Here is a 288,358-nt window from a genome sequence, read left to right as displayed (position 1 = left end):
ACTTTTCAATGCCAAAACTGTCAGGTACTTTTCTCAGTGATGTAGGTATGTTGGATATATACAGTGTCTTCAAAGTCTTAAATCATAGCATTGCCTCCAGTTGAAGGCTTAAGCTGCAATGCTGCAGTGCACATAGAGTGCCAGCTTCCAAACCATAGTGCGTAAGAGCTATGAAAAGGCCCAGAGTGCTTGGTAAAACACCACACCAGTTCGAATGCTTCATCTTCTCATCTCCTCATGCATTTTGGCAAATACAAACATCACTTATGGGCTTGTAATTTTAACAGTAGATATATTTTACACTCCTATACGGCTAGTACTTTTAAGCCTGTATACAGCCAATATTTATTATTTATAGCAATCCATTCTTAAGTGTTAAATGTACCATGCAACATTCATGGCATTCTTTAGTCATTCCAGACTCTTGTACTATTAAAGATAAGACATAATCAGACAAAAAAGGGACATCAGCGTAAGAAGAATATGCATAGGCTCTGAGTTGCCTAAACTACGTTGATATATACAGCTAGTAATTTTAAGCCTGTATACAGCCAATATTTATTATTTATAGCAATCCATTCTTAAGTGTTATATGTATCACGCAACATTCATGGCATTCTTTAGTCATTCCAGACCCTTGTACTATTAAAGATCAGACATAATCAGACAAAAAGGGGCATCAGCGTAAGAAGAATATGCATAGGCTCTGAGTTGCCTAAACTTGACCATGATTGCTATAGAAAGGTAGGTATAGAAAGTTTCGGCAGTTTTAGGCACCTGGCAGCTGGAACTATGTGCCAGCTAACACTGCCCCAACCAGCACCATTGCCACTCCCACCACCGCATCTTAGGCTATATAATTACGTTTATATAATGACCAGTGCGATATTTTTAGAGGCATTCAGCTGCCGTACATTCTGTTACCTGTGCACATTTACCGAGAGTTAACCGTTAATTCTGTAGCACGCAAAGAAATGCAAACCTTCGGTAAAAATTATCTATGCCATAAGCTGCGCACATATGCTGTTAAATAAAAGAGACATGTAAAGGTTATATTGATGCTTCGTTATTCCCATTAAAGCGAATTGGATTGTAGTAAAGGCACTTTTAAGTATATGTATTAACCATAGGGCGAAAACTGCCTTTCTGTCGCAATCATGGTCAAGTTTAGGCAAGTCAGAACCTGGTGCATGTTCTTTTAACCCCGATGTCCCTTTTTCTTAGCACATTGCGGTGTTCTGGCGAAGCTCTCATTTCTGCTACTTATATTGTCCTTACAAACAAGATAATGCAACTTGTTTTTAATTTACGATGTTCTTTATAATTTTTATATCGCATTTATTTTCGTCAAAACTTCACATTTGAAATGAATTGTAAAACTGATAATTTGTGATACAACAACATTGCGCACAGTTGTTGAATAGGTTAAGGTCTCACAGTCTGCCAAATTTCAACAGGCTCCACGGATTGGTATAGTTGATAAAAAATCATAGATATAGCAACTTTTGAAAATTGTAGCAAATTAAGCTGTTATGCTAAAACACTTCCGTTTTGCACGGCTAGCTGGCCCTTCTTTACGTCTATGTTTTGCAGACAAAAATATATTCTTTGTAGCTGTAATATATTGTATTTCACATTGTTGGGAATTTCCGAGAATGCCTTGTGCATGAAATAGGTGCCTCCATCCTGAGGAATTTCCCTATTTTTTTTCCTCCTAAATATTCATTTGGCAAAGTAGTCATGTTCACTTTCATCCTACTGAGTGATATGTGCATAACATATAAAATATTCTATTGAATCTAAAATATACATTTTTTTTACCCGTCTTGATCTCTCGTGCGATCACCCAGCATGGAGATGATGGAAACTGATGCAATTTAAACATCAGTACTGTCTCGCATGCTTGTACAGAATGACAAGTTCCATAATTGTGCTAAGCGGGGCACGCAATTTAAGCATTTGGATTGAGATAAGACATGATTCAGTACCATTATTGCCCTCACTTCTCAGTAGGGAAATCTAGTATAGCCCATGCTGAGAACTCGGTCAATGAAACTGTGCTTGATAGGTGATACGCGGTCAAATTAAAAAAACTTGCAAGTTGGTGTGTTACCTCAGTGTGAGCTCTACCAGCACCTAGTTGAATTCTGTATACTAAGTCCAAAGTCGAGGTCAATGACTTCAAGACTGGCTTAGGCTAGTTTGAGCCCGAACCAGAAAGACGGATTCCATGGCTAATGAGAGGTAGCTCATTCATTCTTAGCATGACTGGCGGGTTGATTCATAGCTCAAAGTCAGTTTCGAAGACTGACCTTACTGTTCCTTATCTTAATTGTTAGTAACATGAATGCAGCAGGACTTTCCTATAGAAAGTTGGGGACCAACAGTCTCTGCATATTCAGTGAGTACGTCAAGAGCATTTTGCAGCTGTTTACATTGCATATCAAGATTCCCATATGTTGATCAAACCGTCATGTCATCAGCATAGATCAAGAACTCAATGCTTGTGATGTCTTGTAGCCTCCATGCAGGACTAATGATGAACAGCAAGGGGGCCAGAACAGAGCCATGTGGCACACTGTGGTTTGAAGTACAGCTAAGATCCAATATGAAAACAATTTACATGCACACTAATTCTTCTCAGACTCAAAAATATGGCTACCACTTTTGTTACCTGCCTTGGTAGACAAAAGTCTTCCGTGTTTCAAAAATGGCTGTGGCTTAGGTAAGGTTAAGCCCAGGATGCGAAGCATACTAGCCTTTATTTTAGTTGTTGAACCACTGTTTAGCCTGGTGAACTGCTATTGCTTGGCTATATTTGGTTCGGCTAGACGAAGAAACAACTCATGCGTTACTCTGCTTCGCTTTGGACGCCCCGCATTGGACGCGGTGAGCGTCGAGCAACGCAGCGTTCGGCGCGGCAACGAAATGTGCGCCTGAGCAAGCGACGCACGCCTGAGCCTTAGAAACAGCTCGTTTCTAAGGCAACACCACATTCACTAGAGGCGCTTTTGTACCGCTTTGAAGCATCGTACTCGTGGCTCAGTGGTAGCGTCTCCGTCTCACACTCCGGAGACCCTGGTTCGATTCCCACCCAGCCCATCTTGCAAGAGTTGAGCCAAAGCCACTTCTCCTCTGTCGTGACGTCACGGTGTCACGTGGTATTCAAGGCGACACCGCCGCGCCTGAGGAGCTGGGTTGAGCTCTCGTAATATGCTTCGCATAAAATTACCTAGATTATGTTCTGCATTATTGTATGCATTGGTTGTATCAGTTGCCACCACCGTCCACAACTAGTGGCTGTGAGGGGAGATAAGCAGGACACCATCTGGCAGGAGAGACAGGCCATCCTCTGTGCATAAGTACAATCTGAATCCAATCTGTGCTGCTGGGTACATTTATTTCTTATATTCAAGCTCCCATGTTATTCAAAGTGCACATGTGGCCATCATTAACTTCATTAACCAATTTATGTCTGCTGCAGGATTGAAAGCTTCAGTCATATCCTTGCCTTGCATTAGCTGACTCCATTCTGGGCCAGTGAATTATGCTATCTCGAATTACACCTCCCAATCCTCTGCTGCACATTACTGCCCTCCTTTGCTCTAGCACCGATTTTGGTACTCTTATAGATTATCAGTTAACTGTCTTGCATACTATATGTGATAACTGATCATTTCTAGTATTATCTATTCGTTGTTAATATATAGGATAATATACGTCATGCTGCACATAAAATTGATATGTCCAGTAGCAAGTATTATCACTGCAAATGTGCAATCTATAAAAGACAGAGTGAACAGCAGCAACGCAAGGAAATTAGGTGATGGCTGACTGGCTATGAAATGAGATGCATGCGGGGGCCAACCCACATTTCTTTACTAAAAATTTGCCACATATATTGCGATTACAAGCCAACCTTACAATTTCATAATAGGAGTGTGCAAATATTCAAAATTTCGAGTATGAATCAAATAGTATTTGCTATTCACTTCGTATTCGATTGGAGAATTCACTATTTGAAGTTGTCGAATAGTACATTTGTTTTGTTCGAATACTGTAAGGGACAGCAACACTTCTTGCAGACTATAAGGAGGAAGCCTGATATAAATGAAGAATCGTTGAATGGTTCTAGTGCAGGATAACTGTGATTGTTACGCAGATGATCCAGTTTCTAAACAAAGATATGAAGGAGGTCATTTACATGCTATAGTTGGGTAAGCATGACCTGCCTTAGGAAGACTTTGCATTTTCTCTGTCTACTTAGACAAAGCAATTTATTGTTTGGTCAATCTCTCCATATGCTAGGATTCCTTCAAAATGATATGCAGGGCTGCAGCATTGCCCTTAGCTCCTTCACTGAGCTGTACATTCTACTCTACCCTACTAAATGTGTCTGGGACATGCTGTTCATTTATTTTTATTTGTGTCATAGTCATTGTGCACCAGATATGATTGTGTTTTCCTTTGCTTCTCATTTACAAGCTTCCTAGTTGACTTGACATCTAGTTGGTATTGGCACTACACGCATCCAAAAAGGCCAGCAAGTCTTTTTTTCCTTAACAGACTCCACGGCATTTTTCATTTCATTATTTTAGAAATTGGGAATATTCAATATTTGATTCGATATTCAGAGGTAGTTTTTCTTGAATATTGCTATCGACTCAATGAGAAAATTCCCCTATCCAAGCATGCCTATTCAATAATAAAACGGCAACAATAAAAAGCTTAGGTTTCAGTGCATGCGAACAATGTCACTTATCATTGCTGAATGTGGCTTACGTACTGCGTGTATAACTTCTCCGCTTATATTATAAGCACTAAAGAAGATTGCTTGGAGGCAGGGGACAGCTGAAAAGTGAAGCTTGCTTGGCATCATGTCAAGCATTGAGGGCCCCTAGATGGTAGTGATGGCTGGCAGCAAGCTCGGGTATAAAATTGGCTGTCTTATTTTTTTTCTCCACAGTGACTCTGACGAAGGGGCATAGGAGCGCTGCGCCAAGAAGGCTGCAGCAGAGAGAGCTCACAGTGCTTTGCACAAAGGGAGTGACAGACTGTAAGGAGTTGAAAGATACTTCTTAATTTTTACAGCTGATGCTATCTTGGCGTACATGCTATTATTTGAAAGTTGCACAGATCTACAAGGAGTTCCTTGAACTTTTCAGTATTTTTATACATCCTGTGATTTGTCTGCAAAAAGGCATGAAATGTTTTCGTTCCTCTCATGAATAAAAACACTTTTTATTGATTCACTTTTTTTGTATTTTGACTAAGCACACAAGTAGTAGAATCCTTAGGTTTTATAGTGACGTGTGTAAATGTTGAAATAACTAATATTGAACTGCACAGCGCTTCCTTCATTTTAAGCAGCTATGCACAGACATTTACGTAATGAGAGAATGAATGTCGGCATTCACCGTCGATGCTCAGTGTTGCCCATGTATTAATTAAATTTACTAATACCTTAGCTACTTCTGCTGCAAGATTTATGGCAGCGCTTGTGTAGCCTTGTTAAGCTTAACGGAGTTGTAACGACATCAAGCATCACCTAGTCTGCCTGCACACATTGAGATGCAAACTTGTACAGAGTGGCACAAAATGTTTTCACTTCACATCACGCGCAAAAAGCGCCACCTGTGCGCTCATGCCATTTCATGCAGCCCTACTTCTGCCGCGCGATTTACCGCAACGCTTGGCACTGCGGTGAAGTTCGACAAATTTGTAATTGTGTGGCACCATATGACCGAATATCAGGCTTTGAGCCTGAATCTTGAGCGGAGCGGCAGCAAACGTTACATTCACCTTAAGCACAAGCGCACTGTGGAGTCATTCGTTCGATTTCACGATGTGTTTCCGTCTGCCGAGGGCTTTACCTCAGGGAAGTGCGGTGAAATTAGACAAGTTTGTAATTATGTCGCACGATAGGACTGAATTTCACGCTTTGAGACTGAATCTTGCGCGGAGCGGCAGCAAATGGTTACATTCACCTTAAGCACAATCGCACTGTGGAGTCATTCGTTCGATTCCACGATGTGCTTGCGTCTGTCGAGGGCTTTAACTCAACGCTCGTGTAGACCTGTGAAGCTTCATAAATTCTTTTAACATCGCATGCTGTGATAGAATTTCATGCACTAAAGCGTTTAATTATGTGTGGAGAGGCAATGAAACTTCATACTGAGCTCGCAGCTTCACAGGCATAGGCTATTTTTTTAGATCAATGATGATAATACTGTGCAGGTTTCTTTTGATGAATGAATGAGTGCTCTTTACAGCATGATGGAAGTCATGCTGTGAAGCGTGCAGCGGCAGTCATCAGCCATAGCCAGCGCTTTTTCGAATGTTTTATTCTGTAAATTGAGCCTGTGCGTTCGCATTTACGCTTCACATAAGGCTTCAGTGTGATTCTCTCACAGGAAAAGCGTTTAGCAGTGTAAGATTCGTCGGACGATCTCGCCGCTGCCACCATTTTTTTTAGAGTTGTCGGACGATCTACGAGCTGTAGGCCGATCTCACCGCTGCCATTCAGATGTAAGATTTGGCAGTCGTAGCTTTACTCTTCGTCTGGACTTAGGAAAGCAGGATTTATCTACATGTTATTTACAGTTGAACATGAGATACATCGACAGTCTAGCGTGATTCCCAAATGGAGCCCGCAAGACGAGCATACAGCAAACAGCTTACGAGCACACAGCTCACGAGTACATTTCGAGCACAGAGCACGACGACGAGCACAAACTAGCAGCCGACGATCGCTGCTTATAAGCACTCTGCTCGACGTCATACTTCGACGTCATTGAAGATGACTCGCCCTTTTGGAGGAGGAAGGCTCACATACACGTGCCGCACACACACACACAGGTGTAATGGTAATGGTCCGGAACCGACGTGAGAGGGGCTTCGTAGAACTCTGAGCCGCCCGGGTAGCGTACCCGGGTAGCACATTGTCCTGAGCCTTGGTCGGCGCGTGGGAAGGAGCCTTCGTCGGCGTTCCCGCGGCAACTCATCCACTCATAGCAGAAGAGGGCGGCGTTGTCGTGTTGCGCACAAAGCCTGCTTCGTCGAACTCGGAGCCGGCGCGGGTGGCGCGCCCGGGTAGCACATTGTCTGGTGTCTCGAAAAGCGCGTGGGGTGGTTCCGTCAATTACCTCCCCTCGAGAACTCCCCTGAGCTGACCCCTCGTCACGTGGCTGCCGGTTATCCGCAGTTCTCTGAAGCGGGCTGAAATAGCTGCAGGCCGATCCTAACAGCAGGTATGTGCGTTGAAGAGCCGTGAACAATGACTGACCTAGAGGGAATGTAATGTATGATGTGCACAGGCATGGTGCATAGTACGTAGCTGACCGAGCATTGGATATGCAAGACGGATAGCGATTTCGCAAAACTTTCGCTTGACACCGCTTCTAGCAGAACCGGCGCGTAGTAATAAACAAATGAAATGCTGAAACTAGCGGTAACACTCACATTGTTCAGGTACGAAAGAGATGCGGGCAAGCATTGCAAGTCAATCCATTATGTGCTAGCGAATCATAGTGTTCGTGAGTTCGCGTCTCTTATGCACGTTCTTTGAATTTCAAGCGAGAACCGCTTCTTAATGCTTTTCAACAATGATGAGTCTGACGGTGAGTTTTACGATGCGGTTACGACGAGTTTTAGAATGTTTTTATCTAAACAAGTGCGTCTGCTCTCGGCTGGCTGAAACTCTTCCGCGTCTGGATGGACAAGTAGCGCGTTTTGCAGACAGCATTTCTAGTGCGGGATTTGGTACTGCGTCCGAGAAAATTTGCACTTATTATGTAGTAACGAATAGCTATTGCTGCTCCCAAACAATGAGTGCACAGCGCCGCCACCGCAAACTAACATGGAATTTACGCGCGTTTGGCGTTCGCCCCGACATTTGTGCCGATGTGTGGTGTAAGGAGAGTCCCTGTACTCAGTTTAGTAGGAAACTCCATGCTCTTGCTGATGGCTCAGTTCTTTCATAGTATGGAGCATACCGCCCCAGATGGTGCAACGTGTTCAGCTCTTAGTATCCGTAACCGGAGAACACCAAGGAAGCTCGCCCTAGACGCGGGTGCACTCGGCCGGTGTTTTTGCTCCATCACCATGCAACCGAGTAATCCTTCGTTGAACCGTTTTCTTCTGTATCAAGCCACTTCCTCCTGCCCACAGTGGCACCATTTCATACAACATGATGCAGCAACTCATTTCTCTGTTCTGCTTGCACTCAGCACCCTGTCGTGTCTTTCCTAGTGAAATTTAAGCTGCATTAATTGATGCATTAGGCATGCTTGAACTCAGTTTCAGCTCTGCTGAAACTTTGCTCAAGCAAAGTGGTATCGTGACTGTTCTACTACCATTCTTCTACTTCGCACCCTGCCATCCATTCTGAAAGTGTGACACCTGATTTAGTGTGAACACATTTTGACGAAGGAGTTTTTAATACATTGATGAATTAACAAGACCTTGCTCCACCAAGCTTGAGCAGGCTAAGCGTGGTGTGCCAGTAGAGTGAGCTTGATTTCTTCTCTGCTCATAATGCCGACATACATGATTGGCAGACAGGTGAAAGGTTGGACTTAAAGAACATACTGGTGTCACTTCTAGGTGTCTGACACATTAAGAGATAGCATGACATACATGTGGAACAGTAGCATGGCATATTAGTAGCTGCAAGGACCCACTAATGGGATTTCACTGGGACAATGTTAGTTTATTACTTTGAATGTGATAGCATTATAGGTGAACTTCAACCACTTTGAAGGATCTAGCAGAAAATGTAGCCTCATCCCAAAGGCAGTGCAGTCTAACACAGAATCTCAAAGTACTAGCTGTCAAGAGGGAAGAATGCGAGAAACTGGCACGTTTTGCAAGCACCAGATGTTTCAAAGAGTTACTTTGGCACAAGAGAAGTATATGTGCAATTATGGGTTAACGGTTAGAACATTGGGCCGCTTTGCTGGAAGACGGATTCAATCCTACCAAAAGTCGCACACTGCTTTATAGCATTATGGGTGTACTTCACCCACTTTGGAGGTGGGTAGAGTGTGTTCGATTGTGTCACAGTGTGCATGAAATCACAAGTTTGTGAGAGGTACAAGTTATAGGAACGTCACTTCGATAAATGAGTATGCGCAAGATTACACATGCATATAGGTGTCACAATCATCACAACATATTGCATACTTAGACAGTTAGCAGTACTATGTGTTAGTCTAGTTTTCCTAATTTACTTACGCTGAATGGCTGGAGAAACATTAGCACATGCAAAGAATCCTCCGAAACAGAATTCTTTGACACTCTGCACATGACCTATGTGGTTAGGCACGGGGAAAAGAGGGTGGGTCAAATGCATAGCTTCACCGCAGCATGGTAGGATGTTTAGTGGTGCAGTGAACCAATAAATTCTTGCGCTACGCGTATGTTTAGCGCGCTCTACCAGCCCTGAATTGCCACAGAAAGAAGTGTGTAATAACTTTCCCATGATTATTTACATTTCTTTCTTGGTGCAGAGAAAAGGCACTTCAAGCCATACGGGTTCACTTTATGGTAGGAGCATTAAAGTACCTAGAACAGCTACTCATGACCTGAAGCATCCAAACAGAGTGATATGAATTTCAATGTGGCAAAGCATGCTGTGTAAGTCTTAGTTTTTATTGGTTAGCTTAGCCTGCAACGAAATAATAAAAATCCATAAATTCCTAGTAGCTTAATCTCGAAATGCTTAAGTTATGCATGTTTACGTGTTTTCTCCACACCACATTTAATTTGTAGCTTGTCCTCTAGATGTTTAATAATACATATGAGCTTTCACACTGCTACTTATTTAATTGAAAATTGTTGAATGCGCAATAGTGTTATAGTGTAGTGGAATTCACTATGTGAACAAGGCATGGAAAGGTTTATTTAGGTGCTTTAGGTGAGTTCTCTACACCAAGTTTTACCAATTATTGTGAACTTGGAATTAGTTTTATCCCTCAGATATGTCACGCTTTCATACCCATTTCATGTAGTGAAGCAGGCTAACTTTATATAGCTATCTTAATGAGCATACAGATTTCTCTGCTACATTAAAGTAACATTTAGATGGGATACACTGTCATACATCATAAAAATGTGCTGTATTCTTTCAGTCAAACAAAATAGGAATAACTTTGAATTAATATTGAGGCCGTTTTCAGGTAACATTGAAAATGCCCTTTTCTAGACGTTCACTGAACATCCATGTAATATGCACAAGTCTTGCAGCGGAATGTCTATGGGATACCCAGGAAATGTTCTAGAAAAAAAAAAGAAATGGATGTATAGTGCATGCAAAAATGTGATCTGGATGACTGAATTGTGTTACAATTCTCTAAAGTATGCTTAGATTAGGTGCAGGGGCCCAATACTTGATCACCCATGCAACAGTGAAAGACAATCGGACAGTAAATGTGTGTTGTGCTTTTCAAGCGAGTTCATCGCAAAACAGTGTAATCTAGACTTGAGTGTTGGTTTCTTATCGAGTGCTGCCCTTTAGCATGATTTTTTTTTAATGCTGTCATCTCTGTTCATTTGTGTCCATGGCCAATAAAAATTGTAGACAAAGATATACCTTGCCTCAGTTTTGACAGTGACAAGCACCTGATCAAGGATGAGTATTTAAAAAGACTTGCCTAGCACTTAATCCGTACATGTTTAACGTAGCTAGTGCAAAAAGAAACTGTTGTATGTAGGCTAGTTTGTTCTTGAACATGGAAGCCAAGTTGTGCTGTGTAGCTGATACAAAATACTCCTAAATAAAAATGCCAAGGCACTCAAGATGGTGCACAATCATCTTCTGTGTTTCGTATCAACTATGCAGTGCAAGTTGCAAGTTACACTGTGCTGCAAAGGTGAGACTTGGCGATTCCGGTGACAAACAAGCGCCGGGGAAACACCTTTTGCCTTACACACTTCAGGTAAACGTCTAATAGACTTCACATGGAGTGCTTCACTTTATTATGAAACGGGAATCAGTAAATGTCATTGCGAATCTGAAGGACTAAGGTTTCGACGACTACTGCGTTACTGCGAGACATTGCCCATCAACAAGATGTCACCCAGCCCATTTATCAAGCAAAGTACGAACTTCTCGAAAGCAGGTTTCACATGTGCGTCAGAGGCAACATGCAACAGCCACACAGGGCATTCTGTTCGTTGAATGCCGAAAGAATGTGTTCGCTCACAACATGCCGTAAGCACATGCTATTTCTCACGTTGACAAAGGATATTGTTTGTCGGCTGCCCTTGGCAATTCGTCGCACTTGGATGCCGAAGCTTTTGCCCCTGCCTTGACGCCAAATCACAACACACATACCTCTCCCAGAAAGGTGACACGGTACACGTAACAAGCACGCACAAGACCCGCGCATCGAAGCAGTTTGCAGAGTCATTCTTAGAGCTGCAGCTCCTGAAAAGACAAAGCACCTTCTCTGCATGCAACGTGCACATGGTGTGCACATTGTAGCCCACATTTAAGGGAGTCTCCGATGCATGCAACTCATTACGAGTCCTGCAGAACATTGCGCCCACAGCGCACTGACGTGGCTACCTATTAACTGCGGCACATATCGCAGTACTTCAATCAAAGTGGCAGCGCTGCCCCCCAGTCCTTAGAGAGTAGAGAGCAGTGGGAGTCGAGCCTGTTTGTGGACACCAGGATTAGCGCAGCCTCCACAGGTACGGTGAATGAGGCGGCCAGTTGCACCGTTAGCTTCGTTTTTCTTTGTGTCCTGGCTGTAAATCCCCTGTGTTGCCGGCATCACGCGTTGCACAGTTTGTGTCCGACAAGGGTAACGTGATTTTTATTGGTACTAAAGTGTCTTTTACCACAGAGAGAAATCCAAAGGGGTAATCGGAATGCATTCCCCCCTCTTTCTTTTATTAGGGTCTACTAGCTGCCTATCGCCCAATAGGAATCGGGCAGTGCACGCAACAAATGCTCTTCACTCCCAAGAGGAGCAACATAAAATGCATTAATAAAAAACATCCCATGTTAAAGCATACTAGTGACTTGCCATACTTGATCCCTTCTGTCACATTAGAAAAAAGGGTTAGCAAGACAGCTACTCGCTACATTTGCATGCTTAGCACACAAAGAAAATGTACGGTATGCATTCAACAGTTAACAAATCTAGGAAGCCCTGTAAGACAGTTTACGTACTACCCCAATTTACTTAACTAGACAGTATACACACTCAAAAACCTATAAACCATAACTATTATGACACACACACACACTCTCTCTCTCTCTCAGCATAGCAACAGACAGTTTTAGTATAGCGTACGCTATACCAGTGCGTACGCTAAAAAATAGCGGATTGTCACTGCGCATGTACTGAACGCTAAACGAAATAGCGGGTATAGCGGGTGTACGCAACGCAAACAAGTTAGCGTTAGCGTTTTTGCGGGGTTTGCGGAGCTTGCGGGAAACATGGCGGTGGTCCCGGCTGCCCGCTTCGAATTGAATTTGGCGTTGCTTTGGTAAAATGTACTTCGTTCGTAGCGAATCACTATGTAAACGGCTTTCGCTTAGCCTCAGGTCGCTTCGACGACAGAGTATTATGGATAACCTCGTGGTGTTTTCGAGATTGCTTCTCGTTTCGAACGAGTCGAAGCCTAACGAAAGAAACATTCGAGATGTCAGCACAACCTGTCGCTAAAGGCGCGAAATAGCCGCAACGACGGCATATGGCCTATGAGATCCGAAGATACTGCCGGCCAACTAAAATTGTAGAAAACGTGCTCTGCTTAGCGTATGCTATATTATAGCGTATAGCGTACGCTATAGTTGCGGACGCTAAACTAAAGCTGTCTAATGTTTGCTAAGCTGTGCTCACTGTGACGGGCACGATAGCTACTCTACAATCTGCGCCATACATTCATGTCAGAAGCTTCCGGCTTTCAAAAGGTTGCGTGCGTAACCTCTTCAAAAGAATATCCATTAAACCAATCATTCCGATATCAATTCGTTGTGGCATTAAATGAAATTTCATCTTAGATGCAAAATAATCGGCGACTTCAGTATAGCAACACCTCAGTAAAAATCTGTGCCATTTAGATAAAACAAACAGACCTGACAACCACATGAAAGCCTAGCTGCGACTTCGTTAGGCTATCGCATGCATTGTCCTCACATTTCTCACAGAGTTTCCACACAATTCTAATATCGTTACAGCACTGTATACTCCAGTCAAAGGCCATGTTCAAGCAAAGCTATTGAAGTCTTTCCATACTGCATGTATGGCAGGTTAACAGATAACACATTAATGTAGAGCTCATATAGCTGCACAACTACTATACGGTATATGGGGCGCCTTCTTGCCCAAACGCTACGGTGACACAAGGCATGCCGCACATTTGCGCAAGAGCGCTTCTTTTGTGGGCTACACGACTTAACAATGGTAGAACTTTTGAGCACAGGTGAAATGACCGAGTGCAAAAAATACTGGGATTTTCTTAAGTTGTTTTAATTCCTTTGAAACTGCAACAGCCAATGTGAGCCCATATGAGGATGGTGGCTGCGGCTAAGCGAAGTCGTCCAAGATGATGAGGAAAGAAACGAGGCCGCACCTTCAATGCATGCCGTGTCTTGACTCAATATAAAGTCACCTCAGCGACCAACTGAATCAGTGAGCTGTCTTCTTTCGAGGTTTCCGCCGGCATGCAAGAAGAAAAATGATGCTACTCTAGCCATCCAGTATTAACGCGCTCCCTCACATAACGCTTAAGAAACAAACACTAGCGATATCCATGCGTGACTGGACAAATCGTGGCTATTAAGCAAAATGCCTAGCATTGAGAGCTCAATACTGAAAGCGTGTACTTTGCAAGCAAACGTTCAGGCACAGCCACTGCCAGCGGGAACAAGGGAGCTGTGGTATGGCTCCGCGCAGAACCCCACACCCGACGCCTCACGAAGACTTGTGGCGCAGGCGCAATCAAAGCGACTAGCGAAAAAGCCAGGGGAATTGTCTGCCATAGTGAGCTGCCTGCCAAGCCTTCACGATGTGCGGGGAATGGCACGCCACGGGACGCTGTCACCCCCGCTTTCCCAATAGCAGTGGCCATGCCTGTACGTTCATTTGCACACTAACACTTGCATCCGGGTTTTATTTGGCTATGAAAATGTCCAGGGGTTCTAGGACTTGCATCCCGAATACTTCTACAAAACCCTGGCTGGCACTCCGTGTCTAAATGTGCTCTTTTTTTTTCCGATATCAATTCACTCAACTCGCTCATCTGCAGAAGCCATCAAATGAGATTCGTAGCAACTGGCTTGGCCAGCACTGACTTACCGTCTTCATCTTCACCGGAGTCTTTTCATTTACAATGAAAAAAGAAACAAAACAGAAAATAAATCCTGGTTGCACATTTGTTTGCAACATCTAAGGCGGCACTTCTGATTGCTTAAGAACTTGAAAGGGATGTTTGGGTGTGTGTGGCAAATGTTTTTTTCTTTTCCGTAAGCCGCCAGATGCTGCTGCAACATGCTGCCAGATTTTGGCATGAACTCACCGTCGTCATCGTCCTCATCGGTGTCCTCTTCACCCATATTGTCAGACTCGTCGTCATCTGCATCCTGGAAAAGTAGTCAACAACACCAGCTCACCGCGGTGCATTATATGATGTCCAGCAATAAACGACTGCACAATATATAACATGGGCAATAAACACGAGATAAATGGAGGGTCCCATGGTATACTTATGTGAACTTTAGGACACCATTGTTCCTTTCAAAAGGGAAACTTCCTTTAACCAGAAAAGACCTGAGATGTCTGAACATTTAAATGGTCCAAGATGCAAGACTTATAATTTTTGCTGCCTTTTCCTTGTAATGTCGACATACACATAAAGATCCAGTAATTTTATTAACTAATTATAGGCTTCTGGAAACTTGCGCATTTCCACAAGCTGTTGCACCAATGCTGGAACTTGCAACAACGAGCCAGCCTATAAGACATCGAGCACTTTTATTCGACAACTTCCTGCAATCTCATAATAGCCACTGGTCCAAGACCACTTAGAACTCGTTCCATACGCAAGCCTTATTTTAGCTGCAAGCTAAAAGTAAATTTGCTGCTGCCGCTGCTGACAGCACTGCTTCTGCCATGACCCTGCTGAGCCGAAGAAAAAAAAAGAAAGAAACACTGACCACTAACAGCATGTAGCTGGTGACCCACGCAGTAACTAGCAGCTGTAGAAACAGCACGCTGTGCACCTCCGGCACAGGCGTGTTTGAATGAATGCCTGTGCACATGACAAAGGGCCAACAAAAAGATGAGGCAATGAATCTCTCTCTTTTTTCTCTCTCCACACGCAGGGAGTAACGAAATTGTGATGAACATCAGGTTTTCCTAAACACAAGACACGCGGCGAAGATGGGGAAGCTGCGCAAGCGGTGGTCGTGGCAGCAGAGGCGGCAGCGGCGGCAGCAGTGCCCGTGAATCCGAAGAGCGCGGCCGCAGCGGGAAGTGAGCGCTGGTAAAGGACAGCCGAAAGACAGTGGCGATCGTGTGAGGAAGAAGCGCTTTCGTGACGAATAAATTATTTTTTGCGTTTCTCGAAAGTGCGGTGAAAAGCAATCAGTTGTGTTTCGATTCCTTTCCGACTTCGTGTAGCAAAGCTGCCCAGCAGAACTCCCGAGGCACACGCACGGGTAAGCCAGAACAAGGCTTTGACCAAGTAGCTTCTTCGGACGGGTTACGGTACAATAAAGGTGAACACAAAGCTGGGATAAGACCAGACAGCACGATCGTGTTGTGCCTTGCTGCAGTTTATCCATTCCACATTTATCAACAGCGCTGTGAGGAAGATAAAGTTCTGGCACATCCCAGCTTTACCCTCAACTGTGTGTTTGCAGCATTCCTTATAAAATTCCAAGGGTGTCAAAACTGTTCCAGAGTCCTCCTCTACGGCAACTCCCATACCCTGTGTGTAGCTTTTAGGTGTAGAACCCAATCACTGAACAGATGAAGTTTCTGCACCAGTTATGATTTGCTGCTTTCTTCCACCAGTCCTAAGAATCAATTAGGAGATATTTTGGCCAGATGCACATTAAGCGAAACCAAAAGTCACACAACACTGCTGTTGTCATTGCATGTTCAAATAATTTCAAATAATTCATGGTGAACTAAAAATTAATAAAGAGTTGTATTTAAAACCTCCAGGCAGACTGAGCTCCCGCTTAAATCATAGTGAAGCTATTCAACCGTACTTGTCCCGAACCAATGCCTTTCGTTGTTCGTTCTTCCCAGATTCAATAGAGCTGTGGAACAAGCTGCCTGCAGAAATTGTTCGCAGTTCTGATACTGCATTGTTTACAAATGCAATCAAGGTTCTTTAATAAAACTGTACCATGTGGATATTGTAAAGTGTTCTTCTTTTCTTTTTCTTTCTCTCTTTTTCCTTTTTTCTGTTTGTGTGCGTGCGGCAGCTGGTTGAACATTTGAATACATGTCTTACAGTCTGTATATCATATCTTGTATTGTATCCGTAGGACACTGTAGTGCATGTGCATATTTCTTTTGTATCTGGCTGTCTTGTATGAACGTATATGTAACATCCCTCCCTGTTATGACCCTCAACTGAGGGTTGACAGTATATCTAAATAAAAAATAAATAAAAAAGCGCTGAGTGACTTCGAGACCTGCACACTTTTCTCCAGACAAATGCAACATGTACAGCTGTATGAAAAGAGGCCCCACAAGTGCCTTCAGCCATAGACTTTCATACCAAGTTTGCTGAAGACACAAATCTAGATCAAATTACTCAGTCACCATCAATATTATTTTTAGTTTTTCTACAATTTTACATGGCTTCGCTGAAAAAGCACAATGCCATTCTTTTGTTGCTCACTGCGGTTAAATTGTGCTATGTATGTGGCAGCCTCGCAATGCTACAGCTCGCACAGCATTTCTTGAGAGCAGGTAAGTTCATGAATCGCATTTATGTGTTGTGTGCTCCTGTCTCCGTTGTACTGCCTGTACAGATTTCAACATGGATGTCGACCAACTAACCCAAAAATCGATATTGCAGCAGGTAAGTACCTAACATTCGCAATAGTGTTACGTTAATAAGGCGAAAGTCTTAATTGCAATGGGTCACACCCAAAAAAAATGCGTAGTCTGGTCCAATGGTACCAAAACTATCATCGTCAGCAATATCTCATACCCCCCCTAAGCAAGCGAGAAACGCAATGGCTCATCAATCTATCTCGCAGCAGGTAAGTACCTAACATTCGCAATAGTGTTACGTTAATAAGGCAAAAGTCTTAAATGGCTTATCGCAATGGCTCACACCCCAAAAAAATGCGTAGTGTGGTCCAATGGTACCAAAACTATCATCATCAGCAATATCTCATGCCCCCCCTAAGCAAGCGAGAAACGCAATGGCTCATCAATCTATCTTGCAGCAGGTAAGTACCTAACATTCGCAATAGTGTTACGTTAATAAGGCAAAAGTCTTAAATGGCTTATTGCAATGGCTCACACCCAAAACAAATGCGTAGTCTGGTCCAATGGTACCAAAACTATCATCATCAGCAATATCTCATACCCTCCTAAGCACGTGAGAAACGCAATGGCTCATCCCTCTCGTAATGCGGAGGCTACAAGCACTCAGCAAAGTAAAGCATAGAGTGCATGCATTCTTTGGAATCACGCATACAAGGCACAGAAACACGGCATGTAGTAGAGCTGTACAAAAAAAGACCACATGACCTTCTCAATGGCTCATAAACCCGTAAACAATGGCTCATGTCCTTGTATGCAAGCAAACAATGCAATGGCTCATACCCTCATAAGGCTGAGGCTACAAGCACTCCGCAAAGTGAAGCGAACAGTGCATGCAATCATTGAAATCACCTGTAGGACACACAGAACAGCGTACGTTTCCATCTCCTGCTGAAAGGATGCAACAAAGTCAAAGAGAAACGTCGATGGGGCAAGTGTGGACTGACCCCTCTATAAGGGCGTGCAAAGGTAAGCACGAACCTAAGCATCGAAAATGAACCCAAGCACCAATACTGGGAAAGCAGCAATGCGACGATGCGGGACAGTTCATTACCATGTGTGCAGCAGGCATTCGCCTTAACGTTTTACTGGAGTGCAACACGCTGCCTAATTAGTAATATGGAAATGCACTTTTAAATAATTTACAATGCATAACTTAATCCTGACCGACCTTAGAGCAAGCAGGTCACTAAATCTAGGTGATGTTTGGCAACCAAACCTCACAATACTTTTTTTTTGCATCCCAAGCAATGTTGTCTATAATTTGAAAACTATAAAATGGAAGTGATTAGGAGCTGAATGGAAACAGGTATGACCATTCAGTGAATATGTGATGCTTTACTAAATGTGATGACCCACAGGGTTAATACGAGATCTGTTATTCAGGCATTGTGCACAAAGCTAGACAAAGGAGATCCATCCAACTGCAAGTCCCACACATAAATACAAATTACACATCATTTTCATTTATGTTTAAGGTCACAAGGCTATGTAATTCCCTCTGTCAAAGTCTTCCCAGCATATCCAGTTACACTCACTTCTTTGCACAGCATTGGCATGCATCACAGCTTTGTGCACCTGCAACGATTCTTAATGTCCTTTTTCACTCTTGTACCTCAAAACTTATTAGTTCAGGAAGCAAAAGATATTTTAAAAATGGAATGCCATGCATTCGTGTTCACTCAATGTACTTGCAAACACTGCATTATTTTTATTTTTATTTACCATTCTATAGCCCTAACTGTCTTCATTGCGTATTTACTACTGACACTTGCTATAAAATCTCCTAACACGAGTTATGGGAATCTACCTGCACATGCTTACATGTATTCTTTCGTGCCGATAAGCTTTCATAGGACAGGCACAACAGCTCATGTATCTGATCCAAGTCCCTTTTCTAGCGTCGCCCGCAATCTCAAAATAATGGATCACCCCAACCAACTCACTCACACATTCGGTTATAATCGAATCCAGACCAATGAGGCAGTTTAAATGAATCCAACTACAGAGGACTTTCATTATTTTGACTCAGTTTGATTCAATTTTTGGATTCATTTGATCCTGGCCGAAGGTGCCAGCTGGTACCCATGTATTTCTATGGGCCCAAACTTTTCTTATTTTTATAATAAAATGGACCTTCGCCAGATAACTTGAACTTGACCAGTCGGCATGCACACGCCTGACCCCTATGCTGACCCCAACAGCGACCGTTTAGTGTCAGCGTAAGTCTCGACAGAGCTTAGGGGACAGAGTATGCATTGAACGCATGCCCTCTCTCATTGAAAATGCCCATTGTTGGACCGCCCTGGGGAGATTTTCAAGCAATAACCGTAGCTCGCAATGTTTGATGATGGTATTTACACGAATTCAACAGATGCCTTTTCTTAAAACAAAACTTCGTCCAGAAATTGCCTGCTTGGTGCACATTGACAAGAAACCGAAGCCAAAACAAGTTTTCGCAATATTTGTATGTTTTGCCGCATAACGAGGACGTATTGCGGCGAAGCTGACTTTAGAAACCCAACCAGCAATGCTCAATAATTTTAAGGTGAAGGCCTTTCTAGGCCCATGGTGAAGTGTGTGTCAACAGACCTGACTGCAGGAGTGTCTGCCGAAGCATCAGCACGCCATACGAAGACAGATTAAATCATGAAAAATGATTGATAGTGGCAGTTAGTGAAAGATAACGTTATAATAGAGATTGGTAGAGGTTAATAATGACTAGTAATGACTAATAATGCCTACTAATGACTTGTAATGGCTACTGATTTCCTAAAAGATTTCCCCCTAAAGTTCCCGGCCTTTGCCAGAGCCACCACTGCCGAGAGAGCACAAAGCCAGACCGCTCACCTCGTCGTCGTCCTCCTCTCGTTGCCGACCGACCTCGTAGAGACGACAGATGCTCTCCGAGCTGCTCATCGTGGCATCCCTGGTGCCCTGGTTCTGCGACAAACGTTACGGCGACAATATCATTTGGCCCAATCGTCGTAATGGTAGCAAATGGCACGGTGCAGAGAGACTCGAATGCTCTATACAGTCACAAAATGTGCAGATGACTATGAAACTTCAGGGCACGCGAACACTGCCAAGCTTGAATTTCCTCGAAACTTTGCTGCTCAGCCTGGAAATAAATGGGCGACGTAGTTACACTGTGGCGAAGTGTTTCTTGCACTGTCTTTAACTGAGGACACATGTGTTGGGCGAGATGGAATATTGTGTGCGCTGCTCAGGAGGTGGGAGCTCAGAATAGAGCTATCCCTGAAACATTATTATTGCTATGTACAGCGTGCACTTCAAACGCGGACAAAGAAGAGAGACGAAACGCCATTTCAAAGGTCAACATAATCAATAAATTCGGTGAGAGGTGCATAAGTCAGGCATCACTCACATTAGACAAGGAAAAATGTTTTTTTTATAAGCGTCTAATCGTTAACCCTTTGAGGGTCGATCTCTTTCACCATATGCAACCGCCCAGGGTCGATTTCTTTTATTGCAGATTCCAATTCTTCTTAGGGACTTATTTCGTAAAATATCTAATGTCGTTTTTCTAGGATGACCATAAAGTGAGAAAAAATATTTTGCGTTGGTATATACTCTTCATTCACGAATAACAACAATAAAAAGAGGAAATAAACTTATAAGAATGAAAAATTTGATGCATTTTTATAGACATAGTTCAAGGCCTTGAAAATACGCACACGAGAATATTTCGCAGGGCTGAAATGTTCCTGCTCTTACAATAATATGTACATCCACAGCGTAATCGAACTGCGTAGGTGCACGCACTCAAGAAAACAGTGTGGTTCTGTGCGCGTCAAAAAAGCAGAATGCGTGAAAACTTCCGCTAATCTTCATCTTATCGCCAACCAGAGGTAATTACTTTTTGCGAGTGTCAAAAAAAAAAAAACAACGGAAACGCATGCACCGCGGCATCCTTCCTATGCGCACCCCTGTGAGCACTAAACGAGCGAGAAAGAGGCGGTCGTCCTTTGAGCGATTAGTAACGAGATAGCTATCAGTTTTGCGAGCGCAAGAAGCCGAAACCGCGCCCGGAACCAAAACCCGAACCGCTGCCCAATCGCACGTGTGCCAATATGAGAGCGGTAGTGTATAGACGCGCAGAAGCAAACAAGCTCTAAAAGAAACCATGCAACAAAAACCGAGAGAGGGAGACGCGCAAAAAAAATTCCCTGTATTCCCACATAGTGGCAGCACATGACAGAAGAGGAAAAGTTAGGAAATTGGGGCCCTTTTTAAACGCACAGACTGCGCCGTAAATGTACGGTATCGACCATTTTTGAACTTGTTCGCGGCGCCGTACATTTACGTCATTGACCCTCAATGGGTTACATTATGAACGGTCTCTCCACACAAACTGTCCTTCTGCGATGCGAGAGCACAGTGAACTTTCATCACTGTTTACCCACTAATTTGTGTGAAAGATACGATGGACTCTGCTGTGCGGCGCATCATGTGAATGGCCTTCTTCCAAGTCCCACGCTGCGTCGCCGTGCAGTCCAACTAATGTTCAATTGTGTCGCGGGCATTTATGCAGTGATGTTTGTCTAATAACTATGGTGGATGTTATGGACGACGATGCCATACTTCTACTTTAGTTCGTGACAGCAGTTCGAAGTAACGACGAATAAAGCCTTGCGGGCTCCTGCTTTGTTGCATTGCTTCCAGTTTTTATAGTCATAATTCCTGTTTGTACAGTGAAACCTCGTTAAAATAGTTAACTGGAGCTCGTAAAAAAGTGTGTAGTAAACGGTAGTACTATTTAACCGAAATAGCACGAGATCGCCCACTTACCTGTCGAAAACAGAACTCGGAGAGAGTGCCATGAAAGGGGAAAAAACATGCAGTATTTATTCACTTCGCGCGACCAAAGTGTTATTTTCGTTTGATGCTGCGGCGGCCTAGCACGATGACAGCGGCCTCAAACTTACTGAAGCTGCGTGCCAGCTTTTCGGCCAGCCCCCTCTTCTCGGCAAACACTCTCATGGCAGATTCCTCGTTGGCGTTACGTATTCTCTGTGCACGCGCGCAGTGGTGCTGCAGAAGTCCCGGGCCGCCTTTTTCATTGCTGGGCGCCAGAGTTCGGAATACTTTTAGTTTGCAATAGTTAGGTCATCGCGCCCCTGTTCTCGTCGCGACGACAGCATTCACGAGGCTGACGTAACGCGCAGCTTCTGCCACTGTCGGGCCTGAATCGCCCGTGCTGTCACTTTTCGTGTCGTCCTCATCACTGTCGCTGGTCGACACTTTGGCAACAACAGAGGCAACGATGGCGAAAAGTCGAACCTCGTAGACGACATCTTTTTGCGGTTGCAGCAGCGCTGCCGGGCAACTTCGCATTCCAAATGCCACACACTGTAGTCAACAGCAGATCCCTGTCGCGTGCCAGCGCCGACGTCTTCGTGTGACGTTCCGTAGCACGGACAATGCCTAATTTTTCTTCTATGCTGAGCACACGGCGTCTTTTTTTATCCGAGCTTCGGCATGACGCGAGTCATCGCTTGCACGACACCACAACGCTCCCTGGGGTGCGACTGTTTTCACAACAAATCCGTGCAGGGGCGGAGCCTCGCCTCGATGACGTATAAAAAGAAAGAAAATGGTGATACGTCGTCGAGGCGAGGATCCGCCCCTGCACGGATTTGTTGCGAAAACAGTCGCACCCATTTTTCATCGCTAACATGCACCACCGATCAGCTTCACCTGCGTTGTCAGTCATCTGCCAGCAATAGTCTGTCTTCAGGAACAGTACCTTCCCGTCAGAGATGTTGCGTAGAAAACATCGCCGATGATTTTCAGCGCAAGCTGTGTAAGTTTATAAGACGCTATTTACGGTGTGCTTTTTTTTACAGGTGTAACCTTTCATCTGTGGTTCTCTCATTGCCATGTCGCGGAAGAATGCAATAATCCAACTTGATCAGCGCTGTGCACCTTGTTTCATAGAGTGGGTTTGGTGCCTCAATCAATAAGACATAAAACTTAAACGCGAAGCATTTCTGCCCAGCTTGTACACAATGCAAGCAAAAATCAGGCATCAGAAATATTAGGCTCGAGGGAAAGCGATTTATTATGAGAAAAGAACTGTGAAGTCCCTCTACCGATAGGCGCAGGATGCGTAAAAATAATAAAGCGACAAAGCACGGCTATATAACTTGTATTAAAGTGCACTTCAACCGGCGACCGCTCGAAATCTTCTTATGTAGGCGGTCGCTACGAGTGGACAGGTTGCCGTTGATGTAGGTGGGGGCAATGTCCAGCGCCAGCATGGGCAGCGGAACAGCGCACCTCCACCGTGGCCACGGTAGCTTGGAGCCTTTAGTCATCTATGCTGTCCTTGCGAACGGTCACCTTAGATTCGCTACAGTTAGAGTGGCAGCTGCACGTGCCGCAAGTTACAACGAACATACCGCAGCAATAATTCTCCAAATTTCATGGCTACAAGCAAAATTGCAAGTGTGTGATGACCATAGTTGGGATATGCCGGTGACCATACATGGTTCACGTGCCTTATATATAGCGGTCATTACCCTTCACACAGGTCCGCTTTCGTCGCACATGTTCACGAAGATTCTACATGTTTGAAATACCAGAGCTTTAAGTCTAAATAGCGATTGTCTAAAATACCAGAGTTTAAACAAGGTGTGTTTAATACCAGGCTTGTTTGAAATACCGTAGGTTGTTTCGCGAAAATTTTTAACTTCCCGAGTACCATGTCGTGCACTATATTATATCCTAACTCATACTCAAGCTTCGTGCTATGATTGTGCAAGTACGAAGCACTCTTGCAGATTTAGCAGGTGTTTTTCTACCCATTAAATTCATGCTGTGCAGTCGGTGTCCATCTAGTTACACAACTGCGCCATGCTGATTTTCGACCAGAAGAGCTTTCGTCATTTCAAAGAATTCTTGCGAACGTGGTTGGCAGATTTTCCACCAATGTTAGTCACCTTGGCGAGGTAGGCCCTGTAGAGTTCGAAGAGAGGCTCCACAGCCGCCGCGTCGAAGAACAGCTCGTCGGGCACGCGGGGCCCTGCCTGGCGGTAGCATGTTTTATTAGAATGTGAAGACGTCTACCCAGCGGGCGATTCAGGCACCACTGGCCTCCTTTATGCCCTTGGGTTCAGCGGGAGCAGTGGAAAAGTAAACATGTCCGCAGTAGGCATTAGTAAGAGGCGATTGGAGGATTGGTGGAGGAAAAGTAGGGAAACGACGAAAAAAAAAAACGGAGACGTACAAAAAGCACAGTTAGCAATAGGGGATCAGAAAATTTGGGTGTGGGAGTTTATAGTGTTTATTTTTTTATTTTTTATTGTTTAACTTACGTAGGACATTAGGCAGTTTAATAGCAAGAGCTTGGTGGCGCAACCCACCACCCAGTTCCAAAGGGGACGCTCATAACACCCATCCATGGGCGATGCACTCCTGCAGAAAGGCCGGCTTGTCCGGCAATCTGGACGACGGGGTGGTAGGGCTTTCCCAACTGTCGCTCTGCGATGCGGAGAAATAACGTTTTCAGTAAGCACCAGGTACAAATGACCGATAAGCTTCTTCGAAAATGGCGAAATAATTCCGTCTCAAAGTTCTTCTAGCGCTGAGTAGACCATAAATATGATCGCTTTGGCGCAAACAAGGAAGGACGGAAGGGAACAAGGGTGCTCCCCTTGTTCCCTTCTGCCCTTCATTGTTTGCGCCAAAGCGTTCACATTTACGGTCTACTCAGCAATATGAAGTGACTAGCCTAGCAACATGTGCTTCTGTCTTACATTTCTTCGAGCGGCTGACCGTGGCAGAGAAACTATTGCTTAATAGTAGAGCTGCAGAAAGGGTTGTGAAGAGGCTCCTTTGTAAAACCACGAGTCGATTCAAGCAAACATTCATAACGCCAGAAAAAGTGTTCCATTTTTGGTGGTAACTTGACGCACATAAAAGAAACAATAGATACGAGGAAGGGCAGATAAATGCTAGGTATAGTCAAAATAAGGAAGAGTACGCATGCAACAAAAATTATATGTGGTATTCAGCGGGAAAAAGTTATTCACATCCAACTACCTATTGAATTATAGTAGCTATTGTAAAAAAATATTACGCATATTTTAGATCTTATTAGTAATTAGAAACAGACTTTCTTTTTCCTCAAATGCTTGGTTTAAAGCCTACAATATTTACTTCAGTTACGTTACTACAATTATTGAGATTAACCAAATTCGTAGTTACAGACACTACATCACATGCTTATAATCGAATCATCCTAAACGTCTTGTTACGCATTTCCTACGTTTCAAAGATGCCTCACAAACTGAATTACCTGACATCAAATAATTCGTTCCATTCGCGTGATTACGTACGCACCACCCTGAAAGGCTGCTTTCCATCCAACCCTTACCCGACGTAGAAGTTTGGCGTTACGCTAGGCGTCTTCTCACATACCTCATTTTTAAGAGCTTGTTCTGATTTCCATTTTGCTAAGCCTCCATTCTACCTCGTAGTGACTTGGGCTGCATGGGTGAAACACAGCTTTTCGTCCAGCAAGGAAAAGTCTGATCGTTGTTGTGTGACGTCATTGGGAGGATTTCATAGCGAGCCGCACTTCCCGGTGCCGCACGCGTAATCAGACAAATAGAACGAACACTTTCCCGTGTAGTTTTTTCTGTGTTCATGGCCATATTGAATTTTAGAAAGACATAACTGCACTTTCATGATTATTTTCTTATACTGTCCAATATCAACATGCACCCTATGCTTTATATCTGCAACTCTAAATACTCTTATCGCAGGGTGTACCATATATGACACACAAAGAAAAACATGTAGAATAACAGACGCAAAAGATAAAAAGATAGAAAATAAAATATTTATATAGAAGATATCTCCTATCCTCGAAATACACAGCTGTAGCACTCCAAATAATTTCTGATACAAATACGTGCATACAGATACGCGTATTCAGATAGCTGAATACAGATACCAGAATGCGGATATCTATATTCAAAGCTTGGTATAAGCGTAACCTTCACCTCGTCCATTAGCGTGTTTCTATGGGCAATCTCTCGTTTCCGTAAACTGTTGACAACGCCTGCGTCGACTGCAACACCTGTTTTCGTGCACCTCTTTGAAATGACCCCTGTTTGCTCCAGCAGGTTCTTGCTCATCGAGCGTTTGACAGAAGTCGCGTCCGTACCACCTGGATTGAGCATGGTACCCTGCAAGCATCTCTGTACCGTGCTTAACTGATTTCAAGCATAAGTACCTAGAACAATCGGTGCTTGTTAACAAAAGCGTGAAAAAATTATCAAGCACATTTTAATGCTAGGATAAATTGAATTCGAAAACTAGAGCGTGTTATTAGGAGGCAGGTAATTCGTACTTTGAAATGGGAAGCGTCAAACATTGCTGAATAATGCCGCAACCTTTTTTTTTTTTGCTGCGTAAGGTCTACATTGCCGGTGTGCATAGTTGTTTGACCACACCTACTACACCGTCAATTAAGGATAGCTTATGATTCCTTATAGCCGTGCGCTTTTATCTAACATTTTTATGTCGTCAGCCAATCTGCTGACATAGAACTTTCCTTCTGTCCTGTTCCTTTTTTTTTATTTCGTTACAACTGCTGGAAATATCCCACTAACGGGAAGCCCTTTACTGAATTCTCCCACTGTATTGTTCCACTTACTGCATTGGTTTACTGTATTGTTAATTAAAGAACAGTACTACAACTGAGGACGGCGATTATAAGGATCTGAAGACAGTCAAGATTTTCGGAGCTTCAGTCCTAATGATCGGCAGCTAAAGAGTGCTAACATAGTTCACTTCTGTGCAGTGCTGATAATGCTGGCAAAGGGCAAAAGCAAAAAACAAAAATAATAATCTCGCCTAATGCTAACTTTTCCTGTCGCTACCAGATGTGCTGAAATCGCGCCAGCAGGCGTTAGGGCACAAACCAACAATCTTTGTGAGAAGGCAGTTTAAGTACTGTGTCACTGAAGGAACAGCAATACCTGTCTTCGTCAACTTCACGTCATATGTGCTCTAATATAGACAGACCACTGCCTGACAGTACTTGCGATGCTCTGTCCTATACTGCACCTAATATTGCCGAGAATCAGTGAAACCAGCGCACTGAATAAACAATATTACCTGATACACCCTGCAATACTTCACTTCTAGCGCCAAGGCATTCCGAAGATATTGTCGATCCCGAAGATATTGCAGTACCGGGCCGACCCGCGGCGGAGGCGAAGCAGGCGTTAAGCACTACCCATACGTTGGCCCATCTCGAAGATTCCGAAGCGCGCGTTATAGGTTCCCGAGTCCACAGGCGTATGTGCAATTGTTCTTGGACCCTTCTTATACTGTCACCAGGATCGCCGCACATTATGATTTTGTCTGTTAACAGACGGCGAAAAAAAAAACTATGGAAGTTAGTCATACACTGCTTTCGCTGTAAAAGGCAGGAAAATGTTCACCGCCGAGTAGATTGATTTGTCGGCGCGTTAGGAATGTGTGTGAGGAGTGGTGGCGTGGGCGGACTTAGGGGGGGGGGGGGGCGGGGGGTATGCCGCTTAATTCCGGGGGGGGGGGGGCGGGCCCCCTTGGGCCCCCCATTGGGCACGTGCCTGTTGGTGACGTGGAGCGCTACCGGGCGGAATGCCGTAACATCTTTTTCCTGGACGAGACATGGGTGACGGCGGGACACACTCGGTCGATCGTGTGGACAGACACCGTGGTACAGAAGCACGGACGCCTGTTCGCTCGGGCCTGTCGATAGGTCTGAAACAACCTTCTGAAAAAGGCCAGCGCCTGATTGTGACGCACATCGGCAGCGAGGATGGCTTCGTCGACGGCTGCTTAGATATATTCCAAGGCCAAAAAACAGGCGACTACCACGAAGAAATGGACGGCCATCGCTTCGAGGGATGGTTTAATGACGTTCTGCAGAAGTTGCCTGCTGGCAGAGTAATCGTTTTGGACAATGCACCTTGCCATTCCCGGCGAGAAGAGAAATTGCCGACGACAGCTTGGAAGAAGGAAAAAATACAGGAGTGGCTCAAAAGCAAAAACATCACCTGCAGCGAAAGGATGGCGAAAAAGCAGTTGCTGAGTTTGCAGCATCTGTAAAGTCACGCTCTCTCAGCTACATGGTAGAGAATGCAGATGAAAGGGCCGGTTGCATTGTACTCAGGCTCCCACCATACCACTGCGAATTTAATCCTATCAAGCTCGTGCGGGCGAAGGTGAAAAATGGCATCGCTGCGGACAACAGAGACTTCAAGCTGTCCACGGTCGAGGACGTCTTGAGCAAAAAATTAAAGCAAGTAACGGCGGAAGACTTGAGGCAGAACATTCACCATGTGATGGACCTGGAGGCACAGTTCAGGCTTGGCACGTCTGGGAGTCACCACGTCCAACCCATCGTCATCCAAGTGGGTGAAGATGACAGCGACTCCGTCTGCGAGCTGCAGTCGGAGTCGTGAAATATGTTCTTATACTAAGCTGTCTGGTGTAACAAAATGGAGCATAACAGAATGAAGCTTCAATGCAGCGATCGCACGGGTTCGCGGTGACCGACTGCGCGTCTGCATGCATGTCCGCGCACAATGTTTTGCTTTCACTGCGAACGCGTTTTCGCACCGTGCCGTGAGCTTTATACCGCAGTATATGAGCATTTGACAGTACGCAAGCAACCATTGTTACGTGGACACTATCAGAGCTGTTCAAAAGTAATTTCGTTAAGCTTGGCTTCGACGCCTACGGCGATTTCTGATGTGCCGTCGCGACGATTCAGTCTTTTCTTTTTATTTTCTTGTAAAGTCTTGGAAGCTTCAATACAATTATTTCTCAAGTTTCATCGCACTGTATGTTTATCGGTCTTCTAAGCGAGCAATTACCGGCTGCTTCTTTTTAATCCTGCACAATATTCATTGTCTCGTGTTACACAAGCATGTACATATGCCATGCCTTTTTTAAATGTGTTTTTTACCGTTCCCTTTCCAGTCTAGTGAACTTTCTTTCCTTCTTTCTTTATTATTATCATCGTAGGTGTTACAGTGCATACGCAAAAGACTGTTCGACCCAATAGCCACAGTCTAGTGGATGGGTCCGGATATGCGAAATAAATAGACATTCGGTACAAGCATAGGGGGATCAATACAGGGGTTGAATGCAACACATTAGCGCATTAAAAAAAGAAAACAAACGAATTTTTTACGGCACGCATAAGAATTATCACCAGTTACAAAAATTATCAAACCGCAAACAACAGAACGCCAAGCAAGGATACAGGCACAAAATCAGTTGTTTATAGTTAATAGTGCTTTGTCCAAATTTTGTGTTTCCTATTTTGGAGGGTATACCATTCCACGTCGTAACTACAACAAATTCAAGAAGTCTTTTGCCTTATACGTTATGTACAGGAGGCAGGTTGAAATTTCCATCGGCAGTCCTTCTGGCCGCACGCGATGATGTAAAAAATATGGACACAGGGAAAGGACGATTACGTTTCACAACTCTGTTTACGTAGCTACCTGTTTTATTCTTTCTTTCTTTCTTTCTTTCTTTATTATTTCCTCAGACACAGTCTAAGAGGGGGCGGAGGCTAAAGGCGACAGAGCGCCTGACAAGGTCCCCGGCTCCCTTGCACAATAAACACAGACCAAATACATCAAAGTTCAGTCAGACAGACATAGGTTCAGACAGTGGGCAATATTAAAAAGGGAGACTAGTCACTGCTCGAATATGAAGTCAGCAAATAAATGGTAAAAAATATTTACATGCGCAACATAATGGCTGCAACGTAAATACAGAACAAAGCAATTTAGTTATCAGTCGGCACGTTCAACAACATCATTCATAGCCATGGCACTCATCACAAAACCAAGACACAATAACCAAGCACAATTTCACAGCCGTGTATAAAAATTGCACTAGTTGAGAGAAGCATGGCAAGGAGAACAAAGTGCACTTTGTGAGGTAATTTACAATAATGAAAACATAATGTCACTGTTCACAAGAAACTTCCTACAGTATTTCTTAAATGTATGTACATTTTTATTAAAGTCGACTTGCATATCTCTTCTGTTCAGAGCATTGGTTATTTGAAAAGATAATGCTTGCCTTCCGTAGTTGGTTCTAACTTGCGGCATTTTTCGTTTTGGGTTTCGGGTACTGCATGAATTTGAGCTGGGTACTGCGGAAATATGTAACTTGTATTTATTGATCCATTGCAATAGCTTAAAGTAGTACACCTGGTCAGCCTTCAACATGTTATATTTGGTAAATAATGGATGTGTTCTCAATAACTGCTTGTTGCCTTTAAAATTTTCCAGTATGCGCAACATTTGCTTTTGTAATACATTAAGTTTGTAGTAGTTGGTAGCCGTTGTTGTTCCCCAAGTCAAGATTCCATAGCTCATTCTAGAGTAAACCAGTGAATAGTATAGTGCCTGCTTTAAACGTTTGGGTATAAGATGTTGTACTTTGTAAATGCACCCAATGGTGCGAGAAAGGCTTGATTTTAGGTGAATAACGTGAGTATTCCATGAGAGATTTTGGTTAAACCAGACACCTAAAAACTTTTGTTCAGTAACCTGTTCCAGCAAGCGTCCTTCAAATCTAATGTTAACCGGGTAGCAGTCATGTTTATTGATTGGCTTAAAAATGACGTACTTTGTTTTATTTATATTTAGACTCAAGCGATTTCTTTGAAGCCATGTAGATAACTGTAATAAGTAGTCATTAACAGACGTCTCTAAAGATTGCATGGTTTCTCCGGTGAAAAAAACATTGGTATCATCTGCATACATTATTAATTGCGGGGATCCATGTATTGCTATAATATCATTTATATAAATAAGAAAAAGTAGGGGTCCCAGAATAGAGCCCTGGGGAACGCCCTGTTGTACTTCGAGTCTGCTGGAGGACCAATTGTTAACACGTACATATTGATAACGTTTCTCTAGATAACTCCGGATTAGTTTTATTGCTACTCCTCTAATACCATATTTTTCTAATTTTCTTAACAAAATGTTATGTTGAACAGTGTCGAAGGCTTTGCTGAAATCTATAAATAAGCCAAGAGTGAGCAATTTTTTTTCTATATTTTCAATTATCTTATCTTTTATGTCAACGAGAGCAATCTCTGCTGATTTGTTTACTTGAAAGCCTACTGAGCTTCTGTTATTACTCGGTGTTTATTAAAGAAACCGCTTAGCCTGTGATTGATGACGTATTCAAATACCTTTGAAAACACTGTCAGAACTGAAATGGGCCTATAATTATTAATGTTGGTCTCACCACCGCCTTTGTAGACAGGTGTAACTTTTGCGATCTTCAAATCATCTGGAAAATCTCCGCTAAGAAGCATCTGGTTTATTATATGCGATAATATGGGGCTTATCAAGCTTACCACATGCTTAATAGGCAAAACTTTTATCCCGTCGTCTCCACAAGCGACTTGGTTTTTTAGATTTCCTATTATTGTTTCGATTTCATGAGACGTTGTAGGGGCAAGCATGATTGACTCCATCAAGCTATTTATATGTACGCAGTCACTGGAAGTGCCATGCTGTCCTGAATAAACACCTACTTTAACGAAATGTTGATTCATAGCTTCTACTAAATTGTTCCCAGTTAGAAGCACATTGTCAATGCAGATTTCCTTCACACCACAGTCAGTTTGAGTTCTTGCTAATATGTTGTTTAGTAGCTCCCATGTCTTTTTGCCGTCATTTTGAACATCCTGGAATTTAGTTTGGAAATAATTAGACTTTGCGTATTTTAGATCCGAGTTCAATTTGTTTCTCAGTTGTTTGAATTCATTCAGTACACATGGATCTCGGGTTTTAAGAAACTGTTGAAATTTTCGGTTTTTCTCTTTTATTCTTCTGTGCAGCTCCCTAGTAACCCATGGTTTTCTAATCCGTTTACTTTTCTGAGTACTTTCTCGGAGTGGAAAGGCCAAATCGTAGCAATGTTGAAATGTCATCAAAAAGACCTGGTAAGCCAGTGTGGCTTTACGTTGCTTGAACACATCATCCCAGTTCTCTTCTGCTATATAGTTATGAAACGTCATCAAGGTATCATTAGTTATTGCTCGATACAAAATTTTTTCTTGAGGAAAAACATTTTTCTCGGAAGGAAAGCCCAAGCAGAACACTGGCAAATGATCGCTGATGTCATATCTGAGAACACCAGCCGTAACATTTGCATCATCTATGTTGGTAACACACACATCCAGACACGTGGCAGTATCTACTGTGACCCTGGTTGGCAGTGATATCAGATTAGAACAGGCATAAGAATTTAGTATGTCATGAAAGTCTCTTGCGCATGGACTATCTGATATGGTGTCTATGCTGACGTCACCGAGAAGCATAAATGATTTTGTTACAGTCTGTAAAGTGCGAAGAGCATTGTCGATGAAGTCGATAAATTCCATCGATTTGCCTGCTGGCGGTCTGTAGATCGCGCCAACAGTGACGTTCGACAATTTGACAAACAGGCTTTCAATAACTTGATCGCATCTAGTCAGGTCGCTCAGCACTTCATAATGTACACTCTCCTTTATAAAAATTGCTATACCACCGCCCCTTTTTATATCCCTACTAAGGCTTACGCACTTGTAACCAGGAAGATGCGGTGCCGTGTCTGTGTGTGTTAGCCAAGTTTCTGTTAATACTATTGAAGAAAAATTAATGTGTAGGGACTGAAGAAGTATCTCAAGACTATCCACTTTGTTTTTTAGGCTTCGCATGTTTATATGTATAACTGAAAATTGTCTTTTGTTTGACCTGTGCTTTTGATTAAAAGTTTGGCAATCGTAGTACTGGCAATCATTTTGTCCTGCCATCATTTTTCTGAAGTGTGTCGAACAGGTGGGTGCACCATTATCCTTAGTTTATGTTCTCCAGATCAGACTGTCTAGCAATTCTGATAGCAACCGAGCCCTCGTCTTTTCGAGCAAGAATTTTCCCTCCAGAGCACCACACGAACTTCCATCCTGCAGACTTTTTCTTGGCGATCGCAGCCCCCAGAAGCCTTTTGTTTAAGACAGTCAAATGTTCATTCACATATACCGGAGAAGCTTCTCCTCCGTAGTCAAGGTCTTTCGTAGTTATCCTTTGTTTTTTGCTTTTTTGCAGGATTACATTTCGCTTGGTACGCTGTACAAAACGAACTACTATGTTTTTCTCCTCCGAGTTGTGTACAGCGACGCGATGACAAATGTCAATATCTGTGTCAACGATTGGCTCACCCAAGAAGACGCCAATTTTCTTAACGACCTCTGTAGCATCTCCTTCTGTTGGCACACCCTTGATTTCCAGATTGTTAGATCTCTGATGCTGTTCCAGCTCTTCGACTCTGTTGCTCAATTTGCGGCTCTCGGCTACAAGTTCTTCATTTCTTTTCACTAACCCTTGAAATTCTTTTCGCAATTCCTTTAACTCTTGCTTGATATCATTTACACCATCACATGTGTCACTGCAGAATTTCACACTTTCTTTCAAAGCCCTTAGGTCAGCCCGAAGTTCGCGCTTCAAGTCATCAAGGGCCTTAAAAAAATCTTTGGCGTCCTTAGTCATAACTAGGTCGAAAGCGGGCAGCTAAGAGAACTGGGGTAAGGATACAAGCACAGCACACAGTAGGCTCTCGATCAACGAGAAACAATACGACACTCGTGGCGCACGTTGTGTTCGGCAACAGTGCAAGGATAGTAATGATTTGTTTGAGGATAGCAAGTAGCCTCACCTGCAGAGTAACAGGAAAAAAAGTCCGTGTTCCCTGTGCACTGTCGCCGAACTGTAGTCGCAGTTGGCTGTCGTCCTCCTTAAGTACGCTGGTGTGGCGCCGCCGTCGTAGCCAACTTCTCTATGGAGCACGCATGCGCCAGGTAGCCACCCGAACGATGTCCGAAGATGATCAGATAGCAGCCGTCTTTGCTCGACGAATCGGCCCTTCACAGCAGTCGATCCGTGGCAGGGACGAATCGGAGACAGCGGGTTGGAGTCTAGAAGAATCCGCACCGTACACCTATCCAACCATTCCGAGAGGGGCCCACGTGGAGGGGATCCGCAGCACCGAAGCTCGAGCGCACAAGCCACGCCACCTTCGTGCCGATCACTCACGCCACCTTCGTGCCACAAGTCACGCCACCTTCGTGCCGGAGGACGAAACAACGACTGGCACAGTCGCGATGTGTGAGCGAAATCATACTGCTTGACGAGCACGCAGACGCCCTCCTGGCCAGAGTCGGCGACGCACTGCAGCGGCGTGGCGGTCAATCGCAGTCACATCCGCTCTTCCACAGCATAATATCGCTCTCACGCATAATATCGAAGGGCAATATGTTTAGTTGACTGAACAGTGGCCTGCTGGGTGTATCGGTTCTCGAGTGCGTCAGGATTCTTAATGCCCGCTTTTGTATAACCAAATGGAGCATAAAAGAATGAAGCTTCAATGCAGCCGGGCCCCGTCACTGTAGTGTAGGTGTTAGAGTGCCAGGTCCCCCCCCTCCCCCCCCCATTTCAGTTCGCTTATCCCTAAATTCACATTGGCCACACCCAACTTTCAAGTTGGCCTAACCCTCAAATTTCAGTTAGGCCACCCTTAAATTTTAAGTTGGCCCACCCCCAAATTTTAGTTAGCCCACGTCCAAATTTCAAGTCGGCCGACCCCAAAATTTCAGTTGGCCCACATGCAAATTTCAGTTAGGCCACCCTTAAATTTTAAGTTGGCCCAGCCCCAAATGTTAGTTAGCCTACATCCAAACTTCAAGTTGGCCAACCTCAAATTTCAGTTAGGCCACCCCTGAATTTCGAGTTGGCCCACCCCCAAATTAAGAGTTGGGCCTCCCTCAAATTTTAGTTGGCCCACATCTAAATTTCAAGTCGGCTCACCTCAAAATTTCAGTTGGCCCACCTGGAAATTTAGTTTGGCCCATCCCTCATTTTTAAGTAGGCCCACCACCAAATTTCAGTTGGGCCACTCATAAATTTCAATTTAGCCAACCCCCAAATTTCACTTCTCCCACCCCGCAATTTAGGTTGGCCCATCCCCGACTTTCAAGTTGGCCAACCCCATATTTCAGTTAGGCCACCCCTGAATTTCGATTTGGCCCACCCCCAAATTAAGAGTTGCGCCTCCCTCAAATTTTAGTTGGCCCAAGTCCAAATTTCCAGTTAACCCACCCCCAAATTTATGTTGCCCCACCCACAACTTTAAGTTGGCCTATCCCTAAATTTCAAGTTGGCCCACCCCCACATTAAGTTCGCCCATTGCCAAATTTCGTTTCTCGATGTATTGAGGCAAAGAATTTGAAACCGAAATCGCCGCACCACCTGGCAGTGGGCCAGTGCCTTCGCCGAGGAAGGGACAATGTAGAAACGCTGCTGCATGACGAGTGCCGTCAGAGCCAGCTGTGGAAGACGACGACGATGGACGCGCCAGCAGTGACACGAGCGCGTTCGCGCGGTTACGCCAGAGGACGCCGACGCTCACCCTAGGAACGGGCGCCCGAGAGCCGCGGTCTAAAACTGGCGCACGCACGCACACGCACAAACATACAAACACGCAAGTGCGAACACAAACACCCACGCGCATACAGGCAGATGTGTACTAGCATAAAGCAGGCACACGCCCGCGCACACACAAGCCACTAACACAGACACGCACAAACACGTGGACAGACACCCATGCGCTTGCAGACACACAAGCAGGCCCAAACATGCACACAAACTGTGCACACAACACTCCCGCACGTGCAAACCCGCATGAAATCATGCTTCACAAACGCATATACGCAAGCTAGCCGAAAACACGCTGATCAATATGCTGAACATTTAGCTGAACAAGGTCGTCCGGCAAGCTGCAAAGACCAGTGTCAAACTTCAGGAATCGCCGGGCGTTTGTGCGCAGGCGCGAGTACGAGGGGTACGAGAGAGGGGGAATCCGGGGGAATTTGCTCTTGGAACACGTCTTGGAATGACGGACTTTGCCTAGGTACTACGGAGAAGCTACTTTGCTCGATTTGTACGCGTTTATCTCTAGGCGTGCGGCATTGCGGTGTGAGGTCACGTGTCTGCGGGTTGATGGACTGCGTCGTCCACAAGTTTTCCTCGTGCGCCTCCTTGGATGTTGCTGGCACAGCAACATCCAAGGAGGCGCACGAGGAGGCGCAGGAGGAGGTCCACGTGATGGCGTGGACGATTCGAGATTGCGCGCGCCGGCCATGCGCATGCGCGAGTTTACGCTCCAACGCTGGCTTCCGGCACGGTGAAAAAGGTGAAGCACTGGGCACAAAGCCTCTCTTCGCTTCACTTCAATACAGTGCAGGCTTATCTGCGGTGCGGATACCTCAGGCGGACACCTCAGATAATAATAATAATAATAATAATAATAATAATAATAATAATAATAATAATAATAATAATAATAATAATAATAATAATGTTACACTAGTACGCGAGCCAGTTCTCACTTCCTCTCACTGCAATATACTGTATGCTTCCTTGCATTACACTGATGCATTGCGTTGAAGCCATGAGACATTGCCCTTTTTTTCATAACCTTTAAGGATCACATCAAGTTCTGTGTTTTAGTAGATTTTCCTCCTTGGACTACCTTTATTCTAATAAGACACGACAGAGTGCTTTCCCTTTATTGATTGCGTACTGTCTTACTCCTCCCGCGAATGAAAAGCCTTGCGAGTGGCAGCAGGTGTGTACGGTATGAAGCATGGTTTGAAGGCTTATTACAGCGAAGCTGTTTATGGCTAGGTTCTGGTGGATCTCGTCTCCGTGGGCATAGCCAAACCAATTTTTTATGCGTGGGCCGATCCCGAATACAGTGCAATGCCGGGCCGACCCGCGGCGGATGTGAAGCAGGGGTTAAGCACTCCCCATACGTGGGCCGATACCGACGATATTGCAAAACCGGGCCTACCCGTGGCAGAGGTGCAATTCGCCACTAGTTAAGGGACCCACATTCACAGCTTCGCTGGTCATCCTTCTTCGCTGAGCGAAAGTGCATTGAATTTTGACGCACGTCTGTAATTATATGCGTGCTTCTCAATCCTCCAAATTATTTGATATTTAACGGAGACAGGCGGGGTAGTTTGTGGTCGAAATTGGAATGCATTGTGTAACCGCGCAAACGACAACGGACCTGTGTGTTTCCTTCTTCGCCCGTTGTAGTTTGCGCAGTTACATAAAGCATTCCATTTTAGGCAAGTGCATGCACCACGTAGCGTTTCCAGCGCAAGTCTTGACTGGTCGTACTTGCGTTCTCGAAAATATGCACTTTGAACTGTAACGAAAACTTACCGTGTCGTCGTTATTTTGTAGCCTCAACCCATGACTTCATCATCGCGCCGTTTTCTTCCTTGTTCGCTGTGGCCATGTCCACTTTCGGCATGAATGCTTTCAGCGTCATTGAAAACGGAGCGACCCGGCTTTCGACAGCGAGGGTAACATTGTCTATAGGGGTGCGCACAACCTTTGTGCAGCGTTTGTCAGCGTTTCTTGGATCATTTCAAGTTGCTTTACGTGCCTCGGATACGCCACAATGCAAGTGATGTGTGTTTCTATCACCATCACAGTGGTTCCTTCACAGTGAGTCATTCTTATCACAATCACAGTGTCCACTGCTTCACCTGGTTCACCGCGCCGGCAGCCAGCGTCGGAGCGTAAACAAACTCGCGCATGGGCATGGCCAGCGCGCGCAATCTCGCCAAGAATCGTACACGGCAGTGCTGCACCGGCAACATCCAAGGAGACGCACGAGGATGATGATGAAAGCGTTTTATTGACAGGAAAGGGGAAGGGGAGTGAGGAGAAGGGTGGTCGGATTCTTATTCCAGAATTCCGTTGGCTAAGACCGCTGGCCTGGCTCTTTCCACGAGGGCTTGCTGTCCCTCAAGGGTTGAGCTGGACAGTGCTGCCTCCCATTCTTCCCACGTTGGCTGTTGTGCAGCGTCTAAGGCATTATTAACCTGGCAGGCTCCATACCACATGGTACAAATCTGCTTTCTGCCCACAGAATTTACAATCGGCTGAAAAGGATTGTGGCTCGATAGTATGTAGCTTGACTGGGTTATTAAATGGTATGGTTTGTAATCTCCGTAAATGACATTCTTCTGCTTTATCAAATTCCTTGGCCAGGCCCGGGTATTATTGGCGCGATAAGCGCAAGTTCTGTAATACATCTGCATAAGTTACTAACGGCAATGGGAAGTCCGAGTCTTCAGGGAGAGCGGAGGAGAGATCCTGGTGGAGAAAAGCTCGGGCGGCGCCGTGTGCACGTTCATGTCCCCCTACACCGTGATGACCTGGCACCCGAATCAGCGCTTTGCGCGAAGCGAAGACCCCAGATTGCATCAGGATCCTGCAAGCTAGCGGCACAATGCGGCCTGCATGCAATTTCTGTATGCAGTTCGCGAGTCCGTCATTATGTATTTGAAATTAGGATGCGAAGCGGACATGGCGATCGCCAACTCTTCCAATTCTGCAAATTCCCCGCGCCGAACAGAAAGTCCATTGACCGTCTGCCTTTGATGCACAACTAATATTGTGGAGACCACTGCTACCGGACCCGCAGCATCCACGAAGAAGTCTCCCTCTAATTTAGCATAAATCTGGTCCATCTTCTTGGTTCTTGCCCTCCTCCTTGCTTGATGATCTTCTGGTGCATGTTTTTTAGGAAGGGGCAGTGTCTAGAACTTGCTCCTCCACGCCTTCGGAATGTCTTGCCTTGCCGTATAGTAAGGACAGCTGATATTCAAGTCCTCCAGCACCTTGAGTCTTGTTTTTGTTCCTGCCAATTTGACATATTGGCTTAATAGGTGGTGCTCAATTAGGTCATCTGTTGTATTGTGCACCCCCAGCTGCAGCAAGCGATCTGTAGATTTTTTGAGCGACAGTCCTAGCGCCTTCTTATACGCTGCTCTAAGCGTGACATCGAAATGGTTTAAATCGCACCTCCTCATCCGAAGGTACGGAGCCACGCACATGATTCGGCTGAGTGCAAAGGCTTGGACCAACCAAAGAGTGTCGTTCTCCATCATCCCTCTCGTCCTATTGGTGATACGAGTGATCATTCACATTACTTGCTGTACGGAGTTCTGCTGTACGGAGTTCAGTAATCATTGCTGCGTTGGCACGCTCGTTGTTAATTACCAGCCCCAGGATACGCTCTGTCTTCACTTCAGGGATCGGGGCATCGTGCGCCCTAATTTTGACCGGGGCTTCATCTTCTCGTCTACGCATGATTAGAAGTCCCGTTTAATCAGGGTAGAAGCGCGGTCCGCGCTCATCTGCATATTTTTGTTCGAAGCAGCCTCTTAAAACGCCTCTTTCATCCGCCCCAGACTGGCCTTCATCACCTAGACAGTGATGTCATCTGCACAGAGGGCGTGCCGAAATTCATTCTGTGCGATCGAGCTATTCTGACAAGTTCATAAGGCCAATATTGAAGAGCAGAGGAAAGAGGACTGCTCCTTGTGGCGTACCCTTAGTGCCCATAAGGATTGGTTGGTACCTAATGTCTCCTATTTTTACATGAGCTTGTCTGTCTTGCAGAAACTCTCAGAAGTACTTTCTCCCCACTGCATCTTCTTCCAAACTGCGTCTTCCGCAGGCTGTCCGGGATCTTTGAGTGTTTCACGTTATCGAAAGCACCCTTGATGTCCAGGGCTAAGATGGCTGTATTATTGCGTTTGTTGGATGGGTCAATAACTTCCATCTTGAGCTGCAACAGATACATCTTGCGTGGATAGGCACACCCTGAAGCCAAACATGTGGGACATGTAATCATTTTCCTCCAAATACACTGGAAGTCTGGCGTGGTCTGCTTTCTCCATCAGCTTGCCGGCACATGTCAGGAGCGTTCTCGGACGGAGGTTGTGAAGATTTTCCTCTTTGCCCGGCTTAGTGGTAAAGCTGACGTCTGCCGATTTCCACACCAGGGGCAATTTGCCAGCTCTCCAGCACCCATTGATGTAATCCGTTAGGTGGCCTAGCGTCTTCGTGTTCATGTCGGCGAGCAAACCCACCATAATTTCGTCATGTCCTGGCACCGTACCTCTTGCGAAGGTTAGTATAGCGCCGCCTGTATTTCTTCTACTTCGAAGTCTCTGTCGAGTTCTGGCTTATTCTTGTCTTGATACTACAACACGGGCTCGTCAGCTTCGGTCGTACAGATGTATTTACTCGTCAGGGCTGCGACCAGCTGCTCATCCGTACCTGCATAGACGTGGAGTGCTCTCTTGAGGTTCTGCTGCTGCTCTCTCCTAGTCTTGCTGGGGTCGATGAGGCATCGCAGGAGACTCCACGCGGACTCGACGTCAAGCCCGCCCCTCCACGAGTTGCACTTGATTAGCCAGTTGTTCTTGGCCACGGTCCACGTGTATTCCTCTGCTTGTGTGATTTCAGCGACCTTGATTTTGAACTTGCGATAGTGTTTTTACTTCTTCCATCTTGTGGTAAGGCCTCTCCTGGCCTCCCTGAGGTGGAGCAGGTGGTTATCGACTGGCAGGACATCCTTTGACGTCTGCAGCGTTCTCGTGACTCTCTATCTGGCAGCTAGCAGTGATTTAGCCCATTTCTAGTGTTCTTTGATAAATGAGTTGAGTTGAGGACCCTTGGACTCCCTAACAAGCGACCAGTCCGCAAGCCGGGCTTGTGCCCTGTGTTTACGATGCTTGTTATTGTCCAGGCACAGTCGGAGTATGTAGTGATTACTGCTTATAAGGCTTCGTGCGTATTTCGCCACTTGCAATGTTTAACATTCTTAACCGTTGGGCGAATAAAGTTTATCCCTATCCTATCCTTTACTAGCGCTAAATCGGGGCATGTGTCCCTTGAAACGCTATTGCTTATTCTCGTAGGACGCTGCTGGTCCGTCAGAATAGCAAGAGCCATATATGCGATATTGCTGCCGCCAATTTCCTGCATTTTAAGTTCTCGTTGTTGTAACCTCAGAGAAAGCTGTATGCATTAAAATTGGCGTGGAGTTTGCAGCTTGCTCCGCTTTCTGAAAGATGTCGTCAAAGACTGCTGTCCTGTGTTTCGGACGGCTGTATATATTAAGTACGCACGCCCATTGATTGGGACGAGTGCTAGGAGGACTACTAATAAACACATGCTCTATTTCAGCATTGAGTTCAAGGTCTATTGTTGAAGCCGTACTGTCCTTAGGTACTAGTATGCAGATCGAAGTGTTAGTTTGATGCGTATACTCTGCGGCCTGAGTTTAGCTTCCAAGTTAACGTCCTGCAGGGCGATTACATCCGGCTTCTCATCTAGAGAGTCCTCAGGCAAGGATTCTCGCTTACGTTTAAAACCCCTGCAGTTCCATTGTAATATTGGCAACTTAGTTTGACGAGCCATGTGGCGAACTGGGAGAGTTCAGTCCTTGTTGCTCTATACTCAAGTCAAGCGTGTCATCAGGTGCAATCTGCCTGCAACCCATTTTACCTGTCAATCTGGGTGTCTTCGTGCTCGAACATTCCTGTAATTCCTGTAACTTACGGTCGATCTTAATCTCTCAAGCTTTGAGTTTTGACAGATGCGGCTCTAACATTTTATCTATTGTCCGCTCTGTCATTCTTTGTAAGTTCGGCTCGATTTCTTTTGCTTAGCCTCTCTTCAATTCTTTCTATGCTAGCTTGTAGGATTGGTAGCACGCGAGATTCCATTTTCGCGATTTCCTCCTGCATTCGCTTTTCTATGTTTTCCATCCATGTACCGAAATTCTTTGTATCCACGTCCGCGTATGCGCGTTCCCTTATCGAGGGTGCAGCTGCCAACGCCACGCCGCCGCCTGACGCTCCTCGCTCGATTTCTGACATGCGAGGGAGTCGCACTACCTGACGGCGGCGGGGGAGGGTGATCCTCCTCCATCGCCTGCGCTGAGAGTACCTGCAGTGTTCCAGAGTCCCCTGGGTCGTTCACTGCCGTCTTCCCTTCAACTTATTGTATTTCTTGTTTGAGCCCTTCGTTCTCAGCCCCAAGTTCCTCGTCAGACAACGCGAGGGGAGGGGAGGCAACCACATTGGCCCAGCTCGCCTTGTCGTGGCTCGTTTCGTTTCCGGGTCTGGGTTCTGGCTCGAGCTCGAATGAATGGATGAGTACGAGTTATGCGGGAATTTAAAATATGTGGGTTCTTTTTTGTTAAAAGAGCCTGGATTAGAGTTTACCAGAACATTTTCAACGATTCGACCTTTAGTGACACACCGGGCACTACCCGTGAGAGGCTAATGTAGTCAGTGAAATCACCCACGATCATGTAGGGTTCAGGAAGCTCATCCGCTAGGCAATAGAAATCGTTTTTTATTGCTGTTGTTGAATTAGTGGTATATATATATATATATATATACCGAGCAGGTTGTAACTAACTTGTTGAATATGACTGCTTGTGCGGCGACTACTTCAAGATGCGTCTGAGGTTCAAAAAAGTGACATGCTACATTCTTATCAAACATGATGGCTACACCACCGGACGAGGCGTTAGCATAGTCACGATCTTTCCAAAAAAAAATGTGTATTTTCGGAGCAAGTTTGTATTCGTAGGCTTCAAGCGCGTCTCTTGAACACACAGCACCTTTGGATCGTAGCTATGGAGGAGTTCTCTGACTTCGTCAATGTTATAGAGAAGTCCTCTAACGTTACATTGTAGTATTTGTGTTTGCACTACAGGAGAAGTATGAATGCTGTGTGTTGGAGAAACAAAATTTAGGTCACGGGGCCTTTTCCAGGCACCATGACACGAAGTTTGTCTTTTCTGGAGCGGTCGATAGAATTGCGCCGCTCCTTAGGCGCTGGATGCACCGTCACGACCGGTATTATGTGCATCGCCTCTTGTGAGGCGCTGGACACGCGCTTTTGCGAGCGCTATGTTTGACGAGAAGGGTTCGTCTCAACGGACGATACCCTTGAGGCCACCAGCCCGGAGGTTTACGGCCCCTTCTTCTGGAACCGCAAAGCAGCGCTGGCTGCAGCCTCCAAGGGGACAGATGGCATCCCTGCGGGCTCACTCTATGTGGGCCGGACAGGCACCGGGGACCGTTGTGGGCCTTGTGGCGCTGCCCCATGACGCGCCACTTCGGCAAAGCTGACTTTAGGCAGGTAGGACACCCACCTGCGTTCTTCCTTAAATGACATGTTTCCTTTTGCTTTTGTTGTCACAATTTCGTTTTTCCATGATGGGCATGACCGCGAGTATGCAGCATGCTCCCCATCACAGTTCAGCCAGGGGAGGGAGTTTTCACAGTTTTGAGAGGGGTTATGAAAGATGGCGTGGCACATTTGCCAGCGCACTGCAAGGCCTGCATGTGCAAACCACCTTTCTCTGAGATTAAGATTCTTGCCAGAAGTAGAAATCAAACAGCACGTGACCTAATGGAAGCCTGCTATATAAAAAAGAAGGTTCAAGTTGCATTAGCGATACATCTATCTTGCTCTACAAATCGGAAACGAGATTGTTTGACCGCTGGGTAACGTAGACTTGTGAACAGCCTGCGCATGTGTGTATGTATATTGTGACACCACAAGTGGTGGAGGAGCTTCTTGGTCCTCCGTTCTCTGCTCGCCAGGCATACTCCCTGGAGCTTCGCTCAGGCTGCCGCTTGTGCCGACTGTCCGCCAGCATGTCACAGGACGAGCAGTCTGGCGCTTCTACCGAAACCATCTCGACACCGCAAGCCGCACCTTCTCTTATCATCAGTGGCCAGCAGCGTGATCCCCATCTGTTCGCTGGTCTTCGCGGTGAAGATGTTCAAGACTGACTAGACGATTACGAGCGCGTAAGCTCTGCTAATCAGTGGGCTGACCTACTCAAGCTCCGCCGTGTCTCGTTCTATCTGACGAGTGTGGCGAAGACTTGGCTTTTCAACCATGAGATTGATTTCTCCGATTGGACCACCTTCAAGCGGCAGCTTCGACAAATGTTTGGAACGCCGGCGGTTCGTTCCGCCCTTGCGAAGAAAACTCTGGATGCTCGCAAACAACACTCCGGTGAGTCCTACACATCGTACAGCGAGGATGTGCTTGCACTCGGTCGCCCTGTCAATGATGCTATGGCTGAGTCGGACAGGGTGCGTCATAATCTTAAAGGCATTGGGACTGTGGCCTTCAACGCGCTAGCCGTGAGGAACCCGGCTACAGTCGCTGACGTCGTCTTGACGTGCCCGCGCCTCGACGAGCTCGAGCCCGTACGCTTGCAGCCGGACTGCCAACACAGTTCTACGGCTGACCCTCACCTGCGTGTAATGATTCGGGCGATTATCTGCGAGGAACTTCAAACTCTTGACTTTTCATCTCAAGGGGACTCTATCCACCCTTCCGCGTTTTGTACTGTACGTGCAATGATCGACGGCATTGTCCACCACATGCTGTGTTGTCGCCATGCTCCCACAAGCTCATTTTCGGATGGGATTTCCTTGCCTCTGCTTCTGCTGCTATATGTTGTGGGCAACATGTCGTATGTATACATTCATGGGTCAGAGCCCAAATTAAATCAGTTGGAAGTGCCACCAGTGTTGTCTTCTTTATGTGTCTTCCTTTTTTGTGTGTGTTTTAACTTGCGCCTCAAAAACATGTCTTTTAGCAAGCACCAACTAGGCCAACAAGCAGTTCTGTTGCAACATATTTGAGAGGAGTGTTTGCGAGCATTCCATTTTGCACAAGTTTGGCAGCCTCGGCAGTTCTGTGGACTGTGACCTAATCGCTGGTACTTAAAGCGTCGCAGAGGGTTCGGTACATACGGTCTGAGCCGGATCTTGACATATGCTGCCGCGATTGTCTGGGGGCGCACACTTGAGTGGAAGGTAACAATAAGGCGATTTGTCTTGATTTCTTTCCCATCGTGCCACATCTTAATAAGTTTCGCATTGGTCCCATTTTGCTCTTTCCAGCCTACCAAAAGTTCGGCCTCGGTCAGCTCCATCGTATCTTCATTGAAAATAACGCCGCGGATGGTGTTGATAGTTTGTTGTAGGGTCACGGTAACTGGAATGTTTCCAAAAGAGACAAGGTTATGTAGCTTTTCGTATTGCTTCTTATCATGAACTTCTAAAATGAGGTCACCACAAGCTAGCTACGCAGCTTTGTAACCTGGGCCTATAGAATCACACAGACATTTCGCTACAAGGAAAGATAAGATCACTCTCACGCTATTTTCTGGTTTTTCTAGAATGTATCACATGGTACCTTGGAAAGTTCTGACGTTGGCGGCCAAAAGCTTGCAATGCTCCGGTGCGCCCTCGTTTATCAGTGTGAGAAAAACAACTCTCCATATAAGATCATCAGTTTTCGACAGTAACGCCAGCCGCCCACCGTGGAGCCCAACAAGGGGACGCCGCAGACCCTGTAAGGAACTAGCCCTGCGGACGCCAACTCTACGTTTCCGCTATAATTAACCACGGTAACTATTTTAACACACAAGGTTAACCCCCGCTGCGAAGAATAGCGGAAGTAAAAAGAAGTGAAGAGAGGACAGAAAAGATTGAAACTGAAAGACGAAGATTAATAATAATAATATTTGGGGTTTTACGTGCCAAAACCACTTTCTGATTATGAGGCACGCCGTAGTGGGGGACTCCGGAAATTTCGACCACCTGGGGTTCTTTAACGTGCACCTAAATCTAAGTACACGGGTGTTTTCGCATTTCGCCCCCATCGAAATGCGGCCGCCGTGGCCGGGATTCGATCCCGCGACCTCGTGCTCAGCAGCCTAACACCATAGCCACTGAGCAACCGCGGCGGGTAAAGACGAAGATTGGAGAGAAAGAAAGGGAAAGGCAACGACCGATTTCCTCCGGGTGGGTCAGTCCGGGGGTGCCGTGTACGTGAAGCCGAGGCCAAAGAAGTGTGTTGCCTCCGCCCGGGGGGACCTTAAAGATCCGAGCACCCGGCGTCGCCTCAACCCCCAGGGTCCCCCTTTCCCCGGACACGTCTAAGCCATGCCCGGCTATACGCGGGAGTGTCCGACCCCCCTGTGCTCGGGTACGTGGTGTGCCGCAACACACCAAAAGGCCTCCTGCCGCAGACGCCTCTGCGGGGTCGTGCAATTGACGTGCTCAGACATTTCCGCACCTTAACGGACAGCCGGAAACCGAGGTTCTGGCCCCCTTGTAGATTGCGGGCTGCGCATGCATTTGCGCTTTCATTTCGAGAATAATTTTTTTGCACAAAATAAAAATTATTTCCACGAAACTCGAAACGCAACGCAAGGTGATTTACATTAAAACACTTTTTTTTTTTTAACCTGACCGTGCACTTCATTGTCAACAGAGTCGGACCACGTTAGAAAGAACGCGGCAGACGGAAAGGGTTTCCAGCCCGAAGCGGACAAATAATGCGATGCCAGACCGACAAATTTAAACTAATCTAATATCTCATATATCTATTATCTATAATAAGCGAATATATCTGCATGATAAAGAAACGGAGTTTCTGAATGGCAAGATAGGCTGACACGCTTTCACCACTTGTACGCGTCACTCCATCACACGATCACATTCTCTGTATATTGAGACGTGCACTTGCCTATCTTTATCGGGCGGAACGTGGTCACCCGATAGAGATAGGAAAGTAATCACTTGTTAGAAGAAAAAAATAATAAACTAGTTGTTAGTCTGCGCTCGTATCGCGCACTTGCTTTTGTTCTTCGTCCGGGTTAGAATATCTGTCCGCCCAGCTTGCTGTGGTAATTTAATTTAATCTAACTTTGAGCTTGTGCACCTCGCCGCTTGCGTCATTCGCAGGCTGCCACGCGGAAAAGTTTCGCGACAGAGCTCGCTGTAGGGAGCAGTTCAAGGCGAGTGAGTTCGTTGAACTCAGTTAATGTGTGAGTTCGAGATTGTCTGGGTGGCTCTGACTGAAACGCTGCTTGCTGCCCTCGTGTCCTGTCCTTCGCTCGCTTTAGGTTTTGGTGGAGTTTGCTGCAGTTTTCGACCACCCTGGACAACGCAGCCAGACTCTGTCGTCCGTCATACCTGACGTCACCAGCTGGACACTCCCACCGGTTTTGCCAGCTATCGTATACGTGCCGGTATCTTGTGCCGACTTCTCGTCTCCAACTAATTGCCATGTCCCCTCACTTTTGCTTCGTGGGGAGTGTGTTGGTCGCGTCCAGTGCGCCAACCCTCCTGCCATCGTTGAGATGCCAACTCGTTCCATCCCCGCTCACGAGGTCGCCGGAGTGGTCTGTGACCCCGCGCAAGAGCCGACTTCGCCCGATGCTCTGAATAGCTTCATCGCGGACACGTTGACTGTTTCCCAGCGCACCCAGCTTCTACGCCTTCTCGACAATGTCCTTTCTTATTTCGACTGCCAGCATGTATCCTTGGGACGCACGTCAACTGCTTATCATGGCATCAACACGGGTATACCAGTGCGCCACTGCGACAAAGACCGTATCGTGTATCCACCACGGAGCGCCGTGTTATCGACGATCGACGATCGTGTTATCGAAGTAGCTGATGTGCTCAAGCGCGGTGTCTTTCAGCCTTCAGATAGACCCTAGGCATCTCCAGTTATCCCTGTTGAGATGAGGGATGGATCGATTCGACTCCGCGTCGCACTTCCTTATAAACACTCTTACAAAATGTTGCACCCTTAGGGGCCTATCTTGTCCCACAACGATAATCGCCATCTGTCTTGCCCGCGTTTCTTTCTTTAACGCTGCGAGCCCGGTACTTCCCAGTCACGAACGGCATGCGCGTTATCAGTGTGACACCGCATTCTCGACAGGAAAGTAGCGAGCGCCGAGCTTTCAGGAAAGGAAACGCAAGCAAGGCGGATGACGATTATCGTTGTGGGACAAATATACACCCCAAAGGGTGCAACCGTTTTAAGACTATAGTCTTAACAATGTAACTCCGAAAGATGCATAGGCGGAGAGTTTTCGTTTTTCTAAAGGGAGGGAGGGGGGGCGCCGACCAGTTTTCCGAACCCCATATATATATATATATATATATATATATATATATATATATATATATATATATATATATATATATATATATATATATATATATAAATTCTTGTACTTGAAGAAACTTCGTGCGACCTTGAAGAATTCAGCGCTGAAGTGCCGGCGTTATTTGAGTATATACGAGACCTCACAGTAGGAGACAGTTCAATTTCACATCCTTTGTTCTCTCGGTGGTTTAATCTTTCTTCGTGCAATTCCCACATACTTGGCTATCACTAATGCTTCGCCTTTCCGGCGAAACTGCAGCCTGTCTCTCTTTTCTTATTCTGTGAGTCCGAGTATGAGCGCTGCTGCGCGTGACTGCTGCTGATTCTGATTTCGAGTGAATCCGGCTTGGCCTCATTTCGCTTACTGTGTGAATTAGACAGTGTTCCCCAGCTATCACGCACCAAGACGTAAAAAAGAGCAGTTGCGTTTCTCGACGAAAACCTAGTGCACATTGTTTCCAGTACAGCGGAGCAACCGCCAGTAATTATTTTGTTACTGATATTTAATTCGGTAATTGCAATTGATTATCTAACTCGAGAAGTACTCTCCAAATTTTCAAATGGTCAATGAGGCATTTCTAGGCAGCCAAAAATTGACATCTAACAGCGGTGTTTTCAGCGACGTACTACTTGTGTACAATTTTTTCCGACTGGCAAAGAAACCTCACGAAGTACGAAAAATACCACGTGAGTGCGCTTCCATGCAGCGGCATCATAAAGTAGCGCCCTCAAATAAGCTGACTGAAAGCAACTGCAGTGCCTGTCGCAAAACCGAAGAGACAGCACATCATCTTGATAATACTACGGAATGATCACCAACAGCAGGTTTCTCGGCTTGGCCGATATTCCTTCCTCTCATTTCTACGTCACACTTTCCGTCTCTCAAAGCCGACTGATCACATTGATAACAAAAGCCCCTTGATAACACGGTCGAAGCGCCGCTCTGACCACGCACGAAATGCGAAAAGCAATGGAATAGGCACAGAATGTTTCGAAATCCCGGCTTTGCTCGCACCGCATCGAAAGAGTGCGCGCGCGAAGCTATATTTTGCGCCAGAAACTTGCTTCGGACCAAAGCCAAATTAAAGTGACCGTTTTATTTTTAATGAAAGTGTATATGTGCTGCCAAAATAGGCTCATGCCAAAAAATAAAAGCAAAATAAACAGACCAGGAAACGATGAATATGTAAAGAAAAGGCAAAATCGACGTGTTCAAGAAAGTAAATATACCACTTCTAAAAGAGCCGAATTGGCAATCAGGATGTCCGCACAAAGAAAAAAATATATATAATATTTCAGTGTGTTCTTATTATCTATGAATTAGTAAACTCCGTTGAACACCAGCTGCTGCCCAGAGGACGTGTTCGAATAGGTCTCCTTTTGCAGCTACGCAGTATACTGAGTCCATTTTGTCACATCTTAACTGGCTTTCTTCATGACCGACGCCAAAATTCTACGGCAGACATCCGTTATCCTTGCCTTGAACTAACCTGACGTTCGTCTCGATCATGTAAGCACGATCTTACACATATCCCCAAAGAAAGAAATCGACTGGAGAGAGGTCAGGTGACATAGCCGGCCAACTGACAGTCCCGTGCTTTCAATCTATTGCATGAAAAGTCGCATCCAGCTAGTTTCGTGCTCGGCTGCTGCTATGTGCGGGTGCCCCATATTCCCAATACTTCAGAAATGGAAGACGTGACAGCGGGACATCGCTGAGAAACTCATCCACCACTCCTTCAAGGATTTCGTTCACGTAACGCTGTCCAATCAGTGTGTGGTCAAAGAAAGCGGGACCGATTATAGCATCACCGGCATAAATTCCTACTACACATTGAGCGACCACTGGTACTGGTGCCGATCGCGCTTTATCTTAGTGGATTGGAGTCCCTCCGATTGTGGGCATTATGCAAATTTACCTAGGCGTTTCTGCGAAAATTGGCTTTATCTGTGCGCATGATGTTGCTCAAAAAGTCTAGCGAGTCGTCGGCTTTTGTGAGACCCAGTTCGATAAATCTAGATGATTTTACTGGTCCCTATCTTCCAAGCATTGGGGCTGGTTAAGGTGGTATGGGTGAAGGGCCGTCATTTAAAATCCTCCAAACTGATGACTTGGAACTTGGTACCTGGACGGCCACGTCCCGCACGCTAGCATGAGATCACAAATGCTAGAACATCCGTGGGAGGCTAGGACTCAAAGATGGAGTCCTCCTCAGCTGTTTTTTGACGCTGCCGGTTTGTCTGAGGTTTTCATAATTTTTGATGATAGTCAATACCTTTGGTCTACCGCCACACTTCCATGACTGATATATATATATATATATATATATATATATATATATATATATATATATATATATATATATATATATATATATATTAGTCATATAATGAGAAGCCAACAAACACTGACACCAAGTACAACATAGGGGAAATTGCATGTGCTTAATAAATGAAATAAAGTGATGATAAATTAATGGAAATTAAAGTGGATGAAAAAACAACTTGCCGCAGGTGGGAACCGAACCCACAACCTTCGCATGTCGCGTGCGATGCTCTACCAATTGAGCTACCGCGGCGGCGTTTCCCCATCCACTTTCTTGGGTATTTATGTGTACTAGTAGAACCCTGGGTGTGTTAGCCAGCGCCCCCACTCACAGACCTTGGCGGCGGACGTGGAACGTCTTTTTTGCCGCAGGCGACATCCCTCTTTGCCTCTTTGCCTACTATATATATATATATATATATATATATATATATATAGTAGGCAAAGAGGGATTCTTCAGGCTACCTTTCAAACGTAAAGAACTTGAGTGGTGCTACAAGGTAAACAGAACAAGTATTTAATTTCGACAGTTTCGATCGGTGGACCGATCTTCGTCAGGGTTTACAAAAATTTTTTTTTGTAAACCCTGACGAAGATCGGTCCACCTATCGAAACTGTCGAAAATAAATACTTGTTCTGTTTACCTTGTAGCACCACTCAAGTTCTTTATATATATATATATATATATATATATATATATATATATATATATATATATATATATATATATATATATATATATATATATATATATATATATATATATGCAGCCTTCCTCTTATTGCCATGTGCAGCGATTGTGTTGTGTTGATCGTGTGTGGATCATGTTTTGCTTCTGCTCATTAGAAAAAGACATGGCGAGTGGGACGACACAAAAGTCGCCTTTAAATCTTTGCACTCACGTTATCAATTCGCTATTGTAGTGATAGTTTCCGCGGCAAAAAAAAAAGAAAGAACCATCTGTGCACTTTATGTACGCTAAGACAGCAGCTATCACAGCTTGTTTCCATCCCCAAACGCGACGTGTTTCTTCGGCCGGGGCGCGGCAGATAAGGCACTAGCCATTTTGAAATAAAGCGAAAGTATGAATTAAAAGTTGTGCACTCTCCGCGCCAACAATCATGCAGTAAGTTATTAGACCCAGTAAAATTTCAAGTGATAAGGTCGAGGAAGGAAATCTCGAATGATGTGGCTGACAAACCTCTGGCAATGGCACTTTAGGTATGTGCGTGTAGGTATGTTTAGGTACCGCATATGCTTTAATTCATTCCACCAATGGAAGACGTGCACTTGCTTGTCGCTCTTTGCCACTCTGCGGTTCCAGGCATCGCAGCGCATTGCACTCTCAGGCAAAGTTACACCCTTTGGCCTGCCCCTTCTACCACACAACAATAATCGTTATCTGCCTTGATGCGTTTCCTTTCTTTAACGCTGCGAGCCCGGAACTTTCCATTAACGAACGGCACGCGCGTTATCAGAAGGGTGTAAACTCCAAAGGGTGTAAACTATTCTATGCTGATAACGCGCGTGCCGTTCGTTACTGGAAAGTTCCGGGCCCGCAGCGTTAAAGAAAGGAAACGCATTAAGGCAGATAACGATTATTGTTGTGTGGCAGATGGGGCAAGCCAAAGGGTGTAACTTTCCCTAAGAGTGTGCCTTGGTGTTTGGTGTAAAAGAAAAGGGCCATGGGGGCTTGTTCCATGTTTACCTCGAAACAAGCGAGTTGTAGCGCGGACAGGGAACAAGGACACGAGAAGGCACAAGCGCGCAACGCTACGCGTTGGATGTACCGTCGGGGCTCGCAATGGCTGATCGCGTCCTTTATTTTGCGCATATTGCCTAAAATAATAAAGCACTCACACAATGTGCCCGGAATGCTGGCTAATTTGCCGATCGACACTGCAATCACTTCCTTTTCACATGTGGTGCAGCGCGTCGCGAAGATGAAACCGTGACACTTGCCAAGGTGAAGCGCGCCCTCGTTCACAGTGGTATGTTTAGCTTTCCCGTCTCGCTGGGTTGCAAGATGTGTCGATGAGGCTCCAAAGTTTGGCGCTACTTGGTGTGTTTTTTTTTTTTTTAAAGCGTGCCACGGCATCGTCCACTTGGCTTCGTCAGTCTTTCGGCCGAACGCATTGCCTTGTTTTCAGATACTTTCTGAACCTCTACGGACGGGCCGCACATGCAGCTTTGATACCATGACAGCACAGTGACGGTGGTGCTGCCTACACAACGTGCCTCAAGTGCCCGCATAATTGCTATCACCCTGCCCCCCCTCCCCCCCCGCAAGAAAAAAAAAAGTAAAATTCGTCAGGCTCATTAATCCAACGATTTCGATTGACGATAGTACTTGACAGCGGAGTATGGCCGGATCAACCTAAAAGCCAGTCGTAGAAAACAACCGTCCGCACCCATGCTTATTCTGAAATCAAAACGTTTTCGTTGAAGGTTTTAAACTTGTTCGCGTGATCTGCGTCGGCCAATTAAATGAGGGCGATCGTTGTTAGATGTAGGCTGATCTAGCCTTGCAAGACATGTCGGGAAATGCTCCGCCCGAGCGTCTTCTTTTAGGAAAGTTGGTCACCGTTGAGAGATCGCAGCACGGGGCGGGGCAACAAGACGTTGCACACAGCCAGGCGGAATAGGACATAAGCCAGCAGCCCGTGATCCATACGGGCGGGGCCGTTCACGAGGTGCCCACGAGGATATACCATGTCATTCACACTAACATGTAGACAGCCTATACGCTGGAGTGCGTCAGACAAAAAAGTTGCTTTCTTTTGAAAGTCCCGGCCACTCAAACAAATGGTGCTGGACAGCGGCGTAGCTAGGTTACACTCTAGCTAGGTCGTCTGGCACCCGGGGCCCATAGGTCTTCTGTCACCGCCCCCTTCCCGGGTGTAGTCGAGGAAGGCGAGGATATCGACAATTTCCGGGTTTCAGCACCAGTACAGCCGCCTTGGATGCCGCGCGCGTCCCCCGGGTGCCCCTCTCCTTCGCTTTCTTTCCCAGAGATCGCGAATGCAGCAGGTATACACGCTGTTTTTTCTGCGCCAAATAACACAGGGTGCTGCACTGATAACTTGTGATAAACGCATGTGCACATCTTCTGTCAGACTGTAAGGCTTGGCAGCCAATACAAATGCGGCATCGTGGAAAATATGGCTCGCGTCACAAGTAACAAAAAATATCTTTATAAAGTTTTAATTAACAATTGCAGTGGCGATATTGCATTTGCAAAATTGAAGCCCGACATTCATATCTTGCCCAACAACAACTTCACAAAATTGCCGTAGGTACTATGGCGCGCAGTATTTTGGCTGTGGGCAGCCCTGAACGAAAACGAAAATTAAATTGTGTGTGAGTGACGCTGATCTCCCCACCCTATTAGAAAAGCAGAAAACGCTGCCCACCTCCCTGCTGCACGGGAGCCAGTGCTGTGACAATTACGAGTTCTCTTCATTCTGATCAATAAAGCCTTGTTTTCATTTGCTGCTATACGGACAAACGTGACTATCCTAGCTGCGGTGCCACCACAAGATTGGGAACAGAATATAGCACGCTTCGCGGCGATTCTTGGCGTCACCATAACAAAAAAAAAAGAAAAGAAAGAAAGAAAAGGCCGCGATGAAGCTCGTGCCAGCGAAAGCTTGCACTACTGTTGGTCTGCACGGGCAATGGAGAGGATTGAGGGATCAACGTCACTGCATGGTCCACTATTACATATTTCTTTCGCTGCTGCTGCCATACTGGGCGCCGTCCGCAGTGCCAAAGTACTGTAGGCTGTAGCACCCAAAACGACTTTGTTTAAGAAGCTTTTGTTGAATTAATAATATGACTTTGAGTCCTCAATTCTCGAATTGAAGTGCTTCCTCTATAAGTACTAATTAAGGGATTATTCAGGATATGGTTCTTACTTATCAGCCATATTTTTCACGCTACCGAGTTCCTAGTAATCACAAAGACACATAACTTCATAGAATATCGGGAAATATCCTTACAAAATTCACCTTTTTTTAAAATAAAATTCCGTTACGCTGACACAGACATTGTACTTGTGACATAACACCCCCCCCCCCCCACTGGCCCTTTGCACCCCCCTCTCCCATTGCTACGCCCCTGGTGCTGGAGTGTCCTGGATCTTGCCTGGACTTGGCACGTATGGCGTATGCAGCTCATCTCTGGAATACGTTTCAATAAACATTCAAATATCCCGCGTTTTCAGAATATGTTGGGTGCCATCTCCCGGCGTTGTCTGTAAGCCACAAACACCACAAGTACGACTTTTTCACAGTTTAGCTTACCTTAAGCAAAACGAGCATTATCTTTTATCGAACTAAAGCAAAAATAAACGTAATATAAACGCAGACTTTGGTAAATAACTTCTTTCTTTACTCAAAAAGAAGACGAAACACGAGCATGCGCGTAGAATTCATCATGGCGGCGGCGCCTTTTGCGACGCAAATAAGAAAAAACAAGGCGTATTCTGTGGCCGTGCCGAGCCGGTCGGGTGTCGGTGCACACCCCAAGGATACGGGTACTGTGCGCGTACCACATTACGTACGACGATTCGAGAACGTTGGTGACGCGTCAGAGATTAACGTTTCCCGTTTGTCACGCCATCAGACCTGAAGCAGAAAGTGTGTACGATTGCTGCGCCTCCCGTTGGATTCCAAGTGAAGCCAAGCACGTGGCAGCGACCGTGGTGTGCAGTGGTGCGGCGAGCGAAGGGCTCGCGGTGTGTGTGAACGTGCTTTTGGTCAATTCGTCGTCTTCCTCGCCGCTTACAACAGCCGGGGATTCTATTTTCCACTGACCCGGGTGAGTAGCAACTGCCTAGGATGCGTAAGAAGCGGCGCTTGTAGAATGAGCGTACTGTAGTGCTTGTTGCAGACGTCTTGCATGTCCGGACGGCGCAGCAGAAGACACTGCTTCTGTGCGCCGACAATGCGCTAGGGTTAAGTGCAGCGCCGTCCGGCAAACTTGTTTATTGCTGTTCTTTCGCCGTGACACATCGCCAGCCGCGACCCATTTGATAACGCGTTCTCGCCGCGCGCGGTCGTGAAAGCCTACAAACCAATCCAACGGTAGCCGAAAGCTCTCGTTTCCAAGTTCCTGCCGTCAGCTGGTTCGGCCCCCCCCTCATTCATTCTGGTAAGCCCCGAGTTTTCCCATTTGCCTTGAAAGATCGGGGGGTGTTCAGTTTAACCGCCCTTGACTTAGTCTCTGCTCCTCGACTCTTCAGCGGAGGAGGGCAAAGCGACAACGGTGTAGTGGTGTGCCGTAAACAAGCTGCGATAGCGATCCCCAGGTGGATCTCCCGGCTAGCGACCCGTGGGCCTGTAAAGTCGGCGCGTTTGCTCATCTCAAAGCTACTGATTTAAACCATCACTGCCTTTAGCAGAATCCGGAAACTTTCCGTTGGATGAGACGTCTGTACTTTGGCTCTGCAGTAGCTGTAAGCACGACAGAGCTGGCGTCCTAGCTCCGCTGAATGTCGTCTCATAGCCAGACGATTGTATGTTCGTGATTCAGTAGTTTCTTATCGCTAGCTTCCTCGTGGGACACAGTCTTCGATAAAACACTCGAACCCTTGTTTGGCCGCTAAATTTACCTAATCATAGTCCCGCGAAGTTAAAATTTAGCTGTACTCCTGTGGGTTTGTGTTTCGTCGTCTGCATCATTTCTAAGAGTACGCGCACCTTAAGTCGCGGGTAGCCGTTGCACGTTGACCGCACTCGATATAAGAACCAGGAAGACCCATGTGAATGCAGCAGCTATGTTTAACCTTTCTTAGTATTGCGCTAAAACTAGTTGCAGACGGCATCTCCTTCGACAATGGTCGTTTTCGTCTGGCACTGTAACAAGACGCACAAATCAGTCTTCTTAATGCCATCAGTCCATAGAAGTGGAAATTTTAACTTTTAATCCTCATTTGAACAAAATTTTGTTTGATACAATGCTACCGCTCCTTGCAAGATACCTCCCCCCCCCCCCCCCCCCCACCTCCGTACCCAACGAGAATATCAGCTGCATCATGCAATTGAGGACATTTAGCATCCTGCTAAATGTAATTATCCACTGAATAGATTAATACCTTTAAGAAACTTAAGGAGCAGGTGAAACACATTTCTCAGTGTTACTACCTGGACATTTTGTGGTACGTCGCCTCATTGGTCTGCGGCAGTGACATATCAGCGTGAATATCTTCATCTGGAGGGGCATGAGTGCGCTTTGCAGTTGGAAGGGGTTAAAAAAAAAAGTTTTTTTTGATAGTTTTAAGGTTCGATGACATTGGTGACTGTGCTAGAAACCTTTCTCCCTATACTTGTCCGCACCAGCGGGTACTGTAACAGTCAATTTAAGAGCTTGAGTTCTTGGCACGAAGTAGTTGCAACCTTTGAACTGCATCCACAGGCTTCAGCAGAAGCTGAATGTGTGACCACGGACTTCAGGCAGACCATTTTCTTATATTTTGGGTGTTTTTCACACGGGCAAGTGTCCAAAAACTTGCTCGTTTGAGCCTTGTGTTCCTTTAGAATGCAACAGACTTGCTTCAACGACACTTCTATTCACATGACTAGGATGCTGTCAAAATCTGTGATGTGTCAGCGAGCTGCTGCGAAACCTTGATGGTGGTGGTGGTGGTAAACATTTATTGCTTGAGCCTTTTTGCAACACTACTTGAGAGGGGGCTCAGGAGCGCGTAGGGTGTCCGGGAGTTTGTGGCCCTCGGCGACCCTCAGAGCCCAGTCCACCAGCCGTATATGGTCGGCTGGGTTGGAGCTAGACACCGCGGTCTCCCATCCCTCGACGTCGGTGAGTTGCCACTCAGAGGGTGGCTGGAGCTCAGGGCATAGGAACATAATGTGATGGAAGTTAGCTCTAGGTGCGCCGCAGAGCGTACATTCCTGTTGATATAGGCCTGGATGAACCAGGGCGAGAAAAGCTGGAGAAAGAAAAGTTTGTGCCTGAAGCTGGCGCCAGGTACTTTGTTGGAATTTTGTTAAGGATTTATCTGGGGGAGGGTACCTCAACCGCATTTCGCGGTAGTGAAGGGTGATCTCGTGATATTCGACCAATCGGTCTCTGGCGTTATCCAGGTCATCGGACGGCGTGGCTCGGTTGACGGCTACTCGAGCGATAGAATGGGCCATCTCATTGCCTGGATGGCCTGCGTGCGCGGGCACCCAGATGAGCTTATAAAACTGAGCTGTCGAAAAAATGTAATTTACTAACAATGCATAACATAGTGTTAGATGTGTGCAATATAAGAAATCTGAAATACGAATCAAATAGTACTTTCTATTTGATTCGTAATTAATTCTTGCATTTACTGTTCAAAAGCGTTGAAGATTAATTTGTTTGAATATGAGAGATAACAACCCTTACTGGGGGTATATGGGAAGAAAGGTTGGCAACTGTTTTGAACGTGTCTTCTGCTGGAGAGCCGCAGTTGTCATGCAGAGGCACCAGTTTATGAACACTTGAAACGCATAACTGGTTGTCAGTGTTTTCCAGTCATCCAATATGGCTGCCTCGCCTTTGGACAGCCAGAAAATTGATTGCCTCAATTTAGGCCAAGCTATTTGTTATTTAGCCAGTCACATCACATTTGCATCCCTTTAGGGTGATGTACTGTGTTTGTGTATTACCTAGCCCTTTCAGGTTCCAGTTAATTCTGTTGATTTAAAAACTTACGTTTGCCAAATTTTTCGTATCTTCAGAATAGTAAAAAGCATACAGCTGCAGTGTAGATTAACAATTTTCAATTCTTTAGTGAGTTTTACCAAGTTTACAGGATGTGAACTACAGGTGAAAACTCACTACAGGTACATCAAACATGAGAACATAATTGTGTTTAGCAGGCTTGAAAAGCGTTTATCCAGTCACTTGAACAATAATGCCTGGTGCAAAAACTTGTTAAAAACGGTGAAAGAAGTGATCCTGCTACATACAACATACTCACATTGAGCAAGAACACCCAACCGTCTACTCTCCCACTCATTTTACTAAAACATTTTCCACATGTTATTCAAACTTGAAGCACAGTTCCAATAAGTGCTTCCATAAGTATGCAGCACATTTTTAGTGTCATACTTTTATCAATGTTTTCGCTCTTGATTCACTATCTTGGTGTACACAACTGGGTAAAAAGCACCTGAAAGGGGTAGCTCCCTCAACAAAAACATTGCACCAGCATTTTGTTGGTGAGCTGTTCCTTTGTTTCATTATTGTCATCGTGAGAGCTGATACCATATCTTCACAGGGATGCTGCCAGTAGTTTCCTTCACTTGGGCCATTTTCTTGCTTACAAATGCTCATTTCTCAGCAAAAGCAATGCTCTTGGCCAATTTAAGATACTAAACTATCACTTTTGATTATATGGATTTTACATGGATTTTTTCACCAAGAAGTAATTGATGTTAAATAAAAAATGCTGCTGTCATTGGACTTTGCTCACCAAAGCAGCACAGTGAAACCTCTGATGAGCAATTAAATTGAAAGAAGTGTTGTGTTCTTAGTCACAGTAAACACATGTGTCAACTTATCTATCTCTCGGTTACTCAATATCTCACGTGTAGCACCGAGTTTTCTTAAATATTCACACTCATATATTCATACTCATTCAACACATCAGGCCTGTCAGACTCGTGGTGTACTTGCTTTTTTCCACGAGCCATATACAAGTATACACAGAGCCACCTGTGATGCCATATCTTCTTGGCTCAGCTGTATGTTATCAAGTTTTGTATCCAAGATTTAAAATAAAGATATTTCAGTTAATATCAGTCATTGACATGTGAAATTGGGGTTTTGGACTTAGGAAAACTTGACAGGATTTGAATCTCTGAATGTTTAAAATAACACCTGATGACCTCTCATTGAGAAACTAAGAAAGAACACTATGCTGTATCAGTAAACCACACTTCTGCAGTGATAAAATGGCTGTGCTTATCGTGACATGAATTAGGTCAGCCACAGAAGGCACCAAAATGAAAGGCACTTGGTGCCTTTGAAACCTTTGAAGTTTCTGCACAAGCGCTTCATGCCTTCATGCATTTTGACAGTGCACATTGTGGGTGTAGCTAATTGTTTATTGAGAAAAGAGAACCACACTGCGCTCTAGAGGAACCAAAGGCCCAGTTGAGAAAGTTTTCGTAAATTTTCCTGCGCTAAAATGCCTCAGATATGGGGAAAGATGAATGGTGGTCGAACAACAAATATGTCAGGCTGGAGCCCATGTTTTCACAAAGGAGCTCGTCTGCAATGCCAGTGGTATAGCCAGCGTGAAGAAAGTGGACAGATAAAAACACACGAACAAACGTTACTACCAACTGAAGCTTATTTTGAAATAAACTTTAGTCGGTAGTGGCATTTGTTCTTGTCTGTGTCATTCTCGTCCACATTCCTTGGTCGTGCCGGCTACACTGTTGCATCTAAGCACCCACTCGCCAAGCAACAAGTTTTGTTGTACTTGTCTTCATCGATCTGACTCCAGCCTAATAGCACAGTCACACAGGTTACTTTTGATTGCACTCGAACCTAGTCGGGGTGGGATTTCTCAATTGTGATTGGCTCCCTTCCACATCTTGCGCTAAGGAGCCAATCACGATTGAGAAAACAGACCTGGGTTGAGCTCAATTGCAATTGAAAGTGCCCCATGTGACATTGGCATAACATTTGCTCTTTTAACTACTGCTGATCGCTTCAAGCCTCCACCTCCCTGTGAGAATATGAGAAAGCACTTGGAAATTCTTGAGAATTACATTGACATATTGACACAGCTAGCTTCAATGCTAACTTTAAATTTCTCAGGCTCATTTTTCTGCAGGTTAGTAATAGTTGGACTGCCGATACAAAGGGGCTGATGCAAACAATGTTCTCTCGTGTAACTCACTTACGGGACACATTGGTTGCTGAATGCCAATTGTTATAGCTTCTTGAGATGCACGGGCTGTTGAACGAGAGCTAGGGGATGGCTGAACGTTTAGATGCAGTGCTTTGAAGGCGTTTCCCCCCTTTTCTTCCCCCCACCTCTCCTATGACAGCTTCAGGGCTGTAGGAGAACGCTTCAGCACTGCTACCGCTGTGGTAGTTAAGGGTGTTGTCTATGAAATTATGCAATAAAACATGAAATGCTACCTAAATGTCTTCACTGCAACTTATACATGCCTATGAGTGCATCATTCTCTTCATGAAGTGAATATTTTTCGAGGAACACTCTGCTATTCACTTAGACAATCGTGATCAATAGTTTCTGCACATCTTTTTCTTCCTTAAAATGGGGTATAGCCTTCATTTTGCCCAATAATAATGAACTATTGCCCACCTAACTAATGCAAGTAGAGTTTTGAGACTACTTTACTAGTCTAAATTGAATTAGTGCTGCTTTTTTCTTTTACTGCCTTTTTAAGTCCCCCAGTGCTTTCTGCCTTGGCCTGCTACTGTTGTCTTGTGGTCTGATCTTGGCCATGCTGCTCTCCCGTGCCCTTGCAGTGTCCAGTGGCTTGGGTTTTCCGCCCTAGCCATGGAGCCGGCAGCACCAGCAGTGGCAGCCGCCACAGCAGCCAATGGGGTAGGCAGCAGTGGAGGGGCCTCGACCGACTCCATCCGGACTCTGGACTCGGTTTCCGAACTCTTCCGGCTGCTCGAGCAATGGGAGTCCCAGAATGGGACTGGAGCTGACCCAATCCCTGTGCTCACGAGGTATGCATTATCATCTCAACTGGACATTGCATACAGTGATGCAAGAGTAGACGAAACACGTGAAAAAAAAAAAAAAGCTAGGTAGCAACCAGGTGTAATACAGTGCGACAAAGGGTTTATTTGGAAGACTCAGCACTTGAATGGCTAACTACTCGTTCATTTAGGCCTGCTTAAGAGGGCTGGTTCCAGACAGTGATCAACGGTGATTACTCAAGGTTTTAGAGATGAATAAATAAAATATTTAACTTAATGAATCAGAACTGTGGGATTTCGCCGGTCAAAACCATGATCTGATTATGAGGCACACTGTACTGGGAGACTATGGATTAATTTTGACTACCTGGGGTTCTTTAATGGGCACCTAAATCTAAGTGCAGGAGCATTTTTAAATATAGCCGTGTACCAAGTGGCCCTGTTGGCTCTGTTGACATGCCTTGTTTGCACATCAACCATTTAGCCTAACTAGGGGGCGGAGTCCAAAAATACTCACGCGCAGAGCATTGGGTTTATATTAGCAGCCAAGGTGGCGAGAATAAGAGTAGTAAGCTGGGCAAGTCCATGCCAATTTATCCCAGAAAAGGCATGCAAAAGAATGGACTGGCTGAACATGGAACACGGGACATGTGTGCCAAGTCTGCATGTTTTGCTACCTGGTGTGACCTTGACTAGTGGGTAAGCTAGATCTCCGAGTCAAGGCGACTTGTAGCATGAAAGCTACAAGGACACGAGAAGGCACATTCATTCAACACTCGCAGAACTACCGTCATCCAGAGTTTGTTTCCATCACCAAGGCAGTCTTGTACAGCACCGCCGACTGTATCACAAACCATGTTGTTGAAAGTAGTGCCTTGTGTCAGCTGCCTCTCCTTGTGGCCTTGTGGTTCTTGTGCTGTGACTCGCCTTGATGTGATCCACCAACTCTCTCGGATTTCCGAAAGTTTGCAAATTTGAGCTTGTTCTACAAATTTATGAACATTGCGTCAAGTTTAGCAAGTATTAGTTACTGGAAATATGTTCTCAAAAATGCTTCGCTCATCTGTGCCCAAGTTTTCTTTAGGAAGTCACTGAAAAAGTCCCTGTCATCGAGAACAGTCCGTAACTTGTCAGTCTAACTTGTCAGTCTCTGCTGTTCCAAATTTGCTCCTTGTGCACTGCATCTAAAGGTTAATAAAGCGCATATGTGTATCCCACAAAAGCTGTGTATTCAGGGCATGATATATATATTTTTTTACATTGACTCACCATCCCAGCCCTGCGAAAGGGAATGTCCACTAAAGCTGTTGAAAACTGCACTACAACTGCTGAGAGAGGCATGCAATTCTCGATGGCTTTAGCATAATGATAGTAATGCTATTTTATAGTAGTGGTAGTAATGGTTATTTTTACAGCACATTGCCACTCGTAGCGGTGCTGCACCGACATTGAAAACAGTTGCAAGGCTGGTTCTTTTATATACCAAGGGCCCGTGACGTCACTCCCCACATCGGAAGCTGCCGTCAACGCAGCCTACGCAGTAATGTTCACAAGTTTCTGTCATTGCATAGTACGTTATGAAGCATTTTTTATTAAAAGCCCAAATGGAGGATTAGGGGCAAACAAGTTGTTTATCACATGCACAGGGCTCTTCAGAGAGTGTGAATGATTGCTGTAAAGCAAGCATGGCTACCTAAGAGACAAAGCCTGCTCCACTACGCAAGTTGTCATCTTTTGTGTCTACACTCGAACCTTGTTATAACAAAACCGGATGTAATGAAATAATGGACATAACGCAATAAATGAAATTCCTCTTGAAATCCCCATAGTGATTCATGTATTTAAAATCTCGTTTTAACGAAGTGAAATTGTCCTGCCGATGGATATAACGGACTAGATTCGTCTCCAAGGCAAAAATTCCCGACTGCTGCACGCCAAGTACATCGCTTTCCGTGGAGTTCGGCACTCGTTTGCCGTGACAGATCAATACTCCTGCATCTACATGTTGAATACATTGTCGAGCAGCACTGATCTTTCTCACAGCCGCATGCAGCTGCACACCTGCGTACAAAGAGCAGCTCACTACCGCACTTCTTCACTGACCTCTCTTTCTTGCGCATGCATGGCTACGTGAGACGTGCGACAGAGTGAAAGACGTGCTGCAGTGTGAAAGATTAGTACATTCACTTCTATTGCATGGCATGCCGTGGAGGCAGGAGCAGCTGGGCATGGTCTCCGAGATCGCATTGGGATCGGTACAATCTCGGAGGCCATGAGCCGGCTGAGCCAAGCCGGAGTATTGAAATTCGCTTGGCTGCTCGATCGGATCGTGCAGCGCTGAGTTGTGTTCCATGTACCGAAAGACCGCGACACGCCAAGTGGAAAGCGAACGCGAAAGACCACCACAATGGAACACGTGTCGTCATGTGTTGCACACTCCGGATATTCTTATGTTATTTTATTCAAATTTCATCACCTGCGTGGCCATTTAACGGTCCTGCGGGCCGAAAAGATGTCTTCTTATTTCTATTTTTAGAATTGTGCACCCCATTCGGCATGTATTGCATTAAAAGGCAATGGCGGATATAACAGAGTAACGGATATAACATAGTAATTTCAGCTCCCTCTTAAACATCTTTATAACAAGGTTCGAGTGTATACTATGGCCAAGGGGGTGGGAACTTACTGTACTTTTGCTCCAATTTTATACGTATTTGGGTGCAGTTGACGTTGTGAAGTGTAAAAATATTCGCATTTGTGAATAGGGACTATTTGTTTTGAAGACTGCATCAAATAGGACACTAATCGTTTCATAATTTGAAAGCTTCAAATATTCATACACTCCTAACATTTTTGCAAATTCTAAGGTTTTCAGGTTGGCAGGCATGCATGATTACCAGCAAGCCTGCATCGCGACCCACTTCATTGATACCTATCATACCCAGCTAGCGGGTAACTTGTGCATCAGCCGTCCCTTTGTGTCGCTGCACGACCGTGATTTTAAATCGCTAGATCAGGCTGGTATTAGTCATGCTTTCACAGATTCTTATTTGTTTACGCATACTGTCAATCCAAATACGGTTTATAACAGGAGGGAGAACAGTCGCAAAATGTCTAATGTATGCGATGTCAATGGCAGCATTGTGAAAGTCAGCGCGAGCAAAAAGCTTTTCGCTAATAACCGAGAGTCATACAATAGTCAAAGCTGTTGCAGACTGAAAAAGAAAGGATGGAGCCGGGCAGACATTACAAAGCAAAGGGCATCCAATATCTGGCTGCAAGGCATACAATTAGCTCATTTGCAACCATGAGAATGAATCACTTGTCAACGGTAGTAAAATGTATATAAATGAATACACGAGAAAAAGAATATTAGGATTGTGAGGCTGTTATTCACTTTCAAGTAGTGAAGAGAAGTGGCCTAAGGACATGCTACAGGAAATGCGTGGAGTCGGGCTGTTTTGTTCTAGGAAATTTATTCATAGAAATTCCTGAAATTCATAGAAGTTCATAGAAATTCAGAAATTTTATTCATAGGAAAAAAAGTACTTGGACAAGTGTGCATTTTATGATGGGGAAAAACGTAGAGTGACATCTGCGGCGGGCATAATCTTTTCTGCCGCATTGCTGTTTTATTTTTTGGCAGGTTTGAGTAAACATTCAGTTGTAATCGACGTATATGTCGTGTCTTCAACCTTTACCTTGCCCTTCATTTTATGTGCCACATTTCGAACTTTCGGAATAAGTAAAAAAAAATCATGAGCCATTCCACTCTTTGAAGGTGGATGACCAGTGAAGCTGTTGAGCACATGACACAGAAGTGACACAGAATAATGAACGAAAGTATGAACTCATTTACCATGATTTTTACACACATTCGCGTGGACGGTAGGACCGCCGTCCCGAGGAGCTGAAGGAAGCTAGACACACATGACGTTTTGACAGGGCTGCCGTCATGAGAGAGCAGAAGGAGATTCATAAGCACTTGGAACGCCGAAAGAGAGGGGGCGGTGCAAACGTTAACATGGCCGGTGTGGGTCAAAATGTAGTATCAGTTCTTATTCGCTTAATGTCTGATACGAGTTGTATTTAGATCCAAGATAGTGCTTATTTTTGCAAGTTGGTGGAGTACTTGAAGCCTGCTTCACCTCTGCAGCGGGGCGGCCCAGTATTGCACTATGTTCGGGATCGGCCCGCGGTTTTTGCACACGCAGAAGAGGAATACACAGAACCCTAGCCATAAACAGCTACGCTGTAAAAAAATTGCCGCTGGGGCACCTACCGTAACCCCCTCCGTTTCTTTGGGACATTTAACCTCATGGATCAGCCTATGCCTAGTTTCCCTAGTGTTTTTAATGGTGGACCTTTCCCACAATAATAGATGAGTGGAATGATATACCTGAAGCTGTTGTTCCTTAATGTAACCCAGCGATGTTTAGCCGTATACGAAGCAGCATGCTTCTTGCTCACCTTTTTTTTTTTACTGGCACGTTTGCATTTTTTTTAGTCTTTAAGACTTTTGAAAGAGCGTTACATAATAGGACAAGAAAGGCAACATATGGGCACAGACAAAGAAGTTTTATTCAAACGAACATATATATATATACAGAAAAAAAAATGTAAGCTGTTAAAATTTAAGACCCTCGTGCAGTTTTTTTATAGTTTGAAGGGGTTGTAACTTTGTTACCTATTGCTGTAGTTTGTAGGTGTCTTTGCAAGGCTGCCTTCTCATAGCTGTCACCTTATTATTTCTCTTGCTCTGCTTAGGTAGCATGTTCTTTACATAAAGCATGTGCTCAAAGCATGATTGACATGTGGCAGGTCAGTAGGTGTGACCCATACCTTGTTGTCTTGGATTGTTGTCTAGTGCTTGTTAGAAAATATAAAGGCAACGCTGAGCAAAATTTTTAGCACTTGGCAGTAACATGAAGCTTGCCCGAAATGGCCGTCACAAGATTTCTCTGTTTTCTCTGGACTCTGGCAGCATCGCAGAGCTCGTCGAGAAAGAGACCGAGGCATACCTCAAGATGGATCCGGACCCATTCGATGACCGGCATCCGAGTAAGTGGGCAGCCAACAATTGGCATTTTTCAAATTCCTTATTCTGGAATATGTTGTTGCCCTTCGGGGAGGAGTAAGCCCATGGTTGATGAAGCAGAACCTCTATTTTTGGCAATGTCGTGGTAGAGGTTGGTTACGAGTAAAGAAAAATAAACCCAGACCTTTTTTTTTCTGTGTGTATCAGGTTAAAACTACCCACGCTTGAACATCAGTGACATCAGGGATTTCTAAGTATTTATTCGTGTTTATGGTGTTGTGGCACCGTATGTGTTCTTGAAATTTCTATGTTCAGTCTTTGGCTCAATCACAAGACAATGTACAGCTCGGACCACTTATAATGTAACCGCTTATAGCAGGGGTTCTCAAGCATGTTGGTACCAAGGTACCCTGCTAGGCTCCATGAAGCGCTAAGGAACCCCCACCCCTAATAGAGAGGCTAGGCATAGCACACAACACATTTGGGGCCATTGGTGGCATTGGGTGGGTTAATTTGATGGCAACATGCAACCCATGTGGTCCAAACTGGTTGAAATCGTACGAGCCAAGACAATACACCATTGCAGCTAAGGCATGCTTAGAAAGAATGAGTTTTCAGTGCTCATTACATGGGGACAATTACATTTCATCAGAAGCGGTCTTAGAATTGGGGCCAACTCTCCTTTTAGCGCAGTAAAATATAATTCATTTGGATTTTACAGGACTGAAAATGAATGTCAGAATTAACTGAACGTTGAATTATCAAGGGTATATCAAGAAAACAATAAACAATGTTTATTGCATCAACAGGCTTTTATTTACTGAGTCAATCAGTAGATCGTGTTTCTTTTTTACACAAGAGCACTGCGGAAGCTGAAATTCTCATCATCTCATGACTGAAGTCGCAAGGCGCAGGCCTTGCGACTTTCTTAGCAGTGCGGCTGTGGTGCACCTCTTCCATCTGAGGTGCAATTTTCAATACTGCGCGCACATCTCGATTGTTTTTATTGCCAGTGAACTGGTTGCCAACAAATCATCCATCCATCACGGTGTACCCGGTGCTCACATCTTCGAGAGCTTTACACAGAGTCAAAGCGAAACTGCGGTTTGCTGCAACCGCGGCAGCTATTGACGCAATCATGTACGGCGACCTTGTGGTTCTGGAGGCAGGTGGCTGATGCGTGCGCCAAGTCAAAATGAAACTACCGTGTGCTGCAACCGCTGTGGACGAAACTGCACTGGTTATCGACGCGATCAAGGATGGGCGGCTACGCAGTTAGGAAGGCGGGCAGCCAGCTGCCAATGCGGATTTATGCGTAGTGATAAATGCAAGATTAAAGGCTTAAGGGCACAATTAGGAATAAAGCGTTCTGGCGTTGCTGTCATTTATGTATTACCGTATTTACTCGAGTCTAACACGCACCTGTTTTTCATGACCAAAAAGAAAAAAAGGACTGCCTTGATTGCAACACGCACCTATTTGCCATGACCTTAAAAAAAAGGAAAAGTCCTTTACACTACCACACACCTCATTCTTTCATACAGAAATACAACTTTCTCTCATTTGGAAAAAACAAAAGATTTACTGCCAATGCACTAATGTTGCGATAAATAAAAAAACGTTGATAAAAAAACGTCGCAGTTTCGCTCGAAAGATGAAGCAACGATTACAATAGCAATTTAGTAGATAGCTAAACGAAAAGTAAAGAAAGTAAAAATAGTAGTTTTATCAACCGTATAAACTTGTAAGCTTTCGCCTAGTAACTGAATTAACAAGCACGGAGTCATGCGTGCACAAGCAAACATGAACACATCTCACTCAATGACCGCGGAAACTCTTTAAAGACTGGAGCGAGGAAATGCGGTAGCAGGAGCGAGGGAATTGACCTTCGTGTGGCCTCTTGCTTTGACGTATACTAAGCGACGAGAACACAGTGTGGTGCGCCTAGATGCGTAGACTCTTGTGTCCACTGCAGATCGCTTCCAAGATAGCGGCCACACAGCCGCCAGTGTAGAACGCCTCTCCTGTTTGCACCAGTCCCACACGCAAGTTTCGGGAACTCCAAACACCCATGGTGGGCTGGCCGATTTCCATCCGTCTCTGCACATGTGATCGCTTTCCTTTCAATTGTGGCATCGTGATCAACTCTGCATGTCTTTGCACTCGGCACTTTCACACTGATAGAGGAAACGCAGAAAATGGAAAGACAGACGGTGCACTAACTTAAGCCGAAGGGAGCATTGCCTAAGCACCCCTACTGCAGCACAAGGAGAAAGCTACGACAGTTAGGCTTGGAGCGTGTACGAGGCAACCATTTTGAATGACAGAAAGCTGAGCTACTAGTTGGTAAGGATTCATTATGTTGCACCTCACTTATCGTATATATTTAACCTGTCGATATCTTCGTCTGCCTTCCCAGACAGACTAAAACTAGCCAAAGTGATTGTTATCCATAAATCTGGGACGACACAGGACATGGGCAACTATCGGCCAATATCGATTCTGCCAATTTTCTCGAAACCACTAGAAAAAATTTTGCTTAAGCGTTTGGAAATTTACTTTAACAATAATCGCCTTTTTACAGATTCCCAATTTGGTTTTAGACAAGGCTTATCTACGGAATCTGCGCTACTTAAACAAAAAGAACTAATTTTGCAAAACATTGAAAATAAACTTCTAACATTAGGCATTTTTGTCGATTTCAGCAAAGCATTTGACTGCATTAATCACAACATTCTTATAGATAAACTTTATGCATACGGTATAAGAGGCAATCCGCTTAAGTTGATAAAGTCATATCTTGAAAAACGGCAGCAATCCGTATGTGTTGATGGTTGTAGCTCCAGTTTTGAGTATATAAGATGCGGAGTACCGCAGGGCAGTATCTTAGGTCCGTTCCTCTTTAACGTATATATAAACGATCTCGTTCATATTTCCAAGAAGGCGGAATTTATAATATATGCCGACGACACTAGTTTATTTCTATCTGGAAACTCATCGAATGAACTCCTCTTTGAAGCGAACGTCATATTGGAAAGCCTCCATAACTGGTCACATGTAAACAGTTTAAATATTAATCATAATAAAACAAAGGCGGTTATCTTTCGTTCGATAAATCGGAAAGTAACCATATCAATCCCACTGCTTATTGGAGACTACGCTATCGAAATCGTAAGTAAATATAAATCTCTTGGCGTAATATTTGACGAACATCTTAAATGGGCTGATCACTTCCGTCATCTTTCCTTAAGCTTGTCGAAATCTATAGGAGCTCTTTCACGAGGTCGCGACTTGTTTCCCGTGAAAGTTAAAAAATTAATATATCATTCATTATTTCACTCTCAAATAAGCTACTGCCATCTTGTGTGGGGAACTGCGGCTCGCGTGCATCTGAACCAACTACTACTTTTGCAAAAGAAAGCTATCCGCATAGTTTCTGGCTCAGATTACCTGGCTCACACCAGACCACTGTTTATTAAACATGGAATATCGCCCATTCATCATCTGGTGCCATTTACCATTCTTCGCGCCTTGAATAACTTCAGCTTGCCTCGGACTAAGTTCATAATCCAACTCTCATCGGTGACACAAACGCACACTAATACAAGCACCAGATGCAAAGAGAAATGGCATCTACCCCGACTTCGCACGACGTATGGCTCCCAAATGTTGCATTTCCTGGTTCCGAACACCCTTAACACACACAAATGGTACACAGAAAATATGAACCTAAACAAAAAAACAATTGTTCAGCAATTTTTTGAGCATGTGGTGGGTTCAAACCCAAATTAGGCTAATAGTGTTTTTTTTCCCATTGTATAAAAAGAAATGCTGCTATGTATTGTTTGAACTTGATATATTATATCGTAATGTTGAAATGCAATTACGTTTTACTCTTTGTTTTTGCTATAACGCTGTATTATGCTTTTTTTTTATTACTTCTCAGTGCATTGTATATTTGAATTTTTATTTTGTATTGCATTAAGCTTAATTGAAATTCTGCATTGTGTTCCGTGATTCATGATGTATGTCAAATTGTACTTTTTTTTTTCTCTTCACTGCTGCCATTTTGTAAATGGGCCCCGGACCCCGTCAAGCTGCTTCAAGGCAGCTTTTTGTCCCCGGCCTTTTTCTCTTGGAGAAATAAATGAATCTTGAATCTTGAATCTTGAATCTTGAAAAAAAAGAGGTGAGGTGTGCAGACAGGACACAAGAGTAGAAAAGTGGACAACATGAACGCCGACTATCAACCATTTTGAATTGCCGATGGTGATATGGTAACGCAGATTTAGGGTTGTACTCTATTCTAATGCACGCATAATTTTTGGACCCGTTTTATCGGGAAAAAAGTGCGCGTTAGGTTCGAGTAAATACGGTATGTATGATTTCTGCGGATGACTATGGCAATCCGGGCGCTTGTCGCATCGGAAACCCTACCGCTGCTGCATGGAGCTTTCACAGGCATCTGACTCTGCGGCCTCTAGTTCTGATATTCAGTGGCAGAAACATTGATTATATCCACCACCCCTTTGTATTCAATAAAATGGAGAAAGAGCGGCAGAAATTATGCAAACCACACAACAACGACGGTGCATTGAGCAGACAACAGCTACTCAGCCCGTGAGCTCGCCTCAGCCAAAGGGCATTACCGAAGAAGCCAGAGCTTTCGGGATGAGACAACAGCAGCACCGCCGCAATTCAGTGTTTTTCGCATCATCCTTGGCGCTTGCCAAGGCGTCTGCTGGACCCACTCCCCCATTCTAGTTTACTGGAGCTGCGCGAGATGAAATACCAATTATAATGTGGTTGCCGGAAAATCCCGCAGTGAAGGAGGGCAGCGAGCACACTTAATGAGGTGCGCTGGCCAAAGGGAGGGCCACAAGGGCAATGCGAAGAGGAAAAGTAAAGAAGACACGGATCAAGTGAACAAAGAAGGAATGAAGCGGAAATGTGGCGGCAGCATGCTGGCTCAGCGGGCTTGCGGGTCTTGCCTAGGCGATGGAGAAGCCTTTTGCTCTGGCTGCTTGGCATCCATGTGCGGTCTGAATTGAATGTGTGCACATTGCCACTCTGTGGCCCACTTTGTGTGCCAAAAGTTTGAGGAAGTCTGCTTGTCGAGACGTTGGCTCTGGCTTTCACTTAGTTCTTGTTTTGCTCATCTTCTTGCATTTCGATCTCCCGCCTTCCCCGTCTTTTCCCTGAAAAGTAGATGCAGCAGCAGATAGATTTTTCTTTTCAGACAGAGACGGAGTCTCGAAACTGTCTGAATTACAGGGCACGGCGGAAAGACAAATTTCGACAGTAAAATAAGATTATTTTACCGCATAAGCTGTTACGGGCTCATTCCAACAGCCGTTTCGTGTGGCGATGGTGTCTGCCAACACCGTCGGTGTCCGTAACAGCTATCGCTGGCAATGAGAGAATGAGACCCAGTTCCTGCCAGGATTGAACCCGGCCCTCTGCGTCGCTGTCAGCTACTCTTCCACCGAGCCATGCCAGCACTTGCTAGCATGCAGCAGAGAAATGTCCTATAAACGCATCCTAGCGCACGGGGAGACATGTGATGTGACATGTCTGCTGATGCGACATGTGACAGCGCAGCGTCAATATGTGCACATTTCGCACTGCGGTTTCATATTATTACACCTGGTAGAATGCCATGTACCAGATGCAGATGTAGCGGTACAAGGCAGTTAAAGAAAGCTTGAGCAATAAAAAAAAAGTTTAGGGAGATGTGTGCAAGAATGCTAAAAAATATATAAATGGGTGTACCTGAATAAATCAAGCTGGCTAGGTGACTTATGTCACCATCCCGTTTCAAAGGGAATGTCATAAATCAGCATCAGCATCATTACTATCGTATTGTGCCATTTGACATGCATGATGCGTAGCACCGATACGTACAAACTCTGCATTGCAGTTGCGTAGTACTCCGCAAGGTGTCCCGACATGTAGCAGTTGCATGCTGCATGTAGTGGATCCTGGATGTATTAGGGGCTAGGCGACTATTTGTCGCCGTCCCGTTTTAAAGGTGATGCCATCATTGTCATCACTATCACCAACAACAACGTACCGTCCCACGGGCCAAGGGATGTGACATGTGTGCCACGTAGTGTCGGTACGTGTGTTTACTCTTCAATGCACATTATGGCGCCTCCTCGCAAGGGCCAAACCTGAAGAAGCGATTCGTAGAACTATGCGTGCCGCTGGCAACCAGGCAACATCAGGCTCAGCAGACCGCTGTGCGGAGAGCAGGACAAGCCGCAGCTCACCATCGACACCAGGTGAACAGGATGTTCTTGTGAAACCGACGTGAAAATACTTCGCTGCGAAGACCTGTAGTGCGTGGTGCTGAAAACGGAGCTTCTATGTAGCCTAGCCACTCCTCCAGCTTATGCCGTGACTGGGTTGCGTGTGTCAGGCAGGCCTATGACTTTCTTTTTTTTTTTTTGACAATTTCAGGGCCACGGAAAAAATCAATTAAGGTTGCGAGTGAATTTTGCATTTGCCTGTCACAATGCACATGGCGTTGTGTTGAGCTAATGTGGAAACTTGAAGGCAGTGTCATCACCTGTTTTCTTTGCTAATGCTTGTTTTCTGTCTTGCCAAGCCTACTGTCACAATGCGGGCTCATTCACACCAGCTGCTTCCGTAGGTTGCACAATCTAGTTGCAAAGCAACTAACTGGTCACATATGCTCTCTTTGGTCGAAAAGCGACTGTTTTTGTTCACTCGCTCGCTGCTAAGTTTTTCAGTCACAAAGCTGCACAGCCAATCAGGGCCGCTTAATTTACGTGGCAATAGTGCTGTGAGCTGCCTTGAACAGCACCATTCGTGAGAGATTTCAATGTGGCGACAGGCAGGTTGCACGAGCCAGTGTGAACACTGGTTGCCTGTTGCGGTTCGTTGTGCAACCTTTTTCAATTGCTGGGCTTGGTGCGCCCAACGAATGGCTTTCTTGGTACTGTGGAAGGGTAATTCACTAATAAAACTCAAACTGGTTTTTGCTTAAGCATCCGTTTAGAATAAAAAAAGGAAATAAAAGAATGCTGCAGATCATTGCTGAGAAGATTTAGCTCGTTGACTCTAGAAGCTTGCTCCCCGTGGAAGCATAGCCCTGAGTTCCTGTTGAATTTTGAAGCTGATAATGCCTGAGACATTGTTATCAGTGTTATCAGCGAACGTAGTCACTTCACCTGGTAGAGATGGGACTTCGATTTTTGAGCACCTCATGTAGCGTCTTATATCTATAAGGCGCTACACTTTCGTCCATAACGTACTCCAGGAACCACTTATGTAGACACCAGGGTGATAGGTAAAGCTCATTGCAGAACCTATTTTTGTTTCCATATCGAACTTTGAGGATGTTTCTTGTATATTTAAAATCACACATGCCTGGATCTGGCCGTAGCCAATTAGATCGCTGGTTTCTCAATCACATGCTGTTTGAAGAAAATGTCAAGGTTATGTCAAGATTGAATCTAAGGCTTGTGCCACTTGTGACCACTGCCAAAAGTGGTTGATGGTGCACTTAGGCTGGTACATAAGCAGCTTTTTCTTGTTCCTCAATCCTCCATTTTTTTAATATTTCAGTTAGAAACAAGAAACAGTGAAGTTGCTTGCTGCAGTAATAACAATAACCTTGTAGTTCTATTATGAAATCGTAACTGTTGCATTTTCACCACCGGCAGGCCGTGCCCACCCTGACTGTACCCTAGGCCATCTACTCAAAGCGCTCTTCAAGAACGACGAATTCATGAACAAGGTAAGCATATTTCCATGAAAGGGCATTAGGAAATGTTTACAAAAGGAACTTTCAAAGGGTTTGAAAATTTCAATGGCACTCGCGGTACTTCTGAAGCCACAAATTCCTGCTTGTGTTCTTACCCCCATTACTCCCGCAGTTGGTGAACAATTATGTGCTCAGCCGTGAGGGCGGTAACCTAAGCACCATCGCCTGTCGTCTTCTCCTGGACATCCTGCCGGGGCTGGAGACATCCGTCGTGTTCCAGGTACCTTTCACAGAATTGCATTATACTTGCTGCTCTTGTCAAATTCGCCGTCGACTAGGGGTGCCAGCAGCAATCAGTGCCAGGAGCCGCCAATCTGTCTATCAAACAATGCAAACTTTTTACTCCTACCGTGTTGCAATGTACAAGAAAGATGCAGTAGTTGCCTGGCTAATGCTGCTACTAATATAGGTAGAGGTGCTGTGAATGGTTAAGGCCTACAACAGAACTATAACTATGAATAAAACGAAATGGCCTTTATGATAATGCAAAAGAAGACAAAAGAGGAGAATCTGCAACCAAGCGGCCAGGTGTTATAAAAATGCGATCTCGCTTATCGATTGTTATTCAGTGCAAAAATTATAAATCGAGACATTTGGCCGGCCCAACTGGGTCAACTTGGAACTCTGAACATTTACTCAAAAGTCGGGGCCGTCCTGCTGAATTCGGTGCGGTTGGCAGCTCTACAGTTGACTGCCTGGTGTACTTTGTCTACATAAGCATTTCAGGGGGGAAGAGCTGAACTTATTTAGAGCAGACACTTATTTTAGTTCTGTTGCCTATGACGAATGACCTCCTTAATCCTTAATGACCAGATAGACTTCCTGTATGGCCAAGTGCAACATTTGTCAGGGACGATGGAGAGGGAACAAGAACGCTGCTAATAAATTAGTTTCATTAAAGGGCTGCACAAGCTTGTACAGTGCTAAAAAAGAAAAAAAAATCGAGGCTGCGAGAAAATGAATTGCGGCAGCATAGCTAAATGATCATGGAAAAAGTATGGAAATTGGACGGCGAACGTTTTTTGCGTCCGAAATTTCCAACATTCTTATACATTGACTATGTGGGGTACGTGGCGGTGCCGCGAAGGCATCCAAATTATTGGACATGTCCAAAAAATCAGCCATCCAGAAAATCGGTTGTTATCTATGCTTTGTTATATCCATTATTTTGCTATAATGAGATTGGAATATATAACCCCCAATCTATAGGAGTACGTATGGGCCTGTGTCAGTTTTCTTGCTGTAGACTAGAGCCCTTTTGGACAGATAAATGTAATCAGCAAAAGTCTGTGAATTCAAAAGTCTGTGCATGTGTGATAAATTGGCCATGTTACTTGTTTGCAACTTTGAATTTGTATCTGGCTTGAGCCTTGCCTCAGTTTCATGTGGATAACTGTTGCTCAGTTACTTGTTAACAGGTCTGAACATTTTCTACGAATGAGAAGGTGCCTACTTCAGAACGTTTTTTGCGACACTGCGACACTGTGTTTTATTATTTGTTGCTTTTCATTTCCATCTTGTGTGAATTAATGTTTCTTCTTCTTTCTTTTCTTTCTTTTTTTTCATGCAGCATTGCAGGCACATAATGTAATTTACTCTATCCCATGCCATTGCCTGTGAATAAAATTAAAATTTGCTGTGATTAACAGTAGTTGAACAAGAAATATTGCTGGCACCAACATTTCAACAAGGGCGACTTGCCTTCTTCTGGGCAGCAACTGCTTAGCAGCATTTTTATGTACACGTAGCTCACTGTCCCCCACTCTTCATGGGGGAGGAGGAAAAGATGAAGCTGGTATGCAGAATAGGCTGAGGGAAGTCAGTGTTTGAAAGAAAGCGGGGGAGGGAGGGGGTATTTATTTGTCATACGGAGGGTACACAATGTTGTGCAACGGTATTCCCAAGATTCCCCAAAACTGCTATGAAGCCAATGCCTCGCCTGTCTACAGGGTTGTGCGATCATTCTGGACTTTGCCCGTCCTTGCAGGACACGGAAGGGCTGGTGAGCCGGCTTCTCCAGTGGGCTGAGTCGGAGAGCACGCCCCCGCTACTGCATGCATACGCCACGGGCCTGCTGGCAGCTGCCATGGAGGTGCAGGACATTGCGGCCAACTACCGGGAGGCCAACGCCCGCCTGGTGCCGGCTATGCTGCGGCGGCTCTGGGAGCTCGCACAGGCAAGTGCACAGTCCTTGCGATCCGTCGACTCCTTTTCCCCTCCGGCTGCGCTAGTTGCATTTATTGAAACTTCCGCTACGTAGGCTCGCATAAGAGCTCAGCAATTGATATGAAAATTTTGTTTCGTTTTCTCACTTTGAATGCATACAGTTTCCCACAATTGAATTCGAGCAGCTCCACTCACAAAGCCATCTTCGCTACATGCACACATCTCCAACATGTGTTATTTCAAGTCGCTATTGCCGAGTTTTGCAGCCAGCACCCAGCAGACTTTTCGGACGTGGAGGGGACCATTCGTGGAGCCGTGGTCTACTGCTACGGCAGTCAGTGAAGCCTGTGCATCTGATCTCGTGCTCATTTGCTGATAAGGTCTACAAGTGGGAAAAGCATTCACGGCGAGATTGCCATGACTGCTTGTCACCAGCACCATTTCGTCGGGAGTTGGCAACTAAAATTGCATGTTCGCTCGAGTCGACATCAGTTTCGTTCATGGCCACCTTGTTTGCGGCATCGCACACTTGGTTCATGCCCAAATGTCATGTGGCATTCATAATTTTTATTATTACTATTCTAGTGGTAGCAGTACAGTAAGACTTCGTTAAATTGGAATTTATGGTACCCCCAGAAATGTCTGAATTAACCGAATGTCCAAATTATAGAGGCTATCGAGAACAACAAACAGCTTCTTCCTACATCAACACGCTTTTATTTACTGAATGAATAAGTGAATCCTGTTCCTATCTTGCAGAAAAGCAGTGCGGAAGCTGCAGTCCTCGTCATCTTGCGACTGATTAGCACTCGCAGTGGTGAAAGCCTCTCGACTGCCTTTGCAGCATGGCCATTGTGTGCGTCTCCATCTGAAACACGCTTTTCACTGCCGCGCGCACGTCCCGATTACTTTCTTGCCAGTGAGCCGGTCGTCGACAGATCATCCGTCCATTGCGATGCAGCTAGTGTTCTTCATCCTCGACAGCTTTACACTGATTCAAAACAGAACTACCGTTTGCCACAACTGATGCAGACAAAACTACGGCTGCTATCGACACGATCATGGATGGCGACTAGGCAGTTTTGAAGGCTTGCAGCCAGCGAGCATACAGAGTCCAAACAAAACTACTCTTTGCCGCGGTGACTGTGGAGAGAGGGATGTGGGAGGAACCCTCAGTCCAGGGTCCATATGAAGATTCCGGCGATGCTTCGAGCCCGTTGTATCACAGCTCGGAGGTCCGTCGCAGAGGGTATCCTCCCACTGCTCTTTGTTGCGTAGGGGGTAAAGGAGAGCTGGCAAAGGAGGAAAGAGGTTTGCAGTGCACTCAATCGTGACGTGGAAGATTGTGGGCGAGCTGCCACAGCCAGGGCAACGATCTGCATAACAGTGCGGGTAGAATTTATCGAGAGAGACAAGATTTGGAAAAGTTGCGGTTTGTAACAGGCGTAATGCCACTGTTTCCTCCCGCGAGAAGGACAGCGGTGGTGTGGCGTTGCTGCGACGAATGCGTGTGTAATGACGGAGTATGTCTTTGTAACGGAGCAAGGGATCCCCCCACCCTGAACTAGTTGCCTCACCAGGCCGAGCCAACCCGGAGGAAAATTTCTCTGGCAGCCGCATGTGCAGGTTCGTTACCCGGAAGCGAGGTACGACCAGGGGTCCAGAGTAAGTGGGTGCGGGGAGGTGTGGTTTGTGCATGTTGCGGGATCTATTTGAGAATTTGGTGTGCCGCTCTGAGGATGCCATGTCCTGATAGAAATGCCCGGCACGTCTGTTGCGAGTCCATCAATATATGCACTTCCTCAGGAACAGGGATGGCATATCGAATCGCAAGAGCAACACCGAGAATTTCTCCGTAAGCGGCATTATGCCGTATGCGGAGCGTTAAAGTCGCCGGCCACCACACAAACCCGTCCAAACCTACCAAATTCTGTTAGTAGGTGCTGAAAACAGTGCATTTGTGAACGGGGGGGGGGACTGTATGCATTGAGTATGAACAGACTCTCGCTGCGTTTACCTTGCGTAATTATTTCCGATATTTGGTGAGGAATGTCAATGTTAGTGGTATGCATGCGACATGTAACATGCTTCGAAACTAAGGCTCCCACGAGAGGAGAGACACCCGAGAGCGTGTTGTAGCCGGATAAAGAAGGGGTGCAATTCCCTTCCTGTAAGAGGATGACATCGAACATGGGAGGGTTCGTGGATGTGGCGATATACTGCTGTAGGGAACCTCGTTTTCGGCAGAATCCCCTACAATTCCACTGCCACACCACTAGTTGCTCCGCGTTATGCGACGCCATCATCATCACGAGAGGAAGCAGGAGGTTGTGCATAGGGATGCAGGCGCCGGGTGCCCACGTTTGAAGGTTGCAGCCGAGAGCTTTGGTCGGGCAGCCCGCTTTCATTGTAACCGCTAAGCTAAGGAACTTGCATGCGTGCGAAAGTGCACTCTATACACGACTTGACTTGCTCCGTAATCCCCATTCGAAGGCCCTCTATTTGGCGTTCTATCCTGTCCAGGGCTGCCTGCATACTAGTGCTCATGTCTGCCACCAGCACGTCCATTTGTTTTTGAAGTAGCAGCCGGGAAACGCAACCTTTGAGGAAGGCTGCAATTCGCCACAGCAGTGTCAGGAAATACCGTATTTACTCGCATAATGATCGCACTCGCGTAATGATCGCACCCCTGAATCTTTCATCAAAATTCGATTTTTTTTATTTCCCGTGTAATGATCGCACCCCGAACTTGCCGCAGCGATATGTCGTGGGCCAAGTCTAGCTAATAATGATCACGCTTACCATCTGTCGAATGCTACGCGAACGACTCTTTAAGGCAAGCCAAGTGGTCTGCACACACCAAACATTGTTAAGTAGATGCCTCATTTCATTGCTTTCATCACTTTCCGCACTTCCATGACAAAAAGAGGTACAACCAAACTTGCCTTTATAATGGGTAGGCTTAATAACGGTTGTGGTCAACAACAACAAAAAAAAAAAACGCCTTTCGATTCTTTTCATCTGCACTCGTGAGCACACAACAAATCGCACGCGGCAATGATAGTAGCCACGTTTACACTGATACGTAAAACGTGTACCCTATTCATACACCGCTGCTTGTAACACAGCTAAGATACTCGCCTGCCCTTAGCGGAAACGTGCCGTGTTAGGATAGTAAAGACAGACGCCGCAGTTTCCGCAGCACGCCGGCCATGCGTTTCTGTCACTGGCAGCTAAGCATGCCCATCTGTTGTTTCTGTCCCCTCAAAGTGGACATGGCTATGTTATTGCCGCAGACTTGCCAATATTAACGACATTATTCATCACTGATACAGAAGAAACTGTTTCAATGCACGTAATGTACTCGCAAGAAGAAAAAAAATCGCGTTTGGCTTGCTCCGCCGGCCGCCATTCTTGTTTTGGTGTCCCACATCCCGCAGCAAACGCGGGACGAAAAATTTTTTTTTTCGCGGGTAATTTAACCCGCGTAATGATCGCACCCCTGAATTTGTGCCAATTTTTCTGACAAAAAAGTGTGATCATTATGCGAGTAAATACGGTAGCTCTGAATGGCTGCCAGTAATTATTCAAAGCCTAGGCACTAGTACTAGGATGAGGGACGGTGTGTGTGTGTATAATTAAGGGAAACGTATGCTTTTCCTTGACGGTTACCCCATTCAACTCTTAATGTGTTTTACCACAATATTTCATGCACATTTCACGGCATACCGCAGCTGCATTGCGTTCAAGCTGCCTAAAGAGAACTGGCGATTATGCAATGCGTATAAGGCCCTTGCCGGGCCCAAATAAATGTATCCTTGCGCTCGGTACACCTGGCCTAATGTGCATGGTTCCAGGTAAGTTTTAACAGATGCACACTTCTTCGGGGACTTCGCCAACTGCTCTGTGCATTTTTTCTCCTGATATGCTCATGCTGCACATGGCTTGTGCAAGTTCAATCGCTTATTGCAAAGCGACCAAACTTTGCAAAAGCGCTAGTGCAGCTTAAGTCGCCTATTGCAAAGTTTGGCCGCTTGTTGCAATGTACCGGCTGGTTGCACCGCTAAATTTATGGGACCACTATGTTCAAATGTAATGTAACATGCAAGAAGATTGCAGAATGGCGATGAATCAAGGAGAACACGATACATGATAGCGTATGAGATTTAGGGTGGGACCACGAATACACGATGTAGCAGCTGGGAAAATGCAGTAGTGAGGAGCATATCAATGAGGTTCCACTGAAGTCATTTACAAGAATGGGGCGTTGTTCACGTCTTAAGAGAAAAGAAAGAATTTGTAGCACGGTCGCTGCCTTTTCAGGGGGAACAGGGAACCGGTCCTGCAATCTCAACTCCCTGCCGTGTTCCGGTAGCCGTAGGCCAACCAACGGCCTTTCAGATTCCTTCTGAATTCACTCCTCAGAGCTCATTCCTCTTTGTGGCTTAGGAGTCTTCTGCAAGCCATATCATGGACCTCGTTCTGAGGCAGTTATGGCACCTGCCGTGGTGGCTATGGCGTTGCGCTGTTAAGCCTGAGGGCGCAGTATCAAATTCCGGCCGCCGGCGCCGCGTTTCAATGGGGGTGAAATACAAAAACGCCCATGTACCATGCCTCGTGAGCAAATCATGGTTTCGCTGCACAAAACTGTAAAACTTAAAGAAAGGATAAAAGAGGTAGTTAGTAGGCGTGGAGCTGCATTTCATAACCGTTCCTTTTTCCTGTCGTCGTTGGCGCCCATGCTTGCTCTCTGCTTGTATGCCGGCACCTTGGTTCTGTGATTGAAGTTCATTCTGTGCGACCCTTCTCGTATTGGCAGGTGACCCCCGAAGAAGTCGTGTGCCGCCCGCCGGAGCGGCCCTTCTGCCACCTCAACGGCGCAGCCACAGATGGCCCGCTGTCCACGCCACAGCAGGCGACGGCGTTGCAGCAGCAGCAGGGGCCGCCACACAAGAGCCCCTCGGAGACACCCCTGATCAGCGAGTGTTCCAACAGCAGCTGGGCCGAGCTGGAGCCCCTCATGATCGGCTCGCAACAGGCAAGTATCACTGGCTAGCTTGGTTGCGTATGTCGTCAGTTGGGCGGTCGTGCCTGTGGTGGTGTCTAAAATGTGCGATCACGTAATGTTTCTCGCTCCGCAAGCACTTCTGCCCTGTGCAGCCTGCAAAAGCATAGCTTTCGAGACCTGTTTTTGTTGCTCAAAATGAACCATTGCTGGAGTGGGCAATTGGGCACCCACCTATTGGAAGGTACAGTTCATCATGAATTGACTATAATACTTGCATGCAGCAGTAACACAATGGGCCAAGGTTAGCCCACTGTGCTTTCAATGTTGGCTACAGTTAGAATTTTACCATGTGTAATGCCTGATTCAGTTCCTAACAATAATTCGGACTCTGTGGGGGCTACTGAAGAGTCCAAATAATCGGAAGTCTAAAATATTGAATTTGCCAGAGGGTATTTCGCAAGTGGACCAAGCAAGTTTGCCATATTCTTGGATGATCACTTCTGGGGATACCTCCACTTTTGTGAGATTTTGCGTGACTGGTGCCAGACTGTGAGCAATGGCATTCTTGGCACGTCAAGGATGCTGTCTTATCACAGGGCCACAAATGCCATCGCCCATTAGTGTATTTGGTGCTAGTAATGCAAAAGTAAAAGCATGTTCGAAAGTCATTGTCCGAGAATATGATTGCAGTTTATCGACCTGTTCCTGTGCGCCACTCAGTCGCTTGGTACCAGTCAGCCGTCATCATCATCGTGGTTATGCTATCACTATGAATAGATGAAAATAGAGTCAATGCATGCACTATATGTTCATCCCCCATTGACATAACAGGTTTCTTTGTGACATTCATTGTCCGGCACTCACCTCAATCACGACCCTCCTTAAAGCAGATGTCGTGGAGGGAGTTTGCCTCACTTGAAGCTGCTTGAAGTCACCTGGGCCTGTGTCACTTCTTAACATGCAAGTGAAAAAAAAAAAAAAAAACAGATGAAGAGAAAGCACTGGATGTGCCATAACTTGCACGGCAAACCGTAAATGCAGCCTCTACAACTCGCTCTGCATTCGGAGCATGGTTGGCAACTACTGCATTGGCTAAACTTCGCTAATTCCGGCTTTCAGGGTGCACTGATGACAACCATATCGGTGAAATATCAAAACCAAAATACAGTAAGCCCTTATGCCCGCTTTACTCAATTTGTCGCGTTATGGAAAATTTCTCCCAGTCTTGACCTACGTGCATGTATTTAAAAGGGATTACTCGAAGCATTGCATGAGTTTGCTCTGCTTAGAACAAACTAGCAAGACCCGTGTAGCGCCTCCTTTTGTGTGCTCGGCACGTCCAGTCACCCAAACCCGGACACATTAATTCTTCTGTGCTTGTGTGCGCACGTCCATCGGCCGGTGCAGGATTTGCGAATGTGTAGCCTGTTTGTTGCTTCTGTATGTGTGCTTGGCAAGTGCTTCCAAAGTTTTCGGTTGGAAACGGCATGTCCAGTACCCCACGCGCAAGTTGCTGAGCTCAGAGCAAACATTTCTTTTGATACACGAGGTGGAAAAGGGTGACCTGTGGAAGTGTGAAATCGCAAAGCAATTTGCTGTACTACAACTTTCTCAACTGTGCTGAAGAACAAGCCCTAATGGATGGCTTTGGGAAGAGCTGCTTGTCCAATTGAAAGTGCAGCCGCGATTTTATGTACCTAATTTGGAAAGTGCGCTTCTTCAATGGCCGAAAAGTGCGAGAATTGCGAACCTCCCCATGATTGGGCCTACACCGACGGCAAAAGCTGAAGCTCTAGCTCTCCAATTGGGCAAGCAATATATTACCTACATACGCACAGTACATGCTGCCTTATGCAATGCGATACATTTCAGAGGTGGCCATTGGAAAGGTGCTCTGGAAGGTGGCCGGCTGTTGGAATCTAGCACATATTTAAAACTTGTTGGTACGCTGATTGCATGTGTTATCTGACGGGGAAATTGAAGTGTTTGTCTCCTGCTTTAATTGTGTGCGCAGGTGTTTCCCCTGACAGTGGAAATGCAGCAGCGGCTGATCCTTCAGTACCTGACCCCACTGGGCGAGTACCAGGAACTGCTGGGGGCCGTGCTGGAGGCCAAGACGCTGCACCTGCTGCTGCACTACGCCAACCTCAAGGAGAACCGCGACGTCCGGCTGGCCTTCGAGGCGCTCAAGGTGGGCTGCACTGTAGCGCACAGCGGGGGTGGTTGTGCGGGTCCTTGCTGTGTCTGCACCATTTACTCGAAGTAATCGAATAAAAATAAATAGGTTGCCATTTCCGTCTTCTTTGCTGTTCTCGGCATATGTAGTTACTCCACTCATTAAATAGTATTCTTAGGTTATTAACATCTGGAAAAACAAATCGGCATATTGTCTCTTCAGTAGCCTTCTGGTAGAAAGGAAATGCTTTCTTCAAAATCAAGAGTATGTATTGAGACAAATGCTGTGTCTATTCGAGTACAGTAGAGCCTTGTTGATGCGATCCTGTTACATATGGTTTCCCGGCACCAACGTTCGTGATTGAAAACACAAGAAATTACCCAGTACAGTTAGACTTTTTTCACAGATTCATAAATTCCCGGAAAACACGATCTTTTGGCACCAATGTGAAGTGCATTGCACAACTGCGATCGTATTTTATGTTTTCCCACCACTAGATCCAGTGCAGTCGCTGACCGATTTTCCAGACATCGCGGGGACCAAAAACTGGTCAGAAAAATCACAGTACGAAAAACACATTACCAAAAAAAAAAAAAGAATACTAGGCTTAGAGCAGCTTAAAAAAGATCACTAATAGTGCCTTGCCTACGCTTGGAGGTGATCAGACGCTTGGATTTGTGCAAGAGTGACGTGGTCTCCGTATACAGTTGACAAAACGTCACCGCGTTGGTGATCTCCGCCAATTGAGTTCGCCATGAAGATAGAGAAACAAGGCACGTTTTTCTTGCACCACTTGGCTTATGCAAAGACACAGGAGATGGCGCCGATCATGTAAATACGAAATCGCACACACACACAGATGCAATGTCTCCGGGAATCACCAGCTCAGTGGACACACCACGTGCAAAATAGCAACAAAAACTTTAGAAAAAGAAAAAAAAAATACAGATCCCGCATTAGGCGATTGGGATGAGAGTGCTGACCGTAAAAAAAAAGAAACAAAAAACATCGTGAGCCATTCCACTCTATAAGGGTGGTTGACCAGCGAAGCTGTTTAGTACATGACACGGAGGTGACACATAATTTGGAACAAGGGTACGAACTCATTTATTGTCTTGAGTGGTGGTCATTATTTCACTCGCAACTGCAATCCAATTCTTTGGTAATGTCAAATCGATGCACGTATGCCACTGGGTGGTCGGTTGGGCCGACTCAGTGTGGCATCACAAGGGATATGTCTGCAACACGGAGCAAATGAACCACTCCCTTTTGGGTACCGACAGATCCACATTGATATCACCGACAACGACAACAGGGGTAATGTCAGCGCAGATAATTCACGTAAAGTGTGTAGCCATGAACCTTACGTCACTGAGTCATTGCATTTTTTGCTATGAGCCATTGCTCACAGGGGTATGAGCCATTGATGATGACATTTTTCGACATGCTGTTCTGTATGTTGTATGCGTGATTAGAAAGAACTTCAAAACTGTTTACTTCACTTTGCTCAGTGGTTGTAGCCTCTGCCTTGCGGGGTTATGAGCTGCTGCATTTTTTGCTTGCTTATGGGAGTATGGATGCTTACGGGGGTATGAGCCACTAATGATGATAGTTTTTGTTCACGGAGAACAATAATGCATGGAACCCTAGCCATATATATAGCTTCGCTGCAAACAGAAAAAGTACCATCCCCTGGGGGAGTTTGTCAGCCAAGGAAGAGTGGGCATGGCCTCCGAGACTGGAAGGTGGCAGGTGCTGTTTATTTATAACGTGTGCCTCCCAATCTTGGAGACTAGAGCGGGCCACTGGAAGCCAAGCCAACGGAAAATCCAGCATGGCAGCTTCCAAGATCAGTTGGTAGCGTGGCTCAGAACGAGCAATTTAGTGTGGGAAATCGAACTTTGGGGCCTAAATTTGTCTGCAAAAATTGGTTGCACAAGTTCGTTAGCTCTACGGGAACTGTGACAGTGCATTCTACAGTCGCCGACCGATTTTCCGGACTCCAAAAATTCGGACATGCCCGATTATTCGGTCAGCTTCGCGGCACCGCCATTCTCCCCATAGACCATAATGTATAACAACTGCCGAAAGTTCGGACACCTTGCAACCTCTCGTCTGATTTTTCGGACACTCCTTTAACCAGCTGGGTCGAGAGCACCATGCACTGACTCTGACCGGTGCATGGTTCGACTTGCTGAACGCCATTTTTGTTTTGAACGGAGCTTCCTTGCTGCCCCACGAAATGGCGCTACTGGAAATCCCCGCTCATCATCATCGTTTGTCCTGCGGTGATAGAGCGGCTCTGCAGCAGTTCCGGTTTCAGCTTAGTAAGCCACGTCAAGACAATCCAGCAACCGGTTTGTTTCTTCGCGCAAGATGCTGCGAGCAGGCCGCGTTTTTCGTTTGTGCGACTGGTGTCGGCACGGTGGTGTTTGCTTTGTGTGCTGTGTCGAGGTTTCGGTGATCCAACGCGGCATACGTAAACATCGCGTCAAGGGTCTAATGGCGCCGACAGGGCCCGCACAGACTGTGCTGGGGAATGCCGGCAAGCGGGTGCCGGGAGGCCCAAGATTTGTCGCCTTCCGATGTGCTCCATACTGACGCGGAAAATGTTCTGCCGAGACCTGTGCAGTGGTTGCATTGCGATTCCGGACACCGTCTCATTTGACAGTTTCATAGGTGCTGACACTGCTGTATTGACATGTGCAGAACTCCACGACGGCAAGATCATTCGTCAGGTTTCTGCTGCATCGCCGGACGATGAGTCGGAAGATGACGCACCATGTGCTACGCTGCCGTCGCATGCGGAGCGTGTACAAGCAGTGACTGTGCTTTCAGCCGCCAATAGTGACCGTACGACCCTCTCCGAGATTCAGGCTTATCTGATTGCGCGTAAACGGAACAGCGTGCAACGGCGCATTCACGATTTCTTCCAAGCCTACTGCCGAGCCCGAATAAGTGCGTGGAAATAAAGGATTTCATTTTTTTTTCTTAATCTGCTTTTTCGGACACCTGTTTATTCGGACATTTTCGCAGTCCCCGTGAGGTCCGAATAAACGGTCGGCGACTGTATATGGCGTCCAGAGCATCCATCAAGTTGGAATTTTTTTACTTCTAAAAAATCCGTTGACTACTGTATAAGCGAGAAAATGCACAAGGGGCATATGATCGAGAACAGCTGCCCACCTCAGCAGCTTCCCCGGTATACTTGCCCACCCATCTCACATGAAAACACCGGTGAGCACTGTTTCCTGTGCACGCCGATTGAGTCAAGATGGTCGGTGCCTTGATGCGCATTGCGTTCCCGTCCACATTGTGTTGGCAGTCACGTAATCTCCCGTTTCCGAGACACGGTGCAAAGCATTTGCTCGCATTGTGATGGCAAGTGTGTGTGGTCATCAGGTGAGACATGTTCAGGCTCACCATAGCGTGCGTGACGCCAATAAATCTACAAACCTTATACTTTGTGTAGTTGTTAGTACGTCGCTATCGCCATCAATGTTCCACCTTTCTGGGAAAACTGGATTTTTGTTTTCTAGGGAGGTATAGCTGTATCTTTCTTTTTTTTTTGTATTTGAGCCACGATCTGAGGATGGCTGCGGGAACTAAGCGCAGTCGGCCATGGTGTCAAAGATTTGCGCCGCCGCTCGACACAACACACACAAGTCTCAAGACGCCGTTAGCCCCGCTGTTGCATCGCTCTCAGCGCTATGCGCACAATTTTCTTGCTATTTGCTTATAAGTGCTTACTGACAAGATGCGATCTACCAGGAAGGTTGCAAGAATTTGTGGAATCATTTTGGCTGCTTAAACTTCAAAACCTTGAATTAGCTAAATTTGCAATTTAACGAAGTTTGTAACTGCAAGTACAGCTTCGTTATATCAAGGTTTGAAAGTATTAGTGTGCAAGTTGTTCTTTTTCTTTCTGGAGTCCCATAATTGCGTGCTCACCTTATAATCATGACTGCCTTATAATCGAATAAATATAGTTTTTATTCATCTCTGCTGCTGTCGCAGACCACTGCTTATCAGTTATTATGGGATTTTGAGATCCGGATTGCCAGTCAGCAGTGTCTGATTCGTGCTATGGGCACATGAAAGTTAATGTAACCAGTTGAATGCAGCAACGAAAGTAGCAAACTGAAGATAGCTTGATTTTATTGAATGTTGATTTTTTTTTTATGTGGACGGACTCTGCTTCTCTCACAAAGTTATGTAGCAGCACCATATAGACATACCCAGCTTGTTTGCAGTAGGTATAGGTGCAAGCGGGCACCAGCAGAAAATACCTGGCCAAGACAAGTTGGCAGATCGCATTTTTGAAATACCAAGTAAGTCGCCTCTGCTTAGAGCAAAGGCTTTCGTTCCTGTCGGAAGACTAGGCTTGTGCGCATGTTCAGTATATTTTGAACATTCAGTCGAATACTGCACTAGTTGATATTTGCGTCTATTCGCATTTCAGTGTGCAGAATTTTTTGAAGTGTTTGGAACGAGTGAATATAAATTTGGAACCACGTAAATCGATAGTTTCGGTCTTGGTGACCAAACCGTGACCAAGCCACGGTTTATAGCTGAGGCAAGCCAGAAACGAAACGAGACAGGCTACATCCCGGGGACCAGGGTGTCACGTCATTGAGGCTCTTCTGTGTTCTCACCATTCCTTGTGCAGTACCTGGCTGCCTTGCTGTGCCACAAAAAATTTGCCCTGGAGTTCATCGCCGTGGGAGGCCTGCAGCGTCTGCTGGAGGTGCATAGGCCGTCGGTGGCCGCGACAGGTGTTTCTATCTGCCTGTACTACCTGGCCTACTCCGAGGATGCCATGGAAAGGGTGAGCTGCTATACCTTGTAGAGCCAACTCTGTGCGGTGAAATGACGATTACATGTCAAATTGTCCAACCAGAAGGCAGAACCAGGAGCGGTATATACCAGGCAGAGACCTGCATCTTTCTCCCTCAAAATTGCCCCCCCCCCTCCCCCTAAAAAAAGATATCTTGCATCTACTGCTGCTCTGTTCTTGCTCAGATATTTTACAAAGATCACATTTTGTTATCCGGGTTGCTCAATCCTCCGCAGATCTTCATGGATCAGTCCTTATGATAAGATTTATCATTACAGTCCTGCTAAAACACAATCTTTTCCCACCCCCCTAGCTACATGCTAGGTATCATCCCGCAGTGACCACCGTTACAAGGTATGCCTACAAACTTGTCACTATAATTTGTACCGTGACTCTCTTGTGCCAAGAACCAGCACCGATTGGCACCACCTTCCCACCTTCATTGCCACAATCACTGACTGAAAAAAATTCAACATTGCCTTCCAACATGTCTTGCGATAAATGGTTTTTATTTGTTTACTGAACATTTCTCTGATACAGTCCATGCCCATTACACCGGATCTCCATACAACATACTTTCGGATATAACGCACCAATCTTCTCACTTAGTTTGGTCTGCGTACCGTAAAAACCCGCAGATAATACAAACCCACATATACAGTAAAACCTCGTTAAACTGTACCCGCTTAAACAGTAGTTCCGTATTAAAAGTAGTAAGATCAAATCCCCCGCTCAGCGGCCATTGAACATAAGTTGTTTTGTATCCGCATAAACCGTACCAGCTTATTGCGTACGTATCGGTTAGCACGTAGTGTTTCTACTTTTTGTCAAGCAAACACGGCGGTGCGTCATCTCCATCGGGCGGCCCAGCAGAACAACAAGCCTCAGAGATCGGAACGGCCTCCAAGCGCCCCGTGCGTTTGCACGTGAAGCCACATCAACATCAACATCATTTCAGCGCTGTGCCAGAGAGCGTTGTGGCATCGTGCAAGCGAGGACTCGTGTCATGCCGAAGCTTGGATAAAGAAGACACCGGGTGCTCAGCATAGAAGAAAAATTAGACATTGTTCGTGCTATCGAACGTGACACGAAGAAATCGGCGCTAGCACATGACAGGGATCTGCTGTTGACTACGGTGTGTAGCATTTGGAATGCGAACTTGCTCGGCAGCGCTGCTGCGACCGTGAAGAGATGTCGGCTATGAGATTCGACTTTTCGCCATCGTTGCCTCTGTTGCTGCTGAAGTGTTGACTAGCGACAGTGATGAGGACGACACGGAAAGCGACAGCACGAGCAGTTCAGGCCCGACAGTGGCAGAAGCTGCGCATTACCTCAGCCTCATGAATGCAATCGTCGCGAAGAGAACAGCAACCGGCAATGAAAAAGGCGTCCCGCGACTTCTGCAGCGCTACCGCACAAAATACATAACGCCAATGAGGAATCTGTTATGCGAGTGTTTGCCGCGAAGAGGGGGCTGGCTGAGAAGCTGGCACGCAGCTTCAGTGAGTTTCAGGCCGCTGTCGTCGCTGCAAGGCCACCGCGGCATCAAACGAAAATAACACTTTTGTCGCGTGAAGTGAATAAATACTGCATGTTTTTTCCCCTTTCATCGCACACTCTCTGAGTTCCGTTTTTGACAGGTAAGTGGCCGATCTCGGGCTATTTCGGTTAAACAGTGCTACCGTTTAGTACATATTTTTTCCGAGGTCCGGTTCACTGTAGTCTGAGGGGAAATTTTTGGGACGCGAAATGGAAAGAAAAAGTTTTTTCCGCATATAATACGAGTTAGGAAAACTCTAGGAAAACATTTATTTAAATTGCACTCCGCACTTCAATCACTGTCTTCCTCATCTGCGCTCTCTTCGGATAGTTCCTTGCCGAACATATCTTCCCAGAGGTACTCATCCTCTGTGCCATCGAGCGTATTCGAGATGCCGCACTTCTTGAATGCGCGACGCACGTGGTCCTCTGCAATGCTGGCCCATGCATCCACAATCCACTTGAATAGCGCGGCTGGCGAAGCTCGCTTCAGCTGCCCGGTCGACGTCACTGCAGGCTCACCTGAACGACGAGTTCAGTGCCGGATTCACGCAACAGCCTCTTCACTGAATCGACGAAATGGCAATGAAATGTATCCGGCACAGGGATGGACGGGAACGACAACGGTGCGCCGGGCCGCCTACACCAGACGGACTTTATCCAGTCGAGCACAATATTCTCGTTCATCCAGCCTTTCTCACGGCATCTCACGACCAGATTTTTTGGCAGCTCCTCACCTTTAGGCACTGTCTTGCTCTTGAAAATGACGTAGAGTGGGAGCTTGCGTCCATCTGCTGTGCACGACAACGTGACGGTAACTCACATTTTCTCGTTGCTTGCGGGCTGGACATGAACTTGTTTAGAGCCATTTTCGTGCACAGTGAGGGGTGATGGCATGTCCAGCTAGACCAGTATTTTGTCAGCATTGCGGATTTGCCCTAGCTGGAAGTCCTTGTACTTGCGCAGCGAAATAACATGGCGCTGGAAAGCCACAAGCAGCTCTTCGAACGATTCAGGCAGCTTTTGTAAAATCTAAGTTCGGCGGCGTAAGGAAAAACCAGCACGGCATATGTAGCGATAAATCCAGTGCTTGCTCGCTTTGAAGGCGAAGCTCGGTAGCCCTTTTTCTCTTGCAAGCGCCTTAGCTTTTGCCTGCATAAGCTCCACGCTCACAGCTAGATGCGCAACTTGCTGTTGGCGTACAAACTCCGTCAGGGCGAGTTCGATTTCCGGGAATGTCCCACTCTTCGAACCGCGAAAAGGGCTTCCTTCTCTCGACGCCACCCGTGAATGCTTCCCTCGTCGCCAAACTGCCTCCCTGCCGCACTGTTGCCGATGTCCTGTGCGGCTAAAATAACCTTTCTCTTGAAAGCAGCCGAGTACTGTTTTCGTTCACTTCACGAAGCGTATTTTGCATTTGTGCTACCAAGTTGCGCACTCAACAGTAAAGAAACGACGCTGTAGTCTCGCAGCAGTAACGAAGCCAAGCCGTAGCCACGCAGCAATACTGAAGTCAAGCCATAGCCATGCAGCAATAATCTAGCTCAAATTTCTGACGGAAATTTTTTTTCGGATCCACATATAGTACGAGGAAAAAATTTGGGACGCTAATAATAGGGAAAGAAAACTTGTATTATACGCGGGTTTTTATGGTATATTATTCATGCAACGAATTTTGGTTTCAGTGGACCCGGCTATAAGGGACCATCGGCTACAGTAGACAAATTTTTTAGCAAATTTTGGCTATATAGTGTAAGTATAGTCATCTTGATATAACGATTACACTGGACCACCTAAAATCGTTACTGTATTTACTCAAATCTAGGCCGACCCCAATACTAAGCCGACACACTAAAGTCCAAAGCCAACAACAACAAAACAAAATATTACCTCGAATGCAGGCCAAACAAAAAAGCGAAGACAGCGTTCACAAAATGCAAACAGCATTTATTGAATCTGAACGTGTAGAGCTCATTCAACGTCGTCGTCGCTGTTAGACTCGTCGTTGTGTTCCTTTTCACTGTCACCTTCAAACAGTGCACTAACTTCGGTACCGTCAAGCGCATTAGATATGCTGCACTTTTTAAAGGCGTGCACGATCAAAGTACCTGGCACTGAAGTGGCATCTCCTGCTTGGTGCCATCGCGATAACACCATGCCGCACACTGGTATGGCCAGCACGGCACAGGTCAAAATGGCGACCTCGCTTGTGTATGGTTGGCTACTGGCATGGCTAGTAGCGGCTGCGATACTGACTTTTCTAGATGGCGCTAGCTATGCACCATATTTAGCAGTTTCAATGAAAAACTGGAGCATTTCTTTAAAATTCTCGAATCTAAGCCGACTCTAGAGTTTGAAACATGATTATTTGAAAAAAGCTATCGGCCTAGATTCGAATAAATACGGTAGTTATTCTGGAAGGTCATCGTGAAATCCTCAAAATTAACCATTCCGCCCATCGACCCATCAGTTCATGAGCTGTTACCGTTTGAACTATCCACGATAACGTCGCCATTGGATCTCGGCTTGTGATGTTGCTGTTTTCCATAGATTCCGCTGCTACACACCCCCGAAGCACCGTATAGTAAGAGCGACAAATGCAAAGCAGACGCTGACGCTGAGAAAACTAATGACAAAAAAGGAAGGTCTATGTCGCCTCCAAAGCGCAATGTTTCTTGTTTGTTTTCACATTTCTTGTCGTGGACACTGCAACTGTCTCACTTGAGGCAGACATCTGGACTATTCCAAAGCGCAAGCGCACGTAAGCATTACCATCCAGAAAAGGCGACCATGTAGCATCCCCGCGTGTACGAAGGTTACATTTCTCCGCACGCATAGCTAGTACGGCCAGTACAGCCACAGACAGAAGCGCGAAAGAAAGAGGCGTGCGCAGAAAAAAGGCCGAGAAGTGCTTCCGTTGCTGGGCAACACTTGTCTGGGTGGAGCATGCGCTTGCAAAACCTGATGCGTCGACGCCTCCAGAATAGATTACAAAAATATTCTCTTCCTTTTACGGAAGGCCATCTCAGGCTGTGCTACAGCGTCCGCTTTCTACGCCTTGTCATCTGCTAGCCTACTGTTTCGGCTGCTGTGACAGATCCACGGAAATATAAGAAACCCCAGATTTCGGAATATTAGTTCGTAGTACAGAGTCATTGTTGACGTGACACGGAAACTTAATAATGATCGTTATTCAGTGAAGTTTGGTATTCTGAAGCCCACAGTACTGAAATATTTTTGCATTGAAATCATAAGAAGTCAGCTGCGGACATCTGAAAGGTTTGTTAATCTGAAAAGTTATTTAATGTGGGGTTCGTAGTAATGAGATTTCACTGTACAATGTGCTTTGCTGCAGCGATGCGTGCCTGCGGCAGTGCAGTGCACGCAGCTATTTCTGGTCACCTGGGAAATGTCCAGAAATGCACTTTTTCTTAAAGAGCAAAAACACTAATGGCAGTTAAAAAACTTGGAAATTTTCATGCTCAAGTTGGAATCAGTGGGTGTAAGACATGGGTCATTGGAGGCTGCAGGAGAGGCCTTCATCCTGCAGTAGACATAAATAGGCTGATGATGAGACGAGTGGCAAGCTTCCTGCAGCGGCCTGCGCCACGTAATGCCCCCGCCAGCTAAAGAAGAGCCTTTCGAGTTGACCATGGAAGCGGATATCCACTGACGAAAGTGCCGCCAGGCGAAGCCGTAGCATACATGGCACTTCAAAAACAACCACCGACGATCACAAAATGCATCGTTGTAGGAACACTTGATTTCTCATCATATCACTGCACACAAAAAATAAGATAGACTGCTATTCACAACATCCAGACCGCAAAGCGTTTAGTGCGATCAAGCCATCTTGCACAGAGTGCAGTGGTCGTCGGACGCGGGCTTCAGGCGCGACTTCTGGTGCATGCAGGCACGACCTGTGTTGAGGGATAACGTTTAACGTTCGTTAGCTGTTGAAAAGTAGCAACCGAGAAAAGATAAAGGAGTCATCGGCGAACGGATGAAGGCACGCTACTGTAGCCCCATCTTGTAGCGGTCGTAGCAGCGGACACATAGCTTGCGTGGCACTGTGCTTATCACACTTTCGCCATACCCTCCTCCTCCTCCGTTTTGCCCCTCATGCTTGCGCTGCGCTCTCCTCGCCTGCTTTCGTCCTCGCGCTTACTTCGCTTTGGCTGCTTTTTTCATCCCCCGCTGCACTCCGCATTCGCGCTTTCAGCAGCTGCATTTGTTCGCTCGGTTAGGCTGGGAATGCCCCCACATTCAACGCGGGAACAGGCACTCAAGAGCTGCTCTGTAAAAAGATAACTATGCAAACACATAAAATACAGACGTTGAGTTTTTGACAATATGTAATCGAGCAAGTTTTTACTCCTTGCGAGGTGATGTTTGTTAATGAGTCCCTTCTTTCCTTCCCTCATAGGTTTGCATGCTTCCACAGTCGGTCCTGGCTGACTTGGTTGCGTAAGTACCCTTTTCTTTCTTTCTCTTTCTTCAATTTAAGTATACCTAAGCCCAGACATTAGCAGACCAAAAAGGAAAACACTGATTGATTAGCTTTAGTTAGACATGTGTAGCAGTATATTGTGCAGAAACGGCATTAATAAAGGGGACCTTCAACATTTTCTCAAGTTGCACTTCTTTCCTCTTTTAGAAGTCTTTGTGATGGCCTGTACTTGAAAGTGAGCGCTTTACAGATCAAATTGCAAGATTAAGTTTCCGCTTCAATTAGTTCACGGTTTTCTTTTCCTATGCGAAACCCTGCACCTCTGGGCAGTGCTTCATTTTGGCGGCCAGCATTTAAGGAAACTTAAACTGATCAGGATTTGAGTAGACTTATGTAGAATCCTCCTATTGAATTAGTAGCAATGGCAGGTGCTTTTCAGGTGTAATTGCGTGGTTGCAATAAGTTGTATTGTTGTAGTTCCCACTGAAGATCTGATGCTCTAAAGATATCAATTCAGTTCACAGTGCTTTTCAGTTGATATGATGTCCCTGGATCTTTGAACCTTGGGGCACTTTTGGCTGGACAATGTGGAAGATGGAAACTCAAAGCAACTGTGCAGGATAAGCACTGGCTAATATATCTAAGTTTATTGAGAGGACATCATTACATAAAAGCACTCTCAATGCATGCACAAAGCAAAAAGTAATAATGTGTATGAAAATGTGTTTTCCTAGTGGCCTTTATTTCTGAAGTTCTATCGAAGAACAATTTGTTAGCTATTGTTCCTGCGGGACAGTGTGTTTCCATCTGTCACATTCTTCTATGAAAATATTAAACTATTACCAACTGACCCAGCTTTGTTTCAGTGTAAGAAGCTATCGTCCAAAGTAACAACCACTTGAGCTGTAGGGCACATCTGACTGTTTCAAGCAGTGTGCGTGTTTAGGCTACTTGGTAGGACAGAATAACAAACAGCCTTAGGACTAGACTTGGACAATCAAAGTTGCTCGAAATTCTTTGAATATATAATCTCATTCTCTTGTGGAATAATTGATTCTAATTGGCACCTACCTGGGCGATGCAGGTATGCCCTGTGGCTATTGGAGCGGTCCCATGATTCCAGCCGTTGTCACGCGACAATGTTCTTTGGCCTGGCATTCCCCTTCCGGTCACTGCTGGAGCTGTTCGACCAGCAGGACGGGCTACGCAAGCTCCTCAACGTCATGAGCACCCTCGACGTCTTCGTCCGCGGCAGCAGTAACGACTCGGCGTCTCCTTCGGATGACCAAGTGTTCGCCAGCCGCCAGACGGCGCGGCACGTCTGCGCGGCCCTCAAACGCTACTTCGAAGCACACCTGGCGCACAAGGCAGACCACCTGCGGAGGTCACATGCTCGCAACGCTACCGCCAGTTCCAGCGGCGTCAGCGTGAGCTTGTCGTCTTCCCCTCCACCTTCGCAGTCTGCCTCCACGACGACTCCTTCTGCGTCAAGGTATGCATCATCGTTCGCATGTCTTGTTTAGCAGTGATAGTTTTTTTTTAGCGACCCTCCCTATGCTTGGTTGCTGTTGCAGGCCTAGCTGCTTCGACGTTCACTACTGAGCTTTCAGCTGTTTGGGGCCACGTTGATGATTGAAAGAATTAGCCACTGTCAGCACTGGGGCCAACTTCAGCTTTGTCATACTTGCTGATGGCTTCTAAGCCTGGAAAGTATGGCAAAGGTTGAGTGTTGCATAACGTCCTGTTTTGGAAAGCCATCTTCGTCGCAATACAGTAGTGTTACGCTATCAGGCATATGCAATATGTTGCAGTGAAGCTTACCGAGAGAGAAAAGGGGCCAGTGTCATGTACACTTAAAGGTCATTGTAACGAGACAATACATTGAACTAAATGCAATGCCTCTTGAAGTAGTCATAGAGATCCATGTATTTAAAACCCTATTTTAACAAAGTAAGATTCATCTGCCAATGGATGTAACAGACTAGATCTGTCTTCGAAACCAAAAATACCAACTATTTCGCACCGAGCATAACACTTTCGGCCGGGCTCCACACTACTAATTTGGCGCGGCAGTTCAATATTCCCACTTTGAATACACCGTCGAGCAACACTGGTTTTAGGGGCTATGCACAAGCAACTCTTCTTTCTTATCTTATCACGTCGCATAGCTGGCAAAGCTAAGTGCACCCTCTGAGATCGCAATCTCGGAGGCCACGCCCAGCTGCGCCTAACCACACATTCATGAGAGCGCTTGTGTGCGGTATGCTAAAAACTAGGACTGTGTGAATACAGTGGAATCTTGATAAATGGAAATCGCTTGAATGGAACTGCCCCTTAAATGGAACACCGTTATCATGGTTGGTTGGTTTTGTAATCATGCAATTGTATTCAACTTTGTCTCTCAGTGCAGTGAAACCTCGTTAAGCCGTAGTTGACCGGACCTCGGAAAAAATACGTACTAAACGGCAGCACTGTTTAAGCGAAATAGCATGAGATTGGCCACTTACCTGTTGAAAACAGAACACGGAACTCAGAGAGAGTGCGATGAAGGGGGGAAAGAAACATGCAGTATTCATTCACTTAGAGCGACAAAAATGTTGGTATTTTCGTTTGATGCCACGGTGGCCTAGCACGATGACAGCAGCCTCAAACTTACCGAAGCTGCGTGCCAGCTTTTCAGCCAGCCCCCTCTTCTCGGCAAACACTCGCATGGCAGATTCCTTGTTGGTGTCACTTATTCTACATGCATGCACGCGGTAGTGCTGCAGAAGTCCCGGGGTGCCTTTTTCATTGCCGGGTGCTGTTCTCGTCACGATGATTGCATTCATGAGGCTGACGTAACACACAGCTTCTGCCACTGTCGGGCCTGAATTGCCCTTGCTGTCGCTTTCTGTGTCGTCTTCGTCACTGTCGCTAGTCAACACTTCGGCAATAACAGAGGCAACGATGGTGAAAAGTCCAACCTCGTAGCCGACATTTCTTCGCATTCAAAATGCCGCACACCGTAGTCAACAGCAGATCCCTGTCGTGTGCCAGCGCCTACTTCTTCGTGTCACGTTTGATAGCACAGACAATGTCTAATTTTTGTTCTATGCTGAGCACCCAGCGTCTTTTTTATCCCAGCTTCGGCATGACGCGAGTCCTCGCTTGCACGACGCCACAATGCTCTCTGGCACGGCATCGAAATGATGTTGATGTGGCTTCATGCGCGAACGCACAGGGCACTTGGAGGCCGTATTTGCGAGACAAAAAGTGGAAACAGTACGTGTTAACCGACACGTACGCAATAAGCTGGTACAGTTTATGCGGATACAAAACACATTTTGTTCAATAGCCGCTGAGCCGGGGATTTGACTTCACTACTTTTAAAACGAAACTACTGCTAGAGGGAGCAGGGACATTAGTTCCGTTTACATTTTACAATTACATTTTACAATTTCCTACTGTAAATTCTATTTACAGTAGAACCTCGTTAAACTGTACCCGCTTAAGCGGGTACAGTTTATTTATTTATTTATTTATTTTGTCATTTGTGTTCACACTAAACATATTATGTTTGCATATTGTACTAAAGATTTCCTGAATGTATGTGTTGATTGAATAATTTTCTTTGTTGCACTTGTAGTAAGTGTTCATTCTTTATTGTGTTATTCTTTTTACTGGCTTCTTTTATCACTGTATTGTGCTGGCGTACATTATTACACATCTGGTCCGTAACACTGCTGTCATTTACATGGGCCCTCTGGCACTTTCAATTGGCTTCCAACCACTTTTTGTCTGAGGGACCCCCAACTGCTGTCGGAAATGAAGAATTGATTGATTGATTGATTGATTGATTGATTTTAGCTTGACTTACTGTTTGACTTCAGTGTCCCTCTGAATGAAGCATAGTGACTCCTTTGCCTTGCTTGGACTTCTATGCCCTCAGGAGCCACGAGCCGTGGTCATCATCTGGCGCCACCGCCGCGACGGCGTCAACAGTGGTGTCGGCAATGCCCGGCTACCGGTGCAGGGCGTCGCGCTTCACGATCGAGGCGGTGTCGGAGAACATGTGGACGCTGTTGGAGCTGCTGCCCGCGCGGGCGCGATGGACCCCCGTCGAAGACCTGGTGCGGTTGGGCGGGGTGTCTCTGCTGCTGCAGACGGTGGCGCTCTCCTATGACTGGAACCACTCGGGCAAGGCGGACACGGTGCGCGCCGCCCTCGACGTGCTCGCCGTCTGCTCGGTGGTGCCCCGGGCCCAGATCGCCCTGTGCCAGAACGTGGCCCTGCCTTCGGGGCAGGTCCGATCTGCTGCCGGCATGAGGTGACTGCATCAGCTTCCTATTTTATTGATTCTAAAAGAAAAAGAGAACCGTCCTTCTCACGTGGGCATCCTACTTGGTAAGGTGCTAGTACAGTGCTAACCCTTTTCTGCAGTCACACAAACAGCTTCTAGTTTTCATTTCGAGAACGATTCATCAATGGAATTATCTGGATAATAATGATGCTTCACACATTTCATGACCACGTTTGTGCCGCACTTTACCTATTTTTTTTTTAAAATACGCGTTTGTTAATGGCGTCTTGAGATTGTGTGGTAGAAGCTTGTTATAGCAAGCAAATTATTGGTCATACCATACCCTCATAAAGTATTCTAGTGAATTACGTGCATTTTAAATGTTACATGCTGAATCGACATGGATGCAGTAAATAAAAATGCACCCATTCCCACAGTATCAGAGTAGATGTGCATCAAAACTTGCAGCATTATTTGCAGCACACTTGCACAGGTCCTTGAAACCCTTGAAAAAACCCTTCAAGTTGAAAATTATGTTTTCAAGGTCCTCGAACATCCTGCAATCCTTGTTAATTTTTTTCTTTGAAAACGCCTGAATTTCTTTGGTAGTACAGTCAACGGTCAATTTTGTGACTTGCTTTCTATGGCAGATCGGCATGGATCCAGCAAACTTCCCATTTTAGAAAAAAAAAAAAAAATTGTTGAAGTAAAATATGAAAGAAGAAAAAAAAAAAAAGAAGAGAGCCGTCGCACCTGCGTGCATGCTACCCCCACGCCTTTGATCCACACGCCCTACATGGCCTGCCTTTGTCGCAATCGCACCCCCTCTGATTCTCTCCTTCCACCGCTTCGCTATCGGCGCTGTCAGACTCATTTCGGAGGAGTGGAAGGGAGACGGGAGAAAGGCACGTGAGGCTGGCAATGTGGCAAAATCATGCCACGTTGCGTGCACTGCACAAAAACGGGTGCAGCAGCTCGCATTGTTTTTTTTTTTCGTGGCCCTCGCACCTTATCTTGGAGATAATCTGTGACAGGTGCAGTGATTTTGTCTAGCGAAGATGGCTCATAGTGACGACGAGGAGCGGCTCGTGCTCCTCGTCGTCACCGCGCCACGGCAATGGCAACGGACAAAGGAATATCCGGGGGAAATTTTGCCCTCTTTGGCGTAATCATGCTAACATGCTAACGATTGTTTAATATTGCTGCGGAGCGCGCGCGTCCGAGCAGTCCGGTTGCGCGCAGCTCGGTGTGGTTTCGTGAGAAATGTAAACAAGAGAGTAGAGCTGGCCCGATAGGTGGAGCAACGCCAACTTCCGGCTTCACTTTAGCTTCACAAAGAGTGACGTCAGGGCCTCTCCTGAGTTTCCTTCCTCGGTGGGTCGACCCGTCCAACAACCATGCGGTGACCGTAATCACAGTGATGATAGTGAGAGCATTTTTCACGAATGGCCACCTAGTGGCGGCCTTTTGAACTGGCGTGCGGCTTCTTGCAGCCAGTTCCCTAGCCAAGCCCGGCCAAGTCCGGCCAAAACTCGTCAAAAGCCAAAATGGCAGTTGAAGCGCGTTGTCTACTTTAGCCCAGGCGGGTTCGGGGCGCTAAGTTGCGACGTATCATGCGGGAACGTTTTCACAGCTACTACGAAACAGCGGGGTTCCTTATACATTGAATCCTATGGAAGCTATGCCGGGACCGGATGAAAACGACGTAGCAGCCGGGAAAACGCAGCAATGTGGAACGTAACAGAGGGGTTCTGCTGTACGCTGGACTGTACCCGAACACGCGCACCTGTTCACCGGTTGTCGTAACTGCTCGAGCGTTTGCCTCCCTCTATCACCCTTTCTCTCCCGCCATGAGAATGCACGCACGCGTCATGGCACGAACTATTTTCTGCATCGGACGCGCGCGAGGCCAGTTGCGCCAACTTATACCCGCGTTGCCCCTCGTTCCCTGCGTCTGCGCTGCAGCGCATCCTTGGTTGATTTCGGAAGTTTAGGTTTCGCCATCAGCCAGTTGCATTTTCGCTGTTCACTTGAGATGGGCTGCAATAACTATACGGTGAAATTCAAGCTCACTGTTATAGAGTTTGCCAAACAAAACGGGAACCGTGCCGCCACCAAGCAATTCATTCAGCGCGAATGCTAGTCACGTTCGGTACTGGAGAAAGCAGAAGAGTTAGCTTGTAAATACAAGACCTGGAAGTAGAGCGTTCCAAAGATGCTGAAGTTCGGGGCAAGAAAGATACCGCAGGAGAAAAGGGTCCCTGCTTCGTCGTTCTTCAAGGCAAGCAGGGGGTGGGTGATGCATTTCAAGAGATGCCATCAGCTGTCTCTTAGACAGAGACCGACCCTCTGCCAGCGGTTGCCACATGATTACGAGGAGAAGGCTGTTCTGTTTCACTGTTTTGTGATTGGGCTATGCGAAACTGGAAACCTCGACATGTCCCAGACTGGGATCGCAGACAAAACACCGTTGGCCTTTGATATTCCACCTAACGCAACAGTGAGCGAAAAAGGCGTTTCGTCCGTTCCTATAAAGACAACCGGCTGTGCAAAGGAACGGTGCATGGTTATGCTTGCCATGACAGCCGGTGGCTGAAAACTACCGCCGTTCGCAATCTTCAAGCTGAAGATAACGAACGGATTCCCATTCGGGCCTCTCCACCAGTGATTCTGACTAGATCGTGCATGACCAGATCTGGCTGGGTAAAGTATGTGATGATTTTGTTAAACAGGTACCCTTCGTTTGCGCTATAATTTATTTTCTTTTTAATGTATACATCACGCTCGTTGCTACGTATTGCACATTATTTCGGATGCGTTCGCAAAATCTCCTCGTAATTTGCGCACCCCCTTTCCGGAGCTCTAATATCGCAAAAAGAAGTGCGCAAATTATGCGAGTAAATACAGTAGTAAAAACTGCAAGCCTGAAATTAAAGTGCTCCTCGCTGAGCCCTGTCGGGAAATTCGCTTATACACTAGAACTCTAGAACTCTAGAATTTTTTGTTACAGGGTTCAATAATAGCAGAGATAGAAGCAAATGAAGTGTTGGAAGGTCATGGTGCGAGGAAGTGAGATACCCTCTCCACAGCCGAAGCACTCTGCCATTTCCTCAAACAGTGTCCGCTAATGGCATTCGTTAGTTGCCCTCTCCTGTGTTGGAGACGGGGGCCCACATAAAGTTCGCAGCACGACTCTTGCTTCCTCCGTCGACCCCTTTTGTTCTCTCCTGTTGCGCCTTGCATTCCAGAGCTTGTTTTAGTCTGCTGCAGGGCATAATCGATGAAGGCGAGGTTTACTTACAGGGTATTTACAAACTGTACCAACTCTACATGCACAAGATGGCTGCCCGAACCAGCTGCAAGTTATTCTCACCTGATTATATTATTTGTTCATAGTCTGCTTGTATTCAACACCACGACCCACTGTTCCGTAACAATACGCTCCATGTCGCAGGAATCCCCAAGTTTTCGACACTGCTGCTGGTTATTTAAAAAATGCATTGCTGGCACTTACACCTAAGACATAGAAGTGCTGCACCTGTGATGTTATTTCAGATGTTGAAGTGAGTGGCCCTTCTTGATGGGAAGGCTCGCAGGTTTTTAATTTTGAGCTGTTTTCTACATGCTACGTTGGTGTATTGTAGCTGTGTGATCTGCACTTGTCACATTGGAATGCCGAGACTCGGTGAGTGGCTCCTAAAATGCTGGGTTGTTTGGGCTGACAGTGTAAATTCAAGTTTTGCAGACGGAGACATTGTGTTTATGCTATATTGCAACCATCCTCTGTTTTTCCAGTGTTATATTAGCTGCAGCTGATGGGGAAATTGTTGCTGACCCCGATGTCCAGAGGTCGGCCCTGAATGTCGTCATCAACTGTGTCTGTGGGCCCATGTCGAGGGTGAGCAAGCCAGTGGCTTTCATTAGTATGCATCTCGTTGTGTCGATAATGTTGTGCCTTTGTCGCTGTTACTTTGGAAAAATGGGGTAAAAGACAAGTACTTTACTGTGTTGGTTTACTGACTCTCACTCTTCCATGTGCCTTCAGCTGAAAGCGAATTAGAGTTGTACAGCGTATATAGTGTAAAATACCGACTATTGAATTGTAATATACAGTAGAACCTTTTTGATGAGTTTCCGTTACGTACGTTTTTCCCGGCTCCAACGTTCGCAATCGAGAACACTAAGAATGGCCCAATAACGTTGCGCTCATTTTCGACCAATTCATACTTTCCCGGAAAACACGATTTTTCAGCAACAATGTTCAGTACATTGCCAAACTGTGATCGTATGATGCATTTTCTGGCCGCTAGATCCCATGTGAACAGAAAAAAGGCTTGAGGCACGTGCAATCGAAAACAGTATACAGCTGCCCGTCTCACATGAAAACGACGGCGCGAACAGTTTCTTGTTCTGGCGCCGGCAAATCTCTGCCAGAGTCATCACACGCGGCATTCACAGCTATCGCCGCCAAACCTGTTGCGACAAGCATCTTCCCCTTTCTGTTTTACAGCATGTGGAGCGTAGTGCCATTGATAGCCTACTGCATGCTTTTGGTAGGCGTTCATCCAAATGCGCCACCGTTGCCTGCTGCAGTTGGCACGATGCGGGCATGACGTTTCTCTTCGGCAGCAACCGGCGTGGCCCACTAGCTCAATTTCACTTCAGTTTACCGTGGCCGTCTTTATACACTGCATAGTAGGAAAATAACAAAACATGTCTCAGGCCACCAAAGCTCCACCAGCTTGACACGCATCGGCTTCTCGCGCCGCAACGATCTGCGACATGCTTCGCATTACAACGATGTCAACGATAGTTGACTGTGAAATTCCAAGCGCGGAATGATTTTAGCTCCCGTTGTTGGTGACCATCAAGTGACCTTGAGCCAAAAGCAAGAACTGTTATCTGGGCAAGTTGCAAGAACAAAACGAGATCATTCAAACAACCAGTCGAAACTTAGGAAAATGGGGTCTCTGGCCCCCAACCCCTTGTACAGAACCACTATACATATGCTAGTTACAGCCCAAACAAGTTACAAAAATATTGCTTCCGTCATTATCAATAGCGACGTTCAAAAGGCAGATATAGGGCACCATGCACTGTGAAATGGAATTTGCTGCAGATCTACTGCACTCGCCGAGCTGCGGCATGGTGTGGTGCCGGAAGAGTCTGATGCACTGCCTTGCCTCCAAGGAGGAAGGAAAAAGTTAGGAAAGAGCGTTACGTCACGCAGCCTGCCTTGGCAAGCAATAGAACAGCAAATTGGGCTAGTTGGTGGAAGTCCATCTTGTAGTACTAGGGTTACCCGTCCTGTCCTTTTCTGCTTTTGTTGTCCCTGTGTCTTAGCACAGTAACCGCAGCTTGGCAAGCAAACGCTTGGTGAAGCCAGCCCTTTGCTCAGTGGTGGCCCAAGACGTAACCTCTTGCGTCGAGATCACGAAGCAAGAATTGAGATTTGCTGAGACGTTTAGTCGCGCCTCCTTTGGGCATTTTTCTTCCTCTAGCCAGGCAATGCGCTCGTGTCTCCCTGGCGCCTTTTACTGCCTGTCGTGCCTCCTTCAGCCGGTTTTCTTCCTTCTAGCTGGGCAGCGTCCATATGGACCTGTGCACGGTATGGCGGGGTGCGGTGTAGTGTGATGGGGTGTGCCGTTGCAATCATGCGGTACAATCATTTTAAGATTATGACTATCATCTGCAACCATTCTGCTTTGCCGATTGCCCCTTCATGCTTACATCTACTCTCGATTATGGGAGAGGCAACTCATTTTTTTTAGTTACTTTGGATCCTATGTTTTCCCAGTTAGTACGTTTCTTCTCACGTTTCTTTTTTTTCCAATACGTATGAGCTTGGTTCTACTGTATATAGGCTTTAGTACAGAAAAAAAAATTCCCGAGCTCACAGCAAATACTTGACAGACCAACTGTAGCGACTTCACAAAGTATTTTAAAAAACATCAAAGGCAAAAGAACAGATCAAACATTACATTTTATGATACAACACTAACGTTACTACACAAATATTAAACAGTAGAAGGGTTAACGTTTTGGCTTGGGTAAGAGTTGGTTTGAGTTTGTGAGATTCTTGGATTTAATTTCTCAATGTCTGTCATGTACTACGTTCTTAAAATATATCAGCAAATTATAGTATGAAAATTTTAGGAGAAATCACACGGAAACATGTGCTTTGTTTTCCCTTGTCTATACAGTAGAACCCTGTTCATACTTTTGTCAAGTAACCGCGGTAAAACAAAAACAAAAAAGTGTCAGCCACAAGAAAGTAACAGTGAGAAAGGCTAAAGTCAGCACAGCAACATCTGATACAGTTTTGCATGCGTGTTTGTTTAAAAGGGCGCGTACTATGTTCTATGACAGTGGGCCCTTTCCACTTTTAACCCTTTGAACCCCAATTCCAAATTGTGCTCATGGGAGATTGTACAAATATTGCCACTGACAAGTCAAGCCCCTTCAGCCCAATGTTGCATTGCTCCCACCGCCAAAGACAAGTTACCCGGGTGCCTACCAACCGAGAAGACCGGGAATTCTCGGGGATTTTGAATAGTCTGGAAGAACTCGGGGATAACTCAGGGAATTGGTGCTTTCGTCAGGGAAAATTAGCCGTCATTTTATTGAACGGGAACGAAAGTCGCCCTGGTGCTGGGTCGAGTAAAAGAGAGGAATCGTAACGAACTGTCTCTGACGCCGTGTCGTCAGCTGGAGGAGTTGACAGTGAACAGTCAAGGACCAATTTTCTGGATGCCTCATTTTAGGGAAATGCCCGATAATTCGGACAGCTTCGCGGCAACACCACGTGCCCCATAGAGTTAATGTATAAGAACATCTGTAATTTCAAAGGCAAGAACCCTTTGCTGTCCGATTTTCCGGACTTTTTGCCGTGACCGCAGGTCTGAAACAGCATTGATCAAAGCCAACACCGCCGTTTTGATTCTCTTGCGCCTCGAACCATTGCTCTTGCACGCAGATCCGCTGGCAGCCATAGCCACCACCGTGGCAGTGCAAGGCTTAGCTGCTTCAACGTTCGCTATTAAGGTTCTTGCCATTCCATGCCGTGTTTTTCATTGAAAGAATTCGCTGCTGTCAGTAATAGCACCGACTTCGCCTTTGTAATCCTCACGATTGGCTTCGAAGGCATGGCGCGTAGCTTAATGCCGGTTCCCAAAGGACAGCTTCGCCTCAGCACAGGTATATTACGCGGCAAAGCATACGTGACGTATTGCGGTGAAGCTTAACAAGTGTGGGAAGGAGCAATTGTCACGGGATACAGTATGTATTCCATAATCATACACGCGTGCACCCACTGTCTCCTGTCATAGTACGAGCACCAATATGCCTAATAGGTGTACATAGCTTTTTCGGACGTGCCTGTAAGGATTCGAGCCCTTAAGGGGACAGGGTAGGTCCTATTCTAGCCATGCATTTTAGGCTATGTTCGTGACCCTTTTTCTCGTGATCTGCTGGGGTTGGAACATTAATCTTGGTAGCATTGTAATCAGCAATGTTAGGTAGTGTTACTGAACCAGGATTATTTCTTTATAAGAATTTGATTTTTTGTTTTCATTTTTTTACTGGACCCACCAAATTTTAGAGCCAAAATCTGCAGTAAATAGCCTGTAAACAAGAATTCCCTTGAAGAATATTTATAATCCTGGTTCAGTAGACTTTCTGTAATGTTTGCTCAATATCTGGAAAATTTTTTCGCCCTAGCGCTTGTAGTTTCTGAAAAAAAGGGTCAAATGCAGCAAAATTTGGCGTTTTGAGATAATTGGCTTTGAAGTGGAAGAAAGAGCTTTATTGCAGTATAGGACTATAGAAAGAAATTCTGCCGCATTTTTGCAATAGCCACCAGCCTGGTAGTCCCCTCCATCGTCAACAATTCTTTTCTGTGTTAGCTGCCTTGTTTTCCGGGCCTCCTTAGTGACCAGTCGTGTAGCCCTCTGTGCAAAGTACAGTCGCCGCCGGTCAACTTCGCGCAACCACTGGACTGTGAACCATCCCGGAGAAACTCCGAATGACCTAAAAATGACGGCTCGAGCAATGCTGCGGTCATTAAACGTTAGCACAGCATCCATTGTCGATATTTTCAGCGTCTTGAGGCCAAGAAAGACATTCTTCGGAGCGCGCTCCCATACAACCTTGTGGAACGCCTCATTCGCGTTCTGAGTTTTTCCATGGAGACATTTCTGGAGAAGCTCAGGCTTTGAGAGCTGCTGAAACACCGGCGTTCCGCTTCAATCGTTCCGCCGAGCGCGAAAGCTTCGATGGAAACGCTCACGTGGTGGCCCCGGCGCCCACTCCTGGATTGTGTTGCGGAGAATTGGCGTCATTGGAGGCCGACTTATGCCGGTTTCCGTGGAAGAGACGTTTTTAAAGCACTTCTTTGGCTTCGTCATTGCATTACCGCTAAATACCTAGCACCAAAGTATAAATAAATTCGATTGTCCGCGAAAACACGCCAACGCACGAGCAAAACGCCGCGCGTTGCGAGTAATCCAGCTGCGTCTTAGGATTCGTTTGGCTAAGTGAAATATGCTAGCTAGGTTTTCACTGTTACCACACGAGTAACAGCCATACCGCTAAACGTGACAAAAAATAGGCGGTGAAAAAAAAATTTTTTTTTCAGTTTAGGAGAGGCAAAGTTCCCGAGCATGTGTGAAAGGGGGCGTGGCTGGATGCTGCCTAGGTTTCGAAAAGTGTTGATCTTGAGTTAAATATTTCGCGTGCGCGCAAATGAAACACTGGGCCATGTTAAGGAAAGAATAGAGATTTTAAATTACACAAAAACAAAAAATCGATTTTTTTCAGAAAATTTGCCTACCCTGTTCCCTTAAGGGCAGTAAAAGTAAATTTTTTCGGCCTGCCCGATTGGATTTTTCGGATGTTTTCATGGCCCCTGGGCAGTTCGAAAAATCGGATGTTGACTGTACAACTGACCAAGAGGATGCTTCAAATGGTCCATGGGGCAAACGTGCGGCAGGACGAGGACAAGAACTGAAATGATTGTCGCATTCAGGAATGATTGGGAAAGAAACTGTGCCGCCTCTACTTTGAAGGAGCTTGAGCTCAAAAAGCGAAGTATTGGCTGACGGAAAGATGCAGGTGACCCTCATCCAAACCAAAATAAACTCTTGAAAGCAGTGAAACACAAAACAGAGGCATTGTACGTGGGCTGAGAGTATGCGAGCACAGTTGAGGTTGACTTTCCAGCTGCTGAGAAAATCTCACTCGTGACAAAGTTCAGGCCTAATACCAATGAATTTGCTATCACTTGATAGAAATAGCTCACTTTTGAAAATATTTGCTTTTGTATGCATCTATTTTTATTCGTTTTTGAACATGTTCAACTTGATTTGCAATAACATTTACCATTTTTCTTTTTTGAAGATATTTGCTGTCCATTTTACTATCCCCTCCCTTCAATGCTCTATTTTGAATAAAATAAACACTACTCCTTATTATTCAAGCTGTCGGTTCTTTATTTTCTTCAAATGCTTACTTGAGAGTGACAGCATCGAGCGACGTGGTGCCAGCCTGTCTTGACATAAAATAAAGTTCTGTGTCGCTCACGGAAAACCTGGAAAACTCGGGGAAATTACAATTGTTAACTTGGTAGACACCCTGGTTACGGTCAGTAATTGGCCTTGGGTTCGATTTTCCACCCTAGAGGGCATTAGAAGTCAGCAAAAACTGTGTGCTCGTTGGTCTTAATTATGCACTGGAAACACTGTTCTTCCAGTGAAATGTTAAGTTTTGAATAAATAAGCCTAAACTGATCCTGTGTTTCTCTTAATCTAGTCAGTCAATATGAAACAAACAAAAGTCAACTGTATCTTGATTTGGTGCAATGAAGGGCACTAAAATGTCTTCGTTTGCATGAACGCACGCTTCCCTTTCTTCTGGCAACAGTTAGGAGGCAGCGTCGGACGAGTTGTGTCGGGCAGCGTGCGGAAGCGGGCTGCAGTCAAGAGTGGCGAGGACTTGCTGAGCAAGATGTGGAACTGCGTCCGGGCCAACAACGGCATCATGGTACGAGCAAATTGGTCCCCTACCTCCGCGATCTGAAAGACGGCACCAAATTCTGTGGGTTACCCGCTGTCGGGAATTCGCTGTACTGATCCTTTGGACGCTACATAGTTTGTGGAGGGAAGCTCAATGCTAGTACCTGCGGACGCCAACGGCATGACTGTTTGGCCAGCAAGGTCGAGGTGTTGTGCTAATGGTTTTGTTGTTTGGGGAGACCATACGAGATGTGTCTACCATCTGTACTGCCACGTGCACTGATATTCATTGAATGCTGTTTCCCCTTCACCAATGCCCACTTGGTTGTTGTATAGTACCAGCAGTCCTGGTTATCTGTATGTTTAGGTAAGTGTGCTCTCACGATGGTAATCAAGTGTGCACTGGTAATCAAGATAAACCTGGGGGTAATCGAGCAGGCCTGGAAAGGCTGCAGCTGAACTGGTTTAGCTCCCGTCTGTGTGTGACAAGCCATTTCATACAGGTAACTATTAAGACAGTACTTAAGCCTACGCTTGGCCTAAGCTGCTTCAGGAGGAGTCTGAAATAGCAGGACAACCAAATTTGAATATTTCTCCTAATTGATGGAAATCCACAGTCCGCTGCAGTTGTTCAGGCTATGATGCTGAAGTCATTTTCTCAGCTGAAGGGATATGAGAACAATATTTTTAACTCCATGCAGGTGTTGCTGAATCTGCTGACTGTAAAGAGCCCCATCACTGACGCGGATTCCATGCGTGCCCTCGCTTGTAAAGTAAGTCCTGTCACAGTGTGTGTCAAGCTGTTGTATCTTGCTAGTGAAATCACCGTATTCTCTTGGATGTAGTGTGGCCAGCACACTCATTCACTGGGCCTCTTAGATTTTCTCAGTTCTGGCAGCCCGCTAGTTCCGGGCCCGATAGGAAGTCACGTGGGCTGGGGATCCCAAGACCATGGAGGAGATAACCCAGAGCTGCCTGAAGTTTGCAAAATCAAAAACCGGGGCAGCTGGCTATAGGATAAATGTAAACATGCTACCAGCATGGCAGTGACCAGTGAGCTTGGCATGTGCTGCTGTGGGCCCAGCAACCCAAGAAAAAAGGTGCTCTTGCCGCCTGGGGGTAGACACAAGGTGATAAGCGAAGAGGCCCACTGCTGCCATGTGAAAAGCAACTGCAAGCGACGCTGCCTTGTCTAGGCAACTTGTGTGCGACGGGGCAGTTTCCAAAGCACGATGGCCATGACGTGTTTCCTGCTCCAGCAATCACTGCAGGGTTTTGAACACCACGGTTGTTCTTTCTGCCCTGAACTCGGTGGTCGTGGCAGAATGTGCAGAGGTGCACTGGGCTCCGAGTGACAAAAGTGCAGATAGAGGGGTTTCTCTGGGAGTGATGTATCTCAGGGCTCCTCGTGCAAGAGATCGCACAACCGCAAGGCATGCCAATTTGTTTGCGCTGTTAATTGGAATTTGCAGTGTCTCCAGAATTACTTTTTAACTTCGCATTCTCGCAGATGCAAAGTACGGAATTGTTTGGGTAGTATTTCTCTGGTATTCTCGCAGTCAAGATCAAGATATCTGGAGTCGGGTATGAAAGCTTTGCAACATAAGGAGAAAAAAAATGCGAGTTGAGATTGCACAACCACAAGGCATGCCACTTTGTTTGCACTGTGAATTGGAATTTGCAGTGGTGAGAGAGATACTTCTGACTTCACTGATATTTCAAGATATCAGAGCTTGAGTTAACGAGAGTTTACTGAACTTGGAAAACATTGAATACTGAATTTTGAAAGCGTAATGGTCCTTTGAATATTTAAAGATATTGAATATCGCAGAAGTCAAATCGAGATGGTTCCATCTGGCCTGTCTGTGTTAGAAGAAATGTAAATTTCTTGCTGATGCTGCGTTCTCTAGACTTTTGTTCCCAACTGTACTGTGTGTTCTACTCTATAATTACCTCGTTGGTTATTTGTGTGCATTGTTTCTTTCTTGTTTATTACAGGCACTGTGTGGCTTGGCACGCTGTAGCACAGTGAAACAAATCATCAGCAAACTCCCACTATTCACCAGTGGCCAGCTTCAAGGTGAGCAACATAGCCCGTGCGGTTGGCAGTAGAGCGACGACTTCTGCTTATCAAAACGAAGCTTTCTAGGGGAACCTTCCTCCGATTTTGTTGACCATGCTTGCTGCTGCTGTCTTAGCAAGTAGCTCACTTGCAATTGCCCAATATGAAGCCCCCATATGTACTGTACTTACTACTGCGCCAGCGGTTGGCTCTGTTCTCTACAGAATTACTGAATCAATTGGCAAAAGCTTTCTTATCTATCCATAAGCTAATGCGCATCTTTTTTTCTTCCGGGAAAATCGCTCCGAAAATTGCCTCCGCATCACAATCAGATACGTTCACAGCAATGGCAATAGCCTGCCGCCATCAGACATACTGTCATCGCCATCACGAAATGGCAACAGAGCACGCTTTTGCGAAGGTTGCTGTCAGTTCATTATAGTGTTACTATACTGACTCTAGAGGAAAAGCCAGGCAAAAAAGTGGCAGCTCCAAAGATGCCACCGTATTGCTACCTCCCATTTGCGTAATGCTAAAATGAATCAAAATATGCAGAAACAAGCATTTTCTCATGACACATACATATGGATAATGTGTGAAGTTCATTCTATATAATTTTGAGAAAAGTTTTCCGACTATTTATAAATCTTTTATGTAAAATTTACAATATGTAAAAGGATGTGTTTGCAAGCGCCTGAACTGGATGGCACCACCATACTGAGGGAGGCTAGGGATCGCATTGATTGCTCGTCTTGTCTGAATCGCATCTCATTATCTGCCTGCACGTCTGCACAGAGTAGCAACATGGCGGCGGTGCCCTTGCAGTTACCGATTTCAGTGCACGGGTGCTATGCGGGGAGCTCCTCTAGAGTTGCCTGTAAGAGTTTTCGTCTAGAATATTCATTCAGTGACTGGCACGTGGGCCTAGCCTTCGAGATCTCCCTGGCGCAATATTGGCGGTCACATCCAGGCCGCACTTGCACCTTCTTGCACGACTTGGCTTCTTGCACGCACGGCTTGGCTATGCGTGGTGGTATGCAAGATTTGTGCATTCATTTCTCACTCTTTCTGCGGAGCGTCGCGCAGGCTGGCAGCTGGGCATGGCCTCCGAGATTGGCAGCAGTGCTTTCTCAGAGGCCACAATTCGGCCGAGCCAAGCCGTGGCGGCGAAGTCTGCTTGCCTTTTCGGTCACACAGTGGAGCACTGTGTTTTGTTCCACATGCTGTTCAACCACAACGAGCCAAGTGGAAAGCAGAAGCGAAAGATTGCCACATTGGAACAGAGGGGAGATATCGGAAGGCTGTCGCATTGGTTGCTAAGAACCTGTGGGTTGCACACGCCAATGATTCTTTTCTGTTTTATTAAAATTACATCGCACATGTGTGCATGTAACGGTTCTGCGGCCCGCAAAGCTGTCTTCTAAGGTCCTTGTTTACAATTGTGCACCCCAATGTGGATATATTGCAGTTCTAAATGGCAATACGGATATACTGAAGCAAATAACGAAGTAATTTCAGTGCCCCCTTCAACTTTGTCATAATGAGATTCGAGTGTATTACCCTGGCGCCTTTCAATGAACTTAAGTATGAGGTCCAACTTTTAGAGCCATTCTTTTAGAAGTTTTTCTTGCTTCCTGCTTCGCTTGTCTTGCCGATTTCTTCGGGAGTACTAGGTCTATTTCAATTCCTTTTTTTTTTTCTGATGATGAATAACCAAGGGTGACAACGATTGAAGCACGGAGTTCGATGTAATTAAATGTTTTCACTGGGTTTGCCTCATTTGTATTACAGTCGAACACACTCATAATGATACCGGTTTTAACGATATATCGGTTATAACAGTGAGAAGCTGCTGCACCGTCAACTTTTGTATGTTTACCATGGTGAAATAACCTGCTTACTACAATTCCCCAATGCAGCACAATTGGTTATAGAGATGAAGTCCGGCTGCTGGGTGTCCGTGCTGAAAGGTAGTGAAATGCAATCTCCTTGAAAAGAAAAAAAAAGGAAACCAGAGATTCGAGCCGCTTATGATGGCCCGCGGCCCCAACAGCTGCCGCACACTCATTTTGCAGCCTTCTCCCACATCTCTCTCCAGTCGCCCTTCCACCCCTCCGAACAGGAATGGGCTGTGTCCATAGCTCTACGCCGTGCCACCCTCCGAAACACGAATGGACCATGCCAACTGCGCTGCTCCCAGATTGCTCGCTGGCTCCTCATCCAGCACAGTTCTGCAAACAGCTTAATCACTCATGGTCGTCTTTGTTGATTATGTTGAAATTGTTCCTGGCCGCATGGTTTCTCAGCCTCGTTTGACTCGGCGCCTTCACGGAAGATGGCTGATCCGCCCGCGGATCATCGGCAATGGATGACATTGCTGGTGAAAAGAAAGCGCACGGCTGTAGATTTGGAAACGAAGTGCTTCTAACTGATGAGACGATCGTTGCGAATGTGCTCTCATCGGATAGCGACGGCAACGATAAAAGCGATGTCGCGGTAGGGCAGGCTGTCTCAACGTTGTCCTTACAGGATGCCCAGCAGATAATTCAGTCCCTCTGGTGCTTCGTTTTCGGGAGGGATCTTCTTTGCACCACATGGAGCACTTGTATGCCTTGGAGAAGGATGTCAGCAAGCTTCGCATAAAACGTGCAAGGCTGATGGACATGGGGTTTTCTCAAGCAAGCCAGTGAGAAGTACGTGGCATGGCACTTGTGGGGATCTCACCTCAGATTTCGCAAGCCGACAGGCTGCCGCAGCAACCTTCTCGCATTTTTTTAAAGGCCCCTTTTGGGGCCACTAAAGCGATGCCTCGGCGGAGCTCGCATATCGCTTGCCACCTGTGACCCCTCTTTGCAGTTGGTATACCACTGCCATTCTTCAACGCCGACAGCTGCAGCTTGTTACACGCAATCGGAATGCCCAGGAAACAGCTAACAAGTGACCACAATCAGCAGCCGGACGTAGGAAGGTGGTGGGGAGGGACAATGGCCTCCCCGCCATTATGGTTTTCTCACAGCAGCCCTGCCATCCCCCTATTTCATTTTTTTCATGCCGGTTATAACAACTATCGGTTATAACAATGGAATTTTCGTGTCACTTGAATATTGTTACAAGTAGGATCGACTGTGTACACAGCTGAAACTTTTCGCTATCCCCAAACATTGCCTCATCTCTTATTTATTTATTCAAGATACCTTACAGGCCCGAAGAAGGGGCATTGGGTAAGGGAAGCTTCAAAAATTTTACACAGTAGAAAGAGCAAATCATTATACAAAACATAAAGCGCTTCGTTAATAATAATACAAGGAAGAGTCAAGGTTGCCCAGTATTTTACATTGGTTTTGACGGTTATTTTATTTATTTATTTAGTTTACTTTTTTCACTATGGCATCTTTTGCAGCCCTTGTATTACTTTGGGACACTGAACCCAATAAATGTTCAGTTGGGGGTTGTTGCTTCCATGCAGTCACTTTCATTTTTCTTTTCTTTTTATCTAGGAGCAATGGGGAGTTGTCTTTAGGCATTCTTTTCGCAGAAAATTGTAATGTTTGGTTCTTTCTCTCTTTTATAAGTCCAGGAAAGCGATTGCCTGACACGATTGCTGCGACAATTATGCCAAATTGTGCTGAGAAACGAAACCTTCTGGCACTTCATACTTTCTGGCAATATTAGTATGATTTGTGCCCTGCTTTTGCCAAAAGGTTGTTTTTGTCATCTTTAGAGGAAAAAGGAACGTACAGAAAACACACTCTCGAAATTTGTCATTTTCTCTCGTCTTTTACTTCTCTCTCGTGGTTGCAGTGCTCATGCGAGAGCCTGTCCTCCAAGACAAGCGGCAGGAGCATGCCAAGTTCTGCACCTCGTGCATCGAACTGGTGGAGAGGGTGACCGGGGCACCCCTGAGCCCTGGGATGGAGTCGTCATTGGCCAAGATCAACAAGGTGTGTCCATGTGTACATGCGTGCTAGCACGTTTGCACATTCCAGAAGAATCGCTACTGCTTGCACACCTTTGAGAATGCACAACACTACGCACATTGTGTACGCAATCCAAGTGGACGAAGTTCTTTTGCTAGAGCACAGCTGCTGGATAAAAAAGAAGCCTGCCGCATTACGCGGGCTGCAATGGGAGCAAACGCGAGAGCCGTAGTTCCATTCACAGCTTTTTTTTTTTCTATCCAGCAGCCGTGGCTAGAGAACATGACAACGTTCCACAAATTTCAGATACAGTGTGACATTTCTACTGCCGAGCGATAGCCTGATAACATTTTCAATGTGAAAAAAAGAAAAAAAAATAAGACTGTCAACTTCAACAAGTGCAACGATGTACGCTTTGTAGCTTCCGGACCACAGTCGGCTGTCGGCTGTTTATTTCATCGATGGCTCACACTTCAGAATTTGCACACCTGTGTTGCTTGCTGTCTCCCGTTGCAGTCCGAGGTGGTGGCACAGACAAAGATCAGCTACCGCGAGAAGGACCTCCTGCAGCTCATATACCAGCACCTCCAGGCCAAAGGTGGGTCGTTGCTCCCTCCTGTGCTCTGACTGCATGGAACTGCTGCTCTCTCTGCATCGAGCAGCAAACTATTTTGTGATAAAACGTGTGTGATGTGAGCAGGGCTTTTGGTTCTTTCATAGGGACACTAAAGAAAAACAAAATCGTTTTGAAATGATTCAATTCTTAAAAATTTTTTGCAGAGCTCTATCTTGGTTAATTTTGCTCATGAGGGTTGATTAATACAAGAAAAAATTCAGGTAAACTTTTTTTAAGTTATTTATTTCATGCCAGAACCCCAGCTCTCGTGCAGAAGTGTGACATACATTTCAAAGTGTTTTCTCTTACAATAGGCTTCTGTTACTTGACTCCAATTAATTAAATGTTACGGTTAAGTTGACCGTGACCGAACGTCCCGGCTGGTTTACGGTTTGAAACATTTATTCTGATCCTAAAATTGGCCCGCGCTGCGCAATTTGGACTTAACTGGTCGGCCTGCATGTACTTGACTCTAATGGCGACTAAATATTGGGGCGTCACTGCTCTCGCTGCACTAGGGAGTGGTGAATGCATCGAAGACATGACTGGTTGTACCAAAAACGGGTATTTCCAGCTGGTACGGAGGTGAGAATGGCAGCTCACAACCAATGATTAGTACTTGTTTGATCCTATTGCGGGCATTTTTTCTCCAAGAAAATTGGTCTGAAAATTGATCCGAAAATTGCGTGAGCATTACAATCAGAAATCAGAAAGGGCGTTTTGCAGCATTAGCAGCAGCCTGCTGTCACAACCAACATTATCGCCACTGTCATTACAAAATGGCTGCAAAAACAAATTTTTTGACGGCATGCGACTTTCAGGCTTTAATGAATTTTGATCCATGGCATAAAATTTCATTCTACTTCTGCAGGTTTGACGGACACTGCGGCCTTGCTGCAAAAAGAGGCGGGACTACCTGCACGGCCCACGTGTGGTAGCTCGGCTCAGCCCCAGTGGTCGGCCAACACTGTCTGCACCCCACGAACAGTGAGTTGCTTCATCTTCACCTTCTGTTGGCTAGTGTAGCGCTAGGTTGTGGCATGTGCTAATTTGAGGTTACTGTGCTTGCATCACGGAATTACAAGAGCAGACGTTTAAAAGCTTCAAGAACAAAGCAAGAAGTGCAGCGCTCGGCGATTGAAGCACGATACTTGGAGCGCATGGGTGCCGCCCTTGCCTAGGGGCCATGAAAACATCCCAAAAGTCTAGCAGTCCGGGGGGGAAAAAAAAAACCAGGTGCATGCCTTTTACTGCCCCCAGGGACCGAAATCAGCACTGGCACATCTGAAGTAGGTCTGCAGGCCTTCCAGCGCACTTAGCATGTGTATTGGCGTACAGGAGACTGTATATGCATGAATGTGTACTTGGGTAATGCATACTGTGTCTAGGGTCACCAACTCTCGAGCGGACGAAGTTGGGACGGGGGAAGAGGAAGGGGGGTAGCTGACAATGACCAACCCTGTCAGTGCCACTAGCTGCTAGTCTACAGGAAACAAAGTTCAAGAATCTTGTTTATGACAATGCAACAGAAAAAAAAAAATTCAATCCAGCTGTCAGGTGTAAAAAAAAAATCTAGACAGTTTATTGTTATTGAGTAAAGAAAAATAAAAGCGATAGTATAGTTGAGACATTTGGCAATCCCAGTTGGGTCTAGTCGGTACATGGAACATTTACTTATAAGTCGGGACTGTCCTAATATAAGTACAGCAAGGTTGGCAACCCTAAGGGCACATTCACACCGAAGGGGAAGCGGCCAAAGCGGGAAGCGGGCAAGTGGAAAGCAGGGTGAACCTCCTCGCCAGGCGAGTAAAAGCAGGCGGAAAACAAGGTGGCAAGCCCGATCGCTCGCAAACCGATTTTTTTCCACCTGCCAGAGCTCTCCACTTTGCCGCAGCCAATCAGAGCGCCAGATGATGGTGGCACTGTGACGATGGTGGCGCACGCATGGTGATGTCGGGTGACCGGTGCCACGGCATGGCGACACGTGTGCCGTGAAAGCACTAGAAAGCACTGCCGTTGCCCGCCACCTCTTCAGCGGTGCTGGCAGCGAGGCAAGCTGACTAGTTTGAACAGGCCAGTTGCTAGCCGCCTCACCACGTTGAAAATCCGCTTGGCCGCTCCGCTTTCGGTGTGAACGTGCCGTAATTGTGTCCAATGACAGTGGCCCCTTTCCACTTCTGGTATGCTTCACCGCAGTACATCGCGTATGATTCACCGCCTAACACTGCCGTGGTGCGGTAAAACTGACTTTAAGAGCTGGCATTATTCAGTACTCTTGCCCTGCTTTCCGCGCTTTGAAGCCATCGCCGACGATGACAGAGGTAGTGTCGGCGCCATTGCTGACAGCAGCGAATTCTTTCAATGAAAAATACAGCGCCTAACAGCAGGAAGCTAGGTAGCAAAAGTCAAAGCAGCTAGGCCTGGTGTTGCCATGATGGTGGCTACAGACCTGCAGTCATGGCAAAAAAAAGTACAAAAAGTCAGACGTTGAAGGGTTTCAGTGTCCGAAATTTCAGACTTTCTTATACACTGGTGCTATGGGATATTGGCGGTGCCACAAAAGCGTCCGAATTATCTGACATGTAAAAAAAAACTGGGCTTCCGAAAAGCCGGTTGTTGACTGTAGAATGAAAGCGAGGGCTTTTACTGACGCATTGTGACTGCGTTTGGCCCTCCATCATTCATCCAGCACTCTCCGTCAACCCCGAAGAAATCAATTGTGATTTTATTGTTATCTGGCAACATTTTTTTTTCGTGCATAATGAATCCTTCCCCCAAATTGACTTCAACTTTTCTGGAAGAAAAGGGGATTAATTATTCGAGTAAGTATAGTAGAATGGTGGGCACGAAAGAGTGCTGTGAGAGTTGAGTTAATGTGGTATATTTTGCAGAATAAAGACGCGATATCTTTCCACACAGCAACATACTAGATAGCAATATATTGGGTAGGTCAAGACTTGTTTTCACTTGGCTGACACTGGAAGTGCGAGAGTAGGTAACAGTAAAGTATGCAAACGGAACGGTTTTGCTTGGAACGGTTTTGCATTGCTTAAGCACTATTTACTGTAAATGAAATTACTCAAGGTTACCACAATACGCATTTGAGTTTAGATGACTATAAGGTTTTCTATACGAGTTTCATGTTGAAAGGAGCCAGTGAGAAGTTGCAGCAAATATACCCAAGTCTATGATTAGCATTTTTAATATTTCCAGCGTGGGTTTGCCAAGAGAAGTTTTCAGGAATGGGGACGGCTCAAGTGTTTGTAACAAACAGCTTGCATTAGTGGAACTTGGTTAAGTAGATTGTCACATAGAAAATTACTATAGATGTGAAGGGAAGTGCTAAAAAAGTCTACACAATTTAACAGATGTTAAATTTTATTAGTCACTTACTCCAAGAAGAAATGTTACCATCAATATCAGCTTGCAGAGAGTCAGTGCCAATTAGAATCACGTTAAATAATTTAAATTGCGTAGTTGTCTGCAAGTAGCTTTCTTGGGGAGGAAATGCGATTGGTTGGATCGTTAATGTACGTAAAGAATATCGGGGATCTCAAAATTTGTTCCTATGGAAGATCGGCAGTTAAAGGAAAGACAAGGAATTGCAGTCACTAATAGTGCCAACCTGCTTGCAGTTATACAAAATTTTTTGATCCATTTCATTATCCAAAGAAGGTGCTTGTTGTCAGTGTATCTGCTGTCATAATGAGTTCAGAACTGAAACGTTAGAATTTTCCCCCCATGTCTTTTTTCTCTTTTTTTGCACCATGTAGACAAGATTGCCCATCACCAAATTGAGATGGCTTAGGAGCAACTTTTTGTTTACTTAGGCAGCATTACAACAACAATTGTCATAACTTTCATTGTGCATCTGCTTTCATCAAGTTACTGCTTCTGTTCGGTTTTTCTTTTTCTTTTTTTTCTGTCTCGATCATTTTGTTCCATATATACCAAGGGTCTACTGTATCATTTTGTCTGTCCAGTCAGCAATGGACTATGGTTCCAGCATTTCCTTACATTGTATGAAATGTGAGTCGGCAAGCTTTCACTCTGCTGTCTGCTACTTGACTTGCAGGTCCGGCCATTACGGTCGGGATCATTGGGTTCTGCCTCCCTGACGCCCAACTCGTCGGCGGAGAAGGTTCCATCGGTGACCTGTCTGAATAGGGTGAGGCTGCAGTTCAATAGCCCATGCAATGCTGTTGATTATTCACTCTTGACGCTACATACGGACAGGCTAAGTTACAATCGCATCTCATACATACATGACAGGCTACGCTATGAAGGCCAGGGAGACTTCTCTCACCTCTCGCATTCGTCACCAGAAAACAGTCGTGTGAACGAAGGGTATACAGGATGGCTTTTTTTTTCCGTTTTTTTTTAACGTTAACAGAATTTTTGAGAAGTCGTCTGTGACACATGGCAACAATCTGCTCATTGAGTTTGATCACACGAAGAGATGACCATTGTTTGCGCTGAAAATAAAATATATAATTGACTACTTAAAAAATTTCACTTTAGATTTTTCTTTTGATTTTTACGATCCGATTCCTGCGCCCCCTTCCTACTCTACCAATTAGTGTTCATTTTACAATTTAACTAATGTTGCATCAACTTTTAAAAGAACACATTGTGTTCAAGAAAAGTCTTGCCTGTCAGTCTCTGAACCTTGTATTGGAAATCATCTGATGGTGAAAGGACGCAGCGGGGATACCTGTTTCAGACAAGTTTCCGCAAACAAGTTTCTGAAGCATGTGAAATTGGCAATAGCAAAGTCACCGAAGAAGTCACTTTTTAAGTCACTTTGATCTAGAAAACAATCTGACACTCCTCAGTCATTGCTGTTCCAAGTTTGCTGCTGCTTGTGTTCGACATGTAAAGGCCATTCATCGTTAATAAAGTGTGAATGTATCCCTGTGGAGAAAAGTGCTCAAGGCGGACATTAAATAAAATGTTTGCTACAACCTCTTCTCCCCTTCTGTCCCCTCGGCATCGTGTCTGCAGGTTTGTACGAATTCAATGTTCACAGTTTGGCTGGTGCACTAATCGTGCCACAGTTCACACCCTAAGCACTTTGATACCCTGTGGCAACGTGTTGCGTGGTTTGCTGTAACCATGGAGCTTTGTATAGTACGACTGTCTAGCAGCATGCATAGAAAAGGTGAGATGCCTGCAATGATTATCCTTGTGGTTCACCGGTGCCTGTCTTGTGTGCAGAACGGTGCCGTGACCCCAATCCGCGGGGACTCGAGCCTCGGCCCTCGGCAGCTGCAGAACCACGTGATGACGCCCGCCCCCTCGCCGTCGATGCCGGCACTCCAGAAGCGCAGTGGCACGTACCAGCCGTCGCCAGTGCTCAAGCGGCTGTCGTACACGTCGACGGGATCCACCATGCCCACCTCGCACCCGCCGCACTCGCTGTCGCTGGACATGATCGTCAAGGAGTACCTCCGGAACCAGCACGCCCTATGCAAGAACCCTGTGGTGGCCTGCCCTCCCTTTGAGCTGTTTGTGTGAGTATCGTACAAACTGGTGTACGGTAGAAACAATTTATTTTCTGTGCCGCTCCGCAAGCCATCAATGGCTCACGCTGCATTGCTGCTCTAGGCACCATGCATCATAAGTACTGTCGTCACACAAGCGAAGTGTTCTTTTCAAACAAGTGTCCGAGGTCAATCGCGCTGCGAAATGGTGTTCGATATACAGATCTCAAGGCTAAGCCTAAATGCCAGCTTCATCCAAATGAGTAGTACCCCACGTGCACATCGAAATGCCTGTCGCGTGTTTTTATCCTGGATGAGGTAGAAAGCGACACAGTGCATCAGGAATTAATGAGTTTGTATGGAAACTTCCAGGTGCCCACATTCATGTGCCTGACCCAGACATCACGCATGAACACGCCCCGCGTGACCACTATATGTCGTTTAAATGGCCACTATCAACATCCGTCAGCAGCAAGAGTGGACCTAGCAGGTGCTGCTAAATTTTGATGTGGCTCTGAGCTTGCATAACTTGAGAGTTGATTCCCACTCACGTGTTACAAACCACCCTAACGAGCAGGAATGAATGGCACTCCTCTGAGTGAGGACTCTTGCATGCTACTTCACGCTGGTATCTGGCAGACTGTCGAAGTCTGGACGTGGCACACAATGCCTTTGTTAGCTCCAAAGTGACATGCAAAATTTCTTCTCTGAATCAATAACTTGTGAAATTGCAAGGGGACAAGATGGGGTTGGTTTTGTTCTGACTGATCACAGTACCCTAAGGTGCCATTCGGGGATCCCCTGAGTTTAATCACCTGATCAGTAAACTTGCAAAAACTCACTGAAATATTTAAAATTCTCAATTCATTCTGTGGCTGTACGCTTTTCATAATCCTGAAGATGCAAGAAATGGAGTGAAACTAAATTTTGAATGGACAAAATGAACTGGCGCCTAAACTCCTCGATCGCTATAAATAATTGCAGCACCTTTTATGCAGCCTGTTCAGAACAAACGCCAAGTGTATCTCGGCTTTGTACGTGAGAAAGGAGACTGTTCACATATCCAGAAGATGGTGGTCCTGTGCTGTCGCAACTCAACAGGGCACCCGTCGGCTCGGTGTGGTAGTTGTAGTTGAAGGCCATCCAATGACCATGCCGTGAATAGCTGTTGTACTGACCCGTCCAATTGTTCACTTCTCTTGGAAAAGCAAGGGAACCCACTCTCCATGTCTGTGTTGTCAAGTGCCAAATGGACTTTGGTTTTGGTGGCATTGTCATACAGTATGCTCCATAATTACTGTCACACATTCCAGTCGATCATCGTGCGTCTAATTTTTAACATTTCTTTACATTGTTTCCTCAACCTTCCGTATTTTGACCGCGTTTCATGCTTATTTGTTTTTTGATGCAGCCAGTTGGACAGTTTTCTAAACTCCCATCGGGAGTCCGTCATGGTTTGAGCCGAGATAAACCACGGTGGGCCACATTCTTATTGTTTTTGTGACAGAAGACGCAAAGGTCCACAGTGACACTTAAAGATATTCTAGAGCCTCATTTGCTGGCCTGATCCCACCTTGTGTTTTGTGTTGCATTTCAGTTATATTGGGTGAATGGCCTAGAAAAAGCTTCCTTAAATTTTTCTTCTTTTTTTTTTATTCTCCACCGAAATATTGGGCATAAACCTTGTGGCTGTATTTATGGCACATCCTGCAGTATATGGGTATGTGTCAGTGGTGCCTGTTACCACGAGACTGCCACGTGTTGTTTTGCTGACAAAAATATCATTCTCCTCTTGCATGTCCAAAGCCATCCCGCGCTTGGCACACATCTTAAGCTAGTTGCATAAGAAGGTAACTTAGTTATTTGTTGCATTCTTCAGGAATTGTGTGCATAGCATAATTACTGGGTTGACAACTACCCAATGAAAGAAGGAAATGACACAAATTTTCTTTCAGTACTCCTTTAGGGGAGACACTGGTATTAAGTTACTTCCTTTTAATCGATATCAATAAAACATTGCATTGCTTTTAAGCCTTTTGGCAGTGATGTTAAATATGTAATTGGTTTGGTTTAAGTATAACATCATTTATGTTGTTTAGGGCCAATAATAAAAAAAAAACAGATTTTTCTCTAAGGCATAGTTAGATAGAACAAGAAAAGAGACAGTGCTGTTATTGTCAGAGGGATCCGCAGAGAGAGCTATGTGATCTACTCAGTCATATAATATATGCTACGGGTCGTATCATATATCAATGTATCATATATGCTATGGTGAGTTTGATACCTCACTGTTCCGAATCACAGAAAACAATGCATAGCCTGTAGCAGCTTTTTCTGATACGCTGGAGTGATTTTTCAGTTGTGGATATTTCAGCAGACCGATGAATTAATTGCTATACTCTAAAGGACGTGGACAGATCACGAGCACTCGTGTGTATGCATTCCTTTTCTTCTGTGGCCTTTCACACTGGTTTTTAGTCATGCATTTCGCTACATGGCATGATAGCAACCTGACACCTGACAGTAATTTGAGACACCTGTTGTAGCGCCCTTAATCGGTGATTGAGTATGCGTGCGTTCGCGCAGGCCACACCGGTGTCCAGAACCGCAGTACCGGAATGCTGCACCCACGAGCATGGCGGCCAGGCTGCAGCGCTGCCAGGTGTTTCCCCCGGTCGGCGGATTCGACGGTGCCAAGCTTCACCGCAAGTTTGTGTACAGTCGGTGAGTAGGAAATCGCCTTCAAAAAACCTTCTTTTTTTCCAGTTTTGCTACCAAGAAATACTTCATTCATTAAAAAATCTATCCTTCAAATTTTGTGTCAAAAGAAGCACTAGAAGAGCTTCAAACAGGCTGCCAAAGTTACCTCCAAGGGTCGTCCATACACCTCCTTGGAATGCTTGAAGGCCCTTGAATTTGAAAAAAAGAAAGAAAAGATTCAAATGCCCTTGAAAATCCTTGAAAATAAGTGTACTCCTTGAATTCCTTGAAAACAGGGATTTGGGGTGACCTTCGAATATTCGAAGTAATAAACTCTGCATAGTAGCTTTGCCTTGGACACATCTATCAGGAAACATTCCTAAATACTATTGTCTTTTGAGAGTGTGGCTAAGCGACTGCAATGTGGCATGTCCATAACTACCAGCGGCTGCCTTGTTTATAACACCATTGCCAACATGGAGCTACACAAAGCCACATCAAGTGACCAAGCTGTGCTACCATTTTGTGTTTTGTTAGTTTTGCTAGTTGGTTTACATTGCACAGTAGTAGCCCAACTGCGCCATTTGTGACATTTTGCTACAATTCGACTTGCCTGCTCCTCAAATGCCACTCAAGTGCCATTCGCACCAGCTGCGCGAAAGTGTGGTACAGTCGCCGACCGTTTATTCGGACCTCACGGGGACTGCGAAAATGTCCGAATAAACAGGTGTCCGAAAAAGCAGATTAAGAAAAAAAAAATGAAATCCTTTATTTCCACGCACTTATTCGGGCTCGGCAGTAGGCTTGAAGAAATCGTGAATGCGCCGTTGCACGCCGTTCCGTTTACGCGCAATCAGATAAGCCTGATCTCGGAGAGGGTCGTACGATCACTATAGGTGGCTGAAAGCACAGTCACTGCTTGTACACGCTCCGCATGCGACGGCAGCGTAGCACATGGTGCGTTCATCTTCCGACTCAAGAGTCATCGTCCAGCGGTGCAGCAGAAATCTAACGAATGATCTCGCCGTCTTCGAGTTCTGCGCACGTCAGTACAGCAGTGTCGGCACCTGTGAAACTGTCAAATGAGACGGTGTCCGGAGTCGCAATGCAACCACTGCGCAGGTCTCAGCAGAACATTTTCCGCGTCAGTAGGGAGCACATCGGAAGGCGACAAATCTTAGGCCTCCCGGCACCCGCTTGCCGGCATTCCCCAGCGCAGTCTGTGCGCGCACTGTCGGCGCCATTAGACACTTGACGGGATGTTTCCGTATGCCGCGTTGGATCACCGAAACCTCGACACAGCGCACAAAGCAAACACCACCGTGCCCACACCAGTCGCACAAACGAAAAACGCGGCCTGCTCGCAGCGTCGTGCGCGAAGAAACAAATCAGCTGCTGGATTGTCTTGACATGGCTTACTAAGCTGAAACCGGAACTGCTGTAGAGCCACTCTATCGAACCAGTGCAAACGATGATGATGAGCGGGGATTTCCAGTAGCGCCACTTCGTGGGGCAGCAAGGAGGCTCCGTTCAAAACAAAAATGGCGTACAGCAAGTCGAACCATGCGCCGGTCAGAGTCGGTGCATGGTGCTCTCGATCGAGTTGGCTCAAGGAGTGTCCGAAAAATCAGACGAGAGGTTGCAAGGTGTTCGAACTTTCGGCAGTTGTTATACATTGTGGTCTATGGGGAGCATGGCGGTGCCGCGAAGCTGACCGAATAATCGGGCATGTCCGAATTTTTGGAGTCCGGAAAATCGGTCGGCGACTGTATTTTCACATTTTCATGGCAATAAAATGGCCTCAATAGGGTTATGCAACTACAGTCAACGACTGCCCTTCCTGATGCCCGATGTTTCGGACATGCCCGATAATTCGGACGCCGTCGCAGCGCTGCCACCTACACCATAGAGTCAGTGCATAAGAGCGTCTCAAATTTCGGACGCAAAAATCCTTCACTGTCTGATTTTCTGGACTTTTTGCCATGGCCGCAGTTCCAAAACCGCCTCGAACAGACGCTCTAACACGCAGATTCGCTGGAAGCCATAGCCACCGCTGCGGCAGCGCTAGGCCTAGCTACTTCGACGTTCGCTGCCAAGTTTCTTGCTGTATGGTGCCGTGTTTTTCATTAAAACTATTCATCGCTGTTAGCAATAGCGCCGACTCCTCCTTTGTAATCCTCACCAATGACTTCGAAGCTCAGAAAGCATAACGCATTGCATAATGCCAGTTTCCGAAAGTCGGCTTCGCCTCAATATGGCAGTGTTGGCGGGGAAGCATGTGCGAGGTATTGCGGTGAAGCACGCCAAGAGTTGGAAGAGGCAATTGTCGCAAGCACAGTATGTATTCCTTAATTTTACATGCATGCACTCGCCATCTCCTGTCACTGCACAAGTACCGATATGCCTAATAATAGTACTGGCAGGCCTTCAGAGCTATATTGGACATTTCTGTTGTGATTTGAGCCATTCGAGGCAGTAAAGGGTAGTGCTTCGAAAGGTCAGCCAGGTATTGCCATCAAAAGTTACGGTTTTACTCTGAATCAACTCCTATCTATTCGCAGAGGCTTCACGACACAGGGTAAGCCGACAAATCGCCTCGCAATTAAAGTGGGTGTACGGGATGGTACGAATGTTGTTCTCACCACCTTTATGACAAATTGTACAGAGGCATCTCATCTTGGCATCATTCATAAATGCATAGTCCCTTGTCGAGCTTCTAGCATTCTTATTGGCTGTAATACACATTTTGTCTTGTGCAGTAAAGCATATCAAAACACGTCTGTCATTTGGAATGCACATAAGACATTTGCCATCACTTTTTGTCTTGTCCCTGATGGCGTGAATTATTCTAGCTCATTTGTAATTTTATGTCTGTCTTGTGGCCAGGCACACATCCTTGTTCTCGTTAGCCTACAAAATTTTATTTTATTGTTTACAAAATGAAGTTCCTTGCCTGCCCAAATCAGTGTTTGCAAAATACCATGCATAGTAGACCGTCCGTGCGAAGGCAAGCTTAATTGGTCGCTGTTGGCTTTGTGCCTTGCTTCACTCTTTAGCAGCACTTACTGATTCCACAAGAGTAACAAGCTTTGCCAAATGTGCAGCATTCAATATAACGAATGTGGCATTGAACGGGAGTACTATGTGTACTCGTAGAACATCGCTGTACTTTTGGATGGAATTTTCAAGGGGAGTTTACAACTGTTTGATATAGGCAATAATTGGATATATCGAAGTTTGATATATCCCAGATTGACTGTATTCACTGCACACTATGCTATGTCAAGAAAGACGCTGCCACTCGCTATTAGGGTGACCATAGGGGTCATGCGCGTGCATGCTGACTGGTCAAGTTCGAATTATCCTGTACGGGCCAATTTTAGGGTCGATATAATGAATGTTTTGGCCCGTTGGTATGGTTGCCAGCCGGGACCTTGGGTCGGGATCGAAGTAACAGAGAAATCAAGTTAACCGGAGTCGAATCAGTGGACGTCCACTGTACTAATCTTCACAGTAGTTGAAGTCCTAAATCTGCAACTCATCTTTCAATACGAAACGTGACGTGTGCAGTTTTGACCACACGCAACCATTTTGCATTGCAGGTTTCGTTCGGTGCGGACCTTCCGAGACCCTGATGGCACAAGCAGCTACTCTTGCTGTGCGTTTTCAGTGAGTTCCCTCTTTTCCTTCTTGCATTTCTCGACATCTGAAGTCACCGCATGTGTTTTAGCACTGATCCGCCCTGCAATGTGTTGGAGGCCTTTGCCGTCAGAGGAGTACTGGCAAAGGCCTCCAACACATTGTACTGGCAGTACAATGAGTACTGCCAGAGGAGTACTGGCAGTATCTTTCTTAAGTTGTAGGAACCTTACCTCGCACTTAGTGAGTTTGAAAGGCGGGAAATGCTTGTAAGTTATTTCAATTTGATGCAAAATACTGTAATGTCAAAGTACCAAAGTAGGGTTCATTGAATGTTTCGTAGTTATCGTGACACATTAAAATTGGCTGTTTTCATGTAGTTATAGGGCTAGGTATGTTGGCAGTGCCGATAAAAAAAAGTAAGCCAGAACTTATCACCACTAACTTTCCAAGTATGCGAAAGCAATGATTATGACATTTCAACAGCTGTGCACAAGGGCATCATGGGCAACGTTGCACTTTAATTTATCAAAGTGATGTTTGTATACCTCGTATCTCTCAAAGACTCGCAGACACTGTCATGCGCTCACGTACATTCGACTTGCCATGAGCTTCCTGTAATTAACTTGGATGTTCTCATTAAAAAAAACATACCAATCGTATGGTTTATATCTTATATTCAGCAGAAACATGAGAAACCCCTGGGTTCCGCGGAACCCAATTTGAGAACCCATGTCATATATAGAAACAAAGCGCTGCATAAGTGAAGGTCTGTCTGTGGCAGCTGCTGTGAATTGCACCTGCACGTCACCCACATGCTGCCTCATGACCTCTCAATTAGCGAGGCAGTCACGTCATACTTCACTCCGTTTACAATGCGCCATACGAGACAGATTGTCAGTGCCAGCCAATATGTTGTGAAAATAAAGCGATAGATAGAGCGGCACTCAAATTTCGCATTAGGGAGCATCGTAATTGTTGGCAAATTTTTATTTGCTTTCTTATAACTGTGTCCATTATATCGAGGCTTGACTGTATTGCGTAGCTACTAAGTTTTGCGAACATGCATTGCCGTGGCCAAATTAAGTGCAAACTAGGTAAGCCTAACTAGAATGCATTCTTTCATTCCCACCTTTCGCCACTTTGCATGTGGTGTCAGTACGAGTTTGTCTTGTGTATGTTTGATTTGAAGCCTGCGCACTCTTGACAGCTGAATGCGTAACAGTACAAAGTTTTGTTCTCAAGGTGTTACTTATAAGGGGCGCCGTAATTCATGTGTTTATGTATTATTTGGCCACGATGCTATTTGGCTAAAGCATGAGCCATCCCTCTCGCTAACACTGGTGCAAGGTCCAATTCTATTTGTCAAAAACTTGGTTCTTTGTGAATTTTTCATTTATCCGTCTTGAACATCTTGTTTATGCTGCAGGCTGGCTCCCAGTATCTGTTCCTTGGCACCCTGGTCGGGGAACTGCACGTCTACAATCTCTACACAGGCCTGGTGAGTTTGAAAGCCTGACCATCAGAGCTGCCACTTAAACAAAATCTTGGCTTCTCCAGCACCAAAAACACGATTGTAGCAAAAGATTAGCTTTAGATTTTGTTGCACATTCTTTGATTTCTTAATGATATTTTAGCCCTTTCATGAGAACATGTAGTGCACGCTAATAAGTTCTGAATACTGTTTTAGCAAAATCTTAGCCGCTAGTGTAACGGCCACATTCATTTGCAGTTCCTGTCTCTGATATTAGATAATGTTGTGGCATGACTGTTTGCACAACTCTCCTGATGCATCTGTTGTGAAATATGTGGTATTCTTCTGGACATTTCCAGCGGTCGTTTTAACATAGACGTTAACAGGTGTCTCGGATCTGGCTTTCTTGCATTCACGGCATTGCTGCCAGAATATTGAAGCTGCCCCACTTAAAAATGATTCCCGACTATATCCAATGCCCTCCTATTCTTAATTTCTTCGTAGTTGCTTCTTAATACGCGTACAAAAATTTTTTAGGGGGTAATACAGTCACTCTCAAATATATGAAACTCGGATATATCGACTTGTTGTCTATATGGAACAGACATAAAATCCCCTTGAAAATCGCATGCAAAGGTGTAGCAATGTACATTGAACTCCCATTCATCACCACATTCGATACATCAAACGCTGCACCGTGCCACACCTTGCCCCTGCAAATGCGCTTCTCCTAATGGAGATGCGATCACTTCTCGCATTGTTGGTAGTATCTAATGCCAAGGAATTTTAAATGGCACTGTCTTGGCATGTGCTGTCAAACGAGGCTTGAAATCTGAAGGGCAGTACATGCCACGAAGGAATAATGACAAGCAAGGTGCTCTCAGTTTAGCTCGCTGTGCACGTGGATGCCTCGTGCAAGCTGTGGCCGTTCGTTATTAGCAAGAGCAAATCTCCACTCTGCTTCAAGAATGCAAATGGCCTCCGAGTCTGATGTGCATTGCACAAGTAAGCGTGGATGATGCTCTATCTTTTCACCGGGGGGTGTTGGGCATGGGATGCCGAACCGGACATGCTGTGCCACCGGGTTTGTGTTCTTGTAGACGAGGGCTTCCGTCGAGTGGCATTTTAGGCATCGTGCGCTGAATCTGCACAAGATGCCTGTCAGGTTGCACCAAACCAGCGTTCTTGAAGCAAGGGATACGGTTTCCCGAACAATCACTTGATCGCAGCCCGATGCGTGGCACTCCATGCTGTGACTGCCATCTCAAGCACCATAAACAATTCCACGTCAGTGGGATGTGGATTTCCTCATTCTTTGCTGCATTTTTCTCTCTGAGGTGCACATTATGCACTGAACTAGTTGTGTTAAAAGTGTCGTCACATGTCGGTAGCAACATGCGTGCTGCTTCAAATCGGCAAACAACGAACGAGATGGCGGCCGTGGTGTGTTTTCATCACGTGCGATCGCTTCCGGTGCTCGGTTGTTTTCGTAAACAAAATGCCAGCGCCTACGCAAATGTAGTGTGGTGCTATTTTACGCAGTTTTAGTGCAAAGCAATCACATTTGAGCATATTTTGGAGCTTGCTAGCCTTGCACAAGTAGGTGATATGGAGAGCTAATTTCCGGCAAATTTTGTTAATGTGGGATTGTACAGTCGAACCCGACTATATCGAACCCGTTTACATTGAATTATTCTCTATATCGAACAATTTCTGAACACGATATAGTTACAATCATCAAACCTCCATCTCTCTCCATCAAACCGCTCGGCCTACCGTGACCGCGCTGCGTCAAGCGAGCCGTCGACATCCCCCTGCAAAAAATAATCCTGGCCTACCCGCAGCGCTTGATCAGACAACCAATTCGAGGCTCTTGTGGCCTCATCGTGCAAGATGGCGCAACTGCGAGTTGTCTCGCTATGTTTCGGGTTCATTGTGTTTACGCCTTGTGGGCCTTCTCCCACAGTTTTGCCACGATGAAGCGGCAGAGTTCGCCTTTTGCCGTGAAGCTCGGAAATCATAAATCGTGTCCAACGCGGTGAGAGGTTGTACGTCCCTGCAGCGTGCAAGATTCTGAGGAGCACTCTTAAGCCCGATCTTGAAGAATAAAAGGGAGAGTAGGGCTAAAGTGGACAAACTCGGGACCTGGTGCCCATGGCGCCCGACGCATGCGCACGGCCTTGTACAAGTGGTTCATCCGAAATTGCTTCCGCGTTCCCGGTGATGACTAAATTCTGATGAGTGCGATGAAGCCGTTGCTGGTGTTGCCAAAGTTTGGACCGAGCTGTCAGAATTTCCAGAAGCCGGTGACGAATTGACGGTCGATAAGTTTGTGAGTGCAGATGATGGTGTTGCCGCCACGGGAGAGCGTGAAAACGAAGACGACATTGCCAATATTGTACCGAGCACAAGTGAAAGTGGGCACAATGAGAAAAGCAACGACGGCCCTTTGCCCACATCCTCCAAGGTGATTGGTGCACTCGCACTAGTCCGGTGCTTCTGCGCGAATGTGGAAGGTCGCAGGCTCAGGTGCTCTGACTCCTTATGCGATGTGGAGAAGTGCGTGCGTCGCAGGCAGCGAAACTGCCCGAGCAGAAGAAAATGCAGGACTAATTCATGCGAAAATAAGCTGTTTCATCAATAAAGCGATTTTACAAATGGTATGTGCTTTTATGATATCGAGTTCTTTAGCAGGCTTATATCAAATTATGCTCTATATCAAACTGACAGGTGTTTTTTGCGAGTTCGATATAGCCGGGTTCGACTGTTGTACAGCAACATTTCGTTGTCGAGAGGTTCGAAATGCATTGAATTCTATGGACATTCGCCGGGAGATATTTTGTTGTCACAGGATTTCGTTATCGCGGTTTTCGACTTTATTGAAATTGCATACATACACACTTCGTTATATTGAGGTTATACATACATGGTGTTCTATGGACAAGAGGTTATGAAAAGTTGGTTTATTTCGAGAATTTCATTATATTGAAGTTCGTTATAACGAGGCCCAACTGTATATTGCCGCTAGGTGTCACGCGCCAGCACTGAGAAAGAAGTGACTGGAACGCATGCTCGGCAAGAGGTGGGCGCTGAAGAAGAAGAAGCAGAGGCTGAGGACGCCGGCTTGAGTTTTGTGTACATCATCTTGTACAACTGTCTGTCTCACCGACGCCGGGTACATCTTCAATTGTCTTTCCGTGACAGAACTGGTGGAGGTGCGGGGTACGGTTCATCCGATGCCACAAACCCTTCCTGGTAGCAGGAGTACCAGCCCTATGCTAGTGGAGGCCTTTGTTCACCGGGCCAGCAGGAGAATCCGAGGATTACCTCCGGAGGTCGATCAGCTCTCCGCAACAACGACACCCCCACGGACCAGTAGAGAAGGAACATCAACGTCTCTATCGACCATTATACAAGGTACGGCCGCAACGGCAACTCTGTACCTGCTGCAGAATCTCAGAATGCCGAAAGTGTTCCACGGGGATGTCTTCGAGGATGTTGAAGACTGGTTAGCCCAGTTGGAGCGCGTTGCTGAGATAAATGAATGGAGCGATGCGGCAAAGTTGAGAAACGTCTACTTCAGCTTGAAGGATGGTGCTCGCACTTGGTACGAGAACCGAGAAAGTCTCCTCAAATTGTGGCTCGAGTTCCGCCGTGCCTTGCTGGAGACATACACCAATGCTGATCGCGCGAACGAGCCGAACAGGCGCTCTAATCCCGCATTCATCTGCCGAGTGAGAGCATGACGCCGTATGTAGAGGATATGACGCGCCTCTTCCGTCGGGGGGACCCTACCATGTCATAAGAAAAGAAGCTGCGCCATCTAATGTGGGCAGTTAAAGAACAGCTATTTGCTGGCCTGGTTCGAAGCCCGCTGAAGAACGTGGGTGAATTCTTAACCGAAGCCACCACGATGGAAAAGATGCTGCACCATCACTCAGCTTTCTATGAAAGGCAAATGAACGCTACTTCACCTTCGGACCAGTGGTCAGCTACATATGACAGGCACACGAATGCTGCTTCACTGATGGACGCGGGTGCCTTTGGAAACCTGGACGTTCTCCGAGGCCTTATCAGCTTTGTGGTTCGTGAGGAGCTTCAACAGCTCAGCTGCCTGCCTCAGCCCACGCTGGGTTCCATTTCTGCCCTCATGGGAAGTGCAGCAAGTGATCCAAAGTCCCGTTCCAAGCAGCAATGCATAGCCTGTGACAGCACAGTTGCAGCGGCCGTCGTATGCGGAAGTTTTGGGGCGAGTCCCTGTCCGCGCTCCGACCCACTTCATCCCCGCCACGTCTTACGCCGCGTCATACGTCCCGCCGCTCCCATCAGTGCAACCGATCCAATGTATGGAGGATTGGTGCCCGCTTGAAAGGAAATCTGACGTCTGACGTACCCCGGACAGAAGGCCTCTTTGCTATCACTGTGGAGAAGCTGGTCATGTATACAGCGAGTGCCCATACCGCCGCCTTGGACTGCAAGGTTTTGCCACGGATTCATCAAGGCCCAGATATGGTGAAAGGCCTAGGGTGATTGAAGAGTACCTGAACCAGCAGGGTATGCCACTGTTCCCGCAGCGGCAGTCACGCTCGCCGTCCCCCAGGCGATCTTCCCCAGCTCCTAGAAGCCCTCCAATGGCAGCGCAAGGATGATCGCGAAGACCTCGCCGGAAAAACTAAGAACAGCGACTTTCGGGGGCGAGGCCGCTGATAATCGCCCTTGCGAAAACCTCCCATCGACGTACTACTGGCCCAGACTGTAGTAATGGACGCAGGAACAGGAATGAACGCACGTTTATTGAGTTAGTCGTTTAAGTAGCCAACAGTGGCGTGACGTCATGTCACTCAGGCATTGATGCATGCGCTCGTGGCGTGCGTGAACGGCTGACTTCACATCAATTCCTTCCCCTTAGGAGGAGCTCTGGAAACGGTCTGGCGCCTTGCGACGCCGGTTTGATCTGCGAATTGGAACTGCCAGAGGTCTAGCATTGGCAGTACCCGTGTCGTGCTCTTCCGGGACTCCAGTGTTGTCAGCTCCCGTGTCGTGCTCTTCGCTAGCCGAGGAATTGGGGCTGGTACCCGAAAAGCCCGCCAGAGGGTCTGCATCTTCGTTTGGTGGGGCTAATCCTCCGTTCCTTTCAGCGCCTTCCTCGTCCAGCGATGTTGGTTGCTGAGCATCCGCGCGGTGTCGTAGCTGATCTTCATGACGCTCACATAGTTCCCCAATCCTCCGTCTTGACCGTGCTCAGGCGGGCGCCCCTGGTATTCTGTATCACTCCGGGTCTCCAGCTCGCACCTGCCCTATAGTCCTTGCACCATACCGGTTGTCCGGGCGAATGTCTGCGCGGAAGTGCTCCTGCAGCAGAAAAAGGTCGTGACACCACATTATCCAACAGAGTACGTGGTTCGAAACCAAGAAGCAAGAAGCCAGGTGTCTTTCCGTTTTGGAGTGGGGTGCGCCGATAACGCAGTAGCCATCGGGCCAAGCGTCTTTCAAGGGTACCATGCAAGTTTTTGCGCAGACCTTCTTTAACAGTGCGCACTGCCCTTTCTGCCAGCCCGTTGGATTGCGGATGATACGGAGGAGATCGTAGGTGTACTATGCCATTATCTTCCATGAATTGGCGGAACTGTCTACTTGTGAACTGTGCCCCGTTGTCGGAGACAACTGTTCGAGGCAACCCAAATCTGCTGAATATGCCCCGCAACGCTTCGACAGTGTTATCTGCGCTGGTTACTTTAAGCGGAACAACCTCTATCCATTTGGTATGCGAATCCACTACGATCATCAACATTCGCCCTTCGACTGGTCCTGCGAAATCAACGTGGATTCTAGACCATCGCTCAAATGTGTCCGGCCACGGAACCGGCTCGTGCGCTGGTGGCATGCTGCAGTTTTGCTGGCACACTGCACATGCGTGTACGATATTCTGGATATCCTTGTCAAGTCCGGGATACCAGAAAAGTGCCCGTGCTAGATTTTTCATCGCCGACATGCCTTGATGGGTATCGTGCAGCAGCTGCAGCATTGATTCCCGAGCTGCGGCGGGTATCACGGCCCGATGGCCCCAATAAACAATACCATGGCTGCATGTCAGCTCGTCTTTCTTTTGGAACATAGGTCGTAATGCTTCTTGTGTTGCCGGCAGTTTCCTTGGCCAGCCTTCCCGAACATAACGCATAACCGCCATGAGCGTGCCATCACGTGCCGTCATTTCGGCCAAATTGTGCGACGACACCACCCCTGTGTTCAGGTGGTCTGTTAGCAGCACGTACTCCCGTTCATCTTTCAACATTGACTTCACTGTCTTGTCATCATGTGGCGCTTGCACGGGAAGACGGCTCAATGCGTCGGCCACAATTATGTCCTTTCCCGGTTTGTACTCAATGGAATACTTGTAACCACTGAGTAAAAGTGCCCAACGCTGTATCCTTGCTGCTGCCAAGGGTGGTATTGGTTTATCGGGACTAAAAAGACGCATCAGCGGCTTATGATCTGTGACCAATGTAAATTGGTTTCCCAGCAAATATTCGCGAAACTTCGTCACGCCGAATACCACTGCTAAGGCTTCGCGCTCAATCTGAGCATAATTCCGCTCGGCTGAAGAGAGGGTGCGAGATCGAAACCCGATTGGCTGGTTTCCGCCGTCCACTCTGTGGTACAAGACTGTCCCGATACCGCATGAGGATGCGTCCGTCTCCAAGATGAGTGGTTTTGTTGGGTCATAGTGGGTCAAAATCTGCACCTCCTTTATCAACCGCTTCACTGCCTCGTATGCATTCTTTTGCTTAGCTTCCCATTGCCAAGGCGTGTTCTTTCTTAATAACTCATATAATGGCGCAAGCACTGTAGCCAAGTTCCCCAAGAATGCGTTGTAATACGTAATGAGACCCAGTAGCGCGCGAAGTTCCGTTACACACGTAGGTTGAGGCATTCGTAAGAGCGCGTCGATGTTTTCCGTCTTTGGTCTTAGGCCTTTTGCGCTAATGCGGTGACCAAGGAATTCCACCTCCGACTGACGGAATCTGCATTTGAGCGGGTGAAGTTTAACACCGGCTTCCCTGAACCGCTGGAACACTTTGCGCAACGTGTCACAATTTCCTCTTTTCTCGGCGACCACCACATCGTCTAAGTACACTTGCACACCCGGTAGCCCTTGCAACAGTGCTTCCATTCGCTTCTGAAAAACTGCCGGTGCCGACGCCACCCCAAACGGCAGCCGGTTGAAGCTATACAACCCTTTTGGCGTGTTTACTACCAGCAGCTTCTTTGTCGCGTCATCTATTGGTAGCTGGTTGTATGCATCCTTCAAATCTATTGTACTGAATACTTCCCCTCCGCTGAGCTTCGCAAATATGTCCCTTATCTTTGGCAGCGGATATTGTTCCGTTTGGCATGCTGTGTTGACTGTCGTTCTAAAATCGCCACACAAGCGGATGGAGCCGTCCTTCTTGACGACGGGAACGAGTGGCGCAGCCCACTCGGCGCTGGCGACCTGCGTCAGTATGCCCGTGTCAGCCAACTTTGCGATTTCTGCATTTACAGGCTCTTGTAGTGCGTACGGTATAGAACGGGCCTTGCAGAATCGCGGTATGGTTCCTTCGCGTAACTGTAGATGAACCGGAGGGCCCTTGATTAATCCTAGCCCTGGCGAAAACAAATCGGCATATTCCGCCCTCAGCGTATCAGCAATGGCAATTTGGTCAGGAGCTGGCGGCTTACCGTCGTTGACGTCCACGTTGAGCACTGGGCCTCCAGTCAGCTGGAATGCTTGAATGATGTCTCGCCCACACAGGTTTGGGCCTGAGCAGCCGAGCACTACTAGCGTCGCGTTGGCGGTTTTTCCATCGTAAGTGACAGGAACTTTCAGCTGCCCTTTAACTGGTAGTCTCCCTAGGAAGCAACTCAGTTGCAACGACGACTTGTCGAGCCTGGGCCAGCGGTGGCGATGCTGGGCATAAGTTGGCCATGTCACTATTGACACTGGTGACCCTGTGTCCACTTGCATCTTCACAGGCACCCCTTTCCATTGTAACGTTTGCCATATCGGCCGAACCAGTCCTGTCGACGACTCACGGAGGTGTAACAGGAACTGTCCGTAGTCCTCGCTGTCCGAGGATGGTTCCTCACAGTGAGCTACGTTTTCTTGGTGTGGCTTGGAATTGCACATTGAAGCCAGGTGTCCCCTCTTCCGACAAGAGAAACACTCAACGCGGCGGAACCTGCATTTGGCGGTCTTGTGGGTGTCGCTTCCGCAGCAAAGGCAGCCGGTCTGTACTTCATTGTTCGAATTTTTCAACCTGTCTGGCTGTGGTCTTCTGGAGAACTTCTGCCGCTCTTGCTTCGTTCGCACTGCGTGGACGCCCTCTCTAATTGGCCCATCTCCCATCTGTTGTACGTTGCGTGCAGCCATCTCAGCGGCTAGCGCCACATCCTCTGCTTCCTGCAGTGTGAGCGTGTGCCTTGCTAGCAGATTACGAAGCACTCCAGCATCCCGTAGACCGCAGACAAGCCTGTCACGCAGCATTCTCTCTAGCGCCTGGCCAAAATTGCACCTGTTAGCCATTTTCCGTAGCTCGACAATGAAGTCGCTTGTCGACTCGTCAGCTTGCTGATTCCTTGTGAAAAACTGATAAGACTCCGCTATCTCATTGCCTTTCGGTGCAAAATACTCGGCCAGTTTTTGAACTGCTGCTTCGTACGTCAGATCCTGAATTTTGTTAGGCGCACAACGGCCTGCCAGGAGATCTACAGTCTTGGTACTAAGGGCGGCAACAAGTAAGGCCCGACGCTTCTTCGGATCAACAATCTCCTGGGCTTCGAAAAAAGCTTCTAATCGCACCTGATATGCGTCCCACTTGTCGTCCCCTTCGTCAAAAATAGGTGGCCCAACTTGCGTCGCCATGCTTTACCCTGGCCATGGGGGTTAATCCTCGTCGCCACTGTAGTAATGGACGCAGGAACAGGAATGAACGCACGTTTATTGAGTTAGTCGTTTAAGTAGCCAACAGTGGTGTGACGTCATGTCACTCAGGCATTGACGCATGCGCTCGTGGCGTACGTGAACGGCTGACTTCACATCACAGACTTTACACAGTGGTGAAGTGTTACGTGCAAAGCTACCGTGAGTGTCAACACAGGAAATCGCCGTCTTTGAAGCCCGGGGGTTACTCCAACCCATCGCACCACCTAGCACGCCGTTTGATCAAATCGGCATGGATCTTCTGGGACCCCTTCCCTTGTCAGCCAGCGGAAACAAGTGGATTATAGTCGCCACAGACTATCTAACACGCTACGCCGAGACAAAAGCTGTACAACATGCCACGACCTACGAAGTTGCCCAGTTCTTTATCGATCAGATAGCCCTAAGACATGGTGCCCCATCACATGTCATCACCCCCCCCCATGAGTGTTGCATGCACTGTAAGACTCACAAAAATGTTGAAAAACCCTTCCGAAAAGCAAACAAACATGCGGGATAGCAAAAAGATATGGGTAGGGCCATAGAGCAAACATAAAATTGTAACAACGTTGTAGCTCTCATTGGTATCGCTTTTTTTGGCGGGGCCATGTTTTCGTTTCGATTGTAAGTCGACCCCCCAACTTCAGACTTTCAAATTTTAAAAAAGGGGTCGACTTACAATCGTGTAAATACGGTACTTCCGACTCCGAGCAACTTACTCAACACGCAGAGGAAGCTCGTCAACTCGCGCGCATACACATCACGAAACAGCAGAGTACAGACGTGCGACGCTACAACCTTCGGCATCGGCAAGTCGAATACCAGCCAGGTGACCAAGTCTGGGTGTGGACTCCAGTCCGTCGCCAGGGGTTGTCTCAGAGCTCCTTAGTAGATACTTTGGACCCTACAAAGTGATATGCTGCATTAGTGAACTATGAGGTCATTCCCGACGGTGCCACGTTGCCTTGGCATCGACAGCACCACTCAGAGATGGTGCATGTTATTCGCCTCAAACCGTATTTCGCGCGTTGAAGGCGGCACCAACCCGATCTCATACGACTTTCACACTTCCACTTTCTTTTAGTAAGCATCGTAGTTTAGTAAGCATCAGGTCGATTCTTTTCTTCTGACGGGGGGCGATAATGCCTCTAGGTGTCACACGCCAGCGCTGAGAAGGAAGTGACTGGAACGCGCGCTCGGCAAGAGGTGGGCTCTGAAGAAGAAGAAGCAAAGGCTGAGGACGCCGGCTTGAGTTATGTGTACGCCATCTTCTACAACTGTCTGTCTCGCCGACGCCGGGTACATCTTCAATTGTCTTTTCGTGACTATATCAAGCTATTCTGCCATGCCCTTTGAGTTTGATATATCCATGATCGACTGTAGCAACTTTTAAATGTTTTTTGCAGAATCTTTGCAATAGAAAGGAGGGCTGTCGTTAACTATGCGCAGGAAATTTTTCAAGCTGTAGGATAACGAGTGTTTCTGGTTTGCAGGAGGAAGCAACTTACTCATGCCACGAATCGGAACTCACACATTGCCAGCCATCAAAGGTCAGTGGGCATTGGTCACTTTGTTTCTGCCATGACTTGTGGGGGTTCTTGAAAGTGCGATTTCCTCATTTAATGAAGTGCAAAAATTATTTTCAGCTGACTGCAAAATTATAAAAGGTGAAATGATAAAAAGTCGGGCAATAAGGCGTTAGCAGACCATCACTTGGTTTGACTTTAAACGAGATAGCATAGCTTGTGTCGGCCTGTAGTGTTTGGCGTAAGGGCATCAGCTGTGCAAGTTAATCTTAAAATTTTTTTTAGATCAGTTGCATTTCAGCATTGCCTGTGAGTGAAGTAAATTAGGCTTGAAGCAGCGCTTGTGTGCGTTTTCTTGTCATTCCCATCTTTCTGCACCGAAATTTTCTTGCAATTTTGTTTACTTTGTTGCCTTGGTCAGCTTACTTTTAAGGTGACATCACTTTTTTTCGCTTTTAAAATTGCCTTCCTTGCGACTTGGTCGCATCCCTGCTGAAAAAACACAGGTGTGGCTTACAAAAATGGCAAGTAGTGCATGGCTTTAATGAAACCTGCCTGGTTTGGCAAAAGCTGCGGCCAGTATTGTGTAGGAGCTACCAAACTGAGTAGCCTGCTTTGAGCTGCGAGTAGACCCAAGAAAAGCCGTGAGGGAGCTGAAATTCGGCTACCTTCCATCAACGTTCATCCTGTAGGGTTGACATTCCTCACAGTTGCCACTGATTATGGCAGTTCTCAACAGTGTGGCGGGTCTTCATTTTGCAGGACGGGAAATTCTTGCTCACTTCATCAGCGTGGCGGAGACCACTGTCATCATTGTGGAGCTTCACAGATGTCTTCGACCAGAAGTGAGTCACTGACCGTACCAGGGTTTGAACGGTGCAACATTTCTACTGCAATTATCTTTCTGTTCACACCTTGTCAGTCGTTTGAGGGGCGTTCCACTGGTGTTGTCACTTGAATCAGCTGGTCTGGGGCAGTGAACAACCGAGTGTCAGGAATCGTTGTGTGTACTGTGATTTTTGCTGCTTCTCATTAGTGACGCGATTGGAAACTAAAGTGTTTGGCTTCGGTGGTGAGCTTGTGCTCAGGTTCCACGCTGTGTCTGCCACAGGCTTACGTTTGACGACGACTACTATGTGGAGTTCGGCAAGCAGTCGCTGGACCGGGTGCTGGGCACGAGGCACGAGACGGCCCACATCTACGACACGTCCACGGGGGCCCTGCTCTCGACGCTGCGCGACGCCGACCTGTCGAACCACTACACTCGCAACCGGGCCACCTTCAACCCAACCGACGAGCTGGTGCTCTCGGATGGCGTGCTCTGGGACGTGCGCTCGGTGTCGCCCCTGCACAAGTTCGACAAGTTCAACCCCCACGTCAACGGTGTCTTCCACCCCAATGGACTTGAGGTGCCTAGGCTTTCACATGTTTGGCTCCTCAATTGTTCCTTTTTTTTTTTTGTCATCAACATCATTTTATTTTATGAAACCAAAACAACAAAACATGATTGGACCCATAGCCAGCTTGGCTAGTGAAAGGTCCAAATACATGATATTCATTAAAGGAATGGCAGACATTCAAACTACATGTAGAAAAAGATGTGAGATACTACAATAACGGTATTGCAAACATGTTAAGTGCATACATATTCTGAAAAAAAAAAAAAAATGTTTTTCAATAAGGCCGAAAAAATTATGTTTGAGTTTGATGTCATCGGGAATCTCATTCCATATCTGAGCACCATTGTACTCTAATAGCCTTTGACCGTAAGTGTTATGACAAGGCACTAGGTTGAATCTATTATTAGCGGCAGCTCTTGTTTGTCTCAGCGGTGATCTAAACAGTGTAAGAGGAAAGGGATCAATAGTTCTTATAACTGTGTTTATTATTTGAGCTATCTTTAGTTTGTATGCAACTGATACCGGTAATATTCGCAGTTCTTGAAAGAGTGGTCGACTAGGGTCGGTTGCCTTTGCGAAGGTTATGGTACGAACGGCACGTTTCTGCAAGCGTAAAATTGACTCTAAATATGTTTTATAAGTACCGCCCCATGTCTCTAGGCAGTAACATAAACGACTATGGACAAACATGCAGTACAATATGCGTAAAATCGGTGCACGAAAACATTCCCTCGCCCTAATAAAATATGACAGCCATAAGCTAATTTAGAGCAAATTTTGCTTCCAATGCATGTCTGATTCAAAGACTACACCCAAGTACTTGGTGTGAGGGACATTAAGCAAATACGTACCGTTTAAGGTTAAAAATAAATTATCACCGCTAATATTCTTTCTTCTTGAGGGAAAGAAAGTATACTTTGTTTTCTCGGTGTTAAGTGTGAGCCGTCACACAAGTGTTAAGAGTTTGCTGTCCGAGTTTCATGCATTTGCTGCATTGGTACATTTCTGTTTGCAAGTGGTAGATACGGCAAGATAAAAGCTGCTTAGTGTGGTGGCTCGACTTTGTCCCAGCACCCCAAACGGGAGGCTGCAACATGGCACTATACAATTGAACCTTGATAAAAACAAAATCGCAGGCAACATTAAAATACCTTCACTATATCAGACATTAATTACAACCGTATGTTTGTTGCGTGCTGATATTGTCGAGAAAAATTTTTAATTCACTTTGCATATTCGGGTTATATAGAAGTTCGAATCTACAATTGCCGACCGATAATTTGGACTCGACGGGTATCATCAAACATCCGAATGATCGGCAGTCCAAATGCTCGATTTGCCAGAAAATAAGGGACTTTATTCCTCAGGTGGCCAAAAATGGTGTGCCGTATTCTTGGATTCTCACATTTTGGGATAATTTTAATTTCGCAAGACTAGCGCAAGTCACATCAGCATCTATGAGTAATGGCATTCTTTGCACAGTTCCAAGCACGCTATCTTATCACGGTACGGAAACTCTGCTGCCTCTTGAGGTATCTGGCGCTAGTCATGGGGATAGTATCTTCAAAAGTGAACATCTGAGAATACGGCAAGTTTGTCAACGTGCTGCTACACACATACACACGCTTGCCTTCGGTCTAGACAGTCTGTGGTTGCAATTCTCGCGCGATGCAATCTGTGCTATTGCTTTTCACGCTTTTGACACTTCGTCAGTAGCTAGAGCAACGCTCCATCCACGTTATCAACGGGATCAGCCAGCCATGAACGGGGATTGATAAGAGTAGAATGGAACTTGCACGACAAATCGCGCAAATCGCACATGCACCCATTATGACTTAGTAATTTCGTTTGTCCTGTGGTTTGGACACAGTCAGCGACTACTGGATTGACCAGACTGGAGTGGAAGTAGGGAGGCCTGTAACGTTAAAGAAAGGAAACGTGCGCAAAACAGATGACGAATATTGTTGCCGGACAAGGTAATTTGCAAAGGCTGCAAACTTTTTAAAGAGTGAAGTGTGTCCAAATTATTGGTTGGTGACTGTAAGGACTTCGAAAAGTGTGACATTGAAAAGCAGAACATACACGGACAGCAAGCTACAGAAGTTTACAGTACATTGGTTTGATGGCAAATGTGTGTTTCTGCTTTAAGACACTGTGCTTCTAATTTAGTGGTTTGCCAGTCAGGTTGCCCATGCTACTTCACATGGAAACATTGAGAAAATGGTAATTCTTCTTCAAGGAAACTTTAAGGAAACATGTTCTATTGCATTTATTAGAATTTTTTTACGCTTACTTGTGTGTTTGTTGCTTGTTTCACTTTAACCAGTATGGCACTGTTGATTAACATGAAGATTACTTTTTGCCCCTGTTTGTTTGATGTAGTGCCTTGCCTTTGAATAGGTTTCTACAGTCAAACCCATTTATGATAATACTCAAGTGCCAATGAAATTCCAGTGCTACAGTCAAATCTTGATCATTCTTGAAGGGGCCTGAAAATTTGTTCAAATTATAAGAAGTTCAAAATTAAAGGAAGCGAATTGAATGGAGGACTTACCTGCAGTGGTGTATGTGCCCTGAGCTAACACATGAGTGGGAAGTTCCAGAAGGTTTACTCACACATATTTACAAATTACAGTCAACGTCTGGTTTTTCAGACACAATAAGGGCTGAGAAAACGCCCGGAAAATCAGGCAGTACGAAAAAATTATTGCCTGCCTTTTACTGCCCCCAAGGACCCAACTTGCCAAAGGCTTGTCCGAAATAGCTCTACAGGCCTGCCCGTACACTTACTAGGCATATTGGTGCTCGTACTGTGATAGGAGACGGCAGGTGAACGCATGTGTAAATAAAGGAAACATACCATGTCTCGTGACAATTGCCCTTTCTAACTTTTGGTGTGCTTCGCCGCGTAACATTTCTGTATTGGGGTGAAGCTGACATTCGAGAACTGGCATTATGCAATGCGCTATTCTTTCCGCGCTCCGAAACTACTGGCGAGGATTACAAAGGCGGAGTCAGCGCCATTGCTAACAAATTGTTTCAATGAAAAACACGGCGCCGTACAGCAAGAAGCTTGGTAAGGAATGTTGAAGTAGCTAGGCCTAGCGTTGCTGCTTCAGTGTGGCTGCAGCTGCGAGCGGATCTGCTAGTTGGAGGCGCTGCTGCGTGATTTGGTGTGCTGCATACAGCATTGTTGGAGTGCAGCATGTTCGAATTAACCATCGCAAATGCTTGTGCGTTCGAATTGCCGGACATTTTCATCCATTGGAATACACATAACTTTGATGGGACCACAGCATTAGTTTGAATAAACTGAAAGTTCAAATTGTGTGTTTGAATTAACGAGATTTGACTCTATAATAAAGTAGTGTTATAGCCGGCTTGTGCAAAAAAAAAAGCATGATCAAGCTCACTTATAACCGCCACGCCCGTGAGCATTTGTGTTCTATGGTAAAATAAACCACTCACTACAATGCTTCAATAAATATGGGTACTGGGTGTCTGCGGAGACGCAAGTAGCTGGAAAAGAAAAGAAAAGTCTTGAGTTTGCCACGCTTGCCTGTGTGCACTCCGTCAGGCCGCGCTAGTACACCTACCTTCCTTCCACCCCTGCCACTTGTGTTTCGGAGGTGTGGAAGGCATGGCACGGTGAGGTGCAAGCTTGCCACATGCAGGTGGGTGCGGCTTGCATTTTTCTTTTACTTTTCCAGGATTTTCCAGACACCCAGCAGCCAGACATTATCGTTAAAAGCAATAACACCATGGGAACATTGCATTAAGCAGCTTATCTTACCATTGACCATAGGCAGAAGTTCACACAGCTCATTGTTACATCCGATAGGTTGCTTTCACCGGTGTTGTTACAGGTGGGGTCTACTGTATGCAGCATTTTGTTGAATCTATGGCCCCCTCTTATGCAATAACCAGGAAAGATGGCCTTTGAGGGTACTTTGAAATGCCAGTAATATTTTTATGTGTGTTTGTCTACATCGTCGTGCAAAATGAAAATGTGCTCAATTCCCACACTAGGTGATTTCGAACTCTGAAGTGTGGGACTTGCGGACTTTCCGGCTCCTGCACACGGTGCCGGCTCTAGACCAGTGCCAGGTGACCTTCAACGGTGCCGGCGATGTGTTGTATGGCGCTGTGCTCACCGAGGACGATGACGACTCGGCACGACTTTTTAGCTCTTCATTCAGAACCTTCCATGCGTCGGACTACTCCTCCATAGGTGAGCCTCTTGAGTTTGTTTAGTGGTCGCAATGTTTTTCTATGCCGGGGCAAGAGCAGGTTCAGGCACGTGTGCCACTATATAAAAGCTACAGAAGCAGTAATGAATCCCATGGTAACCAGAATATAGGTCGTTTTCCACTAATCCTTTTCAAAAAAAGAAAACTTTACATTTGTCCTATATTGTGGTGTCAGGCAAAATTTCAATTGTCGTTTGGCCACTATGGTACAAGGAAATAAAGCATAGACAGTGTCATTGTTTTTGGTGTTGCCATTGCGAACACGCGAACTTCGCAATTTCTGTGCAAACATGCTTGGAATGTAAAATTAGGTCTTGGCTAAGTAGCGCATCATAGGTGACTGAATATTGTATAGGTCACCACTAGTTGCTCTGGGTATTTTACGAGGTTAGCTTATTAGATTAATCGCTAGTCTGGCATAATTACCAATTATGCAAAATCTTAAATATAAGTTTCGAAGCATAAGCATGATTACAGTAGAGTTTTGGTAATTTGACACCAGTTAACTCGATCTTTCGCTTAGTTCGGTGTCGGCCTAACGTCCTGGCTGGTGCCCATATATTTCCGTGGGACGAGACTTTCTTTATTTCGATCCTAAAATTTGCCTTCGCCAAATAATTTTAACTTCACCAATGCCTGACCCCTACACTGACCCCAACAGCGACCCCCTTAAGAGGAAGCTTTAGCTCGGGCCCAACTCTGACGCGGCCTATTCAAATACATGTAAAATGCAAAAACGTTTTTCTGAGATAACCCCTGGACCAATTTTAATGAAATTTGTTGCATTTGAAAGATAACGTTGAATTCTAGTGACTGTTAGAAGCGGAATTTCGATTTAATGCCTCAGTTTTGTTAATACGATTTTCAAATATTCGACCGTTTGCAAATTCATAGCTCTGCATCAAGAATATATATCGTCGTTTTGTAAATGGCATCCATTAGATCATTCAAAGCGGACAAATTCGATATGCCATATTACCTCTTACGTGAATTTGTTACGTTGGTTACAAGAGTTCTGCAAAAGCTGTATTTCCATATTACTAAATTCTTTTGTATTCATGTGTAACATGACAATTTTGTCCACTTTAGATGTGCCATTAGATGCAATTCACAGAATTGTATTATCCTTTTTCTTTGTTGAGGTACATTGTTGTAAACTTGATAGTTTCATTTTATGGAAACTTTGGAATTTTGCCGATTTTTTAATAAAGCATTGGCCACCTAACTCAAAAATTCGAAACCAGCAGTCGCTAGAGTTTGTTTTTATTTTAAATGCAACAAACCTCGTTAAATTTGGTGCAGTGGTTGCCGAAAAAAATGAAATCTCCTTTTACATGTATTTAGATAGGAGCATTCGATCTAAAGCTTCCTCTTAAGTGACATCTGTCTCGGCAGAGTTTAATGGACAGTGAACGTGTTGAACAAAAGTCATATCTCATCAAAAAAGCCTATTTTCGACCCACATTGAGAAGTTTTCCAAGCAATTACAGTAGCTCAGTGTCTAATTACAGTATTTACCCGGTTCTAACAGACTTTATTTTTATTTTTTTTAAGGGCCCCTCACCAGGCCCCATAACAAATTTTTTTTAAATGCTGCCAATTGCTATGTGCCCTCTCGAAAGCGCCCTGCCGCAAAAAAATTTTCGAATCTGCTCATTAATAGCCCAGATAGAAATATTCCAGTGCCACGAACCAGTGAGTTCAGGAGGTGAGCTTCACTGCAAAGCAAGACACACACTAGTGCTTCGTCTAGCCTCCGCAAGCGAAATTGCTTCCCTGCGTGCTCCCATGCTGGACCTCGAGGATCACGTGACACATACGTCACGGGCTCCGCCTTCTTTTTTTTTCTTTCTTTTTCTCCTCGCTTTTTTTTGCGGCACTGCACACTTCCACTGACGGCGTCGCGCGCAAGCCATTGCGATTGTCTCGTGTCACGCAGTGCACGATTTTGCGCACTGTGCACGAGGACACCTGACTAGCAGTGTAAGTCTGTGCTACACGAACACTGAGGCAGACACAAGCGGATCACAGAGCATGATCCCGCGCTGAAACATGGTACAAAATTATATAGTTTCAATGCCAGCACGCACAACTGCACGACCGTGGGAACAAAAAGATGAAACGTAAGTACATCTCTCTTGCTGCGGTGCGAAGTAAAACAAAAGCGTGCAGACATTCGGTTTGTGTATTTTATACTTTCTGTAAGCGTTATTTCATCTATTCAATCAACGTATTACATGAATAACAGATATTGCCTTGAGTAATTCTCGAACTCGTGTCACCACGAGCAATGTCACAGTGCAAAATTGTGTATGTAGGCGCACTAGCACGAGTATGTCATCCTCCAGCTTGGAGAGCGGTGGCCGTGAGGAGAAGGGAAAATGGCGTTCAGTTGGAAATTTCAGGTCTCTCTGCAGCACATAGCGATGTAATGTTTTGTTATCATGCAATTAATGCTCTGCGCTTGTCAGCTCAAAGGACCAGACCTGGTGAGGGTCTCTAAGAAATTTGAATCAATTGCCTGCACATTGCAATCGGATACGAAACCAAAACCTCCTTCGCAGTGTTCTTATACTTTATCGCATAACACGAAATCATTGCGGCGAAGCTTACTAAAAATTTGCATGTGGCGAAGCCGACCTTAGAAAACCGACCACCATTAAGCAACAACTCTTCTTGCTAAAATATCGGGTGCACATTGGATTTCTACTTCGCTTAGGGGCTTTAATGTCATTTTTGCATTAGACCCCTAGAAAGTGGACGTGCGTATGATTTCAAGGCCCATTGGAATTGGGCAAATACTGCCAAATGAATTAGCAGTGTGTTTCGGTGTTGTTTTTTCTGCATCTTGTTTAATTCGACCTGCTGGATAATTCGATAAATGTGATTGGTCCCATTAGGTTCGAATTCATAGAAGTCGGCTGTACCATAAACACTGTGGAGCATTTGCAAAAGAACCCAATGAATATCCCTGGAAAAGAGAAAGAAAAGTTATGCATATTGCTCATACAAATAGCTATGTCCAACAAAGCTTTAATATTTGCGTAAACAGTCCAGTACGAATTATTTGAAGGCCATTGTTAAAGTGCATTGTGGCGGGATGCATTGGGCATGATGCCGTGATGCAATGTGCACTCGGCCTTTCTGCGAGACAGTATTCAAGTGAACCTCTGGTTACCTATCTTACAATGCTGGTAATACATGGGAAAATATGGCAGTACATTATTTTGAAACAAGGTGCAAAGTAAACATTTCAGTGGTGTATGCACGTGACAGGATGACTGTAAGGATGACATTATACCCTCTGATATTACCATACTTGCACGATTCTAATGCGTCTCTGAATGAAATGCGTACCCAGTTCCCGTGGATTTAAACTAAGAAAATAAGAATGCACTTGAATGTAACATAAGTCCAGTTTATAACAGAAAAATATAGCTTGCCCTCCATGTTTGGTGGCCAGGAAAAGCTAGACATGCAGAATTTAACTTCACAGAAGGGAATCTTTTTTTCTTTTTTTTTAACTGAGCATTCATTAGGATGTGGCGTGTTGTTGTCGCAACTTGCACTTCATTCGCCACAGATACCAACCATACCAGGGTGGTATTCTCAAGTGATCACTTTTAGGGATACTATACAATCACTTTCACACGACTTTACATGACTCTGCGTCTGACTTTTTCAAGTATGTGACCAAGAAAGTTCCTGGTGCTGCACGCAGATGGTGAGGTTGGTGCATCGCCAGAAATGACGGCAGCAGCACATGCCGATGCAACTGGTGCCGAGTCACGGGAAATCTAGTAAAAGTGATAGTTTCTCCAAAAGGATTTACCAAGAATACTGCTCCAATCGTAGTCGAAAACAGAATCACCCCACAGCGCCTTTTGTGGAAACTTGTTATGTCACCATCGTGTAATGGCTATTATGCTGCTTCTGGTGGCTCTGACGGTGGGCTGTTGCCATCGCCGCCAGTGGAGTCTTGGTTTTGTATATTATTGTAGTGCGCAGGCAGTTTTCTTGGAAAAGAGGTGCACCTTAGGTTCGTGTTACATAACACAGTACTTGTAGCAACCTCTTTGCTTCTTTTGACCTTTTTCACCAAGAGATTTCATTGCAATATCTTTTTGTTTTCCAGCAACAATCGACATCAAGCGCAACATCTACGATCTCAAGCCTGATGAGTCGGATTATTTCCTAGCTGTTGTGGAGGTAAGCAATGCGAATGTCTTAAAAGATGTAAAACAGCCGTGCTAAGTTAGAGTACAGGCTGGTTAAAGGGGCACTGAACAGAAAAACAATTTGGACATTAAGTTACATGTTTCTACAATGCCAGAAGGAATCTGCACTTTCTGTAATGGCAGCTTTGGCAAGCCAGAAAAGCTGCAAAAATATGAAAAACTCTGCGTGCCGTTTCGGAAGTACCTGCACTGGCTCGGCATGATGTTAGGGATTTTGATAACGTCTGCTTGAGCTTTATTAATTTTTCATCGAGGAAAACAGGCCACATTGTAAACTCTTAATGGGTCACAACAGCCCGAATAACAAACAAACAAAAATAAAGAATCTTAGAAACTTGTGATGTCAGGCTGATATACCCATGCTGGGGTCTCAGTACAAAACTTAAAGTAAACCTTAACGAGATAATTACGAAGAAAAAGCTTGAGCACTGCTTTCAAGATTGTAATATTTAAAAATTAATGAGCGATTACGCATTGTAAAAGTTCAGGTTTCAATTGGAGATGTTTGATGTATGTTTTTTTTATGTCTGTGTAGCATTTGTGACTTACGTTTCAGTTGTCGTCTCTGTTACAATAAGAAGTTCTAGGCGGGATGGATGAGTAGCATCAATTTTTCTGAAGACATAGGAACTGTAGAAGAACATACACAGTGAAGTTCATCATGCTAGCTTTGGCTTGAACATGTGACCGGGAAGTTGTTCGGGATGCTAAACACATAGCTTGGGCACGCTGTGTTAACCAGCTCAGTAATGTTGTGTGCTAAAATAGATAGTAATTGCTGTATTTGCACGTAAATAATGCGACCACGAATAGTGTGTGGGGACCTTCGGTCTCTCACAAAAAGAAAAAAAGTGCTTACTATAGAAATTACTATACCAACAGAAATTATGACTATAAAAACTGGGAGCGATGCAAAAAAGCGGGTGCCCGCAAGGCTTTATTCATCGTTACTTCGAACTGCCATCACAAAATAAGGTGAAAGGGTGAGTGCTGACGTATTTATCTGTACGTCTGTAAACATGCCAATTTCCTAACTTTTCCTTTTCTGTCATGTGCTGCCACTATGTGGGAATACAGGGAATTTTTTTCGTGCGCCTCCCTCTCTCGGTTTTCGTTGCATGGTTTCTTTTAGAGCTTGTTTGCTTCTGCGCGTCTATACACTACCGCTCGCATATTGGCGCATGTGCGATTGGGCAGCGGTTCGGGTTTTGTTCCGGGCGCGGTTTCGGCTTCTTGCGCTCACAAAACTGATAGTTATCTCGTTACTAATCACTCAAAGGACGACCGCCTCTTTCTTGCTCGTTTGGTACTCACAGGGGTGCACATAGGAAGGATGCCGCCGTGCATGAGTTTCCGTTGCTTTTTTTTTTGACACTCGTGAAAGCGTTTTTCACAGGTTTTGCTTTTTTGACGGGCACAGAAACACGCAGTTTTCTTGAGTGCGTGCACCTGCGCAGTTCGATTATGCTATGGATGTACATATTAGTGTAAGAGCAGGAACATTTGAGTCTTGTGAAATATTCTTGTGTGCGCATTTTCAAGGCCTCGAACTATGTGTATAAAGATGGATGAAATTTTTCATTCTTATTTTCCTTTTTTATTGTTGTTATTCATCAATGAAGAGTACATATATACCAACACAAAATATTTTTTTCTCACTTTACAGTCACCCTAGAAAAACTGCATTAAATATTTTATGAAATAAGTCCCTAAGAAGAATTGGAATATACAATAAAAGAAATCGACCCTGGGCGGTTGCATATGGCGAAAAAAATCAACCCTCAAAGGTTTAACGATTAGACGCTTATGAAAAAACATTTTCCCTTGTGTAGTGTGAGTGATGCCTGACTTATGCACCTCTCACTGCATTTATTGATTATGTTGACCTCTGAAATAGCGTTTCGTCTTTCTTCTTTGTCCGTGTTTGAAGTGCACGCTGTACGTAGCAATAATAATGTTTCAGGGATAGCTGTATTCTGAGCTCTCGCCTCCTGAGCAGCGCACACAATGTTCCATCTCGCCCAACGCATCCGTCCTCAGTTAAAAACAGTGCAAGAAATACTTCGCCACAGTGTAACTGCGTCGCTCAATTATTTCCACGCCGCGCAGCAAAGTTTCGAGGAAATTCAAGCTTGGCAGTTTTCGCGTGCCCTGAAGTTTCATAGTCAGCTGCACGTTTTGTGACTGTATCGAGCATTCGAGTCTCTCTGTACCGTGCCATTTGCTACCGTTACGACGATCGGGCCAAATTATTTTGTCGCCGTAATTTTTGTCTCAGAACCAGGGCACCAGGGATGCCACGATGAGCAGCTCGGAGAGCATCTGTCGTCTCTACGAGGTTGGTCGGCAACGAGAGGAGGACGACGACGAGGTGAGCGGCCTGGCTTTGCGCTCTCTCGGCAGTGGTGGTTCTTTCAAAGGCCGGGAACTTTAGGGGGAAATCTAGCACCAGTGTGTCTGCATGCATGGTGGCGAGTGCGGCTCTTGGGCCAATGCGACAGCAGTGGGCAGTGCGGTCAACTTTTGTTAATTGTACCCTGGCGGGACCGACAAAAATAATGTCAGATTATCCGGCAGGTCACCAGCCGCGGTGGTTTAACGGCTGTGGTGTTGCACTGCTAAGCACGACACCGTGGGATCACATCCGGCCGCGGCGGCCGCATTTTGATATGGGTGAAATACAATAACGACCGTGTCCCGTACATTGGGGGCACGTTGGAGATCCCCTGATGGTCAGAATTAATCGGGAGTCCCCCACTAGGGCGTACCTCATAATCAAATAGTGGCTTTGGCATGCAAGAGCCCAGAATTCGTTCATTATACAGTGGGTCAAATGGAACAAGATGCAGGAAAAGTGCCAAATTACACCACAGATTTATTTGTCTGTGTTTACCTGATTCTAACATTCCCCCGAATCAAACGCACACCCACTTTCTATGTGTCCAAAGTGGTTAACTAACATGGAAATGACATTAAAGCTTCTAAACAAAGAAACCTATCGTACACCCATTTTCGGCAAGAAAAAAATTGCAGGGTCTCTCAAGATCTCTAAAAGGCAAACAGCGAAAGCTACTCTTCCTCCTACTATCATTTGCCTCTTTCGTTGCCTCTTCTCTTTCTCTTCTTTCTTTTAGTCACTACAGCTCACTACTAAGCATATTTAGTTATATGTAATCATTTGTGGTCATTACAAGCCGTCGTTAGACATGTTGGTCATATCATAGTCATTTGTACTCACTAGAAGTCATTTCAGTCATTAACAGTCATTACTGGTCACTGCTAAGCATTTTAGTCACTTCTAATGAATTGTAGTCGTTACAAGTTGTTACACATGTTGGTCGTGTCATAGTCATCAGCACTCATTACAAGTCATTTCAGTCATTATTAGTCATTACTGGTCATTGCTAAGCATTTTTAGTAATTTCTAATCAATTGTAGTCGTTACAATTCGTCGGTAGATGTATTGGTCATGGTTATATTGCGCTCAGTTTTACAAACATGATATTAAGGAAGGGCAGGACGTGGACGGAGGTAGCGCAAGTCCGTCCACGTCCTGTCCTTCCTTGTAGCAATTGTAGCATTTGTAGCAATTGCTATGAACGGGTGGATGTCTTATTTTCCCTTCTTTCATAACCATGAATGTTCACCAACTAGCCCCCTTCATTGCTTTACTAAACGTATTAGTCATTTCGTAGTCATCACAAGTAATTTCAGTCATTAATAATCATTACTGCTCACAAGTATGCATTTTAAGTCATTTGTAATCAGCTGTGGTCATTACAAGCCGTCGTTAGACATATTGGTTATTTTGTAGTCATTATTGGTCCTTACTACTAATTACTAGACATTTTTAACAGTTGTGGTCATTACAAGGTGTAGTTAGACATATAGGTCGTTTCAGAATCATCAGTAGTCATTAAAATTCATTAGTAGGCATTATTAGTCATTACTACTCATTATGAACCTCTACCAATCTCTATTATAACATTATCATTCACTAACTGCCACTATCAATCATTTTTCATTATTTAATCTGTCTTCGTATGGCGTGATGATGCTTTGGCAGACACTCCTGCAGTCATGCTGGCACAAACTTCACCGTGGGCCTAGAAAGGCCTTCGCCTTAAGATTATTGGACATTGGCGGCTGGTTTTCTAAAGTCAGCTTCGCCGCAGTACGTCCTCGTTATGCGGCAAAGCATACAAATGTTGCGAAAGCTTGTTTTAGCTTCGGTTTCGTGTCAATGTGCACCAAGCAGGCAATTTCTGGACGAAGTTTTGTTTTAAGAAAAGGCATCTGTTGAATTCGTGTAAATACCATCATCAAACATTGCGAGCTACGGTTATTGCTTGAAAATCTCCCCAGGGCGGTCCAACAATGGGCATTTTCAATGAGAGAGGACGTGCGTTCAATGCATACTCTGTCCCCTAAGCTCCGTCGAGACTTACGCTGACACTAAACGGTCGCTGTTGGGGTCAGCATAGGGGTCAGGCGTGTGCATGCCGACTGGTCAAGTTCAAGTTATCTGGCGAAGGTCCATTTTATTATAAAAATAAGAAAAGTTTGGGCCCATAGAAATACGTGGGTACCAGCTGGCACCTTCGGCCAGGATCAAATGAATCCAAAAATTGAATCAAACTGAGTCAAAATAATGGAAGTCCTCTGTAGTTGGATTCATTTAAACTGCCTCATTGGTCTGGATTCGATTATAACCGAATGTGTGAGTGAGTTGGTTGGGGTGATCCATTATTTTGAGATTGCGCACGACGCTAGAAAAGGGACTTGGATCAGATACATGAGCTGTTGTGCCTGTCCTATGAAAGCTTATCGGCACGAAAGAATACATGTAAGCATGTGCAGGTAGATGCCCATAACTCGTGTTAGGAGATTTTATAGCAAGTGTCAGTAGTAAATACGCAGTGAGGACAGTTAGGGCTATAGAATGGTAAATAAAAATAAAAATAATGCAGTGTTTGCAAGTACATTGAGTGAACACGAATGCATGGCATTCCATTTTTAAAATATCTTTTGCTTCCTGAACTAATAAGTTTTGAGGTACAAGAGTGAAAAAGGACCTTAAGAATCGTTGCAGGTGCACAAAGCTGTGATGCATGCCAATGCTGTGCAAAGAAGTGAGTGTAACTGGATATGCTGGGAAGATTTTGACAGAGGGAATTGCATAGCCTTGTGACCTTAAACATAAATGAAAATGATGTGTAATTTGTATTTATGTGTGGGACTTGCAGTTGGATGGATCTCCTTTGTCTAGCTTTGTGCACAATGCCTGAATAACAGATCTCGTATTAACCCTGTGGGTCATCACATATTCACTGAATGGTCATACCTGTTTCCATTCAGCTCCTAATCACTTCCATTTTATAGTTTTCAAATTATAGACAACATTGCTTGGGATGCAAAAAAAAAAGTATTGTGAGGTTTGGTTGCCAAACATCACCTAGATTTAGTGACCTGCTTGCTCTAAGGTCGGTCAGGATTAAGTTATGCATTGTAAATTATTTAAAAGTGCATTTCCATATTACTAATTAGGCAGCGTGTTGCACTCCTGTAAAACGTTAAGGCGAATGCCTGCTGCACACATGGTAATGAACTGTCCCGCATCGTCGCATTGCTGCTTTCCCAGTATTGGTGCTTGGGTTCGTTTTCGATGCTTAGGTTCGTGCTTACCTTTGCACGCCCTTATAGAGGGGTCAGTCCACACTTGCGCCATCGACGTTTCTCTTTGACTTTGTTGCATCCTTTCAGCAGGAGATGGAAACGTACGCTGTTCTGTGTGTCCTACAGGTGATTTCAATGATTGCATGCACTGTTCGCTTCACTTTGCGGAGTGCTTGTAGCCTCAGCCTTATGAGGGTATGAGCCATTGCATTGTTTGCTTGCTTACAAGGACATGAGCCATTGTTTACGGGTTTATGAGCCATTGAGAAGGTCATGTGGTCTTTTTTTGTACAGCTCTACTACATGCCGTGTTTCTGTGCCTTGTATGCGTGATTCCAAAGAATGCATGCACTCTATGCTTCACTTTGCTGAGTGCTTGTAGCCTCTGCATTACGAGAGGGATGAGCCATTGCGTTTCTCACGTGCTTAGGAGGGTATGAGATATTGCTGATGATGATAGTTTTGGTACCATTGGACCAGACTACGCATTTTTTTGGGTGTGAGCCATTGCAATAAGCCATTTAAGACTTTTGCCTTATTAACGTAACACTATTGCGAATGTTAGATACTTACCTGCTGCAAGATAGATTGATGAGCCATTGCGTTTCTCGCTTGCTTAGGGGGGGCATGAGATATTGCTGATGATGATAGTTTTGGTACCATTGGACCACACTACGCATTTTTTTGGGGTGTGAGCCATTGCAATAAGCCATTTAAGACTTTTGCGTTATTAACGTAACACTATTGCGAATGTTAGGTACTTACCTGCTGCAAGATAGATTGATGAGCCATTGCGTTTCTCGCTTGCTTAGGGGGGGTATGAGATATTGCTGACGATGATAGTTTTGGTACCATTGGACCAGACTACGCATTTTTTTTGGGTGTGACCCATTGCAATTAAGACTTTCGCCTTATTAACGTAACACTATTGCGAATGTTAGGTACTTACCTGCTGCAATATCGATTTTTGGGTTAGTTGGTCGACGTCCATGTTGAAATCTGTGCAGGCAGTACAACGGAGACAGGAGCACACAACACATAAATGCGATTCATGAACTTACCTGCTCGCAAGAAATGCTGTGCGAGCTGTAGCATTGCGAGGCTGCCACATACATAGCACAATTTAACCGCAGTGAGCAACAGAAGAATGGCATTGTGCTTTTTCAGCGAAGCCATGTAAAATTGTAGAAAAACTAAAAATAATATTGATGGTGACTGAGTAATTTGATCTAGATTTGTGTCTTCAGCAAACTTGGCATGAAAGTCTATGGCTGAAGGCACTTGTGGGGCCTCTTTTCATACAGCTGTACATGTCGCATTTGTCTGGAGAAAAGTGTGCAGGTCTCGAAGTCACTCAGCGCTTTTTTATTTATTTTTATTTAGAAATACTGTCAACCCTCAGTTGAGGGTCATAACAGGGAGGGATGTTACATATACGTTCATACAAGACAGCCAGATACAAAAGAAATATGCACATGCACTACAGTGTCCTATGGATACAATACAAGATATGATATACAGACTGTAAGACATGTATTCAAATGTTCAACCAGCTGCCGCACGCACACAAACAGAAAAAAGGAAAAAGAGAGAAAAAAAAGAAAAGAAAAACACTTTACAATATCCACATGGTACAGTTTTAGTAAAGAACCTTGATTGCATTTGTAAACAATGCAGTATCAGAACTGCGAACAATTTCTGCAGGCAGCTTGTTCCACAGCTCTATTGAATCTGGAAAGAACGAACAACGAAAGGCATTGGTTCGGGACAAGTACGGTTGAATAGCTTCACTATGATTTAAGCGGGAGCACAGTCTGCCTGGAGGTTTTAAATACAACTCTTTATTAATTTTTAGTTCACCATGAATTATTTGAAATTATTTGAACATGCAATGACAACAGCAGTGCTGTGTGACTTTTGGTTTCGCTTAATGTGCATCTGGCCAAAATATCTCCTAATTGATTCTTAGGACTGGTGGAAGAAAACAGCAAATCATAACTGGTGCAGAAACTTCATCTGTTCAGTGATTGGGTTCTACACCTAAAAGCTACACACAGGGTATGGGAGTTGCCGTAGAGGAGGACTCTGCAATAATTTTGACACCCTTGGAATTTTATAAGGAATGCTGCAAACACACAGATAAGGGGAAGGCTGGGATGTGCCAGAGCTTTATCTTCGTCACAGTGCTGTTGATAAATGTGGAATGGATAAACTGCAGCAAGGCACAACACGATCGTACTGTCTGGTCTTATCCCAGCCTTAAGTTCACATTTATTGTACTGTAACCCGTCCGAAGAAGCTAGTTGGTCAAAGCCTTGTTCTGGCTTACCCGTGGGTGTGCCTCGGGAGTTATGCTAGGCAGCTTTGGTACACAAAGCACGAAATAGGAAAGGAATCGAAACACAACTGCTTGCTTTTCACCGCACTCTCGAGGAACGCAAAAAAGCATTTCTTTGTCACGAAATCGCTTCTTCCTCACACGAACGTCACCGTCTTTCGGCTGTCCTTCCCGAGCTCTCTTCCAGCTGCGGCCGCTGCTGCCACGACCACCACTTGCTCAGCTTCCCCATCTTCGCCGTGTGTCGTGTTGCCTGATGTTCATTACAATTTCGTTACTCCTTGCGTGTGGAGGCAGAAAAAGAGAGAGATTCATTGCCTCATTTTTTTTTGCTGACCCCTTTGTCGTCTGCACAGGCATTCATTCAAAGACGCCTGTGCCGGAGGTGCACAGCGTGCTGTTTCTACAGCTGCTAGTTACTGCGTCGGTCACTATCGCCAGCTACATGGTGTTAGTGGTCAGTGTTCTTGTTCTTGTTTTTTTCTTCAGCTCAGCAGGGTCACGGCAGAAGCAGTGTTGTCAGCAGCAGCGGCAGCAGATTTACTTTTAGCTTGCAGCTAAAATAAAGCTTGCCTATGGCACAAGTTCTAAGTGGTCTCGGACCTGTGGCTGTTATGAGATTGCAGGAAGTTGTCGAATGAAAGTGCTCAATGTCTTATAGGCTGGCTCGTTGTTGCAAGTTCCAGCATTGGTGCAGCAGCTTGTGGAAATGCGCAAGTTTCCACAAGCCTATAACTAGTTAATAAAATTACTGGATCCTTATGTGTATGTCAACATTACAAGAAGGCAGCAAAAATTACGCGTCTTGCATCTTGAACCGTTTAGATGTTCAGACATCTCGGGTCTTTTCTGGTTGAAGAGTTTCACTTTTGAAAGGAACAATGGTGTCCTAAAGTTCACATAAGTATACCATGGGACCCTCCATTTATCTCGTGTTTATTGCCCATGTTATACATTGTACAGTAGTTTATTGCAGGACATCATATATTGCACTGCCGTGAGCTGGTCTTGTTGACTACTTTTCCAGGATGCAGATGACGACGAGTCTGACAATATGGGTGAAGAGGACACTGATGAGGACGACGACGACGGTGAGTTCATGCCAAAATCTGGCAGCATGTTGCAGCAGCATCTGGCGGCTTACGGAAAAGAAAAAAACATTTGCCACACACACCCAAACATCCCTTTCAAGTTCTTAAGCAATCAGAAGTGCCGCCTTAGATGCTGCAAACAAATGTGCAACCAGGATTTATTTTCTGTTTTGTTTCTTTTTTCATTGTAAATGAAAAGACTCCGGTGAAGATGAAGACGGTAAGTCAGTGCTGGCCAAGCCAGTTGCTTCGAATCTCATTTGATGGCTTCTGCAGATGAGTGAGTTGAGTGAATTGATATCGAAAAAGAAAAAGAAAGAGCACATTTGTACATGGAGTGCCAGCCAGGGTTTTGTAGAAGTATTCGGGATGCAAGTCCTAGAGCCCCTGGACATTTTCATAGCCAAATAAAACCCGGATGCAAGTGTTAGTGTGCAAATGAACGTACAGGCATGGCCACTTCTATTGGGAAAGCGGGGGTGACAGCGTCCCGTGGCGTGCCATTCCCCGCACATCGTGAAGGCTTTGCAGACAGCTCACTGTGGCAGACAATTCCCCTGGCTTTTCGCCAGTCGCTTTGATTGCGTCTGCGCCAGAAGTCTTCGTGAGGCGTCGGGGGTGGGGCTCTGTGCGGAGCCATACCACAGCTTCCGTGTTCCCACTGGTAGTGGCTGTTCCTGAACGTTTGCTTGCAAAGTTCACGCCTTCAGTATTGAGCTCTCAATGCTAGGCATTTTGCTTAATAGCCACGATTTGTCCAGTCACGCATGGATATCGCTAGTGTTTGTTTCTTAAGCGTTATGTGAGGGAGCGCGTTAATACTGGATGGCTAGAGTAGCATCGTTTTTCTTCTTGCATGCCGGCGGAAACCTCGAAAGAAGACAGCTCACTGATTCAGTTGGTCGCTGAGGTGACTTTATATTGAGTCAAGACACGGCATGCATTGAAGGTGCGGCTTCGTTTCTTTCCTCATCATCTTGGACGACTTCGCTTAGTTGCAGCCACCATCCTCATATGGGCTCACATTGGCAGTTGCAGTTTCAAAGGAATTAAAACAACTTAAGAAAGTCCCAGTATTTTTTGCACTCGTTCATTTCACCTGTGCTCAAAAGTTCTACCATTGTTAAGTCGTATAGCCCACAAAAGAAGCGCTCTTGCGCAAATGTGCGGCATGCCTTGTGTCACCGTAGCGTTTGGGCAAGAAGGCGCCCCATACCGTATAGTAGTTGTGTAGCTATATGAGCTCTACATTAATGTGTTATCTGTTAACCTGCCATACATGCAGTATGGAAAGACTTCAATAGCTTTGCTTGAACATGGCCTTTGACTGGAGTATACAGTGCTGTAACGATATTAGAATTGTGTGGAAACTCTGTGAGAAATGTGAGGACAATGCATGCGATAGCCTAACGAAGTCGCAGCTAGGCTTTCGTGTGGTTGTCAAGTCTGCTTGTTTTATCTAAATGGCACAGATTTTTACTGAGGTGTTGCTATACTGAAGTCGCCGATTAGTTTGCATCTAAGATGAAATTCCATTTAATGCCACAACGAATTGATATCGGAATGATTGGTTTAATGGATATTCTTTTGAAGAGGTTACGCACGCAACCTTTTGAAAGCCGGAAGCTTCTGACATGAATGTATGGCGCAGATTGTAGAGTAGCTATCGTGCCCGTCACAGTGAGCACAGCTTAGCAAACATTTTAGTTTAGCGTCCGCAACTATAGCGTACGCTATACGCTATAATATAGCATACGCTAAGCAGAGCACGTTTTCTACAATTTTAGTTGGCCGGCAATATCTTCGGATCTCATAGGCCATATGCCGTCGTTGCGGCTATTTCGCGCCTTTAGCGACAGGTTGCGCTGACATCTCGAATGTTTCTTTCGTTAGGCTTCGACTCGTTCGAAATGAGAAGCGATCTCGAAAACACCACGAGGTTATCCATAATACTCAGTCGTCGAAGCGACCTGAGGCTAAGCGAAAGCCGTTTACATAGTGATTCGCTACGAACGAAGTACATTTTACCAAAGCAACGCCAAATTCAATTCGAAGCGGGCAGCCGGGACCACCGCCATGTTTGCCGCAAGCTCCGCAAACCCCGCAAAAACGCTAACGCTAACTTGTTTGCGTTGTGTACACCCGCTATACCCGCTGTTTCGTTTAGCGTTCAGCGCATGCGCAGTGACAATCCGCTATTTTTTAGCGTATGCACTGGTATAGCGTACGCTATACTAAAACTGTCTGTTGCTATGCTGAGAGAGAGAGAGAGAGTGTGTGTGTGGGTGTGTGTGTCATAATAGTTACGGTCTATAGGTTTTTGAGTGTATATACTGTCTAGTTAAGTAAATTGGGGTAGTACGTAAACTGTCTTACAGGGCTTCCTAGATTTGTTAACTGTTGAATGCATACCGTACATTTTCTTTGTGTGCTAAGCATGCAAACGTAGTGAGTAGCTGTCTTGCTAACCCTTTTCTCTAATGTGACAGAAGGGATCAGGTCTGGCAAGTCACTAGTATGTTTTAACATGGGATGTTTTTTATTAATGCATTTTATGTTGCTCCTCTTGGGAGTGAAGAGCATTTGTTGCGTGCACTGCCCGATTCCTATTGGGCGATAGGCGGCTAGTAGACCCTAATAAAAGAAAGGGGGGGGAATGCATTCCGATTCCCCGTTTGGATTTCTCTCTGTGGTAAAAGACACTTTAGTACCAATAAAAATCAAGTTACCCTTGTCGGACACAAACTGTGCAACGCGTGATGCCGGCAACACAGGGGATTTGCAGCCAGGACACAAAGAAAAACGAAGCAAACGGTGCAACTGGCCGCCTCATTCACCGTACCTGTGGAGGCTGCGCTAATCCTGGTGTCCACAAACAGGCTCGACTCCCACTGCTCTCTACTCTCTAAGGACTGGGGGGCAGCGCTGCCACTTTGATTGAAGTACTGCGATATGTGCCGCAGTTAATAGGTAGCCACGTCAGTGCGCTGTGGGCGCAATGTTCTGCAGGACTCGTAATGAGTTGCGTGCATCGGAGACCCCCTTAAATGTGGGCTACAATGTGCACACCATGTGCACGTTGCATGCAGAGAAGGTGCTTTGTCTTTTCAGGAGCTGCAGCTCTGAGAATGAGACTCTGCAAACTGCTTTGATGCGTGGGTCTTGTGTGTGCTTGTTACGTGTACCGTGTCACCTTTATGGGAAAGGTATGTGTGTTGTGATTTGGCGTCAAGGCAGGGGCAAAAGCTTCGGCATCCAAGTGCGAAGAATCGCCAAGGGCAGCCGACAAACAATATCCTTTGTCAACGTGAGAAATAGCGTGTGTTTACGGCATGTTGTGAGCGAACACATTCTTTCGGCATTCAACGAACAGAATGTCCTGTGTGGCTGTTGCATGTTGCCTTTAACGCACATGTGAAACCTGCTTTCGAGAAGTTCATACTTGCGTGATAAATGGGCTGGGTGACATCTTGTTGATGGGCAATGTCTCGCAGTAACGCAGTAGTCGTCGAAACTTTGGTTCTTCAGATTCGCAATGACATTTACTGATTCCCGTTTCATAATAAAGTGAAGCACTCCATGTGAAGTCTATTAGACGTTTACCTGAAGTGTATAAGGCAAAAGGTGTTTCCCCAGCACTTGTTTGTCGCCGGAATCGCCAAGTCTCACCGTTGCAGCACAGTGGCTAGTTGAGGCCTACACTGCCACCTACTGAGCACACTTGTCGAAGATGCCAATTGTGAATATGAACTTGCGTCACTAGTGCACTGCAAATGGACCAAAAGTATGATAAAACCATGACATAAAGCCATTGAGCACAATTGAAAGGGACTCGTTACACATGCTGTCTCAAATACCTTCTGCTGTTGCTTCCTTATCTGAATCCAAGAATAATCGAGCGAGTTAGCCTGAGCTAATTTTATTGCGCAATGTTGTCTTAGTTGGCCTGGCAGGATACTTTTTGTTGTGGCATATAGTTGCCAGGCCTGCTGTGAAGCGTAATGTCTCTCATACAAGGTCTTTCAGTGAAAACTAAGTGATTATGTTCTTAATGCTAGTGCGCTGAAGTTTTATCTTTAAGACATAAACCACTGCATTTCTTTGGAGTTGTGTGATAATCGCTGATAAAATTTTCCAGTGAGCCCTCTGATCTAGAACTTCAGTGCACATGTAATTGCATGCAGAATTAAAGCTAGTTTTGACACAACCTATTCCCTGGCGCGGTGAAATGTGCCTACTCAGATCCCCCACAGCACTTTCCCACACTGTACAGAGTAGCCTTTCTGGTGAACCTTGTGAATTACTAATGTGTGTCGTGGAACATTGTGCAGACACACATCGAAATGGATGCTAGTGCTAGGATTTCTGGCATAAATGGGCATGCTTGATCATTGTGTGGCTTAAGCAGCACATTTGCATGCACATCTAAGTCCTTAGTTTTGGTACGTCATTTGTGAACTTTGGTTAATTAACCCATTAAGGACCAGCAAAGAAATTACAGCAACTTGTAGGGAAAAAAAAAACATTTTACTTCGACAAATGACTCTGTCAAGTTTGTAAAAGCAATGTGTTAAAGTTGTATCGAAAAGGGCACGGTTTACCTTTTGCCTTCATTGCAAACGTACCTTTTTACAAAAGAAAGTAATGTATCCAATGTTATGTCTTGCAGAAGTTATGGAAGGCTCCTGTGAAAGCAGCAGCTACTTATTCCATATAAGGCCTTTTGTGCCTGTGTGTTTAACGCACAGAAATATGGTATTGTCTATGTCTATGTTACAGTAGGGGAACATCTTTTGTGTCAAGCGTAGCACATGCAATAACAAGAAGAAATGCCTTCGTCAAGAAGTTTTCCTTGAAGAAGGGTTACTTGTGCCATCTGGTGTTTATTTTATTAATTTACAATACTTTAAGCCCTTGTCGCTCTTATGCCTTTATGGGCTTTTACTGGGTGGGAATGGTACAAATGCAACATTAACGAATTGCGAGAAATACTATTCGATGTTATGCTCAAAGGATTTTGAATAGTCACCGTCATACAGTGATACCATAAGGCAGTGGAACATGGAGCGGCAGATGACCTTGAGCCATTTTCAAAACTAACATCAGTTGAGGTTATATTTGTGGTGGCCTGATCTTGTGCCCTGCATTATCAGCAAGTGTAAATGCTCAACAAATTCATCATCAAACAAACTCATCTTCTGCAAAGAAAGGGTTAATGAGCTTATTTTTCATTATCTCACAATTGCTTCACTGCCGTGTATAGTGAGTCTCCAGTAAGGAAAAAAATTGTTCTTGTTTCAAACCCCACAGTGAAACTGCAGTAAGCTTACAATTGGGTGCTTGTTCATAAAATTTTCCCCCTGTCATTGTACAGTGTCCTCTTGCTCAGCAGACATGTTTTCTTGCGCAAACGTATTGTGCCTGAACGTTGGACAGCGCTTTGCACTGCTGTTTTGTTGCAGTTGGCAGCAACAGCCATAACGGATGAAAATATTTATATTGCTTGCAGAACTGGGAAAACTTGAGTGTTGCTTTTGTTTTGAGTCCATTTCAGGTACTTTGACTGAAATGTTCACTTCAGTGCTAAGGTTCTTTTTTCAGCTTTGAAGTTGGGAGCCACGATAAGTAATTTATGCCTATCTGACGGCCATGTCTGCCATTGGACCAAACTTGTGTTTATTGGTTGCTAATAATGTTATTGATGTAGTGCTTAGTTAGTCCATTTTTCTCCTTTTTTAAGCATTGCATTAACCACTTCCGTGACATGCTATTATGCTGAAATCTGACCAGAAATTGCTTAATTCTTTAATGTGAAATCATTTACAAAAGGCAATGTATACAATATTGAAGCAATTATTAGTTAAATTTCAAGCAATTAATTGCAGAAAGTGAAACGTATTATACAAAAAAGAAGGAAAAGTATAGCCACCGAGAAAATAAAAATTGCAAGAGAGTGAAAATACTGTCAATCGACTGAGCTCGTCATGGGCCGCTTTTACCAGAGACAAAAATATGAACCCTGCTCGTCAATGGCTCGGAAGTGGTTAAACAATGTGGGCGGTGTGAAGCCCTGACAGCACTTGGCATCTGCTGTGTTGAAACATTTTGCAACTGGAAATAAACGAAACTTGGGGAGATAATAGAACAATGCTTGGGGTAGCCAAGTTGCAGAGAAAGGGACCGTTCAAGAAGCAAAGTTTTGTTGATGTTACACTGTCACAGCAGATGTAGTGTGCAGTGGTTATGTGTTGGGAGACCCAATGTTGGCATTGTGACTAGTTGCGTTGGGCACCAAATTTTCTGCACCGAGTGCACTTGTGCACAGTCCCATCGCCTGCCTCTGTATTTTGTTATTCTCATCACCTGTTGTGGTTTTTTGCAATCCACCTCTTATCGACTGTAGTGATGAAGCAGGAATGACATTCCGGGTTGATCACTTTTGGTGATGTCCTTTTCAGGGAATGCTGCTAGCTGGCTAAGCTGGCAGACAGAATGCTGATAACTCCAGTGAGGCATTGCGCCAGATGCTGCATCAGGCAGAAAGTGAAAGTACGCCAGAAACTGATCACTCGGAAATGCAGCCCCAGTTAAAAGTCTAGCCTTTCACCTTGGTGCTTTGATGGACCCCACTTTAGCCCTTAAGAACTTAAACGGCCGCTTTTCTTTTTATGTCTATTGTCTATGGCACTCTTATCCAATGAGCACATTTTGGCAGATGCAATAAGCAAGGAGCTTGGAATAATGAGTGTTAATTAATGTGCATCTTCTCAGGTGCCTAAATCCACTGTATAGCAAAGGCAATGGAAAAAGAAAGGATTTTGAGGGAAACATTATGTAATGTGGTATTTCAATTCCTTGCTCTGTATTGACCAGATGAAACCTGCCACTTGTTCTTGTAAGCCTGTTGAATTACTTCTTCACTTTGCCATTTGTTAAATACCTGCCCAATCTTACACGTTCTTGTTTCTTTCCTGTTCCCCCCTCCCCCGTCCATTTTGGTTCACAACTCAGTGGAAGACATGGAAGCCGACGAGCATGATAACGAAGATGACGATGGTGATGATGTGGCGTTCAGCCTCTCGGACGTGAGCGAGGATGGACCCAATGATTCGGACGATTCGGATGATTCGGACGAAGACCAGGTACTTTTTGCGCTGAACGAAATCTGAGCTTGGAAGTGCCGCAAGTCATGGCCGCAGCTGCAAACCCGGTGTTTCGCGGAGTGTGAAGAGAAGAGAGAGAGAGAAAAAGAAAACTGTCTTTTAATTTATATAGATTTGTAAGATACTACAACGTGACTACGGCTGACTGGCAGAGAGGACAGTCTGCTCACTGTGATTGATATCTCTTCCCATCTTTTTGTAATGCAAGATTACGAGCTGTGGTGATGGACCGTCAGTGTGCGGCAACACGCTCGTGTTTTTCTTGTGACGCGTCGACAGGACTCGGCGTCCGACCTATGCCGTGATGTTCATGTCTGCGCAAGTACCGAAGACAAGATTTGTTTCATTCTCCTCTATCCAGCCCCCTTGAATTCTTTAGGCCTCCTCTCCCGCCCCTTTCTTTCCCAAGTCCCGTGCACCATGCTCCCGTTTTTTTATGTTGGCAGCACAAGCTGCCGTGCGAGCTGTGTTTACCAGCTGGCCGCTAATTACCTCATGCGCTCCCCGACCGCGTGCATGTACGCTCCCATTTTGCTTGTTGCCATTTCCTTCCCACCAGCCCACACATTTCCCTGTTGCGTGCTTTCTTAAATTATAATTTGTTACATTGCATGCTGACGGAATCTCGCTCGCTGGGCTGAAGCAAGCTTGTGCGAGCGTTAGATTGACAAAATTGTAGGTACAGTCAAATGCCTTTATAACAAAATGCTTGGGCACTGCGAAATCATTAGTCTTGTGGTTTGTTTTGAAGAACACAGCGTGTCCATAGCAGGCTGGGCAAGTTTAGCAAAAAGAAAATATTATTCATAATTGATTCAGAGTACGCTTAATTAAACTAGTCTGTAGGTTTCTTCCGTGCACTTAGTTCAGAGGAATGTGCAACTACTGTGGACCTTATGGCATCGAAGTTTACAGCACGGTTTGCGGCAAAGCTTAGGAGCAATGCAAGGTACAGCTGCACAACGTCGAATGTCGCTATTGCCTACCTTGTCAAGATTCCTGGTTCATCTGTAAGCTCTTCATCACTGCTGCCTTTGTGGACCTTCTTCACCTCTCTTTCTGTCTTTGATGGCCCAACCATGTCGTCCTTCATTATTTCAAAACAGGCCGTTACATCATCAACTGCGATGTATTCATTGGCCAAAACACCTGCTTCTGCGTTAAAACAGGTCGCATACAAGTTGAGCAATGCCTGGAGCTATGCAGCAGTACTTGCAACACTCACCATCACGTGCGTTCGCTGTTCACATGTGAACTCTAAGGAGATGCTTTTGTTGTAAAGCGACAAATTGGATGTCGGGACACCTCAGTTCCTTCGTTGTACAGGCAGATTTGTTGTAATAGTCTTCGTTGTAGTGATCTTCACAGTACGTATGAAAGATAGGAATTCGGCCCGGACATAAAGAACCCTTCACGATATAGGTCATTTTGTTGTAGAGGCGTTCGACTGTATTTCCCCTTCTGCCTTTTTTTTTTACCTGTTCTTCTGTTGTGTTGCCTGCATCTGTTCTGCTTTATTTGTTTCTTCCTTTTCCTGTTGAGCAAAAAGTTTTCCCCAACTGCAGCTGGCGAGGTGACGAAGCAGCGAAGGTGTGCTCCGTGGCTTGCTGTGGATGGGTGGAGCGGTGGCGTCGTGGTGAATAAATGAATTATGACCCGCACATTGCCGTTGTGTCGGGTGTCGAATGGACTGACGGAAAACTGCGTGCGTGTGTTCCTTGTGCACGAACGAAACTGAGTTCACGGCATGCCTGTCACTTGTCTTGGAACACCATGCAAATATCTGTCCTTGAAAGTGATTAAACCATCTTTTTTACTCAATCCTTGCAGAGGCCTCCTTTCTTTGTCAGATGAATTGTTTTTGACAGAATGGCACATGACTTCATGGCCTCCTGGGTGGGTCATAAATAATTCGGAAGAGTGATAGTCAAAGCCTGCGGACGGGCGAGGACATGAAAGAGGTGGGGTTCCAGAATTGGGCACGTTAGCCCACACACAGTGTGTAGGCTTTCATGTTTCCGAAGTAAAAGTGAATATCTCGTAACACAAAGGTGCCATACTGCCTTGCATATGTTTCTTCGTGGTAAATTTTGTTTTGATATAAGTTTATCAGTTGGGGCCCATGGTTACACATAATAAAAGTGGTCGATTGGCTTGCTTTCCCGTACGTCATTTTGCCTCGCATAGATTGATTATGCCGTGCCATGGCAACTTGCACTACATAGAACTGGTTAGAGAGCTTTAGAATTGTGGAGACAGTAGTGTACAGATCTGTACCAGAATTTGTAAAGCAAGAACTGGTGGCGGTGTCTTGCAGAGGTGTGTTGCAACAAGGCACACGGCACAACTTTTGCAAAAGCCCATTTATTGTAGATGTAAATATCTTTACACTTTTGTGCCCTTCAAAAACTTGTGCCGAGCAAAAGAAATGGAAGGTGGTTAAACATTCTATTGATGAGCTAAGGCGATGTCTTCCCGAGGGAGCTGGGGTTGAGAATGGCGCAGAGTCGTTGCACACGGCACTCTATCCCGACCAGTCCTTGCGTGAAATGAGTGTGACTGCTTAATTTTTTTGATGAGTTTAGTGTTACTGGAAAAAATTCACGAGCTATGACGATGCTCCCTCGTGCGAAAATTGAGCGCAGCTCTATTCACCCTTTTCGCGGAGCAGTTTGTTCTAGAGAAACGAGATGGGGCTATCGGCGGTACGCCGCACGTCGCCTCGGCGGCAGCGCGCGAATACGAAACCACCACCGCTTCCACCTTGCTTCTGTGTGATCAGCTGTCGGAAATTCAACCGAGTTTTCGCTAACGCACTGTGCTCCAGTCATGCCGGATTGAATCATGAAGGCGTGGATTGAATCAATTGAAAGCGTGTGCTGTGGTCGGCTGCAAAAAAAAAAAAAAGTTACTGGCATAATGAGGAATAGAATGAATCTGTAGCCAAGTTCGCGGACCGTTGCTGCAACTATCCGTGCGTATTACCGGCACTTGGATATGTACGGCTTTCTTCGTGGATACAGAAATTTGCCCATCGTTGTAGCGCTTACCTTCAAAGTGTTTCAGTCCCCGAACGTCGGCAAAATTGCACGTGAGTAGCGCCGCTTCCTGTCGGTACGTTTCGAGCACAGTCATCATCATCAGGCTGGTTACGCCCACTGCAGGGCAAAGGCCTCTCCCATACTTCTCCTACTACCCCCGGTCATGTGCTAATTGTGGCCATGTTGTCCCTGCAAATTTCTTAATCTCATCCGCTCACCTAACTTTCTGCCGCCCTCTGCTACGCTTCCATTCCCTTGGAATCCATTCCGTAACTCTTAATAACCATCGGTTATCTTCCCTCTTCATTACGTGTCGTGCCCATGCCCATTTCTTTTTCTTGATTTCAACTAAGAAATCATTAACTCGCGTTTGTTCCCTCACCCAATCAGCTCTTTTCTTATCGCTTAATTTACACCTATCATTATTCTTTCCATAGCTCGTTGCGTCGTCCTCAATTTAAGTAGAACCCTTTTCGTAAGCCTCCAGGTTTCTGCCCCGTACGTGAGTACTGGTGAGACACAGCTGTTATAAACTTTTCTCTTGAGGGATAATGACAACCTGCTGTTCATGATCTGAGGATGCCTGCTAAATGCACCTCAGCCCATTCTAATTCTGATTATTATTTCCGTCTCATGATCCGGATCCGCAGTCACTACCTGTCCTAAGTAGATGTATTCCCTTACCACTTCTAGTGGCTCACTACCTATCGTAAACTGCTGTTCTCTTCCGAGACTGTTAAACATTACTTCAGTTTTCTGCAGATTAATTTTTAGACCCACTCTTCTGCTTTGCCTCTCCAGGTCAGTGAGCATGCATTGCAATTGGTCCCTTGAGTTTCTAAGCAAGGCGATATCATCAGCGAATCGCAAGTTACTAAGGTATTCTCCTTAGTATACCTCGCGCACAGTATCTACACGCATCTACCTCGACTGGCACGAAATCTCACGTCCACACGAGTAAGCGCATTGCTAGCGATAATTCATCTTTGTTGCAAGCTGTTATAATGTACAAAACGGCTACGTTTCAAGCCTTCCGCGCAGCAAGAACGAATCTATCGGAACTGCGCACACCCGTGAGCGATTAGACAAATTGCATAGTGAGCGCACCAAGAAAATTTACTGAGCTATAAATGTGACAACCCGCTGCTTCAAAATATTTGCCAAATAAAGAACAATGAACAAAGCAGACTAATTCCGATTCAATTCATGAGCGAAAAGTTTGGATAGCTTGGAATACATATTCAGCCTCGCTTTTAAAGCACGCACCATATGCGCTGGTCGCGAAGTTTGAACATGGCGTAATCAGCTCCCGAGGCGCTCTTGCATGTTGTCTCAAGCTGTGGCCAAAGTTCCGTGTCGTCCACCCATTCGCCGCCTACGATATCTCCCGAAACACAGGTGTGCGAAGCCGCACCGGCGTCATACACGCCCATTGTAAACGCGGAAGCAGTTGAAGCAAGCAATTGGTCGCGTCACCACGTGATAAAACATGCTAGCGCTCACGGGATCGCCGCGAAAAGGGTCAATACGCGTTTTTCATTTCGCGATATATTGTGTGGCGCGGACAATCTGCAAGGTGAATATTGGCGGCGAGGAGTTACGGAGTCGCCATCTATCGGAAGCGCCTCGCTGGCGTAGTATGAGGGATCGCGTGGCGCGCTCCTCATAGGTTTTGCTGTCAGCGCTCACTGAAAACAACACGCGCGAGATCTCCCGGACATTTCTGTAAGTACTTTCGAAACGAGAGAAGTTTCTTACTTTCTAAATAATAATCTTGGGCAAACTGAAAGCACACAATCGTTTACAGACGCTATCTCTCTACCGAATACGTACAGTGAACGCCACTGTGCGCGGTCGCCGCGATGGAGTCTCCCGAACCGGCTTCTTGCGTGAAAGGTAGGTAAACGCTGAGATCAAACTATGTGAAATATGTTCTTATAGTGTTTGTATAACTAAAAGGAGTGTAATAGAACGAAGCCTCAATGCAGCGATCGCGCAGATTCGCAGCGACCGACTGCGCGTCTGCATGCTTGTCCGCGCACTGTTTCGCTTTCTCCGCGCGCGCGTTTTCGCACCGTGCCATGAGCTTCAGGCCGCAGAATATGAGCATTTGACAGTATACAAGCAACCATTGTTGCGTGGGCGCTATCAGAGCTGTTCAAAAATAATTTCATTGTAGAGACTTCGATGCCTACGGGGACTGTGATGTGCTGTCGCGACGATTCAATCTTTTTTTTTCTTCTAAATTCTTTGATCTTCCAATATTATTTCTCGAGTTGCGTCGCACTGTATGTTTATCGGTGTTCTCAGCGTGCAATTTCCCGCTGCTCTTTTTTTGTAATCGAGTGCATTAATTCATAACACAAACATGACCATATGCCATGCTTTTTAAAAAAAATGTGCTTCTTACCGCTGCCTTTCCACTCCACTGAACTTGCCAGTATCTATAGCATCGACAAGTTCATAGACCAAACCATCATGACATTAGTCGAGCAGCGGACTCGGACGAGCGTCTCAGTGCGCGTTTTCAGAACATCGCAGACCGGGCGCCGTTGCAGAAATCTTCCTCGTGTCTGTGCTTACTGCATACTCGAGTTGTAGCCGATGACTGTTTGCCGGTTTTATGTTTCGCGAGCCAAACTTCACGCAGCTTCTTGTCATGCGGCTACGTATGAATAAGGCTGACACCGGGCTCCGTTGCGTACGTTCGGCACTGCGGCACCGAGCAGTAGCCTACCATGTTTCGCGCTTTCAAAGGCAACCACTACCTATTGTAGTGCTTTCAATCTTTGTAAAGAAGACACTCGAAGCGGGGAAATCTCGCCACTAAATGAGGAACGCCCGCAGCGTACGAGGGAATTTAAACTCGTTTTCAGCTCGCTTCGGCGCGCCCGAAGCAGCCGACGCGGCCGCTATGTCCACGTGATCCCTCCTAGCACGTCACGCAGACGGTGGCGCCAGCCTTTCCAGTGGTGGAGCTCGAGGCCAATACTGGTAGCGAAGCTTCCATGAAAGCCATGATGAAATCTCATACACACGTTCGAAACATGGCGGTTCTTCAGCAGATAGATGGATGTTATGAGCGTCCCCTTTGGAACGGGGCGGTGGGTTGCGCCACCAAGCTCTTGCTATTATACTGCTTAATGTCCTACCTAGGTTATAAAAAAAAAACCGCAATGAATTCCCATAACCAAATTTTTTGAGCCCCTATTGTAAACTTTGTTTTTGTACGTCTCAGTTTTTGTTGTTTATCTACTTCCACCAATCTTCCAATCGCCTCTTACTAGTCTCTATTGCGGACATGTTTACATTCCCCCTGCTAAGTATGGACAGCTGGGCTACTTGGCTGTGGTTAGCATTATGAAACATTGTTCCAGCGCACAATTGAACATGGAGGAGAAGATAAAGACAACACGAACGCCAGCGTTCTCCGGCGTTCGAGTTCTTTCTAACAAAGGTACGTGCATTGCTCCCACGCGACGTAGGTGTTGTGAGGCTGCTTCGACATCCAGCTGCAGGCCTGCCAGCTCTGATGCCCAGGCTGTTTGTGAAGGAGCTGGTGCTAACACAACCAGAATTCCTAACACGGTCACTTTATTGCATGTTGGAGGCAGCAAAGTTTATTTACATGCAACATTCGATAACTTTATTTCTTTTAGGCAAAGCTTTTATGAATGGTGCAGGGAGGGCAAGCACATAGTCACAATAAATAGGTCTCACAGAAGTGCATTTGCAACAGAACCTAAAGAGTTTGAGTATATTAGGATTTCATATAGCTGTGTTCATGGTCGTGCTATAAAAGCTAAGAGCCACAGGAAGGCGACCCAAGCAAGCATACAATGGCACAGGTTGTGAAATGGCAGTTTCAGTAAGCCTGTGCAAATCACCTACTCTTCACTACGGAATAACCAAGCTGCAAACTAAGCATAATCACGCGACGAAGTATTATGACTTGTATCCTCAAAGTAGGCTTCTGAATGATGCAGAGAAGGTAGAATTCTTTGATTTTGCCAAATGTAATATTGGCCCAAAGTATTTTAAAAATTTGGTCGAACAGAAAACGGGCAACAAAGGTGTTAGCAATCACAAGCAAAGATTCTCTATTCCTATTCGCAACGTGCAGGCTCACGGAGAAATGGTTTTAGAATAAGTAGACACCTTGTTAGCAAATAATCCAAACTGGGTCATTTACTATGAAAAGAATCAAATAAATAACCTGCAATTTGTCCTTCTTCAGACAACGCACATGCGTGAGATTTTGGAAAAGTATCCAGCGATTTTATTTATTGACGGAACATATAAAGTAAACAGTGAAGGCTATATCTTGTGCTCTATATTGGTTGAAGATGGTGGAGGTCGTGGGAGACCTGTGTGTTATGCGTTTTTGCGAAATGAAATGACTGAAATTGTGCAGGCTATGTTCGCCAAGTTTGCAGAGTTTAACCCGTTCATTGTGTCTGCTTGCAGAGTAGTCACGATAGGTAAAAACATGTACGAGCTACGCATTTTGACCAAGATTCATCCTAATTCTAAGATGTGTACATGGCATGTGCTGCAATGCTTTCAGCAAAAAGTCAATCAGAAAGCTAGACTGCAGTGTGATCTGTTACTCCCTCTCTTTAAAAAATTGTTTATTCCTTCACTGTGCAGGACTACTTAGAAAGGCTTGCTGAGATCGAAGCTATGGCTTCTAAAGATTTTATTTCTTATTTCATGCAGAACTGGCGCTCCTGTAAAGAAATGTGGGTACATGCCTATCGGCAGAAACTTGCTACATTTGTTAATAACACGAATAATCGCATCGAGTGTCACAATCAAAAGATTAAAAGTTACCTCACTTCAAGCATGCATTTGGTTCAAGTCATAGAGGCATTAGTAAGTTAAATTGAGAAGGATTTCTTATCTCTAAAATTCTCTAAGTTTAAGGAAATGAAGCTGAACCTAAATGTAAATGATGTCAGTGAGCCATTTCAACTAGACTTGGCCCATAATTGCACTTGTGAGGCCACAATAAAGTACTTGAGCAGTGTGAACGGTTTAAAGAAGTTTATCTGGTTACTTCCTCTGCTAATTCTTATGTAGTGGCTTCGGCAAGTTCTGAGCACAGTGTTTCATTATGCCTAACGCGTTGCATGTGTGCTTTTTATAATCAGTACAGTTTGCCTTGTGCACACACTATAGCAGCTCGCCATTTTGCCCAGCAAGACCTATTTGACAAAGCATGCATACCGGACAGGTGGTGTAGGGATCATTTCCTGAGTGACAGCTGCATGACCTCAAGTGCCACACCAGTGGTGACAAACAGCATTCAGCTGCTGCCACTTGTGAAGCTTGAGGCTGCACAAGAAAAGTATGCTTACACCTACAAGAGGCTTTGTGAAATGTCCAAGGCTATAGCTAATGTATTATCTAATTGTGGTGAGAAGGAGCTAATGGAAAAACTTGCATCATGCGAGGCATTCTTCAGAAGCTTAACCACCTTTCCTGGTAATCAAATTACAGTTAGCTTACAAGGTACACCAGCTCAATTACCCCAAATGACTGCTACAAGCAGTTACAGGCATTCGAATAGTACAAAACTTGTTGTACCTTTCGTAAAAGCAAGGAGAGGACGGCCAAAGAAAGTCAAAGCAGTTAAGAAAAAGTTTTTGCCATCGCAAAAGCAAATGGTAAGCCTTGCAATGGTGACAGAAGACACGTTAAATGTCTGCAAACGCTACTCTTTCAGATGTCGATTGAAATGCTTCGGTACAGGGAACTCCAATGTCGGACAGCGTTATTAACATAGCACAATACTTGATTTATGAAAAGTATCCTCACTGGGATGACTTTCAAGATGTGCTACTTGGCCATCGTTTACTATATACTAAAGTAAAAAGCCCTTTTATTCAAATATTGTGTGTCCAAAACCCCGATCACTGGCTTGCGGTAACCAATGTTGACGCTGATGAAAACACAGTTTTTGTATATGACTCAATTGACCAAGGTACTCCTTCTGATGCCATCAGGCAAAGCTGTCACATGCTAAAATTGCAGTCACCAACGCTGACCATTTGCACTAAAGAGGCACAATGCCAGCGCAACGCGCTTGACTGTGGCTTGTTGGCAATTGCAAATACGTATTAGCATCAGATCGGAGACCAGAAAATTTAAACCTTAGTCAGTGTATGCTGCGCAGACATTTGCTGAAACGCATACAAAAAGGCAACATGGAAGATTTTCCACTCACAAGCTCCCCCACTATTCGTGTGCGGCCAAAAGATTGTATTTAAGAGTTGCATTGTGTATGCAGGCAACCGCTGTATGGCAAAAAAGTACTGGACATTTCTTGTGCATATTGTTCAAAAACCTTTCACAGGGCATGCCTTCGCCTTTTACCAGATAATATGGATAAAAAAGTAATTGTGTGCTCTAACTCATGTTTGGCTGCTGCCAAGGAAAAAATCCACACTTGTAGTACATAGCATTTCTCTCTTTGTACAGCTTTAGACAAACCTGACTATAACAAACCAGCGTAAAGTGAATTATCCTGTATATTGCACACACAAAACTTCCTGACTGATACTCATGCAAAACACTCACTTATAACAGGCTTTTTTTTCGTACTTTTTTTAAAATTGTGCCTTAATGTTGGAGTACTCGGAAAGATACCAGCAGTGTGCTTCAAGGAAGCTCCTATCAAGTCTCTATTTTTAGTGACTGGCAAGCTGTTTAAGGCTAAAGTAAAGATTGCTGTCTACTATGCGTGGTTTTGTTTACAAAAATGCTGGTAACTCCGACTTAATTTTTCCACTGATGACAACAAATTCGTGTAGGACAAACACAATACAAAACTTTGTTTCCTTTCGTTATAGGCGGGTTTGGATTTAAATAATTACCTGATATAACGAACCTCTTTTTAGTGCATGGGCCAGTTTGTTATAATCGGGTTTCAGTGTATCTACAAGCTACCAGTAAACACTGACACAAACCGGTGATGTGAAACTTTTATTGTTCCAGAACCCCGTTAGCAATATGCCTGTATACTACAATGCTGTTAAGAGGTTTTGTTCATTATCAATGCATTAACTTAGATCCATGGGCAGCTGTGCAACTGCTTTATGGTTGCCTGCGGCATCGGGATTGCTAAGGCCCAACCACAAGGAACAAGTTTCCAACATATTTTTGGCCGGCTATTTGATTTGACGTGGGCACAATTCAGCATCTAGAGCATCACGCCCAGCATCTCATCGTTCTGATGAGATTCTGGGCGTCAACAATCCAGCTGGCGTCAACAATCCGCCAGGAACGTGTTTCTTGTGGTTGAAGCTTTAATGTTGGCAGGCTCACTTTGTATTAATTATTCCATTTGAAAACCTGATCAATCTGCTTCTAATTAGCAGCAACTATTTCGGATATTCAACTGTGTTACAAAATTTTCTTGCCATCGGTCTGGTACTGCTTTAGCAACCAAAATCTACTGACATTGCCCCATTATCTTCCTGTTGCCGCAAGTCTCTCGGCGGAGCCTGACCGCTACAGAGCGCGTTCTCGGGTGGCGGATAGAGAAAACTCTTGTCATGAAGCTGCGCTAAGCAGCTTCATGCAAGACAGGCACTTGTGCCCGCGGACCAACAGGCTGAGAAAATGCTAAACAGCATTCAGGTTGTCACAGTGACATGTTCATCTCAGAGTGCAAGTTGCAGATTCTTTTTAATCCTTTGTTCTTCACCTGGGCTTTTTTCCCTCTCTTGTACAGGTCCACTAGATGTACCAGCTGCATGCATTCACACTACCATCAAGTCATCAGGAGCATCTGTACCTCTATCTAAATATTACACTATTGTCTAAGATGGAAAATCAGACGTATATTTTGCTGTAGTGGTTCCGGCAATAAAAGACTGCTTATACATATTTATTTTCTTGCAAAGCTGGTATTGTATATGTAACAGGCCAGTGTAGCATATAAGCTATAACTTCTTTACTTTTTTGCAGATGCATAACACGCCTGCTATGAAACCAACTTGCACTGCATAGTTCATACGAAACACAGAAGATGATTGTGCACCATCTTGAGTGCCTTGGCATTTTCATTTAGGAGTATTTTGTATCAGCTGTGCAGCACAACTTGGCTTCCATGTTCAAGAACAAACTAGCCTACACACAACAGTTTCTTTTTGCACTAACTACTTTAAACATGCGCCAATTAAGTCCTAGGGAAGTCTTTTTAAATACTCCTCCTTGATCAGGTGCCTGTCACTGCCAAAACTGAGGCAAGGTATAGCTTTGTGTACCATTTTTATTGGCCATGAACACAAATGAACAGAGATGACAGCATTAAAAAAAATTCATGATAAAGGGCAGCACTCTATAACAACTGAACACTCAAGTCTAGATTACACTGTTTTGCAATGAACTCGCTTGAAAAGCACAACACACATTTACTGTTCGATTGTCTTTCACTGTTGCATGGGTGATCAGGTATTGGGCCCCTGCACCTAATCTAAGCATACATTAAAGAACTGTAATACAATTCAGTCATCCAGATCACATTTTGCATGCACTATGCATCCATTTCTATCTTTTTTCTAGAACATTTTCTGGGTATCCCATAAACATTCCGCTGCAAGACTTGTGCATTTTACATGGATGTTCAGTGAATGTCTAGAAAAGGGCATTTCGAATGTTACCTGAAAACGGCCTCAATATTAATTCAAAGTTATTCCTATAAGAATACAGCCCATTTTTATGGTGTATGACAGTGTAGCCCATCTAAATGTTACTTTAATGTAGCAGAGAAATCTGTATGCTCATTAAAATAGCTATATAAAGTTAGCCTGCTTCACTACATGAAATGGGTATGAAAACGTGACATGTCTGAGGGATAAAAATAATTCCAAGTTCACAATAATTGGTAAAACTTGGTGTAGAGAACTCACCTAAAGCACCTAAATAAACCTTTCCATGCCTCGTTCACATACTGATTTCCGCTACACTATAACACTGTTGAGCATGCAACAATTTTCAATTAAATAAGTAGCAATGATGAAAGCTCATTTGTATTATTAAACATCTAAAGGAAAAGCTCCAAATTAAATATGGTGTGGAGAAAACACGTAAACATGCACAACTTAAGCATTTCATGATTAAGCTACTAGGAATTAATGGCTTTTTATTATTTCGTTGCAGGCTAAGCTAACCAATAAAAACTAAGACTTACACAGCATGCTTTGCCACATTGAAATTCTTATCACTCTGTTGTTTGCATGCTTCAGGTCATGAGTAGGTACTTAATGATCTAGGTACTTTAATGATCCCGCCCGTATGGCGTTAACCCGTATGGCTTGAAGTGCCTTTTCTCTGCATCAAGAAAGAAATGTAAATAATAATGTGAAAGTTACTGCACACTTCTTTCTCCGGCCTTTCAGGGTTGGTGGAGCACACCAAACATATGCGTGGCGCAAAAATTTATTCGTTGACTGCACCACTAAACATTCTACCATACTGTGGTAAAGCTATGCACTTGACCCACCCTCTTTTCCCCGTGCCTAACCGCATAGGTCATGTGTAGAGTGTCAAAGAATTCTGTTTCGAAGATTCTTTGCATGTGCTAATATTTATCCAGCCATTGAGCGTAAGTAAATTAAGAAACCTAGGCTAAAACATAGTACTGCTAACTGTATGCAATAGGTTGTGAGGACTGTGACACATATATACATGCGTAACCTTCCACATACTCATTTATCAAAGTGACGTTCCTATAACTTGTACCTCTCACAAACTTGTGAGTTCATGCACACTGTGACACAATCGAACACACTCAACCCACCTCCAAGGTGGGTAAAGTATAGCCATAAGGCTGTAAAGCAGTGTGTGACTTTTGTTAGGATTGAATCCGTCTTCCAGCAAAGCGGCCCAATGTTCTAACCGTTAACCCATAATTGCACATATACTTCTCTTGTGCCAAAGTCACTCTTTGAAACATCCGGTGCTTGCAAAAGATGCCAGTTTCTCGCATTCTTCCCTCTTGACAGCTAGTACTTTGAGATGCTGTGTTAGACAGCACTGCCTTTTGAATGAGGCTACATTTTCTGCTAGATCCTTCAAAGTGGCTGAAGTTCACATATAATGCTATCACATTCAAAGTAATAAACTAACACTGTCCCAGTAAAATCCTATTAGTGGGTCCTTGCAGCTGTTTATATTATGCGTTAATGTGTCATGCTCATAATATGTTATCTTATGCTACGTTTCCACCTGTAAGTATGTCATGCTATCTCTTAATATGTCAAGCACCCAGAAGTGACACCACTATGCTCTTTAAGTCCAACCTTTCACCTGTCTGCTAATCATGTATGTCGGCATTATGAGCAGAGAAGAAATCAAGCTCACTCTACTGACACACCGAGCTTAGCCTGCCCAAGCTTGGTGGAGCAAGGTCTTTAAATTAATCAGTGTATTAAAAACTCCTTTATCAAAATGTGTTCACACTAGATCAGGTGTCACACTTTCAGAAGGGATGGCAGGGTGCGAAGTGAAAGGATGGTAGTAGAACAGTGACGATACCACTTTGCTTGAGCAAAGTTTCAGTAGAGCTAAAACCGAGTTCAAGCATGCCTAGTGCATCAGTTAATGCAGCTTTCACTAGGGAAGACACGACAGGGTGCTGAGTGCAAGCAGAACAGAGAAATGAGCTGCTGTATCATGTTGTACGAAATCGTGCCACTGTGGGCAGGAGGAAGTGGCTTGATACGGAAGGAAATGGTTCAACGAAGGATTACTCGGTTGCATGGTGATGGAGCAAAAACACCGGCCGAGTGCACCCGCGTCCAGGGCGAGCTGCCTCGGTGTTCTCCGGTTACGGATACTAAGAGCTGAACACGTTGCACCATCTGGGGCGGTATGCCTCATACTATGAAAGAACTGAGCCATCAGCAAGAGCATGGAGTTTCCTACTAAACTGAGTACAGGGAATTCCCTTACACCACACATCGGCACAAATGTCGGTGCGGACACCAAACGCGCGTAAATTCCATGTTAGTTTGCGGCGGTGGCGCTGTGCACTCATTTTTTGGGAGCAGCATTAACTATTCGTTATTACATAATAAGTGCAAATTTTCTCGGATGCAGTACCAAATCCCGCACTAGAAATGCTGTCTGCAAAACGCGCTACTTGTCCATCCAGACGGGAAACAGTTTTAGCCAGCCGAAAGCAGACGCACTTGTATAGATAAAAGCATTCTAAAACTCGTCGTAACCGTGTCGTAAAACTCACCGTCAGACTCATCACTGTTGAAAAGCTTTAAGAAGCGGTTCTCGCTTGAAATTCAAAGAACGCGCATAAGAGACGCGAACTCACGAACACTACGATTCGCTAGCACATAAAAGCATTGTATTGACTTGCAATGCTTGCCCGCATCTCTTTCGTACCTGAACAATGTGGGTTTTACCGCTAGTTTCAGCATTTCATTTGTTTTATCCTACGCGCCGGTTCTGCTAGAAGCGGTGTCAAGCGAAAGTTTTGCGAAATCGCTACCCATTTTGCATATCCAATTCTCGGTCAGCTACGTACTATGCACCGCGCCTGTGCACATCATACATTACATTCCCTCTAGGTCAGTCATTGTTCACGGCTCATCAACGCACATGCCTGCTAAACGCTTTTCCTGTGTGAGAATCACACTCAAGTCTTATGTGAAGCGTAAACGCGAACGCACAGGCACAATTTACAGAAGAATAAAACATTCGAAGAAGCGCTGGCTATGGCTGATGACTGCCGCTGCACGCTTCACAGCATGACTACCATTCATGCTGTAAAGAGCACTCATTCATTCATCAAAAGAAACCTGCACAGTATTATCATTGATCTAAAAAATAGCCTATGCCTGTGAAGCTGGGAGCTCAGTATGAAGTTTCATTGCCTCTCCACACATAATTAAACGCTTTAGTGCATGGAATTCTATCAGACCATGTGGTGTTATTAGAATTTATGAAGCTTCACAGCCCTACACAAGCGTTGAGGTGAAGCCCTCGACAGACCCAAACACATCGTGTAATCGAACGAATGACTCCACAGTGCGATTGTGCTTAAGGTGAACGTAACCATTTGCTGCCGTTCCGCTCAAGATTCAATCTCAAAGCGTGAAATTCAGTTCTATCGTGCGACATAACTACAAACTTGTCGAACTTCACCGCAGTTCCCAAGCGTTGAGGTAAAGCCCTCGACAGATGCAAACGCATCGTGGAATCGAACGAGTGACTCCACAGTGCGCTTGTGCTTAAGGTGAATGTGACCATTTGCTGCCGCTCCGCTCAAGATTCAGGCTCAAAGCCTGACATTTGGTCATATCGTGCGACACAATTACAAACTTGTCTAACTTCACCGCAGTGCCAAGCGTTGCGGTAATACACGCGGCAGAAGTAGGGCTGCATGAAATGGCATGAACGCACAGGTGGCGCTTTTGGCGCGTGATGTGGAGTGAAAACATTTTTTGCCACTCTGCTCAAGTTTACATCTTAATGTGTCTTTTTCAGGCAGACCAGGTGATGTCGTTACAACTCCGTCAAGCTTAACAAGACTACACAAGCGCTGCCATAAATCTTGCAGCAGAAGTTGCTAAAGTACTAGTAAATTTAGTTAATACATGGGAAACGCTGAGCGCCGACGGTGAATGCAAACATTCATTCTCTCATTGCACAAATGTCTGTGCATAGCTGCTTAAAATTAAGGAAGTGCTGTGCAGTTCAATATTAGTTATATCAACATTTACACACGTCACTACAAAACTTAAGGATTCTACGACTTGTGCGCTTAGTCAAAATGCAAAAATAGTGAATCAATAAAAAGTGTTTTTATTCGTGAGATGAACGAAAACATTTCATGCCTTTTGCAGACAAATCACATGGTGTATAAAAAAACTGAAAACTTCAAGGAACTGTGATACTCCCAACTCCTAGTACTCCAAACTCCTAGTAGATATGTGCAACTTCCAAATAATAGCATGTACGCCAAGATAGCATCAGCTGTAAAAATTAAGAAGTATCTTTCAACTCCTTACAGTCTGTCACTCCCTTTGTGCAAAGCACTGTGAGCTCTCTCTGCTGCAGCCTTCTTGGCGCAGCGCTCCTATGCCCCTTCGTCGGAGTCACTGTGGAGAAAAAAAATAAGACATAACCAATTTGATGCCCGAGCTTGCTGCCAGCCATTACTACCATCTAGGGGCCCTCAATGCTTGACATGGTGTCAAGCAAGCTTCACTTTTCAGCTTTCCTCTGCCTCCAAGCAATCTTCTTTCTTGCTTATAATATAAGCGGAGAAGTTATGCACACAGTACGTAAGCCACATTCAGCAGTGATAAGTGACATTGTTCGCATGCACTGAAACCTAAGCTTTTTATTGTTGCCGTTTTATTATTGACTAGGCATGCTTGGATAGTGAAATTTTCTCATTGAGTTGATAGCAATATTCAAGAAAAACTGCCTCTGAATATCGAATCAAATATTGAATATTCCCAATTTCTAAAATAATGAAATGAAATATGCCGTGGAGTCTGTTAAGGAAAAAAAAAGACTTGCTGGCCTTTTTGGATGCGTGTAGTGCCATTAACAACTAGATGTCAAGCCAACTAGGAAGCTTGTAAATAAGAAGCAAAGGAAAACACAATCATATCTGGTGCACAATGACCATGACACAAATTAAAAAAAAAATGAACAGCATGTCCCAGACACATTTAGTAGTGTATAGTAGAGTATACAGCTCAGTGAAGGAGCTAAGGGCAATGCTGCAGCCCTGCATATCATTTTGAAGGAATCCAAGCATATGGAGAGGTTCACCAAACAATAAATTGCTTTGTCTAAGTAGACAGAGAAAATGCAAAGTCTTCCTAAGGCAGGACATGCTTACCCAACTATAGCATGTAAATGACCTCCTTCATATCTTTGTTTAGAAACTGGATCATCTGCGCAACAATCACAGTTATCCTGCACTATAACCATTCAACGATTCTCCATTTATATCAGGCTTCCTCCTTGTAGACTGCAAGAAGCGTTGCTGTCCCTTACAGTATTCGAACGAAACAAATGTACTATTCGACAATTTCAAATAGAGAATTCTCGAATCGAATACGAAGTGAATAGCAAAGACTATTTGATTCATACTCGAAATTTTGAATTATATGAAATTTTGAAATATATGTGGCAAATTTTCTAGTAAAAAAATGTGGGTTAGCCCCCGCATGCATCTCATTTCACAGCCAGTCAGCCATCCCCTAATTTCCTTACGTTGCTGCTGTTCATTCTGTCTTTTATACATTGCACATTTGCACTGATAATACTGGCTACTGGACATATCAATTTTATGTGCAGCATGACGTATAATATCATATATATTAACAAGAAATAGATGATACTAGAAATTATCAATTATCACATATAATATGCAAGACAGTTAACTGATATTCTATAAGAGTACCAACATCGGGGCTAGAGAAAAGGAGGACAGTAATGTGCAGCAGAGGATTGGGAGGTGTAATTCGAGATAGCATAATTCACTGGCCTAGAATGGAGTCAGCTAATGCAAGGCAAGGATATGACTGAATCCTGCAGCAGACATAAATTGGTTAATGAAGTTATTTATGGCCATATATGCACTTTGAAAAACATGAGAGCTTGAATATAAGAATTAAGTGAATAAAAGAATTAATTGGATTCAGATTGTACTTATGCAAAGAGGATGGCCTGTCTCTTCTGCCAGATGGTGTCCTGCTTATCTCCCCTCACAGCCACTTGTTGTGGACGGTGGTGGCAACTGATACAACCAATACATACATTAATGCAGAACATATTTTTGAAACATGGAAGACTTTTGCCTACTAAAGCAGGTAACAAAAGTGGTACTCCTATTTTTGAGTCTGAGAAAAATTAGTGTGCATGTAAATTGTTTTCATATTGGATCCTAGCTGTATTTCAAACCACAGTGTGCCACATGGCTCTGTTCTGGCCCCCTTGCTGTTCATCATTAGTCCTGCATGGAGGCTACAAGACATCACAAACATTGAGTTCTTGATCTGTGCTGATGACATGATGATTTGATCAACGTATGGAAATCTTGATATGCAATGTAAACTGCTGCAAAATTCTCTTGACGTACTCACTGAATATGCAGGGAGTGTTGGTCCCCAACTATCTATAGGAAAGTCCTGCTGCATTCATGTTACTAACAATTAGGATAAGGAAAAGTAAGGTCAGTCTTCAAAACTGACTTTGAGCTATGAATCAACCCGTAAGTCGTGCTAAGAATGAATGAGCTACCTCTCATTAGCCATGGAATTCATCTTTCTGGTTCAGGCTCAAACTAGCCTAAGCCAGTCTTGAAGTCATCGATCTTGACTTTGGACTTAGTATACAGAATTCAACTAGGTGCTGATAGAGCTCACACTGAGGTGACACACCAACTTGCAAGTTCTTTAATTTGACCGTGTATCACCTATCAAGCACAGTTTCATTGACCGAGTGCTCAGCGGTCGGCTACACTAGATTTCCCCATCTGAGAAGTGAGGACAATAATGGTACTGGATCATGTCTTATCCCAATCCAAATGCTTAAATTTCGCGCCCAGCTTAGCACAATTATGGAACTTGTAATTCTGCCAAGCATGCAAGACAGCTACGATAACAGATCTCTCTATTAGTTGCAGCTCTCTCTTCTCATTTCTACAGAGATCCTCCCATGATAATGCCTGCTGTATGGCACTGTACTTATATTAGCACTAATACAAGAATAATGTTTAGGCGAAGTAATTATGCAGATATTTCTTACGTGAGATATCAGGATGCCTAGGGGACACTATGCAATTTACCCAGACTATGATTTTCAGGGCAACATAGGATGGATCGCCATCATCATCCCATTTACAGCATTAAAAATTATTTTTTCTTTATATGCACACACCTGTCCATTTGAAACAAAGAAAAGGCTTATTGCAAGACTGTGAGACACTAAATCACTGCCACACTAAATCATCTAGGAAAGTTGGCGAAGATTCTAGACAGCATCGAAGAGAAGAAAAATTGAGACCTGGAAACTACGGGCTGGCTAATGTGTACTTTTGTGCTCTCATTTGTTACTATGAGGATACTCTAGGTTCATATGTGATGGCTTTGTGATGAGAAAAGAAAGAAGTTAGGCAAGGATGTCAGGTGCTATGAGATGTGCTTTATTAGAAAGTATAGGCTGCATTAGTACCTGTGTGGGTAAACCAGCATGTTCCCTGAACAAGTGAAGCTCTTTTAGCCTACAAAAGCTGCCTTGTGGCTACTTCTCTTGCTTCAATGGTTGGCAAAAGGTATCTTGCTCTCTTAAAACAATTTTCAAAGGAAAGTGCTGCATACTCATAAGATGCACATCATATCTAAGGGAACATGTAAAGCTTTATTTCGATAGCTAGTAAAGCCTTCGCCATCAATAATGTCTATGCTGTGTACTGATGTGGCAGCACCACGCTTACACATTTATACATCTTTTGCAGTCAAGCATGCAGCAATGCAGACAACTTTGAAAATCTTGGTTACAAACCTGTCTCACGTACTGATGTTTAAATTGTATCAGTTTCCATCATCTCCATGCTGGGTGATCACACGAGAGATCAACACGGGTCAAAAAATGTATATTTTAGATTCGATTGAATATTTCATATTTTATGCACATATCACTCAATAGCATGAAAGTGAATATGACTTCTTTGCTAAATGAATATTTAGGAGAAAAAAATAGGGAAATTCCTCAGTGTGGAGGCACCTATTTCATGCACAAGGCATTCTCGAAAATTCCCAACAATGTTAAATACAATATATTACAGCTACAAAGAATATAGTTTTGTCTGTAAAATATAGACGAAAAGAAGGGCCAGCTAGCCGTGCAAAACGGAAGTGTTTTAGCATAACTGCTTAATTTGCTACAATTTTCAAAAGTTGCTAAATCTATGATTCTTTATCAACTATACCAATCCGTGGAGCCTGTTGAAATTTGACGGACTGTGAGACCTTAACCTATTCAACAGCTGTGCGCAATATTGTTGTTGTATCACAAATTATCAGTTTTACAATTCACTTCAAATGTGAAGTTTTGACGAAAATGAATGCGATATAAAAACCGTAAAGAAAGAACATTGTAAATTAAAAATAAGTTGCATTATTTTGTTTGTAAGGACACTATAGGTACTAGAAATGAGAGCTTCGCCAGAACACAGCAATGTGCTAAGAAAAAGGGACATCGGGGTAAAAAGAACATGCACAAGACTCTGACTTGCCTAAACTTGACCATTGAAAAAATTAAAGTATGGGGTTTTACGTGCCAAAACCACGTTCTGATTATGAGGCACGCCGTAAAGGGGGATTCCGAAACTTCAACCACCTGGGGTTCTTTAACGTGCACCTAAATTTAGGTACACGGGTGTTTTCGCATTTCGCCCCCATCGAAATGTGGCCGCCGGGGCCGGGATTCGATCCCGCGACCTCGTGCTCAGCAGCCTAACACCAGAGCCACTGAACAACCACGGTGGGTCAAAGCTTGACCATGATTGCGACAGAAAGGCAGTTTTGGCCTTATGGTTAATACATATACATAAAAGTGCGTTTACTACAATAATAATTCGCTTTAATGGGAATAAAGAAGCATCAATATAACCTTTACATGGCTCTTTTATTTAACAGCATATGTGCGCAGCTTATGGCATAGATCATTTTTAACGAATTTTTTTATTTCTTTGCGTGCTACAGAATTAACGGTTAACTCTCTGTGAATGTGCACAGGTAACAGAATGTATGGCAGGTGAATGCCTCTAAAAATGTCGCACTGGTCATTATATAAACGTCATTATATAACCTAAGATGCGGTGGTGGGAGTGGCAATGGTGCTGGATAGGGCAGTGTTAGCTGGCACATAATTCCAGCTGCTAGATGCCTAAAACTGCCAATACTATCTTTCTGTAGCAATCATGGTCAAGTTTAGGCAAGTCAGAGCCTTATGCATATTCTTTTTACGCTGATGTCCCTTTTTTGTCTGATTCCGTCTTATGTTTAATAGTACAAGAGCCTGGAATGACTGAAGAATGCCATGAATTTTGCATGATATATTTAACACTTAAAAATGGATTGCTATAAATAATAAATATTGGCTGTATACAGGCTTAAAATTACTAGCTGTATAGGAGTGTAAAATATATCTACTGTTAAAACTACAAGTCTATAAGTGATGTTTGACTTTGCTAAAATGCATGAGGAGATGAGAAGATAAATCATTCGAACTGGTGTGTGTCTACTCTACCATTCTCTGTCATTGCTTTGTTATCGCGTGGCTTTGTGAATGTACTTTTGTGATTGATTTTTCTTGTTGTGTATACTGTTGCTGCAGGACATATATATATATATATATATATATATATATATATATATATATATATATATATATATATATATATATATATATATATATATATATTGTTACGGTTAATGTTAAACCGGCTTTATTTAAGGGACGAGATTGATGGTGAAGGCAAGATGGCGTCCCGAGGCTGCACACGCTAACGTCTTATTCCTCTTCTGCTCGCCCGGCTCATGCCGTAGCAATCCCCGGTTGCCGGACGAAGCCCGCTGGGCAAGTCCAAATCACTCGGAAAGCGTAGGGCGAAACCGCTTAAGACGGGCAACAGGTACTAACTGGGTCCGGCTAGACCGACGACCAGCGGACGTCAAGCGTGCTACCACGTACATCAAGTCACTCAAGCGATCTACAATGACGAATGGGCCCGTGTACTGGGGCAAAAACTTTGCGCATAAGCCACGTTTACGTTCCGGAGTCCACAACCACACAAAGTCTCCTTTAGCGTACGAGACAGACTGGTGTCGGCTGTCATAGCGCTCTTTCGATCGGTGTTGCGATGCCACAGTACGAAGGCGAGCGATACGCCGGGCTTCTTCGGCAAGACAAAGCGTCTTGGCAACAGAGTACTCGTTGTGAAAGTCAAACGGCAGTATAGTGTCAATGCAGCTTAGCGGTGAACGTGCGTAAAGGAGATAAACAGGACTGTAATCGGTCGTCTTATGCTTTGCAGTATTATAAGCATAGGTGATGAAGGGGAGTACGTCATCCCAGTCCTTGTGATCGGAAGATACGTACATGGCCAGCATGTTAGTTAGAGTTCTGTTCGTACGTTCTACAAGCCCAGTTGTCTGAGGGTGATAAGGCGTTGAATGACGGAACTGCGAACTCCAGAGACGAAGCAGTTCTTCTACGGCGTCCGCAACAAACTGACGACCGCGATCGCTAATGATGACACGGGGGGGACCATGTCGAAGAATAATGAATCGAAGCAAAAACGTTGCAACGGACGCATCCTTTTTGGTGACTGCATTCAGTTTCCTGTAACCAACGCAAAACCGCCACGATCCATCCTTCTTCTTTACTAAGATTACTGGTGCTGCCCACGGACTAGAGGACTCTCGAACAACACTTTTCCGCAGCATGTGTTTCACCTGTTCAGCAATAACTGTCCTCTCTGTTGCAGAAACGCGGTAAGGCTTTTGCCGAATGGGGTGCGCAGATCCGGTGACAATTCTGTGGCGAGCGCGGGAACGAGGGAGTGAAGCCTGCTTGTCGCCTTGTGCGAAATCGAATACAGAAAGATATGCCCACAAAACTTCTGCGAGAGCGTGGCGCTCATGTGAGGGCAGCGGCTTGTTGATTATCCATAGGATCTGCTCTTCAGAAGTGCTATGGTGAGGATCGCTAGTACGAGACTGCTCCTCCTCGCTTAGAACTGTAATGGAGCTGTAAGTAATCTCGTCAAATTCAGCGAGCTTCATATCACGCGGAAGAACAGCAGGGACGCAAGAACAATTGAAAGCCCACAAATTTGAGACGCCATTCACTACTCTCACGACAGAGCGTGGCACGAGTACATCTTTCTTTGCGCAGCTCGACGTAAGTGGCTGAACTTGCGCGTCAAACGATGAAAGGTCGGCAGCAGCGAAGTTGACAGGGATACGTGACAGCGACCAAGGCGGTACCAGCAAATCCTTCGAAACAACACAGTAGTTTTTCACTGGTAAGGATGTGTCGGCAAGGGTGGCGAGAAGCGCGCTATTCAAAGTAGTTTCGCCTGTGCCACAGTTAACGGATGCACCACAATCCTGAAGAAAGTCAATCCCGAGAATCACGTCATGAGTGCACCGCGGTAGTACGAGAAATTCTGTTTTAAGATCTTCTCCTCCGAACAAAACACTTGCAACACAAATACCAAGGGGAACTAGGCACTCTCCACTGACACCTTGAAAGTCACACTCATGACGGAAACGGTAGCACCAGTATCCACTAATGCTGTTGCAGGTATACTATCAATTAACACACACACTTTGTTCTTCACCATCATAATATGCAGAGGAGTATTTCGCAGAGACGCAGACTGTCCGGCGACCTTACCTCCATCGGTCGCGCCGGCTAGTTTCCCGACGACGGTGGTGACGCAGCACGTCGCCGTGGTGACGGTGAACGGCGTTGGCAACTAGTTGGGGGCGTCAGGCTGCGGTCTGAAGCTGGCGAGCCACTCCTTCTGCTATATTGACGGAAGGTATTCCGGGGTGGCGCGCCTGTGGTGTTTGCACTATCAGGGTCTGTCGGCCAACGGTCGTCATAACTGTCACGTTCAAAATTAGGCCAAGTTGGTGGTGGGCCATACCTTGTCTGTCGGCGCCGGCGACAAAAACGAGCAACGTGTCCTGAGGCGCCACAGCTGTAACACACAGGGGATGCGCGACCGGCGTTGTAAGCGTCGGTGTCAACCCTGGGACGCTGCGAATAATAAACGCGATCTTCCGAATTCCGATTCGTGGTGGTAGCTCGACGAGTTCGTTGATCGTGCGTCACGTCGTCGGGAAAGGTACGTCGGTACTGTCGCAGCTGATCGACTCGACACTCTGCAACGCCTGGCATGGCAGACAATGCGGACACAGCAGATGCATGTTCTTGAGGTTGGTGGGAGGTACAGCTGACCGGCGATACCCTGGCGGGACAAGAAGCTCTCGTCCAGCAAGTACGTCGAGCAGCCATGGCCAGTGGAGTCCTGGAATGAGGACACCACCCACTCGACCTCAAGAGCAACCACCTCGATGGTTCTAATAAATGTTTTCTCTCTCTCTCTCTCTTGAGGTTGGTCGGGAGCTCACCCAAGCTGTTCGACATCCGCCCCTTTGGTGTGTCTTTCAAGTTCTTCGCGAACAATTTGCCTTATAGTTGCCGCAAGGTCAAATTGAAAACTGTAGTTGTCATTGTCTCCAACGCTTGCCACCGTTGTGACATTTGCTAACCTGCCGAACTTAGGCGTGATACGGCGCAGCTTCAAGGCCTCAAATGTGTGGCAATGCTTGATGAGGTCGGCGACCGAGGCTAGACTCTCCTTGCCGATTAAATAATTGTACACATCCTCGGCTATGCCTTTGAGAAGGTGTCCAACCTTGTCCTCTTCGGACATTCGAGGATTGACCGTTCTGCAAAGCTTCAGGATTGCCTCAATGTACGTAGTACAGGTCTCACCTGGGACTTGAGCGCGCTGCAGCAATGTCTGCTCCGCCCGCTTCCTTTTCGTGGTGGAATCGCCGAAGCACTCGGTAAGGTGAGTAACGAAGCTGTCCCACGTTGTGCAGATATCTTCATGGTTCTCGAACCACACTAGCGCAGTGTCTGTGAGGAACAGAACCACATTGTCGAGCTGAGCCGTGGAGTTCCAGCCGTTGTACTTGCTCACACGCTTGTAGTGGGTGAGCCATTCCTCCACGTCCTCGCCAAATTTTCCTGAGAAAGGGCGGGGCTCCATCTGATGCATCCAGGCGCCGGTTGTTCGCATTGGAGCTGCCAGAGAGGGCTGTTGGTCACCGCTGTGGGACATCGGGATCTCAAGTGGTGTTGGGGGCAGTCGAGCGAGGCGTCGGCTCCGGCGTGGTACTTGCTGCAGCAGCTCCGTCGTCTTGGTCGAAGTTACCCAGCACCTCCACCACAAAACTGTTACGGTTAATGTTAAACCGGCTTTATTTAAGGGACGAGATTGATGGTCAAGTCAAGATGGCGTCCCGAGGCTGCAAACGCCAACGTAAACAAATATTTTTCTTGTGTATACAGTGCCAAGTCTTTACTTTCTTCACCTCTCTTCTTTGGTCTGTGTTGCATCGTGCTGCCAAGCAAGGCATCGCTATAAATCTGCACCCTCTTGCCCACCTTTCAGTTATTCTGCGCTGTGTGTAATTCATTACTGACCTTTATATATTCCATGTATCTTGCAAATAGCGTCTGAACATTTTACGCAATAAAAGCTTTAGGTTCGTGAATGAAACATGAGCTCCACTTTCAGGGCCTCTATAAGTGATGGATGCTTCTTCCTAATCTGTGACACAGAGATGGATCCTGGGCAGCCTCTACAGGGGGGCCCACGTCAAAATATGCAAAAGACAAGGGGGATCTCATTGCACACTATGAGCGCTAAAATGCCAGCATTCTCAGCGGAAGCCTGGGCCCTCAGGACTTGGAATCTGCAGGTGCTGCAAGCTCATTTCATTTTAAGCCACGGTGAGCAGGCACCATATCCAATTAGGCCATACTTGTGTAACTAGCTTAGTGCCACGTTTTTGTGGTTTTTATATGTTTTCATTACTTTCACTGCGCTAAGGCAGTCAATGTGTAGTAATACAGCTTTATGAATACTTGTACCTATATTATATTTTATGGGGAAAATAACTGTTAGTGCTTTGCTTGTAAGGATGCTTGTTTGCAGATTAACAGCCTCACACGCATTAAAAGAAGGTCGCAGTGCTGCAAACAATACTCTTGCTTGTGATTTTGAGGTGTCAGTGATGAACTCTGAGCATGTATACTTCTATTTCAGTTCTAAGTATTGCAGTTGCATATATGCACACCTAGCACATGCTTGGAAGTTTAAGGAATGAGGTGTCGCACTCTTTGCATAGTTACTGTTGAGGTGGCAAATGCTTAGCATGGGTCATTAAACGATTTCCAAGGATCGATCTGTCCAATATCTGGCTACAATGCTCTTAACATGCATTGTGAATGGAACAAAGTGCAAGGCTGGTGCAAGGACTGGTTAATGACCCTTAACGCCAATAAATCTAAAGTAATGTGCTTCACTCGCCGCCATCTGCCCTTATACGTATAATATTACTAATACTACCTTAGAAAAAGTGGACACATTTAAATACCTCGGCGTCACCCTTCCATACGACTTAGACTGGTCTGCTCATGTAACGCGCATTACTGCATCCGCTAACCAAACACTGGGATTCCTAAAACGCCATCTGCGTCATGCACCGCAACACGTCAAACTACTAGCATTCAAGACGCTCGTACGTCCGAAAATTGAATACGCATCCCCCATCTGGTCACCACATCAAACTTACCTTATCAATGCACTTGAACGAATTCAGAATCGTGCAGCAAGATTCATTCATTCTTCGTATTCTTATAACACTAGCGTATCACTACTTAAAGCACAGTCCGCCTTAAACACGCTATCATCCCGGCGTCGCATTGATTCCTTAATCCTCTTTCACAAGTTCTATTACAGTTCGCTCCATCATGCACCATATGTGCTGGCCCCACCCCCTCGCCACTCCCTGCGTACAGGGCATTCCTTGCAAGTAACCCGTCCAGGCAGCCGAACTACAACCTTCTCTGCATCCTTCTTTTGCCGATCATCAAGCGACTGGAACGGCCTGCCCCGTCACATAACCGAAATCACCTGTTCAACGACGTTTGCTGATAAGCTTAATACTAATATTCTTCATTGAACTCATGTGGCCACCAATTAAAATGCACATTTGTAAACCCCACCCCTTATGTAATACCCCCACTGAGGGGTCTTTAGGGAAATAAAAGTGAAGTGAAGTGAAGTGAAGTCTGCATGTTGGCCATATAAATAGATCAGAGTATTCGACATGCTATCTACTACAGTGTGGCAGCAGTGTTCAGAATCTGAGTGAATGTTAGCATGAGGCTACTAAGTGGCGCACTTGACTGGGGATGCAGAGGTTGAGGGAGTAGGGGGGAGGTGGGGGGTCGGGCGTTCGCCAGCCACATACAGACATCTTGGGGAAGGGGGGATGTGTCCTTCGTGCCCCCCCCCACCCCCGGTATATGCCACGTACGTTGCTACAGGAGTTGAGCACTTGGGGCACATTTCTTAGTCAACTTTAGGCGATCCCTAAGCCCAAGTGATGGATTGTCTAAGGGTCACTCCAGGACAAAGTCTCTGAAGAGATATTTCCTGTGTCCGGGTAAGGTCACAGGTAAGGAGCAGACTTATCGAAGAAGTACGGCACATATATATGTGTCCCACCAGAGGCGAGATTCCAATGCGTGGTGAAGATCGTGGGGATTAGATGGAAGGAATACAGATATGTGTCACAAATGAGGCAGTTGATTGAGCCAATTGGTCTGCCCAAATGGTTGAACCAATTCCATCTGTGCCCTTGTACTTAGTGCATCTCAATAATGAGACGTGAGGAAGCCTTAATTGATAGTTGGCCAATGGCAAGACATGGGTTTGCTTCTGTTTAAGCCTTCCAAGCCCAACAAGCAAGGCCCACGAGTGGGTCACGTTTCATCATACATTCTCTTGAATACATTTTCAAGATCTTCGGGACCAGCCCAGTTTACTATTGCTCTTTCAAGGATCCGCTCATTTTACTCGACGATACGCACGAGCACGCCGCTAATCCCGGGAACGCCGGAAAAGAAAGCTTCTGTTTATAATTGAGCACAATGGTGGTGGCCGAATCGGTTTCTCCGCGATCCGAGTCATTAATATTTGCGCAGCTATGATGAGATTAAGACGCACGGCGCTGCAGGAAATGGGGTGTCAAAACTGGTTCACTGGTTGCTTCGATCTCGAAAACGAATAGTGGTGACAGACTTTTCTGGTAAGCTAGCAAAGAACTCGTATGGGCCCGACCCTTTGAGGAAACATTCGAGTGACAGTGCGCGAAGACTGCCGTTTCACGTATGCGTCACACTGTATATAAATCCATATTGCGGCGTTCGGATACTGCTGTAAACACAGCGTGTGGTGACGTAAACGTGGGCATGTACGCTTGCAACGCTTGTCGTCTGCGGCTCCAGAGAGGAAACGGGGGAGAAGCGTGCGTGTGCTTGCCGCCCTCGGGCTCTCGGGCTCTCGGGTGACGCACGAGACGCTGAAAAAAAATTGGAGGACGCTTAAGCTTCGCCTTCAAGAGTGGGACGCGACAGCGTTCCCGTCGACCCGCCAAGGGGTATAAGACAATGCGCTACGGCACAGCGATCACTTACGATGCGCCCCGCATCGGACTTAGCGCCCACCTATCACGCGGTGAGCGTCGAGCAACGCAGCGTTCGGCGCGGCAACGAAACGTGCGCCTGAGCGAACGGAACGAACCAAAGAACTCGGTGTCTCGGAGGGGAAACGATCTACGCCAGCCAAACGTCGTGATCGGCACGGGCAGAGAGATAGATAGTAATCTAAAGCGGGAGCACGGCGAAGCGTATCAGGGGAGAGGGAGTCCCGCGACGCGCCTGGCAGCGGTCCCAATGCGCGCGCGGCGCGCCTGCTGTCGGGGCAGCGCCGTACATTGAGAGGAGGGGGTCTTCTGTGTTTGCCGCAAGATGGCTCTGCGTGTGCGGAAAGCGCAGAAGAAATGCAGCGGAAACGCACTTCGCAACTCGTGTAATTGTGACTTCTGTACGTTACATGTTCATAATTACCGATATACACCGCAGTATAACTTTCCACGGCTCGTTTCGAAGGCAACACCGCATTCACTAGAGGCGCGTTTGCACCGCTTGGAAGCATCGAACTCGTGGCTGAGTGGTAGCGTCTCCGTCTCACACTCCGGAGACCCTGGTTCGATTCCCACCGGGCCAATCTTGGAAGTTGCTTTTTATTTATGAAGCGCCTGCCGTGATTTATCGCTCACGGTCAACGCCGCAAACGCCGACGCCGACACCGACGACACCGGCTTTTCTGCGACACGAGCTCCTTAACGCTATCGCGTTAAAATTGCTTTCCATCTCTGCAGGCACCTGATAGATAGTATATTTTTCTGCCTTGTAATATTGAACGCTGACAATTATTACAGAGAAACGCATGACAGTATAGTTAAAATCATTTTGCGATGATGTCTATAATCAAAATGTGTACATTAATGAACGCATAAGACAACTTTCTTTCATATCGTTGCAAGTTAAACGCATTGCTTAGTAAGATTTGATATATTTGAATTGTTTCAACCTCGGCGAATGTTATGGACGACGACGCCATTCACGCCGACAGGGATAAATACGTAGGAACTCGCCCTTTCACAATATTTTCCGACGACAGTTCGAAGTAACGATGACTAAAACCCTGCGAGCATCTGTTTTTTAAACACGAAATTGTTTTATGCCGGGGTCGACCATCAACTTTTCGTAACAGATATGACGTCGGCGCTAACGTGTAAAATGCGCCGTCTCTCGACAAGGATGGCGTCGCCATCTAGGAGCGGTGAAGCGAAATGCTGCATCATGACACTAACGAGCGCTGACAGTGAGCGCTTCGGTAGTCTCAGCGTAGCGAAGGCTCCAACGCGGTGTGGCTTGGCGTAGGCGGTGTAGGCCTTCTGCTGTGGTGATGACGCAGTTTCCGCGCATGGCTTGTCTTTCGCGTCCGATTAGCCTGCGACGCCTCGTCACCTACGGAGTGCAGCTCTGACATTCATCAGCATTGCTTCCATGCCACCTACTGCTTTGCTTGCGATGGCACCACCTATGAAAACTGCTGCGCCAAGCTACTCAGAAGGGCAACGACGTCGACGGGCGAATCTCGCTTTGTTCCGGCGAGAGACACGCCAGCGTGAAGCAGAACGCCTTCGCGCGTTCACGGCGCACGCTGCGAGCTCAGCCACACGCATTTCTGAAGCTGAGCAAGTCGCAACTCAACTGGCTGCCAAAGACACTGCGGATCCACACCAAAATGCTCGCACCTTCGTCGAAGCGACTTGGCAGCAGGTCGCCACTCGCAAGCAGGACGCCGCGCCCCAAGCAAACCTGCAACACGGTCGCCGACCCACAAATCGCGCGCCTTTCGTTGCAGTGGACCGTGAGTTTGCTTCTGTTAAGACACGTTTCACTTTCGTTTTCTACCGATTCCCATGAAAGATGGATTCACTATACGTTTTTGAATTGTTTCATGTATTTATAATAACAATACCTGTTGGTACAGTAATTTCTATAGGAAGCATTTTTTTTCGTTTTTTTGATAGAGAGAGCAAGTACCCCTCGCGTTATATTTGTGGTAGCGTTATTTACGTGCAAATACGGCACCCGAAGACCAGGAGTGGGCCGTCCAGCGGGCCAGGGCCGTTGCCGAGGATCTCGAAAAATTTTCCTCGGGCGATGGACCCCTGGCAGCCTAGCCCCGGGCACCAACAACAATAACCGTTGGACAAATAAAGTTCATTCCTATCCTGTCCTACGGTAATTAGTCTTTATTTTAGTACACAACTTCACCGAGCTGCTTTACACGGGGTGCAGCAAGATATATGTGTTTACAATCCTGAACAACTTGTCAGTCATATGCTGAAGCAGGAGCTTGCGTCATGAACTTCTCTGTGGACGTTCTCTTATATTTCATATGTGCTTAGAAAAATTGACGTCATTAATCCATTCCGCCTAGAACTTCGTACTGTAGTGCACACGCCAAATGAAACATCAGTAAGAAATGATGTGCAGACTATAGGAACAGCAGAAAACATCTCAAATTGACAACTGAACGTTTACAATGAATAATGTTTCAGTATATGCAAGCTAAGTCTTTTCAGATATTAGAATCTTGAAAGCAGTCCTCACGCTTTTTTATCGCAATTTTCTCGTTTAGTATTTTTAATAATGTCGTGCACCCAACACCTTAGATGGCACGCTGCAATACTCTTGTAAAAGGACTCGCGCTCTTGTGTTGAAGCCAACCTTTCACAACAGAATTTTTCGCTGGGCTGGTTGGTGCAGATAATTGAACAGGAAACCCTCGCAGCGTAAATACGCGTACATGCCGAGCTTACAACTCTTCTCTTGTAAATCGAGCGCTCGTCCTGTCCACGTGTTCTCCGGTGTACGCGTTCGTCTCGCTGTTTTTCCTCGTTAAAACACATTCGCTGCACGGAACGTACACGGTACAAAACCAAACCGAGCATGTCGTCGTACAAGCACACCGCACATGTATTCGAGCACAAACCGAGACCTCTTCATGCCAGTGGTCTGCGTGTGCTTTTCCTGTTGGTCCTCCACTCGCAGTAGGTCGACTTCAATTAGCACAGAAAAAGAAGCCTGGTCGATTATAGGTAGCATTTTGCTTAAAGAGGTTGCCTTACCCACTAGCTCGGATTCAGGTCTTATGCTATGTTCACACTACGGTCGTAACGCCCGTAACAGCTCTTTTGGCGTATCGAACGTAACGGCTGTAAAAAACGTTACGGCAGTTAAGCCGGCACCTTTGTTCACATCTACTGCTGCTTAAATTACGGCTTTTACAAGAGGCCAATCAAATTTGGAGCTGCAGAATCGACGTCACCAGCGGTCCAATATGGCTCCTGCCAACATGCGAGCGCTGGCCGAGATCGAAGAAATTCACGCTCAAAACAAACTTATAGTCATGTATTCAATCGCCCAAAGACGACGAAGGCGACGCAGAAGGGTTTGGGTGCGGCAAGTATTTCTCGACAGGGCCGTGGACGGCGATTTTCACAACCTTTTCGCCAAGCTCCGAGTTGGTGACGCTGCGATGTTTCATAACATCATGCGCATGTCGCCCCAGCAGTTCCGCTTCCTTGAAAACCTAATGAGACCACTCATCGAAGTTCGGAGCACGCATCTGCGGCCATCGATTTCCTCGGCGGATAAACCTGATGAACTGAAAACAGTCTCGCAAGGCGCACTGCAAAAATTTTCACGAACACAGCCAATCGTGCGCACGGAATCGCGGAATGGCACTTCCCGCGCCAGGAGCTGTCTGCAGACGGGAGGACGGAAGTGTCGTCACCGGTTGTTGAAAGCCGAAAGCTTATCGGTCATTGGCTGTGTCGCAATGGTCGTAACATAACAGTCGTAAATGTTGCCGACCCTTTAACACTCTCACCCACGATTTTTGCGAGAATTGCGCACGTTGGTACCTTTACGTTCGCAGTATGAACTAGACGCATACGCTTGTTGCGCTTCCGCTTACGTATGTTACGAAAAATCGGCGCCTTACGAACGTAGTCTGAACATAGCATTAGTACTAAACTTAGCACTTATTTATTTGAAAAGCCCTAAGTTTTAGTTGCTTAGTACTTTCGTGACAACCACTCTTGATATCTCGTTTCGAAAGTTCCCGATAACTGCTCTTGAAGCAAGTGCTTGGTATTTCCGGGACTTCCGTGCGTGGTGACAAGAAACTCAAAGTTAAGCTATACTTTTAGCTTTTATTGCGATAGCAATCGTACGGACACTCCAGGCGAATTTACGTCGCCGCCGTCGCCGAGATGTTCTTTGTAAAATACGAGTGCGATTACATCGCGGCCGCGCGCCGTATGCTGTAGGTTCGAGCGAAGGCTTGCGAAGGTGAGCCGATAAGTATAGTGGCTTGATGCGACGGTGTCTGGTCGCGCTCGCTCTCAAGGGAGGAAGGCAGGGAGGCTGCGCGCACACTTCTGATGGGCGCAAGGGGGCTGGGGGACGGTGCCAGGTTAGTGCGCATCTCTTCTACTCAAGCTGCGGCGGCTGAGCGAGGCCGCGCGCGTCCTATCTTGGAGACAATCTGCGCTGGGTTCGAAGGCTAGCCGACTAGAGATAGATGATGGCTTCGTGTGTACTGCGTTCTCGCGTGCCTTGTTCGCCTTGAAGCTAGAGGGAGCACGAAGCGGAATTCGCTCACTGCTGCTGCCGTTCTTCATTGCGCCAGCGTTCTTATTGCGAATGTCCGCGGTCACCGAGTGGGATGTGTTCGTGTTCTGTATGTGCGTGTGTGAAAATGTGCTTGTTAATTTATTTACTAAGCAACGTGTAGAGAAGCTTACGCAGCTGATAAAACGACTAAGCTTGCTTCGTGTAGCTGTCTAATAATTTGCTAATAATTTTTTTTTGCATCCGATGCTTTTCTTGCCGGTCGAAACTGACTTGTTTTTTGATGGACACATCTTCAGAAGTGTCGGCGTGTAAAATGTCTTACATTTTACGGCGCACATTTAAAACCCATCCAAATGTTGCGACAGGGTAGCTAGTTTTGTGGGCAGGGGTTCCACAGACGTAGGAGACAGGGCTGGGCGAATGTTCTTTCTTTCTTTCTTTAGACATTCCTAACAGAAATGCCTTGGGGGACGCGACAAAAGGCACTAAACGTGCTTGACTGGCCTCGCCACCCTTGGCAGCTGCGGTCACACAAGCACATAAATTAATAACAAAAAGCATAAAATAGAAAAGCCGTAATTTGAAACATGGCGAAACGTAGACATCAATAACTGTTTTCTTTTTTTTACATCAGTAACATAAATACAGATACAATCAGATACATGATACAGGTATGTCGAAACAGCAGTCGTCCGGGTACAGAAAATATATCGGACTTTCACAGTGAAATGCAAAGATTCACAGAGTAAGCGGTAACCAACTAGGATCAGTACTGCACAATTGTTAGTCTGTATTAAGAAAAAAATGACTGAGCGTTTTTCTGAAAAGCTGCACCGAGGTAGCTGTAACGAGTGCTTAAGCTATTTCCGGATATTCGTTTAGTAGGTCTGGTATCATAAAGGTTAGTTTTTGATCGCCATATTTTGTACGAGAACGTGGCCTGGTATTAAATTCTTTCGTAGGCAGTACGGACCGGGTTTCGCTTGATATTTGGTTTGTAAAGGTGTTATTTGGTGCTGATGAAAAATTTCTAGGGCCAGTTTATATTTATAAAATTTATGAATAGGCAGTATTTTATTTGATTTGAAAAAGGCGTAGTGTCTTCCGAAAGTTCTAAATTTCCGATTGCACGCACCGCTCCCTTTTGCAATGAAAAAAAAACGCAGTCTAGGTTGGTTTTTGTCGTTATTGACCATACCAAAAAGCAGTAACACAACCGGGAATGAATAAGCGCGTAGTATATCTGCCTTTTCACCGCAGACGGGATAAAATATCTTACTTTATTTAAGATTCCAACAGCTCGCCCTAGGTCACTTCGGAGCTTGTCAACGTGAGGCGTCCATGAAAGGTTTTCTTGAAATGCCACCCCCAAAAATCTAACAAATACAGATTGTTCGATGGTAACGTTCTGAAATTTTAAATCTAAGTTTACAGTCCGGTGGTTTCCTCGCGGCCGGAAGGGTAATTATTTCGTTTTACTGATGTGTAATTGAAGTCGATTAGATTGAAGCCACAAATCCAGGCTTGTCAGCCATTCGTTAGCTCGATGAAATACCTCGCTTACATGAGCACCTGAGAAGAATACATTCGTATCGTCTGCATATAAGATTAACTTTGTGTTTTTGTTATAGTTTACAATATCATTAATGTATAATAAAAATAACGTCGGTCCTAGTAGGGATCCCTGTGATGCACCAAATTTTACAAATTTTAGGTCAGAGTTTACGCCATTCATGCATGTAAATTGAGCTCTCGAAGTTAAGTAGCTTTTTATCAAAGACCAAGCTTTGCCGCGTATTCCATACCATGGCAATTTCCTTAAGAGCACATCATGTTGGACACAGTCAAAAGCCTTCCTAAAATCCAGACGTATTCCTAGGGTAACTATTTTCCTTTCAATATTGTCTAGTATGTGCTCCTTTATTTCAAGAAGTGCATTTTCAGACGACTTGTTCTTCCTAAACCCGAATTGTTCGCTTACTATTATACAGTTTGTCTTCAGAAAACCAGAAAGTCGTTTATGTATTATGTTCTTCGCCATCTTCGCAAAGATAGGAAGCACTGAGATTGGTCTGTAATTGTTCTTGTCTTTAATGGAACCACCTTTATGTATTACGGCCACATGGGCTAGCTTCATTGCGTCTGGGAACACTGCGGTTGAAAGAATAAGGTTGAGAATGTGCATAAGGGGGTTGCTTACCATCTTTGCGACAGCTTTCAGTGGTCTAGGCTTAATATCGTTAGCTCCAGCAGCGCAATCGTTTTTTAAGGCCAATATGACATCAATTATCTCGTATTGATCAGTGGGTGACATAAATATAGTATTTTCAGTGTGTTTTCACAAAATGTTCGCAAGGTATTTTAGCACGGTCATCTGTGGAAGCACCCACATTAATAAAGTGTTCGTTAAACAAGTCTGCGACCTCGATGTCACTCATGGTCTCACTTTCATACAAAACACGTTTTGGCGAACTTGTCTTGCCTATAATGTGCTGGATCGCTTTCCATACAAGACGAGAATTTCCCACGATTTCAGAAAACTTTTTCATGTAGAATTCTCGTTTTGCTTTTTTAATATCAGCACTTAAAGGGACACTAAAGGTTACCAGAAAGTCAAGTTAAAGTGGTAGAGCAATCTTCTAGAACGGCTAAGGCGTCAATATAATCGCGAACAGAGCTTTAGTAACCGAGAAATTGAGGTAAATGCATGACACGATTTGAGACTCCCCAGCGACATTCCGGTACTAAACCGATGACGAAAGGTCTCCCCGTAATTTATGTTACTAATACTCAACTACTCGTATTAAAAATATCATTGCATTCGATTATAAGACGGAAGAAAATGCTACTTGTCTACGTCTACTCGATTCTAACAAAAAACAAGATTTTGACGTTACCCTTCAGTAGTATGGGTAGTCGAAAGGTTTCGTTTTCGCTCGACTCTGCGCGCACGACTCTGCGCCGCGCACGCTTTGGAGTTTCAGTACTTTCGTTATCGCGTCGTGCTGTGAGGGTTCTGCTGGCTCGCGAAACTTTCATTTGGAACAAGCAGCGAGAATGCCACGTCCATGTGATGTCGTGGGAAGCCCTCGTTGCTTTCCCGCTCCGGAGAGCCGGTGTCGAGGCCGCCGTCGTAGTACGCAACGACGCCGGCAGTCCGAGCCCTCAGCAGCAGGTCGCGCTCGTCGGTGCTCAAATCGCTGAAGTTGAGCCCACCATCGCGAGCCAATCTGTCGGTGTCAGGGTCCATTGCGACGAGCGTCGAAGTTTGCGTCATAGAATGAAGTACCAGCTTGTGGGCGTCTTGCGCTGGAGCTTGAGGTATAGTAGCGGCGCCTGGTGGCGGTGCGGGAAACGACATCTGGGTCGGCTGTGGCGAAGCACGTTTCTAGGCCGAGTTTTGCGTCGATTCGCACTTTTTTATGCCCTGTTGCGAGTGCGGAAAGGCTCGTCACTTCTCACAGACCACGCCGACCACGCTGCGAGCTCGCCGCAGCCTATAGTTTAACGAAAACGGACTTTCCGTGTGCCGTGGGACGTAATGTGGGACGTAATTAGTTTCTCCTTCCGCTAGCCACCATACTCCCGCTTTCGCTCTGCTGTCGGCTCTGTCTTGGCTCTGTTTCTGGCCGTAGCCGTAGCACCGTCTGCGGACGCCGTTTTACTCACCGATGGCGCAACGTCACTATGAGACCATGATGTCAGTTCTCCTCGATCGGAGGGCGGGCGATTTGAACTGCGCTAGAGGTACGCGGACGCTTCAGAACGCATTTTCTCTTAAAATAAGTCTCTCCTTGCCACGAAACAAGCGTTTCGAGGTTTCTGTGATGGTAAGAACTTCTGGAAAAGTCTATGCCTGTGTTTAATTCTGGCTAATAATTCATGCGATATCCAAGGTTTTCTTGCTCTTTTGTGTTTTTTAAGAGCTTTTAACGGAAAGGAGGCATTGTAGGCAGGACTAAAACGCTTCAGAAAGACATTAAAAGCAACATTTGGCTCGTGTTCTTTCGCGACTATATCCTATTTCTGTTGTTCCATGAGCTCTTTAAACCTTAACATGTTTTTCCCCAGTAGTCTCTAACCAGAGTTTCTTTTTCTAATATACGCTTTTGTTTCGATGGTATTAGACAATAAATTGGTAAATGATCGGTAAGATCACAAGTGATAACACCTGACTTAACTTCATCAGGGCAAAAGCGTGTAATACACAGGTCTAATATCGTTTCAGTATTTGAGGTGACAAAGGTAGGCTCATTATTTACATTTGAACAACCTTATGATTAGAAAAGTTCTTTGAAATGCAAGAAGGTAGCATTATTTTCAGAAGCATTTATATTAAAGTCGCCGACAAAAGCACATTCACGGTTGATTTCAATGCTACGCATAAATACTCCTTCGGCAATCTGCATAAATTCACTTATACACCCAGATGGCGGTCGGTATACACGACAGCAAGAACTATGTTGTAGCAGTGAATAACAACACACTCAAAATCGTCGTTTAGGATGTTACAGTTTGGTGGGATTTGGTACGGCAGATCCAGCACGATGAGAAATTGGCTCGCCGCTGCTGTCTCGTTTGTCACACGAGCATTCTGTGTACGAGCGTCCGCGCTAGTCGAGTGAGATGCATTCGTGTTTGTCTGTGCGCGAGTGAAAACATGCTGATTACTTCAGATAGTAAGCCAATATTAACAGGAGTTTATGCATCTGATAAAACGACTAACCTTGCTACCAGTGCTACGGGCAAGACTCGCAACCAGTGCAAATACCTCATACTTCAGGCAGTTAACAACGCTTAGTGTTGTCTAACTATAGTGTGACGTCATGGGACCTTTAGCGAGTCGGAGCCAACATTTCTTGACTAGCTCGTCAAATTCGAACTTTAACCTGGCAGTGGGAATGAGAAGTTTCTTGTGTACTCCGAGAAAGGGAGCGTACACGCGGCCTGCTCAACTTCTGTCTATTTTGTATGACGTGACGGCACGCGCTGCGCATTTTACCGGACAGGTGCGGCCGGAAACGGGAAGTCAGTCATACGGGAAGTCAGTCATGCGCGATGCGGCGCACATGACTTTCCGGAGCGCCGGCTCCGCCCCCGCGCAACGCATGCGCTTGGGAGAAATCGCGAAACCTGGACAGTGGGGTGAATCTCCGCATGGCTACAATTGGCTGTTTTCGAGCAGAGGCTCTTCCGACGCTAGCGCCAAGGTCCCATTCAGTTACAGCCCTAAACGCCGGGCGACGCAGAAACAAAATGGCGGCGCACACGATTGTTTACGTTGTCATGGCAACAGGAACAGCAGCCGCGCGACGCCTGCTCTCCCAAACGTTTTTCTTTTCTTTTTGTTTTTATCCCGCTCCCTCACTTTCCTCTTTCCCCCATGCCGCGCGCGCCGCTTACTTTTTTTGTTTTAACCTGTAAGCGGAGCGTTTTTTTTATCGCGTGCTTGCGCGCTTGCTACGGCGTACCACGCGCCAGCTCGCAAGCAATGCGCGTGCTACGCAGCGCATTGGCATTGCTTGCGCTGGTGCGCCGTGGGTTATGCGTTGGCACGCACGCAGTCTTGCCCATACTTATACCAGCATGTGCCAGGGCTTAAAAAAAATTCCACAACACAACAGATCTTTGGTCTGGCTTTATTGACTTCATTTCCGAAAAAAATTTTCTTATAACGTGGTGGTGATACACGCTCAAAAAATGAACAAAAGTGAAAGGTTCATGATAAAAATAAAAAAGGTGCAAGAATAAAAAGAAATATACAAGAGTACTAAACAAAAAAGTTCAGAGAGCAGTAACAAAAGAAATTGGAGGACGCTTCAGTTTCGCCTTCAAGAGTGGAACGTGATAGCGTTATCGCACCCCGTTCACACCGCCCACTCAAACGATCTCCGCGAGCCAAACGTCGCAATCAGCACGGACAGGTAAGCCGCGACGCGCCATGAAGAAGGACGCGATCATGGGGAGTGGCGCGCCACGTGTAGGGGCCGCGCCGTACATTGCGAGGAGGGGGTCTTCTGTGTTTGCCGCAAGATGACTCTGCGTGTGCGCAGAGCGCAGAAGAAATGTAGGGGAAACGTACTTCGCTACTCGTGTAACTGCGACTTCTGTAATTTGCATGGTCATAATTACCGATATATACCACAGTGTCCGGACAGGCCGCCATTGGAATATGAACCTGGCAACGTTTAACGCTAGAACGTTATCTAGTGAGGCGAGTCTAGCAGTGCTATTTGAGGAATTAGAGGGCAGTAAATGGGATATAATAGGGCTCAGTGAAGTTAGGAGGCCAAAAGAAGCATATAAAGTGCTAAAAAGCGGGCACGTCCTGTGCTACCGGGGCTTAGCAGAGAGAAGGGAACTAGGCGTCGGATTCCTGATTAATAAGAGTATAGCTGGTAACATACAGGAATTCTATAGCATTAACGAGAGGGTGGCAGGTCTTGTTGTGAAACTTAATAAGAGGTACAAAATGAAGATTGTACAGGTCTACGCCCCTACATCCAGTCATGATGACCAGGAAGTCGAAAGCTTCTATGAGGACGTGGAATCGGCGATGGGTAGAGTGAAAACTAAATACACTATACTAATGGGCGACTTTAATGCCAAGGTAGGCAAAAAGCAGGCTGGAGACAAGGCAGTGGGGGAATATGGCATAGGCACTAGGAATATCAGGGGGGAGTTATTAGTAGAGTTTGCGGAACAGAATAATATGAGGATAATGAATACCTTCTTCCGCAAGCGGGATAGCCGAAAGTGGACGTGGAGGGGCCCGAACGGCGAGACTAGAAATGAAATAGACTTCATACTCTGCGCTAACCCTGGCATCATACAAGATGTGGACGTGCTCGGCAAGGTGCGCTGCAGTGACCACAGGATGGTAAGAACTCGAATTAGCCTAGGCTTGAGAAGGGAACGGAAGAAACTGGTACATAAGAAGCCTATCAATGAGTTAGCGGTAAGAGGGAAAATAGAGGAATTCCAGATCAAGCTTCAGAACAGGTATTCGGCTTTAACTCAGGAAGAGGACCTTAGTGTTGAAGCAATGAACGACAATCTTGTGGACATCATTAAGGGGTGTGCAATGAAAGTCGGTGGTAACTCCGTTAGGCAGGATACCAGTAAACTATCGCAGGAGACGAAAGATCTCATCAAGAAACGCCAATGTATGAAAGCTTCTAACCCTACAGCTAGAATAGAACTGGCAGAACTATCGAAGTTAATCAACAAGCGTAAGACAGCTGACATAAGGAAGTATAATATGGATAGAATTGAACATGCTGTCAGGAACGGAGGAAGCCTAAAAACAGTGGAGAAGAAACTAGGAATTGGCAAGAATCAGATGTATGCGTTAAGAGACAAAGCCGGCAATATCATTACTAATATGGATGAGATAGTACAAGTGGCTGAGGAGTTCTATAGAGATTTATACAGTACCAGTGCCACCCACGACAATAATGAAAGAGAAAATAGTCTAGAGGAATTCGAAATCCCACAGGTAACGCCGGAAGAAGTAAAGAAAGCCTTGGGAGATATGCAAAGGGGGAAGGCAGCTGGGGAGGATCAGGTAACAGCAGATTTACTGAAGGATGGTGGGCAGATTGTTCTAGAGAAACTGGCCACCCTGTATACGCAATGCCTCATAACGTCGAGCGTACCGGAATCTTGGAAAAACGCTAACATAATTCTAATCCATAAGAAAGGGGACGCCAAAGACTTGAAAAATTATAGACCGATCAGCTTACTGTCCGTTGCCTACAAACTATTTACTAAGGTAATCGCAAATAGAATCAGGAACACCTTAGACTTCTGTCAAGCAAAGGACCAGGCAGGATTCCGTAAAGGCTACTCAACAATAGATCATATTCACACTATCAATCAGGTGATAGAGAAATGTGCGGAATATAACCAACCCTTATATATAGCTTTCATTGATTACGAGAAAGCATTTGATTCTGTCGAAACCTCAGCAGTCATGGAGGCATTACGGAATCAGGGTGTAGACGAGCCATATGTAAAAATACTGAAAAATATCTATAGCGGCTCCACAGCCACAGTAGTCCTCCATAAAGAAAGCAACAAAATCCCAATAAAGAAAGGCGTCAGGCAGGGAGATACGATCTCTCCAATGCTATTCACAGCGTGTCTACAGGAGGTATTCAGAGACCTGGATTGGGAAGAAATGGGGATAAAAGTTAATGGAGAATACCTTAGTAACTTGCGATTCGCTGACGATATTGCCTTGCTTAGTAACTCAGGGGACCAACTGCAATGCATGCTCACTGACCTGGAGAGGCAAAACAGAAGAGTGGGTCTAAAAATTAATCTGCAGAAAACTAAAGTAATGTTTAACAGTCTCGGAAGAGAACAGCAGTTTACAATAGGCAGCGAGGCACTGGAAGTCGTAAGGGAATACATCTACTTAGGGCAGGTATTGACTGCGGATCCGGATCATGAGACAGAAATAATCAGAAGAATAAGAATGGGCTGGGGTGCGTTTGGCAGGCATTCTCAGATCATGAACAGCAGGTTGCCATTATCCCTCAAGAGAAAAGCGTATAATAGCTGTGTCTTACCAGTACTCACCTACGGGGCAGAAACCTGGAGGCTTACGAAAAAGGTTCTACTCAAATTGAGGACGACGCAACGAGCTATGGAAAGAAGAATGATAGGTGTAACGTTAAGGGATAAGAAAAGAGCAGATTGGGTGAGGGAACAAACGCGAGTTAATGACATCTTAGTTGAAATCAAGAAAAAGAAATGGGCATGGGCAGGACATGTAATGAGGAGGGAAGATAACCGATGGTCATTAAGGGTTACGGACTGGATTCCAAGGGAAGGGAAGCGTAGCAGGGGACGGCAGAAAGTTAGGTGGGCGGAGGAGATTAAGAAATTTGCAGGGACGGCATGGCCACAATTAGTACATGACCGGGGTTGTTGGAGAAATATGGGAGAGGCCTTTGCCCTGCAGTGGGCGTAACCAGGCTGATGATGATGATGATGATAATGACCACAGTGTAACTTTCTACGGCGCGTTTCTAAGGCAACACCGCATTCACTAGAGGCGCTTTTGTCCCTCTTTGAACTATCGAACTCGTGGCTGAGTAGCGTCTCCGTCTCACACTCCGGAGATCCTGGTTCGATTCCCACCCAGCCCATCTTGCAAGTTGTTTTTTCTTTATGAAGTGCCTTCTCGGATTTATCGCTCATGGCCAACGCTCCGACACCGACGACACCGGCTGTTCTGCGACACGAGCTCCTTAACGCTTTCGCGTTAAAAAGCGCTAAAAAATTCGAAGGCCGTTTTCTTGTACACACACATATAAATAAAACAAGACCTTTATATAACGGCCTCAAAACCAAAATGTAGACGAGCGTCTGATATATGCTCTAAGATATTGCACAAAACTGGAAGACCTGTAAGACATCATCATGACAATTAGAGGAAGCAAAAATTCACTGGCAATGGCAAAAAGAATGGCATGCAAGATACCAAAAGATACAACGAAAAGCAAAGATTTTTTATTGACAGTCATACAAAAAAACTGGGAATTAATTGTATACCTGCACAAAAGTATACGAAATGCGCGACATGTTCATTACTACTGAACAAAGTGAAAAAGCAGACATGGCAGAACAAAAATAACATTGTACGAAAAACGTAAATACACATTCATGGTTATATTGCGCTCAGTTTTACAAAGACGATATTAAGAAAGGACAGGACGTGGACGGACGTAGCGCAAAAAAAAATATTGCGCTACGTCCGTCCACGTCCTGTCCTTTCTTAATATCGTCTTTGTAAAACTGAGCGCAATATAACCATGAACGTTCACCAACTAGCCCCCTTCATTGCTTTACTAAAAGTAAATACACATTATTTTGCACTTGGCCACTATTCGAGTAACTATGGCAACAGGTAGCGGAAGGTAGTCAGCTTTTGTAGCAGCACGTAGAAAATCTTGGCAGAAAACCCTATTCATCCATCAAACGCCCGGTGAAATAAGCCAAGACAACTTTCACCACGAATGCAATGCTCAGCAGCAAAATTAGGTCACTGACGGCACTAAGTCATACCTTGTAACTGGGCATTTTTTGTGTAATAAACGCAAACTGCAAAAATCTTCATACAGGACACTCGCAATGCTCATGCTTTCAAGAAAAAAAGCGTATCATGCCTACACATGAAGGTTGTTCACGCGGTTTTTTCCATCAGCAATTACTTACATAATACATAAACTTGAACAGTAATTTTTCTGCTGTTAGTATGCTTATAGAATGATGGCACACAGAAAAATGACTGGCAGCGGAATGGTAAGCTGGGCGAGATTCTGAAGTTGCAGAATGAGACTTGGCACAGAACAACACTAGCCGAATAGCAGATGACAATGATGAGGAATAACCCGTCGTGGTCGCTTAGTGGCTATGTTGTTGGGCTGCAAAGCACGAGGTCGCGGGATCAAATTCCGGCCATGGCGGCCACATTCCGATGGGGGTGAAATGCGAAGACACCCATGTCCCATGCATCGGGAGCGTGTTAAAGATTCCCTGGTGGTCAAAATTAATCCAGAGTCCCCCACTACGGCATGCCTCAAAATCAGGTGGTGCTTAAACCCCACTATTAAATTTTTTAATGAGGAAGAACATCTATTTGTGAGCTTTGTCTACTGGTAAGAGCAAAGTGCGGCACAGTCAGGGCACGACGACGCCTGGGGACTCGTGGAACATGCGCATGCATAAAGCCGCGCTCGTGTACATGCACCGTCTTGTGTCCTAGGATCCTTCACTCCATTTAACTCTTCCCAAGATGAATTACCAATAAACCTTTATCGCCATTCTTTGTCTACTGGCCTCTGTCTTTCTGTACCAAGCCACATCCACACAGACCAAATTGTGAAATGCGCAGAACACCCGCAACATACAAAAAGATTTTCTAGAAGGAACCAACAGCAGTGCACTGCTGTTGGTTCCTTCTAGAAAATCTTCTAGAGTTCTTTGTCTACTGGCCTCTGTCTTTCTGTGCCAAGCCACATCCACACAGACCAAATTGTGAAATGCGCAGAACACCCGCAACATAGAAAAAGATTTTCTAGAAGGAACCAACAGAAGTGCACTGCTGTTCGTTCCTTCTAGAACACCTTCACTTTTGAGCCATGGCTCAAAAGTGAAGGTGTTCAACTGCTCCTGGCACAATGCAATGTAAGCCGAATGTAAAATGAGATGCTTCTACATCAACTCCTCATGGTAGCCGAGTGGCTCTGGCGTTCCGGTGCTGAGCGCAAGGTTGCTGGTGAAATCCCAGCCTCAGCGGCCGCGTTTTACAGGGAACGTCATGCAAGAATGCTTGTGTATTTAGGTTTAGGAGCACGATAAAGAGCCCCAGGAGGTCATAATTATTCAGGAGTCCACAATTACGGTATGTTCATAATCACATCATGGCTTTGGTACATAAAACCCTAGCGTTTAATAATTTATTTGCCTCTGTGCGAATACAGACGCATGTTAAAGAACCTCAGGGCAACAACATCAGTGCGCAATTATGAGCTACATGATTCACGTGAAGGTAACATATCAAACGCAGAACAAGTGCTCACATTAGCCACTGCAGTATTGAATAGCTATGGTGTTCTAGAGCAATGTCATGGGCTAGGCAAACAAGTGCAATTGCCACATACAGTTCATTTGAGGACACAGAAAGTGGCATGGAAACGTCATAGTACAACGTGGCCATTTAAATGCAGAAAAAGAATTCTCACGCCATCACTGACGTGTGTTCTACTGCAATAATTACCGCAGCTGATGGCTAAGAGAAACAAGAACTGATTTTATGTTCTGCATCTTTTATAGTCTACTACAGGTAAGACATGTTGCGATAACAACTGAATTAGTACAACTTCGAATATGAGGAACCTATGAAAATGGTGGGAGAGCCACAGATCAAAAATATGAAAGAATCAGGAGCTATTTCAGCCAAAGCCCATGACAGTGCATTACGACTGAGGCTGCTGACCAAATAAGGGACGTAAAATGAGGAAATCAATTACATAATAATGAGAAATTGTTCCCGTTATCCTGTAGGCACAGAAAATGTTTTAGGAGAACATATATATTATGAACATTTTTATTTTGCAGTTTTCGCAACTTTCTTTTTGATGACCATCTTTTTTACCGCTGTTTACGCAGGACTCGATTTACGTGCTTTATATGAAGCAGCAGGCTCGCCCGACAAAACTGTTGAAGGAAGTCAGTACGACAGCTTGTGGAGCAAAACAGTGCCTGGGAAAGGCTGTCGCGTGCAGCTTTTGTTCTAACACATGTGCAACACGTGGTAGATGAGCTACAACACCAATGTTTTCTAGAAAATATTTTTCTATGGTCTTAACCGCCCCAAAGAGACGTTCGGAAGGCTGTGCCAGGCCAGCAAAGAGTCCTCGTGGCTTACCTTAAGACTGAAGCATGGCCATAAACTGATGGGAACCTACTAGTGCCTCCTCTTCATGTCTTGAAAAATGGCTGCAAACACACTCCGCAGGACGTTTTTTAAGAAAATGCTGCACGAGGTGTGCCGTAAAGCAGTACAGTGCATTTTGCTCTTCGGTTTCTAGAAGGTCACCACCTGATGTGTCGCAGGAACTTGGCACCTCTGTCTCTTCAGCAATGAGTGGCGGTGCAGCAGCACCACCATCCACTACTCTGGCCAATAGGTGTCTCCGATTTCGCAGTTCCCACGGGACAACAGGTTGCTTAGTTTCCCAAAAGAAATGTGTTTCAGAGCAGCGATAAACTAAAACACATTAGGATGTTCATTACAGCCAAGATTCCTTCTCACAGTGCCAAAAAGATTCTTAAGAGGGTCCTGCTGCAAATGGCGTGTCAGGAGAAAAGTGAAGTCAAAAGTTTGGCAGAGGTCTTTCCACAGCAAGAGGACAGCCTGGATGGTGACAAGCAAGCCACGAATTGTGCGGGGCTGTCTGGGGCTGTCAAATCTCCAGCATTTGATCCATTTGAATGCCTCCTGCAAGAACTCCACATGACCAGAGTCAGCACTGATGGCATAGTCCATCTTGCCAGGCCTGGCAGTGATGCCTTTGCTGTTGAGACAGTCAAATAGCTTGTCAATTCTATCAATAAACTCTGCTGTAGACTTGGCAGTCCCATCCATTTTCCCCAGAGCAATCATGACAGTCAATGCCACCTACATTGACTCGCTCAGTGCTTCGGTGGCAAACTTTACCTTCATACTGTTGAAAGGCCTCTTGTATATATGATCATCTGTCAGTTTCCTTGCCAATTTCATTCCCATTGGATCAGAGCTCTTACATAAATCCACAATGTGCTTCCATTCAGTAGTGTCTGTGCCAATAACAAGTTTGTGAGGTGCACGCAGGGTATTTCTGGTGAACTTCATAAGGTGTGGAGTGTCAAACAGAAAATAAACATTGTGACCACCCACTTCGAAGAATGGTTCATCTAGAGTTACGTTTAACTGCTCTGAAAGTGTAACATTACTTGTCCCCTGATCGCACACCACTGCCTTAACAAACAGCTGAATTGAGCTTAGCTGTTTAATTAAGGCAAATAGCAGCCTCCTGATGTAATGAGCATACAGTTTGGTACATGCCACTGCAAACGCCAAAGGCTGCACCCATGGTTTAAAAATTCCAGAAAGGAGGACTACAAAGGCTTGGTTTGCCACACTCGGTGTCCTTTCAGAGCCATTGTCTGAAAAGCCAATCACAATATTGTTTTTGATATCACACTGCAAGTTTTATTTCATCGAACATGATGACACAGACCCGATCCAGTAAATGCCATCTGTGGTTGCTTCTTTAAGTACATCAATTACTTTAGGAATAATTCCGGTTGTCATTAGCACTTCTGACAGCTACTTCCGAAGAGACCTCGGGGTTGGCAAAGCAAGCACTTTGGAAAGGTGCCTGTATGCCACCGGGCTATGATAGAATGTGCTCAGGACAAACTCTTTCATTTCCTGTGGCCACCTCCTTCCCTTCATTTTGCGACCATCGAGCAGGACCTGACTGTTCACGAGCTTGTAAAACTCTGGAGTCAGGCACGACCTTAGGGTTTCCATGGCATCCCTCCAAGTAACCCTACGAGGACTCCTACGCTTTTGCAACCGTGACAAGGCTCTCCGGTACCTGCGAGCGTCTGCTTTTCACTTCTACAGAATTCTCCCCGTGTCAGGGCTGAACAGCTTTTAGTTCCGCCCACGCAATGAAGGTGTACCTACAAGAGTAGTGCATCGTTGTTATAATGCGCAGTTTTATAGAAGTTAAAACACACTTTATTTGTATGAAATAGCTCTTATTCTGTGGGCTCGCTCAACTTATGTCATAAGACAGCAATTAGTAATGGACAATACGGAAAATGTTTAGAGAAAATCATTCATAATTGACGATGTGGGAGTCTAGGGGTATCTTACAGGTGCAATATCAATGTAAACATCACTTCACTGGCTTGAGTACAATAACGGGGAGCTTGCATTATATTACTGGTGATGTTTATCTGCGAGACTCTACCACATACATGTGTACTGATTTATGGAGTGAACTTACGTTCAGTGCCTAGGCGACGTCCTGTTGGAGTGCCAGTAGCTGGTGCAGCTGTAAAAAGCAATTAGGACACATGATGAAAAGGCTTCATTTTGCGAATTGCGTATGAATTTTGCGAATCATATTGCGAATTGCGTATGAACAATATTATTGGGACACATGCACTTATTCCAATCTAGATTAAGCTTAAACGAATAATCTCGCTATCGACGCACTAATTACCGCAGTCCACTAACTTACAGAAACTCAAAGAAGTGTAGAAATGGGATATAAAACATTCGTACAGCAATTTACAAGGAAACAGCTGCCTTATTGTGCAAAGCTTCAGCTTTTCTCTTCCTTGCCCTAGCATTGGCATCCAATATTTTGTCATTCATCTTGAAGCAGTAGTTCTTCAATGAAATATTCGTGCTACACCACAAAAGGTGCCTTGACACAAATTCACATTTGTTTCCATTTTTGCAGGCGTCAAACTCTGAGGAATCATCACTTTCTGTAATTGAGCAATTAACCTTTCCGTATTTTTCAAAAGTAACTATTTAAAGAAGTTATCAACATCTTACCCTGGAGTGCGGTAATACAACGAAGTCTGCACGTGGTAGCGCCCTAATCCACGCACTCTGGGCTTCTTCATCTTGCGGAAACTTGGACATGATTTTTCTGCCCCGATTTGTACATGTAAATGCTCCGGCGACTGGGGACGCAGCACTTATTAGGCCTACCTTGGCATGGCACTCCACATTCCGGGGCAATGAAGACTCGCGGTACACACAATCGCAAGCACAGCACAAATGTTGAGACTACATGTACTGGTCACGTCTATAAAAAAATGTGCGTCATGCAACAGCATGGCCCAGCATGCCGGGACTTGTTTAACCCGAAGCTATTCAAGGAGCGGCAGGGCTCCTGGAACTAACCGAATTGTTGTCGCCGCTGTCATCCCCTCTGTGTTCTCCGAATAGCCGGGGTTAACCATTGTATATCTGCCGCGCTTCATTCTCAACACAGGTGCGCCGCTGGTAGCTTCGTAGCACGCTGCACGGAACTTCTATGTAGGCCTCTTTTGTGTGACGTAGCTCAAGGGGAGAGGGTTTAAGTTCTCTAGAGGGTGTTGAAAGGGCTCGGCCACCTGGATCGGCGCGCGTGCGCGCGACGATCTACGAGGGCATGCAAGGGAAACAGATTTTCGGGTTCGCCCGCTACATAGATGCCGCCAATTACCTCTGCCACCGAAACCGGGGAGTTTTCACTCACTTACCTGGACCCCGGGCATCTAGTTCACTTCGGTGCTCTTTTCCTCCACTTCACTTCTTGGCGTTGGCACACACTCTCTCTCCTCTTTCCTTGCTCGGACAACTACTCTCCTTACGTAATGCCGTTTGCTGATACGCGTGGAAGCTATTCCACATGCTGCTTTCCTATGCGCATGCGTGTAGTGGCGGAGAACGGCGGCAGCGCAGCAGCTGGATGGGCGGCATTCCTCGAGCTTGTCGTCTTTAGAAACTCGGATCCTCGGCCGTCCAGACGCGACAGCGATCAAAGAGGTAACGTTACGTGCACAAAAAATAAAGAACACCCTTGCTCTTTTCTGGACGTATGCAAAACGTTTGTAAATATTCCTAGAGAAATTGACAAAAATGAAGTTGTAGAAAAAGGCAGAGCAGAAGTACCGATTTTAAATGCGTAAAAATTCCCATGCCTTTCCAACCAGGAAGCCTGTTCGTCCGTTGTGTAAGACGATCGCTTTCAAGAGTTGACCTTCGTGCTGCCTCTCGCCTCAACGCGAACTAAGGTGCGAGAACACGGCGCACTCGAAGCAACGTACCAGCTATCGATGCACTCTACCTCGATCGGAGCTCCTTTTCAAGATAGCTATCGTGTTGCGCTGCCAATCATGAGGTCGCGGGATCGGATCACGGCCGTGGCGGTCACATTTCGATGGGGTTGAAATGCAAGAATGCCCGTGTCCCGGTCATTGGGGGCACGTGTAAGATCCTCTGGTGGTCAAAATTAATCCTCACTACGTCTTGCCCACTACGGTGTGCTTCATAATCAAATCGTGCTTTTCGCGTGTAAAACAGCAGAATCCAATTCAATTCAACGCATTCCAGATAGGACGCGCAGCAACGAGGGAATTGACCTTCGTGCACCCTCTCGCTTGAATGCGAACTAAGTGGCGAGAATACAGCGCATACGAAGCTATCAGCCGTCGACGCATTCTGGCCCCATCGCAGATTGCTTAAAAGAGAGAGCCTCCACGGCCACTCCATACGCCGCCACCACCGGAGAACGGTTGATAACAATTCCCATCGAGAGGAGGCAGCGCCATCTACCACGTCTACATACGACGTCTGCCAAATGTGACCGCTCAGTTATATCATGTACTGCAACGTAGATCGGGCCAGTGCTCATCTTTCACGAAGCAGCGTCTTCATCCAAATGCACCATAACCCACTTTAAAGATAAAGAAGCGGAACAAGCAGGATAAAACAACAGACAGCGTACATAATCAATGCATATACTGCATTTACACAATCTGAACCGTCCATGTAAATTTTGCTAATATTGCTTCTGTAGGGACCCTCTTATTGTCTACAAGCTTTGTACAGCGATACACGGAAACTCACCTGCTCCAGAATATATCTCTAGCATTTGTGATCTACTTACGCTTATGTCCATTCCCCGGACTAGGTGTTTGCAGCAAGCTTGGTGAGGAGGGATGAAGGAGCTCACTGCTTGCCTGGCAAACTTAGACCATTTCGGCAGATCCTGTATTAAGGTCTGGTCTGGTGAACAACAGAGGATCTGATACATTTGCCTTGGGGTTCTTCATGCGAATAGCTCCTCCGTTCGTAGGCACCAAAGCCACAGGAAGGTTACTGGTTCCACTGCGAAGGAACAATTCCACAGGTAGGTCTTGCAGGGGAATGGAAACAGGCCAGAGGGTAGCGCTCTGGCCTGGAGATTAAACAGACATCACTTTGTCAATAACCACACTTTTAATAAAAGAAAGAAGAAAGAAACAATAAAGTTAAGAAAAGACAGATAACCGCCGGCTACTTGTCAGCAAACCCGGATGAAGTCCGGACGAGGCATGGTAAGACTGCTCATGGAACCTTGGGTCCTAAAAAAGCCCCCCAGCCTGATGGTCCCGGTTAACGTTTCCGTGTTTCAACCGCGCTTCTCGATTTCACAGTTATTTCTCGCTGTTCCCCGCAGTTATGCCAGACGAAGCAGCATACGACGGCGAAACAGCAGGTGATTTGCAGCAGATGCTTACGCATCATTTCTATAAGTACCACAGGCGATTCGGCATGTAATTTTTCCCGTCCGAACGTGGGCCCTGAAGTAAAAGGACCACACTACAAGGAAGTCACCTCATCTCATCAACAACAAATACTTTTCTCTCTCTCTTTCTCTCTGCGCTAAAGTGAAGCTTATGTGATGCGTACTCTTTGTGCTGGGCGCTTTGTTTCTTATGCGTATGGTATGTTTATTTATGCCCGATGGAACAGATTGCGTTGATACTCGTGCTTGAAAAAGCGAAACAGAACAGTAACTGATGAAGTGTTCTGCGCCCCGCTGTATATCCGCATATGACAAAGGACGGGAGGCGATTTCTGTCTTCGCGGCACCATCTGATGCGAAGCTTCTGCAGAAGTGGTCCTCTGCAAAAGGACTGCAGAAGGACAATGTGATCTGCAAACCGAAGGCTGCTCAGATATTCGCCTTGATTCTCACTCTTAAGCCTTCCCAGTCTAATATCTTGAATACTTATTCAGCGCATGGAATGAATAACATTGGAGAGACCGTGTTTCCTTAGATGACCTGTGTCTTGAAAGGTAATTTTCCACTTTTCCTTAGAGAACCAAGGTATCTGTGCGCGTAATCTGTATATATTTCCCAAAATATTCACGTATGCCGCCTGTATTCCTTGAACACGCAATGCCTGTATGACTGCTGGCATCTCTACTGAATCAAATGCATTCTAATACTCTGTGAGAGGCATATAGAGAGATTGATTGTACTCCGCAAGTTTCTCCGTAAACTATTTGACGATATGGATTGATCCACTATATCACTTTCGGAAGCCAGCAAGTGAAGTGTTCGCCTGAATATATTCGTACCCGCCGTGGTTGCTCAGTGGCTATGGTGTTGGGCTGCTGAGCACGAGGTCCCGGATCGAATCACGGCCACGGCGGCCGCATTTCGATGGGAGCGAAATGCGAAAACACCCGTGTACTTAGATTTAGATGCACGTTAAAGAACCCCAGGTGGCCAAAATTTCCGGAGTCCCCCACTACGGCGTGCCTCGTAATCAGAAAGTGGTTTTGGCACGTAAAATGCCATAATTAAATTAATTTAATTTGAATGTATTCGTATCAGCATTCCAATTTATCTGCGTCAAATAAAAGTCCACTGATAAAAAGATGCGTGCAGTAGGATGCAGTAATGTAACTTTACTCAGGACTTCAGTAAGTTGGTGCGCGAAATCAGATGTGTTATGGAGAGGCCGATGAGAACGCCTCCAACAACAGACTGAGGCATGGCATGACATATGAGCCACATGATTTCTAAGACTAAATGCTTACAAGTGAGCGCACGTGTGCGATCTGTATAGCAGACATGAAAACCCGGTAAGTCTGCAAGAACTTCAGCGTCAGTGATGTCTGCAGTTAGCCATGATTCGGTTATTACCAACAAATTGCTGTTAGATGAAAGTACGAAGTTCAAGTGAATGTAACGTCTCGGGAGGAAAATTCGCGCATTCATAAAAAATAGCCGAAAGCTCGAGGTTTGTTTATTTGCTATTCGCACGGGAAGACGCAGTTCTTTCACAGCTTGACAACTGCTATAAGACTTAGCTGACCGTCTGTGATTGGTCATGAGATGTGTAGGGTTTGCCGTCCAAGAATAAGAGGAAAAGTAATGCGTGCTTTTTTTCAGGTGTTTGCGACGGAAGTCTACATGACATCTTCGGTTTTGCTTTTAGTCTGACATTCAATGTATTTTTTTTTGCAGTCTAGTGATTAGCATTTGTATCTTTTAAGCTAAAACCAGTGAAGGTTTCTTTTCAGCGGCCCATTTTACTTTTCTCTATGCGAAACATGTTCTTCAGAAGCTTTTTTTTTCTTTTTCGACAACTTCCATTTTTTCGGGAATAATTTAGTGTTTCTTAAAAAGTACTCATACAGCAGCACTTCATTTTTTGTTAGTTTGTTCGCAAGTCTTGAGGCTATTCATACAATTTTATTAAATGAGAATGAGTGATCTTGTGTTTCGACCGAACTGATCCTTTGCCCCTGATAGTTCACTGTGTTTTTAGCATTGGGCAGTAGAGGTGTGGCACATAATTATACCGAAAGAAATACTTCTGCTCTAAATTTATGCGTCTGTGTTAGACTGTTTATTATTCAAGAAATAGAATTTGTGTTCGAGAAAGTTGAAATTCATTCAACTTAACAACTACACAATATTGCTAGAGTGCATAAAACTTCTAGACAACGCTTATACAGGAAAATGCACCTTCCAGTCACAAAGCACCTCTAGTTTATTCAGACGAAGAACAAACATGCTGTTGTAGAACTACTTGAAGACCGCTTCAAGCTTGGACATAATCACAACATATCACAGGCAAGCTGATGTTGATACTGACATGGATGGATGGATGGATGGATGGATGGATGGATGGATGGATGGATGGATGGATGGATGGATGGAGGGATGGATGGATGGATAAATAACTTTCTTGAGGTGCGTCGGTGAGCGATTAGCGCGCTGCGGGCCGCCCCCACGCCGGGACAGAGATGCCATGCGCCTCCGCCGCGTCGCGGGCCCGATGGACAGCCCAGAGCTGTGCCTCAAGGCCCGAGCTGCGTAGAGTTTGATCCTACTCTTCCTTGGTGATCCTGGCCCCTTCCGCCAGGCGGCAACCCCAGAGCATGTGAGCAAGGCTAGCTATATTTTTACAAAAGCGACACGCACTGTGAGGGTGCGCGCCCGGGAAGATTGTGCAGGAAGGCCGGGCATGGGTAGGTGCCCATCTGAAGCCGCCACTACGTGACTGGTAGTGGCATGGTTCTCTTGAATAACTTGTAGTGCTGGGTGATATCGTTGTACGTAACGAGGGGGTCGCGCTCGCTCACCCATCCTGCCGAGAGGGAGTCCGGGCTCGCACAGTGAGTTAGGTCTCGTGCGGCCTCGTGTGCCGTCTCGTTGAGGTTAGGGAGTGGCCCCTCAAATGTTCCCATGTGTGCCGGGAACCAATACATGTAGTGCGGGTTGAGTTGTTGATTACCGAGTATCCTGCCGACAGTCGGGAATATGTTCCCTGTTCTGAAGGACAGAATTGCCGTCGGGAGTGCAAGGCTGATGGCCACCAGCTCGGCCACCTCAGGTCTATCAGTGCGCAACCTTGCACGTGTTCATGACTGTGCCATCTTTGTTGACCACCGCTGCTACATAGACTCGTCAGCCAGGGTATTTGGCTGCGTCCGTAAAGCAGCATGCTTTTCCCGAAGCGGCTGCCTATCGGAGGAATTCTTTGGCTCGAGCAAGTCTTCGGTCGATGTTGTGCTCTGGGTTCATATTCCTGGGCAGAGGGGCTGCCCTAATCTTTTTACTCTGGTCGGGTGTTAGCGGGTGGCTGTTACACTCGTTCTCAGTAGGTGCGACGCCGATTTCTCGTAGGATCCATCTGCCCGCAGGTGTGCCGGACAGCCTGGTGATCTGTGCCCGTTCCTGTGCCTACACAATCTCGCTTAGCGTGTTCTGCATTCCTAATGCGTCCAGTGCCTCCGTGCTCGTGTGTATGAGTAGGCCCATGGCTCTCTTGGCGACCTTACGCAGAAGCGTTTGAAGCTTGTCTCTCTCCACTTGAGACCAATTGTGCATAGCTTCGATATACACGAAGTGACTGGTTACGAAGGCCTGTGCCAGTCTAAGCAGTTTGTCCTCCTTGAGCTCGTGATGCCGGTTGGCCACTCGTCTCAGTAGGCGTGTTGCGTTCTCGGCCTTCGTGGTGAGCTTAGCGACTGTGATGGTGTTTGCGCCATTGGCAAATATTCATGCTCACATGAATCTTTGAAATAATGGAGTGTGAATTAAAACTTGGAGCATCAAATAAATGCATTAGAAAGATAGACATGCAGAAAATATTGCATAACATTGCAGGGTTCACAATGTGAAGGCATGCACGTGCATCATGTTTTACACTGCATTGTACTAGAACACATCATGGTAAGTATGACCTCGCACCACATGCAGGGACAGGTTAATAGTTAATATTGGAAGTGAAGAAAAGTGTACGAAGTGCTCATTTTCCGCCAACACATACGAAGTTGTAAAAATGAGCAGCTAAAACAACAGAATAATTCTGTCGCGCTGACATTGCAAGTGTTTCCATAAATTCAACTAATTCTACATAATGTCGATTATTACAAACAAATAATCTATTAGGACTACTAAGAGTGAACATTTCTGCCGCCAACTCAAATATTGACACGTGTATTTGTTCATCTTTATGCGGTGGCCGCTTTTCACCGACTAACAAATGTTGTCGCTCGGCGTCGGACGCGCCTGCATGGATCGGAAGTTTCGCAAAGCTTATCGATGGTTCTATTCGTTGTCTGTTGTCACAGGAACTTCATTAATTTCTTTTGTGTGCTTCAGTGTTTCTGAGGAGAGAATTGTGCCATAAAACAGCGTCGGAAGGCAAGAAAAACAGAACATGCGCTCAGTGCATGAAAGTTTGCCAACCCACTCTGCTGTCTATTGTAAGAAAGTACATATTGACCAGACTTGCTCTGCATGTACTTACAAAACACTAACATACATGCTGGACAGCAGATTTTTAATAATTTTTTACAAACTCCATTAAACAAAGAAAGACTGACCAGAGTCATGCCTGTGCCCTTCATGTGACCCATCAAGATGTTGCACATTCCCGATGGCGGCTATCAGTGCTTTTACTTGAGTCCAGGGGGCTCTTATGACCGGAAAAATATACAGGGTGATCATTTTTAAGCTTTATGGTATTTATGGAATCGTCTGGGGAGACAGCCTGATTGTCCTAGAGCTGGATTATTCGAAGAAGGCAACATTAATAGCAAGATAAATTAAAACGCATTCGACTAATTAACGAAAAGTAGCCAAATGACTTCTTAAGCACCTCACGCCACATTGGAGTTTGCAATTCGTAGCCGGTGAGCTTGCAGGACGTATCCACTTAAAATAAATTTCCATGACACCAGTTCCGAGGTATTATTTTCCTAAGTGTTATTCTTCCAAGTATCCTTCAGGTCACTCAAATCCCGCCAGCTGTGAGTGTTCAAGACATCCAGAGATACCCGAACGAGCTGTCCATGTGATTGAAGAGCATGGCCACGGTGCTGGTCACTGCGAACGCGTGACGGTCGAACGCGGGCTCCAAACCCCGCCATCAATTGAGGTACGCAAGTCGGCAAGAGCCGTCGCCAGTGCTTCCTCTCCCGATAACTTGACTTCCTGGCGGCTCCGGATTACTGGCATCAACGAGGCCTACTTTAGCACATTAACTAATGGCAATTTTCCTATGATTTATCGTTTCCTTACTTGCGTTTAATAAATGCAATGTTGTCCTTAGTGTCAGTGTTTGTTGGCTTCTTATGTTATCACTAATACAAATCGGGCCCCTCGGTCAACCCCCTTTCTTCTAGTTTGTTACAGTGTAGAAAGTAAGCGCTTCAGTTTCGGCGATGCTTTTCAGGGGGGTCACGGATGATGACAGCTGTCAAGACGGAAATGTATTGACACCCAGGAGTCTCTTTAGGGCCTTGTGCACTTGTCACGGGGTGGAAAAGCCTAAACGATTTCACGCGTCGACTTTTCTCTTTGCCATGCTCGTGCCAAGCAGAAGCACTCCCCCCAACCCGCCCTTCGGCGCGACATGGGAGACAGCAGCAGCCGCAGCGCAAAAATTAAATAGAAAACACTGAGCATTGAGCGTCTATGTGGCTGTCTCGTGTCTCCTTCCCTCGTCCATTGTTTTATTTGGCGCCTTCGTTGTAATCAATAAAAAAAAAGCTAAGACAACTTCGCTTTAAAAAATGGCTGTGGCTTAGCTAAGGTTAAGCCCATGGAGGATGCGAAGCATACTAGCCTTTATTTTAGTTGTTGAACCACTGTTTAGCCTGGTGAACTGCTGTTGCTTGGCTATATTTGGTTCGGCTAGACGAAGAAACAACTCATGCGTTTCTCTGCTTCGCCTTCAAGAGTGGAACGCGATAGCGTTCCCGTCGACCCGCCAAGGTGTGTAAGACAATGGGCTACGGCGCAGCGACTACGCGCCCCGCATTGGACGCGGTGAGCGTCGAGCAACGCAGCGTTCGGCGCGGCAACGAAATGTGCGCCTGAGCAAGCGACGCACGCCTGAGCCTTAGAAACAGCTCGTTTCTAAGGCAACACCGTATTCACTAGAGGCGCTTTTGTACCGCTTTGAAGCATCGTACTCGTGGCTCAGTAGTAGCGTCTCCGTCTCACACTCCGGAGACCCTGGTTCGATTCCCACCCAGCCCATCTTGCAAGAGTTGAGCCAAAGCCACCTAGAAAATCAGTCTCTGTAGCACGCCGCAACCTTCGCTTCTCATTCCAACGAGCAGCTCTGTCTCCAGGAGGCATCTCACCTCGTGAGTGTCTAGCAGAGGCAAGCGCAGCTGCTTATATACCGCCGCGACGCCGCGAGCGACGGCGCGAGTTGGAGCCCCGTTTCTCCTCTGTCGTGACGTCACGGTGTCACGTGGTATTCAAGGCGACACCGCCGCGCCTGAGGAGCTGGGTTGAGCTCTCGTAATATGCTTCGCATAAAATTATGGAGTTCCGCGAACTGTGGGAATCGATGTAAGCGAAGCATTCCGTGCTGGATGCTTTGATTGACGATAATTAGCGGTGATGTTGACGGCTAAAGCTTAATTTCTTCAACGTTTAGTCTAACACGAGTGTGGTGAGTTGATGTTAGACGCTGCCTTGCGGGCACCACGGTTTTTTGCGTAGTACACAGAACACACAGGGAGAGGTATTTGCTTGTTGTTCGCCATAATTCATAACCCCCGAGAGGGTTGAGCATAGCCATTGTCTAAAGTGGCACGTCGCACTGAGCAGAAATACTAAACTTGAATGGGATTATCGGGCTGTATGTGCGAAAGCCACAATCGGATTATAAGGGCGCCCGCCGTAGTGGCGGACTCCGGATTAATTTTGACACTGTGATGTTCTTTAACGTGTCCCAAAATCTAAGTCACCCGCCGTGGTTGCTGAGTGGCTATGGTGTTGCGCTGCTGAGCACGACGTGGCGGGATCGAATCCCGGCCATGGCGGCCGCATTTCGATGGGGGCGAAATGCGAAAACGTCCGTGTACTTAGACTTAGGTGCACGTTAAAGAACCCCAGGTGGTCGAAATTTCCGGAGTCCTCCACAACGGCGTGCCTCATAATCAGAAAGTAGTTTTGGCACTTAAAACCCCATAATTTTTTTAATCTAAGTGCACGTGCGTTTTCTATTTCGCCCCCGTCGAAATGCGGCGTCCGCGGTTGGGGTCAAATCCACGGCCTCTAGCAAAGCTAATGCGGTGGGCAACGAAGTGTTGATTTGACGGTCGACCGCTTCCGTAGTTGCGCCTGCACCCTGCGGTGCGCGTTAATTAATGCGGCTCTGCTTCGGCACGCCCTGCGTAGTTTGCCCGCTTGACATATTTGCATGGTGTTTATTTTTCAAAAATAGCAGCAGCGTACTGTACCGTGCCTAGATAAGCTTATCCACGTCATCTCCCCCCCCCCCCCTACAGCTCTATCTACGTCGCCTTCGGACACGCACCTTAGCAGAAAGGGTAACGCTGCTGTTTCTGCAATGCTTCTGAGCGGAGTTACGGATAATTACAGCTGTCAAGAGGCTAATTGGCGACGTCCAGGGAGCTCCAGAGGGCATTGCGCACATTCGACGCGGTGGGGTAAAAACGAGTTCTAAGCGTCACCTTTCCTCTCTGACTAGGTGCTGTCATGTATGCGCACGTTGTGAACCCCCCTCCTCTCCTTTCGGCGTGGTGTGCGTAACAGCAGCAGCCACAGCAGTGGGAAATTCGAAGAGGCAAAAAAAGCTTCGCTTTAACACAGTCGCAGCTGTGGACTAGCCACATTTCCTAGACAAACGCAAATGTTATTTCATAACGCGCCTGTCTTCCTTGCATTATAAAAAAAGTAACGTGCTTACTCGGGTGGAGGATTGGGCGAGTTGGCGTTCCATTGTAAACTGCTGCAGCGCAACATAGAAAGGAAGAACCAGGCCGAGCCGGGCCAGATGAAGGAAAAGAGCGCTTACTTCCAGCTGGTTTGTCGGAAAGCTGCACGAGATATATAGCTACAAGAAAGCGTCAGGCCGTGTCACAATCCTTCAAAACACGCCAAATCGATAGCAGGCTATAGCATCATGAGTCCCACAACGCGCGATTCTGTCATGCATGGTTAAACTGATCAAGAAACCTTCATGTGATGATAGGGACAAAGATAACGCGAACACACTTGATACCAGCCCTTGGTATCAGATTAGCTTCAATAACCTCCCGCGTAAGCTGTGATCGGTGCTTTTTTTTGCACTTCACATCGACAAAAATTCGGCTCACATCCACAGTTACGAGAGCGAATTCCGAAGTGTCCTTGTGTAGCTCAGTGCACATTGTAATCATATTCTTGTGGCCTTTCATTAAGGCAACGACCAGTTTGACCTATATATCTCTTCGCGCATGATAGTGGAATTGCATAAACAACCACAACATTGCAAGACCCAAAACGCTTCTTTTGCATGGTCGAAAAAACAGTAATGTTGAATTCTAATGGCGGAGTCGGAGCAAGTTTGTTCCAACGGCAGAGTTAGGGCAGGAGTAAGGTGTTCCAATGAAAGAGTCGGAGGGGATTCAGAGCGGGAGTCGGTCCGTGGAGCAGAAAAAGATGCTCTGCCAAAATCGGCGGAGTGGACCGGAACTCTGCGTGACGTATTTCCTTTACCACGTTTGTCTGCTGGGAGGCGCCACCGGTCATGACTCGCGAGGAAGCAAAAGCTGCTGCACGCTTGGCGAGATATCCATTCCTCACTTTTAAAAAAACAACAGGTGAACGGCGCTGAAGAGACAAGTGACCGGTGCGGCGGTGCTGAGAGCAAACAGCGGAAGGAAATGACAACACGCAAGGTATCCTGGGTAACTCGGTGATAGAACTTCCGCCTTGCTCCGGCGGCGCAGGTTGTTCCACTCGCGGATCTGGAGGCGTTGCTCTGCGCCAGAGTTGCGTGCTCGCTCGCGGAGTCCGTCGGCTGCTCCGACTCCGCCATTGGAATTCAACATTAGTCTCAAACAGCGCGCCGTCCTCTCGACTCCACGCACTAACTGCCACCGATAAAGACAGTAGGCCTTGCTCGCTGGTCGTGGGCGTCGCCTGTTAGGAAGGAGCTTCTGCTAGAATTTCAACGCATACTTTTTGCGAATTCTATAACGCATGGATGAATATTAATAAAAATACTTTGGATACATCTACACCGTCGGCAGAAAAGAGGAAACATCGCATGGTGGTCGCTGCGCACTGCCCATCGGCGAAGCCATCTGCCCTCGGATGGTGTGTTTCGATCACTTCCGTGGCGTTGTGCTGGGCGCTGGTTGTCATATGAGGCGCACTTTGGACATCACGTTATAATATTTATAATAAATACGAGTAAGCGACAGCTGAGTGACACCACTGCGCATTCGCAAGCTCTTTCCGTCTTCGTCCGTGTTGAGCTTTCCACGCTTCCGGCAAAATGCGGCTGCGTTTAAGGGCGTTTCGGAGCTTGCAGGCTGAAATAACCTCGCAGCGCTGGCATATGAGAGTTCAGTGGCCGCCAGTGGAGTGATGAGAACGAGCTCTGCGAGTAGCGAGCAAGTGTGCTGTGATGGCATGTCCGGCCGCCGCTTATCTATGCTGCTTTCCTCGCGGGAAATAGCTCTTCGCGGATAGAAACCCAAATAAACTCGTGCTCCGTTTGCCAATGAGGCAATTTTCGCACAATAGGCAACACAACTAGCCGGCCTTTTCACGAAAATACCGCGATCAAACACACCTCAAACGGGCGTCTCCAGGCGCACTAAGCATGCGTTGGTTTTTCGTCTGCTTCTCGTGTCGAGCCATGTCGAGGGCACTCGAGACATCCATGTTCGCCTATGCGCAACAGTGCTCTTGCAAACAGTCCCATTACGCCTTTACTTCACCTTGAAACTCAGATAGGTGCTGTGCAGGCTGCTCGTTTTCCTGCCTGACTACTGCACCTATAGTAGGACACAACTTTTTAAAAAATACAGCAGTTGGAAACCAAGGCACACGAACCGCGCTGGGTTGTGTTACTCCGCCAGCCAATCACAGAAGCCAACAAAATCGTCGTCATTCGAACTTCTCGAAATGGCGCCGTACTTGATAGCTTCGAAGTGTCTGCGGTTTTTGGAGAGCCTTTCATCGGCGGAAACATGTGCAGAGTGTTTGAAGTCGGAGCATTTCGCTCTTAAAAAGTCCCTGCTGCAGTTAATTTTACTGCCGAGTCGGTTTTATTAATCATGAAACTTGACTGACAACTGAAGTGAAACTTGACAATAAATATTGTCATGTTCGTGCTCGCTTTCCTTTCCTTTCTTGACCCGCCCTCGAGCAGTTGACCCATTAGTAAATATGCACCAACAAGGCCAGCTAAAGACCCTTCCTGAAAGCAAATAGTTGCAGCAAAGCAACACAGTATTTACGTCGTTCTGTGGTTCCTTACTTTCCACCCTAAAGCCAGGTCTCTTCGTATTGACCGTGCGCGTCGTATCAGCCGTTCGGGAATGTTTTTGTAGTGTTCATTCAAGTATTCGAATGTATTGTTCATTGATTGCTGCCACTCCATTATTAATCTGTGCCAAAATGAGTACCTATGGGGTTAAACTCACGGTGATATGGAGGGAGCCTGAGCATAACAAAGACAGCACTTTCAGCAGCCTCACCAACCCGGTCTTGACGGTAATCACTGTGTCAAGCAGCTGCTTGTTAGTCATGGCGGAATGGTACGGTATCGTCTTCGAAGCCGCCCAGTCTTGGATCTGTGCCTTCCGCCATGACATCGACTTTTCCGCCACGCGCCTCAAGTGGTATTACGCATTGTCCATGACAGTGACGCTTCGTGGTGGAGGCTTATCGACGACGGAGATGAACCACGCCTCGACATGGTTGCCGTCCATTTCCTCATGGAAATCAGCTGTTTTCTTTCCCAGGAACACATCCAGGCCACCATCAACAAATCCATCCTCACCACCAACATGAGTCACGATCAGCCGCTGTGCTTTTCCCAACGGCTGCTTGAGAACCGTTGCTAAGCAGTGTTAGTACGCGTGGCGTGACGACTTGACTGCCATATCCGCCCAGACCTTACTCACCGTGTGGCCAGCAGTGGCCCACGTTTCATCAAGATATAATATCTTGCGCCCTTCATTCTTGCACCGAGCAATCTCATAAAGATAGTTGTGCTCCCCCCGCAACAAGTCTTCGCTCTCGACGAGCAAGTAATTTCTCCCGCGTTTCTCCCTCTCGAAGCAGATATCCAGGAGGAGGCGGTGGATCGCCTACGGCTGGAAGGTCGAGAGATTATCGGGGTTCGCGGATGCTATTTATGCAGCGACCTTATGCACAGTTGGAATCTCGTTGCGGCGGAAAAAGTCGTGAGAGCAATTTCTGAGAGAGCAATTGTGGCTTTCCCTTTTAGTGAATATGTGTGGCACAGGCTGGGATTTTGCGTTGCAAGTGTTTTGCAAAATTTAGCCTTTCACCGTTCCACTGTAATACATGGGTGAAAACACATAAAATAAAGCGAATATAATTCGTTTTGTATTTAACGCCTAATTAAGGTAATATGGAAAGGTTGAAGTACGGTGTACTTGCAGCCTCACGGAGAAAGAGTTGCTGGCAGGTATGAGGGCGTGGGCCGGGCTTCACTGCCTACTTAGTTGCACCCGACTATGGTCACTGCAGTGGTTTGGTCAGAGGAAAAGGAAACACTGCTCGCATATGGTTGGAGAGGTCGAAGGAATAGGATGACTCAAAAGCTGCTTTACCGGCACACATTTCATGGCTGGGCAGAGACCCTATATTGACAGTTGAAAAGGCCCACCCTTTGACACGCGAGGGAGAGGCGATGACTGAATGGATCTGAGAAGAGGGGACCTTTCTCCCAGGGGAAGCAGAAGTATTCCACCCTCACGGAATGTGGACAGGCGTTAGGCGACACAAGGAATTCGTCATGAACACTGCCTTCGAAACCGCAAACGACGTTCGGCCAGTTCGGGAAACTTGGGCTGTGCTCATGATACGTCCAGCATCTCGAGGTTTTTGAAGTGTGATCTATTTCTGTCAAGCAAAGAAAGAACCAAATAAAAGGTGGAAACGCAGCTTGAAACAGGCTCAGCCCCCTAATGTTACAAGGCTTCGAATTTCGGAGCTAGAAAGCGACTTCTAGAAAAATACATAACTTTGCAGAAAGGCAAGACGAACCTAGTTCAATATATAGAAATAAAAAGAAAGATTACAAAACTATAAAATTTCACGCATCACAAAGCTGAACACAGGGTGAAATCACGCATTAGACGATAAAAATTCCGACAAAGCAAGAAAACTTCTTGTCAATAAACAGAAAGCAGCAATGCAAACTAATGTGTACCGATTAATTCTAAGTGCCATATTAACTAGGTATATCTGTCTTGCTGACGTGTTTAACTGATTATCACAAGATAAGTAATCCGAAATTTTGTGTGTCTGACGTCGTGTTGTACCGGTTGCATATTGCTGGTCAGCTAGGCACTCGTACAACTGCTGTGGCTTCAGCGAACAAGGCAGTATGGCTCGCATGTTGGTCAGAACACGCAGGCACCTTAGATTATGAATAAGCCCTAAGAAAATGCAGCAAATAGGCTCCTAGTACTTAGGTAGGCCGTGAGAGCTGGCTTATGCAGCTTTGCTGTCTCTGATGTATCACCTGCTCATTTTGCATTGCATTGACAATTGATATTTTCAAGCAACGCATCATCTGCGACGTGCACATAATGCTCGGGCTGTCACCTCGTGCTAGCGAATGTAAGAAATTTCATGCTCACAACCATTCCTTCCCCATGCACATCCCTGTCTGGTGGCACCAACGCTGGCCCAGAGCCTGCCAGAGGGTTGCCTCAGAGGCCACAATCGAGTAGAGGCTGTTTCCCAGCGTTTCTTCGCATCTATTCTGTGCGAATCTCGAAGGTGTTGTTGCTGCAGGTGGCTGCTTTTGCTTGCTTTTGTGAGATGGCGCCACAATAGAAAATCACCCATGCGCCCTCTCGCGGTTAGGGACTATCTCTGTATATTTTCTCGCTCACGAGCTCATGCCTCAGCAGGTCGTCGTGTTCGGTGGTGCTGGGCGACTCATGTTGCCTCTGAGTGCAAACGATGTAAACCATGAATGACGCCATGTAGCTTGCCCTCGCCGGTCCTGAAGGTTTTCCATCTGTGATTGGGGAGTTCCCGTGAAGATCATTTCCTCGTTATTTTCATCTTTCACGTGTTGCCGTTTTCAGGAGGTCTGGTAAGTGCAGTCTTACTTTGTCATCACTTGCTGTACAGTGAATGCATTTTTATTTTTGTTTTCCTTTAGTACGCTGCATGCACAATGAATGCAATAAGCTATATCCGCGAGACGGCGGCGGAATCAACAGGGCCGCCGCGCCATATTGTTCTTCGTGTCATTTCCGCATTGAAAGAGACACACTGGCACAATATCTTGCTCGAACTTGTGATGCGTATTGTGCAAGCCACCGTGCAGTATTAATCAGTGGACCATATGTTAACGCGCAAGAGGTGGTGCTTCTGCCGTAGGTGCTTGCCATTTTAAGAGAAAGTCTACTATGGTCTGTGCATGAAAAAGAAAATGGCGGCATTATGTTCGAGCGTTCAGTGTTTGGCCGCATGAGTCACGCAAGAAACAAGCCGCGCGATCAGAAAGTTGTGCAGCTTAGGTTCTCCACTCCTCGGGAGTTAATTTCCTTTCCCTTGTCCTCTTGTAGCTTCAATGCTAGTCAAGGAGAGAAGGTGTTGAAGGTCCGAAGTGGGCGCCCCTCGATGATTCGAGTGCACGGTGGCAGCGCGAAGGAAGAGCCGTTGTCCGATGAAGTGACGCTTTATTCAAACGACGAAGTGTCTGTCCGGGTCCAAGCCCGAAGCTCCGCTCTCTCCACACAACCAAAAATGACTTTTTAAGCCCTCAGTTGTACAAAGGATTCGCAAACCAGCCAATCACACATGCGAGTTCACATCATTGTAACCGATAGCACAACCACTTTCGTGCCGCACACGACATTGGTGGAAACAGTGGCACTCTTTAGAACACGCCAGGGGATAGGATTTCTCAAAGACACGTGACACCTCCCTCTCCCCTACGTTGGGCTGCGAGTATCTGTCCCTGATGTCTTCCCTCTTTCCACCTGCAACCGGCCGCCATGCAAGCTGCCGAGAATGATCTGTGGCATCGCGGATTATTAACTACATATCCGCCGGACAGCGGGCTACCCTGCCAGTACTGAGAAATCTGTCTCCCGTGCAGCTGTGTGCCGGTTCGCTTGAAATACAAATACCATAATTGGGACCTGATGGCAATAGCACATACAAGCATCCCTCGGCCATAGATATTTCCTCGGTAGCTATTTTCGATTGAAAATAGCTACCGCCATTTTCACGGGAATCTTTAGCAGGCCCACGCGGATGGCAAACATCAAAGCGGCTGGGCAGCGTCGCGTCGCCCAAATTCCGTGACTGGACATTTGGGGACGCATGGGCATTAGCGGCGGCGGTGACCTCCAGCGCCCCCCTTCTTTCATCTTCACGCTCGTCTCCCCGTGCGCTCCCCTTCATGTTGGCATCTCCCCTTGTACCCTTTTGTTCCGAGCGGGGGTGCAGTTCTAGTGCCTTTTCTACGGTGCAGCCACTAATCCGCTTTCTCTTCACGCGTGAGTGTTGCCCACGTCCCCTCTTCACGGAACCCATATGCGTGCCTCATTTCCGGTTATTGGCCGATGCAGCAGGTGTGGGCTCGTCCGACGCATTGCTGTAGTCGCCTAAACTGGGCCACGAAATAACAGCGAGATCAAGTCCCTAATCTCAAACTGACTTCGGGTGATCAAGCATCGCTGCCAAAAAACCGGGAGGGCTATCAGCAACGACAAGCGCGGAGAGGTTCGGTCGCATGAACCACCGGGGACACGGATCACATCTTGACAAATTAAGAAGTCTCCGGTAAACAGTGCGTTTTTCGGGAAGCCTGTGGCGGCAGTACGAGACTGTCGCCACAGTCTGTCATAATATGCTTTTTCACGTGGTTACTTTTGTTTTATTGCTTGGTTTTGTGTTGTTTTCTCTTCATGTCACATGATTCGCGGAGTGTATGAGTAGGCATCTGAGTCACAAAATAAACCATCAGTTGGAAGTTAGCGCTGACCCTGTTCTCCGTCCATTTTCATTACCCCTTCCACCTTCCTTTGTTTGGTCGTTCTGAGCTGCGATAGAAGCCTAAAAAAGCCCTTCCTTGCGTTCTCTCATACCGGACCTCGAGAATCACGTGACGCATACGTCACGGGCCTAGCCTACCTTTTCAAAACTTCCTGTGCCTCTTCCTTGGAATTTCCTATTGCTGCTGCTGATATCGGCACACCGCGTCGGGGGGGGGGGGGAGGGGTCAGAGGGGATCGGAGAGGGATGTTGGCGCGGCCTCCTAGACAAGAAGGCCTGAGTGCTTGGCGAGTGACGTCATGGAGAAGAGGCGATCGGCACGCTCGGGGATACGGGTTGAATGAAGGGATCGCGGCTTGGTTCACCTAGCAGCCGTGTGCTTTTACTGACCACTCCACACTTTTTCTTCAGTCTAAACTGCGGAACGAGCAGCAGGCACCTTACAAAGCATTTATTTAGCGGCACAGATACAAAACAGCTTTGTAAAACACGTCCAGGTATTGATTCCAGCAGCTTTTTATAGCGTCGCGCTTTGTCGTCTTTGTAATGTACGTTGTTTGTGCATTATAATAATAATTATTATTTATTATACCCCACACATCATACCCATTACTTCAAATAAATTGAATCCATAAAAAATTTTCCTTCCGTATTTCTGTATCTATGGTTTATGGCGCGGCAATGATGAACGTAACGCACTCTATTAGCTTCACAATTGCGTATGAACAATTTAATTGGGGACACATGTACTTATTGCAATCTAGATTATGCTTAAATGAATAATTTCGCTGTCGACGCACTAATTACCACAGTGCGCTAATTTACAACAACTCAAATAAGCATAGAAACGGAATATAAAACATTCGTGCAGCTATTTACAAGGAAACAGCTGCCTTATTGCGCAGAGTTTCAGCTTTTCTCTTCCTTGCATTAGCATTGGCATCCAATCTTTTGTCATTCATCTTGCTGCAGTAGTTCTTCAATAAAATATTCGTGCTACACCGCAAAAGGCGCCTTAACACAAATTCACACTTGTGTCCATCCTTGCAAGCGTCGAACTCTGAGGAATCATCACTGACGAGCAGTTCAAGCGTGAGGTCAGCGACTAAACGACGTTGGTTTGGCAGATTAGTAAATTTCTCTTCGTGCACGTAGACATTTTGCTTGTTATCAATTGCATCAGGTCTTCTAGGTTTAGAATCTTATCCGCTTCCTTCTCCTTGCTGAAGGCTTCAGCAGACGCTTCACACGTTTTCTTCAAAGAAGCAGCTTCAAGACGCATGCGCTTGGAATCAGAATCCTCCCTCGAGGTGCTTGGCTTCGAAAGATAAGGTGGACTTTGAGGAAACTGATCGGACTGCGCCTGGACGAAGACGCAGGCGTGAGAGTGGCGCAGTGACGGTGTGCCTTAAGGTCGTCAAGGTGAGAGAACTCGCGCACCGTTTCGGCCTCAATGAAGTGAAGTTCAGAAGCCTAGAAGGGAGATAAAAGTTGTTCTAAATTTTATTCTAACATTCCTGATTTAAAGAACTTTCTGTAATGCAGCAACTAACCTTCCCGTATTTTTCAAAAGTACCTATACAATGAAATCTGCACGTGGCATCGCCCTAATCCAGGCACTCTGGGCTTCTTCATCTTGCGGAAACTTGAGGACGTGATTTTTCTCCCCCGATTTGTAATTGCTCCGGCAATTGGGCACGCCGCACTTATTAGGCCTACCTTGGCATGGCACTCCACATTCCGGAGGAATAAAGACTCGCGGTACACGCAATGGCAAGCACAACATAAGTGTTGAGAGTGCATGCAATGGTCACCTCCAGAAAAAAAATGTGCGTGCGGAAGCATGTGGGAGCATGGCCGAGCACGCCGGGACTTGTTTAACCGCGTAGCTATTCGAGGAGCGGCACGGCTCTTGGAACTAATGGAATTCTAGCCGCCGTCGCCGCCTCGGTCTTCATCGAATAGCCAGGCTTAACTATTGTATATCTTCTGCGCTTCTTTTTAACACGTGCGCGCCGCTGGTAGCTTCGCAGCGCGCTGCACGGAACTTCTATGTTGGCCTCTTCTGCGTGACGTAGCTCAAGGGGAGAGGGTCAGCGAGAAGGCCTTAAGTTCTGGCAAACTGGCATGCACCCCACCGCGTCGAATGCACACAATGCCTTCTGCAGCTCCCTAAGCTTCGTCCCATTAGCATCTTGACAGGTGTAATTATCCGTGACTCCCCTCAAAAGCATTGGCGAAACTGCATCGTTTCGTTTTCCACGAACGCGCCAGTCCAGGGGGTACGTAAATAGAGCAATAGGGAAGAGGGAGGAGAGGTGCCAGTTCGCATACAAGGTAGGGGGAGGGGTAACGTGAATAAGCTTAAGTTCAAGGCATGGTATAGTACGTCCCTGCTATTTCTGAAAAATAAACACCATGCAAATATGTTAAACGGAAAATTACGCCGGGCGTGCGGAAGCAGTGCCGCATAATTGAATGTGCATCGAAGAGCGTGGTGACACTACGGATGCGGTCGACCATCGGATCAACACTTCTGTGCCTGCCGAGGTAGCTTTGCGGTTACGACACTGCTACAGGTCGTGGATTTTATCCGGACCGCGACCGCATTTTGACGTGGGCGAACTAGAAAAGCACGTGCAGTTCTTCTTTCGGACATGTAAAGAGCATCATGGTGTCAAAATTAATCCGGAGTCCGCCACTAAGACGTCCCCAGCAATGTGATTCTGGTTTGGCACGTACAGCCCCATAACCCAATTCAAGTTGAATACGTCTGCCACGATGCGATGTGCAGTGTGATGCACTGACAGTGGTCAACACTCTCAGAGGTCATGAAATCTGGCGCACAACAACGCCTCAACAAAAACACCTCTCCCTGTGTGTTCTCTGTAACACACTATCAAACATCAGTGGTGCACGAAAGGTAACGTTTCCCATTTACTCACCACACTCGTTTGTAGACGAAACCTTGACATTAAGCTTTCGCCATCAACATCATCTCTAATTGTCCTCAATACAAGCAAACAGCACAGAAAGCTTCGCTTGCATCGAATCCCACAGTGCTTGGGATATGCATAATTTTTTTTCTCCTCGTTTTTTCTTTTTTTTTGCGGCACGTTTTCCCTGATGGCCAGAAGTATGCTGTTAAAGTTAGCATAAGGGGCTGTGCAAAGACAATAGCTGGGCTGAACGCCTAAAGAAGTCGGTTTCGAGGGGGACGGACGTGATTAGAGAAAGCAGTAATAGCCAAAAAGAGTAGTGGCTATTCCGTAAATTCGTTCAGTATAGCACAGGCTTAAAAAAGTTGTAAGTATATATGATGTTAATGTTGCTTTCACTGCTCCCTACAAAGCAGGTAAGATATGCGCTACCGTGCAGAGGAAGAAGGAGCAGGTAAAAGGGAAAAAAGAAGAACAGATATTTGTCTAGTGAAGCACAATAAGAACTACAGTTTTACTGACTGTCGTATGGGTGTGGTTTATGAAATTCCCTTTAGCTGTGGCCAGTTCTAAGTACGGAAAACGGGGCGGTGTATCAATCAGGCTAATAAAACATAACAGGTCGTTAACCGGTGGATCGCCTTCTAATCTTTCCCTACGTTGGCAAGATTGTAACTGCGCGCCAGAGTTAGATGAATGCGCGATATTGTACAAGCATAAGAATGAAGATATGCGTCTCATGGTAGAGGCATGGCATATCAATAATGGTGGAAGTGGCTGCGTGAGTCCGCCTTCGATTATTTTACATAAGGAAGAGATTATTTGCCTTAACAGTTATTTCTCACATAGACTGGCACATGTACCCGCCTGACACGTGGTGATACCATTCCAGAGCTTGCGCAGATGAGTTTTGTATCTTCATTCTTTTTTCGCCTCAGTGCTCCCTTAAATTGATAGTTGGCGTTCGTGTTGTCCACTTCTCTACTCTTGTGTCTTGTCTGCATGCCTGACCTCTTTTTTTCATAATGAATGCTTACCAACTAGCTGAACTTTCTGTTGTTCTAAGGGATCGAGAAATCGGATTCAGGAGTGAGGGAGTAGTGATGATGTGCGTCTGCAGTTTTTTTATTCAAGTACCCTAAAGGCCCATGCGGGCATTACATAGGGGTGTTACAATGAATTAGTGATATATACAGTATACGCATTTAAACAGATAATGCATGCTACAATAAAATGAACATAAGCGGAAAAACAGGAAAACAAAACAAAAAAAGAAACCAGTAAGCATAATACAACGACACGTCCTAAACGCTGAAGATACATATAGATTTAAACTGGGTGTTACACAAAATCAACGTAGCTTGGTTACTTTATACAAGGAAAAATACTTGATAAAAACGTGCACATACCATAATATACTGCATAAACAATGAAAAGCACAAGCAGAACAAATTTTATGCAGTACAAGTGACCCTGCGCTAACCCAGAACAAAACCATTTGCGCAAGGAACATCAAAATATGGTGAGGGAGAAAAAAAAATACAAGGCACGCAACAACACAGTGATGCCTATAACAAATGAGCACGAGAATACTATGTTAGTACGGTAAAATACTGTTTTAGTTTTGCTAGAAAATCATCGTGACTTAGAGCAGATACGATTTCATGTGGTAACATATTCCAATGATATATCGCGAGAAAGAGGGGCGAGTGTCTCAAGAAGTTAGTGCACGCAAGAACGGGCTCCACTTTAAAGGAATGATCAAGGCGCGGGAAGATACGATGGGCGGGCCTGATGTGGCATGCGCTGAAAGACGACCCGCAGTGATATAGCTTGTGAAAATGGGAGAGAAGTCCTATCAGTCTTCGATTTTTTAGCGAGGGGAGATTTAGAGATATCTTTATGTTAGTGATGCTAGAAGTTTGTGAGTAATTTTTCGTGATGAAGCGGGCTGCTCTGTTTTGTACCGACTCGAGCTTGTTTATGAGGTACAATTGATGCGGATTCCAAATAAAAGATGCGTACTCCATTTTCGAACGAACTAGTGTCGTATAGGCTAATAATTTAGTGGACTTGTTTGCCGAGTAAAGGTTACGCCTAATGTAGCCAAGGGTTTTACAAGCGCTGCTAGTAATCGCATCGATGTGATGATTCCATGAAACGTTTGAAGATAAATGAATTCCCAAATATTTTATTGTTTGCGCATGTGCAATGCTAATGTCGTTTATTACGTAACGGGTAACCCTAGGGTTACTGGATCTAGTGAATGCTATAGCCTTAGTTTTGGAAACATTGATTTCCATTTGCCACTGTTTACACCAGTCAGTAATTTTCGCAAGGTCAGATTGCAAAATGTCAGTGTCGAAAGAGTTAATTATTCGTCTATGAATTACGCAATCATCTGCAAATAATCTTATTGTAGATTTAATATTATGGCTGATGTCGTTGACGTATAGCAGGAATAAAATTGCTCCCAATACAGATCCCTGCGGCACTCCTGATTTTACTAGTGATCGCGGAGAAGAAAATCCATTAGTAGTTACGAATTGGTACCGGTTAGTTAAAAAGTTACTAATCCAATTCATAATCCTACGATTTATGTTAAAATGGCGAAGTTTTAATAATAAACGGTTATGAGGTACCTTATCAAAAGCCTTCGCAAAATCAATAAATATGGCGTCTATTTGTGAGGACTCGTTGATAGCTTGGTGCAGGTCAGAGACTAACTCGAATAACTGCGTCTCACATGAGCGACCCCGTTGGAAACCGTGCTGGTTTATGAATAGGAGATTGTGATCGCTTAGGTATTTCATAATTGCTGATGATATAATGTGTTCTAAAAGTTTACATGAAATACTGGTTAGTGAAATAGGTCTGTAGTTTGAGACAGATGACGGGTCACCGGACTTAAAGATTGGAATTATTTTAGCTATTTTCCATTCGTTAGGAACACATCCTGAATCAATAGATTGTTGAAAAAGAGCAGCGAAAATGCGAGATATCACTGGTTTAGTCATTTTTAGTAGTTTTGGACAAATTCCGTCTGGACCGGGAGCCGAGCTGTTAGAAAGACGATCAATAGAAGCTTCAATGCCCTTTTGGGTGATAACGATATCACTCATGATGGAGGTAACAGAACCGAGTTCAATGTTAGCCGGAACGGGAAGTTCACTTGTAAAAACAGAACAGAAGAAATATTTTAATGCAGTAGCGACCTCCATTGATGAAAGGAATTCACTGTCTTTCTTTATTGAAATGAAGCCTGATGATGATGGTTTGGGGTTTATTACTTTCCAGAATTTTTTTGTGTTGTGGGCTAGCATGTTTGAAATATCATGGTTGAAAAATTTGTCTTTGGCTGCTTCAATTTCTGTTTTGCATAACTTGGATTGTTCCCGATAACATTTCCATGTATCATCAGATGTCGAATTTTTAGCTTTTGAATAAGCGCGCTTCTTTTTATTTATACAGCGCCTTACGTGAGAGGTGAACCACGCACTTCCAGTAGACAGAGTTATTTGTATTTTTGGTATGTACTTTTCTTTAAGTTCAGTCAGCTTGTTACAAACAATCATCCAGTTATCATTGCTATCATGATTATGCATCCCGCTCAAGAATTCTACACAAAAAGCCGAGAGCTCGCTGGTGATCATTTCAACATTTGCTCGCGCATAATCATAAATGGTTTTCTTTTCCTGTACACTTTTTTGCGCTTTATATCGTATTCACAGTGAAGGACGTTGTGGTCACTAATGCAGTCTAACACATGAACAGACACGTTGACAGGTTCAGTGGTCAGCACAAGATCCAAGATAGCATCCCCCCGTGTTGGTAAGGAAACTATTTGGCTTAATCCGTGCGAAGAAATGACGTCAAGAAAATCCTTACATACTGCTTTCCTTGGGCCGCCTTCAGCTGTAACCGTCCGCCAGTTAATTCCAGGGTAGTTAAAGTCACCAGCAAGAATAATAGGTGAGCCGGGAAATTTGTTACTGACAAAGCTAAGCGATTCGTTAAGCCATTTAACGAACGTGTCCTGCGAATCTGGAGGACGGTAACAAACACCAACGGCACAAGTTACACGTGAGATCTGAAGCATGACCCACAAAATTTCAATACAAGAACCCGTGTCAAGTAGGCGTGCTTGGAATTCCTTTTTTACTGCAATTATAACACCACCGCCTCGTGTTACTACCCTGTCTTTTCGAAACAAAATACATTTTTTTAGAAAGAGATAATTCATTGTCGGACACGTCGCAAGACAGCCATGTCTCTGTTCCTAGTATTATATCAGCTGAGCAGGACTCGACAAAAGCACAAAGGTGATCCTGTTTTTTGAAAATACTTCTGAAATTTGCCACAATAATAGACAGTTTTTTGTCATCTGCATTGAAACGTCAATTGCCATTCACGGGAGCCTCGTGCCTAGGGATGGCGACCACTTCATTGTTTGAAGGGTCGACTGTGAAAGTTCTGTTGCCCATTATAAGCTTATCAAACTGCAATTTATATTTTTCGTTCTGCTGGCGCTTCGCGCGTGCGAAATCACGGAGAGTTTTTCTGATTAGTTGCATTCGCGGTGAAAAATCTTCCTCGATCCAGACTCGAGGGGTTGCAAGGTCTTTTAGTTTGAAAGAGTTTTTCAAGATATTGCTTTTGTCTTTGAAGTTCAGAAGTTTAACCACAATGGGCCGAGTGCGATCGGGTTTACGTTGACCAACTCGATGGGCTCGCTCTATTTCACCTGCTTGGATACCCAGGTTTGCCGTGACAAATTCAGAAATAAGCTTTTCCGTATCACTCCCCTTTTCAGCAGCTTGGTCGGGAATACCCTTGAATACGAGATTATTTCGCCTCATTCGATTATTCAAGTCATCCACAACGATGTTTGCTCGTTGAATCTGTTTCTGTTCTATGTTCTTCAACTGCACTTTAGATTCTTGAAGAACAGAACCGACAGCCGTAACGCTTTCACTCAAGTTGTCAACAGTCTCAAGTCGCTCTTCAATTTTCGAGAGTCGCCTTTTGACGTCTGTCACAGTAGTGTGGATATCTTTAAGTTTATTGGTCACTTCTTTGTGAAATCACTCGTTTGACACTGTAAGTTCCTTCATTAATGTGACAAGTTGGTCAGTCTTACCCGGACCCGGATTAACCTCAACATCTCCCGCACAGACCAGTAAATGAACAAGAGAAAAAAGTAAAAGTACTAGGCGTCCACCCACGAAGTAGCGCCTACCAAAGTAACACGACCGGAGCCACACAAGGCTGCATGGCTCCGCAATTCTTCTCGGTTGAACGAAACAGCAAATGCGGGTGCGGTAAGTGCACAAATCAATACCCATAACTAGTCAGTCAATGACAGTGGACACAATGGGGAGTTGCAGCCAGCTAGTGATTCAAAAGTACTTAAAGAGGCACATTGCTACACACTCACCTTGAAAAACAGCACACTGTTAGCTCGGAGCTCTGGGCTGCAAATCCCGCTCGGTCGGCGTAGGCGATCCTTTTTACGGAACAGAACAGCCGACTAGAGGGTGCTGCAGGCGACGAGCAGTAACAGGACCGGTGAACTGCTGATTGTACCGGATTAGATGGCGATTTCAATACACGACACGAGGTAGTAGGGCACGTGTCTCGTTGATCAGCAATCCACAGGAACCAATACGATTCAGCTGACGCCGTTAAACCCAGTGCTGTGCACCCTCAGGGCAGTCGGAGCCTAGAAAAACAGCACACTGTTAGCTCGGCGCTCTGGGCTGCAAATCCCCTTGTTGTTGTTGTATCCATAGGACTTCCAATTTCTTCGAATGGGGCCGAATGGGAGGGGATGAAGTCTGTCGATATGACTTGTAGTCTTGGTAGATGTAGTGGTATATAATGAGCCTATCACGTGAGGCGCCCGCCTCAGCCTGCCCTTGTGTTGTCTGTGTCCGTTCCGCGAAAGTTAGGGCTCAGGCATGGGCGGCTTCGTTGCCTGACAGGCCCTCAGCACAGGAGCCCAAACGAGTGTGACATCTGACTGAACTGCGGATTTGAGTGCGATTAGTCCAGCCAGTCTGCCGATAAACTCAGCTCCATGGTTGTGCATGGCTGATCTAGAATGGCCAATGACAGTGGAGGCTGAGGGAATAGAGAGAGCCAGCGCTATGGAAGCCTCTTCTGTCTGCTCTGAGACGGGGGTGCATATGGAGGCCGTAGGCACGAGCTGCCGTTTTAAGTTACTGCCGTGTGGGCGAATTTATCGGGGTTTGAGGGGCATTCTGCGGCGTCAACGTATAGTGTGCCGGGCAGTTTATCATAATGGCGGTGCAGTGCTCGCACCCGAGCCACTCTCCGAATAAAGGTTTACTGTGGGTGCATGTTCCGGAGAAGCGGCAGTACATACAATTTACCTCGGAGCTCACTCTGCTGAGGAACTTTGGTTGTAAGTTGGAAGGGAGGGTTAATGTCAAGGGAAGAGATGGTTAATGCATACTAGGAAAAGTATGCATCTTCAGGCAGTGGATTTTGCGAGTCTGAGACTGCGCTATGTGCTCCGGTGTGAAGAAATCGTTCTGTGGATGTTCGCATGGGAGATGGGGCGTAAATTATCGGGGTCAATGTGTTTGCTTGGTTTTGGAATAAAGGCAACCCTGGCTTCTCTCCATTGCTTGAGAAGGGTTCCCGACTCCAAGCATTCGTTAATGTTTTTTGTGAGTGCAGCAACTGCTTGGCCTGTCGAAGTTACGGAGCATGTTTATTAGACAACTGATCAGGCACCGATGCCAACGTTGCTTTCAGGTTGGCCATAGCGTCCGCAACCTCAGTCTCCGTAATCGGGACGGCCAGTTCCGGGTTGCGAGATCCAGCGAAATTTACGGGGGATCTGTGCAGAGTTAGTGCAAGATATCCGCTAAGCTACTACCTGGTCGGAACCCATTGTGCAGTTCCCCCGCACACAACTTTGCTCCACCCAGTTCGCTAGTTCTAATTTTACGGCTTGCAATGCCATTCTATATGTCACCAACATTACTGTAACTGGCCTGTACAATTCTTTTCATCATTATCACCCTTACCTTTGTAGATGAGTTTTATCTAGCTTTCGTGCCATCCATCCATAATCTTCTTCGTTTTTATCACTTGCTCTATGGCATCAGCAAGTAGTGCCTTGTTCTTTTGACTGAGGTTTCGGTTAGCTGTGTTGGGACTTCGTGAGGTTCTGCGGTGGTTTATTAGGGACATTTCGTTTTGAATCTTCTAGTAAATGCTTTCTATTTGGCTTCTATGTTGTTGGTTGATCTGTTTGTGTCTTAACTACGCTTTGCTTCATGCCGAAGTTATCCCAGATAACGTCTGTGAAGCACCGCAGCACGTTGTTAGAAGATGTTACCGTTTTCATTCTAATAGCTGCTTGGGAATATTTCGTTCGAGCTGCGAGTGTTCTTACATGGTTCTAGCAGGTTTTTGCTTCTCCTTTGTCTCTTTGGCGAGTGTTATGCGCGAAGCATTCTCGTACTCATTTAACTTTATCCTGCACGAGCTCTCTCGTCACTCTTTCTTTCGTGGTATTTGTTCCATCTAAGAAGCATCCCTTCTTCGAGAATTTTCAGCTGTTTGGCTTCTCGATGATTCTAAGGCATCCGCTTACGTTCTTCAAAAACTTACTTTATTTCTTTGTTTCACCGCTTACATCGTTTGCCCTTTCTAACCCACCATTTTTTTTTGCCTTCCGTGTCCTATCTCATGACGGATAAATTCTACCAATTTCTTATATTGCTTGACTGTCGTAGCAAACGCTTCCGACTACTTGTTTTGTTTTTTTGCGATCTCTGTTTTTCGCGTTTCATATATTTAGAAATTCTGGTGCTATGAATGTGTTTATTGCGTTAAAATGTTACAATTTTTTGTGTTAATGTTTTAAGGTTTACTGATCATTTAGCCCACATAACGCGGAAATTCCTCTTGGCTGCGCAGAAGTGAGCCTGCATCATCAGCCGCGGTGTGTGTATGGGTTGGTAAATATTTGGCGATGTGCCTGTATTCAGTCGACAAGAACCAGCTCCTGAGAACTGTCAACGTGAATGGGAAGTAAAATATAACACAACGTAATGCAACCCCAAAGCTTCTGAGCATTTCTTCAGGATTCAGAATCGTTGTCATGCATTTCAAGTCTAGTAAACTTCAAATAACTGTACTGTGTCTGTTTGCCTCCTGCATGAGGGCGATGACCTCGCTCAACATAGTAATCACTGCGATTGGTAAAGCAACATGATTGATGTAAGCTTCGTGCTTCGCCATGGCCTTCTGCACTGTAAGGCATGATATTCAAAGCGTATTGCGAAGACAGAGATAATCCGGCAACTATTTGTGAGAAAGAAGTTCCCTAAAATGGGTGCGTGCTTTGTGAAGCACCCTACGCAAACGATTGAAAAAAATAAGTTCGATGACCCTTAACCACTTATGAGTTGTGAAAATGGTAGAATTAAGGTCCATTTGAACGCCGCTAAGCATTCATTCGAGAATTCTACTGCGATTGATTTTGCAAGCTTTCCTGTGGGTTATCTTATTGAGTTTCGCGATTAAATTGGGGCGGCATATTATTTTTTTAGCGTTTCTACGTTAGCATGTGGACGTTAGCGTCAATACCGGAAACATTTAGACGATATTGATGAGATATCAGTATTTCTTTTCACGCAGTGCGTTCTCTAACGCGTACGGGGAGAGTCAAGCTGACGATGTCTTCATCCGCGACGTCTTCATCGTCAGACAGGTAGAGGTCGCGTGTGTAATCTTCGTGTCGCAATGGTCCCGATGTGGTTGGCAGTGGCGGGTTGGGGTGGATTTGGGTGACGGCGCACGCTACTATGTCGCGATATTGTAGCGGGTCGTAGCACGTCTCGTGCGGCACTCCGCTTGCGTCCTCATTCTTTTGCCGCACTTTCCTCTTTCGTTGTCGTCTTCATGCTGCCGCTGTACCCTCTCCCCATGCTTTCCTCCTCGCTCTGTCTTCGCCATCGCTGTCTTTCATTCTACGCTCGTTCGTTCTGGTGGTTACGCCGACGCTCAACGCTGGAACGGGAAGCCCATGCGAAGAGGTACCGTTTATAAGTAGACGCATATTGTTTACAATCGATCAAAGGAGCCACCAGTTGATTTTTGGTGATACAAGTCAACATATTATCTAATTGCAAATGGCTATGATTTTAATTACGACTCTGAATTCTATGCTGTCAATGAAGAATTTGTAGACAATTGAAGGAAATATAAAGCTGACACGCCTTCAGCCAGCCACTTTCTGATCGATAAGCTTACCAGACCGACAGAGAAAGCCCGCCAAAATTGAAAATATATGGTCACTAACTATCCGCCCGCATCCAAAAGCAGCAGCTGCAAACATGCTGTACAGAAAGTTAGTGGGCGCACTCTTTCCAGGAAGCATCAACAATAAGTTACAAGCACTCTTACATCACGAAGGCACCGTGCTGTCGTTGTCGGGGCGGTTATTTCTTCGTTGCCTGTTTGAAGGCGGTGCTTTTCGATAAGGCGTATGGTTAGGGACGTCATAATTTTTGCGGTAACAATGTAACAGCCGGAAATATTTACGGTCAGAAAGTAACCGGCTGAAAACATGACAGATTTATTCTTCATCTTTGATAATTTCCCAGAAATTATTTGTTGATCACATGATAACCAGAGCAGTAGATGCAATGTGAACGATATGCACTTGGCTATCTTCGAGGAGAAAGGCCCGTTTTGTAAACAACCTGATGAATGATAGGTGGGACACCCCGTATAGAAGACGTGTTCTAAGCAAACAGATTGGCCATGATAGGCCTCGTGGCGACATTAGTCGGTGTTTCGTTTTTCGTTTTTTCTTCTCGCGAAAGAAGTGATTCAAGGCTATTTTTCGCGTATTATATTTCTTTAGTCTTTTTCGTTCAGTGGTCTGCAAAGAACTCACCTATTTTACGAAAGTTGTGTCCTCCCAAATTACCGTCGTATTCTTTACATGCGAAGCCCTTCGGCTAATATGCCTAGCAAGTTATGAAGACAATGCAGAAGTACGAAGCATATATGTATCATGTTGGTTTCAACCGCAGTGATCGTTGTGTTGGGCGAGGACATCAGCCTCACAGAGGAGGCAACTGCAGACGTAAAAATTTTTACCACACTTGAAATGCGTGACATCGATGGAAGTAACACTAAATTTGGTTTGACTAGCATCATTTCAACATGCGAAAAATCAATAAAACAGAAAGGATTTACGAATTAGACAAGTATCGCATTCGTTAAACAATATGAATCTTACGATAAGGTAGTCATGAAATGATTTCAGTGTTCGTAAAACAAAAAGCTGCTGATTGTATAGCTGATACCCCTGACACACGGGCAAAACTAAAGTCCTTTCCAGTAAACGCCTTTTGCTACTCTGAAGGACCCTTTGCAGGAAAGAGTTGCGCCGAGGACACACGGCACCGCACTGAACTTCTTTAGGTAGTTCCTCAGATGAACGCCTCAAGAAAAATAGCGCTGGCTGTCAAAGCCACAAGAGAAAAAACATTCTTAAAAAGCTGCGTATTTAATTACACTTAGCTACTGTAGAACTTAAAAATATACTGTTTTCATTGTCGATGGCTAATAATGCTTATAGTCGTTTATTTTATTCGCGTTTTTGCGTTGTTAGCAGTCATTTAACTTGGTCCAGCAACTATGTGCAGCCGGTGTTTTGCTGTGCGTGCTGTTTATTCCTGGGATGCCCACGTGTTTGTCGTCCCTTCCTTCGTGCGCGCAGGCGTAACGCGTTTTATTCAATATGTTATTCCAACAACTGTGGTTTCTTCTGGGTATTTCCTGCGGGCGCTGATTGTGCAGTCTCCATCTCGCGACGTGAACACACCACATGCGCGCAGCAAACGACGACGACACTGCCAGAATTCAACATGGCGGCACTAGCGACGTTATGCGAGCGTTTGAGAGTATAGCTAGAGGAAATCTTCACTATTCGACAAATTATATTACCGCTAACAATTAAAACATTTTCGCAAGGTAAAAAAATACCTATGGGCACCGTAGTTGTGTTGCAGGTATCCTTCTATTGACGAGTTGTGCAGGCTGTGTGCGAGAGTAACTCCTTTTCCACTCGAAAAGTAGTTGCGAGATCTCCTTTCCCGAAAAGTAACTTTGCCGTAAAGGAGATACTCCTTTGTCGTGTTTCACTGCACTTGAACGCCTTTCCGGTAGATTTCCCCTTACCTAAAAGACATTAGAGTGCCCGTGTGTCAGGGGTACGACTCTTGCAGTCAAGAAGCGGTCTGTTAAAAAGCTCGGGTAGAGAATCACTCGTTCTTTAAGCTTTATACGAGGATCCCTGACACAGAACAAAATTTTGTGACGACGTTTTTGTTTTCCCTCTTACCAATGCTTTTCGTTCTGTGCTCAATTGTGGGTATCGGCTCAGTTCCGAAATGTCATTAGGTTTGCAGGTTCCTTAATTACCTCTTACTTGCTTTGGTTGTACAATCAGTGCACAGTTTCACCACTCTGCTCGTCTTTTTGACATCTGCTGTTCTCACTGGGGGAGTCTTGGTTTTCTTGTTGTGCAGAAGACTCCTTGAGAGCAGCTACAGCAGGGGCGCCAAACCAGCATCTTCCGGGATGTTTCCCCGTTTTCCAAGCTACGGCTTATCCCAGGCCATGCCGCCACCAGCTCCTTGGACCAACCAGTGCAACAACTCGTTCCACCAGCCCGCTGCTCCTATGGCCACCGTCATTCGCGGGGGCCACTCAGGGACTGGCCCTTCATCGACGGCCGCATCGCCTTACCGGCATCCACACCATCAGCACGTGTTCATGCCTGCCAGTGACTCGCACCAGTCGATCAATGTCGCGAGCTACGACCTGCGTTCTGCCTCAACGTCCGCGACCCCACGAGGGTTTGCACACAGTGCCTCCGTTGCAGAAAGCGGCCTTCAGTTTCCGCAGCATTTCCAGCAGCCTGGGATGAGCAGCCACCACATGACGACCCTTTCCCACGCATCGGCTGCTACCCCGTCGAAGACTCTGGCCTGTTCCGAGACTGCGAATGCGACCCAGCAGGCGATGACGCCATCGCCCGTCATTCAGGAGCAGCATATTCGTGAGTTGCCTGCCCATGAGCCGTACACGTACCTTCCCTCACTGGCCACGCTGTTTCATCACGAGGCCATGTTACATTTTGCCACGACACACATCCAGCCCACTCAGTCGGATTATGAGCAGCCTATTGACATTTCAAGCCAGCAACAGAGCGGGCCGAGTTCGATGACAGCCCAGCAGCAAGACAGCGTGAGTGGCCAAACGAGTCAATGCAATCAGAAGCAACAGCACCAGCAGCATCACCAAATTCAAGTGCCCGGCGTGCTGAGTGTGCAGCAGATGCAGCATACCGACTGTTATGGTTCGATGGCACAGCAGCGCATTCAATCCACCCAGGCGCAGAGCGTGAACGACCACAATGTCACGCCTCCGATGTCATCAGGCTACCAGATGATGGCGCCGCAGTCGCACCAACACAGCAGCACAGACTGCGGTGGCTGTGCTGTCGGACTCCACGCGAACGTCCAACCCATGTTTGGGCTGTATCGTCTCAACGATCGCCCCGTGGTGCCGGATTCTCTGCTCCACCATCAGCAGCAGAGATTCGACACGTCCGCTAACTCCATGACACAGCAGAACTTCTCGCAGCTGCAGGAGCAGACAGCGTCTACATCTCCCGAGGCGAGCACACAGGAGCTAAGAGCAGGACCTAAGACCGCAGACGCAAACGAAGCGTTGCAGAGGAACGACACTCGGTGAGTTAAATATACACCCTTAGTTGAGTTCGTTTAAGAAGTTTACTTTGGGTGTAGGTTGGCAGGTTAAGTTCTCAGCCGCATTCCAACAGGGGTGCAGTGCAAACAGGCTGGTGTACCTATGGTGCATTGAGATGGTTCTTTGAGAGCACTGTCAGAGCGCTTGTTGTCGTTGTCACGTATGAGCGAAACGTCAATTCGTATTCTGTAAAGTAGCGACACCATAGATCATTGCCGTCGCTCCGTGACCTGCGCCGCTGTCTTCTTTTCTCATCTCTGTCGCTGAGTCAGTGCTTCCGGGTCGCTGACTGGCCGCGGCGCATGAAATCGCCCTACTAGCTGACTCTGTCGTCAAGGAGACGTCATGAAACTTGTTTCAGCTCCTTTTTGCTTCTTATCCGGCCGCCATTCGCCCACGACGTAGTGATCGCGCTGCGACAGCGCACGTGCGTTTTGCAAGTTAAGTGAGCTGCGTTTGCTGTAAGAATGCCTGGCTGCTGTTCTCTTCAATGCAGCAGCAGGCCGTAAATATGACTAGGGCTGTTTACGATTCCGCTAGGAAAATGAGATGCCATGTGGCGAAAGCAAAGGCTCCGAAACATTAAAAGAATACACGTCGCCCCCTTTGAAACACGCCGTTCCCTGCGGCGAGAGAACTGTACTTTTCCTAAAGTATGTAGGCAAAGTTGCACGAAGAATCGTAGAAGTTTTGCAAGCCAGACTGTTCCGAGAATTCTAGCGGAACGCAACAGCGCATTGCCTGCACCTCTACGCGTGTAAAACATGTCGCTAGCGCTTTTTTTTTCTACGAGTGTGTTTGTTCCTTTTCACTTTCGCATTATTATTAAGGCAGATATCCTTGGAGAATACTTTAGTGGCGACTGAGCGCTCATTTGTGCGTCTAGTTCCCCTTCGTAACTTTTGTGCCAGTTTGGAAGACATGGAAGCTTGACACTTCTTGCTCTGTGTATGTTTTTGAGTTTTTATGCTTCTTGCGGTTTGTTGCGGAAAAGATAAGGATCACCACTGGCGTAGCAACAGGGGGGGGCCAGGGGGCCGTGGGCCCCGGGTGCACGGGGCCAGCAGGGGGGGGGGGGGGTGTCTTATACGTCTGAAGACACCCGAAAATTGTCGATATCCCCGCCTCCCTCGACTACACCCAGGGGGGGGGGGTGACAGAAGAGCTAAGGGCCCCGGGTGCCAGACGACCTGGCTACGCCACTGAGGATCACCACACAAATTTATTGGTCGGCTCTGTTAAAGGAGTACTGAGACAAGAAAGCTTCCATCTCGTTTTTTTTTCTATTGCAATCAGTAGCTAATGACCCAGCAATCATGGCACGAAACATGAATGGCTTCAGAGTGCAACAAAAAATTATTTAGAGTCTTGTATGTAGCGACCAGTCCAAGTTCTCGGTTTCAGAAGGCAGCGAGAGGATAAAAAAAGGATTTTGAACACCGCTGGACACGTGATCGCACGAAACTATGAAGTGCGCACGCCTGCACGTACTTTGCGATGTCCTCGCCATCATCGTCGTCCTCGTTTTTGTCGTCCGGCGGTTACTATTTGCCGCAGGCGAGAGCCGGCGCCCTTTTAGACGGGGCCAACTACTTTTGTGTCGATCTGCTACAACGCAGCGACACGGAAAGTTCAGCAAGCGACAGCTATCAATATGCGCACTCATCGGTACAAGTAGTGTGAAGCATTCGTCGAAGGCGCTTTGGGCAGGAAGCATATTCTGGAGCAAAACACAAGGTGGGGTAAAAGTTGGCACAGCATCAGGCTTGAGAGTACTTGGTCTTGGTGGAAGGTCACCTCTAAGCTCGGTGGGTTTTATGTATACCTGGCACTCTCGCAATGAAAGGAGCAAATCTGTCTGCTCTTTAACGGGGTCAATTCTCAGCGTCCAGGTGCACGCACAAACTCGGGCCGATTCTGCCGCTTATTGACGCCGACGGTAGCGAACGCGCAATCCAGGTGAGCTGCCGATAGCTGGGTAACCTTATAGGCCTAACTCACTGGTCGTCGGATCTGAAGCCGACGGCCCTTGCGATCGGTCTGCAGCTCGTAATAACGCACCTATATTCGTCCAGGCAATCAACGTCTGCACATTTACGTTGCCCATACGTAATAATACAAATAGCTTTTCCGTCGCCTTTGGTAGCGATGAGAAAACCCGTTAGCCAGGCGAGCTGCGGCGGCTGTGCTGTAGCACTCGCGAGTCACAATCACGCCAGTAATTTGATATATCGCTGTATACAGGCATTGCCAAGATGGTTGAACACGCGCATCGTCCCGGCAATCGTCATGATCTTCGCTAGTCCAAAGAGGTGGCTCGTAACATCTAACCGCCCCGGCAGCTGGACCACCATCGCGGCGCTAATTACACAAGGAGGAGATGGAGGAAAAGTATGGCTGCAACCGGGGATACGTGCACGACGTCACGAGAGGAGAGGGTAGATGGTGAACTGTCCAGTGGAACGATTTCATGGTTCAGGTAACTAATTAAGTTGCCGTAAAGCCTTATAAGGCTCAGTGCGTGTAACGAGACAAAAGCTTTTTACAAAGACCTACACGCAGTGGCGTAGCTAGGTCGTCTGGCACCCGGGACCCATAGGTCTTCTGTCACCCCCCCGGGTGTAGCCGGCGGAAAGAGCGGTGTCTTCAGACGTATATGACACCCCCCCACTGGCCCCTTGCACCCGGGGCCCACGGCCCCCCGGCCCCCCCTGTTGCTACGCCACTGCCTACACGACGAGATGCAGTCCAGGGAAGTATACAAGAGATCCCGCTGAAAAGCAGGTGGGTCGATGATTGCGGTCATAGCAGTTTCCCTGATACTATTGCGAGCCGGATAGTCGTTCACGAACGATTTGAATTGCGAGGAAGGCTCGCATGGCAGCAGCGTGGGCATACTCTGTGTTATGTTGTACGACAGCAGGAAGTAACGTATCAGAAAGTAAAGTTTGGTGGTCGCCTAACAGTGAATAAAATGGCGAAAAATTGGCGCTGTAGAGACGGGATGAGCTGTATGCGAACATGAGGTATCGCTAAGTGCTGTCCCAGGTTTTCACATTGCCAACATATAGGTCGAGGAGTGGTTCAGCCTCTCGGTGAGCCTGTCGGTCTGCGGGTGGTAGGCTGTACGGAGTCTATGCTCAAGAGAACAGAAACGGAGGAGGTCGTTGAGAACTTTAGTCAAGGAGTAGCAGCCTCGGTCTGTTAGCACTTGCCTAAAGGCACCATGATGAAGGATAAAGTCCTGAAGTAGGAAATCGACGACTTCAGTTGCGCAACTAGTCGGCAAAACGCGTGTGGAAGCATAGCGCGTGACTTGGTGGGTCTCTACTGCGGCTCACTTGTTTCCTGAAGCAAGCGTGGGGAATAGGCTGATGAGGTTGAGACCAACGCTGTAGAAAGGCCTCCAGGTAATGCCGAGGGTGGTTTACGTCACTGACGAAGGTCCCACGCAGCAACGTAGCGTCAAACAGATCGACACAGACCAGGCCAGAAAAACCGGTGGTGCACACGGTCGTATAAATCGTATACTTCAAGATTGTCAGCGACTGGGGCATCTTTGGACTGGAGTTCTTTGACAACAGTAGCAATAGGTTGCTTGGGGGAACATGCAGAACCTCCGGGCCATCGAGAGTGTTAGTTTGAAGCTAAAGAGTATCGTCGTGAAGCTCACAGAGACAGAGCGATGGGTCGGGCTGACGAGAATGGAGGCGGCCTATTAGCTGGTAACGTGTCGTCGCTTTTCTGTTCAGCGTGAATGATGGCCAGATTTGAAATAACCATGACGAAGTCACCGGTATCGTGCTCGACGGTTTCGGGAAGTTCGAGAGGATAAACAGTCATCAATGTGTGATTCGGTGTCAAATAGATGAAGGTAAAGCACGATAGTAAGCAGAGACTATCTACACGGATGGCCAGGATGGCTGTAGACGCGCAATGTCCAGCCTCTTGTCGTCTTCTCCATTAGTCCATGGAAGTGGATCATAATAATATGCACAGTGATAAACATTGAACAGCACATACAGTCGCACAGACACACCTTGATATATATACTATATAGGTTTAGTTACAAGGGTTCGTTAAGGCTCGTGCCCCGCAAAAACATCAGCAGCACTTTCGTGGCACGTAACGCACAGGTGCTGCTTTGCCATGGGCCAAGAATCTGCTGTAGTGCCAAGCTCGAATCCCGTTGAAGGTGAAATCCCACCTTCAAAGACTCTCTGACGCGTAGCGGCAACGATGGCGCGGAACATATGTTGGAAGACGTTACATTCAGAGCACATTGGCAAGTGCGTGAGTTAAAATTTACACCTGTAGGACACGTTTAGTAGTATGCGGTGAAGGGATGCTTGGTCTTGTCTGTTGAGGCTTCGCGGCATGTAAAAGTCACAGGATGGAATTATTTTGTGTAGGGGTGCAGTTCTGGAAGCTGGCATCTGCCCACAGGGATTCCTGGAGACGCCAAGCGTGTGCAGATGTCAGTGCCGCCACGTCTTTTCTCGAGAAAGGTATCGGGACCACTTCTCTGGAATTTTTGTGTCCAGCTTTGGCAGCATGGTGAGCCTGGACGTTTCGTTGTATTACACAGTGGGCTAATAAGTACTGCAGGACAACGCTGTGATGCAGTTCGCAGGCTTTATTGCTTGAGCGTCTGATGTCCATCACGACTTGTTCCTGCATGCATGACGACTTCAAGGACTGCTGCATCTCTATTGAATAGGCTAATATGGCCAAAGACTCAGCTTTCTGGTAGATGATGTAAATAATAGTCGTCGACAGTGTGGTTGCAGTGGCCGCAATTGCTTTGCGTGAGAGTGACAGAGGTGGTGACTATAGCACACGGAATCCATACATCACTTGCAGATGATGTAGGCGTAACGGAGCCATCCGTGTAAATGTGACGGTGAGCTCTGTAGCTGCTGTTAACATGCTTTGAAGCAAAATATGTCCACGCTGAACAAGGAGTTGCCCGGCACTCTGCGGCAAATCGCAGGTGTACTTGAAGAAATTGCTGTTTTAGAAGTAAGAAAACTAATAGGTGTCTGTTTTCTGCAAGGGTTCCTCCACTTCACGTGTTTTTCAGTAGGCCGCGGCCCACCCTCAGTACTATGTCAGATTGGGAAATGCCCTGAGGTGTAGGAAGGCTTAATTCTCGGATACCTTCACCGAGAGCCGTCTGTATGCATAGAAGAAAATTTGCGGAGCAGCTCTCAGTGTTTTTTTGTTATCATACGAAAGATGCTAGCGTATAACCTAATTTTTCTTGTTGTATTCGAATACAAAAAGTTCGTGTCATTTGTCTGTCGATTGTTGCGCCCAGAAACTTGTTACTTGATACGTACCGAATGGGAGAGTAATTTACCGTGTAGTCTTTTAAAACTTCATTCATTTAAAACGATGAATGAAGCATTTTGCACCTTCCTGCCTCGACCGTATTCTCGTCCCTGGTTTGTAATGGTTGCGATAAATGCAATGTTTTATATAAGTACTTTTTCAATAGCAATTCATTCATTATAAGCTTGAGAAACGAGTAGTACATACGCCGTGTACAAGTGAACAAGCACAAAAGCGTTGCGGAGCTGTTCTTTCTACTTTTGTCACTTGCAATGAAGCTAAAGAGCAGACGACGGGCAGCGTTGTGAAAGGCACGGGGTTATTTTTCTGCCGTCATCCGGCATGTACTGTAGCACATGAGAGCGCTAATAAACCAGTCATCAAAATGCAAAGTCCTTATTTATATCGAGAATTACACGTTTCAGGAGCATGATGTTTCGAGCGGGACTATTTTAGTCGTGGAGGCAATCGGCTGTCGCGCTTCGGTCATCTGGGCGGGGCCTCCCCTTTTTTCTAAAGTTGTATCCAACTATAGCTCTAAATGACGTCGCAAATTTCGAGATCAAATCTCATGCTGTATTCTAAAAGTACGGAAGCATTAACTTAGCAAGTTTCTGTAGCTCTTACTAGCGTAATGACCCAAATAAAAAAATTCACAGAGAGAGCAAGAGAAAGACGAAGTCTGTGAAGCCACCATATTGATTAACCGCACGGAAAAGGCTTAGTCCTTTAGCCTTAATTTTCTGACCTAAAGTTCAACGCGCGGAATTAGGAAAAAATATTTTCAAAGAGTATCTTGTTGCGAAGCGATAAACTAAATCAGTGCTTGCTTTTTGTGTCGTTTGAAAGCAGTACGACATAAAAATTTGAATTTATTTCTTTTAAATTCGATTATACGAACATGACATGCCACACACACACAGAAAACTCGAATGCAACCTAAATAATTTGCCTAACACAGCCTTCTTACGGATGATTCTCGCGTTCTTTTCACAATGGGGAGATTTGATGTGTCATGGCGTGATGACTGGTGTAGCAGTATAACAGATTACGGACATAAATGGGAAATGTCGCATCAGTACTCTTTACTCCTTTGTCGTTTCTTGACGGGATCTAGCCACACCGCATACAGCGAAGCATTCCTCACTCTTAAAAAAAGGGAGCGAGATAGGAGGAACTAGCCGTTTTCCTCCTTCAGGCCAGTGTGTTCCTCCTTCACACGCACTTCACGTGTCGCGCCCTCTTGTGGCAATCGAAAGAGTAGGAATGTTTCTCCCTTGCATGCGTATCTTGCGTCACCGCCGCCGGAAACCCGATCATCGGCTGCAATGACTTCTTTTCGACGGAAAGCAATGCTAAGTAGCACAACCTGAGGTCTGAAACTTTCATGACAAGCGACCACCAGTGTCAAACGTCTAGCTCGAACGGTAGCTGTGATATGAGAATCATCATCATCATCATCAGCCTGGTTACGGCCACTGCAGGGCAAAGGCCTCTCCCATACTTCGCCGGCTACCCCGGTCATGTGCTAATTGTGACCATCTTCTCCTGCACACTTTTTAATCTCATCCGCCCACCTAACTGCCGCCGCCTGCTACTCTTCCCTTCCCTTGGAATCCAGTCCGCAACCCGTTATGGCCATCGGTTATCTTCCTTCCTCATTACATGTCCTGGCCATACCCATTTCTTTTTCTTGATTTCATTCAACTAAGATGTCATTAACTCGCGTTTGTTCCCTCTCCCAATCTGCTCTTTTCTTATCCCTTAACGTTACACCCAGCATTCTTCTTTCCGTAGCTCATTGCGTCGTCCTCAGTTTAAGTAGAACACTTTTCGTAAGCATCCAGGTTTCTGCCCCGTACGTGAGTACTCGTAAGACACAGCTGTTATACACTTTTCTCTTTAGGGATAATGGCAAGCTGCTGTTCATGATCTGAGAATGCCTGCCAAACGCACCCGAGCCCATTCTTATTCTTCTGATTATTTCAGTCTCATGATCCGTATCCGCGGACATTTCCTGCCCTAAGTATAGTTAATACCCTTACCACTTGCAGTGCCTCGCTACCTATCGTAAACTGCTCTTCTCTTCCGAAACTGTTAAACATTACTTTAGACGAAGCTAATGGGACACACATGAGTACGGTAGCGTTGTGCACTGTGTCGAGTGCCGGGAGTCTAGAAATCTGTAGGGGCCAGGGCACTATCGAATTGGAACGTCGGTACAGAGTGAAACTACTCCTAGCAACCCTAGCAGAAAGCGCGGCTATAGCGCGGCGCAGACGTGGCTTTGCGGTAGAGGCGCTCGGAGAGGAACGGCACACTCCAGAGTCAGAGGTGTCCTTCCCGGTCACTTGTCGTGACGGTTACGCTTCAGCCACTGCATTTGCGCTATGGTTACAGTACATGGAGCTATAGTAGACTCCATCGCAATCATCGTTACCAACGACTCTCCTGGAGATGGATATAACACAACAGACACCAGCACTTAGCCTTCTGATATCGTCTATGGTGAGCGGGGCCAGTCACGCCTACCGCGGTTAGCAATCTTTCGTTCTGCTATTTACATCCCTAAATCACGGCGAGTAACTGTATCATAGCTTCCTTGGATGACATAAGCTAATATTTACGTCCCCTCTTCTTCAATATCTTTACAAATCCCACACAGCTGCTCAGCGTGTAGCAGGGAACGATGTCCACGACGTAGCAGAATATATATTAGTCTGTGGACAGGGAGGGAAACATGATTTCGAAACTTCGCTCGAAAGCGGTGGCTTCAGCATCCCGGGCAGATTCACTCCTACACTACGCGCCCGGCCTCGAGCCCGGCTGCCGGCAGCCGTTGGCACAACGTGCGCCGGCTCGCACGTACCCGCTTTGCAGCGACGTGCGGACGCCGCGGATTGTTGGCCATACCTGTACGAGACCAAGCGAGAAGACGTTGAAGCGATCTCAACAGGATAGATTGTGTAAACGCTAGCGGTTGTTGAAGTGGCATGCGCTACGGCTTCGAAGTGAAAGGCTTACATCGCCGTCGCCCCCGTGTTGATAATTGAAAGTCCCTAATCAAAAGCATTCATTATAGAGCGGTTTGATATTACCTATTATGGCATGGATTTGCCATGCCTATCAGGGGACTATACCCATACAAGTGTTCTATCAAAATGTAATGCTGAATTACGTATAAGCGAGTCACTGAATGCCACATCATGACTGCATAAGAAGGTTCCAAGGCATATGGACGTTGGCAGCTCGCGCAGTGCTTGTGTATGTGCCGTTTGTTGTGTGTTGTGGTTGCTCTGTTCTCCGCAGAATGAGTGAAAGTGCTCCGTGTTGCTCTGTTATGCATAGTGTGTCTGTGAACGTGTTGTGTGTTGCTCTATTGTGACTTTGCCGAACGGAAAGTGCAATATGGAATGGTAGCTTATTATTTTGTCGTTAGCTGTTAGCGTAATCTATCCGCCCGCGCAGTATTTATACGGTTTAGTAATGTGAAGCTTCTCCAGGTGGCGCTAAGTTCGTTTTTACATAAGTGTGTGTGTGTTTCCGACGGATTGATGTATGGATGGAGATCCCTATATTTACGTAAGTTCAACGCCGTGATGTTCTTGCGATGCCATTCCTTTTCGCACATCGACAGTGGTTAGAGCAACCCTCCGCCCGCGTTATTAACACAGTCAGGCGGCCGTCAACGGTGGGTGATAAGCGTGGCAGTCGAGCGGAAGGCATCGCTTCAAAATCGTGACGTACTTACACCTGGTTCCTAGAATGCGCCAAAGAGAACTTAGCGAGATGGTCTTTCCTTTTTTTTGCAAATATCAGTAACGTGCACTTTGCTTATCACGTGTACATTGTTTTCCTGCTGCGAACTAGCACAATTCGCAGACGTAGTAGCATCCACCGCTTCACTTACCTGGAGTCGGCCATCTTGGCTTTGGAAGGGGGAAACCGTTGCTACCATGCATGAGGGAGGAAACTTGATCCATTTTAAAGCGAACACAGGGGGCACCGCCGTTTCTCGCTTAATGGAGCTAGGGTCACTCCTTTTTTTTCTTAGAGTGCTGACCTTATACCGGCGATGCGTCATAGTTTTCGGTGATGAGCACTTAAAGGGAGCGAATGACATTGGAGTCACAGCCTTCAATATCGGACTGCCTCATCGCAGCTTTCCTGTTTCCTGACCTGATTTCTCCGCGAAAAATAGTTAGTTCTCGTGCGATTTTCTGCAACGAGATTTCAAAGCCTAATTTGGGAAGGCATACCGCCTACATCCTACTGTAACGTCTGACACAACCTGACGTATTGCTCAACAAAATTGTTTTTGTTTTTTAATTATCCACATTTATGACGCCTTACCAATGCATGCAATTAATTGTATTTGCAACTAGGCAATGTTAACCGTGAGGCCATCACGAGATGAATTGATCTGAATGATATGCAAGTGCACAACGGGATCACCCTCGAAAAATGCCCCCTGTGCCTTTTCTTAGCAATATTCCTCATACTGCCCAGACAACCGACAGTCCTGTTTTTGTCGAGTTCGAACCCATCGCGATCATTTCTCGCTTAACTGAAAGAGCTGTACCGCGAGCGCATCTTCCTAGGTAATGGCGCAAACTTCGGTGCATTAAACTACGACTGTTTTCATTTCAGGCCAGCTGACGAGATGGACTCCGTGTCTAGTCGCCTCCGCGACTTGGCATGTACAATCCCGTCCTTGGATTCCGCCCGGCTTCTGGCAAGATTTCAGACGCTACTGAACAAGCTTAAGACCAGAGGCGCGGACCTGCACAAACCCTGCGGCAGCATCGTCGGCAGTACGACATGTTGGACGACGGGGCAACTGGTCTCTCTAAACGAAGTCCTCCGGAGAGTTAATGTGCAGGTCTTCGAACACGTTCCCAGTGCGTTCACGTTGAAATGCCTAAAAGGTCCTTCTAAAGACAAGTCAATTATTGTTTCCTCTATTGTGGAGCATTCATGCTTAGTGTATTGGCTTCTTAGGCACCACGTCTGCATCGAGCGACTCGTCCTAGACTGCGAGGCTGTCATCTTGCGCCACTTTTCTGCTGAGCTGAGCAAAGCGCTGTCGGCCAACAAGGGTCTCGTAGAAATTCAACGTCATTCAGACGGCAGATGTTTTCACGAAAGAAGTAGCTGTGCAGTTTTGGCCCGTGTCATCTGCGAGATGTCTCCTCGACTCGAGTGCTTGAATGTGACGCCCCTCGTACTCGACCGCGCCGCAGTCGACGGCCTCGTTCAAGGAATTAGAAGCCCTAGCAACCTGCGCCACCTTGTACTCGGCGACATGTCGGAGAGGTTGGCGCGAAAAGTGTTTGGCGCAATAGCTGCGTCTCAAAGCCTGAGCTCACTCGAAGTGGCGAGTGATACAACGTTCACGCAGGCACGTTCTGTTCTTCTCGCCGCTGCGTTGAAGGGCAATACCACGTTGAGGCACTTAGCCGTGAAGGACCTGGAGCCCGACACTGTCGGTATCATAATAGGGTCCCTGGCAAGCAACGACACGTTAAAGGAGTTGTCGCTTGAAGGTTCGCGCTATGTGGCGTGCTACAGTCTCCCAGACGGCCTAAGGGCGCTTCACGTTAACAAAACCCTTCGCTGTCTCAAATTGACCGATGTGGGTTTTACTAACAAGTGTGCGCGCGCTCTCGCCGACGTTCTTGGAGGGAACGATGTGCTTGAAGAAGTCTTTCTTCGCAAGAACGCGATACAACACTTCGGAGCTGCCGCGCTAGCCAATGCCCTGGGGCGCAACATTTCCTTGAAGTTGCTCGACCTGACGGAGGGCGAATTCCTCAGGTCTGACGCTGTGTCTATGTTTGCGGAAGCCCTTTCTCGAAATCGTACAGTGGAGTGTGTGCGGCTAGGCAACGTTCGACTCGATGAAGAGTGGGAACCGCCCTTACCCCTCACGGCAGACGTGTTCGCTCGATTGCAAGTGGCGTGGAACCCCCGAGTACTTGGGAAATGGGCATCGTGTCTGCAGCGAGAACACCGCTACTTCCCTTCCGTTTGCGTTCGCTTCATGGAGCCAGATTACGAGGAACCAATGACGCAATGGCTTTCCGCGATGCACGCGAGCAGGTCATCGCTAAGTGAACTTGTCGTGTACATGTCTTGGAGGATCCCTTGCACTGTTGTTGCCGAGGCGCTGGTGTGTTTCCTAGAAGACACAAGGTCTCTGAAGAAGTTTGTCTTTCGTCCTTTTAATAATTTCGATACTTGTCCGAGCGAAATCATTGCCTGTATGGCTCGCAACAAAAGCCTTCGCGAAGCTGAGTTCGACGTGGCAATCGGCAAATACCGAGAGGTGAAGGCTGTTCAAGCCGTGCTGAAAGCCAACCGCACCTTGCACCGACTCAAGTTTCGGGTTAACAAGCTGCCACAGGAAGCTCCGCGCATACTGGCGCGCTCTTTGGAGGAAAACTTTGTGTTTCTGACGCTCGAGTTCGACGAGTGCGATACCAAGGCCGATATGTACCCACTTCTGAATGCCCTCAACAGGAATCGTACTCGACTTAATAGCGCCGTGAGGCTCTTGTTGTATGGCACTGTAGACGACTGCTCAATGCGGGCCCTTCGGCTTCTTTCCTCCAGTGACTCGCTTCTAGACGCACTGGTCAGTGCTTCGGGCAAGACTCGCGATCAGTGCAAGTCCCTAATACTCGATGCAGTTAGCCGCGCTGAGTCTTGTCCAAGCGCAATGTGACGTCATGGGGTGATTAACCAGTCGAAGCCAAGTCTACTCAAACCCTGCATGTGCAATGCAGAAAGGCCTCGAGGACATCGAGAAATGGAGAATGCACGTGGCCTGCATACCTTCTTGCCATTGCGGGCCGATTGGCGACGTGCGCTGTGCATTTTGCCGTATAGGTGCAGAACGCTACGGGACATACCGTGCGACGGGGCAATCCTACTGGTACTCACCTAGAAGTGCTGAGCACAGCAAATAAAATAGCAATAAAGCATAAATGAAAACCTGATTATGGACGTTTTGTTTTCAATCACAGGCAAGTATAGTAATGCTTCAAAATTTGTTGCCGCGCTTCCTGCGTTCCTGCACTAGGGCTACACAATAGTCAATAGTAAGTTAAGCCTGCTGCCACTGCCTGCATAAGTTTGCCTTTCACTGAGGTACGTTGCATTGTGTGATTCCTCTGACCGTTTCTGCATGCTGTATCATGTGACGCTCAAAATACCGACTGCAAACGCAGCTATTCCTGGACGTCTCACAAAGCCTATCTTAAGGTATTGTAGATACGTAGGAACCTCCACGAAAATTTCTATGCTTGACTTATATGAATTCATTCGTAACAAAAGGCTCGCAATAAGAGATGCGTTCAATACCGAACCTGACAACAAAAGCTATTATCGCCCAGGTGTCTACTGTGTTGCAGTGTCGCTATCGTGCCTGTCATTGTGCTCAGGGTTATGGCACTGACATATAGCGCTAATCAAATGTTGTCGGGCAGAGCGCGCAAGATATCCACTGCGCAAAACGTGACAAACGCAGCAGCTGGCGCTCGAGACCTTCAGCCGAAGTGCTTCGCTCGCGAAAAATCGCGAAGGAGATAAAAAGAGATAAAAAGTCGAGGCCTGTGACGCATTCTTCAAACGATCATCCTGCTCCGGTGTGGAGTGCAGAGAATGTCTATGTTGGCGGCGGCGCTATGCCTCGTGAGACCATTGAAGTCGTAGGTTCGCGGCACTTAAATATATCTATCTTTGCTATTATTGAACTAAGCTGAATGTTTTTTTTTCATATTGTTTCTGTAATAGCAGAGAGATAGAAGAGGAAAGGCAGGGAGGTTAACCAGATGTTAGTCTGCGGTTTGCTACCCTACACTGGGGTTTGGAGATAGGGGTTAGAAAGAGGACCGAGAGGTAAGGGTTAAAGAAAATTCGAGGAAGAAACAGTTCAGTGCAACACGCCCATGATTTCAGGAGGCGAGTGTCATCGCCAACATTGAAGCCCTCTCCGCCCGCTCCCGTCTAGCCTCCGCTAGCGTTATTCCTTCCCTGTGTTCGCCCTTACTGCAGCTGGAGGATCACCTGATGCGTAATAGACGTTCCCCGCCGTCTTTATTGCATTTGAGTTTTTTTTTCGCTGCGCGTTGAACTTCCGCTGACGGTCTGGCAACGCCAACTGTTGCATTTGTCTCGTTTCGCGCAGCGGACGATTTTGACAACACCCTGGTAGAGCGGTATCAGTGAGTGCTACACCAACTGTCATTGAGGCAGATGCAAGCAGATGACAGAGCATGGTAGCGCGCTGGAAAGCAGTAAAAAAACTACATAGTTTCTCTCCATGCGCCCGCGAGTGCACATGGGAACAAACAGACAAAGCGGAAGTACATCATTTTTGCTATGGTATCAAGTAAAACAAGGAAAAAGTTTTATTATTGAAGCGAAGCTTTGCTTGGCTCTTCCTTCGACTTCCCCACTGCTGCTGCTGATGCGGGCTGGTGTCGTGCACATCGCGTCGGGAGGTGGTTCAGAGCGTGTATATCGATGACAGGCACGAATAACAGAGGAAAGGCGACAGGAGAAACTCAGTTGCACCCCACCACGTTAAATTAATTAAATAATGGGGTTTTACGTGCCAAAACCACTTTCTGATTATGAGGCACGCCGTAGTGGCGGACTCCGGAAATTTCGACCACCTGGGGTTCTTAAATGTGCACCTAAATTTAAGTCCACGGGTATTTTCGTATTTCGCCCCCATCGAAATGTGGCCGCCGTGGCTGGGATTCAATCCCGCGACCTCGTGCTCAGCTGCCTAACACCATAGCCACTGAGCAACCACGGCGGGTACCCACCACGTCAAATGTGCACATTGCCCTCTGGTCCTCCCTGGCCGTCGCCACAATTAGCGGCTTGACAGCTGCAATTATCCGTGACTCCCCTCAGAAGCATTGCAGAAACTGCAGCGCTTCCCTTTCGACTAGGGAGAAGAGGTGCCGAGCAGTGCAGGCGTATCCAAGTCGGCTTTTTGGGCGTCTCTCCAAGAACCCTGGGGATATATACCTCATCGGAACCGCCAAGTTTCAAGGAATCCGCCAATGCCAGAGCTCTGTTTTATCGGTAAGTGGACTTTTAGTCATATTCTGAGGCTTGTGCTTTACGATCACGGCGACGAGGGAACTAGCCCTAACGGGCACAGCCCACGAAACACAAAACCTCTTAAAAACTTCTTGAAATGGCTACAAACGGCTATAGACGTCTTGGTCTATGATAAGACTGAAAATAGAATTTCTTCTAAACATAACCTCAGCACTTGGAATATGCTAGCATATATTCTATCTGCGGCAAAACCCACTACGGGTGTCACTAGAGTCTGTTTTGGTAAACGCATTCAGAATGTCTAACTCAAGAACTTTTCTAGATCTTTTTGTCTAAAAGTGCATAAAATGCCAAACGACGTGTTAAATGTGCGGTTACCGTCGGCCGTCGACGTTAGCGAATAAAAGACGCCTCAGTCAAATCGAACTCGTTCGAAGCAACATAAGTTAATTGGCTTTAATATTAAATAATTTCACACCAGAACTTCAACAATCAAGGGCGTGTTATTGTTTTCCATACAGGGCGCGCACACGACGCCTGGAAACCATTCTATGCTCGCGCAGCAGCAGGAGTGAAATGCCGGTGTTGCACAGCGGTGTCCCAGAGCCACCGCGCTGCGACCACTTCGGCGGCACAATCCAAATTTGTCGAACATCTCATTCTGTGCTGGAAACACTGGGAGGCAGGAAGTTTGAAAAAAACGGCCACTCCCGCCCGCAATGTCTCGGTCGTGGGTTCGTTATGCCAGTTGTTCAAGCCGTTCTGTACATTTATACTGGATATTAACTGGAGTCATTTAGCTGTGCTGATGCTGTTTGCCGTGTGTTTTGCATCAGTGCTTCGTGACATCGGCTGTATTGCGTGTTTTCGCCGACGGCTTACTACCACAATGGCGGGATCTGCGTTCGCCGCCTTCGTGTCTCGGTGCGTCTTTGTACGTCGCACGTTCGGATAACACTTTTTCCGGTAAGTGAAATACATTGCGCTTCGTTTTTCGTCAACAATGTGAATATATTTAGGTGTTACCCGCGGCAATTCTTGATATATGGGCTCTTCTGCCCTGCGAGTTTTCGTCATTACTTTTATACGAGGGTTCTGCTTGTGTTCAGCCGTTCAGCACTACCGCGCTCCACGACTTCCGCAACAACAGTCAGAACTTTGCCCTGCTTGTTAGCCTGTGGTTAACGTAGCACGAGCCAACCGAAAGGAGTGCATTCGAAGATGACGCGCTGGCTGTAATGCTGAACCAGACTGAACTCGCCTTATTTTGTGTCCTTTTGTACTTACGTGTGCGCGCGTGTGTCAGTGACTATGCAGTTTGTAGCTATCCCACTTTATAGCAAAACAAAAAAATATAACTGCAATGTTTACTTCATCTATACAATCCCAAATTAAATCGTCTGCTGATGTACAAATTTCACTTGTTTTGTTCTAAATAAGCAGCAAAACGTTTAACCTAGTAGGTGCTTCATCTGGGAGTGAAATCACGACAGCTTGGCATTTATTAATGAATGACTGTGACTGGGTCACCTTATGTGTAATTGCAAATCTGCCTTTCAACTGACTTGATGCTATCTTATTTTGTCCCTTTCACTCTATAGACGGCTGGACATCCTTCTTGTACCTTGGCGCTAGCTGGATGACGGGACCTCATCATGATCAGTGTAAGCCAATGTACTGTACCCTCTCTGGTCCTCCCAGTGCTTTTTATGTGGGTTAAGGCCAGGGAGCGCTTTGTGGTAAAATAGCTAGTTGGTGTCTCACCAACGGCCATTTTTTAGCTCTGGTCCATTATAAGCTGCCACTATTATAACCAATTTCTCAGTGCCAGTGTACATACACAGTTCTACTAATAATTAGTTTCCCTAAGCCTTACAAAATTTACCTTTAGGTAGTCATTGCTATGTAAGAACTCACAAATTAACTCTGCTGTGTCATAGAAGTATTCCATACATGAGTAAAAATTTTCCACAACAGTGTACATTACATCTTGCTTCTCTAATGCACAAATGTATTCAAGCCAGTATTTGATTAGTTTGGTATTCTAAATGTTTTCTGTGTGATTTAGTTTCTTTACAGGAACTTACTGTACAGCATCAGCAAGCAGTCTTATTTAAGATTTATGTATGCTGTAAAAGGTGTGCTTTGCCGCTAGAATTGATAAAACATGGGCCAAGGCTTCCATACAAGGACAAACTTCAATTTCGTTCTACCACCATGAGCACTTGGCTGGTGCTTGCAAAATGAATCGCATCAAGTAGCTTGTGCCAGACTGTTTTTTAACCTTATTGTGAGGAGATCACAAAGTGATCTGTGGATGCGCCTGCGTCTGAGATATAGATTGCGCTGCAACATATGTGCGTGTAGAACAGGCATGATGCTGAGGGTTCCAGCAGTTTGCAGAGGTGCTTTTAAAATTTTGTCATGACTGCAATTTTACCTGTGCTGTTTTTTATCACCTATTTCAATAATATCATTGGATGTGTTATCAGAATTTATCAATCTATTTGCCCTGGCCCATTAGCCTGCCACATTTGCCTCTTCACTAGGTGGGCAATTATTCTGCATGGACCATTACTTGAATACACCTTTTTGTGTGCAGTAGCTTCTCAGTTGCAAGTCAGCATAGATGCTCAGAATTACCTGAGAGTATAGATACCCTGATAATTTGCCACCTATACGAATCACTTCGCACTTTCTCACGCAAACAGCATGTTAACACTTCCAAGTCAGCGGGCAATGTTATCGTTTGATCACATCATGAGATACTTTCAACTTTGTATGAAGCATCATCCAAGGTGTTGCATCATTTGTGTGAGGTATTGCCCGAAGCCAATTAGGGTCACTTCAAAATATATCAACAAAAGTGATTGATCCAGCTAGGAGTGTTACTTTGGAACACTACTTTATCACCAGTCCTCCTTTGCATGCTACCTGCTTACTCTGTACTGTGTCATGTTTAAGTTTGAAAGACAGGCAACAGCTAGGCAGTGCAAAATGCCAAACTTGCTTTTAGTTCAACGATATAAGACGCTATTTAACTTAATTAAGTTAGTACATCATTTACCTGCAGAGTGAATTACTGTTTTAAACTGATTATATTTTGCAGGAAGCTTCTCAGACTTGTTTGACAGGTTGATAAGTGGCTTTTTAGCCACAAAACACCATACAATAATTTAAAGGCTGACTTTGACTCTGCTATGCATCTTAATGACTATATGCCAGGAACAAGGCCCCCGAGTTGGGGCGCTGGCTAACACTCCCAGTGTTCTACTAGGACACATAAATACCCAAGAAAGTGGATGGGAAAAGGACGCCGCTGTAGCTCAATTGGTAGAGCATAGCACGCGAAATGCGAACGTTGTGGGTTCAGTTCCCACCTGCGGCAAGGTGTTTTTTCATCCACTTTAATTTCCATTAATTTATCGTTTATTTAATTTATTAAGCACAAGTAATTTCCCTATGTTGTCCTTGGTGTCAGTGTTTGTTGGCTTCTCATGATAGGAAATATACTAGTCATTTTAAACATCATCGCATACATACCTTAAGATACCCGTAATTTAAGAGAAAGGAATGCTTAAATTTATTTTTAATGTGAGCCAAACTTCTTACGTAGCACATATTGCTAATTGAAGTTCCAATTTCAACATTCCCATTTCCTCCCTTGCCCTTTTTTTCCTGTTCTGTGCAGGTATTGCTTTCCTATGTCTACAAGAACCGTCACGGGTGGCCTGTGACAGCAAGCTTTTGTGGGCAGCCAGTGCTCTCCTACGAAGGCTGGCCTACTCTGGCAGCGGCGGCAATCATCTTCAAGATTTATCGATGATCACCTTTGCTGCTATTTGTCACTCTTCTTAATTACACTTTCTGCATCTTTCCTAATCTATTAGGTAATAAAGTATGAGTATGTGACATGGTGTGAAGTTGATGCCTTGCTGCATTTTAGCTTGCAATCACCTTTTATGCATGAAAAGCTCATCATACAATTTATGAAAAAAAATAACAGCATATTATGATTTATCTTTCAGTATCTTGTAACATGCAACATACAAGGAATTCACTAATGGATGGTATGCCGAAGAACTGGCCATTATTTCTGCGTGATGCTGTGCAAGCATTTGGCGTTACCTCACAAGAGGCACCCGGAAAGTAAGTTACAATTTACTTTTAAATGAAGCATGGACATCAGAAAAAATGTATTTATATTGCTAGTTAGAGTGGTTCGCAGAGTGTTTTTCCAGATGTGTACTATCCTTTATTTCTTAACTCATTGCAGCACAGTGTTCTGTTTCATATACTGGTGTAAGGCTATTGTGCCCCCTGTAGCTGAAACCAGGATATAATTTTTGCCTGAACTGCAGCATCACTGACAAAATTTTTCTTTGCTAGAAACTATTTCAATTTGGTGGAAACCCAGCAGGGCGAAGTTTTGTCAATAATGGTGTGTTTCACGCAGAGATGTTCTTGTTTAGGTCAATGAGTGAACATTGGAAGTATATCAGCATACAATACAGATCTTGTTTGATTTGCAAAATAATTCTGACAGGTGGCATTCAATTGATTGGTCTAATTAAAAAGCACAAATTGACCAATGAGGCTGTAGTACACTATTCCCATGTTTCACATCTGGAAAAAATACCTCTGCATCACTCTATCCGACAATATAAACTTTTTTTTTTCTGATGTCCATGCCTCGTTTAAAATAAATTGTAACTGTGGGCAAACGTCGTGTTACTGTAAGAGCTGCCACAAAAATTTGAGGGAATGTCTAATAAAAGTCTTCAGTTGTTCTTGTCAAGCTGTCCATTAGCCAACTTTTAGCGTAACGTTAGCAGGGCTAACTGAAGTACTTCTAGACGTCCATGGCTACAAAATGTCTTGATCAAGACAGCTACTAGGCTTTTGAATTAGCCGTTGAAGACATCTTTTAGACATCAAATAGCTGCTTGCGTGTTTCGTGGGAGCCTGCTCTCGGCGCGGCGGTGCAGGCCGGCCTGCCTGTAGAGGCAGTCCCACGCTTGCGTTTTCCCGTCTCTGTGCGCGACTGAAGCGACGACACGCGCGTTCATCGAAAGCAACGCCGTGCCTGAAGTCGTAACTGTGGAAGGTATGAACGTAACCCAGGAATATCTCAACGCTGCGGGGTGGATCACTTCCTTCAGCAACCGTAAAAAGCAGGAGACGAAGAGGCCGCCATTACGAGATGGCGAATGTGGCACCGTGAACAAGACGGCTGGCTACCGCACTGCCAAGGGACCGGCTAAAAGCCTGTTGTCGCAAGTAACGGCAGCCTCGCAACTTCCGAAGGCAATGTTACACTCGATAAATATTGGAAACCGCCCTTAACCCTCGCTGCAGACGTGTTCGCTCGATTGCAAGTGGCGTGGAACCCCCACGTACTCAAGCAATGGGCATCGTGTCTGCAGCGAAAACGCCGCTACTGCCCATCCGCGGCCACGTAGGCCACCGTGCCGACGTTTGCATCAGGGGCCATGAAGAGAGAAGTAAATGTCGCGGTTGCGGAAAAGCAAAATCGGATAACGAAGAAGAACATCAATGCTCCCCCAAGTGCGAGGTGTGCGGCGGGCTTCACATCACCGGGGACCGAACGTGCAAAAAGCACTATCAAATCCCATACATCGTATGACGCCGACGCCAAAGACGCCGACAAAGAGCAAGGAAGGCACAACTGGACGAAGAATCTGACGTCACCGACGCAATTGGCATCATCTCGTTGGCTGCACCAGCTGCGCGGCGGAGTGGTTTCATCCTAGGTACCCGATCTCTATCCGGAGGGCGCTCACGCTCGAGAAGGAGAGAACCCAAACCGAAGCAAGGAGAACGCTCCTCCAGATCGAGATCCCGGTTTCGCTCCCAATCCGTCAAGCGGGCCACGTGGGCCGACAAGGTCAAGGGAGCGACGCAGCCGCCTGGGAAGAAGAACGCATCAAGCAAAGAAACGACAGGTGAGACACAGCCAGAGCATAGGATCGATCCCCGTATTCAAGCACTCGAAGCGGAAAATAGGGAACTTAGACGCGAGCTCGCAGAGCTTAAGGAATCATTTAACAGCATGAAAGTAAAACGTATAAACCGGCGTGAGGTTAGCAACAGTAACCCAGGCCCGTTAGCCGGGCAGTCGAAACGCAAGGCGCTCAACCCGGAACCCATAAGCGACACAGAGGAGGATGAAGAGGGCGACATAACCGAGGACAACGAGATCCCGTCCGCCGCCTCGGCTTCCCCCGTTAAAAACGAGGGTAAACTGGAAAAGAGCCTGAGTAAGATTATGGAAAAGCTCTCCACCGTAGAGTTGAGAGTAACGCTATTAGAAAGACCTAGGGCTCAGCCCAAAAGTAGACAAACAGCACATACTGAACCGCTCCCGACCGGATCAAATCCCGACGGGGGCGCCAAAGGTTTCTAAAATTTCACAGAAAACAAGATGGCTATCACAAATAACAATACCGTTAAAATTTGGCAGTGGAACTGCGCTAGGTTCCAGAGGCGCAAGGTTCCGTTAGGTCAGCTCGTCAGGTCGGTGACAGACAAGCCAGAAGTCATTTTACTCCAGGAGACGCTCGCGGAGAAGGAGATTGCTCTGTCGGGGTATCGTGCAGTATAGCGTACAAAGGCGAAACGGGGAGAGGCGTCGCCACCTTAGTTAAAAAGAGCGTCTCTTTTGTGGAGCACACCGTTCCAAAATATCGTAGCGGACTAGAAGCACCACTGATCGAGCTCGTGCCCAGTAGATCGAGCAACGCGAATGTCTTTATTCGTAACGTCTACAGTTCGCCTGCAGATAAGAACAGGGACTTTAATGCACTATTCCATTCCGCAATCAGGGCAGCCAGAGACGCGCCCCTCTTAATTGCGGGGGACTTCAACCCGCCGAACACGGAATGGGGATACGGGTTTAACAGCAAGAAGGGCACTAACTTAGCCGGATGTGCAGCCTATTTTAATCTCACGCTTGTTACACATCCTAGGTTTCCCACTAGAAGGGGTAATTCAGTCAGTCGTGACACCAACGCCAGATTTCGCATTCTTCTGAAATATCGAGGGCACGTGGGATAATCTCCAAGAGGTCTTGGGTAGTGACCACCACGTTCTCGATATTGTGGTGCAGGTCAATAAGAATACGTCAATTGGGATCTTTTCCGGAAAATTTGAGCCGAAACGGCCCCCTCAAGCGAATCCTACAAAGAACGAATTACCAATCTTAACCAGGCCGTCAAAAACGCGACCAAAGAAATTAGCACAGAATTTGGTGTCCACAAAATTGACTCGCGGTTAGCGCATCTCCTAGAGGCTATAAACACGCTCTTAGAGAGAGGCGGAAAATACAGAAATTAAATCGCCGACTACAAGCAAAACTAACGTCACTAAACAAGGAAATAGGGTGCTATTCCAAGCAACTGGCCCTGCAACAGTGGGACGAAATGTGCAACGAAACGGACGGTCGCATGAGAAGAGGTAGTAAGTGGAATCTGCTTAAAAGCCTCCTAAACGACAAACAGTCCCGGAATGCGCTAAATCTTGAATGCGCTTTTTTGATAGGGTCATACATAAGCAGGTCACCTTGGGCCTCACAAACGATGTATTGTCAATGACCTGGCGCGAACTTACGTACCCGTCAAGGAAGGAGATTCACAAGACATAAGCGCGAGAGCGGTTTACACGGGGCTATAGACAGGCCAGAATTAGACGAACCTTTTATGATTTCAGAAATCAGATACATACTCTTCAACTTAAATGGAAGATTGGCCCCGGGGCCATGACGGGGTCACCAACAAGCTCCTCCGGAACCTGGATGACAAGGCCATCGAAATCTTAACGCCAGAGATAAACGAGGTGTGGAGCTCAGGGCAGGTCCCGTCGGAATGGCGCACCGCCAAGGTTGTGCTAATCCCCAAACCGGGGAAACCTCCGCACATAAATAACCTGCGTCCCATCTCTCTAACATCGTGCATTTGCAAAGGGGCCAAACATGCAGTACACAATCGAATCGTCGAACACGCAGAAAACCACGAACTATTTAGGCATAATCTAATAGGGTTTAGAAAAGGTCGACTCTCCACACAGGACGCAATGCTCCTCCTGAAAAGATCTATAATCAATAACGAGACGCGGGACGTACGAGGCATCATTGCACTCGACCTCGCTAAGGCCTTTGATAAGGTGACTCACGAACACATATTGAACAAAATTTCCAATCTCAACCTAGGGCGGAAATTCTTTAATTTCACTCTCTCGTTCCTATCGGAAAGGAAAGCGTTCCTTCGACTGGGCACGATCTCGGGTGGTCCTTACGAACTGGGCAACTGCGGAACCCCTCAGGGCTTGGTCCTATCATCGCTCCTATTTAATATCGCCATGCATAAGCTCTCCGAAAGGCTGGCCGCACTCCCAAAAATAGGCCACGCAATCTATGCAGACGATACCACAATTTGGTCCCCGGGGGATCTCTGGCCGATCTAGAGCAATTTCTCCAGGTGGCCATAGATGTCACCGAAGAATTTCTTACATGTACGGGTCTCGAGCTGTCACCGACAAAATCCGAACTCCTGCTCTACAGGCAGTCGAAGCAGGGCGTTAGGAACCTCGAGCCTCTGGAAACGCTGCCAGTCGAAATGGACTTCACCCCCATTCCGGGGGTGAAGACCATCAAAATTTTAGGAATTTTAATCAACACCAAAGGCTGTAATGCAGAAGCTCTAAACAAGCTGGGTGCGCAGGCGAAAAACATATTAAGACTCCTAACTAGAATCGCAAGCAAAAGGGGGGGATTCAAGGAGGACAACCTACTCAGGGTCTTCCAAGCTTTCTTTATCAGTCACATTACTTGCACGGCACCGTCCCTCAAATGGAGCACAATTGAAAAGAACAGACTCGACACGCTCATCAGGTCCGGCATGAAAAGAATACTCGGTATTCCTCAATCCGCTAGCGCAGTAAAACTACTTGAACTCGGAATTCACAATACCACAGACGAAATAATTGAAGCACAGTTTATTGCACAGATCTCCAGGGTTTCGTCAACTAAGCCGGGAATCGGAATTCTCGATGAAGCTGGTCAACTCCCTATACAGGCACCGCTCGACAGACACCCCCTGTCTAAATTAGCCCGTGAAGGTATAAAGGTTGAGCCCGTGCCGAGGAACATCCACCCAATTTATAACGAAGGTCGCAGAAGAGCGTGGGCCAGAACCATCCTCCGACGAATCGATCCTTACGGGGCAGATGCATTCTTCGTCGACGCCGCCAAATATAGCAGCGAAGACTGGTTTGCAATCACGGTCGTTGACACGCGCGGAACACTTATCAGTGCCGCATTAATTTACGCTAAACACGTGAACGAGGCGGAGGAAACCGCGATAGCCTTGGCTCTTGAAGCCGCAAAAGGCCTGGCGAACATTTTCTCCGACTAGCGCACGGCGGTCAGGGCTTTCTCGTCCGCTTTAGTTTGTAAACACGCAGCCGACATCGTCAACAGATCCTTTCGTATTACTACGCGAGAAGACACTAGCGGTCATACCATACCATGGTTCCCGGCGCACGTGAACGATGTAACTAACCAAGTGGGTTGCAACCCTAACGAGCGGGCCAACTGCCTGGCTCGTGAATTCACGAACCGCGCCCGAGCTAACGGTCCGGCTCTCCCGCAGGAATGCCCCTTCAAAGAGAATCTTACGAGCTTTCGCGAAATTACATCACATTACAGACACAGCAGGATGAAATTCCCTCCCCCAGCCCGAAACTGAACAGGGTCAGGCTGTTACTTTCAGGCTTTTACAGATGAGATCCTACCTCACCCCGAGAGCGCTTAATTGGATAGACCCCAACTTCCCGCAATCGTGATCCAAATGCGGTCACGCGTGCTGCTCCTTCGACCACATGGTCTGGCTGTGCCCGTACAACGCGGGCTCCGACTTTCATAACATGTCCAAGTGGTACGCCTGGCTGAAGAGCTCGGATTTCACAAACCAACTACAGGCCGTCCAGAGGGCACGCGACGTCGCGGAGAGTCACCACCTCCCTGTCCCATCGTGGGCGGAGCCACCAACTTGATCGGGGAGCCTTCGGTTCCCCCCAATCGAATTCCTCAGGACACTCTAATAAAGTTCTTGTCACTGTCACTTCCCTTTCGACTAACGTGCGAGGCGAGAGCGGACGCAGATAGAACTGAAGAAGGAGATATTCTTGCTTGCGACAGGAAAAAATTGGGCTTAAGTGCAGCGCAGTAACTCTCTCTCAGTTGAGGACACCTCAACCGCGCTGCAGAAGTGAGAGAGGGAATTGAAAGAGGGGTGAAAGAGATGTGGCGGTGGCGGCCCGAACAGCGCGCGTGGGCAAGTTGATGGTCTTCGCTTATGTGGCGCGGTGACGCGCCCAGTCGTGATGAAGCAGAGCTTCCTGCGCGGCGAGAGCCGCGTCGCACATCTGTCGCACGTTGCCGTCGATAGCTGGGCACTGGAAAAGCAGGGCACGGAGTGTAGCCGCGAGAGCGGCTATGAGCGCGTCTCTGGAGTCGCTGCTCGGAGCGGTTTGTGAATAGCTGGCGCAGAAAAGTTCGTCGGGCGTCGGCGATACCGGAAGCGGCCAACGAGCGGCGCCCCAAAGCGAGCCAATCGGGTCTCACTATCCGCCCCGTCTTCCGACTAGGCTTCCCCGCTTGTCCGTGTATCCCAATCCCGCTCTATTGTTCACGCCGGCCTCCTGCTTTTCGTATTCATGGCACCCAAAGCGGCGCGGCTGGAATTTAACGACAAGTTAATTTCGGCTGTTCAGAAGCGTGCCGCGCGCGCGTTGAGCCACAGAACAGAGCCGCGGAGTTGGAGGAGCCGAAAGTTGTTTACCCGCCCAGTGTTGCCACAACGCATAGCATCGCCGCTTTCTTTAATCTACATCGGCACATGAATGTCTCAAACACATAAAAAACACTACAAATCATTTCTAAACAAAAGTTTACGCATTTTTGGAGTGTTCCGCAATTCAAAAGCGATAATAGTTGTCCTTAAAGTTGTTTTTTGTGTCATGTGTTTCACTACAGCTCATTTGCCTCGTATAGCCACACTGATAACAATGCAGCGACTCGCCGGCGGCGGCCGCCGTGTTAGGGTGGCTAGAATGGGTAGGTGTGAAGACCGGCCTCCGGAAGCTGGCCCCAAAACGCGTTCCTGCCACGTGACGGCGCTGCCGGCCGGGGCGCCGTTTAGGGTGCCGTAGTTTCTCGGGGCGTTTGCATACCTCCGGGCGGGAAAATTATTTGGTAGCGCTTAGTTTTTGCTTTGAATGCGTTAAAATCTGACCAGACTTTTTTCTCTACATTGTAGATGCTGAGAGAATTTATTTATGTTTCGCTGCTCGCATTCCACATGGAAACAGCGAGCACCGACTACGCAGCCGAGACAGCAACGGTTTTTGCGACCACCTCTTGCCGAGATTAGCGCGCTTCTGCCTTACCGAAAATATAGTTCATAGGAATTGCCGCGCAAGGCCAGCGCATTGGAATAACCTTGAATGTGTCGCCCGCACATAAGTCACATATTTGGGATTGTAACATTACTTTAAATGGGGGAAGTTCATGCAGTATATCAGCATTGTGGTGAAGAAATTCTAGAAAGTACAAAGCGCTTGCGACTTAATACATGTTTATTGGAAATAACACAGTTATTGCATAACATCACATTTTTACAAAACGCAGGGCTTAACCTTTTTCGCTTTGTTGTGGATGACACACTGATTTAAGCTTTTGAGGAAAAAGTGAATACGTATTATACAATAAAACCTAGACACCGGTCCTGTTAGATCAGCGGAATGCCTCCTGCAGCCAATCTGTGGCACATTGGCTGCTAGATGCAAGAAATTCCTGACATATAAGCGTGCAGTCGCGTAGCGCTAAATGCACGAGTCAACCTGTCCTGGAGTGTCTGAATGAGGTTGTATAGACATGCCGAGTGATACAGAAGGACCCCCCCCCCCCCCCCCTCAGAGACGCGGTCCCGTATGACAACAGCAGAAGTCGGTCGCGAATACAAAGCTTGGACCATCTGCCGAAAACCCAAACTAAAACCAGCCTCTTCCAGAACACGGAAAAGGTACCTATGGCTAATGATGTCTGATGTCGAAAGCCTTCTCCTGATCGAAGGAGCAAAGAATACCGGAAAGTTTCCTGGTATTTCCCTCCAGGAGAAGGTCCCTCACCGCTAAACCGTGAAACTGAGTAGAGCGCCCCTGGACACTACATGCGTGGTATGGACCCAAAACAGTGTTGAGCACTGGTGTGTGGCGTACACAGGCACTTTGCTATAAGCTTATAATCGCAGTTCGGAAGCTTGATTGGACGCCATGCTCTCAGATCGGAGCTCCTCGACTCGTCCTTACAAAGGAGACTGATTAACCCCTCTCGTTGAGACGCCGACAAAGTCCCTTCACCGAGTAGCCTGTTCACCAGTGATGTGAACGGCTTCACTAACAGTGTCCAAAATTTAACATAATATTTGACCGTCAGACCATCGGATCCTGGACTACGATTGCGCTTCATAGACTTCAAGGCCGAAAATAGCTCGTTCTCATCTACTTCTGAGTCGCACGCTTGTGGCGGCTCAGCTGGTGAAGCAAACGGAAAGACAGCTGGAGAGGCACAAGGTCACGTAAAACTGCCTCGCCAGTGCAAGAGTTCCATCTGGTGAGTCGACTATGCTACCATCACTTGGATCTATTAGGGAAAAGAGAGTTGTGTTCTTCCTTGAAAGATGCTTACGTAGGACGTTTCTGCTGCACCACGCTTTCATTTCCCACAGCTCTGCTCAGGCTGTGGCCCTCAAGCCGCCCCAGCGTCGCTGCAGGAGAATCCGAAGTTCCTTTCGGAGTGAGGCCAGAGCCGAAGCAACACCAGGCCCGCCGGACAGTGGCCTCGAGAGCAGGAGGATCGCGGCGGAGACGATTTTAATCTCCCCACGCTCCTCGTGCGCTCTAAGTTTGCCCCAAGACCTGAAGCACTCACGCACTCTGACCTTCACGTCATCCCATTCTGTGCCACTTAGATTTGCTGTGTTGTGAAGCGATCGAAATTTAGGAAACGCGAGAAAAATACAGCTGCAGTATACCGACCACGAGAGTTACTTTGCATTGCACCGTGGCCTACGAGACTGACAAGCTCACGGCGCCCCCGACGGAAGCGCCAAATTTTGCCCCAGTGGCAGGAACGCGTAGCGGGGCCTCCCTAGGCAACAGCGGCGGCGCCGCGGTCTTCACACCTCCCAATTCCAGCCACCCTAGCCAGGCCCCGTACACTCTCAAGTTCAACAAATGGCCACAGAGGGCGAAAAATCAATCGAGGCGCGTTTCAGCGTAAGCGCGTAAGTGGAGCTACTGTAATTTGGTCGAATACTTTAATTTGTGCTTTCTCTGCTAGGGGCGCTGAACATGCTGAATTTTTTACTTTACACAAACCATTGACATAAACAATCGAGGCGTCTAAGGTTGTTTTGATACCTCAGGCAAATAGGCAGTTGATTTTTTTAAATTTGATTGTTGAAGCTGCTTTTTAGTCATAGCGTCAAGGTTTTTGTACTTGATTAACCACCGGCAGCCGACAGCCTATTGGTATCGACGTGTTTCCTGGCCGTTGGCGTTCGAATACTGCGGCGGTAAAACCGGTAAAACATTTTCGAAAGCATGCTGGTTTCGTCTGCGAGTCATTACATTGACTTGCTGTCAAGAGGTCCTCAAAAAATAGTGCCTCATTTTGTTTAGGCGTTGATTATCATAATGAATGCGGCGGAGGTTGAGGGAGTACGCTTGAAGGTACCTTTTTATGCCGTTGATCTCCATAACACCGTGAGTACGCAAACCGATGTCACAGAACACCCGATGCATCGTATGTTCTCCGTCATCGTTTGTTTGCTGTACGCCTACTAATTCTTCATTTCTTCAAGTGTTGTACCCTCCTTTTGTTCTTGTTCTCTTGTGCTTCACGTACAGTATGTCGTTCCGTCAGCTGTAATGCACATTTGCAAAACCAATACGTTTGATAAGACGCAGTGGTTATCATAATTTCACTACACATGTATTAAGCTGGCACATATGTTTCAGATTGCACGACGTTGATGCGGAGATTAGAATAATTATGACACCCGTAAGGAAGAGGCAGCTGACGGCCGTAAGCTGTTGCATTCTTTCGGCCAAACTACCCTGCCTGGTAGTGCTGTAAAGATGCTGTATAAAAGTGACACGCGGTGACAGGGAAATTATTATACTTAGCAGCGGACCGTACGTTTTGTAGCTTCGGTCTTCTTTCTTGTGCGTTTGTGCTACCCTTATTAATGAGCCATTTCTTGATTATGTTCTTGACTATGTATACCCGCGTTTGTGTGGATGCGTAGACGTGTGCTTTCTGTTTGTACTTGTAAAATGCAAATAAAATATTTTCAGGCTTACTCAATCTTTGGTGTCAGGTGCGTTTATTCCAGTCGAGGCCATCGTGCCACCTGGAAACCGCATTCTGTCAGTAGCCCTACACGAAATGCAACAGCTGGAGCGCGGCGGTCGGGGTAACGGCGGCGTAAGAAACGAAAAACCGCTCGAGATGCCCTTAAAAGTCAGTTCAGAGTGTGCCTTAACTCGATATGACTCAGCGCTACATGTATTCTGCTGCGCCTCGATCGCGCTCCCGCCAGTTTGGTTGCTGTGTGGCAAACGTAACGCCTACATATACACATAGGCGCTACGTTTCCACACAGCAACCAAACTGGCGGGAGCACGATCGAGGCGCAGCAGCCAGAAACCCAGTAAAGCCACAGAACACCTGATAAAGCGGGTGCAAAACCCCGTTTCCGTTTCCTGTTGTACAGCGCCACCGGTGGTCGCATACTTTAGTTCACGACGCCACCGCTACGCTTATTTCCGTAGCACTGTGGAAGGTACAGTTTCCCTTCTCTAAGTTTGTATAGGTGTTCTGTGCCCTAGCCGTGTCTTCGCCAGGGGTGGCACACTCTCAAGTTCAACAAATGGCCACAGAGGGCGAAAAAATCGACCGCGCGCCGCTGCTAACAAAGCCGACCTAGTAGCATCACCTCGGGATGCGTTCGTTAGTTCCAACATTTCCCGGTAGAGGCGTCGTAAAAAGCGCAATTTTTTTTTTCAAACTTTCTCTTACAATTACCGAAGCATTTTATTTTACATAAAAACAGGGCAAAATTATTATTGCTAATAAGATATTGTACTTTTTGTTAGTAAGTTTATTGTTTCTTCGCCATTATAAACGCAAATAGCGTTCAGCATCATCGATCTTTCACGTGACCTCTGGCCTGGATTTAAAATTTTTACCGGTATTTCCGTGTGCACGGCGGCACGGATTCATTCGTTCGTACACTCAAGACTGGTTGCTTCTTTGTTTCTAAAACTAGTTTCGTGCGCTTCGATGTAACTTGGGGTGAAGTTACGTGTTTGCAAGCGGACATGTAAGCCCGGCAGCTGGGTTTCGGTCGTGAGCCATTCGGAACAGGTCTGCATCGAAACGGGAGCTGGATTTTGCTGCGGCTGACAACGGCAATAACGGTGAGTCGTTTAACACCGCTGCTTCAATCTTTATATAATATCCGTCTCATTACCTTCCAGGCGTGCACAAGTTAACGAACTAGATCCTGCATTACATATGGGCAGTGAGGATCTCAGTTGCTGTTTCCTAAATAAACCTTTACCTGCGAGGCTGTCGTTTGGTTTACACACACAACCAGGAAAGAAAGAGCGATATCGGAACGCGCGTCTCATTTTTCATGTTATTGTAGCCGTGGTTGTAGGTGACTGAGTAGCCTTATCAATATACATATTAAACTTTTTTTTCGAGTCGGCCGGCAACGTCTTTCGTCCACAAAACCGAATAATCCTTTGGTAAAATGAAGTGAAAGTACAGAATTTAATGTATTAAACAGTTGCAAGCATGATAATTCACCCATATTTCGTACTTGTTGGTTCCAAATGTTCCTGCTGTTCAGATTGGTTTACCGTAGGGCATTTATTTTTGCAGTAGTGAAGCGGTGCATCACGTTCGTGCAGAAAAATAATGCATCAGTTCTAATAGCTTCATGACTTTCATGCATTTGCTTGCAGAACTAGCAGTGTGATCACTTCTAATGTATAAATGAACCCACAAATGTTCTCATTTGTGATCTTAATAGTAATTGCGCTGTTGACATGCATTGTAGTTAGGCAGACCTCAATTTTATGGACAATAGCAATATTTATTTAACATGCTGCTTAAGCACCCTAGAACAGACAGTGTACATTTGCATGTGTTCTGTAGTCGCAAATCATTACAACATATATGTCACACCTTTTTGCATTTCATATTGCAAAACTTTGCTTTTTCAATTTCTGATTCAGTCAAAATTTCTGTTTCAGACATGCAGTAATGAGGACGGCGCCAGTATAAAGCAACACACTCCACGCACTAAACAGAAGCTGCTGCCTGCTACAACAAGGTCATTGTGTGGACATTGGCTACTACTACAAGGTAAACAACACATGGTTCAGAAATAAATATGTTTCATCTATGCTGTATTGGCTTGCTGTTTGCAGCAGATATGAATGTTTGTTCACATTTATGGTTCAGTGTAATTGGTTCGAACATATAAAACACCCATAAATTTGGCTAATCTGTGCTGTATTTCATGTGTCACCGTTTTGCCCCAACAGAGTCTATGCCAAGCACATCTTGGTCGTCACAGGAGCTCCTATCTGCACTAACAGGAAGGGGCTGGAGCCGAATTTGCAAGGCTTTTACACCAAGAACAAAGAAGCACATGCACAAGAATATGGATGAGATATCAAGTCTGCAAAGGAATGTGTTAAGACTGCAAAGAGCTTCAGCCACCATTCCACCAGCACGGACATTTGACTGAGTCATCCAGGTAACTCAAAAAGGACTTTCTAGAAATTCTTCGTCTTCAGATGCACCTGCAACATCTGACCAAGCACGGACGACGCTGGCCAAAAGATTGAGTTCCATCAGTTTTCCCTTAATCAGCTTCCTAGCCATGTTAATTCCGTTTGTGCCAAGTGTAATTTTTCTTCTATAAATGCAAGCTTTCTCATTGCCCATTTTTGTTAGAGGTCATTCATCCTCATCCAAATATAAAGGTCAACCGATTCTTCGCTGATACTTAATACCAGTCACTGTCTAGCAGCCTAACATATCTGTAGCACTATCTTTTAGTGTATGTTGTCATGCGCAATTACTCTCCTGAAATAGCTGATGCAGCATAGGCATGCGTCTTGCATTAACCTATACACATGTGCTATGCACCATTTTACTTTTCTTGATGTTTTTAGCCTTCAATGCTTGCAGAGCAGAGTGGCTTCTCTCTTGAATGCAAGCTTTCTCATTTTCCATATTCCTAGTCTCGTTGATGATTGCTCCTCTTCCTTGATAGCCTGGGTCTTTGTGCAAGCTATAGTGAAGTGATTGATTGCAGAATCTGGTTTTGCTGCCACACTTGGTTGTGTAACTGTGTTACGTTTCTCAGATGTGGGGCCTGGTCAGTTGCATTGGTAAGCAGTCCCTCGAGGTAAGCATTTGCTCCTGCAGTCCGCAAAGCGACATAGACTCTCAGTATACACACACCGTAACTGGTGCGCTCCGTTCGTTCTGGCCTGCTGCAGGCATTGGCAAATTGTGCTTGTGGCCTACCTCGGCCATGATTTGCTCAAAACGGAGACCAGCATATGTGCTTACATGGTTCGAAGTTTATGAAGTTGATAGCCGTATGGGTGGCAAGGCCCGCAAGAATGGCTGCCGAAGGTGATGCCCACAAAAGCGACTTGTCCACATTGCGACAAAGTGGGACACAAAGTGTGAGCCACACATAGCGGCCCCCGAAAGAAAATAAATGTGCAGGTTGGAAAGGAGTTAACGCTAAAATGCGTGGTAGTCCATGTCGCTGTGTTGGTTGCGGCAGCAGATGCCTGCGTCACCTGATTGCTTTGCAATGGAAGTTGCTCATCTTCAACGGCAACTGTTGGTTCAAACAGGTGCAAGGCTCTGTCCAATCTGTTTGTACCGCAGGTTTTCGCTCGTTACCAGACCACCACATGTGACAAAGGCAAGCATTATGCCTGTAAGATGGTTCGTAGCCAATGTATAATGTATTGTCTGAACCTCATGCGATGACTGATTGCCGTTTAATTTTGCTGTTATGTCACTTGGTTACGGTCGCAGTTTTATGTTTTTCGAATATTGCGGCCCGGTCGGCTTCACTGGGAAGCAGCCTCTCGTAGTAAGCATTTGATCCTGCAGTCTGCACAGCGACATAGACTCCCAATTTACGCACACCGTGATTCGTGCTCCCCGTTCACCCTTTCCTGCTGCAGCCATGGGCAAATTGTGCCTCTGGCCTTTCTCGGCCGCGATTAGGCATGAACGGAGACCAGCATAAGTGCTTACATGGTCGGACGTGTATGAAGTTGGGTGGAAAGGCCCGCAAAAGTGGCTGATGAAGGTGATGCCCACGAAAGCGACTTGTCCATATTGAGACAATGTGGGACACCAAGTGTGAGCCACACATTAGCGGCCTCCAAAAGAAAAGAAACATGCAGGCTGGAAAGGAGTCAATGCTAAAATGATGGGTAGTCCATGTCGCTGTGTAGGCTGCGGCAGCAGATGCCTGCGTCACCCGACTGCTTCGCACTGCAAGTTGCTCATCTTTAACAGCGACTGTCGCCGCAAACAGGCGGGACACTCTGTCCAATCTGTTTCTGCTGCTGGTTGTTGCTCGTTAGTAGACCACCACGTGCGACGAAGTCGGGCACTACGCCTGTAGGTAGGCAGCTCAATGTACCCTAAGAGACCCGTGTATGTGAATGCTCACTGTTGCCATATGGTTCATCGCCGATGTATAATGTATTCTCTGAGCCTCATGCGGTGACTGATTGCTGTTTAATTTTGCTGTTATGTCACTTGGTTATGGTCGCAGTGTTATGTTTTTAGAATATTGCGGCCTGGTCGGTTGCACTGGGAAGCAGTCTCTCGAAGTAAGCATTCGCTCCTGCAGCCTGCACAGCGACATAGACTCTCAATTATCATGCACCGTGATTCGTGCTCCCCGTTCGCGCTTTCCTGCTTCAGCAATGGGCATATTGTGCCTCTGGCCTTTCTCGGCCGCGATTAGGCATGTACGGAGACCAGCATACGTGCTTACATAGTCCGATGCGTATGAAGTTGACAGCTAGATGGGTGGAAAGGCCCGCAAAAGTAGCTGATGGAGGCGATGCCCACGAAAGCGACTTGTCCATAGCGAGACAATGTGAGACACCAAGTGTGAGCCACACATTAGCGGCCCCCTAAAGAAAAGAAACGTGCAGGTTGGAAAGGAGTGAACGGCTAAAATCTGGGGTAGCCCATGTCGCTGTGTAGGCTGCAGCAGCAGATGTCTGCGTCTCCCGATTGCTTCGCAATGCAACTTGGGCATTTTTAACGGCGACTGTCGCTGCAAATAAGTGGCACACTCTGTCCAAAATGTTTCCGCTGCTGGTTCTTGCTCGTTAACCTGACCACCACGTGCGCCGACGACGGTGAGCCGTTTACGAGCTCGCGTCAATGATTCCAGCGTATCTCGACATGCAAATTTTATTTCTGCTATTGCACGAGAATGTACACTGCTTGTCTTTTGCCAATAAAGTCGCGCGTTCTGTTCACTCACTTGTGGCTTGTTTGTATGGGCGTCAGTAGAGGCTCTTGGCAATTAGAACGAACCAGCTACGCGGCAGCGAAGGCATTGACGCATGCCGCATAGCCTGCGGAGCAAGCACGGCGCGTACCAGCGTACGCGACTGGAAAAAAACGGCCATATTGAATTTTGCGCTAAAAAAAAAATTTGCACTTCCGCTTCCGGATTGAGCAACGTCATCTGGCGTCCGCCAAAGTAAGTTCCATGCGCTGCCGCTGCTTATTTTTGAACCACGGCGGAAGGTACAGTTCCCCTTCTCTAAGTATCTTCTTTATTCTATGTCTTCTCCATGTAGCGCCGCCCGACGAACATACGGCGTCACGCCGCGGCAGATTTTCTGCCGCCCGAACTTCGTTGTGAAAGTTCGCTCCAAGTACTCTGGCCCGGCTCAGTAGCGGCCGTCTGGGTGTTGCGGCCACGCAGGGCGTAACTGTAAGATCGGCCCTGCGGGGTGCGAGCAGACGTCGACGGAGCGGCTGTATGCGGCTCGTACGATGTGGCGCCGGCCAGCTCAAGCGCTTTTTTTTCTCGAGAGGGGCCTCTCAGACGAAGACAACAACACGGCCGCCTTGCTCTCGCGCTGCCACTCGGGACAGCTCGGCTGTGTCGAAGGGTGTCGGCCACCGCAATTGACGCAGCGTGGCTTCTCCGCGGGGCAGTCTCCTGTAGGATGCGACTCACCGCAGCGGAGGCTGCGGGCGTCGCGGAAACAGGTGGCGCCGGCGTGGCCGAAAACGCCGCAGCGGTCGCACTGAAGTGGTCGGGGCAGACGGGCACGAACGCCGCGCAGCTGTTTGAAAAGTCGCTCGTTTGGAGGCACGACGCTCCCGACGAAAGTGACGGTGACGCTTGTGCCACTCCGCGAGCATGACAGCACCGCGACGAGTGCTTCCAGGTTTTCCCTCACTGTGCGGGCGTCGAAAGAAGGGTCGACCCCATAAATGACACCCACACAGAAGTTGCTGTGCAGGGCCTTCGAGCGAACCGCCACGTCATCTATGACGCACACCTCGAGAAGGGGCGCCGAGTGGGCACCGCGTGTCACGTCCACAGCCCCTACGTTGCGGCGGAAGTTGACCCGAACGCGCCTCACACCCGGCACGGCGCATAGCTGAGCGGCGACACTGTCCCGCGAGAGAGCCAGGGACGTGGCTCTGCGCTCGATGGGCCGGTAGAGGATCGTGACGGTGGTATCGTGAGCGATACCGCCGTCAACGGGTGGGGAATGCGGCTCAAAGTCGACGAACCGTCGGAATCGGCGTCGCCTTCTTGCGGCGTTTTTCGGCTTTCCCGCTGCGGGCTGGCAGGCTTGGGAGTCCTCAGCGGCCGCTGGCGGCAGCGGAGAGTTCCTGAGGAAGTGCTGCCCTGTTCCCTCAGCAACTGGGGTAGGCGTTCTCGGCCGGCTGTGGTTGGAAGAGGGGCCGTCGGTGGGATCCTCGTGATCGCCGGGAGGAACCACGGCCGTCGCGCACACGGACCCTCGTATGGTGCGGTGGACTCCGCGGTGTGGCAGTTCCCATATAAGAGAGGGAGGGGGGTAGGTATCGTGAGAAGGCAAGGAAACCCCACTACTATACGACAGCGGTTGAAGAGAAACAGTATAGGCTTAAGTTAAAGATTCCGTACAGTACGTTGGTGCTATTTCTGGAAAATAAACGCCACGCAAATATGTCAAGCAGGCAACTCACGCAGTGCATACAGAAGAAGAGCCGCAATAATTAAAGCGCACCGCTGGGTCCAGGAGACACTAGGGAAGCGGTCACCATCAAACCTACACTTCCGTACTTGCCCCGTTAGCTTTGTGGCTATTGGCCTCGAGCTCCACCACTGGAAAAGCTGGCGCCACCGTCGGCGTGACGTGCTAGGAGGGATCACGTGGACATAGCGGCCGCGTCGGCTGCTTCGGGCGCGCCGAAGCGAGCTGAAAACGAGCTTAAATTCCCCCGTACGCTGCGGTTTTCATTTAGTGGCGAAATTTTCACGCTTCGAGTGTCTCCTTTACAACGCTTGAAAGCACTAGAATAGGTACTGGCTGCCTTTGAAGGCGCGCAACATGGTAGGCTACTGCTCGGTGCCGCAGGGCCGGACGCACGTAACGGAGGCCGGTGTCAGCCTTTTCGCACGTAGCCGCAGGACAAGAAGCTGTGTGAAGCTTGGCTTGCAAAACATAAAACCGGCAAACAGTCATCGGCTACAACTCAGGTATGCAGCAAGCACAGACGCAAGGAAGATTTCTGCTACGGCGCCCGGTCTGCGATGTTCTGGAAACGCGCGCTGAGACGCTCGCCCGAGTCCGCTGCCCGACTAATGTCATGACGGTTTAGTCTATGAACTTGTCGATACTATAGATACTGGCAAGTTCAGTGGAGTGGAAAGGCAGCGGTAAGAAGCACATTTAAAGAAAGCATGGCATATGGTCATGTTTGTGTTATGAATTAATGCACTGGATTACAAAAAAGGAGCAGCGGGAAATTGCACGCTGAAAACGCCGATAAACATACAGTGCGACGCAACTCGAGAAATAGTATTGAAAGATCAAAGAATTTAGAAGAAAAAAAGATTTAATCGTCGCGACGGCACATCACAGTCCCGCAGGCGTCGAAGTCTCTACAATGAAATTATTTTTGAACAGCTGTGATAGCGCCCACGCAACAATGGTTGCTTGTATACTGTCAAATGCTCATATTCTGCGGCCTTAAGCTCATGGCACGGTGCGAAAACGCGCTCACGCAGAAAGCGAAACAGTGCGCGGACAAGCATGCAGACGCGCAGTCGGTCGCTGTGAATCTGCGCGATCGCTGCATTGAGGCTTCAGTTTATTACGCTCCATTTAGTTATACAAACACTATAAGAACATATTTCACATAGTTTGCTCTCAGCGTTTACCTACCTTTCACGCAAGAAGTCGGCTCGGGAGACTCCATCGCGGCGATCGCGCGCAGTGGCGTTCACTGTACGTATTCGGTAAAGAGATAGCGGCTGTAAACGATTGTGTGCTTTCAGTTTGCCCAAGATTATTATTTAGACAGTAAGAAACTTCTCTCGTTTCGAAAGTACTTACAGAAATGTCCGGGAGAGCTCGCGCGTGGTGTTTTCAGTGAGCGCTGACAGCAAAACCTATGAGGAGCGCGCCACGTGATCCCTCATACTACGGCATCGAGGCGCTTCCGATAGAGGGCGACTCCGTAACTCCTCGCCGCCAATAGGCTACCAAAGCACCGCGAGCGGCGCCACTGGATGGATGGATGGATGGATGTTATGAGCGTCCCCTTTGGAACGGGGCGGTGGCTTGCGCCACCAAGCTCTTGCTACTATGCTGTCTAATATCCTACCTAGGTTAACCAATGAAAAAAAAAGCACACTATGAACTACCACGTCCAAATTTTCTGATACCCTATTGCGAACTGTGCTTTTGTACGTCTCCGTCCTTTGTCGTTTCCCTACTTTTATTCCACCAATCCTCCAATCGCCTTTTACTGATGTCTATTGCGGACCTGTTTGCTTTACCACTGCTCCCGTTGAACCCAAGGGCTTCAAGGAGGCCAGTGGTGCCTAAATCGACCGCTGGATAGACGTCTTCACATTCTAATAAAATATGCTCCGTCGTTTCCCTAGCTTTACCGCAGCAAGCACATGCTTCTTCTTCCTTCTTAAACCTCGCTTTATAGGTGCGTGTTCTAAGGCATCCCGATCTCGCTTCGAAAAGTAATGAGCTTCCCTTTGAGTTATCATAAATGGTTTCTTTTCTAATTTCGTTTTTTCCCCTTAAGTAGTTACTCATGGCAGGTTTCTTTTCCATTGCCGCCACCCATGAGATTAATTCAGCCTCTCTGACTTTCCGCTTGACCTTCTTTGTTGCTGTGTTGCCCACCCCACAGGCCGCATACTTGCTGGTAAGCTTCCTAGTTCTTTTCCTCCACTGTGAATCAATGTTTTGCCTGTACAGATACCTGAACACTCTCCCAGCCCATTTACTTTCCTCCATATTCCTCAGCCGTTCTTCATACTCAATTTTACTGTGAACTTCCCTTACTTCATAACTAGTCCAGCCCATATCCCCTTGCACAGCTTCATTTGTAGTCTTCCCGTGAGCGCCCAATGCGAGGCGACCCACTGACCTTTGGTTCCCGTCGAGTCCTGACTGTACCCCTGATTCAAAGCAAACAACCGCATCTCCAAAAGTAAGTCCTGGAACCATTACCCCTTTCCACATACCTCGGAGGACCTCGTACCTATTGTATCCCCATAGCGCTCTGTGCTTCATTATGGCTGCATTTCTTTTCTCCTTGACTGTTACGGTTTTTTCCTGTGTTTCCATATATCCGTTGCCTTCGTTTATCCATATACCAAGGTATTTATATTCTGTTACCCGAGGTATTTCTTGGCCCTGTATCTCCACTGTCTGTTCACTGTTCTCATTGAATACAATAACACCTGATTTTCTAACACTAAATTTCAAACCTAAATTGTTGCCTTCCTGTCCACAGATATTAGCCAGACGTTGCAAATCACTTTGCTTGTTTGCGAGCAACACAATGTCGTCCGCATAAAATAAACCTGGGAGTTGCTGCTCTATTACTGTACCTGCCTGTTTGTATGAGAGATTAAACCCGATATTACTTCCTTCTAGCGGCCTCTCCATCCTCACCATGTACATCATAAACAGCAGCGGGGATAAAGGGCACCCCTGCCTCAGTCCCTTGTTCATATGAACTTTCTCCGCACTCCTCATCCCTTCCCATTCAACGCAAACAGTATTTTCTAGGTAAATCTCTCTCAAAAGCTGAATACAATCGTTACCTAAGCCTTCCCCTTCCAGAATATCCCACAAAATGCTGCGGTCTACGTTGTCGTATGCTCCTGTAATGTCCAAAAAGGCCACATACAACGGTCTGCTTTCTGCTTTTGATATTTCAATACACTGAGTAAGAACCAACAAGTTATCATCCAAACGCCTACCTATTCTAAAGCCATTCTGAAGCTCTCCCAAAATGCCATTATTTTCTGCCCATGCTTGAAGCTTTAATTTGATTGCCTGCATTGCTAGCCTGTATATTACCGATGTAATGGTCAACGGTCTATACGAGTGAATTCTGTCTTTCTCCCCCTTAGCTTTATAAATTAAATTCATTCTACTTTGTCGCCAACTGTCTGGTATTTGTCTATCTTTTAAAGTGTTTTCAACTGCTTTCACGAGAGCTTCCTTACTTTTTGGTCCCAGTTCATTTATCAGCCTAACGGGAACCTCGTCTAGCCCTGTGGCTGTGCGCTTAGGAATTTTCTCTTCCGCTTTCTTCCCGTTCAAATTTGTAAGCACTAGCTCTTTTCCCCCTTGGGTCTCTTTCATGCTCTTTTTTTCTTCAAATACAATCTCGTCATTGCCTTGGAAAGATTCGGCTGTTGCTTTTCAGATGTAATTTATTGCCGCTTCTCCTTCGAGTCTGTTTTCATCTTCGTCTAGGATATGTTGTTGTATTGTTGTTGTCTTCCTGCCTAATAATTTTATGTGATTCCAAAATATTCTAGGTGCGGCCTTCTTTTTCTCACGTATTTCTGACAACCAAATTTCACTTTCACCTTTTAATTTTGCTTGCACCAGTATTTGAACCATAGACTTTTTCTCCCGGTATATTTCCCATTTACTGGTTTCTTCATCCTGTGGCAACTGCGCCTTCTTTGCCTGCCTGTGCTCTCGAGATGCTTTCTGTCGTTCGGCGATCGCTTCTCGTATCTCCTTGTTCCACCAGCTTTTCGGTTTCTTTTTTCCTTTCCAATGAACATGTTGTTTCTCTTTCCGTATTTCTGTCGTTACTACACTTAGGAGCTCACCATATTCCCACTCCTTACTTGGCGACTTGCCAATTTCTTCCTCCACTCTAGTGACTATATTTACTATTTGTTCAGCGTTAAAATTTGGACTGGCCATTTTGCTTTCGTTGCTCTCTTTCCCAACTACATATCCCATTTTCAAAATGATGCGTTTATGGTCACTCCCTATGCTGCTAAACCCTTCCTCATCGATGACCATTTCTCTCAACTTATCATGAATTCCTTCTGTCATCAGACAGTAATCAATGGTCGATTGCCGGTTTCCCACTTCCCACGTGATCTGTCCTTCCCACTTAGGCCCTGTATTCACGATCACGAGGTTATGTTGCTCGCAAAGGTCTAGCATTGACTTCCCGTTATTGTCGGTATAGTCATATAAATCCTGTATGTGGGCATTCATGTCACCTAATAGGACTATCTCAGCACCATTCCCGAAACCCCTAATATCAGCGCTTATGCATTCCACTAACTCTTTATTCTTCTCTGTGCAATTTATTCCGATCCACAAATACGTAACTCCAAGCCAAGTTTCTTTCCCACTCATTGCACCTGATAACCAAAGGTGCTCTTGACATTGTGAATTTACTCTTTTCCATTTGGCTCCCTGATGGATGAGCATTCCGACTCCCCCTCCCTTTCTTTCCGACTTAGTTCTGTTGCACCCTTCCCATACATAATTCTCAATAACTGGCGGCTCTTCTGAGTCTCTAAGGTGCGTTTCTGTAACCGCATACACCCCTATTTGTTCTCTATGTTACTGCTCCTCAATCTCTGCCCACTTTTCCTTTCTTCTGCCACCCTGCATGTTTATGTAGCCTATTGCATGGCGAGCTCTTGTTCTTGCTTTCCTCCTTTTTCTGTTATCGACGGCAATGCTCTTCTGATGTTCCCCTAGAGGACCTTCTTCATTACTACTTACTCTGACCTCCTGAGCGCCCGCGGGCCACCTAAAAAAGCAACAGCGCGACCCCCAAGTCGCCAGCCCACTTCTCGTGCTAGCCTGTAATTGAAGTGGATCCCATCTCGCTTAAAACCACCACAACTTCTCACTTCCCTGTTTACTTTGACAACCTCGAAGCCTTTCTCTCGGCTCATTTTCTATATTGCCTCATTGGCAGCCATTACGGCTCTTTGTACGTGACTGTCACGCACAGGCACCTCCGGCACCGTGCACACCACGATCTGCACCTGAGGGGATAGCTCACGCAAGTCGTCTACCCCCTTCGCCAAGCGCTGGGCTAGTCCTGGCCCTTTCCTGTTCAGGACGTCATTTAGCCCACCTGCTACTACGACAAGGTTGCGCACGTGGGCATTTTTCGTGAGCTTTTCTTTTGCTCGCTCCATGAGAGAACCCAGTGTCTGCCCTGGAAATGTCCCTACCGCCACTCTTTTGTCGCCTATCACCCTCTCCACAATTGCTTTTGAGCACCCAGCCATGTTTGAGTCGCCAGCGATAATCACCCGCTGCTTCTGACAGGTAGCGCCATCTGTGGTAGAAAAATCGAAACTGGGAATATTCACTGCGCATTTCTGCTGCGCTGCGCTGAAGCCGCTCGCTTTTTGTGCACGTGCAGGGCCCTCTCCTCGAGTTGCACGTGCGGCGCGTCACAATCTATTGCTTTCAGTGCGGCTTCAACAAGATCGGCCAGCTGGACAGTTATTTCAGGAAAG

The 288,358-nt window shown here is 46.1% G+C and overlaps 2 protein-coding genes, 3 long non-coding RNA genes and 1 other non-coding gene across 14 annotated transcripts; 5 read left to right on the top strand and 1 right to left on the bottom strand.

Moving 5' to 3' along the window:
- Positions 1 to 13,466: 13,466 nt before the first annotated feature.
- On the bottom strand, positions 13,467 to 19,977 carry LOC135913642 (uncharacterized). The gene is made up of 4 exons (XR_010568083.2): positions 19,881 to 19,977; positions 14,536 to 14,599; positions 14,316 to 14,336; positions 13,467 to 13,661 (listed from the first exon to the last, which is right to left on the bottom strand). It is a non-coding gene; the product is annotated as an uncharacterized lncRNA (long non-coding RNA).
- A 34,831-nt stretch (positions 19,978 to 54,808) lies between these two features.
- On the top strand, positions 54,809 to 166,676 carry mahj (LisH and WD40 domain-containing protein mahjong). 8 transcript variants are annotated; one of them, XM_065446237.2, is made up of 34 exons: positions 54,810 to 55,166; positions 60,846 to 61,055; positions 66,013 to 66,089; positions 73,758 to 73,831; positions 73,971 to 74,078; positions 75,846 to 76,034; positions 80,844 to 81,062; positions 83,047 to 83,223; positions 87,878 to 88,036; positions 94,011 to 94,051; positions 95,119 to 95,526; positions 97,963 to 98,340; positions 102,109 to 102,211; positions 108,232 to 108,351; positions 109,025 to 109,096; positions 110,322 to 110,403; positions 114,187 to 114,326; positions 114,819 to 114,900; positions 115,790 to 115,905; positions 118,994 to 119,086; positions 120,136 to 120,431; positions 122,988 to 123,125; positions 126,704 to 126,770; positions 128,170 to 128,241; positions 138,667 to 138,723; positions 139,462 to 139,544; positions 139,811 to 140,108; positions 144,129 to 144,330; positions 148,485 to 148,558; positions 150,866 to 150,958; positions 157,629 to 157,692; positions 157,892 to 157,912; positions 164,704 to 164,834; positions 166,421 to 166,676. In XM_065446237.2, the coding sequence occupies exons 2-34, from the start codon at positions 60,877 to 60,879 to the stop codon at positions 166,430 to 166,432; spliced, it is 4,425 nt and encodes a 1,474-aa protein (XP_065302309.1). In that variant the 5' UTR covers positions 54,810 to 55,166; positions 60,846 to 60,876; the 3' UTR covers positions 166,433 to 166,676. The 8 variants fall into 8 exon arrangements, with proteins under 8 accessions (XP_065302307.1, XP_065302309.1, XP_065302314.1 ...); XM_065446242.2 differs by lacking the exon at positions 166,421 to 166,676 and adding an exon at positions 158,574 to 158,641 and having other exon boundaries at positions 164,704 to 164,842; XM_065446240.2 differs by lacking the exon at positions 166,421 to 166,676 and adding an exon at positions 158,571 to 158,641 and having other exon boundaries at positions 164,704 to 164,842.
- On the top strand, positions 65,044 to 65,230 carry LOC135913685 (U2 spliceosomal RNA). Its single transcript, XR_010568093.1, has one exon. It is a non-coding gene; the product is annotated as a U2 spliceosomal RNA (small nuclear RNA).
- Positions 166,677 to 213,861: 47,185 nt separating the features above from the next.
- On the top strand, positions 213,862 to 258,955 carry LOC135913643 (uncharacterized). Of its 2 annotated transcripts, none has more exons than XM_070520912.1 (3): positions 213,862 to 213,941; positions 245,468 to 246,694; positions 256,698 to 258,955. In XM_070520912.1, the coding sequence occupies exons 2-3, from the start codon at positions 245,520 to 245,522 to the stop codon at positions 258,772 to 258,774; spliced, it is 3,252 nt and encodes a 1,083-aa protein (XP_070377013.1). In that variant the 5' UTR covers positions 213,862 to 213,941; positions 245,468 to 245,519; the 3' UTR covers positions 258,775 to 258,955. The 2 variants fall into 2 exon arrangements, with proteins under 2 accessions (XP_070377013.1, XP_065302251.1); XM_065446179.2 differs by lacking the exon at positions 213,862 to 213,941 and adding an exon at positions 228,873 to 229,027.
- A 2,830-nt stretch (positions 258,956 to 261,785) lies between these two features.
- On the top strand, positions 261,786 to 265,030 carry LOC139046988 (uncharacterized). The gene is made up of 3 exons (XR_011507027.1): positions 261,786 to 262,094; positions 262,730 to 262,792; positions 264,820 to 265,030. It is a non-coding gene; the product is annotated as an uncharacterized lncRNA (long non-coding RNA).
- An 11,460-nt stretch (positions 265,031 to 276,490) lies between these two features.
- On the top strand, positions 276,491 to 278,572 carry LOC135913644 (uncharacterized). Its single transcript, XR_010568084.2, has 3 exons — positions 276,491 to 276,692; positions 277,536 to 277,647; positions 277,830 to 278,572. It is a non-coding gene; the product is annotated as an uncharacterized lncRNA (long non-coding RNA).
- Positions 278,573 to 288,358: the final 9,786 nt, after the last annotated feature.

Source organism: Dermacentor albipictus, chromosome 6, assembly GCF_038994185.2.
Source record: "Dermacentor albipictus isolate Rhodes 1998 colony chromosome 6, USDA_Dalb.pri_finalv2, whole genome shotgun sequence".
NCBI classification, from domain to species: Eukaryota; Metazoa; Arthropoda; class Arachnida; order Ixodida; family Ixodidae; genus Dermacentor; species Dermacentor albipictus.
Note: the sequence above shows the minus strand (reverse complement) of the source record. Positions and strands in the feature narration are given on the sequence as shown.

What these genes read in the sequence shown, in the direction of transcription:
- mahj (XM_065446235.2), top strand. Translation starts at nt 60,877, where the DNA reads ATGGAGCCGGCAGCACCAGCAGTGGCAGCCGCCACAGCAGCCAATGGG. An exon ending in GGCTCTGGGAGCTCGCACAG is followed by an intron (nt 76,035 to 80,843) that starts GCAAGTGCACAG and finishes TCGTATTGGCAG; the next exon opens with GTGACCCCCGAAGAAGTCGT. An exon ending in ACGACTCCTTCTGCGTCAAG is followed by an intron (nt 95,527 to 97,962) that starts GTATGCATCATC and finishes CTATGCCCTCAG; the next exon opens with GAGCCACGAGCCGTGGTCAT.
- LOC135913643 (XM_070520912.1), top strand. Translation starts at nt 245,520, where the DNA reads ATGTTTCCCCGTTTTCCAAGCTACGGCTTATCCCAGGCCATGCCGCCA. An exon ending in TTGCAGAGGAACGACACTCG is followed by an intron (nt 246,695 to 256,697) that starts GTGAGTTAAATA and finishes TTTTCATTTCAG; the next exon opens with GCCAGCTGACGAGATGGACT.